This window comes from Typopeltis vanoorti, chromosome 11, assembly GCF_054136105.1.
Source record: "Typopeltis vanoorti isolate ZY-2024b chromosome 11, IOZ_Tvanoo_1.0, whole genome shotgun sequence".
NCBI lineage: Eukaryota > Metazoa > Arthropoda > Arachnida > Uropygi > Thelyphonidae > Typopeltis > Typopeltis vanoorti.
Genome location: NC_143559.1, coordinates 97908512 through 98196869, shown reverse-complemented (window position 1 = coordinate 98196869; position 288358 = coordinate 97908512). Strand labels below are relative to the sequence as shown.

The 288358-nt window shown below is 35.8% G+C and overlaps 4 protein-coding genes across 4 annotated transcripts; 2 read left to right on the top strand and 2 right to left on the bottom strand.

Annotated features, from left to right (window-relative positions):
- The first annotated feature begins 61377 nt into the window (after window positions 1-61377).
- Window positions 61378-62070, top strand: LOC150101870 (uncharacterized). The gene has a single exon (XM_090399920.1). It carries the CDS (start codon window positions 61378-61380, stop codon window positions 62068-62070), a length of 693 nt encoding a protein of 230 aa, XP_090256046.1.
- A 37618-nt stretch (window positions 62071-99688) lies between these two features.
- LOC150101867 (uncharacterized) lies at window positions 99689-217355 on the top strand. Its single transcript, XM_090399918.1, has 9 exons — window positions 99689-99762; window positions 114651-114775; window positions 144823-144916; window positions 145317-145392; window positions 174529-174670; window positions 196391-196506; window positions 203215-203428; window positions 207139-207692; window positions 217341-217355. Exons 1-9 carry the CDS (start codon window positions 99689-99691, stop codon window positions 217353-217355), a joined length of 1410 nt encoding a protein of 469 aa, XP_090256044.1.
- Window positions 186562-187257, bottom strand: LOC150101869 (polyubiquitin-B-like). Its single transcript, XM_090400738.1, has one exon. It carries the CDS (start codon window positions 187255-187257, stop codon window positions 186562-186564), a length of 696 nt encoding a protein of 231 aa, XP_090256864.1.
- Window positions 187356-187940, bottom strand: LOC150101868 (polyubiquitin-B). Its single transcript, XM_090400787.1, has one exon. The coding sequence runs from the start codon at window positions 187938-187940 to the stop codon at window positions 187356-187358; it is 585 nt and encodes a 194-aa protein (XP_090256913.1).
- Window positions 217356-288358: the final 71003 nt, after the last annotated feature.

The following is a 288358-nucleotide window of genomic DNA, read 5'->3' as shown; positions in this document are numbered from 1 at the left end:
GTGAAATCTTCTCCACTAAAATTCTGGCTATTAATTTAATACCCGATTATTCCTTTTGCTTCCAAGAGTTGAGAGTTTCTCGAAATATTTCAGGGCTTGTATGAACAAATAAGACTTTTAATTCACTGAGTCAAAAAAAAGTCTCTGGTTAGTTTGGCAAACTGGTGCGTTCAATCTAAATCCCCCCCTACGAAAATGCTTAATATCTTTGTAACATGACAATTTTTAAAGCGTTTTAATAGTAGACCTGTACTCGATCATTGCACTGTAAATAAACCATTTCACTGTGTCCTCTGGATTTCTTTTTCTTTTTTTTCTTAAATGTTTAAATTGCCAATGAGCGCGTTATGTCGATTCCCCCCCCCCCCAGGTTAATGAGAGGACGTCCTGTCTTTTGGTTTAAAAGATTTGGGTTCAAATTCTTTCTAGGACCTTCATTTTAAATCCCTTATAAAGGGCTTTTCAAATGAAGATTAGTCAGCCCATCTCATATGGTGGTAACAGCATTTTTTTTTCATTCTGAAAACTCGAGTTTTTCATCCCGAAAAACGAGTATATCGGCCACATACAAAGAGAGAGCCTAATCCATTAGTATCTTATTCCAAATTTGCTCTTACAATCATTATAGATTGGCAAATTTTTATTCATCGAATTGTACTAAATCTAAATCTGATACTTACTTTAAAAAAAAAAAAAACAGCAACTCAGATACAGCATTGCTTAGCTTGGTCTAAATTACACAGAAACATTCATAAGCTTTGGTTCTGCCATAATTCAAAACAACGAACTAGGCAATTTTGAATTCACGACAGAAGCAGCTAAGGCTGTAAGGCCAATGTATTGTCTGTAAATCGCGTGTGTTGTTCTTCTGGCCAGTCTTCTTTTCTATGGAATGAAAACTCCTCCCCCGTATGAGACTGGTTCACTCACCTTCAGTTGAAAGACGGAATTCGAATCCTGGTCTTTCCAGACATCGTCGATACTGATAAAGTTATAATGTTATGAGGCCAGTATACCATGATGTGTTAAATGCGCAAGTCGTTGTTGTTGTTTGGAAGTATGTCCAAAGCAATTGAGACTATAATGACATTCCATGCTGTGAATTCTGGCCAGGTTGCGGTATTTTATTTTAGTTTTTTATTTATTTATTTGCATGATGACAAACCCCAGCCACTGCTGAATGAGATAAACTAATTTACTTTCAATTATAAAAAAATCTCGACCTATTCGAACGCAGATTCTTCTAGTGACAATTTATCTGTCTGTGGGATGAATAATAGTAATTAACTTGCCATCTTACACTCTTCTTGCGCGAGCTGCTTCAATGGTAAATAATAAATAATTCACTAACGCCTTTTATTCTCTTATAGTAGTGTTTCTCAAAGTGTGGTACGCGTACCCCCGGGGGTACGGGAAAGGTCTTCAGGGGTCTGTGGCAATTTTCGGCTATGCGTCATTAACGCATGGAATCATTATTAAGGAAAAAAAAGAATTATTTTAAACGTATATATTTCTCAATAAATTATAGAATATGTATGAATTCTCCTATTCAAATTGCGAGTTACTATTGCCACGACGTTCACGTCCTGGCGATAGTAACTCGCTCCCTACGGTAAACAACACGACCTTCCCAACAGCGTCGCTATAATGAAGACGCAAGAAAAACAGGTAGTTTTATTGCATCACTGAATAAGGTACAGAGACATTTGCCGTCTGTGTAATATATTTCTCAACAAATAGTGCAATTAGAGACAACTGGAATAACAACGGCACTAACTAATGAATCACATCACCCCTCCAATCGAAACTGCTGTATAGACTCAAGCAAAACCATACGTTGTCTTATTAAAACTAAGAAATATACATGGTGGTTCAAAATTCCACGTTCAAACTTTGAAGGGAAGTAGAGAACATCAAAATCAACCATATTCACATAGGAAAGCATGATCGGAAACGCTACCGGAGGGTACTAACAGGGACACATTACCAGAACAGATTGCTGTCTGTTTTGCGCTCTGCTTTCACTTCTCAATAGTCATTCCTGATGGATTGTAAATCCATCAGGATTGACTTGTAAATTCTGTCTTGTAAAGTCTCAAGTCTTGTAAATTACTGGTAATTTTTGCTTGCAATAATGGGAAAGAAGATGAAGCTATTTGGGTAGATGACTTTGACGATGCACACAAGGAAACTGTTCTCGATGCTAAAAGTAGTGATAGCGAATAGGAGCTTCTTAGTAAGTCACACCATTTTCAGTTGTTTTTTTTTCTGAAAACTTTAGTTTCTGAAAAATCCCTCATATATCGCGCACTGCGATTTTTTAGCTTTAATTTTGGGAAAAAAAGTGCGAGTTGTATTCGAGTAAATACGGTAATTTTTTTAACTTTCAAATTCTTAAGTATGGATCATTTGTTAAAGACTGGATTTATAAAACGCAGAAAGGAGAGCAATATTGCAAATACAAGCAGCTGTAAGCAACAAGAAAACGTTGATATTGCATCTGGATCAAATGAAATTGATAAGGGTGTGTCGTCTGACATCTCTAGAGAACCAACTAGGAAGACGATGAAAAATCTTCGTAAGTATTTTTATTAATATTATTATTATTATTACGGGCGACTCAAGGGAGTTCTTAGACTCATCGAGGGAGGCCCTAAACATCATGTCCACACAACTATTCGACATTCTCACAGTATCTATCATACCTTGCCTTGAACTCACTCACTGTCGCAGCACCCACAACAGACTCTGGTAGCTTATTCCACTCATTTACCACTCTAAAAGTAAGGAACCCAGCTCTAACGCCCTTTCTAACCACACTCTTGCCCAGCTTCCATATATGTCCCCTAGTCCTCTCACCATCAGTCCTGATCTCAAAAATATCCTCTGAATTAATCCTATAGAAACCCTTCAGCAATTTGAATGTCTCAATCATATCTCCCCTTTTCCGCCGATCAACCAATTTCTGCAACCCACAAATCTTCAACCTGTTCTCATAAGGTTCATTCCATAGACCTGCTATCATCTTGGTCACTCGCCTCTGGATCCTCTCCACCTCCTTCCCATCAAGAAGAAACCTCGGTGACCAAATCTGGGCACAGTAGTCGAGATGAGGTCTTATCAAGGGTAGGTACAGAGGTACAATAACTTGCTTGTCTCTGCTCGTCAAAGTATTTTTCAACAACCAAGTGAGTTGATGAGAAGTATGATATGAGTACTTGAAATGTGGATTATCATGGACTGGAAATGAAGAGGACCTATTCCAGATTTTGTTCTATTAAAAATAAATCATATTTTTTGTTTACATGAACATATAAATTCAAATAAAATAGCCATTTATAATGAAATATACTTTATTTATTTATTATTATTTTGATAAGGGGGTATTTGGTAATAATGAAAATTTAAGAAGGGGTACACAGATTTCTCGAATCTGAAGTTTAAGAAACACTGTCTTACAGAGAGTAAGCAAGGCTGTTTTAGCCCAATCTAAGTTTTAGAGACTGAGTGGACAGTTCAATCTCTATCGGTAGCCAAAGTCAGAGATAGTTGGCCCAAGACTATCCCTAATTTTAAATGGCATCCAGTGAAGAGACTGGCAAACAAGTGCCGCCATTGCGTGTTCCCTAAACCTAACACAATATTTTTATATGTCTGAAATAGTGTGGATTCTACGGTCGATTTTCTTGAGTTTGCGGGACAAAAAGTCGACTTTGCGGGGAAAAAACCCGCTTGCCCTTGCCAGAGATAGATTAACTCGGGAACCGTTCGAAAAAAAGGCTTAGAACAAATTCCTCTAGTGGTGATTAGAATTAAACCTAAGTCTTTCTTCGGGCGACCAAGAGCTGAGAAAGCAAACGCCGCTTCCAATGAGCAGCGCATGCCTTTGCTTCAATGGTACTAATCGAAAACATGAGTCCGATGAGGACCGTATTACTGTTTTAGGCATTAGCGTTTGATTTTGCTAATAAAGCATAAATATTATATCAACTGCAAGGAAGCAAAACTTACATAGCATTGATGTTGCTCTGTAACATAATAACTTCCCAAGAGCAAAATACTCTTCAAAAGGTCATTCATTCTTCTATTATGCCAAAGTAAATAAAAACAACTCAGTAAAATGTAGTAGCAGATTGATAATGGTAAAACTAGAAGCAAAACCAACAAATATAATAATACAAACTTACATGTCTACTAGCGACCACAGTGATGATGAAGTTGAAAGAGTATATGTAGATATTGAGAATCTAATCAAACTAACTAAGAAGGAAGATAACCTTATTGTCATGGGGGATTGGAATGCAGTCATTGGTGAAAGCAAAGATGGTAGAGAGGTGGGAAAGTATGGACTTGGATGCCGAAATGAAAGAGGAGATAGATCTTTGGAGTTCTGCCACCAATTCAATCTGATCATTACCAATACCTGGTATGAGGTACCAAAAAGAAGAAAGTACACTTGGAAAATGCCAGGAGATATAGGAAAGTACCAAATAGATTATATTATGACAAGAAATAGATTTAAAAATCAAATAAAATCATGGAAAAGTTACCCGGGAGCTGATGTTGATAGTGACCACAATTTGGTTTTATTGAAATGTAATCTGAAATTTAAAAAGCTGTCACAACCAAGGAAAAGGCCCAAATGGAACATAAGTAACCTGAAAACAGAGAAAAACCATAGAAACTATAAACAGCAAAGCGATGAAAGCATTAAAACTGGAGAGAGGGAAAAGAAAAACATAGAGGAAAAATGGATTCATTTGATCATCAACGTTGCCAATGACTGCATAGGATTAAGGAAGAAGCAAATAAAAAAAACCATGAATCACCCAGGACATTCTAGATCTAATAGATGAAAGAAGAAAATACAAAACCTCCCTAAAGGAAGAAAGCAAAAACAAATATAAACATATAAAAAATATGATAAATAGAAAGTGTAAAGAAGCAAAAGAACAATAGTACACAGAGAAATGTAAAGAAATAGAAGATCTAACAAAGACTGGAAGAATCGATAAAGCTTATAACATCATAAGAGGAATAAGCCAGCAAAACAAGACACGAAGTACAATTATCAAAAATAAACAGGAGAACATACTTGTAGATTAAAAAAAAAAAAAAAATCAGCTAACGCCTTTTTATTCCCGTATATACGGGAGTAGGCGAGGCCATTTAGCCCTATCTAACTTTTGGAGACTGAGTGGGCAGTTCAATCTCCACTGGTACCCAATCAGAGACAGATGGCCCAAGGCTATCACTAATTAAGCGGTACGCAGTGAAGAGAGACGGCTCAAATGTGCCGCCATCTCGTGGTCCCTAACGCTAACACAATATATTTAATGTCTGAAATAATGTGGGTTCTACGGTCGATTTTCTTGAGTTTACAGGACGAAAAACCCGAGTTTCCGGGAGGAAAAACCTGCTTGCCCGTGCCAGAGATCGACTAACTCGGGAACCGGTCGAAAAAAGGCTTAGAAAAATTTCCTCTAGTCGCCGACTATACTCGAAACCAAGACTTCCTTCGTGCGGCCAAGCGCGGTGGTATGCAAACGCCACATCCACTGAGCTACACATAGATAAGGAAGAAATTTCGGAAAGATGGAAGGAGTACTTAGAAGATCTATATAGTGGAAAAGATCTAGATGCCAAGCCTATAGATGATGAAACAAGACTTGATATGGAAGAAATTGGTGCAACTATATTAAAAGATGAATTTGAATGGGCACTGAATGAATTGTCAGACAACAAGGCACCAGGCACTGATAACATCCCCTCAGAATTAATAAATACTCAGGAAACATAACTAAGTCATATCTTTTCAAGATCATAAAGGATATTTATGAAACGGGGATCATCCCCAAAGATTTTACACAATGCTCTATCATACCCATTCCTAAAGTAAATAATGCAAACAAGTGTGAAAATCATCGAACAATAAGCTTAATATCACATGCTTCGAAAATACTACTCAAAATTATACAAAAAAGACTAACAAAGAAGGTTGAAGAATATGTTGTTGGCAATGACCAGTTTGGATTCAGGAAACAGCAGGGGAAAAGAGAAGCAATCCTAGCTCTAAGAACAGTTATGGAAAGAAGATTAGAGAAGAATCAAAATACTCTGGTAGTCTTTCTTGACTTGGAGAAAGCCCTCGATAGTATTGACTGGAATCAAATGTTTCACCTCCTAAAAACAATAAAGGTAGATTGGAGAGATAGAAGGCTCATATTTAATCTTTACAAGCATCAAGAAGCCCTAATAGAAGCAGCCAGCAATACAACAAAAACCGCAATAGCAAAAATACGTAAAGGTGTAAGACAGGGGTGCTCTCTTTCACCCATATTGTTTAATCTGTACATTGAAGATGGAATAAATAAACTGAAAGAACTAATAGAAACCGGAACTAAGATAAATGGAATTGATATTAACTGGCTCCGGTTTGCGGATGATATAGCAGTTTTAGCTGATAACGAAAATAAACTGAAAGCCACCCTAACAAAGATGGAAGAAATCTTCACACAGTACAGCCTAAAAATTAATTATAAGAAAACAAAATTATTAATTACAAGTAAAGCAAATCCAATGAAAATAAACCTGGAAATAAATAATAACCTAGTACAACAGGTATCCTCTTTTAAATATCTTGGAAGTCTTATCACAGAAGATGGAAGAAACCAATCAGATATTAAAGCACGAATAATCCTAGCCATAAAAGCATTCTACAACAGAAGAAACATTTTTACCAGTAAAGGACTTAGCATCCAGCTCAAAAACAGGCTAGTGAAAACATACATATGGAGCATTGAATTATATGGTTGTAAGGCCTGGAATCTAACAAAACAAGACATGAAAAAGTTGGAGGCATTTGAAATTTGGTGCTGGAGAAAGATGAAAATTAGTTGGACAGGAAAGAAAAGTAATGAAGAAGTTCTTAATATAGTTCATGAAGAGCGGTCATTAATGAAACACATCAATAAGAGAAGAAAAAGCCTAATCGGACACCATTTGAGGCATGGGGGATTGATTACAGAAATAATGGAGGGGACTGTAGAAGGAAAGAGGCCACGAGGCTGACCAAGAATTTCATATATAAATAACATAATGATGCTAACTGGCGGTATTAGTTATGAAGAGATAAAAAGGAAGTCACAAGACAGGATGTTGTGATGTGCTGCTATATTTACCAATTTTCGGATTGATGCACCAAAGAAGAAGATTGGCGATAAACGTATTGTACTTAGATATAACCAGAAATGTTCTCCAGATACTTCAGGGCCTCCTTAAATTTGCATAAAACATCTGCTCTACTTTCACTTTATTCTGATGGAAGTTTATTTCACTCAGTGACTATTCCTTCACCGAAGATCGTATTGTTAGTTATCCAGAACGGCTCTTCGTTAGATTAAAACTGTTTCCCAGTATACGGTTCCTTAGTAAAGTATGAAACTGTCCATATACATTGATTCCTTTAACAGCTTTATATATTTTTATATGCTTCAATCAAATTTACAATATCTACAGTCTCTTCTTCTTGTTGTCGCTTTAAGATTTATAACTTACAACATCAAAGCCTTTCTTAGTATAAAAGTAGCCATCCACTTATGTCTATCTGGTAATTCTTCGTTGTACCTTTTCTGGAATATTTAGATTCTTTCTTACACGAAGGACCCCAAATGTGAACTCTAAATGAGTTCTAACCATTATTGTATATGTGTTTACCAAACGGTTTTGCAGATGAATGAAAACTCTCGTTTGCTATTCGGTTTGCTTTGTTCTATTGTTCCTACGTCCTTCTTTATCTTCCAATGTCTGTTGCAGACTTCATGAGTTACCCCTGCTAGAAGAAATGGCCTGAAATTTCATTGTTAACCTGTTCCACTTTTGTATCTGCAAAATTACGTATTAAACATTCAACTTAGACTTTTAATTTCAATCAGTATCGAATAAAAATTAAAAATAACCGACCCAGTCATTATGGAACTCTACTGATTACAGAAGCTGAGTTGGAAGACATTGCTATTCAACAGCATCTCTTTACTTTCTCTCCTCTAACCATTCTTCTAGCATCTTTAGTGTCATCCTTAATCCTTTAATTTGTAATTAAGACAATTTTACCGTAATGTATCTAATATTCCGGTAAATTCCAATATCGAAATGATCTCTAGGTTTCCTTTATCATAAAGTAAGTAATTAAATTTAATAAACCATTATCAAACATTAGCAAGCCACTCGTATCCCATCTCTCTCTCTCTCTCTCTCTCTCTCTCTCTTTTCTCACATATGGACTGAAGTAACATTTGCTCTTTTCTACTCAACTGAACTTCTAAATCTAATGAAAATTCTCTAATTATGAAACTAATGATAGTATCAATGTAATATAAGTTTATCAGAGAAGCTAAACCTCATCATCATCATCAAATTCCTGATATATACCCTCACGGGGTGTACAGGATATTATGATAGTACTACATGAAGAATTTACATCATTACTAACTTCCTATCTGAAATTTTCCTCCAAATCAGTCTGTTACTTGTCAAGACTCCAACATTATCAGATCTTATATTTCTATCGTCTAAAGCACTTTGTACCGTATCAATCCACCTATATCTTGGTCTTCCTCTGGGTCGTTTTCCTGCCAACCTGGCAGAGAACACTTGTTTTGCTAATCTTTCCTCGCCCATTCTGTTTAAGTGACCATACCACCTGAGATTAGCTCTGCTAACGCATTCCTGGATGTTGACAATGTCAACTTCTTTCCTAATATACTCGTTTTTAATATGATATTGCCATTGATTGCCAGTTCACGCCTCTAATCTTTCTCAGGACTCTCATATCTGCGGTCTCTAGTCTTTGGTCAAGTGTTTTACTTCTCACCCAGCTCTCAGATCCATAAGTTAAAACTGGTTTGAACACTGTCTTTTATACAGCTAATTTAGTGTTTTGCTTAATTTCTCTCTTATTCCATATAAATTTATTCAGTTGACTTCCTACCATACCAGCTTTGTTGATTCTTTTGTTATTTTCCATATTTAACTTACCATCTTCAGTAAAAAATCGTGCCTAAATAGCTGAAAGGTTTTACCTGTTCTATACGTTCTCCATTCACAATGCAGTTGACATTTTCAATGCTTCTGTCTATTTTCGTTGTCTTTGTCTTGTTACTGGTGACTATCATTTAAACCTTTAAATTAAAGTTAAACCTTTATTGATTAAAACAGTAACAAAGTTCCCATTAGACTCTTGTTTTTCTATTAGTACCATTGAAATGCAAGTTGCTTCAATGGCTCTAATAGTTCTACAATGGATTCTTCTGTAACACTTGATAAATTCTTTACTATTGCATAAAGAAATAAAACATAAATGCAAATATATATATATATATATATATATATATATATCCGAAATTGTTAGATTTTTTTACATTTACTTATTTATAAACGCCTTTATAAGTAATTGTCCCAAAACACTTTCTTTATCCTTATCCACTTCTATTTATCTTTAATATTTAACCTACTCTTATCTACACAGCACTAATGTGCGGTGTGTAGATAAGAGCACTAATGCGTTTTAGATTTTTCAAGTTGATATACGTATTAACTCAATATTTTTATCCGGTTACTTTACCGCAATTATTTACTTCGGTATTCTCTCCTTTTGCAGCCTGTCTGCTGATGAAAAAAAAAAAAAAAAAAATCTATCAGATCCAGAAACAATCCAATCCAAAAACAGTTCCATTTCTTATTAGAGAAATATAAGTTTCCTATCGTTAGACATTTATAACGATAGGAAACGATATTTATATTTATAGACATTTATACTTACAGTCGTTAGACATTTATATTTTCAGGTCCATTTAATTTGTTTGTGAAGTTCGTAATCATATTTGGAATTAAAAGGTTGAATTATTAAGTTTAACCTCAAAGCAAACGAATTTAATAAAATGAGGTCGACATTTTCACATGGAATCGAATTTTCCACTACTCAGCCAAACAACCTCAACCTCCTCGCTCTTATTCTCAATCTTACTTATAAATTACACAAATACTGTATTCAAATTCAGAGTCCTGAAGATTAAGAGGACACCATTCTCTCTCTCTCTCTCTCTCTCTCTTTCTGGATTCTTACTACTGAACATTTATCACTTTTCCAATTGTTATCACTTGGAAAAGTGATAAATGTTCATGCGTTAGCTTAGGTTATTTGGTATCGTGTAAACTAAACACTAAGTCAGTTCAGCGCATGCTCTGAAGCGTTGTATTGTGTCTCTCAGTTAGATACAGTAACGTTAGCTTCGTGTATTTCGTCGGTTGTAAAAACCCAAGAGTTAGTAGAAAGCACTCTTCCATCACCTCCGAGATAAGCAGTAGTTGGAATTACGAACGAAACAACCAAGGCCATAAGGCCGCTGTATTATGTCCCAAGGGGGGGGGGACTGCACAGAGAACTCTCCTATCCCCGGCTAACCCACCTTTAGCTGAAAAGGTTATAAAGGTTCAGTAATTCGAAACTATTGATTTTTTTCCCTAATTATTAGCTAAATACTTTGCAATTGAAAATATTTCTTTATTATCGTTAATTTAGACAAGTCTATCCATGTGTAAAACTTGCACGTTTAGCACCAAGGGTCAGCTAATGGTTACGCTAATAGCCAGCAACCGTGATAGGATGAGCCTGCTTACAAGAAGCAGCACATCTTATCACTTTATAAGAAATCAAGTTAACTAACACACTACTGCCAATGTGCTAGACATTTTCAGATCACTAAGTCTAATAAGAGGTGGGAACATAAACAACTTTAACTGCATTCTGAATGGAGAACCTACAGAAGAAGTAAAACATTTCAGCTGTTTAAGCACAATATGCAGTGAAGATGGCAAATTACATTTGGAAGTAGACAACACCAAACTAGCAATATATGTGACATTCTTCACGCGCCAGTTTTAAATGATGTACCTGAGAGTCAGGTTAGAATTAAAACAGTTGATTAAATAGTAGAGATTACAGATATGAGAGTTCTGAGAAAGAACAGATGGCATCAATGACAGAATCATCTTTAAAATGTCGATATTATGAAGGAACTTGACATTGTTAGCATGTAGGAATGTGTGTGGAAAGCTAATTTCCCACAACGTATGGTCATTTAAACAAAATGGAAGAGGAAAGATTAACGAAGCAGGTGCTTGATGCTAAGATGATAGGAAAAAGAACCGGTGGATGCTGAAATAAGAGACTAATTTTGAAGAAAATTGTTGATAGGAAGTTAGTATTAATGAACTTTACATATAGTACCATCATAGTATAATACGATTTTCAATTAAAAATATTGTGGAAAAACAGTGCAGTTCTGCGCTACGAAAAATATTAAATCGTGATTTGCCTATTGTCCAGTGACTTCCAAAATAACTAAATAACGAAGATGTGCTTAGGAATCTGCTATCTTTATTGTTACTTCAGTGTGTTCAACGTTTGGTAGAGACAAACACGTTGCGTTCCAAATATATATATTTTTTTCGTGGCTTCAATTTGTATGGGCGTGTGCTGCCATCTAGTGGAAATAAAATAAATCATTACCACTCGGCATTATAACTTTGGTATTCATCACGGAAGTTTGCAATTACCTGCATTATATAACAACAAGGAAATAAGCGTTTATTTATTTTTTTTCACCTCTATGAACTTAAAATATTTCTGGAAGCTGCTTAATCATCTTCTTGCACAAGTGAGCAGCTTCTAGAGAAGAGTCAAGTTAAAAATTTAAGTCAAGATGAGACGAGATAAGAATTTAAATTATGATAAAATTCCATTCACATTAAGTAAAAACAAAGGAATGAAAAACAAGTTTTTCGTAACAGCTTTTATTTTTATTTTTTGTATGTTTATTTTTATTTTTATTTTTATTTTTTTTTTTTTTTTAATCGCAATAATTCTATTTTAATAGTAATGTGAAAACAACATTTCTGGTTCCATATTGCTAGAGGGTCCAAGGAAAGACTGCTAAAGATTATAAGCCCATTTAAGTTGCCAACTGTAGTAACTTTTTCTAGACTTTTTGGCGACTTACGAAAGTCGGATTTTTAATGCCAAAAAGATTTAATCTCTCAACACTAATATGACTATAAAACTGACATTACTCCAGACAACAATACGAGTTAGGATTTAGGATCACGAAAGCAGCAGTTGTCTGCCATACTTTCCTCCTGATACCTTCAAAAATAATCTGCATCAAGATATCCGTTATTGATCAGCTAAGTGAAGATATTAGCTGTCTGTTGATCTCCAGGAGTGTGAGGTCTAAAAGGAGTTCTATCTAATCAAACTCCACCACACAAAACGGCGTTAAATGGTTTATTTATTCTGCATCGCTTATTAAATGCGGTTTAAAATGCCTAACAATGCTAAATCGGTGATGGCTAAAGATGGAGACCACTTACCACCAATTTTCCAAAAGTTGGCAACCAAAACGAAAAGAACACCTTGTATTCTGTTGGAAATGAAATGTGTTGGACGATTATTTTTATTTATTATTTTTTATAATAAAAATATATGCTAAAATGACAATAAATAATCTACGGTATACAATCCAAAAGCAGCTAACGGGTGTAATTGTATTCAATAGATATCAGTTGCGTGCTATAGATATCAATATACTAAAATGTTATCACAAAATGCAGTTTTTCGATGGTTCATTTTTACACTTGTAATATGTATTTTGGTCAGACTCCAATGGACTCTGAGGAGAGGATGCAATGATCAAAGCTATTACTTTGCAAATTTGGGTAGAACAAAATAGGTCCTACAGTCCTAGGCATAAGGCAGGCACTCAATAACTATGAGAAGAGATTCGGGTGGATCTCTGAGAGAGAGAGAGAGGGATCGTCATTTAACTGTACTGCCCTCTTCTCGATAGCGTCAAGTAATCTTAGAGAGGATTTTGGTGCCCCACCCCAAATGTTTGAACAGTGTTCCACAGTTGGATGAATTTGAGATTTGTACAGTGTTAACAGAGCCTCCGTAGCTCAGTCAGTACAGACGAAGCCCTTTGATCGGCATGACCTGGGTTTGATTCCCGTCCGTGACGTGAGAAAACTTTATCTGGTCTCTTTCGACGAAAGGTGAGTCAGCCAGTCTCATATGGTGGTAGCGGAGGGGGGTATTCACCCGGAAAGTCTAGTTTTTTTGTCCCCCCAGAAATGGTGAAGTACCCTGTAAAAATCTCACTGGGAACACTTTGTGGGCAATGCTTACAAAGTCACCTAGGGTCGGAAACGACTGAAGGGGAAAACCCACCACCACAGAGTTAACCACTGTACAGGTGAGAAGTGGTGCTTTGAGCAGAAAAATGCACTAAAGTTTTTAGTGGCTGCAGAAGCTATGAGTGAGACGTGTTTGTGCAGGAAACTCTGGAGGTGTCGGTCTGCCCAAGAATGACATCTGACTGTGTTTGAATATCTGTGTATTACTGAAAGTGGGAAGGGACATGAGATCTTTCTTGTAAGATATTAGACAGGTTAAGTGAGTTTAGGTGACACTGAAATATAACAAGGATCAGAGTTTAGGACATTGGTTACAGCAGATCTTGAGGTTTTGGGCACTACAAAGTTTTTGTCAAATTAAAAGGAAGAATGATGTGTACTATCATCAGCAAAGCCATGGATAGGACTTGAAATGAGTAAGAGCAGGTTGTTTATGAAGAGAGTGGGAGAAAGCACAGGGTCTAGGAGTATCCCCTGCATTTTGGAAATCCAAGGAGAGGAAACCATCCACTGTGACTCGTAATGAGAGACTAGTGACAAAGCTGGCGATCCATAGGATGGTAGTTTGCTAAGTACGCCTCTGTACCAAACCGGATAAAACGCTTTAGAAATGTCGAGAACAACCACGCGAGTAACTTCAACTTTTTCCATGAGATGGGTGGTGGAAACTAGAAGATCAACTGTGGATTGAGAATGGCGGAATATCTGTTAATTCTATAAAGTGAGTTATTAACACAGCAGGTAAAATTCAATCAGGACCAGATGCCTTGTTTGGATCCAAGTTATTAAGGATTCTTCTGATTTCTTTCGTGCTGTAGAACTGGGTTGGTATGGGGTGAGAAGTTTTTGGTAAAGTAGGTGGAACTTTGCGTTGGTCATCGATACAGAAATTGATGATGCCACTAATTCAGGTTTGTCGTTGGGTGATATCACAATAGTACCATTTCAATGTAAGATCAGTTAAATTTTAATAAGCTAACACCTTTTATTCCCTTATAGGGAGTAGGCAAGGTCGTTTTAGTCCTATCTAACTTTTTTGCAGACTGAATGGCCAGTTCAATCTCCACCGGTAGCCAATCAGAGATAGCTGGCTAATGATTATCACTAATTATAGGCGCACTGACGAAGAGATGAGCAAACAAGTGCTGCCATCTCTTGGTACCTAACCCTAACAGGATGTGTTACTAAAGTCTGAAATAATGTGGGTTCCACGATCGATTTTCTTGAGTTTACGGGATGAAAAACCCGAGTTTCCGGGAGAAAAAAAACTCGCTTGCCCGTACCAGAGATCGACTCACTCGGGAAGTGGAAGAAAGGCTTAGATAAAGTTCCTCCAGTCAGCGACTAAACTCGAACTATAAGTCTATCTTCGTACAACCAAGTGCAGAGGATGCAAGCATCACTTCCACTGAGCTACAAGAGCATTAGAAACAAGGACGGACAAAATTATATCTAATGTCTTTAGCAAGGGAACAAAAGACTGCTGCCTTTGGATAGGAGGTGAGTTTATAGCATTTGGCTCTTTTGAAATCTGAATTAGATTTTGTCGTTTATTTCATAATAGGTAAAATGTGCAGGATTCAATGATAGTACTACATAATCAAGTTTACATTATGACTAGCTTCCCATCAACAATCTTCTTCCAAAATAATCAGTTATTTGATAAATGCAGGATACTATCATTTCGATCTTGTTAGGCATTACTAACTGGCAACCAATGTAGCAAGTGGAGAGAGTATCTGTTCTAAAACCAACAAGCTGTAGGTTTAAATCCTTCCATGTGACGGGATGTTCGTAAAGATACATCCTTAGACGAATGTCATTGTCTTGTGTGAGACCACTGTCCTGCACATAGGAGGTCTAAAATGGCTTGAAGCAGTTTCACATAGGATCTACAAAGCAGTATTTCTGGATTATACAACCCACTAATCACTGTGCTAATGTCATACTATACTTTACTATACATTTGCAGGTAAAATGGTTATAAAATTACATTTTTATAAAATTTTTAAAATTACATTTTAAAAACTGCATCAATCCACCTGGATTTTGGTTCTCCACTAGGTCTAAGAAGTTGACAAAATGGGTATTTCATGCCAGAATGGAAGATTTTTCTGTCTTCTTGGCAGCGCTGTTGCCAGATTAGATCGCTCCCTGAGGCAAATTTAAGACAAAAATATAAGAAAATCTCCAATTGCTGTTTTGTTACATTAATGCAAAACGATTACATAATAATATTAATTAAATGTTTGTAGTATACCGGTTACTTCTGACAAGATCAAGATCAAGATAAGATAAGGAATCGTGACGTGATTGGTTGTTGAGATGATGACGTCATTGTTTGTGTGACGTCATTGAGTTTGGAATGTTAGGAATTTTTCTAGGGAGCATCTGTGTGTGTGACATCACGTTGTTTGTTTTGTTCGCGTATGGAATTATGGGTGATAATTAGAGATAAGGATTCGTGTCGTGATTGGTAGTGCACTTCTGACAAGATCAAGATCAAGATAAGATAAGGAATCGTGACGTGGGTGAGTGTTGTTATGAGATGTAGATAAGTGACGTAATTTGTTAGTTGTAAATAAATGATGTCATTTGTTAGTTGTAAATAAGTGACGTAATTGTTATTTGTAAATAAGTGATGTTATTGTTTTGAATGGAAAAGGAAGGTATCATTTTCGTGTAGTGATTGCTGGGATACTATGAACAAAATAGGGGTAGGGCGAATGGGGGGAAAGCTACGCCAGTGTCTTGGATGTGTATTGTTATGAGTTGTAGATAAGTGAATGGTTTGCGTATGGTATTATGGGTGATAAGATAAAGTTTGAAAATGTTTGGAATTTCACTTCCCCCTCCCCTCTGTCAGGGACATCACATGGTGTGTATGGTTCGCTTATTGAATTGTATGTGATGTTAGAGATAAGAATCGTGACGTTATGTGTTTGGAAATTTCTGGGGAACATATGTCTCTCTGTGATATCACATGGTGTTTTGGTTTGCCTATGGAATTGTGGGCAATGTTTTTGAGATAAGATATCTTGGAATTTTCCCAGGATGACAAACATCCATCATTGTCGTCATGTTTTGTCTTTGGTTGTCTGTACTAATTTTCCAATACATTTTGAGGTATTTCTTTCCTGTTAAAGGGTGGGAATTCTTAGAGTATGGTAGAGTCTAGTGGCAGTTGCATTTAGGCCTTTTCTGAATAATTTAATTATATTGTGTTGTCCCTCAAACCGACACTTTTTTTCCATAGCTCATCCGTATTTTCTTCTATATTTATATTCTAATTCAAATTCATATTTTTTTCATAATTCATCCGAATATTTTGATTTGTCTAAAATTAAGATCTTAAAGTTCAATAAATAAATAAATAAACAAATCGTGTGTGAATTCACTGTGATTTCAAACTGCGATTTCAAAAGTGATCGACTTAAACACACATAACACATCGACGACACTGTTTGTTCTTTTAAGTTTACATATTTATTTCACAGATATTATTTACAGTAGTACAATATGCAGAAATAGGAATTTACAGATATCACCAATGCATGTGGTGTTTTTCTTATCGAAACTTTTCTTTGATGAGAGATGTGTGATTGCCTGATTTTGATACTGCTTCCCAGATGAGTATAGTTAATAGAGTTCGCAGTGGGGACGGAGAGATAGCGGAGGAAACTTTCTATGAACCTCAACTGCAAAAGGCTGATATACCCAATGAACTTCCGGAAGACGTGTATCTAATCGAACAAGTACTTAAACACCGCAAACAGAAAGGAAAGCTTCAGTATTTTGTTAAGTGGCTCGATTATCCCTCATCGTATAATTCTTGGGTTCGTAGTGAAGATGTTTTACTTAACCCTTCCCACGCCAGTATGAAAATGTTTCCTACAAACACGCAAACGAAATTTCAAGAAGAATTACCACACGAGATCAGACTTAAAGGTAAACGAGAAGTTGCTCTTGCCGAAATTCATCTTCCGGGAGAATTTAATAACATCGATTCCGGTTACGATGAGTTTCATATGATACGTGCAGTTGGAGGAGGAGGAGAAGGAGTCAAAACTATCGACAACAACAACAACATCACAGGAAATAAAGTTTTCGAAAAGTCTAAAGAAGGATTTTACAAAGTATACAAGATTCCCCATGGCAGTTACAATTCACCCTTTGAAATTCTTCAAGCAGTGTTTGATGTGAGTTCTGTGATTACTGGAGCAAAGAACCCAAACAACACAATTTCTCTGACATTCCCAAAAGATTACAACCTGTGGTTTCCCAAGGAGACCTCGGGTTTGGGATTTCTACTGGGTTTTAATCAGATTGGTGTTAAACTGAAAGGTACAATCACAGGGAAATATCCAGTTGATATAAAGAGGGGTGTAGCCGCATATTTTGTTTATTCTGATTTAATTAAGAATAGATAGTTGTTGATACATGTGCACCATTGTTACGAGTTGTTCAGTGCAGCACTAAATGTTCCTTCGTTTTTGCTCAACCTGATTATTATCCGTTACGAAAACAAACATTTCAGTCAATTAGCATTGAAATTCGTTCTGACAGCGGCGAGTCGTTCCACTTTCGTGGCGGCAAGACAATAGTTAAATTACAGTTCCGACAAGTGAAGGATGACTGATTATCTCAGATATTACACAATGCAGGCAGGTGGGGCTCAAATGTTTACAGGGCCCCCAATACAGCGTGAGTACGGATTAGGTAGCATTTTCAGAAGTATCTTCTCCTTTCTAAGTCCGCTTTTAAAACCTGCAGCTCAATTTGTCGGTCGTCAAGCCTTAAAAGCCGGTCAGCATATGATAGGAGATGTATTGGAAGGGGGGTACCTGTACGTCGAGCCTTTATAAACAGAGCATCAGTAGCTGGGAAAACCATTGCTGAAAAGGCTCAGAGCCTATTACTTCAGAGAGGTCAAGGAAGCAAGAAGAAAAAACGAATACTAAAAGCGCAAGCGAGATGACATCTTATGCTGAGGATATGATGTCAGAGTTAGATCTTTTTTCCCACCCTCGTGTCAACATGTGTGTGGAAAGAAGTTCTTATGTCACCTACCAACCAATATCCAGTACTGACAGTGGAGGTCCTGTGGAATTTTGCATACCAGGTACATTTGAAGATTACTTGGATTTGGGAAAATCATACTAACGCGTTCATGTGCACATCACTGACAATGATGGTAAACTCCTATCGAAGATTCTTCAGTTGGTGTTGTGAATAATTTTTTCCCATTCCTTGTTCAGTCAAATTGACTTTTTTTCCAAGATAAACTAGTGAATGGAATCAGACACGTATCCTTATTGGGCTTATATTGAAAACCTACTAAATTATGACAGAGATGCTAAAAACAGTCAACTGACAAATGAACTATTTGTTAAAGATGATGTGACTAATGTTAGTGATATGTTTACCAAAAGTTAATGTGGGATGCGTAGACGACAAGATCAAATTAACCAATCGAAAAGTGTTGAGATGCTAGTGCGAATACACGCTGACATCATGCATCAAGACCGGTACTTGATCAACAACGTTTCTGTTCGTATTCGTATGGTTCGCAGCCTCCCGAATTTTGTTTACTGACTGCAAATGCTGATTCTAAGGCTAAAGTGCAAATTGAAGAGGCTATACTTTTTGTCCGCAAAGTCGAAATAAACCCAGAGATTCAACTGGCTCACCTGTCTATGTTAGACAAGTCAAACATGGTATATCCCATCAATCGTGTGCAAGTGTCTTATTTTTCGAATCCCAAAGGTATGTCAGATGCCACACGAGACAATCTGTATCTAGGTGAAATACCATCTAGATTAATTCTTGGACTGGTCGCTAGTGATGGATTTAATGGCACTTTCAACAGAAATCCATTTAATTTTCATCATTTCAATCTGAATTTTCTTGTGGTGACAGCTGACGGTATTCAGTATTCCTCACAACCTTTGACCCCGAACTTCAAAGAAAGGCATTACAGCAGATGTTATATGTCACTGTTCACATCACTAGGTAAATGGAACAGAGACTGTGGTAATGACATTTCTTATGAGGAATACGTAAAGGGAAACGTTCTCTATGGATTTGACTTATCGCCAGATCAAAATGCCGTTGTCCCCCATGTCAGCCTGTTAAGAAGAGGAAGTGTGCGACTCGAAGTTAAATTTGCTCAACCTCTTCCTGAAAACATCACAGTGGTTCTTTATGCAGAATTTGAGTGTACGTTATCCGTAACAAAGGATCGTTCTGTGTTACTGGACTATGAACACTGAACAATTAGTAAGCATACTAGAGTTAGAACCCACCACGAGAAAAGTGGGTTTAAGAGTTTGTGCTCGTGATGAATTGCCACAACATCCGATCAGACAACAACAGTCGATGTTCGTCGTGAACACAGATCCGACCTGGTTGCCAGGACGACATTGACAAGCTATTTATATTATTAAAGACAAACACGGCGACTTTTTCAATAGCTTCGGTCGTCTACCCGAAAGCGATATTGTTAACTTTCTGAATATCAACACTAATAAATGGCATTATAATACTGCAGCTGTACAAGCTAATGAATCTGTCGCGTGTGGTTTGCACTGTGTATATTTTTTAATATTGAGATGTCGTTGTTTTTCTATGCAAAATATTATTAGCAAATGTTATTCTAAGGATTCGTGGTTAAATGATATTGTAGTAACTTATGCTGTTACAGATCATTTATTGAAAAATAAAAAATAATTAAAAGAACATTTTTTTTTTCACTTACCATTTTTTCCACACCAGTTTCTTATTCCCACGCAGCTTTCGGGAAGATAAAAAGACGAACTTGGTATTGGTTCTTCGAGCTCTCCTGCAGGCAGGGAGTGGACTGGAAGCATTTTCCTAACTGGGACTGGCTGACGTCGATGGTTGACGGGAATAGTTCTGGGTATTTGGTTTGTTCAGTGTAGGTTCTGGATGTGGCAGTCTATGTTCCTGTTGCTCTCCTTCTGTGTGAGCCAATTGGTTTTTCAAACCTAAATACTTTTGCAGAACATTTAAATATGCTTTTACTTTTTCATCTGCATGTTTATTTCTTATTTTTAAAATGGCACTCATTTCATCGTCCAGTGAATTTACGTTCCTCTGGTGATTGGAGGAGTGTAAATCTTTTAAACATATGATTAATTTTCTAATAAGTGAACTCAATAATAAAGGAACAATGATACTGCCTAATAATGGGAACAGTGCTTCTCCGTGCTGTAAAACCGTTTTTTTATAGTAATGAAGGGAAGCGATTTGTTACTTAGTGCCCTTATAATTTTTTTTCCTTCGTAGACGTGACTTCTGGTTGTGTTTTAGTGGAATATTTCCAGATAAAACATTTTTGCAGTTTTCACAGAGTGTGGTGATTTGGCTGGAGGTGCAGTTTTAAAGCATCATTTGCTTGTTTGGGAGAGGAATGAGATAAGTACTTGATGAGATATTCATAGCGTTTGAGTCTATCAGCCATTCAGGGATAAACACTGTGTTGGGTTCTTCTACTGGCAAAATCCGTGACCTTAAGTGTAATATATAAGGTGTTTCCTGTCTAAAGTCTAAAACTAAATATGAGTGGGTTTCCCGTGTTGCATCTTTATAAATCTGAACTAATACGTTCGTTTGTCCTGGAAATACTTGGTAAGCTAAATGAGAAAACTGTAAAGAGTCTCGGGGATTTTTAAAAGCAATAACATAATGGCTATTGAGAGAAATTGTCCGAAAATGTGTACCTTTACAGAATAAATTTTGTGTCAGTAGAATGACACTGAGGTTACGGTGATGTTGAACCTTTTATGAAAACATCAGCTAGTTCCGTGCTGTCCTTAGCCTGGTGAACCAAATCATCGATTATGGGTAAATTTTTCACATTAGAATCAAACTCACGTAACTTCAAACCATTCACGAATTCTATGTTGGTCATTTTTTTTTAAATTTATCCTGTTTTTCACTGTTAACAGTAAACTATTTGCTCCAGTGGTGGTTTGATTAGTTGATTACAATGTTCTATGAGAGACAACACAAATGTTGTTTTTCCTGACTGAGTAGTTCCCGAAATAATGCATGTAAATAGATGTATGAACATGACGAAAATGATAACATAATTAGACTGTGATTACTTTTATATAATCAGAGATCATGTAAAAACAAATAGATACTTGTTTTAATATTAAAGAAATCTCCCCATCAAAATTTTTTTTATCACAGTCACCATGTAATCATGCCAAGACGAATTTTTTCTTTTTAAATTCTAAGGGAAAAAAAAGCTATTGTGGAAAAATAGTAACAATAACAGTGATGTGAAAACTGCACAAGAGAAGGGTGCCACTGCAAATTATCATGTTTGGAAACAACCATGGATTTTTACCTACCAGGTAGAATGTTGCTTAGTTTTCTGTCCCATAGATGGCATCTTTTGCTTATGGGGTATATGTGAGTGTAAGGAATTATTCTTTAAAATACCCATAGGGAAAAGTGCATGTGTCTGTTGTCACTATAAGCTTCGCAAAAGTGTATCCAGATCATTTTGTTATGGAGGTCGTTTTGAGTTGACAGCTCCAATTGTCTCTATGGACAGAAAATGGTACAGGAATTTCGATGTTTTGTGGCTCATTCCTTACTGCTGCTAGCATAGATTCCAGATTAATATCAGTGGTCGCACGAGAATTTATAGTAATGTCTTTGCATTTGGTCACAATCTTACCCCCCCCCCCTGTGTTCTGTAGGAATAAGATTTGGGACCTGTGGTAACAAACTCAACTATAAAGTCACCGTCGAGTTCGTCATCACCTAGCTCCCCAAGGTAGTGGAGACGGTGAGTATTCACCTGGTTTTTCACTGAAAATGACAGAATCGGTGGCTGTGTATAAAAGCCGCCTTTGCAAAGGTTCCATGACCTCATATAGCTTTATGCTACCGTAGGCATCTACAAATGAAGAGATGACAGCATTCCCGTTCCTATTTTCAGGCTCGCTCCCTTCAATAGGAGAGTAGGCAACCATCATCTGCTCTTCTGAAACTAACCTGGCATCTTGGATAACTTTACTGTTATCTAAAAAAAGTTCTACGAGGTCTTCATAACAGGAAATCATCTGCGTCTCAGTTCTTAACATTCTCATGCCAAGCCTTCCCCATAGAGAATTCAAACAAAGCTTAGCAAGTGAACGTTTACCAGGATTTTTACTAATCTGTTCACTATTTAGTATAATACCTTCCCTTAGCAAAAACTCATCCAGATAAGACTGTCGGTTTTTACCTTCAGGCCATCCAGATGCTTCCTGTTTCAGCTTCAGAAAGATATCAATGTAGTGAGCAAAGAAGGTTTCTTCACCTTTTTTCTTCACTGCGGTTATAAAATTCTATAACTTTATAACTGTGAGCATGTGCTAAATCTAATTCTGGACTGCACCAAAAACCTGTAAAAGATCGGTCCGTATGAGAGTATAATGGGGCCATTTTGGAAGCACACTTTCCATACATGGGAAGGATTAATTTTTCGTTAACTATGATGGGCAAAACCGGTAAAAATAGATCGGTAGGTGCTTCCACTTTTGCATGGCAAATACCCAAAGTATACCCCAGAAGAATAGTCGAAATTATCGAGAGTAACTTCGGGATGCCCCATAGGAAATACTGGTATTTCATTACCCATTGATAAAAGCTATTGAAGTCCAAATAGCGAATAACTTCCCCTTCTGACTGAATTTTGTGATACATTTTGTAGCAGTCGGTTCTGCCACCATGCAGAGCACTACAAGGTAAAATGGGATCTGGAATATTAAGAGCAGCAATAAAGGTTTTCAAGGCTGTGTTTTCAGAAATTTCTTTATTAAATTGACATTCCCAAATTGAGATCACATCGAATCCTTTGCTACGAAAATAGTTTTCGCGATCCTTTGTTTGCTCAAAAAGGGAGATCATGTTTGTATTTCTATATGGATGGTAAGTATTTGCTTTATAGCATTTCTGACATCCATGGTAGAAGAAACCGTAGTATTCATATAAAACACTTCCACATTTCCCATCAACAAAATAAGGGCCGATGCGGATCCCCCTACAGAACGTGTTGTGTGGGGGGAAGTCATAAAACAACATATTGTATGGTTATGTTGTTCTGTTGTTCTTGCCATTTGAGCCAAGCCAAAGCCTTTCAACTTTGCACATTTCCCCCCCCCCCTTGTAAACCCAAGCAGGAAGTATTATGGCCAAAGTATTAGGTTTTAAAAGGTTCTGGAGAAATACTCTCAAACATACTCCTGCAATTGTAATGTCATGGAGAAAGGGATCAATCTGGGTGAGCTGTGTGAAGAGAGCACGTAAAATGTTGCAGCTGTCATGCAAAACACGCACGTCATCTTTCATATAAGCTAATAGTTCCACTTTCGGACAATATTCACTGTCTAGCCGATTTTCGTACCAATTTTTGAACTCTGTACGAGTTTCTTTGTTCATAAATTCTGGCTGGAAATATGATTTTTTTGGGGATGACTCCATGATAATCCAGAGAATCGGATGTGTGAAACATATGAGGAAAGAAGCCCTTACAAACTTCTGGGAGATCAAACATGGCTGGTAGTTTCTTCAGACCCACACTAATGTATGAAAAACTGTTCAAGAAATATGATGTTTAAAGGGTCATAATAGATAGTAAGTATCTTCGACCCATCAAACACTACACGGGGTTGGATATTTTTTGAAAAAAGGTATTCCAAAATAAAATACCCATCAAAACCACAAAAATTGTGTGTAATCACACGAATATTTTCGTATTTTGGTTTGACAATCTGAAGGATCTTACCATCTCGATTCCTTTTCATGATATTCTTGACAGAAAACAACTCATCTAGGAACTGACCCACACAGTTTTCACCCCAGAACTCGCATTGGTGACTACCAAAATCAGCTATACATAAAACAGGAACATGACGATGATTTTTACCAATAGTTTCTGTGTCAAAAAAATCATAGACACCTGCTTATTTGAGACCTCTGATTTTTGCACAAAACAAATCTGCTTTGAGTGTTCTAATTTGCAGCGGCGGCAGTAATTTCCAGGTGGGCAGATGCTTTTATCTGTAGAGAAAGTAGTCAAACACTGTCTGCAACGATGGAATTTTGAACAAATATTATTTTGTATGTGCAAATTCAGACATTCGTTGCTGTAGAAAAATCTATTGCATGACTCACACAAAAGAAGGTTCTGGACACTATGAATGGCGTTTGTGTGACAGTGGATGCATGCATTTCGGCATCTATGCAATTGTAATTTGATTGCGTTTTTGTATGTTTTTAAGCAATTGGGGCAATAACAGACACCCCCAAATAGAGCTGGCACACTATGCACAAAATCATAATGAGATTGGCGAAATAAAAGACAGATCTGTTTACTTGCATTTGGACCATGAAACACCACAGAAAAATTAGCATCTGCCAAAAAAATTACGATTTGGTATTCTGGAGTCAAATGCTTTTGAAAGAGACCTGCTTCTGGAATACCACAAGAAATGAGCACAACCCCTGCAATTATTTTGTGGAGAGTTAAAGCCCTTTTTGTTTGTAAATTTTTACAATCTAATCACAATTGTCTATATGTTTTGGCATCATCAACGTGTGATGAAACACCCAGAACAAGTGCTCAAGCCATGCGAAGATTGTCTTTGTTGGTAATTTCTGCAACAGCTTTTTTTATTTTCACAAATTCATCCAGGCTAAGCAGCATTCTTCTTTTTACATTGGATCTGTCTCCACCATTGTTACTGATGTTAATAAGTACAATATCAATAGTAAGATCATTTGCCAAAAGAAACTCATGTTTCGATTGGGCGACAGCATAAAATGCATCATTGGATAGTTAATTCAGAAAGTAACATGAATGGTAAGTTAATATTGCTTTCTAAACTGGGTGCACTAACGGAAGTGCAACTGAACGTGAGAAAAAGTTCCTAAACTCGATAAAACGCTGAATGATCTCATTAAGCATATCTCAAAACATTTCATAAAAACACTATGGTGGTAGGAGTTCAAGATCACGAAATCGAATTTGACACTTCATTTGACGAGTTTGATATTTGATAGAATTACTTGATCGGCCCACTAAAACAGTATAAAAATCCCTGTAGAGTGAGGGGTCAGTAGTGATAGAAGAGCTTTTAGTTTCACATTCAGAATGCAAAAATTGTGGGGGGTCACGAGAGCTTCCAGCCACACCAGCAAGAGAAACACATAGATTAATGCCATGACCTGTGTGTTGTTGTTCATATTCACTTACAGATGAATCTGTTAAACCAACTTCGACAATAACTGGTGCATGATTATGCATAATGTCACCACTAACAAACCGAATGACTGATGATTGCTATAAAAAAATTACTTTCTAGATTCAGAAATCTCTTTTATAAATAAATGTTACTCATCATAAAGCGTTTTTTGCAATTTCGACACTATGTGATGGTTTCACTAACACAATTTACTACACATCAGCCCTCAAAATCAGATATTTAAAAAAATACTTCCTAGATTTCAGATAAATGTTACTCATCATAATATGATTTTGCCATTGCGACATTACGCGATCCTTTCACTAATACAATTTTACTAAACATCACCCCTCAAAATTTTTCACAAAAACCCTAACAAGCAAAAAAATAAATAAATAAATAAATGACTTATGGACATTTCACTAAACATGAAACAGTTTGAAGTATTTTCATGAACATGTTTTTAATTCCATTGCAAAACCACCTTATAAACTTATATTAAAAACTTAGACATTAAAAAAAAATTACTTTCTAGATTTCAGATAAATGTTACTCATTATAAAGTGTTTTCGCAATTTCGACACTATGCGATGGTTTCACTAACACAATGTACTAAACATCAGCCCTCAAAATCAGGCATTAAAAAAATACTTTCTAGATTATTCAAATTAAGGGGATATTAAATCCTACATTGTTTTAAAACCAAATAAGAAACTCAAAGATTGGAATCAGAGAGTTTCATGCCGAATATAGTAAACTATAAAAGTATCGGCAGCCACTAAAAACACATATCCTAGGAAATGTGTTTTTACATTATGGAAAATATCAAGATTAGCGATCAGAACTTTCCCCACCTTTGCAACGAGTTGCCTGAGATTGTACTACGTACTAGGACTACTTGCATTAGCTCACGCTAGTGGCCACTGATACTTTTATAGTTTACTATATTCGGCATGAAACTCTCTGATTCCAATCTTTGAGTTTCTTATTTGGTTTTAAAACAATGTGGGATTTAATATCCCCTTAATTTGAATAATGTTTATATCGCCGAAATGAAGCCTATTGGCTCTTTATATTTAAGTATATATACTTTCTAGATTTCAGATAAATGTTACTCATCATAATGTGTTTTGCAATTTCGACACTACACGATGATTTCACTAACACAATTTTACTAAATAACCACACTCAATATCTTTTCCCAATCAATAACAACAATAACAACAACAACAACAAAATATATATATATATATATATATATCTATGATGACTTATGGGAATTCTCTTAACACAAAACAGATTGAAAATCATCAACATGATTTTTAATTTTCATTGCAAAAACCACCTTATAACTTTATAGACAAAATTCGCTAATGTAGTCATAAAAAATTCAACTAATGTTAAAAATTTCAAATGACATTGCTATAAAAAACGACATAAAATTAACTTACGTTTTCTCCAGAAAAACTCATTTTGGAACTACAAACTTCTGAATGCATACAGATATTCCAAATACTAGAAAGACAAAGGGAAGCATCGAGCCCAGTAGTCTATTTATAAAAAATTCAGAACCAATGGGAAACCAATAACGACAACATGTGACACCGAATAACATAGTTCTCATCGATCACACGAGGTCAAATTGCAAACCTTTGCTACCCAACAGTATTATAATCAATTCCTGTATCAACTCGAAAACAATTAGTCACAACAGAAATCATGAGTAATCCTGGGAAAAAAATTTACCTTTGAAGAAACCGTGATATGTCTATGAAAGGAAGTGATTCGAATAACTTAATTCTCATCATCACATGAGGTCAAATTGCACACCTTTGCTGCCCAACTCTAGTGTAAACATCTGGACACATCAGAAATCATGAGTAATGCACAAACACTGGGAAATTTTACCTTTAAAGAAACCGCAATACGTCTATGAAATAATCACTATGAAAGTGATTATTTATTACAAATGTCTAACTAATGTTTCCAAGCTCTGAAAGAGATCTGACCGGATATGAGTCACTCAGTTATCTACAAACAAGTCTAATGAAAATTAAAATAAAAAATGAATTTTAAAAATAAAATAGAAATAACAAATAATTTGAAAAAAAGAACCATATCAAAAAAAAATCCGCATTGAGAGATATTACCGATCGCTGGCGGATATATTAGTCAGGAAAGGACATTTTGAGGTTACACTCACCACCTTGGGAATAAAAACATAGTATGACCCAATGCTAATAATTAATGGTGTACCAAATGGACAGAAAAGAACAAAAGTCAAATAGTTTTTCAGGTTATTACAGAAATTTCGTTCTCTCAAGATTGTATTTTTGTGTATTGTAGTGTGGATAAAAATTCAACTATTTTGGAATATCTATTTGCATTAAGAAGAATCATTCTGAAAAGAGTGTAAGTAAATTTAAATTATCATTAGAATTTCTAGACTACATACAAAAAAGTTATTGTAAGCTTTTAAGTCTCTGTTTATTTTTAATTTATTTTTTTAAAATGCCGTTTGGTTTTTTTCTTCATGTAAACTAAAAAAAACACCATTACCCAAACATTAGTAAACAAGATAACGTTAATTCGAAAGGAGGTTGTCATTTGCCAATAATCTTTTAGTGATGTCACCTCCAACTGACAGTGATAACATCGGAGCAAAAAAAAAGTGCATGTTTGAGGGACACCAGCATATAATTAAATTATTCAGAAAAGCCTAATCACTGCCACCACCACGAATCTACTCTAAGAATTCCCACCCTTTAACAGGAAAGAAATACCAAAATGTATTGGAAAATTAGTACAGCCATCTATAGACAACCAAAGACAAAACATGACGACAATGGAAAAATTCCAAGATATCTTATCTCAAAAACATTACCCACAATTCACTCAGGCAAACCGAAACACCATGTGATATCACAGATTTCCAAACACATAACGTCAAGATTCTTATCACTAAACAACACACACAATCCTTTAAGTGAACCAAACACACCACGTGATGTCCCTGACAGAAGGGGGACCCCAGCGAAATTCCAAACATTATCTTATCACCCATAATACCATACGCAAACCATTTACTTATCTACAACTCATAACAATACACATGCAAGACACTGGCGTCGCTTTCCTCCATTCGCCCTACCCCTATTTTGTTCATAGTATCCCACCAATCAAAACATGAAAATAATATCTTCCTTTTCCATTCAAAATAATAACGTCACTTATTTACAATGTTTTCATCTGAAAACAACGCACATTGACAATTGACAATTGACATTTATGTCTTTAGGGGTGAAGCAAGATGCTTTTCATATTCCCCGCTATCTGTTGTGGTTTCAGTGAAGGTAAAATTTATGAGCAGAATGCTCGCCCTGATTGGGCATGGAGATTATGCATCACTAAAGGAGGCCAATATAGCTTTTGGTCTTCTATATTTGAATATGTCCGTTGGATCGTATGCTGTAGCTTGTTGAACCAAATCGTTGGGATGTGTGGACGTCTTTAGGAAAAACTTGGTGGCTAAGGATCGTAGAAAAGAGAAGATATAGGGAATATTTGTGTCTCTGTGGAGTTGAGTGTTTCTAACATACCACGGGGCATTCAAAATCATTCTCAGGCACTTGTTCTGCACTCGCTGTATTTTGATGATGTTAGCATTAGAGGTGTGGCTCCAGGCCGGAGAGGCATAGGTGATTATAGGACGAATCGTCAACTGGTATAGCTGCAATTTGATTCTGTTGCTGAGCTTGCTATTTCTATTAATTAGCGGATAGATCTGTGCTATTGCTTTAGATGCCTTTGTGCATGCAGACTTGGTGTGTTGATTGAAAGATAGCTTTTTGTCGAGAAATAAATTCCCTGGCAGTCAGAAACAAATTACCCAGGTAATTTGTGTCTGACTGCCAGGGAATTTTAATATTGAATAGTAACAAATCTCCTACAGGAGACATTGGCCTTTTTGAGAAAAGAACGGCTGAGCTTTTCTGGGGGTTGACTTCCAATCTCCATTTAGAGAACCAACCCTCCAGCTTTAGAATGTTTTCTTGAAGCTTTCTGGTAATGAAAAGGGGTCTGAGAGATCTGGTTAGTATTGCCGTATCGTCTGCATATAGGGCCAAAATGGAAGTCATCGGATTGTGTGGGATGTCTGACATGTATACAGAGAACAGCAATGGAGCCAGTAGAGATCCCTGCGGCACTCCAGCAAAGATGTGGCGCTGGGAGGATGTAGAACCGTTGATTTTTACTTGCATTGATCTATTTTGAAGATATGAGTGGATTAAATGAACCATTTTAGGTGAGATGCCGGCTGAGATAAGCTTGTGCAGGAGTCCAAAATGCCAGATTTTGTCAAATGCTTTGGATAAGTCTAGGAAAACAGCGCCTGTGCACTGGCGCCAGTTGTAGCTGGTTGTGATGTATTCAACAATTCTGTGGATTTGCTGGGTAGTACTATGGTGTTGCCTAAAACCAAACTGTTCTTTTGGAAGGATGTTTAGGTCATTTATTGAGGTTTGAAGTCGTGAGAGGATGACCTTCTCTGCAACCTTACCCAGATTTGAGATGAGACTGATTGGACGATAATTTTGGGGTAGGTGTGAGTCTTTGCCTGGCTTATGTATGGGAATTACGTCAGCCAGTTTCCAGGTGGAAGGAAAATAGTGAAATCTTAAAATTGCATTTATTATACTGCTCAGGTACACTACTGCCCTCCGGGGCAGAAGTTTAATCACACGATTAGTAATGCCGTCTGGTCCAGGAGCTTTTTTGTTCTTTAAATTTTTAATAATGTCATATATCTCAGCAGGTGATGTTGATGCAATATGGTCAGTGCTGGTGATAGGAAGTTTGAGTGAGTGTCTGACCTTGCTGTGAATCTTATGTATGTGGTCAAAGTCAAGGTTTCCATACGAAGGCCTGCATTGCTCTTCCAAGCTGTGCGCTATAACCTCTGCTTTGTCCACATCTGTGTGAGCAAGGCCCTGATCAGTTAATATTGGGGAAAGGGATCTGCCTTTGTTTTTGGTATTTTTCAGTAGTCCCCAGATGGAGTGATCACTAGGTGAAATGCAGGATAACTTTTCATCCCATACATAGTCTCTGTGAGCTTTCAGTGCATCTCTTACTGCCCCATTTAGTCTGTTTAGATTTCTTTTGTCTTGTGGTGCACACGTGTTAAGGAATCTCTTTCGAGCTCTGTTTTTATCTCTGATTAAGTTCATGATGTCTTCAGGCAAACGATCTGGCTTGCGGGCAGATTTGTAGGAGGAAGCTGCCTTTATAGCAGAATTAATTTGTTGTGTGAGATTTGTAACTGCAGTTTCTACTTCTTCTTTTGTGCGTATGTGAGGAACAGGTCCAATATAATCCTTGAGTGCTGCTGACAGTCTTTCCCATACAATGTAGGAGTGAGAAGGAGGACACAGGAATTCCTGATTTCCCAGCTGCAGCAGTATTGGATTGTGATCGGATGATAGTTCATCCATACATACTGTACTGAAGTTTAATATCCTGCAGGATAGCTATATCCAGGATATCAGCAGTGCCGAACGTACTGAGATGAGTTGGTTCGGTGGGGCCTGCCACAACAGCGTTGCTTGATCCTAAGTAATTGAAAAGGATGCAACCATTCTTGTTTGTGGTTGAACAATTCCAGGCAGGGTGCTTGGAATTCAGATCCCCGGCAATAATGGTGGGCCCTCTGATGCCTAAGATGGCATTTAGATCAGAGTGAAGTAGAGATTTTTGGGGAGGGTTGTACGCTGAGTAGATTTTCAGTTTGCCAGTGGAGCTGGTGACTACTTCCACTCCTGTGATCTCAAGGTTAGTGGTTGAAGGAATGCTCACAGAGTGGTGCTTAATGTAGTTTTTAATGAAGATGGCAGTGCCACCACCTCTGTAGAGTAGTCTGTCATTTCTGTATAGGTGATAGCCCCTTATTGTAGGGTTGTCTGAGGGTCTTAGATGAGTTTCGCTGATTAGAATTACATCTGGCTGATACCTAGATGTGAAGGCACGGAGTTCCAGGATTTTGTTTTTGAGGCCATTTGCGTTCCAAGCAACTATTTGAAGAGATGCTGGAATGAGTTTGTTACTATTCATTTATGAGAGCTGTGAGGATGACCTGTGTTTCACGAAGAAATCTTTTAGTGGAGGTTTCAGTAGGGTTTGATAGGCTAAAATTTTGTAGCATGTTTGCTAGTGAGGCCGTGATAATAGCTGTTAGGTTTTTAGGTGCTCTTCGTTGATTTTGTTCTGGAATTGGCCTAGTTGTACGGGTCACATCGGCATAACTTCTTGTTTGCTTTTGGTTGGAGGTCTCCGACTGTGGTCGCTGAGTCTCCGGTTTTGATGTCTGGGCCGCTGGTGTTCTTGTACTGTAGGAGGAGGGCTGATTGATTGCCTCCATCCGTCTGTTCTTTGGGTGTTGAGTACATCCTTTGTAGTTCGCCGGATGAGGGCCACTGCAGTTGGCACATTTGGCCGAGGTGGTCCTTGGCTTAGTGCAGGTATTGGTTGGGTGGCTGTCTCCACATTTTAAACATCTATATTCTGCTCGGCATAGATTCTGGGCATGGCCAAACTTTTGGCACCTGTGGCACTGCCCAGAAGATGATCTTTTACGGAGTGGTTCCGGTGTGACGATGAGACCACAGACTGTTTTTAAGTTGTAGATATCCTTATATATTTTGTGAATCTCAACAAGGACTGTTTTGTCTGCTTTGTACATTCTGCTCACTTTGACTGGTGGCAGATCCTGAGAATTTAGGTCAGCAGCGATTTCTGCTGTGTCAATGTCTTCACAGACACCACGAAGGACTACTTTTAAATTTTTTTCTGAACTGAGCGCAAAGGTATGATACTGGATGCCTCTGTTGTCCAGTTCCTTGGTCAACCTTCTGTAGTCTGTCACTGTTGCTGGCTGAATCTTTATGCCTTCATCCATGTTTTTGGCCTTAATGAAGCCAATATGCAGATTGGACATTGTGGATCGTAAAGCTGCCCACTTTTGTTTTTCTCTAAGGATGACCGGAGGCACCTTTTCTTTGGGAGAAGTAGCGGCGTCCGAACCCTGAGAATCCTGTTCCATTACAGTATTGTCATTGTGCGGTTCTTCTGTTGTTCTTTGCTTTTTGCGAGCACGCACTTCTGCAAAGTCTGAAGGAGTAGAAGGCATCGACTCTAAATGATCTTCAGCGACAGCGTCTGAGACACATTCGGGGGGAAACGTGTCATACAGTTTAACCTTTCCCGGCCAATTATCACTCAGTAGCTTTCCCAGTCTGAGGAATTCCCTGTAGACTTCTTCGAATTGGGTCTCATTTAGAAGTTTTGTCATTTCAAGAAATAAAAATGTGTTGAGACACAGATGGAGAAAGAGTAGAGGTCCCTCAGGTGCCCCGAGCAGGCAAAGACAATCCTGTGGACTTTTGAGGGTCCACTAGCAGATCCCGTAGACACTCTTAGGTGTCTACCAGCAATAAAATGTTACTCTATTATATATATATCCCGTAGATCAAATCGATCTACCAGCAACGGTAGCAAATATTTCACCTTAAAAAACCTCAGAAAATGAAGAACACTTACCTCTGTATATATCATTTATCATTCAAAACTATCGCCACTAATTAACAACACAATGACTCAGCTGACTCTTTAATTTCATCATCAATAATACACTACACAAAACACTAACACACAGGCCGCCATTTTTTCATCATCTCCACTACCCTATATTATTGCAGCCATAACATAACCTTTTATCACAACGCACATACACGTCACAATTCCTTATCTTATCTTGATCTTGATCTTGTCAGAAGTACACCACCAATCATGACACGAATCCTTATCTCTACTCATCACCCATAATTCCATACGCGAACAAAACAAACACTGTGATGTCACACACACAGATGCTCCCCAGAAAAATTCCTAACATTCCAAACTCATAACGTCACACACACAATGACGTCATCATCTCAACAACCAATCACGTCATGATTCCTTATCTTATCTTGATCTTGGTCTTGTCAGACGTGACCAGTATACTACTAATGTTTGCTCTATGTGGATATCGCACAATAAAACTGTTTTTAAGCTCTTCTAAATTTAAATTATAAGCTATGTCCGCCTCTATCGATATTGTTGCTAGATCAACCAATCTTTCTTGGGTTATTGCTGTTCGCAAATAATTTTTAATCCGTTTAAGCTTGGAAAAACTTATTTCCGCACTTGTTAGCGTAGCTACGGTGCCTACCGCAATATGACTGAATGAGCGCCCTTATTAAGCTGTGCTGTGAGGCAGGCTGCCTCTATGCTACACCCTGTCGACAGTACTGCATCTTGGTACACATGTTTTGCGAACTTATCTTACCTTACTCTATTAAATAATCAAGCTTGTAAACACAGAACAACAGTCGTTTGCTGCACTCAATTCTCCAGATGCTGTTAAAAATAAATGATAATTTGGACAAGATATCTCTGATTGGCTAAGAGTGGAGATTGGCTATCTGCAGTCTCCAAAAATTAGGGTTAAATGGCCTCGCCTATTCTCTATAGCAGGGATTCTCAACCTATGATATGCATATCACTGGTGGTACGTGAGCCACTGCCTTACTGGTACATCTAATATCCTGAATTAAATATAGTGGTATGCCACTGGAAAAGGTTGAGAACCCTGCTCTATAGGATTAAAAGCGTATTTATTTAATTTATTTTTAATAACAGTTAGCAAACACATGATCATAGTAAGCATAACAGAAGAAGGAAAATGAAAAAATTAAAAGACATTGAAGAAGAGATAATACATTTTAATTTGTCACACACGAAACCTAAACCGTTTTCATAAATTCTTCTTATTGCAAAATTTTATATAAATTATTTGATTACATTTACTGAGACAATCTTTGACGAAAAAAAGATTCATAAACTTTTAAAATGCCAATTGATGAATAAAAGTTTATGACGCAGTCTCAAGAATTATTTCCTTAAAATAAGGAAATAATTCTTGTAAAGTGGAACGCTTTCTCTGTGGCGAATTCACTTTGATTTTTTAAATAACTGTCTTTATTTATTTATTTATTTATTTTGAAATGCGAACTTGAAGTTTGAACTTAATCCCATTAAACTATGCTGGTAGGACAAGTCAATTATTCAATGAATTGGTTGAATTATCTCCAAAAATTCAATGAATTATCCTCAGGGTAACTATGGTTATGCGATCAATGCAATGAAGCATGATTTTTTAAAATACAGCTATCAATAAATGCTATCAAAAAAAGTAGAAAGCATGATGATTGAACATAGGATTTTGACAGGTCTAAATGTAAATACTGAAGTCAGTTGCGCCATCTCGTGGAGAATATTTTCGTTAAAATAAAGGTCTTTATCTTAATAAAATATTATGTAACTTTCACAAGAATTGTGACTTTGTGTTTTATGCGATTTCGAAACAGGAAAGAGAGCTTGTCCTTTCATTTTCACTACCACTTCATATTTTGTCACACTTCATTATCTTTCTTAAGAGCCGAAACTAATATAAGCATAATTCAATGTCAACATGCTTCACTTGTCGCAAACAGTTTCGTTGCCAGTAGTGCAAACAGGAATGTGACGAGAAGCGGAACGATGTCAACGAAGCATACGAATTTTCTTCCACCTCACTTTCCAAGTACAGGACTCTGCGCTAATGCAGTATTTGCGATATATTTTTCGTGTATATATGAGAGATGTACCATATTTCGGACTGAAATTATTAGTATTAAATGAAGCATCAGAAATTTTAATGGCAAATAAATAAAAATAAATAATTTCTCTAACTCCTTTAATGCTTTTAATTTTAATGCCCTTATTTTAAATCGAATTCTAACGAGCAAGTTTTACAAATAAGATAAAACACGTTTAAAAATAGGACGCAAAAGTAAACTGATTAAAAAAAGCAAGCTTATAAAAATTAAAACACGCGCGCGCGCGCAAGCATCAGATTAATTATGCTCATAATTTAATCAATATAGCCATAGGATTGAATTGTTTAATGAACCAAGTAATTCGAGAATTATTTACTTTTCTAATTAAATAATTCACTTTAGTTATCTAATTAAGAACCTAGTCTACCGTGACGAATAAAATATATCAACTATATTAAACTCCGTATTCATATTATTTTAATAGTATATTCATTTTAGTCGTATATACTTCGTATATCCGAAAAATCAGCCATGACTGATGAAGTGATTAAACAAATGTTTTTGTTAATAAATCTTCCTGTTGCAGTAATAAATACCGTATATGAAAATATATGAATGAATATAGCAGTCGACTTTGCACTAGACTCTCTGTAAATTGGCCTAATTTATTATTGTTATTGTTATTTGCCAAACACCTCCTAAAGTCAAAGACTAATAATAAATACATACTAATAAATAAAATACATTCTTATTGAAATCTTATAATATAAATATTTATAAATTTAAACCTAGATTTTAAAAAAATAAGTTTTTTCTTGTTAATTGTATTTTTTTCTTTTAAAAAAATAAGTTTTTTCTTGTTAATTCACAAACTTTTATTTTTATTTTATTTATTTATTTATTTATTTATTTTATTTATTTATTTATTATTTTATTTATTTATTTTTCTTTTTTATTTTCTTTTATTTATTTATTTTTTGAAAGAAAATTTTTCCATGCTATTCAAAAATTATTGAAATTCACGATGGTATATATGCATTTTTATATGTGGTGGTAATAACATTTAAAATAACACTGAAATACTTCCTATAAAGAAATATCCTGGTGAAAAGTTTCATGATAGGATTTTTTTGATCCTCACAACTTCAAAGAATGATGGAGAATCACCGTAGCGACTCTGCCGAGTAATATAGTGATTCACTGAATGTTCTCAATGAAAAAATTATTGGGATCAGAATTCAACCTGTTATAACTTTGTAGGTTATAACAGGCGGACTGATAATAATTTAATATTATCAGTCCGCCATTTTATTCGATAGAGGTATTTAGCAAGAAATAGCTTAGCTTAGCCAGTTTGAAAGATCTAAAACTGGGTACCTACCAAAAACTGCAGTCATCATGATAAATTCCTCATGACGATGAATCAAGAGATGAAGAAATCCACTAAACATACAGAAAACGAATGTCAACAGCCATATACACCACCCATAATGGCGATGAAATTAAGCATAATAAAATCTTCTAAATACTGAAGTCAGTTGACCCAAGAAAAACTCCTTAGTAAGGACGGACTTTAGTGACACACACACTCTTTAGAACGTTTCTTGAATTTCCGTTGCCTACAACGAATAACTCCAGACAGGATGATTTCTTTTAATATGGAAATGTTCAAATCTTATATCTATAATCAAATCTGAAAAAGAAGGTTAGCAAATAGAGACCATTTAGTCTCAAATGTCACTTGAAAGATACCAGAAAAACTTCTAAGAGACCAATCAATGTATCTTATCTTTTCATTCAATCAGTATGCATTTGAAACCCAGTCAAGCATTGTAGAGGCGATTATGGAAGTTAAAAAGTTTACACAAGACAGCCTTCAAAAGGTCCGTATAGCCATAGACATTTGATATTTACATCCATTGCTAATTAGATGAAGTTTTTCTAGGCCTTTGTCTGGCCGATTTCTGAGTTACTCGATCTTTGATACATGCGAGTAGGATTTTTCTCAAAGAAACTCGAATTTTCAACACCACTTCTCAAAACAAATCGACCGTCAAACTCACGTCATTACAGAGAATAATACGAGAGATGCATTGATAGTTTGAGCTCACTGTCAGTAAAGATTGAAGACTGGCTATCACCTGTCTTCGAAAAGTCAGTTAAAGGTGCACGAACTTCGCATACTTTTTTTGGGAATAAAAGAAGTAGAGGGTGTTTTTAGGAGAGTGTTCAGCAAAAGAATGGCATACTATTGATCTCCGGGAAGTTCAAGAAACTTTCGATGCTGCATGATAGGCAACAATGGTTAATTAATTAAGGGATTTGCATATAAATATATTCTCTTAAAAATATATTTTAAAAGAAAGAATAGCAGCTGTGACATTGAAAACAACATCTGTGACGAAGCAAGTAAATTGAGGCAACCAGTAAGCTTCTTGTGAAACTGGATTCTGGAATATCCAGTACGATCTTTATTGGGATTTTCTTGCATTATTAGAACAAAAGTTACAGCATTTATCGATAACAGAATGGTCATGGTTCGAGGATGGGATGGCGTACAATAGAAGCAATGGCCATCGAAGGTATATTTACAATTGCAGAATGAACCAGAGAGAAACGTTACATTGTTGCTCTTCAACAAAATAGTATTCTTCCTTAGCGGAGAAATTATAGAAGTAACCAATGAGATAATATACCTAGCAATGATGGAAAATTCAGTATCAACAAGTGGCTCTCGTATGTCACTGATAAATGCTTCCAAGCAAACAAACGTTTTAGCGAAATCAGCAAGGACAAATAGTGAATTAAACCATCGAGCGATGGAGACAAAATATATAGGAACAATTTTAGATGACGTCAGCAGTTTGTTTGTTTGTTTCTTGTTTTGATTTTACAGTTGTAGCAATTGAGGCTATAAGGACAATGTAGGCTGACTGTAAATGTGTTTTCATGCCAGTTTGTGTTTTTGTTGAATGAAAACCCCTAGTTTCCGGGAGTAAAACCTGTCACTTTCGTATGAGATAGGCTAACGTACCTTCATTTGAAAAGCCTTGGATTTAATTCCGTATAGGAAGCGCGCAGAATCTTTATGAAATAAAACCCATGAAATAAAAAAAAAATCTTGCGTTGTATACAATGAAGCATGTAGAAAATATAGTTACCTCCTAGTAGAGACACTATAGGGAAGACAGAACAAAATTAGTAGGCATTATTTTGCCTTGCGGTCGTAGTTACATTGAGCTATTACTAAACAAGTAGGTTCCACGTATACTCATATAATAACTCTTAGTATGAAGAGATTTGTAATTTTAATTGCAGTGTGACAAATTTAGATCTGAAGGTGAATATTTTTGTGAAGACCAGGGCTAATAGACCGAAGTCTTTAGTTCGAATAACTATAACAGCCCATTGTAATTCTCGTTAGTTTAGAATCTGGAAGTAAATTTTTCAAATGAATTATGATAACTTTCACAATTTATCCTTAATTGTAACAAAGAATCGTTTGTATTGCCTTGTTTTAAGCTAAATGATTCATTTAAAAAAAGTGTTTCTGAATTGCTGCATAACTATGTTTAGTGGTGATCACATTGTTTTGATGGAACGAAATTCAAAGAAGCTTGATTGATATAATTTAACGCACTTATTTGTGACTAACTCATTTAATTTTTTTTTCTTGCAAATTTTTGAGTATACTATCGAAGACGAGTGTTATCACTTACTAAATTAGTTGATGAAATGCAGAATGCAATGATTTTGATACAAGAGAATTTGCATATTTGATAATAGTTCTGTCAATTGTAAAATATTTTTAATTGAGCTGTATTGGGACTTCTAAATAGTCTGTACAACTTAGATTATGAAGAGGTCTCAGTTATTTTATTTCTAAAGGATCATAGATTGCACTTATATATCTCATGTTCAATATTCAATCGATAGTTTCTAATTATAATAGATATGCGTCGTTTTTGTGAAAACGTCGCTTGTTCAAAAATGCTAAATCCCCAGAAGAAAGACAGTTATAGTCAATCTTTGGTGCAAACATATAGAGTTGTGTTCACTCAGAAACCCGCAGCAAAAAAAAAAAAAAAAAAAAAAAAAAAAACCTACTGTTTCTGACAAGATAATAGTGTTGGAATTTAGGACTACGAGATGACGGTACTTGTCCACCATACTCTCATCCAGAGGTCTTAAAATGATTGATTGTTTCTAAACTCAGCTATCTTAAATGATGGGTAAAGACTGGCTGCGAATAGATTTCTCCCTCCCCTCCCCCTACCAAAAAAAAAGTTAGGCTAAAAGAGTTCCATTTAGTCTCTTTGGGAAATAAAAAAGGCGTTAATGGATTGGAGTTTGGATATTTGGAAGAAAAAGAAAAGCATACCTTGCTTTTCTTTTTCTTCTATAACAAAAAAGAGGTTTTTAAAATCCATTTGTATTTCTAGTTGGACACACAGTAAATGCTCTTTAATAACATTTTAGTTTTATTAATAACAACTGTGACAAAATCCATTTCTGTTTTACATCTAAAATTTTTCGCAAGATATAGTAGAATCGTAATCCTTTGAGGTTCCTTATCCTAAAATTTTTGATTATGTAATTTAGACATTAAGTTATATCGAAAGAACGTAGTCATCCAACCATTCTTCGTTACGCGATACATATGTATTTTCCTTCATTTAGAAATTCTAAATGCTGTTTATATCAAATAACGCTGAACCACAGTATAGTGAAAAAGCCATCATACAATAAAGGTGATATCATGAAGAATACAGTTATCATCATTTCAGCACGATATCCCTTTAATATATTTTCAACTTATAGGGCGTCAGGGTTTTACTCAGTGAAGTTTATTGATGAAGCAACAGAACCAATACGTCATGATAAGACATAAAATTAAAATAATTCATCCATAATTGAATGGCAGACAATGATAGTGGGAAGGTTTACTTAGTCATACATTTTAGTGAGTGATACTGATGTGTTCTCAAAGAGCCATATGCTTCGTTGAGATAAGTATTCAAGATACCCTTGATTTAGAACGAAACATACCAATATTTATATTTATATCTGCATCTTCACACATAGTCTATACTGCGTTAAAAGGCAAAGAGATTTGGTATTTATAGCCAACTGTCATTTGTATGCTGTTAATCATACATGAAGTAAAACTTACGGAGTTTTAAATAAGTTTTATCACTGGATATTTCTCGGTGCCTTACCATTTAGTGACATTGTTAAAAGACTATTAACCAAAATCCACTTTAGGCAATAGTATGCAAATGAAAACGCAAGGGTGCTTAGCCAAGAAAGCTAACACAATGAAACCAAAGAGTATGCGGCAAAAATGGTACAAAAATCCTGGCAGTGTCTAGTGTGAAAATATTCATTCAAGAGTTCAGAGTCTAGAAGGATTCAAATAAGTATTTCCATGAAAGGATAGTGGACATAAGCCAAATATCCATCATGACAATTAACAGCACACATCGCAATGATGTAAACAACACCGCGACTGATAGCACAGTGAAAGTTCGTGATATGTAGAAAGTTTTTTTAACTTGGGTATATTATGTATTCAAGATACCAAGTAATTTTATATAAACTTGGTTTTTAACCACCTTACCGGCCATTATGGATCAAATACGCTTCCTCATACGCTTTGTATCCATCATATATTTCAATGTAATATCAATGGTATTACAATTTTAATATGCACTTGGCATTCTATGATAACCTTGACGTCCATAGACGTCTTGGCCGGTAGCGTGGTTAATCCTATTTCCCAAGTAAGCAAACAGACAAGACAGACAAGTTACCACGAGTTGCCACGACTGGTACTACCAAGAGTTGCCTTGGACTTGCACTACGCGCAGGCGCAAACTTGACTTTCTTATCTGTTTGCTTACTTGGGAAATAGGATTAAAAACCAAGTTTATATAAAATTGCTTGGTATCTTTAACATAATATATATACCAAAGTTAAAAAACTTTCTACATCTATCTCTCATCCTGAGATTTTATTTATAACGTCAAAGCACCTTGTGGCAACTTGTTTAGGTAAAATCATAATGAGCTCTGCATTACTTCAACCTTAGCATTTTCAGGTCTGGCTCCCACTGATGAGACCTCAATAAAGTTCGAAACCGGTATGGGTAATGACCATTGCCTTTAATGTTTAGCATCATACATCTCCGCAAGGGGATGTGCTTTACATTAAGGGAAAAATACTAGGAAAAGTGATCAGAGCTTTCCCCATCTTTACCACGAGTTGCCACGTTAGTTGCCAATTAGTCCAAGAGTTGCCTTGGATTTGCACTATGTGCAGGCGCAAACTTGACTTTTTGCTTACTTGTCTTGTCTGTTTGCTTACTTGGGAAATAGGATTAAAAACCAGGTTTATATAAAATTTCGTGATATGTAGTCACAAATCATGCCTTTCATATATATGGGCAAATATGGATATGGCAAACGCATAAGGCTTTACCATATGCATAATTGTCTGGTGCTGTTTCTCCGAAAATAGATTCAGAATTTTGGTTACAGTGTTTGCAAAGGTGAACATTGATGAAATGCAATACTTTCTATATTGTTGCATAGCAACGTGCGGACATACGTCTCTTTCACCATGAGAAGCATATGGAATTTTTTTTATTTCACATGTCTTTGCTACATGATTTGAATAAAGTGATGTGCTTTATTCAAAAGGGCCACCACAGTTAACACCTACAGAGCCCGCGATCTCAACCTAAGAGAAACCTTTGCGACCAATTGGAAGAACAGTGAGTCAGATCAGTGTATTCAACAATGACAAATGACTGTAATGTGCTGAGAGAAGAATGGTCCAGAGTACCTGACTCATTTTATCAGAAACTGATAGTGAGTGTCTAGAAGGTCGAAAGCATGATCAAGGCTAATGGAGGATCCATGGAATCTAGAGGTATATTCATCATTTATCATTTTTCTTCTTCTTCTTTTTTTTTCTTTGCTAAAATAAGAAATGTAGTGCTCCTCTAATATTTAATTCAACAGAGTGTGCTTAATGACAAGACCTAGGATATCCCGAAATACTGGGTGATCTGAAAAAGGTTCTCGGCCTCAACCATAAATAGCAACACTATCGGCAAGATTTTTTTTCTAAGTTGTACATCTGTCATAAGTATCCACGTGAAATTGCAAGTCATTCTATCAAGTAGTTTGTTTTTTACAGCTGTCTGAAACAAAAGTGTTGTCTATATCCCTTGAAATGCATAAAATTGAGTATCGGTTATAAAATTCTTTCTAAAAGAAGGTTTAACGCCAAACGAAATTCATTCAAAGTACATAAACGTTTATAGGCACTCTTCTCCTTCGTTTTCGACAATTAAGGAATGGGCTGTCGAGTTTAAACGTGGCCGTACGAGCCATGAAGATGATCCACGAGAAGGACATCCAAAAAAAGTGTAACAACACCAGAAATCATTGATAAAGTGTACGCCATGGTATTGGATGACAGGCGAGTCAAAGTGCGTGAAATTGCTGACACTATAGGCATTTCAAAAGAACGTGTAGAATACATTTTGCATGAATAATTGCAAATAAAAAGGCTTTGCGCAAGATGGGTACCACGCTTGCTCACAGCAAATCAAAAACGCACTCGCATGAAAATCTCTGAACAGTGCTTGGAGCGTTTTAACAAGAATAAAACTGATTTTGTGTGTTGATTTATTACTGGATGAGACTTGGAATCACCATTACACACCAGAATCCAAACAGCAGTCAAAACTAGAGTCGCCGCTCTCCAGTCAAGAGGATGTGGGTTCGAATCCCGCCGTGGGCATGGACGTTTGTGATTGTCTGTGGAAATACTAGTAGTGGCGGTCGGCAGTAGATGGCGTTGGTGTAATTGCAGTCAATTGGTGGATTATGAGTGGTGGAAGGAGAGTTGTAGAATAGATGCCCTCCCTCGATGAGTCCTTGGACTCCCTGGAAGTGACAAATAAGTATAATAATAATAATAATAATAAAAACAGTGGACAGAAGCCAGTTGTTCAGCGCCAAAGAAGACAAAATCGGTTCCATCAGCAGGAAAAGTCATGGCATCGGTGTTTTGAGATGCTAAAGGATTTGGTCATTAATTATCTTGAAATGGGTAAAACAGTAACCGGGGAATATTATTCCGATCTTTTAACAAGACTAAACGAAATAATTCGTAAGAAAAGACTCGGTTTGTAGAAGAAAAAAATCATCTTTCATATGGATAATGCACCTGCCCACAAATGTGTTTCGGCAATGGAAAAATTAAGGGATCTGCACTATAAATTGTTGTAACATCCACACTGTTCCCCAGTTTTGGCTCCCTCTGACTTCTATCTCTTCCCAAAACTAAAACTCTTTCTTACTGGTCAGCGTTTTTCTTCGAATCAAGAGGTGATTGCAGCTGTAGAGGGGTATTTTGCAGATCTTACTGAGAACCACTACAGGAACAGAATAATCGTGCTGGAGCATCGCTGGGAGAAATGTATTAGTCTTAAAGGGAGATTATGTTGAGTGTAGCTCAGTGGATGTGGCGTTTGCACACCACGGCGCTTGCCCGCACGAAGGAAGACTTGGTTTCGAGTCTAGTCGGCGACTAGAGGAAATTTTTCTAAGCCTTTTTTCGATCGGTTCCCGAGTTAGTCGATCTCTGGCACGGGCAAGCGGGTTTTTCCTCCCGGAAACTCGGGTTTTTCGTCCCGTAAACTCAAGAAAATCGACCGTAGAACCCACATTATTTCAGACATTAAATATATTGTGTTAGGGTTAGGGACCACGAGATGGCGGCACATTTGAGCCGTCTCTCTTCACTGTGTACCGCTTAATTAGTGATAGCCTTTGGCCATCTATCTCTGATTGGTGCTAGTGGAGATTGAACTGCCCACTCAGTCTCCAAAAGTTAGATAGGGCTAAATGGCCTCACCTCCTCCCCGTATACGGGAATAAAAAGGCGTTAGCTGATTTTTATGTTGAAAAATAAAAATAATTTTGAAATTATAAATTCGTTTTTTCATTGTTAGGCCGAGAACTTTTCAGACCACCCTCGTAAACAACACTGTGACTGGTGGCACAGTAAACGTTCGTGATATGTAGTCACAAATCATGCAAATATGTAAGGCTTTGACATATGCATAATGATCTTGTGCTGTTTCTCCGAGAATAGATTCAGAATTTTGGTTACAGTGTTTGCAAAGGTGAACACTGAGGACTGCAATACTTTCTATGTCGTTGAATAGCAAAGCGTGGACATGTCTCTTTCACCATGAGAAGCATATGAAATATCGTTTCTTTCAAGTGTCTTTGCTACATGATTTGAATAAACTGATGTGCTTTATTCAAAAGTTCCACCATCAGTTATCATCTGCACATCCCCCCCCACTCAATCTAAGAGAAACCTTTGGGACCAATTGGAAGAACCGTGAGTCAGACTAGTGTATTCAACAATGACAAATAACTCTAATTATGCTGAGAGAAGAATCGTCCGATTACCTGATTCATTTTATCACATACTGATACTGAGTGTCTAGAAGATCAAAAGTATGATTAAGGCTAATGGAGCATCCATGACTTATAGAGGAATGTTCATCTTTTTTTTCTTTTTTTTTCTTGCTAAAATAAGAAATGTAGTGTTTCTCCAATATTTAATTCAACACAGTGTGCTTCACAGACCTCGGATACCCCGAAATGTTTACATTGCAACCTTTCATTAATACATTCTTGTCTTTTTTGTGTTTGCAGTATTATTAAATAAATGAAATATAAATCTGTTAACACCTTTATTCCTATAGGGAGTAGGCGAGGCCATTTTATCCCAATCTAACATTTAGAGCTTGAGGGGAAGTCAGACTGCACCACAGCTAATTAGAGGTAACTAGCTGAACAGTATGATTAATTTTAAGAGGCAGCTGTTGAATAAACGGAAAATTTCGCGGTCCATAACTTTAACATAATATATTATTGCCTGAAATAGTTTGGGTTATAAGGTCGATTCTCTTTGTCCTATGAGATGAAAAACCCAAGTATCTGGGAGTAAAAAACGCTTACTTGTGCCAGAGATTTCCTAATTCGGTCATCGGTAGGTGAAAGGCTTAGAAAGTTCCTCTAGTTGGCAACTAGAAACGAACTTAGAGCAGTCGTTCTTTGGCTAGTCCTAGAGCTATTGATGCAAATGTCATTTCCACAGGCCGTAAGTATTTATTAATATAAATCATAAAGCATTCTTACTTCTTTTGATAAATTAGAAGGAAGGGTTTATTTCTTGATGCATGCATGCATGCATTGTCTTGTTGTAATGCTTTTGTGTCTGGAATGATAAACCGCCACAACAGCAGATGTCCTAAGTTTGATTCTAGTTTGATTTTGCCTGAAGAAATTTTTATGCTTTTTTCCCAGCAGGTTATAAGTTAGTTGATCATTGGCGGGGACAATCGAATCGATTTTTTATGAGAAATTTTGCTTTTTAATTCATCCATAATTTTTAACCCCTAGAACTCACATTGTTTCAGACAATAATATTTTAATTAGAGTTTCAGAATAAGATAGAGGAAAGTGTCTGATACTCATGCCTTCAAATCTGCAAATCGTCTATAGCTAACTCAACAACCAGTGACGACCAGGAGTGGAAATGGCTGAGTAGCGATTTCAAAAAGTTAGTTTGGGCTAACTAGTTCTACTTACCCTTTAAGAAATAAAACATTAAGCGGATTAATTTATTTTATTTAGTGCATTGCTCAGACAACACCATTGTATGATACTGGCTGTTATTCAAGTTATTTCTTCTGTTGACAACAGGTTATACATGAAATTGCATAGTTAAACACATTAAAGTATCATTATTGATTTAATCGATGGCGTTACAGGGGTTTTTCAATGTATTGAGACCCTGTTGCCATGTCAGGGCTGGCTGCAGATATAACCCTCCATAACTTCATCCTGTTGGCTGTAGTGGTGCCACTAATCATACACAACTGTGATCCAACCAAAGCTACACACTAGTCGTGGTGAAGAGGGAACTGACTCAGACAATAATTTCAGAAACACCAGATATCCATAAACGCCTTTCACCATCGGTTTATGCATAAAGAGCTATTCGCCTCAGAAATTAAAACTAAGCTTGTTTGATCCACTTTCCTCCCCCTCATACACAATCTCCATACTATGAAATAGCTTGTATATTCATGCAGAAAATTCTGAATTTCTTCCCCCTCCTCCCAAAAAGCAAATATGATACAGAGAGCACATGCAATTAAAATACACTTCTTGGAAAGAAATCAAAGGACACTATAGTGTTAGGAACAAACAGCCATGGTGCCCAACTTAATAAGATGTAGGACCTTCTTTCACTGTAATGAGTGCAGCAATCCTACGGGGCATACTTTCCACAAGTCTACAATATCGATCAACGGGAATTTTGGACCATTCTTCCTGTAGGCAAGAAATGAAGTCCTAAAGTGTTGTGGGGCGAACGTCCCTTGACGTCACCTGACGCTCCAGTTCATCCCAGAGATGTTCAGTACTCTTGAGATCAGGGACGTGTGGAGGCCAGTCAAGTGTGGTGACGTTCATGTCCACAAACTACACAGCTGAAACAAGGAAACGCCACAAAGTACAAAGCATTGCATTGTCCTGAATGTTCAGATACCTCTTGGAGTTCAATGTTCATGGCACCACAAACAGAGGTCTGAGGCCAAACCAGGAAAAACATGAAATTACCATCACACTGCCACTTGCAAATTACATAGTTGGAGTTATGCACTCTGGTAAGAGAGGTTCACTAGGTATCACTCACACCTATCCATCTGCTTGGTAGAGAGTGTACCGATTCGCCACTCCATAACACAGTTTTCCAAGTTTCAACATCCCACAGCTGTACATGCTTTTTGCACCACACAAGCAAGACGACATTGCTTGTTGGTTCGGGTAATGTGGAGCTTACATATTGCGGTCCTATCATGAAAACCCATGTTTTTGTGCAGATTAGTGTTCATTCGATGCCAGAAACTCCGCATTCAACGTGTCGGCCAACGAATGGTGGTTTTACATATTATGCTTCGTAGCACTACGTCACTTCCAATGAGTGTCGTTTGTCGTCCACTGCGATTAGCACCTGTAGTTGACTCCCTGTACTTCATCTCAGTATGGAATCACTGATTGTTAACCTGGGATGGCTAAATTTGTCAACAATTTGCCGAACAAATAGGCCTGTAGCACGCATCTTTTTACATCACCTTTTATCAAACTCCATTAGATCCCATCTCATAGCGATTAGACCCAGACACAGTTTCACTGACTTGGGAGCATCATATTCCTGCAGTTTATACCAGCTAGAAACATGTGACTCGTTACATGGCACGATGCACCTTGCCCATGGGGAGGATGTCCGTTGACTCTTTTCCGAGCACTGTAAATGATATAATCGGATGTCAGTGTCAGTTGTTTTAGTGTGATGACCACCCACAGCAGTCATGGGATCAGTTCTTTTACTAATATTCTTTGGGAGGAGGAGACAGAGATTATGAAGCAGAAAAAACAGCGAACGCTTTTCATATTCCCGTATAGGGAGTAGGAGAGGCCGTTTTAGCCCTATCTAACTTGTTGAGCCGTCTCTTCACTGCGTGCCGCTTAATTATTGTTGCCGTCGGCCAGCTACCTGTGATTTGTTACTGAGTGGGCAGTTCAATCTCCACTGGTACCCAATCAGAGGTAGCTGGCCAAAGGCAATCACTAATTAAGTGGCACGCAGTGAAGAGACGGCTCGACAAGTGCCGCTATCTCGTGTCCCTAACACAGTATATTTAATGTCTGAAATAGTGTGGGTTGTATGGTCGATTTTCTTGAGTTTATGGAACGAAAAACCCGAGTTTCCGGGAGAAACCCACTTTCGCGTGGCAGAGATCGACTAACTGTGGGACTGACTTTTCGACTAACTGGTCGAAAAAAAGGCTTAGGAAAATTTCCTCTAGTCGCCGACTAGATTTGAAACCAAGTCTTCCTTTGTGCAACGCAGCACGAAGTGGCGTTTGCATACCACGGTATGCAAACGCCAGATCCACTGAGATACATTAGGTAACTTTTCGATTGCAAAATGTTTCTCCTTTTACTGTTACTTTATTAATATCATTTATTATTTTTATTGTTATTATTATTATTATTACATGACACCTCCAAGGAGTCCAAAGACTCATTGAGGGAGGACACCTACTCTACAACTCTCCATCTCCACCACTCAATCCACCAACTACAACTACTTTCATCATCTACACCAACGCCATCTACCGCCGACCACCGCCACTGGTATTTTCACAGAAAATCACAAACATCCATGCCCACGGTGGGATTCGAACCGCAGCCTTTTGGCTGGAGAGCGGATATGCTAACCACTTGGCCAATCAGGCCGGCTATTTATCACAGGTGACTGGTGCATAGGCGCTGTGGAACTGCAGCACCCCCAATTTTTCTGGATATTATTATTATTATGTAACACCTCCAAGGAGTCCAAAGACTCATCGAGGAAGCAGTGTGCCAGCAGCATCGAACGATTGACGCTCTTCCAACTACTTACCATGCTCAAACTTGCTTAACGTTTTGCGTGAGCCATTAGGTTGGTAGATTCCACCACTCTACCAACCTTTACTATATATAAATATATTTATTAATTTTTTATATTTGCTTGTAATATTTATTTTTATCATCAATAATCCTATACAATTCTCTTATTTTGTATAAAAAATAATAAAAATCCATCTTGTAGCACTTAGGAGGGCGAAGGATGCTAGCAGCACTGTGTTTACCACGGTGTCATATTGGTAGTATTTGCTACGTGCACAAGCATATGCACGTCATAATGAGATGCGAGCTATTAGCGTAATGGGGCACTGTCCGTCGCGCAGTTCCACTGTTGTTTATATGCAGTTTGCGCCAATAGTAGATTGTTCGTAGTGCTTATCGTGTTTATTCCTTGTCTTTAAATATTTGGACAATGAAAGACATAACATTTGTTATAGTTTTTATGTTAGAACATTATTGGGGTTATGATAATGAATTTTATTTTTAAGTAATTTTGAATTATACCAAACTGTATAATTTTATCGATAGTAAGCAATATTTTTTCATGTTTAATTTTTACCATAATTTTGATATTTTATCCAAGCATGTATACACTGTACAGTGTGTATGTATATTTCGAAGGTTGCAGCACCTCCACGATTTCAAGCCACGTGGCCACTGTCATTTACTCAATTTTTTACTTACTAATATTTATTTCAAATTTATATTATAATTCAAATATATACATAGGCTTCGAATTTTCTTATGTAACTGAATATATTTATTTCTGAATGAGTTTTGAAGGGATTTCCTTCCTCCAAATGGCGGATCCAGATGGGAGATATTCTTTCTGGATTCAAATAAGCCTGAAAAGCATTATAGTTAGATACACGCATGCGCACAGAAAATTATATGCTATTACAGTGCAGGTGGATTTTATTTTCATGTAATGTACAGTATCAAAATTATGAAAATTTTTTCTAGTGTATTTTGGACAAATATTAGGAATGGCATGTCTTCCAAGTAACCATAACAGTTTAATTCAATTTATGAATATATCAGCATTAGATGAATGTAGCGATTAATCTCATTGCAAAGTTTTATTCGAAAATACTAGGAAACACCTTCATCTTGTGACATATATTGCGTTGTCTCATCAGACACATGGCAACAGAGTAAGTGTAGTCATTATATGTAATCATAATATTCATCCCTTAGTTTACAATGCTACTTGGAATTATTTATGGAAAAAAAAGCTCGTTGTATTCTATAGTAAAGTTTATCTGAGTAATAATTATTGCTTGTGCGTAAAACATTTTTAACACTTTCCATCAAAGTTAATTCTTAAAATAGGAATAAACCTTGATGGAAAGTTGTCTAAAATTTATTTGTATGTAATTAATAAAACAAAAAATACTTTTTTCGATGTTTCTTTCAGTTAATGGTTAAAAATTCCGTACGCTGTCAGATATAGAATCTGACAGCGCACCTTTGCATTACAAAATTTCGTTCAGCGTTGGTTATTATTGGCGCATTGTAGTTTTGTCCTGGGTTACTTCAAAATGAGGAAGAAATTTTAAATTTAATTTTTCGCCCTCTTCATTGCTCTTTCACAGATTTCTGTTTTATAAATATTATTTCTGGAAAATTTTCCATGTTACTCTTCTAAATTATTATTAATTTTTATGGCTATTTTTCTTTAGGAGTACCCCTAGTATAATGGATTTTTTTTTTTTTTTTTCGGCGGGGGAAGCTTACGAACGGATTGGTATCAGTAAATTTATTTGTATGTAATTAGTAAAACAAAACCTACTCTTTTCGCTGTTTCTTTTAGTCAATGGTTTAATATCTTGTGCTCTGTCAGATATAGCATCTTTATTCAAGTTTTAAAAAATTGGCGGTATATGTGGGAGCCTTCTAAACTACATTCGCATTGTTTATACTCGTCCAGTGTAATTTCCCCCCCCCTGGGTTACTTCAAAATGAGGAAGATATTTTAAATAGAAGCTTACGGAAGTATCAGTAAAATTGATACTTGTATCAGAACATATTCGGGATGAGAGAAGAATACGCCCGAAAGTGTGCTATACGTTACGCAGTTGTAACTATATATCAATGTATGTAGTTAACGTATCTTTACGAAATCTTCTTTTCTTATCATTCTTCCTTATCCCCCCCCCCCCCCGGCTACAGTACATTACAGATTCATGATATTATTGTTTTTCCTTCTTCAGAAAAGAATGCGATTTCTATTGTATATGTTGCAGGTTGTTTGATAAGATACAGAAACAAATAGTTATAAAAGGCAATTCTGCACATATTATCGCATCAAGATTCTATTTAGTTACGGGGAGAAAAGAAAAAAAAAGCTGTTGAGAATTTTTTTTTTCGAAGAATACAGTTTGAAAGAAAGAGAATATAAGAAAAATTAAGTAAGAGCGGTTGTACTAACTTGAGAATTCAGAAATAGACGAAAATTTATTAATAGATGACAAGCTAAGTAATCAATATCATATATAAATGCATTAGCAATTGCTATTTTAGTAGTTTTTAAATATTTGAGAATAAGATAAGGGCAAAAAAAAAGAAGTAAAATTACAATGCCAACCTGCGTATCTAATGTGTGTGTGTTCTAACATACGAATAAATGGGAACTTGGAAAGATGTGTTTACACCAAGGTGGGCTACACCTTAACTTTCGCGTGTCCAACTGCCCATGCTCTGTGGCATCGCCGGACATGGCGCCATCAGTAAGGTGAGTGTACGTTGTTGTGCTGTGTGTGAATTTAGAGTACCACTATTTAGAATTATCTGGGATTAAAATTAATTCTTAGATATAGGAAAATCTATTTCTGATGCCCTGACATGGGTATCACTGATTCTGTAGAGATATTTAGAAGTAATATGGCTTGAAATGATGTCCTAGAATAACCTATATAGAACAATAAAGTAGCTATGAGCGAAAGGTACTTGTACTCGTTCACCTCCTGTATGAATGGACGGAAATGTGTGGGAGTGATGGGTAGTACGCAACTGCTACCGTGGAATCGATGACATCTAAGACGTGAACGAAACGTCTGTGATATTGGAACTGTCATTGTATCAAAAACTGAATAATATATGCATGCATGTTTTGCTACGTTACCTGCAGACAGCTAGTCGTATTGGTATCACAAATACACGTTAATAGGTTATAAGGTTATTTCTTGTTGGACAAGTTTATTACTAATCGTTTTTTAAATATCTCAAATGAAGATATTAATATAAAAACACATGTTGATGAATGATTAATAAGTAACATTTCTTGTAGTGCAATGTAGCGTAATAAAATTTTCGATCTTTAGCGAAATTAGTCACATCCATCTTTCAAGACATACGAGAAAAATTTGCACAGAAAATCCTCTTTTTAAGTGATATCACAGTCAATGAGCAGATATATGGTACAATTCATTGCGTTAATGTCAACTCTTAGGCTACAAAATATAATCTTTAACATAGACAGAAATATGATGTACAATGTGTTATGTGAAAATGTCACCAATTGAGATGGGTTGGTTTGACAGTGGCATATATAATTTTCATTCTTAATTAAGTTATTGATATCAGAAATTATAATGTAAAATGAATATCCATTCGATTTTCAAATTACCCATATAGATTATCCATATTGCTATTTGCTAAAAGTTATCTTTTGTTCTGGCTTATCAAATGAGATAAGATATTTGACCAAACTAAAGCATCATCTTTTAATCTGTTTATTTATTATTATTTTTGTTTGTTTGTTTGCTCCTTATATTCATAGAGTATAAAATGTTGTCATTCCCCATATAAATTAATGTACCTGGTGCATGCACTGTATAAAGATAAAAAGCTAAAACACATATTTGTATTTATCATTATCTGCTTCCTTTCTAATAACCTGCAACTATCAGGTAATTTAGTTTCTTAAAGTTCTGTTTTGAATAGGATCAGAGAGTTAACCCTGTTCCAGTGATTTGCTGTTTTACAGTTTTTGCATGTGTTCTCAGAATAGCAGTGTACATGCTTTATATATGTGGGGGGGGGGGATGACTGTCCACTATGTTTTGCTTGAAAAATGTGTAGGAAGTTTCTCTCGTTACAGAATAGAGTCGATTCTAAGTCTTTTCTCAGCTAAAGAATATATATATATATATATATATATAAATTTAATATATCTGTGTGTTTATGGTATGCCAAAACTCACATATCCAATTTTGTTTATGAAATACAACACATATTTAAAAGAAATATATAGGTAGGAAATTGGCTGTTAAAGGTTTGTTTCATGCACACCATGCCACTATTATATTGCTTTTATTTTCTGTGTGTGTGTGTGTGTGTTGGTTTAGCATACCAAAATTTTCATTCTTTCATTTTGCGATTATCCTAATATGGAACAACAGTGTAAACATAATTATATGTATCATTAAATCAGTAACTGGGTCAAGTTGAATATTAGTTAATAAATAACTGAATTAATAGAGCATGATTATCTGCAGAAAAAATTACTTTTCCAGAATTTTTGTCTGGAAAAGTAACTTTTCCACATAACCTCAATAAAGTTTCTTCCATTTAAGTTTTCTAAATTTCATTAGAAGGATATTATTTCATTCTCTTTATGATAGACCTTCAACCAATGTTGACTAAAAATAACAGCCATAGTATATCTATATACTATACATAGTATAGTATACAGGTGCTTTGTTTCCTATCAGTTAAGCTGAGTAAAGCATTAAAAATTAACTTTATTGAATTAAATCTTTGAAGAGGTGTCAACTTATTATTACATATTAATGTGAGCACCTTTAGCTGTGTGGTTTTTATTGTCTCCGGTGCAAACACCACAGGTCTACTTATTGGAGGCCTGGAGTGTCATAAACTAACATCCTTTTGCATTTTTTGGCATCCTTTAAAAAAAAAAAGGAAATGGAAATGTAATAGACATAATCATAATGAATAAAAGACAGCCAAAAATTTTGCTATGATTCACTTTCCACAATGATACCTGTGATATAAATGGTGGTACCATTTATATTACAGGTATCATTAGTACAAAAAAAGGAACAGAATAACATACAGCTTAACAGAAAACAATTCAATACAGTGCCATTGACAGCTTTAGTAAGGTAATAAATGGTCAGTAAAGTTGTAGAGTTAAAACTAAGAAAGATTAGGAGATAGTACTTCTTCAATTTTCCATAAGGAGGTAAACATAAGGCATCAGACTTCTTCCAGTTAGAATGATGTAATAATGTTTCACAACTTTTTTTTATATATAACCTTTTTTTTTATGAGGAATCTACTCTTATGTAGAATTTTTGTATTGTTCCAAAACTCTGTGTTTATATGTTCTATAAACACAGAGTTTTCTAGCTTTACATGTTCTGTAACAATCTAGCTTTACATGTTCTGTAAAGCTAGATTGTTCGGGTTCATGGAATTTGATGCACGTTTTATGTTCCTTGTGATGAACTGAGGCAAATCTTCCAGATTGCCTAAAAATAACATAAGTCACAAGTGCAAGGTAGATGCCCAGAAAGTTCAATGGAGGAAGCTTGTCTTTAGGTGAAGAAAAATTTTCAGAACTGGACAAAATGCTATATGAATGTCAAGCTTCTTGAGAATTCTAGCAGTACATTTTGATATTCCTTTGACATAGAAGTGGAATGCATGTAATTTCTTCTTGAGTCGAAGCAAGAATCCTTGTTGATAAAGGTCTCACTCATTAGTTAGAAAAATTGACTTAATGCATTGTAACTCTTGATGTAGTGGTCATCTGTAGAACATAATCAGGTACATAGTCGGGTACGAATGAATTGAAAGGAGATAAATTTTTTATGAGAGAGGACTTGAAAGTATTGTTAAAGGTAGCAAATGAAAAGAGTGACAGAGTTAGGATGGTGAGTCTGTTGCCGTGGTATGACAGAGAGGGGTATAGAAGGAGGGCCATAATCACAAATGACTTTATGTGCAGGTTATGCAGACGGTGTGGTGTGGAATGAGTTTGATGGGCGAAAGGATTTATACAAGATGGGTGGCCTGCATTTGAATGAATTTGGTGTGCAGAGACTGGAAAAAGTGTTGCTGAATGAAGTGAAAATGGATGTGCAGAACATCCATTTTCACTTCATTTTCACAGGGAAACTAGAACTACCAAGGAGGGGGGGGGTGGATATGCAGACATCAGTGAGACAGTTGAGTGTAAGAATGTATATAATGTACCCGAGCCAGTACTAAGGACAAGAAATCGAAATGGGATAGTTAGAATAACACATCAAGAGATAGGGGTGGGACAAAGGGACCTCTGCATTTCATGTATACTAATGCCAGGAGTATTAGGAACAAGAAGGAAGAATTTTTGGCCTTGATTGGCCAGGAAGAGCCAATCACTAATGCCACAGGTTATTGGCATTAGTGAAACATGGCTGACGGAAGATGATATAGTTAGTGGGATAGAATGATAGGTTATAGTGTGTTTAGGAGAGACAGAGAGAATAAAATGGGGGGAGGAGTGTTATTGATGATAGCTGATGAAATGCAGCCAAGGAGAATTAAAGTTGTATCGCAGGATAGTGAAAAGAGCTCATTTTGAGGCTATTTGGTGTGAGATTGAGACTGGCAGAACAAAATATACAGTTGGGTGCTGCTATAAATCAGTGATGGAATAGATGGTGGAGATAGTATGCATAAACAAATTGATGAAATGAGTGGAAGGAGGGTAACTATTATGGGGGATTTCAATTATGGTAACATTGATTGGAAGGAGGAGAGGACACGTGATGAAGGAAATGGATTTTATTCAATTATTAAGGGATAACTATCTGAGACAGCATGTAATTGAAAATACTAGGGGTGTGAGAGTGCTTGACCTGGTAATAGCATCTGAGAATTTGACTGTAATGAATATGACCATGTTGCCACCTATTGGTGAGAGTGATCATAAGGTCTTGAGCCTTTATTCTTGAGACTAAATTCCACACCTTTAGCCACCTGGGAGGTGGCTAAAGGTGTGGAATTTTCAATTAAGACAGTATATGTGGAATTACTGTGCTGGCAAGTATGACAAGCTTAGGAGATTGCTTGGATCAGTGCCATGGCATGTACAACTGCAAGGGGCTGGATGTCAATAGAGCATGGGAAGTGGTCAAGCAGCACATACAGGAGGTTATGGCTGATTGTATACCTAGGGTCTGAATAGTAAAACAAGTAGTGGTTAAATGGATGAATAACCATTAAGCTTGAGCTGCAAATAAAGAAACAACTGTGGAGGGAATTTAAAGAAAGAGGTGACCTGCAGGCACACGAACGGTATAAAGTGCAGGCCAGAAGGGTAACGAGTGCGGTAAAAAAAGCAAAAGCGGATTATGAAAGGAAACTAGCTATGCAAGCTAAAGAGAATCCCAAACAGTTCTTTCAATATGCTGCAAGCAAAAAAAAAAAAAACTGTACACAACAAAATGATTTTAAGGAATGATGATGGTAAGGAGGTCACCGAATCAGTCGATATAGTGAATTACTGAGCGAGCACTTTGCAAGAGTATATCATCCAGGTGGTGACATTGAAAAAATGAAGGAACCATTAGTTTATACAGGAATTGTGATGAATGAAGTGGAGGTGAATAGTCTATTACAGAACCTTAATGTGAATGCATCTGTGGGATTGGATGGTATACCAGCACGGGTCTTACGTGAAGCGGCTAAAGAATTATCAGTGCCCTTGACCATGTTGTTTAATCTAAGTCTCGGGTCTGGTTTAGTCCCAAAGGTGTGGAAAGAGGGGAAAATAGTTCCACTGCATAAAGGAGGAGAGGACACATTGCAAATTACCAACCGATCAGCATATCAGGAGTTGTTGTCAAGGTCTTGGAGAAAGTAGTCAAAGGAAAAATATAGGAATGGATTAATGAAAATAAGATACTGTATAAGGGACAGCATGGCTTTGTGAAGGGTAGATCATGCCTCAGTAACTTGCTCAAGTTTTATAACACAGTGATGGCTGAACTGGATAAGGGTAATGGGTTTACAGAGATGCTGCTGGACCTGGCTAAGGCATTTGACAGGATACCACATGGAATTCTAATCTGTAAACTACAACATATGGGAATTGATATAGGGTTGGTGAGATGGATAGGTGGGTTGTTGATGGAGAGATATCAGAGAGTAGTTTATTCAGGAGTAGAGTCCAAAAGATGGCCTGTGACTAGTGGTGTGCTGCAGGGTTCTGTTCTTGGACCACTGCTGTTTAATTTCATTAACGATATAGGGAAGGATCTAAGAGGAGCAGTTCATTTGTTCGCTGATGATGCAAAGTTGGGTAGGGCAATAGTGAATGCAGAAGATGTCAAAATCTTGCAGGACGACTTGGATAGATTGGAGTTCTGGGCTAAGGAGAATGGATGTCAATTTAATGTGACAAAATGTAAGGTTATGCATTTTGGGGTAAAAAGATTAGCAGCAGAATACCACATTGGTGGAACTGTACTCCAGGAGATTGATAAGGCCAGGGACTTGGAAGTGTTGGTGGATAGGGAGATGAAGTTTAGGGGGGCACATTGCAAAAGTAGCTAAATCAGCTCATGAACTCACTTGGTTGTTGAAAAATACTTTGACGAGCAGAGACAAGCGAGTTATTGTACCTCTATACCGAGCCTTGATAAGACCTCATCTCGACTACTGTGCCCAGATTTGGTCACCTCGGTTTCTTCTTGATGGGGAGGAGGTGGAGAGGATCCAGAGGCGAGTGACCAAGATGATAGCAGGTCTATGGAATGACCTCATGAGAACAGGTTGAAGATTTGTGGGTTGCAGAAATTAGTTGATAGGTGGAAAAGGGGAGATATGATTGAGACATTCAAATTGCTGAAGGGTTTCTATAGAATTAATTCAGAGGATATTTTTGAGATCAGGACTGGTGGTGGGAGAATTAGGGGACACCTATGGAAGCTGGGAAAGAGTGTGGTTAGCAAGGGCTTTAGAGCTGGGTTCTTTACTTTTAGAGTTGTAAATGAGTGGAATAAGCTGCCAGAGTCTGTTGTGGGTGCTATGACGGTGAGTGAGTTCAAGGCAAGGTATGATAGATACTATGAGAATGTCATATAGTTGTGTGGACATGATGTTTAGGGCATCCCTCGATGAGTCTAAGGACTCCCTGGAGTCGCCTGTAATAATAGTAATAATAATAATGTATGGGCACAATCTATCAAGATTTTAATTGTTCCTCTTTTCTGACAAGGAATGATAGTGTAATGTGCATAGATGTAATATCCTATATGTGTTTTCTTCCAGAAATTCTGTTGACAAAGAACAAACAAATATATAAAAAAAATTTACCTGTTTTTTTCCTTCTCCCTAATATGAACTGTGTTCTAGGATTAATCTTAGACACAAAATTTTCTAGGTCAGAGGGAAGAACTAATCCGAACTGCTAAGATGTCATCAGTATACGTCTACCATAATAATGTAGTTCTGGGAGAAATATTGCTTATGAGACGTTCATATTATTCCATTTTGCAAGACTGGGTGAGAGGGGACTCGCCATTATATCTTCAGTTTGTTGGTAAAATTTATTCTGAACTATAAATTATTCAGAATGAATTACATAATCAAAATGATTAATGATATCAGTAGGAAAATCTTGTTTGGTGGTACCTATTAAGGATATGTTGGTAAAAAATGAGACTATACCCAAACCGATTCATAATTCAGAGGGGGGCCCAGACTATTCGAGGTATTCCCTTATAATCTGTCGACTGCAGGGTTTGCCCAGCATATCATCTCTTCAAACATCTGTCAACTTGGCTTGCTTTTTTCACAGAGAAGTTTGTCTTTCATATTAAGAGCACTCTTCCTGCATAGAAAGATATTCTTTCAAAAGAATCTGTGTTAAGAGGAGATAGCATGTTTCACAACGCTAGACTACTGAAACATGAAACTTGATGTAATTTTTATGGTCTGTATGATGAATAGAGGTAGGGCTTCCAGATTGACTAAAACACCACTTGAATATTAAGTAGTCTGAGAATTTTGGAGATAACATTCAGGTACTCCTTTGACATAAGGGATGGAAATGTAGTTTCTTCTTGAGAGGAAGAAGTTGGAGTTTTGTAACTATTGATTGCTTTGTTGATAAAGGACTCATTAAACTGTAGTTACATAGATCTCATGTTGTAATTCTTGATGTAATGACACTTAAATAGGTGAATACTATTTAGTTGAACTACTTATAGCAAATAAACATGAAACACTCCACATAATATCTATATCTTTGATATATAGACATATAGCTTGGAGCTTCATAGTTGTAAAAATGCCTCCTAGTGCAATTGGAAGAGTGACAATTTCGATTCTCATCATTATGAGAGGAATCTTTATATGGACTTTTTCATTTGAAGGTCTCATGCTGATCTTGTGTGGAGGCAGCAGATATTTTTCTCCCAGAAACTTGGGTTTTTCATCCTGCGTATAGGCAAATCAGCCTTCAGAACACACATGGTTTACAGAAAAAATACTGTTGTTGGTGGTGAGGGACAGTGGTGATGATATTGATGGTAGTTGTGTGTATTAGGAGAATTAAGTAGTCGCAGAGATGGTTAGATGTGTGGAGTAGAGTGCCCTCTCGTGATGAGTCCTTGGAGGTGTCATGTAATAGTCAAACATTTTTCCACTTGGTTATACTGTAAATTAAAGATGCTAAGAAATTATATTCTTAGTGTAATCCTTTATCCAAGTGTAAGCAAACAAAGTTTGTACATGAAGTAACTTCACGACTGGGCAACTCATATGTAGAGGCTAATGACTTCACATCACTTGCCTTAATATCTCATAATGCAAAGCCCATATCCTTATAGACATATATAATACTATGCATTGTTGGAAGGGTCACTACCCAGACTAGTTTCACTATATAAGTGAAGGGAAGTCTCCAAAAACTGAGGTGATCCCTCTGACCAATGGGGTTCACCCCACCACCAAGCAGAACCATAAACTCAGTAGCGGCCCCACTTTGGGAAGTTCTATGCAACCATATTTATTCAAATTGGGCTGATTTTTAAGAGCAGCAGCAATTCTAAAAACAGTCTTTCTCTTCTAAATTTACTGTGATGGAGCATGATGGTATTTTTCCAATTGATTCTGTGAGCTGTATCCAAAACATAGTCTCTGCAAGGCCAGATTGACCATAGTCATGACTGCATTTGTATTTTTTATGTTCTTCCTGTCTGTCCATAGTAGGCCAACTTGCAGGAACAAGGAACTATATATACACCTGCAATTGAGAGAGGAGGGAGTTTGTCTTGGATGTCCTGGAGTGGATAAGGGTGGCTAGTTTTGAGTGCATTTTAAAAGTGGTGCAAAGATTGTTTTTCTTTTAGATTCTGGATATATTTTCTGATGTGTCTCAGACATAGGGGATGGCCTTACTAAAATCTCTCTGAAGAGAAGGTAGCCATGGATTAGGGGAAGAATTGATTATTTTTTTGATATTGTAGGAACTGTAGACATTAGAAAAGCATGGTATATATGATGGAGTTCTAGATGGGGGAGAGGGGAATGATGGGAGTTTTCAAATGTATCTGCCTGTGTGAGTGAATTTTCTATATATTGAAAAAGACAGGTTACCATTAGGTAAGTAGGTGACCAAGGTGTCTAGAAAGACCAGACTATTATTCGTTTCCTTTTCCATTGTATATCGGATTCTAGGTTGACTATTGAGGTGACAGAGAAAAGTGTCTAATGTGGCTAATGAAATTATATCATTTGTAACCTAGGTCACTGGCAACTCACAGGGTGAATCGGTGGAAGACCATTTGCATCGTCTGTTTCCATATGACGATGAAATTGCAGGATGAATGGAAACATGGTCATGTCTGACTTGAGTTGTAGAGATGCATAGTGTGATCCATGATCTTTGTGTTAAAATACTGCACCAGCAAAAATTCATTGACCAAGGAAACCACATGTCACAGAAATAAGTTTAGCATAACTCCTTTGCTAATGGAATGACTTGTTAGAGACAAGTGGTGTTTCAGGCATCCAAGAATATCCAGTAGATTGATGCATTAAACTGAGTGACATTTTCCAAGTTTAACATCCTACTGAGTATTATGATGGTTATTATTTGGTCCTTTTCACTAAAATTGATATATAATATTGGATTTATTGGACCATGGTTTTGATAAACATTTTTATATAATCGTCGACTAGTTTCGCCAGCTGTGTCTGTCTGACTTTATCAAGACGAGAAAGGTTATACTAATATTAAATGCAAAAACAACAGAATGCAGTAACGGCTTAAAAAACACAAGGTAATTGTTTAGAAAAAGATAAATGCAAAAAGGCGAAATTGCTTAACTTCACTTTCCTAAAAAAGATGTAGACAGTATTCTATCACCCCCCAAGTTCCTAATTGTCAAAGAACATATAAAATCAAAAAAAGCAAAACACATTTATTACAAAACTTCTTTAGCGTTACTCAGAGAAAGGATCCAATATGTCAGATACGCATTAAACAAAATTGACCTTAAATGCCGGAACATTTTTGATGATATTTCCAATAGCATAGACAACTCAACTTGGAATATAATTGACCACATGATACACAATAGCTACAACAAAGCCTTTCAGTCTAGTAAAGTATCTCAAATTAAAAAATTTGATCAACTCTATGGGAAAAAATACAACTCTAGACCAAGTCTCCCAGATGATAAAGTTATTTTTAACCTTTCAGACTACAGTCTTTCAAAACAAGAATCAGAAATTTTAAAAAAAGATTTTAACTTTTCTATTGCTCCTAATCATATCCCAAACATAGACTTCATATGTAATATTGAGAAAGGTCCTTCTTCACTCTCAGAGACAATAGCAAATGAAATAAGATTCAAAAGTAATCATCTTCTCTACAGCAAAACCACCGAAACAGAATATTACACCTTCAGAAAAGAAGACAATTTTGAACGTAAAAGAAACAAAGACATTATTGCAATTAAGGCAGACAAAGGTAACGCCACAGTCATTATGAATACCAAAGATTATATTACAAAGATCGGGACTTTACTATCTGATCAGTCTACATATCAAATATTAGAGAAAGATCCAACCATGAAAAACTACAACGAGACCAATCTTTTGATTTACAATATGAATAAATGGCCTCAAGATTTACAAAGAAAATTAAAATCTTTACATCCATTAACACCACGCCTATATGGTGTACATAAAAATGAGGTTCTGCTCTGCCCGATCGTAGATGACAGATACTCTCCTACATACCTACTAGCCTATTAAAAGAGAAGATAAGGAAATCAACTTTATACATAAAGAATTCTCAACACTTCGTTGAAAAACTTAAAAACATTAATATATCCAACACAGACATATTGGCTAGTCTGGATGTGGTCTCTTTGTTCACAAATGTACCAGTTGAAGAAGTCATTGAGATTATAAAAGATCTCTTTCTAAATGATATTACACAGCGCTTCCGCCACTGCCTCCAACTCCAACTACTTTAAAGTAAACAACATAGTATATCAACAACTAGAAGGCTTAGCCATGGGCAGTCCCCTGTCGCCACCATGTGCAGATCTGTTCATGGAAAAACCATCAGTCTGGTGGAGATATGTCGATGATGTGTTCGTTATCTGGAAATACAAGGAAGATACCTTACACAAGTTCCTCCAAAAAATAAACTCTTTCCATCATAAAATTAAATTCACATTAGAATTGGAAAACAACCATCAATTACCCTTTTTGGATGTATTAGTTAAAAAATAAGATAATGGACAAATCAAACTTACAATCTATCGTAAACCTACAGATACTGGATGTTATTTCCATTTTACATCTAATCATCACTATGCACAGAAACTTAGCATTATACATATGCTAAAAACAGAGTTAAAATATCATCACAGAAGAAAAAGATGTACTTGCTGAGCTTTCCCTTATATCAAAAACTCTATCACAAAATGGTTATCATCAAAATATAATTAATAAAATTCACTATAGAAACAACCTCTGGCGACATAGTACATATCATCCATAATCATACCCTATGCAGGCTCAGTCTCCACCAAAATAGCAAGAATCATGAAGCCTTTTAACATCAGAGTTGTTTTTAAACCTAACATAACTACACGACAGTTATTAAGATCCCCTAAGGATAGCGTTGCTTTCTACAAATATGCACGTGTTTACAGCATACCATGTACGTGTGGACTGACTTACATAGGCCAAACTTCACGAAGCCTAGAAATCCAAAAGAAGGAACATATCGGAGATGTCAGTAATAATAGAACAGACACCTCAGGGTTAGCACATCATTTCTCAACTTCAAACCATTCAGTAGATTGGGACAACAGCTCCATGCCATATATCAAAGAGGATTACAGATGTAGAACCTTGAAAGAAGCTGTAGTAGTCCTACGGACAGGAAATAACCTCAATAGAAACCAGGGAATATGTTGGATTGTACATCCTGGCTTTGGATCCGTCATCTTGTTGGAACATTATTCTTATGTAAATTATCTGTTTTTATTTGTTAGATGCTTAATGATATTGATCTGAATATAGAGAAATTTATATTATCCTATGCCACCCTATATTCAGACTAGTCTATATAGCGGAATCAATCATCAACTAACTTTTGTTATCTCACTTTATACAGGCCAAGGTTAATACTATCATTTAAAGCTTCCACGAGGTCCGATATTTTTTTATGAGCGGTGCAATGAAGAGAATCAGGCAAACACCAAATTGAAATCAATGAAACAAAACATTTAATGCAGGATTATATAACATGTACATTAAGTATAACTTTGAAAACAAGATAATGCAAATCAACTTAGTTCAGGTATTCATAACAAACATAAAACATTAGGCATCAGACATCCAGCTGTCAATTCTACATTCTTTCGAATAATTAAAATGGTTCACATAGTTCAATGTTACAGAATCTTACAGTAAATACTCTTCTAGTTGAACTCTCTAATTCTTTCTTAGTCAGCAAACACTTAATTCAATTATGAAGCTGTTATCACTTCAAGGGGGAAACACTTTTAAGTTCCATACTTTGGCTAATTTTAGTAGAACACCATAGTTAATGTTAAGATATATCAGGCAGAGCTAACTCTTATTTCTTCACGCTGAAATATAAAAAAGTAGACTGCTCTTACCGGGTTATATCCTTTGCACATCGGATTCATTATAGGCACACTTAAAACTGAAGTTAATTATCACTTTAAAGTATCACTATTCAAAAGGAATCTTCACTATATAACTGAAATATTAAATATAGAGCTTCACAAGTCTTGAAGCGCTCGTTTTAGGTAATCTACTTAATCCTTGTTTTCTTCTATGCATTAAATTCAGCTTTGCACTATTCTTCCTCAAAACAATTGGAATTTGTTGTAATTTTAGAATTCCATATAAATATTCCTAATTGCCTATTAATTTCCCAGTTCCTTCTTAATTTATTTACGACATTTCCAAATCCCCTCACTGCCACCCTTTACTTTACTCCTTGCTGTCCTGAATGTTTCTCCCCTGTTTACTTTCGTTTTCCAATTAAATACGTTCATTCTTCCCGCCAAAATCCGGTTCTAGCCAGTTCAGCTCATATCAACTCCTTCTCCCTTCGAATACCGTAGCTCACGCTCCATGCACGCGCTGTCTAAAATTAACTCCATTTCCTTGACAGCAGCCAATCAAATTCAATCAGAAGAATTTCTTAAAATTACTTTCTCTTTCAGAAATACTAATAAAAAAAATATATCACAGTTCACATAGGGTACATTAAACTTGCATCTATACAGTTGCTAACAATAAATTTTACAGAATAAAGTAAATTAAAAGAATGATATTTTTATACAGTCTTTTCTATAACTATTACATATTCTAGATTAAATAATTAAAAACAATAATAAACTTAAAATAATTATATGAATATTAATTTATAAGCAAGAGACTAACATCAAATAATATACACAAGTCTTGCTTATGATATGGTGGATTATGTTAAATGTGAATGAAGAATTAAAACGTACAAAATAATTTCATTCACAATTTAACAGAATAATATTAAAAGACGTGGAAAAACCTATTCAATTCATTAAGTTTAACAGAACTAAATTATATGGGAAATTATAAAACATGACTTAATAACAATGACTAAGTCTTCATGCATTTGATGTCAAGCATGCTCTCCAATTTGTTTAACTGTTTTTTAAGTTGTTACTGTATTCTGTTTTTGCATTATTAAATGCAAAAGGTTATACTAATATTAATTAGTATAACCTTTCTCGTCTTGATAAATCCAGACAGACACAGCTGGCGAAACTAGTCGACGATTATGTAAAAATGTGTATCAAAACCATGGTCCAATAAATCCAATATTATATATCAGTCTTACTGAGTAATGTATGGAGAATCATTCATGACAATTTTTATAACTACAGGAAAAACTTTTGCATGCTGGGTTACCAAAGCAACTTTGCAAAAGCTCTTCAGATAGGATGCTCTCTCTTCCCCCCCCCCCCATATTCATTCATTTGATTTACTACTTTGATGACAGAGTGCAATTTTTATTGTGCATTATTATAGTGTTACTTGGGTGCATGTTATACAGTATGGTGCAAAAAAAAGTACCAAATAACTACAATATATATATGTTATGGAGTAAATGGACTTATTAACAAATAAATATGTTTACACATGATGATATGTACATCCACAACTATTGGTGGAATCTTGGTTGAATAAAGCATTAACAACAGTAGATTATGTACTCAAAATATAATTTTGAGTACATAATAAAGGCACCTTGTCTTTCAAGATAACAGGTTTCATAGCACCTTAGTTCATCAATGTTTGAAGGTGGGTCACAATGGAATACCCATTCCTTCAACATGCCACAAATGAAGGCATGGGTATACGGAAATACTGTGAACCTCGAAATCAGCCTCCTTGGGAAGTGTTCTGATAAATAGGCTCTAGAACCATGTAATGTGTGACAGGTTGCTCCATCCTGTTGGAATATCTGTGCACAAAATGGAATGTTTTTTGCATGACACATCCTATGCAAATCCTGGGTGAATGGAACCATCACATTCTCAATGTAGCGTTCAGTATTCAAGGTCACGGTTACAGTACCCTCTTCAGTGAAGTAGGACTCAATAATGTCATCTCGATTAAGGCAATGATTACACTATTCCTTGTGGCACACTTATAGAAACAACGAACAAACTACTCACAAACATGTTGTAGGCTTGGACCATTTGCTCTACCAACTCTATGAACGAAAATAATGCTCAACAATAAATGTATTTTTTTCCAATGTCACCATTGCACAGCTAAATGTAATGCCATAGACTCTACATGTTCTCTTTTATTAATGTGCATTCAGTCGAACTGCATATCTCATAGCACGTTTACTGAAGAGGGGTGTTGAAGTTCAGTGCTGTCTTTTTGTGCCATGCTGTATCACCAGAAATGAAAAAAAAACAATTTTCAAAAACAAATGTTTAGAAATCTTAAGGATGCACTTCTAGTGGAGTTTCTTAATTGGGGGTGAGAGCACGACTGTTTACCACTGTAATGTACTGGATCAGGTCCAGCTGGCTATTTGTCACAAATATTTCTGGGTTGTTGTGTGTAGGTATCATTACACCTGCAATGTCAACCACAAGCACACTCACATGAGCTTTTATGACTACTATTGGAATGTTCTGTACCACCTATATGGTTCTGATCTTGCACTGAGTTATTTTCATTTTTCTGGATTACCAAAGGCACATCTGGGTGGAAGTGATTTGCAACTGTCAGTGATGTACAGCACACTGTCATTTGCTAGTTAAATACACATAACATTGATTTCTTCTACATTTATCTGGTTAGACACCTTTGTGCTATGTCAGGACAGATTTATTATTATTATTGTACGGGCACCTCCATGGAGTCTGAAGACTCATTGCGAGATCCAAACTATTGGGATGTTTGATTGAATAAATCTGTCATACCTCTCCTTCAACCCATTAACAGACAAAGCACTCACAACTAACTCTGGCATTCATTCCACTCATTCACAACTCTCCAAGCAAAAAATCTAATCTTCACATCCCTACTAACCACACCTTTATTCAACTTCCATAGACCTATTGTTCTGGCCATTCTAGCCAAGTGCTGAAACATTTTCCCTGCATCAATCCTATAAAATCCTTTAAGCAACATAAATGTTTCTATCATATCTCCTCTTTTCTCCTATCATCCAACTTCTGCAAACCACACACCATCAATCTATCCTCATAGGGAACATTTCACAGACCACTCATCATCTTGCTCATTCGCCTCTCAATCTTTTCCACTGCTTTCTCATCCCTAAGAAAGCCAAGAGACCAGTACAGTAATGGAGCACAGTAATAGAGATGTGAACATATCAAGGCCTTATAAAGAGGAATAATAACTTCCTTATCTCTATTGTGTGTTCTTCGATAGCCAAGTAATCTTATGAGCTACCTTAGCAACTTCTGTCTGTTTGCCACTTCAGCTATCTGTCTATCACCACCCCTAAATTCTCTAACTTCATCTTTTTCATGGAGTACAGTTCCATCAATGTGATATACAACTAGTAATCTTTTCACCCAAAAATGCATAACTTTACATTTCTCTGCATTAAACTGATGCACATTATCTTTTGTCCATACTGACAGCCTGTTTAAATCGTCCTACAAACTCTTCACATCACCTCGATTAACTATTACTCTACCTAATTTTTCATCATCAGTAAACAACTGAATATTTTCTTTCAGGATATTTCCTATACATTTATGTACAAATTTAACAGTAGTGGTCCCAGCACTGAACCTTGCGGCATACTGCTAGTCACCTATTTTTGCCTTGATTCTTGCCCCTCCATATACAACTTTTTGATATCTATCCAGCAGCGATCCTCTTATCCACATAACCAGTGTCATATCCATCCCCATTTGTTCTAATTTGTGTACAGATTTCTATGTAGTATTCTGTCAGATGACTGCCAAATCCAGCAGAATCATCATGTAGCCATTTCCTTTATCCTCAACTCAGCTGTTGCTCTCTTATAAAAAGTTAATAAATTACTGAGGCATGACCAATCCTTCACAAAGCTAGGTGTTGCCCCTCATACAGTATCATATTTTTATCCACTCATTCTTGAATTCTTTTTTTGACCAACTTTTCCAGTACTTTTACGACGATGCCTGAGATACTGATTGGTCTATAATTTGCTACTTCAGTCTTAGAACCGCCCCTCATTCAAGGGAATTATTTTCCACTCCCTTAGAACTCTGCCAGAGCTGAGACTTCAATTAAAGAGCTTAGTCAGAGGCATTGCCAGTTTCCTTGCACATTCTTGCAAGACCCAAGCTGATGACCTGTCTAATCCTACTCATTCAATCACCCATAGATGAGAAGGATGTATAAATATTTTTCTAATCTATGGCAAAAAAAGTTAATGTTCACACATACATTTATGTGAAAATAAAGTTTTTTACATGAGAGAGCACTTGTTATCTTACTTTTAAACACTCATATATAATCTAAATTTTATTTTTATTAAATAATTATTATTGATTATGACATGTAATATAATTCTATATCTTTAAATTTATAATGAACAAAAAACATTAAAATTCTTTATATCAATTCCACACATAACAAGACATAAAATCTATAGTAGCATCAGTAGTATGTGGGTGTGTGTGGGTGGTTAATAGTTTTCAAAAATACCTTTAAATGTCAATAACCTTTCCCCTTTTACTGATATGGATAACAAAACAAAAAACTTGGGAATAAGGATGTGGTGGAGAGGAGTCAGGCAAGTGTCCTGTGTAATGTTCCCTTTAAGGATATGTGTGGATTACAGAAGTTAGTTGATATCAGAAAAAGAGTAGGCATGATAGAAACATTTAAGTTGCTTAAAGGGTTTTATAGGATTGATGCAGGGGAAATGTTTCATTACTTGGCTAGAGGGATCAGAACAAGGGTCATCCCTGGAAGTTGAATAAAGATGTGGTTATTAGGGATGTGATGACTAGATTTTTTGCTTAGAGAGTTGTGAATGAGTGGAATGGGTTGCCAGTCAGTTGTGAGTACTTTGTCTGTTAATGGGTTCAAGGAGAGGTATGATAGATTGGATCTCCCACGATAAGTCTTTGGACTCCATGGAGATGCCCATATAATAATCATAATTTCCTAGAGATGTGGTATAACAGAAAGACAACAAAATTTCTCTAACTATATGATACCTATATCCTTTAAATCAGTCACCTAACTACTAGTTTCTTTATTGTCTTTCTTTTCTTCCCCACCCCTTCACTATTTTGTGTTATTCTCAGATTGCCTTCTGTTGCCTGATGATAGTCATAGTCAGACAGGGAGTGGTGTTGGAATTTGAATATAAAAAATGATATAAGAGTAAATTAGTATTAATAGTCTGGTATTTCATCACTTGGCCTTGATGTTAACCATAAAATAAAATGAAAAGAATGCATCCTCTGCTTGAGCAAATACAAAACGAAAAGATTTTTTTTAAGAATTTCAAAAAGTGACTTTAAATTCTTGATATCTGAATGTATGTGACTGAATTAACACCTAATATTTGTAGCATTGACCCACGTAGGCAGAAAAGAAGACCATGTTTTCAGTGGTTAAGGGCAAATGCTCATGCAGTCAAGGATGATTTAGCAAAAAAAAAGTGCAGGGTTAATCATTACCCATAGTTATCTTCTTTTATGTAACAATTTTATTGTTAACAGCTTTCTGAAGATGTCACTATGACAGCAGCAAAATCTTGGAATATGTTAAAATAGTTTCCAGAACAGAGCCCGTACAATCCTTTCGGTTGATTTTGTATTTCGGTTGAAAATTATAGTTGCCATAACAGTCAGTCTATAAATCTTCAATTAATAGATTTCTTCTTCTTACCTATACCTGAACCTACAGCACTAGTCCAGGAATATCATTTTAAAAACACAATTAAGCTTAAGAATCCAGAGCTTGGTATGGAAGAAAGACATTTTATTATACAATGTAAATAATTGTCATTATTATTGATTTTGTGATTTGGGAAAGAACATCTAAAGCATAATTAAGGTTTTATTGAATCAAGATATATGGCATTCATTGTATTTGATGTTGTTATGCTTCAGTGTACAGAGGACATTAATATTATTGCCCCTCCACCTTAAGGTAGATAATCTGTTTATTTTTGTTTACATTTTATTCTAGAGTGCAGATAAAATGTTCCATATATATATGTTATGGATAACGTAATAAATCCGGTTATTATTAATAATTACGGCTATTATTAATACAAACCAAATAACAAGGTTAAAGTGAATAATTTACGAGAGTTAATCACATGAACCGTTATTAATAATTCCTAGTGGAGTCTGGTAAATGTAATAAAAACATGTTTTATAAAAAATATTTTATTTAATAGCAGAAAAAATAGGAGATAAATACCTTATTATATGATTATATTGTTGTTCGGTTAAAAACAAATTACTTATTTTTGCAGGAAAGACCTCTGTGGCACTTGGAATTACAAAGGATTTCTGACTTTTTACATATGCAGCGATTTGAGTTACAATGGGCTGTACAGTTGCAATAATGGAAACCTTGACCACCTAAATTAGAATTGTTGTGGGCACATTCTCTTAGACTTATCTCAATATCAGGAATTTCATTAACTGAAATAAAAGTTTCCTTACAAACGGTAAATTCATTCCTCGAATAGAGTCGGTTTAAAATACCATATTTTGTACCTAATTTATATAGGTTTTCATTCTCAATAGAAATTATAACAGCTATAATATTCCAGTTATTGGTCTTAGCCCTATCTGCATCTGGAATTCTTATCCGAACATTTTCTCCTACATTTGCAATTGGAAATTTAGTCATTGAAAGCCGTAACATTTTTTCAGCTTGCTTCTTAAGTGACTGCTTAGCAGAGTTTCAAGATTCTTGAATTTTTTTCTTACTTTTTTCATTATTTTCTAATTCAACGTTAGTTATATTTTTTATTTTGTTATCTTCCTCGTCGATCGTTCCTGTTTCAGAAGAATGTTGTTTTCCTTCGATTTGGCTAACACTCTTATTTCTATTTTTGTTTGGATCTCCAACAGATAAGTCTTCACTTGTATCATCTATTTCCCCTTCTACATTGTCACCATTCTCTGTCCTAATACCGCTTTCTCTCTCTGAGATTATCTTCTGACATTAAACATCCTTATTAGTTTGATCTTTTAATATCATCTCAAGATTTTCTTCACTCGTGATTTCTGACAAGGTATCGACTGGTAAGTATGTTTTCAAACCTACCTTAGCTTTATAGCCAAACATAGCTTCATAGGGACTGCGATCTATTCCAGAGTGATGTGCTCTGCTTTTCATAAAATGAATAAATTTTATCTTCCAATCATTTTGTTGTTTTATTTCTTTCAAGCCATGTGGATAACATTTTTTTCAATGTCTTGGTATTATTACATTTACCATCAATAGTTGGGAAGTATTAATAATTACTGGTTCATGTGATTAATTCTCATAAATTATTTACTTTAACCTCATTATTTGGTTTATTAATAATAGTCGGTAATTATTAATAATAACTGGATTTATTACATTATCCGTAACACACACACACACACACACACACACATATATATATATTATATTATATGTGGTCCACACGTGAAAGGCCACAAAACTTATAGCACATTAGTGCCATGTGTGGGCAAGAGGAATAGAAGAAAGCAGGGATCTGTTCACATTTTGCTTGAACAGCTGAGGGTGTTGTAATCTTTTGGGAAGGCAGAGTGGGGGAAGACCATTCCAAAGGACAGAAGTAGATGGAATAAAAAAAGGAGGCAGTGAAGTTGGTTTGGTGAGTTTTAAGATGGACTGTAAGAAGGATGTTGGTTAGCAGTGGCTCTTCTTTTAATGATTTTGGAGGAGAGTGGATGAATAATAGTGGCCAATTCAGCAGAGCAACTTATGCATCTAACTCTTAGGTAATTGATTTCAAATTATATTTTATCCGATTTCAATTAATTATTATTAAGAGAAACCGTCAGGGATCCATCCATTGAGGTGAGGAGACACATATTACCCCTACCTGCTGTCTTACCTTTTCTTGAATTCATTCACATCACCTGCACTCACAACTCCAAAGACAATCCATTCCAATCCTGCACCATGTTATGAGAGAAAAATCTAGCTCTTACCCCTCTTCATTAATGTATAGATTGAATAGCAATGGCCCAAGGACTGATCACAGGGGTATAGTATACCTAAGGGTAAAAAAAACTGACAGATTCGCACCTCCAGTATATCACTTTCTGATACTTGTCCATCAGCTACTTGTCCAAGTCCAACAGTACAATAATACATTATCTTACTGTAAGACTGTATTCCAGTTACCTATCCTCTAGTTTATGCAATAGCCTTTTATGCAGTAACCTATGAAATGCCTTAGCATTTCATAGGTTACTTCTGTATAATAATGCATCAGTTATCATACAGTATGATAATATATCCATTCCCTTTATCTAACTCAACTGTAATGTTATTATAAAATATGAGCAAATTGCTCAGACCTGATCTTCCTTTAGTAAACCCATGTTGTTCCTTGCAAAGTATAGTTTGTCTGTTAATCCATTTCTGTTTGTGACTTCTTTGCAACGTCTCTAAATCTTCATCACCTCTCTAGAGGTACTGATAGATTGGTAGACGTTTAGACACATGGGGTTTTGCATCACTCTTGTATAATGGGACTATCATACATTCTTTCCATTCCTATGGACCTTTCTTTAACTGAGACACGAATTATACAAGAGTGATGTAAAAACTGGTTGGATGCTGAAGGAATGTTCAGCTGAAATGGATCTAGTCATTTCGGCTGAACATTCCTTTAGCATATGTGCTGATATCCCATCTGTTCCTTTTGCCGAATACTCATCCAGGTCGTGAAACAACTCTTGAATTTCCTTCTCATACACTTCTATCTTTTCATCCAGTGTAGTAGTAGGTATTTGTAGTGATAGCACTACATTTAGTAATTTATTAGCAATTCATTTAGTAACTGATACCATGGGACCAAACAGTATTCTCTTGAGTTTTTCATAATTTCTAGCTTTGTAGTTCAGCGTGTAACCTGTCTTAATTGGAACATCCATACTTAGCTACTTTCCAGATCAGTATAGCATGATCACTGGGACCCCTTCTGATGCTATGATTAAATCTCACTCTCTTTGACCTGAAGTTCCTTCTTTCACATGCTGCTTGAGAAATTTGTTTTTCAACAGCTCAGTAAATTCTCCTTCATTCTTATCAGTTTCCTCTGCTACCCAATTAATGTTTGGATAATTTAAATCACCACTAATGATGACTTTTTAGTACTCTTTAATTTGGTGATGCATTTCTGTGCCTCCAGTAACTTAACTGCCAGGTCTGTTGCAACACGCTACCATATATTTCATCCTATTAGCCTCCACTTCATACCATATAGCACCAAACTCATTTTTACATGGGACATTATTAACATATTGCTTTCATGAGTTTTTATGTTGGCTAAGCTCAAATCATCTGAAATCGTTAGTAGTCCTACCTCCCCCTTGTCTCCTCTATCTTCTGTCCTTCCTAAAAATATAATCTAACATAATAAACGTTTATACTCAATTCCGATTAATACATCTTGTTCTAAGAGCTAGGTTTCACCAATGCCAACAATCTTCGGCTATATCTTAATCATTAAAGCAACAGACTCGATCCTTTTGCCCCTGGTGCTCCAATATTTGCACGTAGACTTAACAGGTTACCTCCTGACTTTTGTCATCTGCAGTCTGCTTTGCCCGGTTAGGCAAACACTCTTCTCTCTCTTTCTCTCCCACTCAAAAAGTCCAGACCCACCCACCTCTTCACTAGATTTTTATAACTGTGCTCATTGGCATTCATATCATTATCATGTTTGATACCTCAGCTGAACTTACATGCACAATCTCACTGTTCCTCCTATGATGATCTAGTGTTTCATTGTACATTGTCTCGCCCCAATAAATAATTTCTCCAGGCTCCTGATGACAAATTCATTCAAATTCGGGCTCTCTCTCTCTTATGCAAGTTTCTCTGTTAACTACTGTGCACAGATTTATTCACCTGCATTTCTTAGGGATTATGAAGTAGTGGCAAGGATTCAGAGATGAGTGACCAAGCTTGTGACAGGTCTATGGAATGCTCCCTATGAGAACAGATCGAATGTGTGTGCAGATTGCAGAGTTTAGCTGACAGGCAGAGGAGAAGGGATATGATAGAAACTTATAAGTTTCTAAAGGAATATAAGATTGACACAAAAGAAAATTTTCAGTACATGAGGAGTAGGGAGGAGAACAAGGGAGTCACACTTGGAAGTTGTCTAAGAGTGTGGTTAGTAAGGGTGTGTGGACTAGGTTCTTTACTTGGAGAGTGGCAAATTAGTGGAGTGGATTGCCAGAGGTGGTTGTGAGTGCCACAACAGTAAATAAGTTTAAGGAGATGTATGATAAGTATTGTGTGAATAATGGGTAGTGTGAGTCTCCCACGATGAGTCTTTGAACTCCATTGAGATACCCATGCAGGTAATGATAATAATACAAGTTTTTTCTGCCATCAAATGACTCACTGTATCTAAGAGCGCTTCTTTTACACAGCTTGTGCACTGAACCATTTGCTATCATAGCCCTCCTTAACTCATTAATGTCATATTTTGGCAGTAGACTAACAATTTTCACTCTATCACTCTTCTTTCTCGCTTCTTCCAGCAATCCTTTCATATCCTCTCTTATTAGATAGAATGTGGAATTCAGAGTTTGAATAGGAGGAAGAAAGGAGATATGATAGAGACCTTCAGTTTAGTTAAGGGATTCTACCAGATTAATACCGAACCCACAGCCAAAAGGCTGTGGGTTCGGATCCCCCCGTGGGCATGGTTGTTTGTGATTGTCTGTAGAAATACTAGTGCTGATGGTGGTGGGCAGTAGATGGCATTTGTATAGTTGGTGGAATGAGTGGTGGAGAGAGAGAGTTGTAGAGTGGGTACTCTCCCTCGATGAGTCTTTGGACTCCCTGGAGGTGTCATTTAATAATAATAATAATACAGAAGGAATTATAAAAAGAATGGATGTTAATTAAAAATGGGAAGAATGAGAGTCCTTCCCTGAAAGTTGTATAAAGATGTGGTGAAGAAGGGTGTGAGGAGTAGATTTTTTATGTGGAGAGTTGTTGGCGAGTTGAATACATTGTTGAGTACATTGTGAATACAGGGAGTGTAAATAATTTCAAAGGTCAGTGTAATAGACATGTTGCTGGTTGAGTGGGCCTCCCACGATGAGTTTATTGATTCCATGGAGGTTACCGTAATAATACAGTATTTATTACTACTTAAATACTTTATTCCTATGAGCACTACCAGCTCTTTTCTTTTCTGTTTCTAATAATATACATGTATACATGAGAAAGAGGAAACATATTAATATTGGATTTGAAGATCTACATTTCCCTGTAAGTTATGCATAAAAGGAAAGATTTTCAGAAGACTTGATAAATGCAGCATGTGAAAAAATGTGACTCTCAAAGTGAGATGTAGTAGCTGGAATCGAGTGTAAAGGATATAGGAGAGAAATGGTACAAATGATACCAGATGATTTGAGTCTAGCGTGGGAAGAAACTCATAACAGTAGAAGGAATAACAAAGAAGAAGGGGGAAAAAATGTTTTCAGTTTGAACTGTGAAGGCATGTTGAATAGCTGCTGCATGTATTTTAGCAAAATTGTGAGAAAATGAGGGAATTACTGAACTCACTTCTTATGAATAGTAATGGAAAATGCAAATAGGAGAAACTAAATATCTGTATGGAAGAGAATGAAGTGAATTGTTGATAGATGGGTGTGATTCATCAGTCTGATCACTGTCTGTCTTTCTACCAAATTTAAGGAAGCTCTTGGAGCCAAACTCTTAACTTTGAGAGCACTGTTCTATGGTTGGACAAAATTTTGATTTGTACAGAGTTAATAGGTAAAGTAATACTGCATTAAGTGAAAGAAAAAACTTGATTTTTTAGATCTTGAGGAGACAGTTCTTTTAATATGTTGATGTCAAGAAAGTTTTGAAATTAGATTTACCCCAAAAAGCCAAATATATTGTCTTCTCCAGAGATTTTGTTTTTATAATAAAAAATAAAATAAAGTAATGGTAAAGTTTGAGGATAAAGATCCACCCACATCACACATAATGTGTGACTAGAGTAGAGAAAAAGCTCATTTGTAGAAGTCAGAAGACAGACCATATGACAGGATGATTGGAGCTTACTTAATTAGGCCTTTGTGTCGCAAACAGATTCCTCAGAGATATCAAGAGCAACTACTTGAAATCTTCTCCCTATCCCAACTATTATTATTATTATTACCTCATGGAGTCAAAGACTCATCTGGGAGGTCCTTTTATAACACACACATCTCATCATACCGTGTCTTAAACACACTCAAACTTCTTGCAGACACCACACTCTCAAGCAAGGCATTCCAATCATTCACAACTCTGCACGAAAAAACCTGCCTCTCACTCCCCTACTCACATCCTCTTTATACAGTTTCTAGGGATGACCTCTGGTTCTCCCCTGATCTCCCACTATTCTCTGTAGAACTTCTCCACCATTGATCCTATAACAACCCCTTACCAACTTGTAGGTCTCTATCATATCTCCCCTCTTCCTCCTGTCCACCAGACTGCAAATTACATCTTCTCAATCTTTCCTCATACTCGACATTCCAGAGGTCAGAAACTACCTTAGTCAGCGATCTTTGGACCCTTTCCGACATCTCTTCAGCCTTCTGAAAACCCGTGGCCAAATCTGGGCACAATAGTCCATGTGTGGCCTAATCAAAGCCTTATACAACGGAACAAGAATCTCCCTACTTCTACACGTCAGTGTCCTCCGCATCATTCCCAGAAGCCTTTGTGTTGTCTTCACAATTTTGGTGATGTGTCCCATAAATTTTAGATCCTTATCCACTATCACCCCCAGATCTCTTATTTCCTCTACCTCCAACAATATATCTGCTCTAGTCACTCCACTAGTGACTTTCCTTTTCCTGGATATCACACCCCCCATACACAACTTGTTGATACCTATCAGATAGCCAGTCTCCAATCCAATGCACTAATCTAATATCCAACCCCATCTGCTCTAGTTTGACTGTCAACTTATCCTGAGGTACTCTATCAAAAGCCTTTGCGAAATCCAAGTATATTACTGTGTATCCTTCTCCTCTGTCCAAGGAAGCAGTCACTTTATTGTAATAAGTAAGTAGATTACTAAAACATGACCTCCCTTTAGCAAATCCATGCTGTCCATCAAAGATTATACCATTGTTGTCAACCCAACTCTGGATCCTAGTTCTCACAAGCTTCTCCAACAACTTAACCACACCTGACACACAGATAGGCCTATAGTTTGATGCTTGAGTTCGATCACCTCCTTTATGAAGTGGCACAATCTTGCCCTCCTTCCACTCCTTAGGAACTTGACTAAGTGCAAGACTCGTATTAAAAAAATATGTCAAGGCAGGTGTCAACTCCCTGGCACATTCCTTCAGAATACGCGGTGATATATTATCAAGTCCCACAGCCTTATTTACATGTAGTTTACTCAACTCCCCAAACACCTCTTGCTCACTTACAGTCAGTCTCTCCTCCCCATCATCAACTGCTCTCAATCTCTTCGTGACATTTCCATGTCATTTGCCAAGATCTGAGTAATATTATGATTATCCCAAGATCCCATGGAGTCAAACACTCATTGCAGGAGCTCCCTTTTTCATATGCAGCTCATCATACCATACTTTAAATACATTCTCTGCAGACATCACTCTCTCAGGCAGTGCATTCCAGGCATTCACAACTCTCCATGCAAAAGACTTTCTTCTGCTTCCCTTGCTTCCAGCTTCCAGAGATGACCTCTTGCTCTTCCCCCCCCCCCCATCTCTCACCATTTTATGAAAAACTTCTTCAACATTAATCTTATAACAACCTCCTTACCAACTTGAATGTCTGTCAAATCATCCCCCTTCCTCCTATCCACTAGACTCTGTAAATTGCATTTACAGAGTCTAGTGTAGGACTTCATATCATGAAGTCCCACAGAGTTATTAACACCTGGTTTACTCAATTCCATATATATCTCTTACCCACTCACAGTCAGTCTCTCCTCTTCCTCCTTATCCACTGCTCTCAAATTCTCTACAATGTCACACTTATGAGGACATAAGACCTTTATGAACTGCTCATTTAATATCTCAATTATATCCTCCATAGCAGTTATCATTATACCATTTTCTTCAATAACTGTCATTTCTACCATAATCTTTTTTTTTGCTGCAACATATCAAAAGAACTCCCTAGTTTTTTTGTTTTTTTTTTCTTGCTTCATTTAACTGCTGCTACTGCACTTTTGCTACCCTTACCAACAAAGTTTGGCTGTTCTTTGTACTCCTCATGGAATTGAGATTATTACCACTTATCTTATGTTGCCTTCATAATGTCTTCTTTCTCTGTATTGCATGCTTAATCTCTTCATTCATCCATTTCATATCTACCTTATTTAACCTTCTGACCCTTAAAATATATTTAGACATTGCTTGTACTAGATAGTTATTGAATAGCACGCAAGCAGCATTGATTTCCTTTCATCCAACTCCTCATTCCATGTACTGCAAGCTGCTTCTGAGCTTTTCATAATGAAAATTTGATTTTGAAAAGTTCCTTTTAGTTTCATGTGTACCCTTTCCTTATACAGGGTATCCCAAAATTCACACAAGAAGTAATTTTGATAGAAAACACAGGTTTTTAATTAAAAATTGTAATTTCTTATTGATTCATAAAGTATACAGTATAGGGTTATGCATGGAATAGCATATCGGGTAAATGGCCTCCACGGCTTTGCTGGTACATACGCACTCTTTTGTCAAAATTTTTCATGACCATTTTGCATAAATGTGGCTGGATTTCGTTGATACAGCGCTCAGTTTCCTCCTTCAAGGCATGGGCTTGTTGGCATAAACCTTAGACTTCAAAAAAATCCCAAAGAAAAAAAGTCCAACGGCGTTAAGTCACATGATCTGGGCGACCAATTCTAATCACCAAAACGGGAAATTACATGACCAGGAAATGACTCATGCAGTAATTGAAATGTTTCTCGGACTGTATGGCATGTGGCACCATCTTGTTGAAACCACATGTTGTCCACATCCATATCTTGCAATTTAGGCACAAAAAACTGGATTATCATGTCGCGATAGTGAGCACCATTAACTGTTTTTGCCTTACCAGCTGCATTTTCGAAGAAGAATGGACCAATGATGCCTCCAGCAAATCCGCACCAAACAGTGACACGTTGTGGATGCATTTGTTTCTCAACAATCGCTCGTGGATTTTCTGAACCCCAAATGCGACAATTTTGTCGATTAATGAAGCCATCAAGATGAAAATGAGCCTTATCACTGAAGATGATTTTGTTCGAAAAATAAGCATCCACTTGTTGTTGTTCCATAATCCATTCAACGAACTCTCTTCGCTGTGTGTGGTCATTTTTAATAACCCTGAACTGTCAGCTGTCACGGTGTCTTTTTTTTCTTGTTGGCAACACTTACCGCACAAATGGTGTTAAATTTAAACCTTGCGTGAATTTTGGGACTCCCTGTAGAAGTCCTCACATGGCTGGCAGCCATCCAGGTAACCGCTTCATGGTCACTCTCACCAACTGGAGTGAGATTTAACACCTCATTTTTAATTATATCCTCTGATGAGATGATCAAATCCAAGACCTTCAATCCTCATGTGCCTCTGTTACATACTGCATGAGGTAGTAGTCCCTTAAAAACTCATCATCATCATCATTAATTTCCTGATATGTACCTCCTGAAGAGGTGTTCAGGTTACTATGACAGCACTAGATGATTAAGTTTACATTATTATTAATCTCCTCTCAACAGTTTTCCTCCAATCAATATATTACCTGTGAGTATTCCAATATTGTCACATCTAACATTTCATGCTTCTAACGTACTTATTACTGAATTAATTCACATAGACCTTGGTGTTCCTCTGGGTCTCTTTCCTGCCATCTTGACATCAAACATCTCTTTTGCTAACCTTTCCTCACCCATTCTATTTAAGTTTCCATACCTCTTAGATTAGCTCTGCTGACACATTCTTCAATGCTATTAATGTCAAATTCCTTTCAAATATCTTCATTTTTAATGTGATTCTGCCATTGGTTTGCTTCTTTAATTTTTCTCAGAACCCTCATATCTATGGTCTCTAGTCTTTGATCCAGTGCTTTTTAACCCAACTCTCAGATCCATAACTTAAAACTGGTTTGAACACTGTCTTGTATATTGAGTATGACTTTATTCAGTTGTCTACCCATAACAGTTTTGCTTATTCTGTTGTTTATTTTCAGATTTAACCTGTCGTCTTCACTAAAAACTGTGTGCCTAAATAGCTGAAATATTTTACTTGTTCTATAGGATCTCCATTCAGAATGCAGATAAAGTTTTCTATTCTCCTGCCTATTTTCATCGTTTTCGTCTTTTTATTGCTGATTTTCATGCCAAATTTGTTACAGCTGTTATCCAGTTTAGTTAGAGAATCCTGGAGCCTTTCACTAGATGTGTTTAGGAGTGCAGCATCATCTGCACTCCTAATGCAAAGAGCTAAGTTTGACATCTCCAATTCTAATGTCAGGCCTAATTCCACTTTCTTTCATAATGTGATCTGTAATAACTGATGAATAAGAATGGAGATAATGTGCATTCTCGTCTTACCCCTGATTTTACATCAAACCATCTTTCTTTATTTCCTTCAATTCGAACTGCTGACTGACAACTTAAATATAGACTATGTATTGCTCTGTATAATATTCCATTCAATCCATATAATTGTGTTTTGTAAAGCTTTTCTCTTGGCACCTTGTTGTATATTACAGATCTACAAAACAAAAGTACTTTTCTAGATCTATAAAACTTAAGTACAGATCCTTGTAATATTCCAACTATTTGTCTTAAAGTGAAAATCTGATCTCTACAACTTCTGTTTGTTTGAACCCAGCTTGTTCTTCCCCAAGTTTCTCTTCCACAATCGTTCTCAACTTCTTTTCAAGTATACATAAATCTTACTGGGAACACTTAGTAGAGAAATTCCTCTGTAATGCTCACATTCAATTTTATTCCCTTTTTAATAAAAGGGTATTACGAGAGCTCTACCCCAATCATTGGGAATTCGACCTTCTGACTAGGCGCTTGGAATTATGCAGTGTTGCCACTGCAAAATGTTTATACCTCCATTCTTGCTTAGCATTTCTGGTCAAATATCGTCTACTCCAGCTGCCTTTTCACATTTCAAGTTTTTTACAGCTTTTTCTACTTCAAGTATTGATGTATTCTTCTTGAAAATTTTCTTGATTCTGTCACTGCTTGTTTCATTTAACAGTCCTTCAAAGTAATTACTCCAGACATCTAGGATAGCCTTATCTTCAGTTTTCATGTCACTTTTATCATCTTTAATTCCTTTTACAGTACTCTTTCCTCCATTTCTAAGCTTCTTCAATAGCCTCCAGAACATTTTGCCACCTTCCTGATATTTATTTTCCATACTCTTACCAGTCTTCCCACAACTTTTGTTTAGCTACTTTTACATATAGCTTAGCTCTCTTACATTTTCTTCTGTATTCTTTTAGGGCATCTGCTGACTTATTTGCCAGGAACTTTTGGTATCTTTCTTCTTTTCCAGGACTGCTTCTTTAACTTCTTGTGACCACCATGGTGTTCTTATTTTTCTATCCTTGCGAACAACTTTGCCACATACTTCCTCAGCTGAATCAGTTAATGTCTTTTCCAGTTTGCCACTGAGAGTCCAAGGTTTGGTTCTTGTTTTCAATTTGTTTCATTTTTTTTTCTTTAATATTGTTTGTATAGCCGAGTCTACAATTTACCTGTCAAAGCTGCTTAACTTTAATTCTTTTTAAAACTTTCTTACATACTATTCAAGAAATTCATTTTCTTTATATCTGGTTGCTATCTTGTCATCCCAATCTATATTTACCATAATTAAAATCACCCATAATGATTACCCTTTTTCTGTTTGCTTGGCTAACAGAAAAAGGGTAATCATGTTTATACATTTCATGGTCACTACCCTCCGCATTACCAGGTCTGTAAAAACATCTAAGTATTTCATTCTACTCACTTCTGCCTTTACACCATAGTATCTCAAAATCACTGCCTCTATTTTCTGCTCGCATCTTTACTTTGTATGGACATAACTTCTTTTCTATCATCAGTAGCACTCTATCTCACTTTTTTCCTTTTCTGTCTTCACAAAAAAAAAATACTCTTCCATGTCAGGATACATCTTCATCCAACCATGTCTCACTTATTCCAACAATTTTTGGGTGAATGATTTCAATGAAACCATTTCATTTCCCTTGTTTCTGATACTTTTAGCAAGCCATAATATAAGCAAGACAATCCTCATGTTAATTGACAGTGGTGGAATTCATACTGACATTTTGGAATTAGTTAAAAGGTCTTCATAAAGTTGACTGTTACCGGTTTTCTTTATAAACAGCTGAAGTGAGTGTAATTGGCTGCTAATTTGGAGAATATTGTTTGCCCTTATCAGAAATATAGTTGAATATATGCCAGTTTCCTTGCTGCATTATATATATATATATATATATATATAGGAGAAAATAAAAAGGCAAGACAGTTCTGGAATTCAAACTTTCAGAATACTCACATATATATTATCAAAGGCAGGAGATATTTTGATATCCAGTTTCTGCAAGTTTTAATATTCAGTTTCTGATCTCTTTCTAAAAAAAAATCAAAAGGGGGGGAATGACTTCAATGTTTTGTATTTGGAATGATATGAAGACATTTAGTAGGAAGAATGCATATAAAGGGAGAGGTGGAGACCAAATTGCATGAGGAATATAAGGCTCAGGCTAGGAAGGTGACTAGTATAGTAAAGAGAGAAAAATTAAAATATGAGAGGAGATTGGCACTGCAATCTAAGGAGAATCCAAATGAGTTCTTTTGCTGTGTGACCAATAGGAGGAAAAATGAATGATGGACAGATTACTTTGCTGGATATCAAGTGACCAAGGTTGATAACATAGTTCAACTATTTGATCACTTCATTAGGATGTTCCATCCTGGTAAAGCAAGCTTTATTCCTAAAGGGATGAAGGATTAGAAGTGAATGAAGAGGCTGTGTTCTGAATACTGAACACTAGATGTCAGTAAAGCAGTGGAACTAGATTGGATTTCACCGTGTTTTAATAGAATGTGCTAAGGAATTGACTGTGCCATTAACATAGCAGTTTAATGAAAGTCTTGGAGAATGAGACACGTTCCTGAGGAGTGGAAGGAAAGTAAGATAGTGCCATTGCACATGAGTGGTAGTAAAAAGGAGGTATTAAGTTACAGATCAGTTTGTATTTCTTCTGTGGTTAAGATTTTGAAAAAATTGATAAGAACCTGCATATAGATAGAATTGTTTACTTGAGGGCAATATTATTTATGAAGGCCAGCATGGATTTAAGGGGCTCTCTTGTTTTAGAAATCTGTTGTCTTTTTTTATTATTATATGGTATTTCCATGGAGGCAGGAGACTCATAATAGAAGATCCATACTTACCTTTATATATATACAATACATATAGAAAGGTTTTGGTGTCGTTGATAATTCATAATAATGTTTTATGGTATAAACAACAACAAGTGAGGAAAAATATATATATTTATTAAACTCGCTCATATTTTGCTGATTTTCTTACTAGCATCATCAGAGCACAATTAGAACTGTGATGGGCACACAGCATTAAGCTATATAATTGAAAAAAAAAAAGTTTAAATTGCAACTGACACCTAATGTCCTTACATGTGTCCTGTGGGTCAGATAATAATTATTATTAAGAGAGACCTCCAGAGAGTCAGGACTCATCGAGGGAGGCCACATACTACATGCACCAGCTATCATACTTATTCTTGAATTCATTCACACTGCTTGCACTCACAACATCCATTGGCAATCCATTTCAATCACACACACACCATCCTATGAGAGAAAAATCTAGCCCTCACCTCCTTCTTAGTGGCATTCATTCTCAGCTTCCAAGAATGCCCTCTTGTCTTTTCCCCACCCTCCATAAATTGAAAAATTCCATCAACTGAAATCGTGTATGACCCTTTCAGAAATTTGTAAATCTCAATCATATCACCCCTCTTTTTCCTGTTTGCTAGTGTCTTCAGTCTACAAATTCTCAATCTTTCTTCATGATCAGTATTCCATAATCCTGATATCATTTTTAACACTCTCCTTTGCACTCTTTCCAATATATCAGAATCACAACGGAAACCAAGAGACCAGACCTGCGCACAATAGTCCAAGTGAAGTTCTTATGAAAGCTTTGTAAAGAGGCAAAATGACATCTTTATCTTTACATGCAAACGTTTGTTTCAGCATTGCAATTCTTTTTTTAGTTGTATTTGTATAACCATAAAGTTAATTTAGAGAAGTCAGGCTATCAGGTGTTAGATCCTGAATGGAGAGCTTTACAAATAAATTCTTTATTCAGGATTTAACATGATACCTACTACAAATTAAGGAGATATCTGCACATCAGCTAATAATTATGAAGTATTGTTTTATGTTTTGTAATAATGTGTAGTCCATGTGTGCCATATAGTGAGAGTTATTCCTGCATAACTGAAATGAGAAGCAGAGAATTTTGTGTCAAAATAGTAACAATTGTGTAAGGGAATTGTTGAGTTATTTGTAATTCCCATGTAAGCTGTCTAGTACATTGAGAAATTCTGAGAAAAATTATAAGTAGTAATCTGGAATTATCGCGTATAATCTGTACGAGTCGAGCGTAGCAATGGAAGCTATACCTACACGGAAAATGACGTCAGAGCGGCTACCTAGAATAATATGACCTGACAGATTAGGGAGAGTGTAGGATCACCCAAAGGGCATGAACGATGGGGTTCGTGAGTGAAACCCACATCGAATAGAGGGCGCCCGAATATGGCGAAAAAAAAGACGAAGCACGCCGTTTTAAGGGGCTTTTTGACCTTTTGATCTTCAGTTGCTGGATTCGAGTTTTAGGGGGAGTTGGTCGGAGGATTCGTGAGAGAGCGGTGAGCCGACTATGGTAATGACGGACGGCAGGTTCTTTTCTTGAGAATGCTTGAAGATTTTCAAGCAGAGCTGATCGCGATATGACGGCCTATGTGGAATCGAGCCTTAATAGAACGTCCCATTGGAGAAAGTTTCCTGCGGAGCGGTAGACAGCATGCAACAGTCGGAAACGATTAGAAGAAAAAGTGTAGTACATCGCCAGGCGCAAAGACGGCTGAAGAATATGCAGTAAGGTAATCCAGACCTACATGAGATGGCGGCATGAAATCTGAAAGAATCCGGTAATGTAAAAGTTTTCGTTCTATGTTAAAATTCGTTTAGAAGAACAAGAAATTTGTGTGCATTGTAACTAAAGGACACTAGTAGAGAACTTTTAGTGAGAATTTGACTGAATTAATTAAGCCCTTGTGGAACAAAGAAGAGTTGGTAATAGGCAGTAATTTGTGAATGGCTAGGCTTGCAAAAAAATGAAATTTTGAATTAAGATAGTTATTGATAGAATATTAATGAAAGTGTTCAATGTGTGTTCTGTGAATAACTTGTGAAAGGAATTATATAGTAGTAATATTATGCTTGAACCTAATCTTATCCTTTCATAATTGAGAGATTTAACTTACCCAGATTCATTATGATTTAGTATGAGCCTTAACTTAGAATAAATTTTGATCCATTGAGTATTTAAACTTACATAACTGTAAATGTTTTATGTTTTTCCAATAAACATGTTTTGTACCTTATACCTGAGTTTATGCCTGATATTACAAATTCAAACCACCACTTATGAAATAGAACCTTTTTGGCGGGAAGGAATTTAGATATAATTGCTTAAGTGAGATTCGGTCTACGACTGCTAACTGAATCTGCACAGCACTAGCATGAGATAAAATAACTGTGTGTATCCCTTTAGAATTTAGAAATATTTCCCTGAACAAGAGTCTCTTCTGTTATAGGATATTGGCTGGCGCAGCTAAATATAAATTTTGCCAATATCTGAAGAGGAGATAGATCTAAATTGATATCTTAAGGGCATGACAGTAGATTAGAAGGAGAGTTATTATAGACGTAGAATTACGATACAACAATAAACATTACGACATAACAATAGAGCAGCCGGTAGGATTTTGATTGTATAAGGTTATAAGTAAGCAAAAGGATAGATTCAAGAAACAGTAAATTAATGTATGATAAGATTAAACTGACTATTAAACAAAAGACATTACTATTTAACACAGGTCTTAAGAACATAGTCTCTCAAATCTTTGATAAATTAATGCAACCATACTTGTTGAGCTTAGGAGAGTATTTCATAGCTGATGCTGATTCTAAAAGTAGTCTTTCAAACCTATAATGACTTTTATGTGATACTTTCCTTCATCTACTGATCCTATGTTAAGGAGTATATTCAGAGTAGGGTGTGCTAATCCCAACTTGCCATACAGATGATTACAGAAGTAATTTTTGTGTTTTTTGAGATGGATGTTAACTGATCTACTAGTCTGTCTGAAGTAGGCAAGACTGTAGGCACAGGAAACAATATACACTCTGGGATGCTTAAGAGGATGATCTCCAGAACATATGATGGTAGCTTGCTGAATGAAAGGTTTGAAAGTTGCATGGAGATCATATTTGTAGAGAACTTTGGAAATTTTTTTTGATGTGCCCATAACATAATGGGATTAAAATGGTTTTGTAACAGGTGAATGTCCAATTGGAAAAATGTCACCCTTCTTCATTCAGAAGGGTTGGTAAGATTTCCAAAAAATGTAAAGAAACTGCGTTCAGGAGATATCCTTATTGAAGCAGCTGCAATAGCACAATCAGAAAAATTACTCCATGCAGTATTTATCGATTACAGTTATCCCCCACAAAACTTTAAACTTTTCTAAAGGCATAATATCTGAGTGGGATCTCCTTGATGTACCCAATAAAAAGATATATTCTGAACTCAACGACCAAGAAGTGACAGTCATAAGAAGAATAGTAATATGTAGATATTGCATCTCATTCTCACTAGAAACATCATCCTAACCTTTATAAACCTTAATGAAACTTTCTTTTACAGTTGTCTTCTCAGTGTAAGAGGATTTAGCAGATGATGTTGCTACTGTTGTGATATACTCTCTCTTCATCTCCTCTTACATGATGCATTGCTAGGGTTTTATATTATATTATAGATACTTTTGTATCTCCTTTTCATCCTTCTTACCTAGTGTGTGCTCAGGAGCATGCCAGGCAGTCTCCCACACAGTTAGAGCATTTTGGTAATTTCCTGTTACAGTTTTATTTTCATGTTCCTTACTGCCACATGAGGCACAGATGGCAGTTTGAGAATGACCATATTTCTGGTTATTCTCAAAAAGCACCGTAAGGGGTTTGGTATATAGAGCCGTACTGGACAGCTGCAATATGACTGTAACAGGAAATTACCAAAATGCTCTAACTGTGTGGGAGACTGCCTGGCATTCTCCTGAGCACACACTAGGTAAGAAGGATGAAAAGGAGATACAAAAGTTAAAACCCTAGCAATGCATCATGTAACAGGAGATGAAGAGACAGTATATCACAACAGTAGCAACATCATCTGCTAAATCCTCTTACACTGAGAAGACAACTGTAAAAGAAAGTTTCATTCAGAACATTGACAAGGATGTCAATCTCACCTTCTCACAACTACAACATCCATGAAAGGATGTTGTAGTTGTGAGAAGGTGAGATTTATGATTTGCTCACTATCTCCTTTGAGCAAATGAAAGAAATCATTTTGAAATTACTCCTGAAGATATGCCAAAAAAGTCCCACAACATGAAAATCCTCTTATTAAAAACATATTGGAGCATGCACTAGAGAAGATCAAAGATATGCCTCCAGACCCTTTAATTAGATGGCCCATCAACAGGTAGCATGGATACTTCTGCTACCCCCCCCCCTCCCTCTAGGGCAATCATTATACCGATTGCCCTAGAGGGAGTGGTATTTTATGACGTCTTGGATATTTTTCCAGAAGAAGAAGAAATGATGAATATTGGCCATCCACATTCTCATAAAAAGAAAATATCAAAAATTAATGAAAACAAAAGCACTGATCATAGGAAGCTGATAATACCACAAAATAGAAATAATGAAAACATTTCTACAGTGGGACTGTTGTGTATTTCAACAAAACATAGATGACATCAAGGCTCTCTCTCTCTCTTGTAGAAGTATAAACCAATATGCTTCTGCTTGCAGGAAACATACCTAAAACTGAGTAATCTTGCTCTCCATAATGTTACACTATTCTTAAGGACAGGACTGGGAATGGACCTACCCATGGAAGATTCACCATCCTTGTTGACAACCATATTCTCTCTTCCAACAGAGCCAAATTAACACCAGCATAGAAGTAGTTGCTATATGACTATTGGTTGGAAATATAATAACAGTATGCTGCATCTACTTCCCTCCTGTTGCAGATTTTTCTCAAGATGATCCTAATGATGTCATATCACAGTTACCATCTCCTCCCCCCTTACTTTTAATGGGAGGGGATTTAAATAGACATAACATTCTGTGGGGTAGTACTCAAACAAGCACCAGAGGAAGAGTTGTTGAGCATATGTTGAACAATAACAATCTTTCCCTCTTAAACACAGGAAGCAACACTTCTTCCGTATGCCTATCTGATCAACCACTGCCATTGACTTAACTATCTGCTTACCTTCCTTTTCCAACTGTTTAATTGGAAAACTGATGACATCCTATTATTATTATTATTTGACACCTCCAGGGAGTCCAAAGACTCATCGAGGGAGAGTGTGCCAACAGCATCGAACGATTGGTCCCCTTCCAACTTACTTAACTGAGCCATTAGTAGCAGAGGCTCTACCAATCGGCCAACCTATTTGTGAGTAATCACTTTCTCTTGATATCTACTTTTCTACATGGGCAATTATATACTACATCATGAATATCATGGTGGAAAATTGAACATGCTGACTGGTCTACCTTTTCCTCATTAATAGCTTATGATTCTGCAACAGCTAGTTCATCTCTTATTAGAAAGCATTTAACAGAGTGTATTATATCAGCATCCTCAGTTGCAGTTCTTAACACATTTAGTTGGTTCCTATGCTTTCCTAAGCCATAGTGGAATAATGATTGCATGCAACCAAAGAAGCCCAGAAGAAAACTTGGGGTATTTTCTGCAGATGCCTTACAGTGACAAACCTCATTGCTTCCAAAAGAGCTCAAACAAGACACATCAGAGCTAAAAGGAATCCTGAATCTAATTTACTTCTATATCAAGATCCACCAACAGCAAAGAAGTATAGGAAAAAATCTGAAAAATGAAAGGCAGATATGCCACTGGTCTCTATCCTTGAGCAGTTGCTAATCCAGTAGCTATTGCTGACACACTTGGGTAGATTTTTGCAAAAACATTGGAAACACATTTTAATCTATTCAAGCGAGTTCCTTGCCCAGAAAAGCAAAGTAGAAAAACAGCAAATTCCATTTTTCTTCTAACAGCACAGAAGAATACAACAGACCATTTACCAAAGAAGAAATGAAAGCTGCTTTGTTTAAATGTCATCCAACTGCTGTTGGACCAGATAATATCCATTCAAGATGATAAAACAAATGTCAGTATTGGCTATTGATCAACTATTGCACCTTTACAGCAGAATTTTCTGTGAGGGCATATTTCCAAATACCTGCTAAAAGGCAATTATCATTGCCTTTCCTAAGCCAGGGAAGGATCCAAAATTCTCAAATAACTACTGTCTAATCTTTGACCAGCTGCTTAAAAAAAATAGTTAACTCTCATCTTTTATGGTTTCTGGAGAGAAACAACCTTTTTTCCAGAACACAATCTGGCTTTAGAAAATATCATTTACCACTGATCATCTTGTCTGGATGGAGGAATCCATTAGAGATACCTTTCTAAAATTCCTAAAATATGAGCAATGTGAAAGATGTATGTAATTTTGGTCTTAGAGGAAATCTCTCTCTTTTTATCAAAAAACTTCTTATCTAACTGAATCTTGTAAGTCCAAGTGAGAACTGCTCTCTTCTGCCCCTATAACCAAGAGAAGGGATTCCCGTAAGGTTCTGTTTTAAGTGTCACACATTTTGCAATCAAGATCAATAACAGAACAATTTCCTCCACCAGAAATTAATGCTCTATATGTGGATGACTTTACCATCTTCTGTCACTCATGTAATATGAGGGTGTCATAGAAAGAAAGCTGCAGCAAGCCACTGACCATTTCTCAAAATCAGCGTTTGCAAATGGTTTCAGGTTTTCATAGCAGAAGACAGTGTACACTTTTGCCACAGACATGTCGCCAGGACAATTACTAATTCCATTTCCATCAAAAGCTAAGGTAACAATTTCTGGATAAGTAAGGAACTAGATAAGAACAGAGATCTAAAAATTGCCAGACTATGTCATGCAGACCACAGACAAGTGTATACAAAAGAGCATGTAGGTAATTTATTATTTCTGTACATAATAAATCTTCTGATTTATTATGTACAGAAAAGAAACTAGATAAACAACGTATTTAATGGCAGGTGTCCAAGGTATGGTCAGCAAGTCCTGAGTGGCTATAATGGTGGAAACGGATATAATTCTTATGTTCAGATATCCTGATATTAGCAGTCCTGCCTGTTTGGCCTTAGTAAGACAGTTTACAACTACAAGGGGCCTGGTAAACTCCAGGTAGGTCTAGAGGAAGTGGCTGGTCCTTGGGAGAGATGGTATGTGGGTGATGATGCGAAAGTGATTGTTGAACTAATGAGGAGCCGTTTTGCTAAAAGCTGTGAACCTGATATATGCAATATTGAACTCACCGCTACCTCTTCACCATATGAGGAAGCTCATGTGAATGAGGAGGAAGTGCTAGAGCTCTTGCACAAACTGAATAAGAATTCTGCAATAGGAATTAATGGGATATCAGCGAGGATGCTAAAGGGGGGGGGGGTGTTCAGCTGAATCGGTTATTCCCTTGACCAGGCTATATAATTTGAGTCTCAGAACAGGGAAGATTCCACAAGAATGGAAAGAATGTATGGTAATCCCATTGCACAAGGGTGGTGCAAAGACCGATTAGTCAATAGTTGTATCCAACTGCTGACCAACAGTATCTCTGGAGTGGTGGTAAAGATTGTAGAAAAGTTGGTTAGGGCTTGCATTTAGAATTGTGCTGACAGAGAATCTCTACTTTGCAACAAACAGCATGGGTTTACTAAGGGAAGGTCATGTTTTAGCAACTTGCTCACATTCTGTAATAATGTTACCACTGAATTAGACAAGGGGAACGGATACACTATGATACTTTTGGATTTTGCTAAGGCTTTTGACAGAGTACAGCATGGAAGAGTGTTGCATAAATTGGAGAATATGGGATTGGATTATGGATAAGATGATGGTTGACTGACATATATCAAAAAAGTTGTATTTGGGGGGGGGGGGGGTGAATCTGCAAGATTCGAGGTTACCAGTGGTGTGCCTCAAGGATCATTGCTTCGTCCATTGTTATTCAATCTGTACATTAATGGCATTGGGAAGGATTTGACATGCAACATACAGCTGTTGCTGATGATGCAAAGATAGGTAAGGGAGTGCTACTGATATGCAGTACTTGCAGAATGATTTGAATAGGCTGGAATTGTGGGCACGTGAAAATGGTTGTCATTTCAATGTTAATAAATGTAAGGTCATGCACTTTGGTGTGAATAGATATCCAATGTCATATTATATTGGTGGGATTATGCTTGAAAAAACTGATGAGACCAGGAATTTTGGAGTTTTAGTAGACAGGAAGTTCAAGGATCATATTGCAAAAATTGTAAATACAACTCAGAGAATAATGACAATGCTGAAGCAAACCATGACATGTAAAGATAAGGAAGTCATTATCAGACGTGTGTGCAATAGTCCAAGTGAAACCTTGATAAGACCTCACTTGGACTATTGCACACAAGTCTGGTTTCCATGGTGATTCTGATACAGTGGAGAGAGTGTCAAAATATATATATCAGGATTGTGGAATACTGATTATGGAGACAGATTGAGAATTTGTAATCTGCAGACACTATCCCCCCCCCACACACACACACTCTTCCAACATGCAGTAAGAGTAATTCCCTCTAAGATATACCAATCTCACTTTAGTAATTCCCTCTAAGATATACCAATCTCACTTTAGTAATTCCCTCTAAGATATACCAATCTCACATTCAAGGGTACAGCAGTAAAACAGTTCCAAGCTAGCCATTGGTTGATACATGGGACCGAAAACTGAGTAGTAATGAATCTGGAGGCTTTCCGATCAGCTAGCGAAAAATCCTGCAGTCATGTATTTTGGCAGTTCATGACTGGAGGGAGACCAAATACTGCTGCTGCAGGGGGAACTGTTGAGGCCACGTATGGACAGGAGACCGACTTCCCTTTGTGTGGGTGCTGTGTTTGCAAGTCTGTCACCTCTCATATGCCCTACTTCCTTTTATCTCTTCTTCATCAAACACAATGAACCACAATTGAAAGAAAAGTGTTTTAATGGATCTCAAAAATTCTCACACACAAAATAGTTCAAAAAAATCATAAAAGACAACAGAAATCCAACCAAATAATCAACCAGCATCCACTCCACTCCAGCATTCATATCTTAAACACAATATAAACGATGTGGCACCACCAGCTGCAGTCATCTAAACTTGAATTACTAATCCTTTCAGAACCCCAACTGGCATCATCAACAGCCACTGTACACCTCAACTGCCCAAATTACACATTACATAGCTTTTTTTCTGCCACAAGGGTGGCACTTGTGCATTCATGAGAACCAACATACCATACCATGCCAGAGACTGCAAATCCTTGAATCCCTGCTGTTTGATCTTCTTTGGCTCAAAATTTCTCAACCAAATCAACCACTATCAACCACTCTGACTTCTTCAACTTTCTCTATCTAAAGCTTGACTTTTTACAGTCAAAGTGCCCCAATAGTGACCTCATCCCTCCTGGAGACTTCAGTGTCCACAACTCGTATTGGCTCCCTTTCTCCAGTTTCACTGACCATGCAAGATGCTGAAGTGTTTGCCATCAGCAATGACCTGTCTCAGATCATCAATCTTCCCACCAGAATACCAGACAACTCCCTCCAATTTGCTAACACACTTGACCTCTTCTTAAGCAGCTCCTCTTGGAGCTTATTTGGTCCAAGTTTCCAAGAGGAGGAGGAACCCGCCTCTTCGTTCTCCTCTTAGGAACTCGGACCACAACCTCATACAAGTGTTTTTTGCAACAGAACAATCTTCATCCACCAGGTCTCAGTCTCGTGTCCTTTTTACACTACAAAGGTCCCAATTGAAAGAACCTCCATGACTTCTATTCCTCCTTCCCATGGTTCGACTACTGCTTCAGTTCTCCTACTCCAAACACCTACTCAGACCAAATAACAAAAATCATCCTCACAGTAATGAAGGCTTTCATCCCCTATTCCACTCCGAATTCTCAGCCACCATCCATGCCTTCTCAAAAAAGTGTGCCAATGCTGTAAAAGGAAAAAACCTCTGCTTACTACAATTGCCTCAAGACCAGAACTCCAGCTGCCCTCTCTGCCTATACTGCAGCCCACAACAGTTGCAAAAGAATCATCACCAAGTCCAAGTCAGACTTTGAAAGGGTAATTAAGCGCAACTTCTGCCCACCCAGTTTTCCACGACTCTCACACCCAGATGCTACTGTAGTCACCTCACCAACTCTTCTCTTCCAATTCCTGCATTGATGACCTGAGCAAAGTTCCCTCCATGTCTCATAGTCTTCGGACAAAAAGAAATCCGAAGAATCCTGAATAACCTGAACCCAAACAAGGCATCTGGTCCTGATGGTAACTCACTTATTTTGTTAAAAATTGTGCCCCAAAGCTAACACCTATCCTATATCGTTTCTTCAATCTGTCCTATTCAATTGACTTCTACCCGACAACATGGAAACAGATCGATTCCGTGGAAACCAATTGCTCTTACTTCTGTTCTCTCAAAAATTATGGAGAAGGTCATCAACAACCAACTCTTGAACCACCTAGAGACATACCAACTAATCAGTTACCAGCAGTATGGATTCCACCACTCACAATCTACAGCTGATCTTGATTTCACCACCCACCTATGGACACAGGCCATGGAGAAAATTGGAGCATCTCACGTGGTTATGCTTGACATCTCAAAGGCATTTGATCGGGTTTGGCACAGGGGCCTCCCACCAAACTGCCATCCTGTGGTCTGCCTTCCTTACTCTGCAAATGGATTGCCAACTTTCTCACTGGCCACTCACTACATATCATGGTAAACGGCTTACTATTCTCAGATTTCCCCACCAATGCAGGACCCCAGGGTTATGTTCTTTCACCTACTCTCTTTCCCTTGTATATAAATGAATTGCTCTCACAGACTTCCAATCCTATCCATTGCCGATGACAGTACACTCCATTCCCCCTTTTCATTCGGCAAACCTGTAAGTGCTCAAGTATTAGAATCCTCAAGATCTACCATGACCAGGGACCTGAACTCAGATCTAGCTATATCTCAGTGGGGCAAGGACAACCTTGTAAACTCCGATGCCACCAAAACTCAGTTCTGCCTGATTTCTTGCAAGAAAGAGCTTGCATCACTCCCCCTTACTTTCAGTAATACTGAGGTATCCAAACACGATCAGATTTCCCTTCTTGGACTGACTTTCACCTCCAACCTTTCCTGGCACAAACATATTTCAACTATGGCTTCTGCAGCTGCCATAAAAACTTGGTGTACCTTTTCGCACAAGGCACTACTTCACAGCTGCTAACTATGGGAACAATATTCCCAGCCATGGAATATTGCTCCCATATTTGGGTGATGCACCAAAAGCCAATCTAAAATTGCTCGATTCTATCCAAAAGAGGGCAGTTGTCTAATTAATGATCCCTTTCTGAAGGTTCTAAAAAATGAACTACAACATCTACAAAGAACCTTCACAAGTAATGGCAACTCGTCGAAAACTATTAATAAGCATCTATACCACCACCATCAAAACAACTCAGAAACAAAGACAATCCAAAAGGTTATATCTCCTTACCATATATCAGCTCGCTCTCCACGAAACTAAGAAGAATTTTAAGAAAGTTCAACATAAAAACCTGTTTCTCTACTCTTCCTAAACTAAGATCGATTTTAAGCAAATACAAACAAGCTCACGACCATCTACAATTCCCAGGAGTGTACAAAATCACGTGTGACTGCGGGAAGCAATACTATGGCCAAACTGAAAAATCCATCCTCCTACGTCTAGAAGAACACAAGAGAGACATTTCCTACAAAAGAACTAGAGAAAGTCCCCTGTCAAGCCATGTACTGTTTTCAGTAAACACAAATGATGAAGGCCGTCAACATGAGATAAACTGGACAACAACCTCAAACCTTCATATATGCCGTGACGAGGTGGAGCGACACATAGTCGAGTCTAAGGAAATTGTTATGGACCCTCATCACATAAATAATAACCTCAGCTATAATCTACTGGACTCTTTCAGCTCTGCTATCCGATATTGGCACATGTGTGAAATCAGATGCACGCAGCTACTTAACAATAGAACTTCAACACGGACTGTAGCTACAGTTCAAAGCTAACTGATTTTATAATAGTCGTTTTATAGTGATATGATGTTTCTTATAGTGTTTACTTGCTTTCTATGTTCCCACACTGAAGAAGTCGGACAATCCGATGAAACATGTTGCATTTTGAATAAATTTAATTGTTATTCTAGTCTCGGTTATAGTCAGTATATATAAATATGAACATATCCCAGTACCAAGTTAATACTACAAAATGTATATATATATATATATATAACCTAGCGAACATGAGAAGGAGGGGTTATACAGAATTTCAGTAGATGGAATTTTTCATTTTATGGAGGGTAGGGAAAGGATGAAAGGACATCCATGGAAGTTGAGAATGAATGCTAAATTTTTCTCTTATAGAGTAGTGTGTGATTGGAATGGATTGCTTTTGGATGTTGTGTGTGCACGTGGTTTGAAAAAAATATCCATGTTTGGTCTCTAGAGTATGGTTTCTGGATCAGCTAAAAATGAATTTAAAAAATGCAAAAAACTTACAAAAAATAATTTAAAAAAAAAGAAAAAACATTACCCCATCCACATTATTACTGTACTGTAGGTTTGTAACCTTTCCTGTCTGAGATTCACATAAAAATGTGGATTAAAAAAATTAAAATTATATAATAAATACTTTTAATTCCTTTGTCTCCCTTTACTAATTTGAAATTTTGTAGTTCTGGACACTTAAAGAAAAATTCTCCTTAAGTATGCATAAGTCGGCAATCATTGGTTGCTGTTATCATTAAATGAATGGCTGGCTTACTACTAACATAAAATATTATCATCATCAGCTAATGCCTTTTATTCCCTTATAGCGAGTAGGCCAGGTGTTTTAGCCTTATCTAACTTTTTTGTAGACTGAGTGGGCAGTTCAGCTTCACTGGTAGCCAATCAGAGATAGCTGTCCCAAGACTATCACTAATTTTAAGTGGCATCTCATGGTCCCTAACTCTAACACAATATTTTTAATGTCTGAAATAGCGAAAGTTCTGTGGTTGATTTTCTTGAGTTTACGAGACAAAAAAACCCTGAGTTTCCAGGAGAAAAAACCTGCTTGCCAGTGCCAGAGATCGACTAACTCAGGAACCAGTTGAAAAAAAGGCTTAGTTAAAGTTCCTCTAGTCAGTGACTAGAATCAAATTTAGAACACAGTTTCTTTGTACAGCCTAGCACCAAGCAGTGCATACACGACTTCCACTGAGCTACACAGGCTAACATAAAATATAAAAGAATAAAATCACAGAACAAGAAATTCAGCACTAACCTAATCCTTTTTTTTATTATTTATGTAGCAGCTAAATTTAATTTTAATTTTCTGCAGTAAAGCATGGTCTGAATTCTTGATTTGACAAATTGAAGGAAGTTATTTAATTAAAAATTTATTTTAAATGCTTAATTGCAACTCTCATTTAGACCTGTTTGCTGATTTCATTTAACTAAAAATCATATTGCATGCTGCATTAGAGTTTCATACGTAAAGAATAAATTTCAAAAAGATTTCTTCATTTGGTGATATGTTATTTAAAAAAAAAATAAAATCTATTGTCCTTCACATTTCTAATAAAAATTAAATACATGTATTTGTAGATTTACTCCAAACTGCAAAAAATTTGGGACCTAGAGGTAAAAAGAAAACTTTTAGATTTCTCAGACTGAGTATTGCTGTTTTAGTCAGATAGTAGTTGATTACTCATTATGCATACTGCATCAGTATATAGTAATCCCTCAATTATCCAACCACAGAAGCAGAGCGGTTTGCTTGTTGGATAACTGAAGGTACAATTACATGGTGCTCTACTAGCAGAAAATCATTTGACACACCAACCCATTCAAGGATCCAATAAGCAATGGTTTGTTCATTTGAAGATTGGATAAATGAGAGATCACTGTAATATAAAAGTTAACAGACAGTAGTAAAATTAAAAACAGTTAAAAGTCTGGAAGATTTTGTAGAACTGCCCCTCTCTTCCATGAGACATATCTATAAGATCAGGAAGGCCAGCAGTTCTGTGGTTGCTACTAATAATTTTTTTTAAGAATGGAATTCCTGATATTTGTGTGTATTTGATTGAAAATTTAATTATTCCCCTCTCTCTCTCTCTAAACTTTATACTTTGCAGTCATTTCATTTAATTGTTTAAATTAGTAATGGCCATGGAGATGTGTATTTTCTAAACAAACATAACTTATTATCCTGTAAAGATGAAGTTTTGTAATGATTTAAAAAAAAAAGGTTAGAAAATATATGAAGAAGAAAAAAAATTCAAAACTATAAACAGTTGATCTCTAAGTAAAAAAATACTGCAAATCCCCCCCCCCTCCCGTTGGTTGGAAACGTGTATACTAATACTGGTCTGAGATAAAATCTTGGGCATTAGTTGTTAAACAGGAAAATGGTTTCTTTTTGTTTAATAATATCTGAATTAAAAGCTTGAATCCTGATTTTTTTTTTCCTCTTTTTATTTTCTTAAATTTTAGCTGAATAATATTTTCTATAAGTTCATAAGCAGCATTGATGATGTTTTGGACTACAATTGATAATGTAATAATAACATTCTTTTAGCTGATATGAATGGATATTAGCAACAGGTGGCTGCTGTAAGTAGGCCAGTCTGGTAATGCATGCAGAATTTACTAATATGGCACTGTGACCTTTTAGGTCTAGTAATTTTTATTTAGATACATTTCTCTTGAACTACAGCTATATTGTACTTTTTTTTTTTCTATCATCAATCGTTATTAATAATACTGAGATATTAATGAAATTTTAAATTATTGATAGGGATCTGCTGTTAAGGAAAAAGCATTTTTGAAAATATGAATTTTATTTAAAAAAAAAAAAGAATAAAAAATGTTGAAAATAATGATAGAAATTTTAGATCAAAGTGGTCATGAGTTTGGTGCAAGCATCAGTTGTATTTGATCTTTGTATTTATATGGTAATTTTATATGTAATTAATATGACACTTTTATTTATTTATTTATTTTTTAATAGCATCAGGAACTTCTTTCTCTTCTCTTCTCTTGACCTACTAGTTTTTCCAGTTTACAAGAATTGAAAAACTTGGTAAATTTTTAAAACAACTTGCAAATGAAATTTGATTTTAAAACAAAACCATTTGATGGTAATCCTGGTGACAGAACTGAATTAGGTCATTCTTAAGAGTATTCATTTTGTTAACGTTAGTGGTTTCAGCTATTTTGTGGCTGATAGGGAGGAAGAAATTTATAGTGGGAAGGAAGTCACTATTGTAAATTTGTAGTGCAAGTTGTAGAAATTCATAGTGCCTTTTGGGAATTTTTTTGTGACATGTTCATGGAATTGTTTTTTCAAAAGCAATTTGTACATAAGATGTAAGTCATTCTTTCTTGTGCACTTTAAATTTGATATAATTGCCAGGACAACTTATGAAGAAATAGTTATAAGAATGAATTATCTTTTAATATTATGCATTTTAAAAGTAAAGCAGTTTCTATGAATAAGTGATATACTGTACATTTGAATTCCAGTAGTTGAACACACAGCCTTCACAGCTCAGTCAGCAACATTGCTGCCCTTTTGAAAAGATCTGAGTTTGAATCCTGTCCACGATGTGAAGAACTTTTTTTAATTAGATTTGTATGCACTAAGTTATTTGGTTATGACAAGCCATTGAGTCTAACATATAATGGAAAGTCTAACATAAAATTTATTATAAAAGTTGTATTTTTAGAATTGATACCTGTGTTAATAAAGAGTTCAGAAAATATATGTGCTAGACAGTTGTTATTCTGTTTGAGAAATGAAAATTTTAAAATAATAATAATAAATCATGTTTCCTTCATTTTAATATATTTAAGACTTGATTTTGTATACTTGTTTTCTTTTCTTTCCCAAATTGTGTTTAATTTATTCTATAAAGATACTGTTGCTTAATCATTAATTCTTTTTCAAATATTTAAGTATCTTATTCTTTTTATTTTTTTTGTCTGCCCAAAAAAGTAAAGAGGAATTGATGAGAAATTCAGATCCATTATCATGGGGACTGAGTGGAGAGAGTCTTATGACTGAAGCTGAGAAATATCATAGGTAATAATTCTGTAGTAAAAGTGTCTTATTTTATTGTTGCATGAATACATTTTTCCTAATTGTTTTATGTGCTGTACTACTTCAAAACATCTTCTTATAGTATATATAAAAATCAAAATTAAAACAAGTTGTTCTTGGAGCTTAAGAATTCAGGAATTTCTATTTTTATTTCAACTTATTTTATGAACCCCCCCCTGCAATTCTTCTGCATTGCATGGGGGGGGGGAGAGTTCTGTTTTCATGAACACCTCCATTTTTTTAAATTTTTTTTCCCCTAATTTACAAGCAAACGTACCACTACTGGTATTGTTTATCTTCTCATTACAGCAAATCATAACTCATCCAAAAACCATATATCCCAGAAAGGCTAGTTATCGGAACTGCAGATATTGTTTGGTCCAAAAAAAAAAAAGTAATTCTATAGTAAGTCATCACCAGAAGTGCAGTGAACACAACTTCTTTCTCAGACACAAAGAGTTTTTAAAATCAATTTTCAGTTGATCGTGAGTCAGTCAGGCAATCATATAAGAAGGCAGGAGGTTTTACCTGCCAGAAACTGAAGTTCTTCTAATGAACTAAGATTTATGCATTGTTAGCCATTGTACTGGTGAGAAGGAAGTGCTTTTATAAGAAAAGCATAACTAGTTTTTGGAGGCTGCAGAAATTATAGCTGAAATGTGTTTGTGCAAGGAAAGGCATAAGTTAGCACAAGAAAAAAAATTCTAATCATGCTTAGATATTTGGGTATTATCAAGAGTAATGAGAAGTGAAGTGAAATCTCTCTTGTAGAAATAAGACAGGACTGTGCTTTGGTAGCATTCAAAAGATTATCCTTGTCTCATTGCATAAGACTATGGAAATCCTTATGAAAGGTGATTGTGCACTATGTGGAATGTCAAGAAGAGCACTAGAGTGGTGTATTATCATCAACAGAGTTCTGGATAGGATTTTGAAGTCAGTAAGAGTTCATTTATGTACAGGAGGATGAGAGTGGGTGAAAGCCTGAGACATTCCAGCATTGGTGGGGGATATATGTGAAAACCATTCATCATAACATATTTTCTGAGTGACAAGAAAGGAAGCTACCAACTTTGCAAAGGATAGAAGGTAGACCATGGTAGTTTACTGAGTAGGCTTCCATGCCAGACCTGATCATGCCCTAGAAATATCAGTTGGCCATCTGAGTTTTTCTGCAGACTGTTCTGGCTTATGTTCATAGGTGGGTGAAGATGACCAAGGAGATTGGCTATACGTTGAGAGTGCTGAAATTCATATTGCTGATTATTAATTTGTTTATGATTCTATTAGTTTATTAATTTTAGTGTTGATGACCTTCTCCATGATTTTCGAGGGAACTTAAATAAGATAGTAGTTTGTTGGTTGACTTTTATCACTTTTTTTTTTCTGTTTTTTGGGAATGGACTTGTTTCTATGTTGTAGGGTGGATGCCAGTTGTGAGTAGGAAAGATTGAAAAGATAGTGTAAGATAAGCGTTAATTCCAGAACACAGATTTTTAGCATAGTAGGAGGGATGCGATCAGGACCAGATGACTTATTGGTATTTCAGCTATTCGGGATTCGTCTTGTTTTTTTTCTAATGAAAGACTAGTGGCAGCATCCAGTGCTATGCATGCGTCTTGGTAGTGTGTGTGTGTGGGGGGGGGGGTTGTCTTGGTCATGAATGCAGGAATTGGAGGAGAAGACTGATCATGCTAGCCTTATCTTTAGGTAAGACTCTCCAACCTGTGCATCCTGAATGTTACAACAGTACCATTTAAGAGAGAGAGAAATATGGATAGTCAGAAGTTGAAACCAATTACAGACTAGAAAACTTGACTTCTATTCCCTAATTGGGTTCAACATTGCAGCTAACAACAGTTGTAAAAAAACATTTTAAAAAATCCATATCTGATTATGACAGGGCCAGATGTAGAAAACTTGCCTCCTGTTCAAATGTTTGTCCAAATGACTGCAGCTCATAATATCTACCAAAAAACATTTAAAAAAAAAATCCAAATCAGATTTAGATAGGGCCAAATGCAGAATAAAGAATAAGTGTGACCAATGAAATCAATGGGTATTCTACCCATTCTGTGGAAAGAGCATCGGCAACCCTATCACTTTTTCTTGTAGTGACTTCGCTCCAGAATCCTAATATGGGTAGGCTTTATAATGAATCTTATGCTTCATCTGCTCATGCAGATGAAGATGTCAGATCTGCATCAGGACTTAGGCAGAGGGTCTTGTTTGAGAAGTATATTACACAATTCAATATTACTGTCAATGAGAAATACTGAAAACATGGGATTAGCCTTAGAGCTGAACACAGGTACATGAATGTATGGGTGGATACAGATGGGTATTCTGGATATTGTCTGAAGAGAGATGGAGAAGCACAGAATTGACATCCTGAGAATTACAGAGGCCAGATGGAATGACAAAGTTCATTTCAGAAGGCCGAATGGTGAACTAGTTTTTTATTATTCAGGCAGTGATTCAAAGCATTACAGGGTAACTGAGGAAAGATATGGCAAGAGCTCTTCTCAGTTATAAGCCTATTAATGAGGATACCTTTTATTAGATTTACGGTTCATCCTACCAATGTGTCAGTCTCAGTTATTTCAGCATCTACAGATAGGTCTGATAAAGAGAGTGAGGAGTTCCATGAAATTTACAGACTGTTTTGGACTGCCTACCAAGGAGATATGTTCTTTGTCATCTTGGGGAGGACCTAAGTGGGAAAGAGCATGATGGTTTGGTCTGGGAGAATGTAATGCCTGTGCTGAAAGGCTATCGGAATTTGCCCATGCTGACAGATTAGTTATTACAAATAACTGCTTCTAGAAACAAAACACCTGCGACATACCTATACTTGGACCTCAAACATTGATTGGTCAAGGCACAGATTGATTAATTACATCCTGGTACTCCAACAGTGGAAGACAAGCATCTTTGATGTGCAGACTGTTGCACAGACCATCAGCTAATAAGAGCCAAAGGAAGACTGAGACTCCGAAACCTTCCAGGTGAGGCCCATCCTAGAATGGATCTTAGGGTAATCTAGTGAGTTCACAGAAGAAACATCAAACTGATTCACTGCTCTTTTTGTAGATAGTGATGAGAATACAGCTGGAATTCTCTAGGAAGGAGTCACGGTTATAATACTTCTAATTGAGCCAAGAAGCATCTAGGCTCAATTAGAAGATCAAGAGACCAACAGATCTCTGATTCAGCATGGGATCTGCTCAGATGGAGAAGGTTGGAGAAACAAAGAGCAAGGACTACAGAATAGAGGGGAGATATGATAGCGACCTACAAGTTGGTAAGGGATTGTTATAGGATCAATGTTAGAGAAGTTTTACAGAGAATAGTGGGAGATCAGGGGAGAAGCAGAGGTCATCCCTGGAAACTGTATAAAGAGGGTGTGAGTAGGGGAGTGAGAGGCAGGTTTTTTTCGTGCAGAGTTGTGAATGATTGGAATGCCTTGCCTGAGAATGTGGTGTCTGCAAAGAGTTTGAATGTGTTTAAAACATGGTATGATGAGCTGTGTGTGTGTGTGATAAAAGGACCTCCCAGATGAGTCTTTGACTCCATGAGGTCTTGGGGTGGTAATAATAATAATAATAATAATATGGAAAGTTGCATAGAGAAGTCAGAAAACACATCATGCAGGACAAGGAAAAATATGATGCTAAGAAATGTGAAGAGCTAGAATTCCAGATGAGGGAACACACTGTTATAAAAGGATGTTTGGGTGAGTTCATGACCTTAAGCACAAGTTTTATCCCAGATTGAATGTTATCAAGGACAGGAATGGAACAGTACCAAAAGAAGAATAAAAATTAAAAACAGATGGAAACAGTGCTATGAAGAACTGTATCATAGAAAGGATAAAGAAAATTGGGAAGGGAGAATTTTTTATTGGAACTACCTCTGCTTAAGCATGAGGTTGTAAGAATAGTTAAGGAATTTAACAACAATAAAGCCTCAGGTGCATATGGAATCCCAGAAGAGTTTAATTAACACCACAGGGGATGGAGAGATAATAGTATTTCATAGCTTCATTACAAGAACATGATGGCGTAGAAACTGGAAGAAGTTAGTATTCATATCACTGTACAAGAAGGGAAATATGGAGGACTGCAAATTCTATTAAAAATCATTCTAAATGAGATTGAGGGCAAAGATGCTTGAGGAATTAGTAGGTTGCAGGAAAGCCAAAGGTTCTAGAGATCAGATCCTTTGCATTAGACAGATCACTGAGAAGTGTAGAGAATTTAGACTCCATTTGGTATTGTTCTTCACAGACTATTACAAAACTTTTGAGCATATTTAACATGTGAGACAGCAGGCGATAATGAAAATAACGGTTTTTCCTTAACAGGAAAATGTACAGTGAGCAAGAAACTGCGGTTAAAAACGGGTGTTGGATTAATTGATTGGCTCAAGATAGGTAGGAGAGTTAGCTAAGGGTGCTTACTTTCTCTTCACCTGTTTAGTATCTATGCTAAAGACATCATGAAGGTAGCATTAGATGAGCTTAACATAGGAATTAGGATATGTGGCAGATGGGTCAGCAATCTCAGCTACTCTGATGATGCAGTTCTCCTTTGTAATTTTTTTTTATTCGTATGGGGTCACCCCCCGTTCCTCCACCATCCTTTAGGACTGGTGGAGCTCTCCTAGTGAGAGATTATGTATATATTTTATGACTGTAGTTTGTGTGTGTTCACAGACCAGTTTGCCTGTTCTGAAGTACAAAAAACCTGAGTTTCCGGGTGGGAAAACCCTCTACCTCTGTATGAGACCAGCTGTCGAACGAGGCCAAATAAAGGTTCCTTTCATCATGGACAGGAATCGAACCCAGGTCTTTCCAACCAAAGGGCGTCATCTATACTGACTGACTGAGCTATGGAGTCTCTACTCCTTTGTAATGATGAGGAGGAACTAGGACAAATTCTTGACAGAGTTAATGAGATCATCAAGAACAGAGGACTTACACTCAACCCTAGTATGACCAATATTATGATTTTAAAAGGAAATACAAACAAGAAAGCTCCTGAGAAACTCCTGAAAGTTTCTCTAAAGTCATTTGTGATATGAGAGATTTTTTTTGCAGGGGGTAGGGGAAGGAACTGCCTTGCCAAGACATTTTGGTTGGATGTGTGGGGGAGGGGGGGGTGAAAACTTCATTCCAGTAAGAATTATTCCTGTTATTTAGTCAGAGCAGGCATATGGGTCAGGAAAGTAGGAGAATTAAGTAATAGTGGAGAGATGTATGATATTTAGCAAAGTAGAGTAGAGTGAGTGCCTTCCCAAGATGAGCTCTTGGAGGTTACTTAATAATAATAATAATAAAATGACAATGGAAATGGTAATCTGGTCATGAAAAGGAGAAGTAAAAGTCATGATTGCTGTCCTATTTGGCAAGGATATGAGACTGAGAATGGTTGGGTGAAGGGTAGGTATTACATAATAAAGGAAATATGATTAAGGTTATAGTCACATTGACACCTAACAGTGTATTTGGAAGGAAGATTTGTTAAGAGATGTACTCTCTCTCTCTCATTTTATCATTTTCAAAAGTTGCAAATGTCCATGCTTAATGAAAATACAGCAGTAGGTCCTAAAGAAATGAAGAATTCCAGGCAAATCTCTAAATATTCTGAGCATTTCAAAAAAAAAGTTTAACTCTATTTTTATACCTTTTGTCAGCAAGTGCCCACACAACATGTTGGGATCCAACCATCCATAAAATAGGAAGCAAAGATGCAGTAACAAGTGATCATTGATTGTCTGGAACAGTGCCTTATCATTCTTGATGAGATTTTCTCCTCCAAAATCAAATCAATGGAAATTAGTTTAAAGTGATTCATGATCATTGTCTCAATGATAATGTATCTATTTTTATAGAAACTTTTACAGTTTACATATATAAAAAAAATATAGAAGTTGATCCACAAACTCTGTGAAAATTTCTAAAATTAATTGGTACACGTGTTCCATTAAAACTACGTATTGATAATGCCTCTACCAATGAAGACACCAATGGGCTTCATAACCTGACTGTGTTGTCATGTCATGATTCGGTTGAGCAGAAATAAAAAAAATGTAATGTGGTCATTCCCAACTTCCACTCAGAAACTTGTATATAGAGGCTACCAGAAGCCCAGCGTGAAGTTACTTCACGTGCAAACTTTGATAAAGAATGATAATTCTTTATTTAGAATGAAAATTTGATAATAAATATACTTGGATAAAGAATGAAAGCAAGAATATAATTTCTTGACATCTTTAATTTACAGTATAACCAAGTGAAAAACATTTCAGCATCTATCCCTAATCCAGAGTATTTTAGTAATAAGGTGTGACACCTTTTGACTACTTGTATATGGAAGGATGACGTCTGCATTACTCCAACTTTAGTATCACTTCTGGGTCTGCTTCCACTGATGAGACTTTAATAAAAGTTGAAACTGGTCTGGGTGGTGACCCTTCTCATAATGCATGCCATGATACATATCCATAAGAGTGTGTGTGTGTGTGTGTGTTGCATTATGGGATACTAAGGCAATTGATGTGAAGTCATTAGCTTCTGTATACAAGTAGCCCAGTTGTGAAGTGACTTTATGCACAAACTTTGCTTACATTTGGATAAAGGATGAAAGTAAGAATATAATTTCTTGGCATCTTTAATTTATTGTATGTTGTGATTATAGCCTTTCGGCTGTTTAGGGACAGCTATACAGGGTGTTCGGGATAAATTTGACAGTTTCGTAAGGAAAAAGAAAATCTTCTTTGTATCTATTAAATTTAATGAATTGACAAAAAAACATTACAGGCAGAGTTAATTACAATACTATCAACAAGATTTACTCAAAATAACCACCATTAGCATCGATCACAGCTTCAATTCTGCTTCGGAACCTCGAACAAGCTGATGCTACAGTCTCCCTGGGAAGGGCCTCAAAAACTGTTTTAATTTTATCCATTAACTGGGCTTTTGTATTACTGGAAGTGCGATTGGTGTCTTTTTCAACTGCGCCCCATACAAATTAATCCATGGGGTTAAGGTCTGGGGAGTTTGGAGGCCAAACATTTGGACTGGTGAAGTCGTAGAAATTTTCAGACAACCATTTTTGACTTTTCCCAGAGGTGTGGCAAGGGGCCGAATCCTGCTGCCATACATACGGCCTACCATTGGCTACCCTTGTTATCCAGGGCTTGACTACAGTTAGCAACTCCACGAACAAAGCCCGAATTCCAATGCCAGGGTTCTTCAACACCTGTTCCTGCAGATTTGCGAGGAATTCTGCTGTACGAATGCAATCAGATCGTCTGCTAGGGATCTTTCTTCTTGCTACATCCTCGTAGTCACCATTGCAAGTCTCTAGTTCATGCCTGATTGTTTTTACTGTATTCAGGGAGCATTGGGCAGCAGTCGTAATATCCTTATTTTGATGGCGGGCACGAATCATCATGATACAAGTTATTCTCTTCCATGATTCAGGTGGGTTCCAGCTATCCATCCTTTCTGACATCTTGTATATGAATGAAGAAGGGTCCAAACTTTTAAATGAAGAGAAGTGTGTGTTAATACATGTAACTTATGGAAAAATATAATTAATTATAAATATGTCAAATTTATCCCGAACACCCTGTATATATACACACCACCATCCAGGGAAATGACTATGAGCAAGGTGGTTTCCCTTGCCATGGGGCTGGTTTGCCTGCTTGCGGGATCAAAAACCCCAGATAAACTGGTGGATAAAACCCTGCTGTCCACACCCAAGACCGGCTAACTTGGCTATGGCTGAGAAACATCCTTAACCACCTTACCAGCCATTATGGATCAAATATGCATCCTCAAAAGCTTCGTATCCATCATATATTTCAATGTAATATCAATGGTATTACAATTTTAATATGCACTTCGCATCCATGGCAACTTGGACGTATATATATGTCCTGGCCAGTAGCGTGGTTAAGCTCCTCATGTCGTCGACGGGAATCGAACCTAGGACACTCCTTCCCCAGGTTGTGAACCGCATAGCCACTAGGCTAATCATGTGGACTGATTTATAGTATAACCAAGTGAAGAAACTTTCAACAAAAAGTATTCAAATTGTAGGCATAAGTTGCTGTGGTTTAGCAGTTCAAAAGAAAGATTCCGGTTTTGCGACCACATATTTATTAAGATAAATAAAAATAAACAAACCCGACAAGTTTCATATGTTGTTTGACTTACATCTTCAGGGTTAATGGTAATTAAATGTTTAAACACAAGAAATGAGAAATTACTCAAAATGATCCATTCTATGATGTTATGGATGTCTAACTGTTCATTAAATTAAAAATCCGAATTCAGAATCTGTGCGTGCGAAGTTTGAACAATGCTGGATGTTGTCACATTCTGTTGTTCACATTCACACTGTCCAAGGTCTGACTTAGGTATATTTTTTATCAATGCTGACCAAACTTGGTGTAGAATTAGGCCCTGATTTTTGTTGCATTGCGTTGGAATTCTAAGCATATTAGCTTCTTTAAATTTCCTTGTGAAACAGTTTTTTTCAATATAAGACATGTTCGTTTTATGCCAGAGTACATTATGGCTGGTGGAAATTGTGTGGGATGCTAGACCCGATTTGTGTTCGCTCCTTTTTTGCACGTCTTTTGGTGTTCGTTCATACAAATTTCCCCTGATCTCCCTGTCTGGCTTACGTAGCAGATGCCACAGGAACAATGAATTTTATATACACCTGGTTTTTTTAAAGGGTGATGTGGAGGTTTTGGGGTTGTAGAAATCTTGATATTTTTTTCTAGTGGAAGAAAAGCAACTTTAATGTTATGTTTACTTAGTAATTTGGCCAATATGTCTGTAACATTCTTGATGTATGGTAGGGTGATTGCGTTCTTCTTGATTCTTAGGTTCAAAACCATATTTTCTGAGGATTGTGTTAAATAATGTAGTTCTTCGTTTCTCTTTTTTTCTGTGTTGGAAATATTGTAGGCTCTCTCCCTCAAGGTTTTTATCAAACTTATTTTTTGCCTGGGATGGTAGTGTGAGGCTGCATTAAGAAATCTTCCTGTGTTGGTGGGTTTTCTATAAATGGACAGCCCAAATTACTACTTAGCCAAAAAATTAGCAGCCACACTCAAGGAATTGGTAGGTCAGTCCCCTTCCTACATAAAAAATACACATTTCATAAACAAAATTAAAAACATTACACTCAACGACCAAGATTTATTAGTCAGCTTTGACATTGCTCCTACAGAACATATTTCCACACGACATCACAGCCCTCTTTGCCCATGTACTTCACTCTAGATATTTTGTGTGGCAAAACAACTTTTATCTTCAAAAAGAGGGTACAGCTATGGGCTCACCAATTTCCTCCCAATGGCTAACTTTTATATGGAAGACTTTAAGCAACGAGCTCTAGAGTCAGCGTGCCTAAGCCCAAAATTTGACTCAGATTCGTCGATGATATTTTCGCCATTTGGCCCCACGGTCACGAAGCACTAAATACATTCCTTAGCCACCTGAACAAATAACACAAACGTATCCAATTCACCATTGAAATAGAAAAAAACAACTCTTTCGTTCCTAGACACACTCGTCACACGTCTTCTCTCAGGCTGTCTCTCCTTCTCAGTCTTCCACAAACCTACACGCACAGGCCAGTACATACACAAAAATTCTTATCACCACCCAACACAAAAACTAGGTGTCATAAGCACCCTTAACACAGAGCTCAAACTATTTGTTCAAATGAAAAAGCTCTAAACCAGGAATACAAGATAATCAACCATACATTTATAAAAAATGGATACAGTAAAAAAAACTATTCACAAGATCCTCCACAGAGATACTAGCAAAAACAAAAAAAGATTTCAAGAATGCTATTGCCATACCTTATGTTAGAGGCATTTCCGAAAAAACAAAAACTCAAAACCACCTTTTTAAACCCCCTACAAAATTGAGACACCTACTGAGTTCTTCCGAAGATCCTCTTCCATACCTAGCCCTGGGTGGGCTAGGTATGGAAGAGGATCAAAATATAATGTTTACAAAAAACTAGGTATACAAAATACAATGCACATATAACCTACCATACATATGGGAAACAGGGCGAACCATCCCAACTAGGAAGGACGAACATAAACGACACATTAAATATCTCCAGTTTGGGAAAACCTACCTTTCTGATCATGCACTCCAAACATATCACAAAATTGATTGGAAAAATACCAAGTCCCTACACTGCACCAAAACCTGGTTTGAGAGGAAATTTAAAGAAGCATGTGAAATGCTCAAACATAACCCAAATCTGAACAAAAATGATGGCCTAACCATTCCAAGAATGCAGAGGACCCATTTGCAACCTTTATAGCAACCAGAACAAGCCGAAGAAAACTCCCACTATAAGGTGAAGTGTTTTTTTTTCCCCTTAACAATCAATAGCAACTTGAACTGTACAATTCCTGAAGAAAATCATAGTATAACGATCTGAACTGTACAAATCCAGAAGAATCTTAGTGCATGAAGACTTTAGCAGAGTTTATTGTAGCTTTTTATTTATTTTATTTATTATTTATTAATTTTTTTTAACTATTTATTTTATTTTATTTAATTATCACTAGAGGTCAGGCTAAGAAAAAGATTAATTAACAGCGTAGATTTAATTTACCAGTATAGAGTGCAAGAACGTGTAGCTTGGTTCCCTATACACATGTATCCTTCTGATGATGACCTCAATACAGGGGTTGAAACGTCAAGTGTTATTTTATAATAATTAGTAAAATAATCATTTCAACACATGTGTTTTATGTCCCTAAATTCATAAATATGAATCTATTATTTTTTTTCAATGATTTCTATTAGGATATCAAGAAAAGGAAGTTTTTTATGTTCTTCTGATCCAAAGTGAATTTTATGTTGTTGTGTAGATTATTAAGATAATCTTTAAAAGATGTAAGTCAAACGACATACGAAACTTGTCGGGTTTGTTTATTTTTATTTTTATTTATCTTAATAAACATGTGGTCACAATTCCAGAATCTTTCTTTTTAAAAAGTATTCAGTTTTACTTTTGTGTTGTGAATAACTTAAATTTCTTTATTACCATGTTTAACACTGATTGACAGACATGCAAATTCAGGCACAGAGTTTCAAGTAAAGAATTTGAGTCATTACCATGTAAATTCAAAAAAAAAATTGTTCGCATTCCTAGTGTTGATTAAAAAATATATTAGAAGCATGTTATTAGGAATTATTGGTATTATTAGAAGCTGGTCTTTGTGTAGTATCAGAGTAATTGATTGATCTTTCTGTATCATATTTCTCACAGCTGAGATAGTTTTCTTTTTTTTTTTTCTTTTTTTTTTTTTTTAAGAACATGGGCTGACATCAAGCACTCAGAGTGGAGCTGTTTTCATAATACTAATGATCATTAGGTTTTTGATGTCAAACTTCTGATTAAGAGAACATATCACATTGTTAATTTAAAAGCCAATGCATTACTCATTGCTTAGGAATGGCCTCAATAACCTTACAGTTGCTATAGAAATAAGCCAGAAGACATGAAATGGCGAAAATATTTGAATTCAATCCAAATAATTAAACTACACTGCTTTATTGTACTTTGATAAATGTAAGTGAAACAGTTTTTGGTATATGTTGCAATTTTGGGATTGTACAAGGGTGTGCTGAAAAGTTGTGAAATCACCATGAAGGAATTGAAGTAGAACCATGTTCTAGGTGTTTATCAGAACTTTTTACCCATCCCTCATATATTGGTCATCCTTAAACTAGAGACCACAGAAGTTATTGTTATTAATTATGACATAATCGTTTCATTTCTAAGTGAACATATCATTGTAGCTACTAGCTAAACATCTCAGGAAAGCATAGACACAAGGTAATGCACTAATTAATGTTCTCTTCTAAATTGTCTGTTATAGTTGATGGAAGTTTTTTCACTACCAATTATATATTTGGTTTAACCGTTTATCCAAGTGTAAGCAAACACCTGAAATATTTTCAGGCCTGGGGCAACTCGTTGCAAAGGTGGTATAAATTCTCATCACTTGCCTTAGTATTGTTGTGTCCCTATTTACGATTATTAAACTTTCCTTTTCTCCTTTCAAGTGAGTCTCTATATTTTCTTTAATCAAAACTTACTATGCACGAGATATTACAAAATTCAAATATTTAAGCTTTTTCTCCCCTTAGTGCCCCTAATATTTATATTATACTACGCCTTTCAGGACATTTAGTTTAAGATATATAATTCGAAAACAAGGAGCAAAATGCAAAAACATGTCTGAGTGTGAAACTATTAAGCAGTCGTGACCCTCTATCTCGTAACTTAACACATTAATTTCCCCCGTGGTTAGGTTCGTACTTTTTTCAAGTGGTGCATTAGGCAGCAATTTCAGATAGCTGTATTATTAGTGAACAAAAGTTTATTAAAAACCTCAAACATGGTACAATTTAATTTCTATTATATAAAACACAATTCAATACTAAGAATAAAAATTACAAAATTACACAAGTAAAATACAAGTATTAGGGTAAAATCCTATATGGGAATTTGCGATCATGCCGTCATAACAGACCTTATACCTATTAATATACACATATAATCCTGGAACAAGTTAACACTTTACTGAACCTTATACTAGTCAGAATGCTCTATATTGCCATAATACCATGGACATTAATATTTATATTCAGTCTACCTTATCTAACTTACAAACAAACAATATAGGTTAAACTATCCTTTCACTATGCCCATACATACATTTGATCTTTAAGACACTCATATGAAATACCATGCACATACATAAATCTCTAGCACATGAATGCTTATCAGATAATATAAACTAGTTTACTCTCATTCTACTCTGATTTGTACTAAAGTCCTAGTATATCTTCGACTGTCCAGTAATTAACAATGATTGTAACTATATGCAATTTCAATTGATACAAGATTTTACAGTACCTTTCTAGGACGAACCCTGGTTTTCACGATCTATACCTTTCGTGCTTGAATAAAGGACACACACAGGATCTTCTACTCTATCGTTATGGAATTCATCACGGGAGCACGGATTTCTGTTTGGATTTTCTTTCCCTCGATATGAGTACTGGATGATGAGATACATAGACTATTCCTTCCTTCTTGTAACTTAATGCATTCCTCGTCTCTTGCAATAGGAATATGGGATCGAATTCCCGCACACTTTGTTTCCTTGTTGCGTCGGACGGAGATAACTCCACACCGTCACTCAGGAAAACCCGTGTTACCTATACGAAAAATTCGTGAAGAAACTCTCAGGAAAAAAAAAAACCTTTGGGGGGGTTCTTAACCCTTTTATCTGCATGGCCCCTATCGGTACCTTCTTCAGTTTCTTTTCTCCCCCCCTACTGGAGTCGATCTCACTCACCAATTAAAGTCATGTTTTTCTGCCCAAAACATGCTACGGTTCCTTGCACGCAACTCTCACTTCAAGAGTTGACCTTGAACAATCGTCATTTGTTTTAAGCTAACCTTTATACTAAATTAATCCCCTTTTTAGAATTTACTTGAATATTTTAATCTCCTTTTTTCAAGTGTTAAACTAGCCTCTCACATACAAATTCTTATCTCTAATCTTCTTTGTCTTACTTAACCTATTTTTTCCATATCCCTTTTTTATTATTTAGTTAAACAAACAATTTCTGCTATAATTAATTTTCTTGGATGCAAGCATATTTTTTGTCTTTAAATATCTTGTATTAGCTACTTACATAAGATTTTATATTTTTATTTTCTTGTTACACCATGATAACTGAAATTTTTACATTCTTGGTTATCAGGGTGTAACAGTATCCCATAATGTAAAGCACATCTCCTTGCAGACATGTATAATACTATGCATTAACAGAAGGGTCACTACCCAGACCAGTTTCGACCTTTATTAAGGTCTCATCAGTGGGAGCCAGACCCAGAGGTGGTGATACTAAGGTGGAAGTAATGGAGAAGCCATATTTCCATATGCCAGTTGCCAAAAGATGTCACACCTTATTATCAAAATTCTCTGGATTAGAGATAAGTTGATGGAAGTTTTTTTTCACTTGGCTATGCTACCAATTATATATTTGGTTTAATCCTTTATCCAAATGTAAGCAAACAAAGTTTGCACCTGCAATATTTTCAGGACTGGGGCAACTCGTGGCAAATGACATGGAAATATGACTTCTCCATTACTTCCACCTTAGTATCACTACTTCTGGGTCTGACTTCCACTGATGAGACCTCAATAAAGGTAGAAACTGGTCTGGGTAGTAATGCATAACATTATACATGTCTGCAAGGATATGTGCTTTGCATTATGGGATACTAAGACAAGTGATGAGAACTTATACCACCTTTGCCACGAGTTTCCCCAGTCTTGAAAATATTTCAGGTGCAAACTTTGTTTGCTTATACTTGGATAAATGATTAAACCAAATATATAATTGTCTGTTATAGTTGTACACCAATGGTACCACATAATGTTGGATGTTTGTGATTGTCTGTGGAAATACTAGTGATAGTCGACAGTAGATGGTGTTGGTGTAGTAGTGGTCATTTGTAGGATTGAGTGGCGGAGATAGAGCAGGTGTCCTCCCTCGATGAGTCTTTCGACTCCCTGGAGGAGTCAAATAATAATAATAATAATGATAGGTCCTTAAGCTTTTGCAGGTGGAGTTGTTATTTAAAAAAACAAAACACTTGAGATTGAAAATTTTTCACTTTTAATAATTAATAACTCTCAATGATTTTTAAAATGTTTAACTTTTTTTTCACTACTTTGTAAATATTTTGATTAATGATTCACAATGTTTCTTTCTCTAGGACATGTGAAAGGATATGGACAGGATTAAATAGCAGAGCATGCAATATTATAATAGTGATTCTTGTGATCACTGAAGGCCTAGTCATTTTATCTGAAGTGCTCATTGATTTAAGAGTTGTTCAAGGTAAAAATCATTTTTGCATAAAATTAATAAAGAGTGACATAAAGTATTTTCTAAGAATAAGAATCAATCTCTTCAATTTGATATAAGATTATGCCATTCTTTTATTTATTCATACACATACCTGCCACTGAATTAGAAACCTTTATGCAGATGTACATAAATGTCATTTATGCAGCATATATGCAAAATACTTGGTCTCGTGCTTCCCCACATGTTCTGGGCAACTATTTAACAATGCTGCTGTTCAGTAATCATGAATAGTGTTGATCACAATGGGAAAAACAAAGGATCTTTCGAAGTTCGATAAAGGGCTTATGGTGGGTGCACGTCTGGCTGGAGCCACAATTTTGAAACCAGTATAGCTGACTGTATTGCTTATCTAAGAGACATAACTGTAATCCTAAGACAGTGTCAGGAATTACGAGGTTGCCATCATCTGAGAAAGCTTGTATGGATAAACAGAACTACCTGCATGCAGCAGTTGACTGAAGCATTTAATAAAAGCTGTTTCCAACTCATATCTCACTGAACTATGCACAGGGAATTGAAGAGGATCAGTATTGGTAGTCACTAAAGGAAGTCCAACACAGTATTAAATAAAAGTTTCTAATTCAGTAACCAATATGTGTGCATCTCCTATAGATGAGCTGTATTCAATGTTTTGACTTTTTACTCCACCAAATCATGGATTGGGAAATAAATTTAGTAAGAAAAAGCACTTCTCTTTGTTTGATGAACATAATGGAAATTTTTACACACTTTGATGTTAGAAATATTTTCACTATCTCATATTACCATTTCGACATTTACTGCAAAGCATTCTCCACTATAACTGTAATCCCTGTCACTGCTTTGATAGTTGAGTAAGACAAAAGTGATGCAACTGTTAATCATTCATTGAGAAGTAGCAAAGAGGCACATCATCATAAGCTATATTTATTTACACTCTACTCACCAAAGACTGAGTACAATGATTATAATCATTGTACTCAACTTAGTTGTGATTAAGTTGAAACGGTATAAAATGAATGTAACTTATTTATCAGGCAGATTTTTTTTCTTTTAATGGGAAACTAAAATACAAGTTGTGAGTCAGCAGTTAGAATTGAAAGAGGTACCACAAGATGGTTTGTTATGAAATCAGGTGTGAGACAAGAGTGCACATTATTTCTGCTGTTATTTGTCTGTATGGTTTGTATTATGAAGGAAAGTGGCATTAGACCTGTTATCAGAAATGAAGCAGTTATTGAGCTCTTTATTTTATGTAGATCATGTGTTTTTACTCTTAACAAGCAGTGACAGTAGTAGAAAAATTTCAAGAGGAATGCAAACAAAAGTATATATATATCAATACTTGAAGTAGAAAAACTCATCAAAAACTTGAAATGTGGAAAGGCAGCTGGAGTAGAAATGCTCAAATATGTAGGTATAAATCTTGCAATGACTATATTGTATAATTCAGAGGGCCTGGTCAGAAGGTCAAATTCCAGATGATTGGAGTAGAGCTCCAATTACTATGTATAAAAAAGGGAATAAAGCTGAATATGTGAATTACAGATGAATTTTTCTAAGTGTTCCCAGCAAACATACTTGAAAATAGGCTGAGAAAAATTGTAAAGAGAATCTTAGATAAGAATAATGTAAGTTCAGGTCAAATAGAGGTTATCCAGATCAGATTTTCCCTTTACAACAAACAGTTGAGAAATCATAAGAATAACAAGGATCTGTACTTAAGTTTTGTAGATCTGGAAAAGGCATATGTCAAGGCACCATGAGAAAAGCTTTTCAAAACACTAAAATTATATGGGATAAATGAACACATTACACAAAGCAGTATATGGTTTATATTTAAATTGTAAGTCAGCAGTTAAAATTGAAGGAAATATAGGAAAATGATTTGATAAAATCAGGGATAAGACAAGGTTGCATATTACCTCCACTCTTATTCATCATCATCTATATGAATCACATTATGAAAGAAAGTGGCATTAAACCTGATATTAGAATCAGAGATATCAAATTTAGCTCTTTGCTTTATGCAGATGATCTACTCCTGTAATCCTGAAGCCTAACACCTCCAGTGTAAGGCTTCAGGATTCTCTATCTAAATTGAATAACAACTGTTACAAATTTGACATAAAAGTCAGCAATAAAAAGACTAAAACTATGAAAATAGGCAGGAACATAGAAAACTTCAGCTGCATTCTCAATGGAGAATGCAGCTGAAGAAGACCCAGAGGAAGACTAACATTTGGGTGGAGGTTGTTAGAATCACTTTAGAAGAATGAAATGTTAGATACAACAATATTGGAGTGCTAACAAGTAATAGTCTAATTTGAAGGAAAATTGTTGATAGGAGATTAATAATAATGTGAACTTAATCATGTAGTGCTGTTTTAGTACCCTTAACCCCCTTTGAGGGTATCAGGGAATTGATGAAGAAATAAATCCTGTACAAATCTGATGGATTCCTTAACTCAATTGACTATTGAATAAATTTATATGAAATAAGAGAGAAATTAAACTAGCTGTGTAGAAGACAGTGTTTAAACCAACTTTAACTTATCAATATGAGAGCTTGGATTAGAAATAAAATAGACTGGAGACCCCAGATGTGAAAGTTCTAAAAAAATTAGGAGAGATGAATGAACAAATGATATCAATAGCAGAATTATATTAAAAATGAAGGTATCAGAAAGGAACTTGACATTAATATTTAGGAATGATGTGTGAGCAGAACTGATCTCAGTATGTTCGTTTAAATAGAATACGAACGGGAAGATCAGCAAAAACAGGTCTGTGGTGTCAGGGTGCAAAAAATAAACTGAGATCTATCTGAATTAATGCATTTAGAAGTGCATGAGATGATTGAAACATAAAATCTGACAATATTGGTGTCCTGAGAGATAACTGACTTATTTGGAGGAAAACTGTTGATAAGAAATTAGTAATAACATAAACTTTTTTTGTGTGTAGTATTATCATAGTATTCTGTACACCTCTTGAGGATATACATCAGGAATTTGATGATAAGGATGTTTTTTTTTTCTTTTAAATTGGATTCATATCCTCTTGATCCCTGATTTCGACAAGTCCAAAATGAGTTGGATCTAGCAAAAGTTGATTATTAAACATGATATGTATTTCTCTGCAGAAGCAGAAAGCGATTGTATAAATTTGCTATAAATAAATAATGATTGGTGTTTATGCTAACATCTATTAAACCTGTTATTAAATCCTTTGGACTTATTGGACTTATACAAGCAACTCTGCTAAAGACTGAACACAGTGATTATAATTATTGGTCCCAGTCTATGGCTGATCGCAGTGCCAATAAATATAGCTTTGTGTGCTGCTTCACACTGAAAGTTTACATTGTATCACTTTTATCAAAACAGAGTAATGACAGGATTATAATTATACGAGGGTGGCCTGAAAAGTTCTTGGCCTAACAATGAAAAAACGAATTTATAATTTCAAAATTATTTTTATTTTTCAACCTAATCCCTCTTAAGACTAATACATTTATTCCAGCGATGCTCCAGCACCATAATCCTGTCCCAGTAGTGGTTCTCAGTAAGATCTGCAAAATACCCTCTACAGCTGCAATCACCTCTTGATTCGAAGAAAAATGCTGACTAACAAGGAAGAGTTTTAGTTTTGGGAAGAGATAGAAGTCAGAGGGAGCCAAATCTGGGGAATAGGGTGGATGTTCCAACAATTCATGGTGCAGATCCCTTAATTTTCCCATTCCCAAAACACCTTTGTGGGCAGGTGCATTGTCCTGATGAAAGATGATTTTTTTTTCTTCTGCAAACCGGGTTTTTTCTCATGAATTTTTTCATCTAGTCTGCTCAATAGATCGGAATAATATTCCTCCTGTTATTGTTTTACCCTTTTCAAGATAATAAACAAAATGCCTTCAGCATCCCAAAACATTGATGCCATGACCTTTCCTTCTGATGGAACCGACTTTGTCTTCTTTGGTGCTGAACAACCGGCTTCTGTCCACTGTTTTGACTGTTGTTTGGATTCTGATGTGTAATGGTGACTCCACGTCTCATCCATAGTAAGAAATTGATGCACAAAATCAGTTTTATTTTTGTTAAAACGCTCCAAGCACTCTAGCGCATTTTTGATCTGCTGTAAGCAAGCACAGCACCCATCTTGTGCAAACTTTTTTCATATGCAATTCTTCATGCAAAATATATCCTACATGTTCTTTTGAAATGCCTATAGTCGCAGCAATTTCATGGACAAAGTCATCCAATACCATATTGTGCACTTGATCAATGATTTCTGGTGTTGTTACACTTTTTTGGATGTCCTTCTCATGGATCATCTTCATGGCTGGTACAGCCATGTTTAAACTCGGCAGCTCCTTTCTTTTGGCGTTAAACCATCTTTTACAAAGAATTTTATAACCACACGATACTCAATTTTATTCATTTCAAGGGATACAGACAACACTTTTGCTTCAGACAGCTGTATAAAACAAACTACTTGATAGAATGACTGCAATTTTGTGCGGATGCTTATGACAGATGTACCAACTTAGAAAAAAAAATCTTGCTGATAGTGTTGCCATCTATGGTCAAAGCTGAGATCTTTTCAGACCACCCTCGTAGTTAATGGTAGAGAAGTAAATTTTTGCAGTAAATTTTGAAATGATAACATTAGATATTAAAAATGTCTGACATTAGAGCATGTAAAAATTTATATTAAGTACATCATGCAAATAAAAGTGCTTTTCTTAACTTGATTGTGATTTGTGTCCTGTCCCAAGGCAGAAAAGTCACTTTTATATATATATTAATGCTAAGTGACAAGACAGTGTTCAAACCAGTTTTAACTTATGGATCTGAGAGCTGGGTCAGAAGTAAAACACTTGACCAAAGACTAGAGACCGGAGATATGAGAGTCCTGAGAAAGATTAGAGGCATGAATAGATGGCATCAATGGCAATATCATATTAAAAACGAGGATATTAGGAAAGAACTTGACATTGTCAGCATCCAGGAATGAGTTAGCAGAGCTAATCTCAGGTGGTATGGTCACTTAAACAGAATGGGCGAGGAAAGATTAGCAAAACAAGTGTTCTCTGCCAGATTGGCAGCAAAACGACCCAGAGGAAGACCAAGATATAGGTGGATTGATACGGTACAAAGTGCCTTAGACGATAGAAATATAAGATCTGATAATGTTGGAGTCTTGACAAGTAACAGACTGATTTGGAGGAAAATTGTAGATAGGAAGTTAGTAATGATGTAAATTTTTTTTCATGTAGTACTATCATATCCTGTACACCCCTTGAAGGTACATGGCAGGAATTTGATGATGATGATGATGCTAAGTGACAAATAGAACTAACATAATCTGTGTACTAATATTTTAGCATTTGTCACAGATGTAAAAAAATAAATAACCAAAAAAAAGAAGCAAATTACAGAATTGTGTAATTCTGAATTACAGAATGGACTGTACGTGTACACTAAGTGAACGTGTAAGTGTACGTGTACACAAAATGGTAATGTCACATGTTCTAACATAAGTGTTGTTACAAGTATAAGTTGAATTTGTGTGGATCACTGTTATTAATTTACGGTTTATTGAGTTTTAAATGAACTAAGTATTCCTGGGTACACATTCATTATGATATCAGAGCTGCAAATCCTTTTATTTTATGAAATTAATCATAACATTACTGAAATTGATCACATTAGTAATAGCCAGATTTAACTATTATTTTATAATAATAATTATGCTAAATGCATACAAGATGTAGAGTTTCCTTTCTTCTATATAATAATAGCCAGTGTCATCCTGCTAGTTGGTTCATGACTCCATGGTAACTGAACTGAAAAGTTCTCATATCATCTTATCTCATCTTCCCTTACATGCTTGGCTCAGTGGCCTATCACATACAATTAATTTGGCTTGACAGAAACCTAATTGAAATGATGGGCTATGATAGAGTGGTTAATTCTGTCTACATAATCTGCTCTGTGAATTCTATGTATGCTCTGACCAGTTGGTCTGTTTTGCAGAATTAAAAACCCAAGTTTCTGGGAGGAAATATATTCTGCCCAGAAACTTGGATGGAATATATTTCCCTTACAAAGGTTCTTAGGCAGAATTTGAATTCAGAATTTTCCAATCCAAGGGCATTGTAATTACTGGCTGAGCTGAGGTCTAGTGTAAAAGTTAGAAACATGAAATGTATTTCACTTCCTGAACTGTTTCTGATCATGAAATGATAATTAAAAATAAACTCTGTTTTCAGTTATCAGCATATAATCATCAGATTCCTGATATGGACCATCAGCCGACATATAGGATGTAAGAATAGATAACAGAAAATATTCTACTCTTAATTATTTTGCAAAATTTTTTATAGCTTTACTAATTTTTAAATATGTACAGCACTGATTATTGAACTATATTAAACTAGCTAATAAGAAACTTGCCTAAGTAGCCTAAATTTCAAGATTACTTCTCCATATGAAATAAAATGAAAAGGGTAAATTGAATTTTGGCCCTTAGCATACTTGCTGGAGCCTCTGTAGCTTTGTTGGTTAGATGAGCTCTTTGTTTGGAAAGACCCAGGTTTGAATCCTGTTTATGATGTGAGGAACCATTATCAGATGTCTTCAGTGAAATGGTGAGTTAGAGAAATATCTATCGGAATAAAGCCATGATGTATTTCACTATTAGAAGTAAGAAAAGCTACTAGAGATCCAGGCTGGAGTAGATTCTACCATTGCTTATATGATGGTATAAAAATTTTACAATTGCTACACAGCAACTCAAAAGGCTTGTCAGAATCTGTCAAATTCTAGGCGACAGAATTAAACTCTCAGTATTGTAATCATCTATAAAAAGGGAAATAAAATTAAATGTCAGAATTGTGGAGAAAGTTTCTTATTAATGTTCTAGGTAAGATTTATACAACTATAAGCATACATTTAGTTTCTTCTGGTGTGTGTATCTGATGTATGTATAAGCATACATCAGAAGAAACTAAAAAAATTATTTTAAGAAAAACTTGGTATTGTTACATGAAAAATCCTGGAAATATACCAGTGATGTGTATTAAGTTATATATATATATTACTTAATCCTCTTCACTCCACTTCGGAGCATAGGTCTTCCACCACCATTTTCTACCAGACTCTGTTTTTTGCTTCTGCTTTTATTTGGTTCCAGTTTTTATTAATATTTGTTATTTCTTTCAGTATTGTTTTGTTTCCATGTTTCTCATGGCCTTCCTCATCTTCTTTTACCCTGTGGGTTCTGATCTAGAGCCTGTTTTACTATTATTTTATCTCCTTTCCTCAGCACATGCCCCAACCATCTCCATTTCCTTTCACGTATCTGTTGCAACATGGGTTTCTGGTTTGTTCTCTGCCATAGTTCTTTGTTATATTTGTTTTGGCCAATATATTCCCAGTATCATTCTTAAACACTTGTTTAGGAAGACCTGGACTTAACTATATTTTTGTTTAACATCCACTTTTCTGATCCATACATTAGTATTGCCTTTACATTTGAGTTAAATATTCTCATTTTAGTTTTTATAGACAAATTCTTGTTTTTCCAAATATTTCTAAGTTAGTTGAAAGTTGAATAAGCCAGCTGTTTCCTTCAGTAGTTCCTCCTTTTATTGATACTATTGAACCAAGGTATATAAATTGTTCTACTTCTTTAAGCGGTATTTCTTCTATTGTTATTTGTTTATTTTGCTTTGCATTTATTTTCATCAACATTGTTTTATTTTTATTTATCCTAATACCAACTTTTTTGGCTGTTTCTACAAGTGTTGTTGTTTTTTGTTCTATATGTTGGTGCTTCTGTGAAAGTAAGCAGATATCATGCAAAATCTAGATCGTGGAGTTGGTTTTGAATTATTATTATTAACTGAAAAAGAACAGATAAATAGATGGGTGGAATTCTTCTCAGAGAAATTACAAGAAATTTCAAGAAATATATATATATATATAAAAAGAGAGAGAGAGAGAGAGAAAAAAAATGGTTATATACATAAAGAAAGATGATTGCTAGTGATATTTCAGGTTCGTGTAGGATATAAGAGGATACTGTAGACAAATCTGATACTGTGAATTTGAAATAGGAACTGATCACCATCTGCTATTGAACAAGATAAAATGGAGTATCTCATTTGGGGGGGGAAGGATCAAAGTCAAGCAACTCAGATGTGAATTGTAGACTCAAATATACAGTTGTTTAGAGAAAAAAAAGTTTAAAAAATAAGAACTAAACCAAACAGATGTATTGTCCTCTATTTGGCTTTCACCTGGCATGAGACCACTGCCCTGCTAAAGGAAGCCTGAAATGGTTTGGTCTCTTGCAGCAGTAACTTCTTATTTAACAGATAATCAAGAAATTGTGTGAGTTTTTGTGAATATTCCAGCTATGAAATTTATAACTTGTATTAGTACTATAGGTAGACTAAGGTTGAGATATTCCAGAAATTCTAGAGACTAAATATGAAAATTTTTTTCAAGCTAGTTCAGACCTCCAAACTCTGTTTAAGTTTTGTTGATCTTGAAGAAGAAAATTATTAGGTTCTAAAGGGGAGAAAAGACTCTTCAGAACACTAAATCTATTTGATGTAAATGAAATGGTCATCTACAGATTGATTCATAGTGTTGGATCGTCCATCCTGTCTTTTGATCTGCTCTTGTTTTAATGTTGTTCTTATTAAGGTTAATTAATTGTGTGTTGATTACTAATCCAAATATAGGGAAATTTCTATTATACTGCGCCACCCTATATTCAGATTAGTCTATGCAAAATAGTGTAATCAAATATTAATTAACTTTAGCAGTCTAATGTTTAATATATAGGCCAAATTTTACATTAACATTTTAGGTTCCCACTAGGTCCGATAATTTGATGAACGGTTCAGTGGAAAAGAATCAGGCTAACAACAAATTGAAATCAATAAAACAAAACATTTAATGCAAGGTTATATAATATATACATAAGCATACTTTGGATACAAGATAATGCAAAATTAACTCAGTTCAACTACACATAACATTCACTTAACTTTTGGTATTAAACACTGAGCTTCAAAATCTAATTTCTCCTTAATAGGCAAAGATAGTTCTAAAGTAAAGGTCTTTACCACTGAAATTCACAGCAAATATTTTTACAGTAGTATTCTTTATCTATCCCTTAGTCAGAAATCACATAGCTCAGTCAAGAGATAGCTATCACCTTAAGGGGGTGGGGGAAGACTATTAATCTTCTAGCTTCGGCTAATTTCAGCATAAGCACCACAGTTAATGTTAGGATTTAACAGAAGGAGATAATTCTTATAACTTCACTCTAAAATGCTATAAAGTACAATTGTTCTTACCAGAATAAATCTTTGTGCATATTATTCACTGAGGCACACTTAAAACTTTAGTTAATTATCACACTGGAGCTATACATTTCAAAAGTAATCTTCTTTAAATTAACTTAATCTTTAATTTCAGCACATCACATAGGCAGGCACACTTGCACTAGAAAATCTACTTATTCCTCATATACTACTTTACAATAGAATCAGCTTTCATTTATCTTCCTTGAAAGCTCTGGAATACAACATTAACGTCAGAATTCCATATCAATATTCTGAGTTGTCAATTTACATTTAGATCCTTTGTAATCTGATCACAGCACTTAATTCTTTGTACTACAGCCTCTTATTTAACTCCGTGCTGCCAATAAATTATTTCCTCATCTCTGTTGTACTGTTCTCAGTGCCATTACTGTGCTGAGTGGTCCAATTGTACTCGGTCCCTAGTTCTAGTGCTAACTCTGCCGACCAACTGCTGACCCACTGCTCTTGTTTTCTCTCACTTTCCATTTTTATATTTTCACTCCGTTTTTCCTGCCAAAACTTGTTCTCACCATGTAGCTTATATCAATTCCATCTCACATTCCATAACTCACCCATACTACACTCGCACTTTCTACTTTTAACTCCGTCTCCATGACAACAATTACAGCAGTACATAAGCATAAGCATTACATAACATTATACCTTTACATACAGAAACTAAATAACAGTATATTTTTCAATTCAAATAATATATAATTAAATATGATGAACACAAATTCTTCTACTATTAATATAGGAATAAATAAAATAATCTGAACGTTATTTTTATATACAGTCCTTTCCATTATTAATACATATCCTAGATTAATTAATTAAATAAAAAAACTTAAAGATAATTATATGAATAATAGATTATAATAAGAGATTTACATTAAATAATATCTACAGATGTAGCCTTTGATATGGTGGATTATGTTGGATTCTGAAAGGAGTATTAATAGTTTTAATTTCTCTTCATTCAGAATCCAACAATAGCTTATAGTTAAGTTGCAGATTTGCAGTTAGAATTGAAGGATGTATGAGAAGTTGGTTTTATTTTATTACCATCAACAATAGAGCTATGGGGTGAAATTTCAGTATAATTGGAGGAAGTTGTTAATATGTACAAGGAGAGAAAAATTGAAAGAATGGAGTCTAGACATATTCTCATCTAATGCAGGGATCAATAAGGATCTATTGATCTCCACATAGTGTGGAGAGGAAACTGGTAATCTGATTGTATAAGACCACTGGCAGACCATATATGATTGTAGTTTACTCAGCAGTCCTTTCTCCCAAAATTAATCTAACATCGTAAACAAGTACAGAGCTGCCACTTCAATTGCCAGAGGCTTTGGTCAGGTTTGTCAAGAGAAAATTGAGATAAGCAAGAAGATCCCTCTGAAATCACTAGTGGAATACTCACAGACAGTCAATAATTACTAGAGAGACTTCAGAATAGTACAGAAGTTTGAGTGTTGATGAATTTATTCATTCTTTTAAATGGGATCGAGTTGAGCAATAAGTTAGTAATTCAATTGCAAAGATTATGTTTTCTTTCTTGGATATATACTAAATTCTGTGTAATAGTATGAATACCAGGAAGAAATAAGAGATTGTGAAAAGGCCACACAAAATAGGAATTAACTCAAGAGCACAGTTTGAAGAACAGTTCGGAGAAATGCTATCTGAACTAAAATACTTTTTGATATCCTCTCCATATCAAGATTCTTTTGAAATCTTTCTGGACAGATATCAAAGGAGATGTCTGAATACACTATGTTTGGCATAGATTTGATTATGCTACCTATGAATAAATAATCCATGATGTTAGCTTTTGTGCAGAAGTAATATTGCAGTAGAATTATCTTGACTGTGAAATGGATTTAAGCAAAACTGGATAAAATAGTTGGTTTCAGAAATTATATGAGGTTTCAGTTTTTGTCCTTTTCAAAATCAGTTTTGGATTTGTTAACAGTCATTTTAAGTTATAGAGTGATCACATGATGCAAAATGTAGCACCCCAGATTAACTTTAGTTGGCTAAGTAACCCAAGGTGTAAGGGAGATAGTGGGATCATGGGGATATTTCAGTTTATGTATACTAATGTCAGTATTGAATACTTCCAACAAGTTGTGCTAACCAATGCACTAAGTTATGCATTGATTAGTACAACTTGGCCAAAAGTTATAGTCATTAGTGAGACATCATTGACTGAGGATGATATGGTCATAGGAATAGAATGCAAAGGATATAGCGTCTTCAGAGAGGACAGAAGGAACAGGATGGGGGGAGGGTAAGGTTTTGCTAATGATAGCAGAGGAATTAAATCCAAAACGAGCAGAAATACATCAAGGGAAGGGGGATTCAGAGGGCAGTTCATTTGAGGCTATCTAGTGTGAGAAAGAGGCCAACAGGACTAAATATGTAATTGGCCGCTGCTATAATCCAGGGGATATATGGGAAAATGTAGATGACATGCACTTGCTAATTAGCATGATGAGTACAAGTCAAGTAGCTATTATTGAGGATTTAAACTATGGGGACATAGATTGGGAAGAGGAATGGTCACAAGAAGGGAAGGAAATGGAATTTATACAGCTGCTGAGAGATAATTACCTGGAAGCAACATGTAATGGAGGGGGACACAAGGTTCAAGAGTGCTGGATCTGATCATTATATCAGAGAACTTAACATTAACCAATCTAGCTATGCTGCCTCTGCTTGGAGAAAGTGATCATGTAGTCTTGACCTGGGAGATTGTCAAACATGCAGACTTTTCTATTAAGAAGGGATATATGTGGAACTACAAAGCAGGTGATTATGACAAGCTGAAGAGACAGCTTTCAGCAGAGCAATGGCATAAGAATTTGGAGAGGAAATATGTTGTTGGTATATAGGAGGTGGTCAATGGATATTTGAAGAAAGCAATATCTGAATGAATACCTAGAGTCAGAAGGATAAATCAGGTGGAAGTTAGATGAATGAATAGCTTCATTAAGCAGGAGTTACACAGAGAAGGTTGTAGAAGGATTATAAAGAATCAGGTGATCAGCATGCCGATGAGGTGCTTAAGGGTCAAAGCTGTATAACTGAGAGGAGACCTCCACATAGCCTTTAAAGGAATGCGGAGAACCGACCAGGGCTTCTGACCTAATGTCCAATCCTCACCTTCTCGTGGTGCACCCTGTTGGGTATCTACTTGGATACTGAACGGACGAGGATGGGCTGGCAGTTTGGGATTTAGCCGACCAAATTGTATTCTTATTGGTTAAACCAAAATATAGAATGATGGTACAACATGACAAAATTTCATGCCAGCTGGGGCGTCGCCCGGTTAAATGAGGCCCCCGTTGTTTTCGCCAGGGAACCAGGGCGAACAGTGAAAAGTCAGCTACTGGAACAAATCTGAAAATAAACCCCAACTCAACATCACCAGAGTTAAAGATCAGTACTATCAACGTAAGAAGCCTGAATGGCAAAGAAATGGAGCTAGCTGAGGAATTAGATAAGTACCAGATCGACATAATAGGGGTGACTGAAACAAAAAATGACCAAAACTGGTGAGCTCTTTCTGAGTAATAAATGCAAAATGTTATATTATATTCAGGCAATGACAATCAAGGAAAAGAAGGGGTAGCCATAGTATTCAACACAAAATACTAGGCTAATCTTCTTGAATGGCAGTCAGTCTCAAGTAGGGTAATGTGGGCAAATATGAGAATGGGGAACTGGACAATGAGACTTATTTGTGCCTATGGTCCCACAGAAGGTTCTACTAAGGTAGAAGTGGAGGAATTTTTTGATGCTCTAGAAAAAGCAACTGACACAATGAAAAAGGAAAAGTTGGTCCTTGTTGGGGATCTAAATAGCAGAGTAGGAAATGATTGTGAGACATACAAAAATATTTTGGGAAAATTTGGAGAAAAGAGCAAAGCTAATAATAATGGCAAATATCTGTTGGATTTCTGCTCAGGACATGGACTGGTTATTACTAACACCATGTTCCAACATAAAAATGTGCACAAATTCACATGGAGAGAAGAGGCTAGGAATAAGAAAAGTCTCATTGACTATGTTTGTTGATAGTGATGTTTTCTCCCTGGTGCAGGACATCAGAGTGTACAGAGGATTTGAAATTGGAAGTGATCACTATTTAGTCTTGAGCAGGATAAAATTGAATTTCATATTGAAAAGAAGAACATGTAAGAAAGTTTTAAAGTGAATAAAAGTTGAGCAGCTCTCAGATGTGAACTGTAGGCTAAAATACACAAAGATTATTGAAGAAAAAATGAAAGAGTTTGAGAACAGGAATCAAACCTTGGAGATTCAGTGGCAAACTCTGAAAAAAACATTGATTGATTCTGCCAGAGAGGCATGTGGTGAGGTTATCTGTAAGGATAAAAAAATCAGAACTCCCTGGTGGACACAGGAAGTTAAAGAGGCAGTGAAGGAAAAGAAGAAAGCATACCAAAAGTTCCTGTCAAATAAGTTAGCTTGTGCTCTTAGAGAATATAGAGACAAATGCAAGAATGCTAAACACTGTGTAAAACTAGCTAAACAAAAGTCATGGGAGGACTTTGGCAAGAATATAGAAAATAAATATCAAGAAGGTGGCAAAATATTCTGGAGATTGTTGAAGAAGCTTAAGAATGGAGGAAAGAGTGCTGTAAAAGGAGTTAGAGATGATAAAGGTGACATGAAAACGGTAGAAAAAGATATCCTTGTAGTATGGAGTAATTACTTTGAAAAACTGCTAAATGAAACAAGCAGTGATGACAGCACAGTGGTAAAAAACACTGACCAGGCATGCAGTCAGGAATACATATCCATACTAGAAGTAGAAAAAGCCATCAAAGGCTTGAAATGTGGAAAGGCAGCAGGAGTAGATGATATTTGACCAGAAATGCTGAAGTATGGTGGTATAAGAGTCTTACAGTGGCTACACTGCATAGTTCAGAAAGCCTGGACAGAGGGACGAATTCCCGATGATTGGAGTAGAGCTCTCATAGTACCCATATATAAAAAGGGAAATAAAACTGCATGTGAGAATTACAGAGGTATTTCCCTACTGAGTGTTCCTGGCAAGATCTATGCAAGTATACTTGAGAAACGGTTGAGAAGAATTGTGGAAGAAAAGCTTGGTGAAGAACAAGCTGGATTCAGGCCAAATAGAGGCTGTCAGGATCAGATCTTCACTTTACGACAAATAGTCGAGAAAGCATGGGAATATAACAAAGATCTGTATTTAAGTTTTGTCGATCTGGAAAAGGCATATGACAAGGTGCCAAGAGAGAAGCTATTCAATACGCTGCAGTTATATGGTGTCAATGGGGCATTATTTCAAGCAATACTTAGTCTTTATTTGAGTTGTAAGTCAGCAGTTAGAATTGAAGGAAGTACAGGAAGATGGTTTAATGTTAAATATGGTGTGAGACAAGGATCTACATTATCCCCTCTGTTATTCATTATCTATATGGATCACATTATGAAGGAAAGTGGTATTAAACATGATATCAAAATTGGAGATGTTAATGTCAGCTCTTTGCTTTATGCAGATGATGTTATACTTCTAAATAAATCTGTTACAAGTCTGCAAGATTCTCTGACTAAATTGAATAGCTGTTGTAATAGATATGGTATGAAGGTCAGCAATAAAAAGACAAAGACAATGAAAATAGGCAGAATCATTGAAAATGTCAACTGTGTTGTGAATGGAGAACCTGTGGAACAAGTAAAACATTTCAGCTATTTAGTCACGATTTTTACTGAAGATGGTAAATTAAATATAGAAATAGGCAACAGAATAAGCAAAGCTGGTATGGTGGGAAGTCAATTGAATAAATTCATATGGAATAAGAGAGAAATTAGTCGGAACACTAAATTAGCTGTGTACAAGACAGTGTTCAAACCAGTTTTAACTTATGGATCTGAGAGCTGGGTCAGAAGTAAAACACTTGACCAAAGACTAGAGACCACAGATATGAGAGTCCTGAGAAAGATTATAGGCGTGAACAGATGGCATCAATGGCAATATCATATTAAAAACGAGGATATTAGGAAAGAACTTGACATTGTCAGCATCCAGGAATGTGTTAGCAGAGTTAATCTCAGGTAGTATAGTCACTTAAACAGAATGGGCGAGGAAAGATTAAGAAAAGAAGTGTTCTCTGCCAGGTTGGCAGCAAAACAACCTAGAGGAAGACCAAGATATAGGTGGATTGATACTGTACAAAGTGCTTTAGACGATAGAAATATAAGATCTGATAATGTTGGAGTCTTGACAAGTAACAGACTGATTTGGAGGAAAATTGTAGATAGGAAATTAATAATGATGTAATTTTTTCATGTAGTACTATCATATCCTGTACACCCCTTGAGGGTACATGGCAGGAATTTGATGATGATGATGATGATGTGATCAGCATGCCGATGAGCAGTATAAGGTGCAGGCAAGAAGGGTTACCAGTATTGTAAGGAAAGTCAAAGCTAATTATGAGAGAAAGCTATCTGATGAGGCCAAGAGAAATCCTAAGGAGTTCTTTCATTATGTGGCAAGTGAAAGGAAGAATGACTTTAAAAAGTGCTGATGGTGGGGAGGTAACAGAACTAAACCAAATAGTTGAATTACTGAGTAAGCATTTTGCAGGAGTTTACCATTTTGGTGGTGACATTGACTGATAGAAGATGATTGTAATAAAGATGCTATCGGCCTGTGTATTACGATGTTCAAGGGAATTATCAGCTCCTCTGACCAATCTGTTTAAGTCTCAGTAGTGGAAAGAGGGCAAAATAGTCCCATTGCATAAAGGAGGCTTCTAGACAGAAGTAGCAAATTATAGGCCAGTCAGGATCTCAGGAGTAGTGGTTTAAGGTATTTGGGAAATGTGAAAGATAGAATTCAGGACTGGTTGGATAGGTATATGATACTCTATAAGGGGCAACATGTTTTTATGAAGGATAGGTCTTGCCTTTGTAATTTGCTTACTTGTTATAATCAAGTGACAGTAGAATTGGATAAGGGAAATGGCTACTCAGTGATATTGCATAAATTGGAGCAAATAGAGACGAGTATGAATCTGGTGATTTGGATTGGAGAGTGGCTGATGGACAGATATCAAAGAGTGGTCTATGTTGAGTCCACACAAGAAAGCCAGTGAGCAGTGGTGTACCACAGGACTCAGTACTTTGTCCTCTGTTATTTAATATGTATATCAATGATATAGGAAATGATTTGACCGGAAATATTCAGTTTAGTGACTGAGTTTAGCAAACATTTGTTAAAATCAGAAGAGCAATGGTAAATGAAGGTGATGCTCAGATCCTGCAGGAAGATTTAAACAGACTCGCAAAATGGGCAAAGGTAAATGGTTGTTAGTTAAATGTGGCCAAGTGTAAGGTCAAGTGCACTTTGGGTAGAGATCAGCTGTGTAGTATATTGATGGAACTGAACTGCAGGAAACTGATGAGGCCAGGGACTTTGGTGTGATTGTGGAAAGGGAGTTGAAGTTTAGAGGCATATTGCAAACAAAACAGCACATCAGATTATGTGGTTGTTTAAGAACATACTAACAAGCAGGGATAGAGAGGTTATTGTTCTCCTATATAAGACTTTAATAAGGCCACATCTGGACTACTGAATATAGATCTGGACTTCCTGATTCCATTGTGATGAAGAAGTTGTGGAGAGGATCTAGATGCGAGTGACAAAGATTGTGGCAGGACCATGGAATGCTCCTTATGCGATTAGATTGACAGTCTGTAGGCTACAAAAATTAACTGATAGATGAAAAAGCGGAGACACGATGGAAGCATTTAAGTTATTAAAGGAGTTTATAGGATTGACACTGAAGAATTTTTTCAGTACATGGTAATAAGGGAGAAAACAAGAGGTCACCAGTGGAAATTGTATTAGAGTGTGATTAGCAAGGGTGTTAGGACTAGGTTTTTTGCTTGGAGGGTGGTGAATGGGTTGCTAGAGGTAGTTGTGGATGCTTCATCATTGAATGAGTTTAAGAAGTATGATGGGTATTGTAAATGATGGCTAGTGTGTGAATAAATGAATCTCCCATGATGAGTCTTCTGACTCCATGGAGATACCTATATAATGATAATAATAATAAATAATATTTTGAGTTATAGGTTGTAGTAGAAACTGATAATGAAACAAGATTTCAACAAAAAACCTATTATACTATGCCTGAATGTTGTCTTAGCCTTTGCATTTGTTGGAACCCAAGTCTTAGATAAGGGGTGAGAGTTTAAAATTGACTTGAAGGAATAAAGGTTTGCATAACTACTATATGTCATTTGTTGGATGCCGTTGTTTTCTATCAAGGTGGAATGAGTAGTTTTTAATAATACTTTCTCCATCAATTTATTTATTTTTTTCCCCTAATAGCTGGATTATACATAGTAACTTAGCTTCACTACAGCAAAGGTTATTTCACTGTTCTAGTGAAGAATATTTTTCCTTTGTTATAAGAATATTGTCTGTCAGAGCAAAAATATCCAAACATAATGAATGTTTTATGAACATTTACTAAGAATGGATTCATATGCTCCAAGAACATGTGGTAAGAAATAGTTTCATTCTGCAAAGGAAAGTAGCAGCAGTTTGGGCATGAAATACTCATTTGCTGTTTCTACAATAAAAGAATTACATCAGATATGTAAATATTTTATTTTGCATTGTTATCTACAGCAAAGATGAGAGCACACAGTATTCAGGTAGTGAGAGTGCGTGCGTGCGCACACAGAGAGAGAGGGGGGGGGGAAGAAAGAAAGTAAAATCTTACAATGTTTGCCATTTATGTCATGTACACGATATAAACTTCAGTAGAGTACTAAAATGCAGTGACAAGAGAAAATTCCTTTTGTATTTGTCCTCTTTTTTTTTTTTTTTTTTTTTTTTTTTAAGCAAAAAAACTGTTAATTTATGAAAACTGCATGCAAACATTTAATATGTTTTTCATGTGTGGGTATATCATTAGTGACTTAGAATGCTTGATTTATTTTCATATTTAAAATTTCCATTGTAGCATTTTGAAATTATTTTTACCCCTTCTTTTGTTATTTAAAAAAGTGTTTTTTCTTGCAGATCCAACCTGGAAACCAAGGAATACAAACTGTACACAGACGTTATTTTTATCTGGTGACTTAGTTAGTCCTAAACTTAAAACAGCCAAAACTATCTTTTCTTATTTAAGCATTGTATTGTTAACAATATTTACTTTAGAGGTAACTAACCTTTTTTTATGTTTATTATCTTTGTTCTTGTAAATAATATCAGTATAATATAATCTTTTGCAAAACTCTCTCTCTCCACACACACACACACCATTTCTATTTAGCATGTCACTTAAGGTGTCAAAACTATGCAAGTGTGAGAAGTGTAGAAGCTATGTAAAAGATCTCTAACTTAGAACTCTAACTTACTTTCCTCACCTTCCTATGCTGTGTCCAGCTGGATGCTGATAAGCGGACATAGGCTTAAAATTTGGGACTTTGTCATCCAAAATGTACTTACTCTACATTGGCCGAATTTGCATGTATGTACATCTATGTACATGCCATTTGCGGTACAGGATGATTATAATTAAAGTTCACATTTCAAAAGGCTGTAACTGAGTAACTACTCAGCAGAACGATTTAATATTTAACGTGATGCAGCAATGGAATTTTATATTGCACAAAAGCCAACGTTAGTTCTAAAAGTTGCCACTAGGGCAATACATGTAAATTACATCTATTGTTATTTAAAAAAGTTAATGACAATTATGCTAATGACAAATGTCCCCAATGATATATGCTTCAAAAGAAGCTTCTATAAAAGCAGGTAGCTACAGAATGCATCAGTTCATTGTTCTATGAACAGACAACATGTTAAAGCACATTGCGCACTTCTCATGAAGTTGTTTTACCAAAATAATAGCTGTGCCTTGACAGTACAAAAGTTCAGAGCATTAAAGGGATTAAAAACAAGTCCTATGACTGCAAATAGTTTACGCAAAATGATCCGGAAATTTGATGAGACAGGTTCCTTAGATGTCAAACCAGGCAGAGGACAGAAGCCCATTGAACACCAAACAATGGAGGAAGTATCCACAGCTTTAGAGGAAGAAAGGATGGCAAATGTCATAGGAAGCAGCAGCTCATGGCATATTGCATGATTCACAAAGTCATAAGACAAATTCTGCACTTTTATCCTTACAAGATTTCCCACATTCAGCAATTGCTTAATCCTGACAGAGGTGCATGAGAAACATTTGCCCTGCAGTTCTTAAACAACAGCAGCAACAATAATAACATCAACAAATTACACCTTTAAATCTTACAAAAAAATATTAACATAAATATATATATTTTTTTTAGAGACAAAGACAAGTGATTTTGTTGTGACTAAATTTAAAATTCATAATGGACTACAGTCGATCCTCACTATAGCAAACCTATAAAGATCACTGGAATGGTTTGATATAGTGAATTTCTTTTATCATAGCATTGTACATGTAGAGCAGCTTCAATCAGGACTTTACATTAGTTTGTTGTGGTGGTGTTTGCTATAGTGAGAGTCAATTGTATTGGTATAAAATATCCTGACAGTATTCCATTACTGTAAAAGGGGAAAAAAAACTTTTACAGTAATTAAGTAAAAGACCGATTACTTTAAAATCAAAAAAGGATTAATGCATTTAATTATATCTTAGTCTATTTTCCTGTTCATCTAATTTAACCCAGTTTAATCTTTGAAAGTATATATTACTGAAACATAATATGTGGCATATTCAAATGATAATCAAAATATCTTATGACAAATGATATACAGTTTTTTGAACTGGCCAGTTGGGTGAGTGAGTAGCGTATCCACCAACAAACAAATCTCACCATTCACAGATATTTGTAAATATCTTTAGGTGGTAAATAAATTTCATATTATTTTTTATTATATTTTTATATTATTATTTCAGAAATTTCATACAAAATTGCGTAAAATAATTATTATTAGTTTTTAAACTACTGTACTAATGATGTCCTAAGATACTTAGGACATCATCAGTACATTATTTACAAGTAAATAATTTTCACTGTGGTTAATACGTGCGTTTCTTTTAATTAAATTCCATATTGTTTGGTGTGACCATCACCCTGCTTACTACCTCCTGTCCTGTTCTGTCAGGTGTCTTCTCCCTCCAGAAGATCAACTACCATGTGTCTCCACCATGTCCTATTCTGCGCCTCTCTGCTATATTCCTCATATGAGAGATAGGTCCAGGCTTTTATATTTTTCATCCACTCCAGTCTTTGTCTTCCTCTCCTTCTTTTTCCCTCAACAGTTCCTTCGAGAAGTGTCATTCTTGTAGATGTTGGTAACACGACTGTTAAATTATTTAAAGAATTTACAATGTAAACTGGAATATTAATTAAAAGAAACTAATAAATACCTCCTATAATTTGGTAATATCACGTTGCCATCTTCATGGGAACATACAACTATGACATGTGCATGCAGGCACTACAAATGAGGCAGAAGAGAGAAAATTACTGTTGTTCCTAGAGTCCTAAAGGTGCCCCCTAGCAGGCTATATTGGGTTGTCTTGGCTGTTGGGCTGAAGTTCTCAAGATGCAAGCTTCCTAAATTTGGGGCAGTCTCATGCACCCAAATTTGTTAAGGTTTGGAAAGTTTTTAGAACTGAGGCTGATTCCATGAACAATCTTTCATATTTAAATTTGCTGCGATGTATTAACATGGCTTTCTTCCAATGTATTCTGTGACGGGTATCCAAAGCATGGTCTGCAAGTCTAGAGTGGCTCTATTGGTGAAACCAGATGTAGTCTTTGTGTTCCGAAATCCTGACATTTGCTGTTCTGCCTGTTTGGCCAAAGTAGGACAGTTTACAGCTGCAAAGGACTTGGTATACCCCTGGTAGGTCTAGGGGAAGTGACTGGTCTTTGGTGGAGCGGATAAGGGATGCCAGTTTCTTATATAGTTTGTAACAGGAAGTCAGGTCATATTTTTTTAAGATTTTAGTTAACTTTTCAGAGGTGCCCCAGATATAGGGAATGGTGATGGATTTAGTGTAATCTTTGTTATGAAGAGGGGGAGGGGGTTGTGGTTAACTGGTTTTAATATTTTTTGGGGATTATAACCATTGGCTAAGAAAGTGTTAAGGATGTGGTTTAGTTCAATGGTTAGGGCATTGTCACCTGAACAGATTAATTTTGCCCTGTTATGTAGTGTTTTTATAACCCCATATTGTTGTGGAGGAGGATTGCTGGTGAATGTATCTGCCTGTATTGGTAGTTTTTTTGTAAACAGAGAAAGCCGAGGATCCATCAGGCTAACGAGTGATTAAGAGTGTCTAGGAAAGGGAGACTATTGTTTTCCTCTTTTTCCAAGATGAACTGGATTCTGGGGTGTTGGTTGTTTAAGTGTGTTAAGAAGGAGTGGAGTGTATCTGAGCCATGTGGTCAAATAGCAAACACATCATCAATGTAGCGAAGCCAAACAGTGGGTTTTTTGTGGGGCTGAGTTTAAGGCTTTCTCTTCAAAAGTCTCCATAAAGAAGTTGGCCAGGGGTGGGGAGAGTGGTGAACCCATGGCTGTCCCCTCTATCTGTTTGTAGAATTTTTCTTGCCAAACAAAATAGCCTGAGCTCATTGTGAACTGAAATAAGGCTGAGATATCAGGAGGAAATTTGGCTTGGATGAGCTCTAAGATTTCCTTGAGTGGGACATTTGTGAATAGGGAGGAGACATCAAAACTGACCATTATGTCAGTATGTTGGAGTGAGAGGTTTTCTATACCGGCTTTGAAGTGGGCTGAGTTTTTTATGTGTGATGGTGTATTGCCAGTATAGTGTGTGAGCGCTTTAGTAAATGTTTGGCTAATTTTTATGTGGGGGAATCAGTTCCATCCACTATGGGACGTAATGGCACACATTTTGTTTATGTATTTTTGGAAATCCATATATTCGGGGGGGGGGGGGTCTAGAGTTAAAAGGTTTTAATTTGTTGTTAACTTCCACAGTCCAAGAAGTGACCTTCTTAAGGAGCCTTTGGAGTGTTCTAATTTGGGAGCTGGTGGGATTATACTCAATAGGGAGGTAGGTAGTCTGATCTAACTATAAAGCATTAAGCTTACCTGTGTAGTCGGTTTGGTTGAGAACCACTGGCAGTTCCCTTATCCGCTTTGGTGATTACTATTTCTTTGTTTTTCTTCATTTCTTGTAGAAATATTCTCCTTTGGATAGGTTGGTTTTTGGTGGTCTTGCTTTGGTGAGAACACCGGCTACATCCAGTCTGATATTATTGGCGATATGGTTTGGAAGGTTGCAGATACCACGTTCTATCTGAATCATTATTTCGAGAAATGTCCTTTGTAGGCAGTTATGTCTGAAAATATGTCCAAGATAGCTTACTTTTCTCTTTTTAATTTCTTTTATCAGGCTCCTGTTTATGCCTACCATCCCTATTTGTCTTTTTGTCTTTCCATGTATCCTCATATTTCTTCGCAGCATCCACATTTCAAAGCCTCCAGTTTTTTCACACTCAGATTGGCGAGTGTCTATATCTCTGTTCCATATTATAATGTGGACCATATGTAACATTTAGAGATTCTTAGTCTTATTTTTAGATTTAATTCTCTAGATGTCAGTATATTTTTTATATATTGTTGAAAGCTTACCTGAAGTGGTTTTAAAAAGTTACATTTGGTCTCTAATGTAGGGTTTCTGGATTATTTAATTCTTAGTTCATCCATGTTCATGCACTATAGGTTTACAACGTTTCATGGATGAGAGGTACATTAAAAAAAATAATAATAAATTTGATTTGATTGCTTCAACATAGCAAGCACGTCACCTTATTAAATATGTATTCCAAATAGTGTTGTTCAATATAAGAGTGAATATAAATCAGACTCTGCTGAAGTGATGAATTTTATCTCAGTTAGCTTAAAAATTGTTGAATAGTGAATTTGTAGTAGTGTTTTATTACCTGCAATTTTTTGTTTTATGAATTGCAGATCATTTGGTGGTTTTAATTGTGTGATGAAGATTAAACACTCAGCAAAATATCAGTCTAAGTGTAGCAACTGGTGCTGTTAAAGAAGCTAGATAATAACATCGGAGGTAATGAAAACCTGCAACATTTAGTGCTTCAATGTTAGCAAGACAGTGAAATAGAATTTTGAAAAATATAGCATCCTTTTTCTTTAGGTTATTAAGATGTCAATATGATGATTTTCAGTTATCTAAAGGCTCAAGTTATCATCATCATCATGCTTTCAAGGTATGCTAGGCCATCATGCTAGGCCTAAATCCTTATCAAGGATTTAGGCCTAGCATGGCCTCTTCCGGCCTTAGAAATCATCGTTGAATCATTTAAGAGGACGTCCTGGTTTTCATTGAACGTGTTCCATCCATTTATGTTTATATTTTTTAATTTTTTCTATTACTGGTTCTTGGTTTAATTCTGGAGTGCTTAAGGGTCAAAGCTGTATAACTGAGAGGAGACCTCCACATGGCCTTTAAAGGAATGCGGAGAACCGACCAGGGCTTCTGACCTTATGTCCAATCCTCACCTTCTCGTGGTGCACCCTGTTGGGTATCTACTTGGATACTGAGCGGACGAGGATGGGCTGGCAATTTGGGATTTAGCCGACCAAATTGTATTCTTATTGGTTAAACCAAAATATAGAATGATGGTACAACATGACAAAATTTCATGCCGGCTGGGGCGTCGCCCGGTTAAACAAGGCCCCCGTTGTTTTCGCCAGGGAACCAGGGCGAACAGCGAAAAGTCAGCTATTGGAACAAATATGAAAACACACCCCCAGCTCAACATCACCAGATTAAAGATCAGTACTATCAACGTAAGAAGCCTGAATGGCAAAGAAATGGAGCTAGCTGAGAAATTAGATAAGTACCAGATCGACATAATAGGGGTGACTGAAACAAAAAAGACCAAAACTGGTGAGATCTTTCTGAGCAATAAATACAAAATGTTATATTCAGGCAATGACAATCAAGGAAAAGAAGGTGTAGCCATAGTATTCAACACAAAATACGAGGCTAATCTTCTTGAATGGCAGTCAGTCTCAAGTAGAGTAATGTGGGCAAATATGAGAATGGGGAACTGGACAATGAGACTTATTTGTGCCTATGGTCCCACAGAAGGTTCTACTAAGGTAGAAGTGGAGGAATTTTTTGAGGCTTTAGAAAAAGCAACTGACACAAAAAAAAATGAAAAGTTGGTCCTTGTTGGGGATCTAAATAGCAGAGTAGGAAATGATTGTGAGACATACAAAAATATTTTGGGAAAATTTGGAGAAAAGAGCAAAGCTAATAATAATGGCAAATATCTGTTGGATTTCTGCTCAGGACATGGACTGGTTATTACTAACACCATGTTCCAACATAAAAATGTGCACAAATTCACATGGAGAGAAGAGGCTAGGAATAAGAAAAGTCTCATTGACTATGTTATTGTTGATAGTGATGTTTTCTCCCTGGTGCAGGAAACCAGAACGTACAGAGGATTTGAAATTGGAAGTGATCACTATTTAGTCTTGAGCAGGATAAAATTGAATTTCACATTGAAAAGAATAACATGTAAGAAAGTTTTAAAGCGAATAAAAGTTGAGCAGCTGTCAGATGCGAACTGTAGACTAAAATACACAAAGATTATTGAATAAAAAATGAGAGTTTGAGAACAGGAATCAAACCTTGGAGATTCAGTGGCAAACTCTGAAGAAAACATTGATTGATTCTGCCAGAGAGGCATGTGGTGAGGTTGTTTGTAAGGATAAAAAAATCAGAACTCCCTGGTGGACACAGGAAGTTAAAGAGGCAGTGAAGGAAAAGAAGAAAGCATACCAAAAGTTCCTGGCAAATAAGTCAGCTTTTGCTCTTAGAGAATATAGAGACAAATGCAAGAATGCTAAACACTGTGTAAAACTAGCTAAACAAAAGTCATGGGAGGACTTTGGCAAGAATATAGAAAATAAATATCAAGAAGGTGGCAAAATATTCTGGAGATTGTTGAAGAAGCTTAAGAATGGAGGAAAGAGTGCTGTAAAAGGAGTTAGAGATGATAAAGGTGACATGAAAACGGTTAAAAAAGATATCCTTGAAGTATGGAGTAATTACTTTGAAAAACTGCTAAATGAAACAAGCAGTGATGACAGCACAGTGGTAAAAAACACTGATCAGGCATGCAGTCAGGAATACATATTCATACTTGAAGTAGAAAAAGCCATCCAAGGCTTGAAATGTGGAAAGGCAGCAGGAGTAGATGATATTCGACTAGAAATGCTATACCCATATATAAAAAGGGAAATAAAACTGCATGTGAGAATTACAGAGGTATTTCCCTACTGGGTGTTCCTGGCAAGATCTATGCAAGTATACTTGAGAAATGGTTGAGAAGAATTGTGGAAGAAAAGCTTGGTGAAGAACAAGCTGGATTCAGGCCAAATAGAGGCTGTCAGGATCAGATCTTCACTTTACGACAAATAGTCAAGAAAGCATGGGAATATAACAAAGATCTGTATTTAAGTTTTGTCGATCTGGAAAAGGCATATGACAAGGTTCCAAGGGAGAAGCTATTCAATACGCTGCAGTTATATTGTGTCAATGGGGCATTATATCAAGCAATACTTAGTCTTTATTTGAGTTGTAAGTCAGCAGTTAGAATTGAAGGAAGTACAGGAAGATGGTTTAATGTTAAATCTGGTGTGAGACAAGGATGTACATTATCCCCTCTGTTATTCATTATCTATATGGATCACATTATGAAGGAAACTGGTATTAAACATGATATCAAAATTGGAGATGTTAATGTCAGCTCTTTGCTTTATGCGGATGATACTTGTAAATAAATCTGCTATAAGTCTACAAGATTCTCTGACTAAATTGAATAACTGTTGTAATAGATATGGTATGAAGGTCAGCAATAAAAAGACAAAGACAATGAAAATAGGCAGAATCATTGAAAATGTCAACTGTGTTGTGAATGGAGAACCTGTGGAACAAGTAAAACATTTCAGCTATTTAGGCACAATTTTTACTGAAGATGGTAAATTAAATATAGAAATAGAATCAGCAAAGCTGGCATGGTGGGAAGTCAATTGAATAAATTCATATGGAATAAGAGAGAAATTAGTCGGAACACTAAATTAGCTGTATACAAGACAGTGTTCAAACCAGTTTTAACTTATGGATCTGAGAGCTTGGTCAGAAGTAAAACACTTTACCAAAGACTAGAGACCACAGATATGAGAGTCCTGAGAAAGATCAGGGGCATGAACAGGTGGCATCAATGGCAATATCATATTAAAAATGAGGATATTAGGAAAGAACTTGACATTGTCAGCTTCCAGGAATGCGTTAGCAGCGCTAATCTCAGGTGGTATGGTCACTTAATCAGAATGGGTGAGGAAAGATTAGCAAAACAAGTGTTCTCTGCCAGGTTTGCTGCAAAATGACCCAGAGGAAGACCAAGATATAGGTGGATTGATACGGTACAAAGTGCCTTTGACGATAGAAATATAAGATCTGATAATGTTGGAGTCTTGACAAGTAACAGACTGATTTGGAGGAAAATTGTAGATAGGATATTAATAATGATGTAATTTTTTTCATGTAGTACTATCATATCCTGTACACCCCTTCAGGGTACATGGGAGGAATTTGATGATGATGGTTTAATTCTTTCATAATATCTTCGTTTCGTTTGTGATCAAATAGGGTATACTTTGCAGTTTTTCTCATAAACTTCATTTCTGCTGTTGTTAATCTTTGTCTTTTTGTTTTATTGTCCAGATTTCGCTTCCATACATTAAGACTGGTAGGGCTAATGTATTGTATACTTTTAGCTTGGTTTGTTTTTGAACTAGGTTTGGTTTAAATATAGAGTTAATCAACCTGTTATTTTTAAATATTTTGCAATTTTTACATTTATATCTTTTTCATTTTCATATGTGATCATACATCCTACGTAGTTAAATGAATTCACATGTTCTAAGATCTTGTTATCTATTACTATTTTAGTTCTTGCTGGATCTTTAAAGGCCATAAGTTTTCGATTTTTCCATTGATATTATCACTGGAAATCTGAATTATCAATGGATATCTCATTTAGATCTAAAATAGCTTTCTGTAAGTTATCTTCAGAATTTGTAATTATTATTTGGTCGTCGGCAAAGAGGGGAGTGTTTAAGTTAACTGTAGGAGAAAGTTTAATTCCTTGATGTAAATTTTTGTTCCATTTTATTATTATTTCATTTAAGTAGATATTAAAAAGAGTTGCTGAGAGGGGACATCCCTGTCGGACCCCTTGGTTTATCTCTCTCGTATGTGATAGCTCGTGATTTAATCTAATTTCTATTTGATTAAAAGGCTAAAGGCTAAAGTTATGCATTAAAAAAAAAGTGCTTATATTTATTATTGCTTAAGAATGGTTGCAGGAAAGCTGTACTTAAATAGCCTGAAATGTTAGAGGAATGTGATTGATATGTATCCAAAAAGGTAAGATTAATGTATACTAGAAGAGAATGTTTAACAAACTTTTCTTGCAAATGAAATAAAATTAATAAATCACAGTTCTGTTACTGAAGTATTATATTTTTGATTAGAAATGAAGGGTATTCAGTATTATTTCATGAGTTTTTTGTTTGTTTGTTTGTTTGTTTTTTGTTTTGTTTTGGACATGTACATTTTGTTGCAAAATTAATGGATACTTGAGAATGTTTCCTCAGCATTTATTTTCACTGACCTCACTATGTTAGCCCACTTTGGACTGTGATTTTAGATGCCATTCTCGTGAATACGCTTTCTGCCAAATGTCAAGAAATTGACTTTAGTATTTGCTTAAGACAAAATAACATGAAAACACAGAGAAAACAGTTAGTAAAGTATTAAACTTTAATGGCCAGATCCTTCTGTTTTTCCTTTATGGCACAAGTATCCTTAAAAAATCATTATTTTGCCTATTTCTATATAATAGTTTCTAACTTTTGTTCTATTATTTCTCTGTAAAGGCAGTCAGTTTGACTTGTAAGGGAAGAGTTTATCATGTTAGTCTCATCCTTAACTGACATTTTATCTCTTCCCAGAAGTGCTTTATAGAGTTGATCAGGACTGTGTGTCATTTTACCTTTCCACTTCTATTTCCTCAAGCCAAGTTGTATTTTCAGTATATCGTGCATTATCTTGTTGATACTCGACTAGATTATTTCCAAAGAACTCTTTCAGCATAGATATGTACATTTTGTCAGCATAATTTTTGATGTTCATTGTTTTGGGCACCATGCAAAGGATCAATGAAAAGCATTCCTACACCATAGCATTACTAATACAGTTAATAGAATTGGGATGATATAGTTTGGTAAATAACATTCTTGGGAGTTGCCAGAACAAAACATTTTCATTTAATTTGAAGAACGTGTATTATGATTTGTCACTCCATAAAGGCTTTCCAGTGGTCGGCTATCTCGCCTATTAATATCTCACCACATAAGTTAAATCTGACTTGTTTGCTTGGTATGATGTTTGAGTTATATTCAACAAAAAATAAAAAAATCCACAGCTGTAAAGATGTGCGCCATGACTCTACATCTATATTATATAAGATTCTGGCACACATCTTTACAGCTGTGGATTATTTTTATATGAACTCCCACTCACAAAAGGTTGTAAACCTTTTGTGAGTGGGAGTTCATATAAAAATAATCTTATAACCTTATAATTAGTATATAAAAATAACCTTATAATTATATATTATAAGGTATTATGGTACTAATTATAAGGTTATTTTTATATATCATAAAAATAATCTTGTAACCTTATAATTAGTATATAAAAATAACCTTATAATTATATATTATAAGGTTTTATGGTACTAATTATAAGGTTATTTTTATATATTCATATAAAAATAATCTTATAATTAGTACCATAAGTGGGCTGAGGACTTTTTTAAATTAATTTTATATATTTTTTGTATTTTTATTTATTTATTATTTTTTTTTTATAGTCTGGAAACCTTGATCTAGAGATCAAACATGGAACCTTTCAACCACTTCGGGACTCCATAAGCAGAGCCGTGGTCTCACAACAGGTGATGAAATTCATGTCACCTAAAGACAGTAACAAACATCCATGCCGAAATCAGGATTCAAACTTGCAGCATTGATTGGAGAATGGATGTGATTAACCAGGCTGACAATGCTCTGAACTTCTAGTAAAGAATTTACTGATTCATAATAAGAGAACTTAAGCCCATTTTCATAAACATTTTCCTGCCTTATTTTTCCTTAGTTTTCTTTTTCGATCATATGTCCATCTTTCAATTTTGCCATCCACAGCTAATCTTGAGTCTAATTTGTGCTGCAGTTGGCTGAACCAACCGATGAATAATATGCTAGCTATGGTCATGTTAATTAATCTCAATGGGAGTTTGTTAATGCTGTTTCATTTTCAGTATTGTACACAACTATAGTCCTTAACTATTTGTTTCTCTTTATACATCTTGCTATACTATTTGTATGATAAAAGATAATAAAGAATTTTGCATCAAGGAGATATCTTTTCTGTTTTTTAATTTTTCATAAAACTTTTTTTTTTATATTTTACTTGTCACTTTATTTCAGTTACTGCATATTCTGGTGTAAATGTAAAATTGAAGATCCGCATTATTTTAGAATTACACATAAATCAGTATGCTTTGTATGATACAAGAACATTGTAATGTCGAGCACTGAATCTTTGTTTGTTAATCACCATTCTCATGACATTCATAAATGAAATTTAATCTATTTATAAGGTAACTATAACATAATCTTATTTTTGTTTTCTTTATCATTATGATCTTTAATCTTAAAATCCGTACTGAGGCACCTTTCCACCTTTCAGTGTATAATATAGATAATTTCCAAAGACAGTAACAAAAATACGACTTCTTATTTCAGATAAATAACATGTTCTCAGTACCACTGAAAATTAATTTATATATAAAACTCTTAAATTATTCATAAATAGTGTTTTTTTTTATATTCATAAAACTGTAAGAAATAAATGCAGCATGGATTTTGCAAATAATTATTTTAATTTTCATGAAATTATAAATGTTGTTCAAATATTTAAGAACTAAAACTTTTGTTTTTCAGATCATTTTTAGGATATTAAGTGGCAAAACAAAATTTATTGTACAGGGTGTTGAGGTAAGAATTGAGAAATTTTTACAGTATGAATAATTTTTCATAAAAGTTAAAATTAGCAGATACAAGGTGTAATAAAATTGTAGAAAATTTATTATGTGTGTATTTATTATATACATAATTCTGAAATTGTCACATGTTAATTTTTCTTTGAATGCACATCTACCATACTCACTGAATTTAAAAAATAGCAGAGATGCAACTAATACTCTTGAAATATTCAAAAACTGCATATGAAGATAATGCTTGTTTAAAAAAAAAAAAACTTTTTGAGCGTATGCATTTTTTATAAAATGACAGACATCCATTGATCTAAAAACAAAAGCTCAGTTATCTCAAAGGAAAATATATTTGCCATTGCCAGGGAAGAGGAGAAAGGCAGATTACTCAGGGTGTATGCTGATTTTTTTTTTTTTTTTTTTTTTTTAATTGATAGTTTTGTTCTTACTGGTGAGAGTATAAGTTTACAGGAGGATCTGGAAGATTATAAATGTTGGCAGAAGGAAACTGTAGTTGTGGCATTTGTCGAATTTGGTTTTGCATAAACCTTCACATTTTACATTTGGTGTTTGCTATTTGAGAAATTTGGACAAAATACATATTCTGATGTGTTTCCAACCATCCTGTTCTAGACTTGGACCCTGACTTTCCTATTTGTAAAATTGAAATCATTATTAAAAGAGAGACAATTTGATAACATGGATGCCATAAAATTAGCAGCATAGCCGAAGAGTTTTTCCAAAGAAGATTTTTAGGTTTTAAAAAGTGGAGGCAGTGGTGCATTATTTTGAACGAGATAAGTTCAAGTAATAAAAAATTTTTACCAGTAAAGATTGCATTGGTAAAAAAGGTTAATGCTTTATGATCACTAGTATATCACATTCATGTAATTTGACTATTTTATTAATCTAATAAACAAGTTATATGACATGTTATATTGATCAATACATGGCCTTTATTTTTTAAGTCATAAGTCAGTTATTTATTTTATTTATTCATATGGCATGAATAACAAAACATGCAGTACAATACACTGTCACTTTAAAAACATATAAAAGTAAAAGTCATTTTAAAAACCAATAAAATTGAAAGGTTACATCCATATTGGTCAAATAGTTCATAGCTTCGGGTGTAGCACTTAAAAAGTCCAATTTGTCTCCTGAATATGCTCTGAGTTTGAGTTTGTCTTTGAGCTCCACAATCACAATGTGGGGATGGTCGTTTGCCCCATTTAAAAAGCATGTCCGCACATACACCATGACCAGTTCATATTCTATTAAGCTGAGTCCAGCATTTTCGTGGGAGGTGTGAGCCAGCATCAAAACTTTCTTGTAATTCTTTGAGAGAAAATTTTGTGATGTCATCTGTCTGGCTCTCCCACTGTTCTTGCCACTTTTGCTTCAGGTCAAAGTTAGATTGTAGTAGTAGTTGGGCTAATTGTAGTGGTGGATGCCTTGATCTCAATCATCGTATACTTAAGTCTGGAAGATCTAAATGTATTGGTAGGCCTGTGTTCTCCAAGATTTTCTTATACTCCTGTAAGATAGCCTTAGTCCTGCACAGATTTGGTGGAACAATGTTGCTAAGAGCTGGAAGCCAGTGTGTGTGGGCATTGATTTAATTGTGCCAGAAATCAGTCTCATTGTATTATTTAGTTGGCTATCAACAAGTTTAACATGTGTGCTATTTAGCCACACTGGTGAGCAATATTCGGCAAGAGAAAACTAGACCAAGAGCTGTAATCCGCAGATTTTCAGCTGTTGCTCCCCATGTCATGCCTATTGGTTTTTGTATTATGTGGTTATGGGTTCTTATCTTAGCAGAAACGTTTGTTAGGTGTTGCTTGTAAGAGAGTGTGCAGTCCAGTCTCATGCCCAAGTACTTAGGAAACTTATTATGTCGTAGTAAACATCCTTCAAAGAAGATATGTAAAGTGACATCTGCCATGTGATTATTAAGGTGAGAGCTTGATACTTCTGTTTTGTCTGGATTGAGCTGGAGTCTCCATTTTTTGTAGTATTCACCTATTGTTTTCAGATCTTTTGTAAGGACGTCTTCAGCCTGACTCATGTTTGTGTCGAATGGCAATTATAGTGTCATCAGCATAACAGAACTTGCGTGAGATGGTAGCAGGCAAGTCATATGTGTATAGGTTATAAAGTAAGGGTGCCAATACTGACTCTTGTGGAAGACCATTATTAAGTTTTTGTTGTTGTGACATTTTATTTCCTAATATCACTTGAAAGAAACGTTCAGTGAGCATTGAGGAAATTAAGTGTGCAGTCCATTTACATGGGACAATACTAAGAAATTTGTATATAAGACCTTCACGCCATACTGTATCATAGGCTACTGTTAGGTCCAAGAAGACAGCTGATGTTTTTTCTTGCTTCTGAAATCCAGCATCTATGTATGATGTTAAAGTTAGCATTTGATCACAGCAAGCACGTTTTTCTCTAAAACCAGCTTTCAATCGGGACATGCTGCATAATTGGTATGGACAATCTGTTGTACAGAAGGCATTCTAACATTTTATAGTTGCAACTCAATAAAGCAATAGGTCTGTAACTTTTTGCCTCCTGGGGTGATTTTCCAGGTTTAAGAATAGCAACTATTTTTGACTTCTTAAACCGGCAAGGTAGTCGGCCAGTCAATAATATATCAGAAAAGAATTCACAGAGCCATTTTATAGTATTGACCCGCTATTAATCAGATATTCAGGATGGACACTGTCGAAGCCTGGGGCCTTGCCTCCTTTGATATCTTTTATGACGGCTTTTACTTCATCTATAGTGAAGATTGAGGCATATTGTGAGAAAGCAGGGGCATTTGTTTTTAAGCTCTAAGTTCTTTCTTGGTATGTTCACGGTTCCTAGGTGCCCTTGACATATTAACAATTTGATTAGCTATTTTCTCAGGGGAGAGATAATTGTGCTTTTTCTTTTAGGTAGATTAGTTGTGGATAGTTGTTGAAGATTTCAAGCTTTTCTACTTGATCGTTTGAAGTCAAGGTTTTCAACCGTATCAATCCATTTTGTTTTTCGAGATGAGTTCAGGCTATGTAGTAATTCAGCTGCTCTTTCAGGATCTTCACTTTTCAGGAACTCTCTGTAGAGATGTTCACTCTCTTCATTCCATCCAGGGACATAATCTTTTCTGTAACCTCTAGGGATATATTTTTTCGCAGTTGATATGATTGCTCCTACAAATCTCTTGTACTCCGCAACTCTAGCAGGTATCCAACGAACACATTTATCCAATTCATTCACAAAATTTCTCCACTTTGTTTTTTAAAATTCCAATGTGGTTGTGGAAAGGATCTTGCTATAGGTAGTGCCATACCAACTTCCAGTAACACCAGTCGATGTTGACTGTGTGGGAAGTTAGAAAGTACATATCGTCTTGCTGGTAATGGTTGCCCTTCTGTGTTTATTGAAACAAAACATGTCCGGATTACACTCTGTTTGCCATACTGATGATCTAATGGTGTTTCTATCCTTGGCATCAAATACAAGGTGTATATTATTTATTTCTGCCCATTGAATGAGGGTAGTACTGCAGTCATTGTTATTACGGTACTTCCATTCTTCATGATGGCTATTAAAATCACCAATCCATACTGTTGGATGTTGATAAGTAGGTATGACATCTATAGACCATGATGTTAAAGTAGGCTTATAGACATTGACTATTGTTATGTTGTGAATTTTCACACTCACAAGATGAGTATCGTTATCACATCTTGTCAGAACAGAAGCATTTTCTATATCATCCTTGATATATGTTGCAATGCCATAATTCCGGTGGTATGTAGCACCAATCAGAGTGTAACCAGTTATTTTTCCTCTTCTATTAAGGTCATCTTCATTTTCAGCATGCGTTTCTTAAAGAAGCACAATGTCAATGTTATTTTCTTGTAGTATTTTGCAGAGATAGTCACATTTTGCTCTGTTAATTCCCTCGATATTCAGTTGACACTTCTTAAGGCTAAATCCCAGTTTTTTTGTCAGCATCATCAATAAAATTAGAAAAATCAATATTGTTTGCCTGCATGCCTTAGCCAGGAGAACTAAGTGTTAGACTGGCTGCCAAATTGCTCTAGCTTAATTAGCGTTACCCAGAGTGCACCACAGGTAACATGGTGCACCCTAGGTCATAAGTCAGTATTTAGAATTGATGGAAGCACAAGAAGATAGTGTGTACTTTGCCTTACATCAAACTATGTCCAACGTTATTCATCATCTGTATGGATCACATTATGAAGAGAAATGGCATTAAACTTGATATGAAAATTGGAGATATTGATCTCAGATCTTTACTTTATGTAGATGATGTTATATTCTTAAATAATCTAGTACAAGACTTCACAATTCCTTGACTAAATTTAATAGCTACTGTAACAGATTTTCTTGAAAATCAACAAAGCTATGCAAACATTCAAAACATCAGTTGTACCCTGAATTATGAGCTAAAGAACGAGTAAAACATTTCAGAATTTAGGCACAATTTTTAGTGATGTTTTACTTTATGCAGATGATGTTATATTCTGCAATAAATCCGGTACAAGATTGCACTATTCCTTAACTAAATTGAATAACGCTGTAACAAATTTGGCATAAAAATGGCAATAAAAAGACAAAGACTGAAAATAGCAGGAACATTGAAAACATCAGCTGTAATCTAAATGGAGAACCTATAGAACAAGTAAAATAGTTCAGTTATTTAGGCACAATTCTTAGTGAACATAGCAAATTAAATGTGGAAATAGACAACAGAATAAGTAAAACTGGTATCATGAGGAGTTCAACTGAATCACTTTATATGTAATAAGAGAGAAATTAGTCAAAACACTAACTGTATACAAGATAGTGTTCACACCAGTTTTGACTTATTGATTTGAGATCTGAGTTAGAAGTAAAACAGTTGATCAATGACTGGATACCAGAGTATGAAAGTTCTGAGGAAAAAATTGGGGGGGGGGGGGGGTTAAACAAAAGGCAGAATCTTATTAAAAAGTGAGACTCCATAGCTCAGGTTTTATAGATGAAGCCCTTTAGTCACAAAGACTTGGGTTCTATTCCCATCCATGACATGAGGACCTTTATCTGGTCTCTTTCGACAAAAGGTGAGTTAGCCAATCTCATACAGAGGTAGGAGATTTTTTTCACCCAGAAACTCTGGTTTTTCATCCCCCAGAACAGGCAAAACTGGCCCTGTGAACACACATGGATTACAGTCAAGAATACTTAAGATAGTCCCTCTAGCCATAGGCCTGCTATGCCAGTCCCAAGCCCGAATAAAAAAATATGGAGGGGATTGAGATGGTGTCATACCTCCCCTTAAAAGCGGCTCACAGCTGTTGTATCATCATACAAAATAAAAAAATAAAAATAAAGTAAAAAGTAAAGATATTAGGAAGGAACTTGACATTGTTATCATTCATTTGTGAGCAGGGTTGATCTCAGGCAGTATGGTCATTTAAACAGAATGGGAGAGGTAAGGTTAGAAAAAACAGGTTTTTGATGTATGTCATCATCAAATTCCTGCCATGTACCCTCAAGGGGTGTACAGAATACGATAGTGCTACATGAAAAATTTACATCATTACTAACTTCCTATCTACAATTTTCCTCCAAATCAGTCTGTTACTTATCAAGACTCCAACATTATCAGATCTTATATTTCTATCGTCTAAGGCACTTTGTACCGTATCAATCCACCTATATTTTGTCTTCCTCTGGATCGTTTTCCTGACAACCTGGCAGATCTTTTGCTAATCTTTCCTCTCCCATTCTGTTTAAGTGACCATACCACCTGAGATTAGCTCTGCTAACGCATTCCTGGATGCTGGCAATGTCCAAGTTCTTTCCTAATATCCTCGTTTTTAATATGATATTGCCATTGATGCCATCTGTTCATGCCCCTGATCTTTCTCAGGACTCTCATATCTGCAGTCTCTAGTCTTCGGTCAAGTGTTTTATTTCTGACCCAGCTCTTAGCTCCATAAGTTAAAACTGGTTTGAACACCGTGTTGTATACAGCTAATTTAGTGTTCCAACTAGTTTCTCTTTAATTCCATATGAAGTTATTCAATTGACTTCCTACCATACCAGCTTTGTTGATTCTGTTGTCTATTTCCATATTTAATTTACCATCTACACTAAAAATCATGCCTAAGTAGCTGAAATGTTCCACAGGTTTTCCATTCACAACACAGTTGACATTTTCAATGCTTCTGCCTATTTTCATTGTTTTTATCTTGTTATTGCTGACCTTCATACCATGTCAAGATCTCAAAATAAAGACAAGAGGAAGACCTGTGTGGATTGATGCATTTTGAATTACCCTAGATGACGCTAATATAATATCTTTCACTATTGTAGTCCTGATAGATATCAGACTAATTTGGAGAAAAATTGTTGATACAAAGTTATGACAATGTATACTCTCATGTAATGATATCATAGCAATCTGTACATTCCTTGAGGGTACATATCAGGAATTTGATGGTGATAAATGATATAATAAAGTAATTAATATCATCTGCATAACCTTGTTGCTTCTGTACGAAAGTGTTAATTAAAAGTGTTGCCTTCAGTTGAAAATCACTTATAAAAATGTTTCTTGCATTTTAGATGAAAATTGCTACCATCAAAACTGGAAAGGGGACAGTAGTAGTAGTAAGTACAGATGCACAAAGCAGGCAGCATTCATTAAATCAAAAGCTGTATAACTGAGAGGAGACCTCCGCACAGCCTTTAAAGGAATGCAGAGAACCGACCAGGGCTTCTGACTTAATGTTCAATCCTCACCTTCTCGTGGTGCACCCTGTTGGGTATCTACCTGGATACTGAACAAACGAGGATGAGCTGGCCATTTGGGATTTAGCCGACCAAATTGTATTCTTATTGGCTTAAACCAATATACCAAATGATGGTACAACATGACAAAATTTCATGCCGGCTGGGGCGTCGCCCGGTTAAATAAGGCCCCCGTTGTTTTCGCCAGGGAACCAGGGTGAACAGCGAAAAGTCAGCTAGTGGAACAAATCTGAAAGCACACCCCAACTCAACATCACCAGAGTTAAAGATCAGTACTATCAACATAAGAAGCCTGAATGGCAAAGAAATGGAGCTAGCTGAGGAATTAGATAAGTACCAGATCGACATAATAGGGGTGACGGAAACAAAAAAGACAAAAACTGGTGAAATCTTTCTGAGCAATAAATACGAAATGTTATATTCAGGCAATGACAATCGAGGAAAAGGAGTAGCCATAGTATTCAACACAAAATATGAGGCTCATCTTCTTGAATGGCAGGCAGTGTCAAGTAGAGTGATTTGAGCAAATATCAGAATGGGGAACTGGATAATGAGACTTATTTGTGCCTATGGTCCCACAGAAGGTTCTACTAAGGTAGAAGTGGAGGAATGTTTTGAGGCTCTAGAGAAAGCTACTGACACAATGAAAAAGGAAAAGTTGGTCCTTGTTGGGGATCTAAATAGCAGAGTAGGAAGTGATTGTCAGACATACAAAAATGTTTTGGGAAAATTTGGAGAAAAGAGCAAAGCTAATAATAATGGCAAATACCTGTTGGATTTTTGCTCAGGACATGGACTGGTTATTACTAACACCATGTTCCAACATAAAAATGTGCACAAATTCATGTGGAGAGAAGAGGCAAGGAATAAGAAAAGTCTCATTGACTATGTTATTGTTGATAGTGATATTTTCTCCCTGGTGCAGGACACTAGACTGTACAGAGGATTTGAAATTGGAAGTGATCACTATTTAGTCTTGAGTAGGATAAAATTGAATTTCATATTGAAAAGAATATCATGTAAGAAAGTTTTAAAGCGAATAAAAGTTGAGCAGCTCTCAGATGTGAACTGTAGGCTAAAATACATAAAGATTATTGAAGAAAAAATGAAAAAGTTTGAGAACAAGAACCAAACCTTGGAGATTCAGTGGCAAACCTTGAAGAAAATACTGATTGATTCAGCCAGAGAGGCATGTGGTGAGGTTGTCTCCAAGGATAGAAAAATCAGAACTCGCTGGTGGACACAGGAAGTTAAAGAGGCAGTGAAGGAAAAGAAGAAAGCATATCAAAAGTTCCTGGCAAATAAGTCAGCTTGTGCTATTAGAGAATACAGAGACAAATGTAAGAAAAAAGATAAATACTGTGTAAAACTAGCTAAACAAAAGTCATGGGAGAACTTTAGCAAGAACATAGAAAATAAATATCAAGGTGGTAAGATATTCTGGAGGTTGTTGAAGAAGCTTAGAAATTGAGGAAAGAGTGCTGTAAAAGGAGTTAGAGATCATAAAGGTGACATGAAAATGGGAGAAAAAGATATATTTTTAAGTAAGGAGTAATTACTTCAAAAAATTGCTAAATGAAACAAGCAGTGATAGCACAGTGGTAAAAAACACTCAACAGAAACGGTTGAGAAGAATTGTGGAAGAAAAGCTTGGTGAAGAACAAGCTGGATTCAGGCCAAATAGAGGCTGTCAGGATCAGATCTTCACTTTACGACAATTAGTTGAGAAAGCATGGGAATATAACAAAGATCTGTATTTAAGTTTTGTCGATCTGGAAAAGGCATACGACAAAGTGCCAAGAGAGAAGCTATTCAATACACTACAGTTATATGGTGTCAGTAGGGCATTATATCAAGCAATACTTAGTCTTTATTTGAGTTGCAGGTCAGCAGTTAGAATTGAAGGAAGTACAGGAAGATGGTTTAATGTTAAATCTGGTGTGAGATAAGAATGTACATTAACCCCCTTTGTTCATTAATCTATATGGATCACATTATGAAGGAAAGTGGTATTAAACATGATATCGAAATTGGAGATGTTAATGTGAGCTCTTTGCTTTATGTGGACAATGTTATGCTTCTAAATAAATCCTCTACAAGTTTGCAAGATTCCCTGACTAAATTGAATAACTGTTGTACTAGATATGGTATGAAGGTCAGCGATAAAAAGACAATGAAAATAGGTAGAATCGTTGAAAATGTCAACTGTGTTTTGAATGGGGAACCTGTGGAACAAGTAAAACATTTCAGCTACTTAGGCACGATTTTTAGTGAAGATGGTAAATTAAATATGAAAATAGACAACAGAATCAACAAAGCTGGTATTGTAGGAATGATTGATTAAATTCATATGGAATAAGAGAGAAATTAGTCGGAACACTAAATTAGCTGTATGCAAACAAGACAGTGTTCAAACCGGTTTTAACTTATGTATCTGAGAGCTGGGTCAGAAGTAAAACACTTAACCAAAGACTAGAGAGTGCAGATATGAGAGTCCTGAGAAAGATTATAGGTGTGAACAGATGGTATCAATGGCAATATCATATTAAAAATGAGGATATTAGGAAAGAACTTGACATTGTCAGCATTCAGGAATGCATTAGCAGAGCTAATCTCCGGTGGTATGGTCACTTGAACCGAATGGGCGAGGAAAGATTAGCAAAACAAGTGTTCTCTGCCAGGTTGGCAGGAAAACAACCCAGAGGAAGACCAAGATATAGGTGGATTGATACGGCACAAAGTGCCTTAGACGATCAAAATATAAGATCTGGTAATGATGTTGGAGTCTTGACAATTAACAGTCTGATTTGGAGGAAAATTGTAGATAAGAAGTTAGTAATGAGGTAAATTTTTCATGAAGTACTATCATATCCTGTACACCCCCTTGAGGGTACATGTCAGGAATTTGATGATGATGATGATGATGATGATATATTTGAAAGCTTGAAAGAAACTACAGTATGTATTATTATTATTATTACTGTATGGGCATTCCCCCCTGTGGAGTCCAAAGACTCATCGCAGGAGACCCAAACTATCCACACAATAATCTATCATACATATCTTTGTATGTATTAGGAAGGAACTTGACATTGTTATCATTCATTTGTGAGCAGAGCTGATCTCAGGCAGTATGGTCATTTAAACTGAACGGGAGAAGTATGGTTAACAAAATAGGTGTTTGATGTATGTCAGGATGCATATATATATATATATAATCATCCAGATGTGATTTGCTTCCTTAGTCTTAAGTAAAAGGCTGGTTATATTCCACTAATTCGAGCCCTACCCAAAGGCCTATGAATTGTGGAAATACTTTCTGAATATGAATGCTGTGCCAAAAAAAAATGGCCTTTTGTAGCCGCCCGATTTTTAATCCATCCAACTCGAGTGCTTCTAGATGTTTTTTCAGTGTTTTAGGGAATGCTGCCTAAAGCACCTATTATTATGGGAACAACTTTCGTTTTCTTTTGCCAGATTCATTCAACTTCAACTTGCAACTCGTGATACTTTGTAATTTTTTCAGTTTCTTTATCGTCAATCCGACTATCTCCTGGTACTGATATTTCGATAAACTGAACACCTTGTTTTCACTTTTTTCAACCACTTATATATCGGGTGTATTACTTTCCAAGCTTTTGTCAGTCTGGATTTTGAAATTACAGAGTATTTTAGCTTTTTCTTTTCAATCGCTTTCTGGTGAACTTTATGCATCCAGTAGTCTTTAGATACTTTAAACCCATACTTTTTACCTAAGTGCCAGTGAATTATCTTAACTTGACATTGTTATGTTATCATGCCTTTTATGGTACTCAATTTGTGCGATTTTGCTGCACCCACTTATAATGTGGTCTACCATTTTTTCCTTTTCTTTGCACAATCTACATTTACTGTCTTCTTGAATTTTTTGTATTTTTGCCTTCATAACATTGGTTTTAATGGCCTGTTCTTGTGCTGCAAAAATTACCAATTCTGTTTCTTTCTTTCATGCTCCATTTCTCAACCATTGCCAGGTCAAGTTGCTGTCAACACTGTCCTCTATGCTGTGAAGGTATTTTCCATGCAATGCCTTATTTTTCCATCTTTCGATTCTCACTTTTACTTGGTTGTCTCCATGGGTTTAAATATACCCTTTTCCTTACTTCAGTTAGAAATTTTTCCGTTGTTTGCTACAGATAATCATTCATATTGCGTTTTTCTTCTTCAATAACTTGCATTACTTGTAATAATCCTCTGCCTCCTTTTTTGTGTGATAGATAGAGCCTATCGATGTCACTGTGAGGATTGAGGGCATGATGGATTGTTAATTTTTGAGTGTTTCTGTCTATATTCTCCACCTCTAGCTGGGTCCATTCAACAATGCCTGCTGAATATCTCAGAACAGGTATGGCCCAGGTGTTAATTGCTTTTATCAAATTTCCAGCATTAAGCATTGACTTAAGGAGTTTCCTTAGTCGCGTATATATTCTGCTCTAGTTTTTTCTTTGATCTTATTGTGCAGAATTTCTGATGCTTCTAAAATTCTCAAATATTTGTAGCTATCTTCGAATTTTATTGCCTTGATTTTTCAGTATTGAGCAGCTCGATTTCGTTCAGATCTTTAAACTTTCCTCTTGTTATTCAGCAATTGCGCATTTGTTTAAGCCAAAATCCATTGATATATCTTGACTGAATATGTGCACAGTTTTAAGCAATGATCTGAGTTCATTCTCTGATTTTGGGCACAATTTCAGATTGTCCATGTATAAAAGGTGAGATATCTTTGCACTTTTTTGTGCAGTTTGATAACTGTGAGCAGTTTTATTTAAAATTCTAGTTAAGGGGATCAGTGACAAGATAAACAATAGAGGAGATAATGAGTCTCCTTGAAAGATACCCCTTTTTTATGTCTACCTCTCCAATTTCTTCTCTATATTTTCAGAATTCAGAACTATTCAGAACCAATGTTGTTTTCCAATTTTTCATGCTGGATTGCAAAAATTTTTGTACGTTTTCTCTAATACTGAATATTCATTTTAAAATCCAAGTATGAGGCACCAAATCAAACCTTTCTTATAATGTCTCCAAGCCATATGAAGGTTGGTTTTTCTATGTTTGCAATTTTTCAGAATCATTTTATCAATCAGCAATTGGCCTTCTGTGCCTCTTGAATTTTTGCTGCTACGTTTTTGTTCAATTGGAAAAGAGAATTTGCTTTAAGATAGCTGTATATTTTGTCAGCTAGTATGCCTGTGAGTAGCTTAAAAGTTGTTGGTAGGCAGGCAGGTTATTGGTCGGAGACGTTTTCTGGCTTTGAGCCTTTTTCTTTATGATTAAAAACGCTTTCCCCACAGTGAGCCACTCTTCTTTGCTTTGTCCTTCTAAAACATCGTTAAATTAGTTAGCAAGTCTTTCATGTAAGCCTGTCAGATATTTCAACCAGTAACCATGTAATTCATCCTTCCCGGGTGTTGACCAATTTTTTATCCTTTTAGCTTGCTTTTGAACCTTTTCAGTTGGTCCATTTTTCGTTCTTGAGATTCGTTCAATCCACTTTGCCTTGTTATTGTGCCTCTTTAGGTTGTCCCATAGGTTTTGCCAAAATTTAAGTGTATTTTCTTTGTCTGTGGTATTTATATAAATATAAATACAGGAATTAATAAATATAAATACATGTAGGAATGATAATCTTAAAGAAAATATAAATATTTTCTTTAAGATTATCATTCCTGCAGCAATCAATTTTCTTGTAAAATTGATGCTGATTCACTCGAAACATTGAATTTTGCTTATACTGTTCAATGCTTGCACTGTGTCTTCTTATTTTAGCTGCAACTGCAACTATTTTTTGCTTCAGTTCCTCTAATACTTCATCAATAGGTCATGTTCCAATATTATATCTCTTTATGAGGTTATTTCAATTTTCGTATTTTTCAGCTTCTTTTCCTTAAGGTTTTTCAAATTGCTCACATTTGCTCGGAGTTTAAGAATTTTATTCTCCAGTCGATGCTTTCATTTTGGTTCCTGAGCCTTACTGCTTTTGGGTTTTCCAATCTTATATCCTAATTCAGATGTTACGACATAGGCTGTTGAGTACATAACTTGATTTGTTTGTCCGGTAGGGATAGCCCTTGCAGCTTTATTGGTTTCTTGTAGGAGTTCCTTCAGTTTTTGTTGAGGTACTTGTCTCAATACTGAAAGCCTAACTTGTTCCAGGTTGCTGTTCATTTGCTCGATAATTTTTGTTGTGAGTTCTTGTTCCTTCTCTGATTAGCTTCCTTTCAACTATTTGTATATTTTCAGCATTCTGCACGTTGGAATCTGGTTTTGCACCATTCATATTCTCGGTCAGTTCAGGGTCAGTACAGTCTTCTTACAGTATTTTTGGGAGTCCATAAATCCGGGGGGGTGGGGTATGGAGTTAAATGGTTTTAATTTGTTAGTGATTTCCACAGGCCAAGAAGTGACTTTCTTAAGGAGCCTGTGGAGTTTTCTAATTTGTGAGTTGGTGGGATTGTACTCGATAGAAAGGTAAGTAGCCCGATCTAACAATAGACCTTTCAGCTTACCTGTGTAATCCTTTTGGTTTACCAAAAGGATTACACAGGTAAGCTGAATTGAAACCAAAAGGTTTCAATTTTCAAAGATTTACCAAAAGGATTATATATGTAAGCTGAAATTACCAAAAGGATACACAGGTTTCAATTCAGGTAAGCTGAAAGCTCTATTGTTAGATCGGGCTACTTACCTCCCTATCGAGTACAATCCCACCAACTCACAAATTAGAAAACTCCACAGGCTCCTTAAGAAGGTCACTTTCTTGGCCTGTGGAAATCACTATTTAACTATTCAAATTAAAACCATTTAACTCCATAACCCCCCCCCCCCCCCATATTTATGGACTCCCAAAAATACATAAGGAAAATGTGCCATTACGTCATAGTGGATGGTATTGATTCCCCCACATACAAACTAGCTAAACATTTGGCCAAGGCTCTCTCACACTATACTGGCAACACACCTTCACACATAAAAAACTCAGCCCACTTCAAAGCCAGCATAGAAAACCTTACACTCAAACACACTGACATAATGGTCAGTTTTGATGTCTCCTCCTTATTTACAAATGTCCCACTCAAAGAATCCTTAGAGCTAATGCAAGCTAAATTTCCTCCCGATATTACAGCCCTATTTCAGTTCACAATGAACTCAGGCTATTTTGTTTGGCAAGGAAAATTCTACAAACAAATAGAGGGGACAGCCATGGGTTCTCCACTCTCCCCACCCTTGGCCAATTTTTATATGGAAACTTTTGAAGAGAAAGCCTTAAACTCTGCCCCACAAAAACCAACCATTTGGCTTCGCTATGTCGATGATGTGTTTGCTATTTGGCCACATGGCTCCAATGCACTCCTCTCCTTCCTAACACACTTAATCAAATTCACTTTGGAAAAAGAAAAAAAACAACTGCCTTCCTTTCTTAGACACACTAGTCACTCGCTAGCCTGATGGAACCTTGGTTTTCTCAGTCTATAGAAAACTCACCCATACAGGCAGATACATTCACCAGCAATCCCACCACCGCTCCTCGCAACAATATGGAGTCATTAAGACACTACACAACAGGGCTAAACTTATCTGTTCAAATGACAATGCCCTAACCACAGAACTAAACCACATTCTCAACACTTTCTCAGCCAATGGCTACCCCACCCCACCCCCCAAAAAAAATCCAAAATATATTGAAACCAGTAAACCACAACCCCACACCCCCCACCCTCACAACAAGGATTACTCTAAATCCATCACCATACCCTATATCCGAGGAACCTCTGAAAAAATTACAAAAATCCTAAAAAAACATGACTTAACTTCATGTTACAGACCATATAAAAAATTGGCATCCCTTATCTGCTCTACTAAAGACCATCCTCCTCCCCTAGACCTACCTGGTGTATACCAGGTCCCTTGCAGCTGTAAGCTGTCTTACTTTGGCCAAACAGGCAGGACAGCCAATATCAGAATCTCAGAACACAAGGACTACATCCAGTTTCACCAATACAGCCACTCTGGTCTTGCTGACCACGTACTGGATACCTGCCAGAGAATACGGTGGAAGAAAGCCATGATAATACACCATAGTAAATACAAATATGAAAGGCTTTTCATGGAATCAGCTTCAGCCCTAAGAAACAATCCAAACCTCAACAAATTTGGATGCATGAGACTGCCTCAAATTTGGGAAACCTACATCAGAAGACCTTCAGCCCAATCGCCCAAGAATACCAACATTGCCTTCTAGGGGGCACCATTAGGACTTTAGGAGAAAGAATAACTTCCTGCTTCTTCCTCAGTTACTGTTTGTTGTGCCTGCGTGCATGTGTCTTGTTCTTAAGTTTCTTGAAAATGGCAACGTGACGTTGCCAAAATATTGAAGTATATTAAAATTTATTTTAATGTATATCCTAGTTGACATTGTAATTTCCTTAAATCATTCAGTAAAAAATATAAAAAATATATATATATATATTCTTGTATATATATTCTGTACATCCCTTGAGGATACATATCAGGAATTTGATGGCAATAAATGATATAATAGAGTGATTAATATCATCATTAATTCATGTAAATTAGCATGCATATATATGTGTGTGTGTGCACGTGTACTAATTTACTATATTGCATGTATATTTTTTAATAACAACATGCACAGGAAAAGTTACAAAATCTGTAACTGTCAACAGCAATGTGTAGACAGGTGATCTGGAGGTTGTATCTTTAGTAGATTATATTGGCTGTTTCTTAAGAGTATCCCAAATATAGGTTGGTATAGTAAGGAGAAAAAGAAGCTTAGTGTTTTAGTAATCATGTCTAGGGAATTAGCCAATGGTCAAAAAAGGTATTACAAATGTGAATTCAGCAGTATTAAGGGAAGTTGCGATTGATGCAGATATTTTTAGTTCTCTTTTCATAAATGTTTCATTTATGCTGTATTTTAATGAGTGTTTTTAAATGAGTGTACCTGAATGTGTGCCGAGTGGTTATGTGCTCCGCAACCATATGCCTGGGAAAGGAGTGCCCTGCGTTCAATTCCTGTCGCTGACGTGAGGAACTTAGGATCTTTCACAGACATAGCCAAGTTAGCCGGTCTTGGGTGTGGACTGCAGAGTTTTCCCTCCCACAAGCAAGCAAACTGGCCCCTTCAACACACACTTCTACAGACATAGAATCCCTCCAGGAATAAGGAGTAATCAACCTATTCCGTAGGACTTCCGAATGCCTAGACCATAAAAGGTGTAGGTCTACATGCAGTGGTGAGTTATGGGAATTTTAACAAAAGGCTCGCATCGTCGAGCAAAAAAAAAAAAGCAGTATTTCACACAAAAACTTTTATTAATACAGCTTGTGTACAAATGCCAATGAAAAAGTATGAGGGAACAATCAACCTGTAAAGATTATCATTTTTAAACAAATATTTCATGATCTAAACATGAAATATTTGCACACAATCATCTGTGTTAATTTATCTTACATAAGAAAAACATTTTTTAACTATCAAAATACAGGGTGTTCGGGATAAATTTGACATATTTATAATTAATTATATTTTTCCGTAAGTTACATGTATTAACACACACTTCTCTTCATTTAAAAGTTTGGACCCTTCTTCATTCATATACAAGATGTCAGAAAGGATGGATAGCTGGAACCCACCTGAATCATGGAAGAGAATAACTTGTATCATGATGATTCGTGCCCGCCATCAAAATAAGGATATTACGACTGCTGCCCAATGCTCCCTGAATACAGTAAAAACAATCAGGCATGAACTAGAGACTTGCAATGGTGACTACGAGGATGTAGCAAGAAGAAAGATCCCTAGCAGACGATCTGATTGCATTCGTACAGCAGAATTCCTCGCAAATCTGCAGGAACAGGTGTTGAAGAACCCTGGCATTGGAATTCGGGCTTTGTTCGTGGAGTTGCTAACTGTAGTCAAGCCCTGGATAACAAGGGTAGCCAATGGTAGGCCGTATGTATGGCAGCAGGATTCGGCCCCTTGCCACACCTCTGGGAAAAGTCAAAAATGGTTGTCTGAAAATTTCTACGACTTCACCAGTCCAAATGTTTGGCCTCCAAACTCCCCAGACCTTAACCCCATGGATTATTTTGTATGGGGCGCAGTTGAAAAAGACACCAATCGCACTTCCAGTAATACAAAAGCCCAGTTAATGGATAAAATTAAAACAGTTTTTGCGGCCCTTCCCAGGGAGACTGTAGCATCAGCTTGTTCGAGGTTCCGAAGCAGAATTGAAGCTGTGATCGATGCTAATGGTGGTTATTTTGAGTAAATCTTGTTGATAGTATTGTAATTAACTCTGCCTGTAATGTTTTTTTGTCAATTCATTAAATTTAATAGATACAAAGAAGATTTTCTTTTTCCTTACGAAACTGTCAAATTTATCCCGAACACCCTGTATAATAAGAATAACATCTTTTATAATCGCACGTATGCAATAGTTCGCATTTTTTATAAAGAAAATAAATTTGTTTTGTTTGCGATAGAAGTTTTTATGACAATCAATCTAAAACTAATAAATAAATATTATCTAAACACAGTCATATTGAAATACGTTATATTTCTCTTTTGTTTTTATACTTCAAGTGATAATCAACGGTTTTACCATACAATTGGCTACCAGCTGGGAGAAGGATAAAGATAGCGCATGTGCTTATTTTATTTTCAAACTTGGACGCATTCGTTGTAGAAGAGTTGAAACAATAATTCCAAATAATCTATACACTGCCGAATAGACTAATTTTTGTTAGGTTACCGTATGAGTTTGTCGCTTAATATATTTCAAAAAATTATGTTTTTTTTTTTTTTTTTTTTTTTTTTTTTTTTTTTTTTTTTTGAAAAAATAAACCCTTATAGCTCACCACTGTCTACTTATGAATGTAAATCAGAATCAGAACCTGAATATATGGAATATATTTCCTCAACCAGAAAAAGATTATTATCATCATCATCATCATCAAATTCCTGACATATACTCTTAGTGGGTGGTACAGGATCTTATGATAGTACTATATGAAAAGTTACATCATTACTAACTTTGTATCAACAATTTTATTCCAGATTAACATGCTATCTGTCAACAGTCCAATATTATTAGATTTTATATTTCTATCTTCTAAGGCACTTTTTACTGTATCAATCCACCTATATCTTGGTTTTCCGCTGGGTCTTTATCCTGCCATCCTAGCAAAAGAAAAAGATTAAAGATCTGTTTAACAGGCTTGTGTTATTAAGCCAGCCTGGTTGGCTGAGTGGATAGCATACCTGCCCTCCAACCAGCAGATCGTAGGTTTAAATCCCACTGCGGGCATAGGTGTTTGTAAAAGCCTGCTTCTGAACGAGCTTGTATAGCTCCTTGAGTTTATAAAGGCTTGTCTTTAAAAATAAAAAATAAAATGTAACAGTTATGCCAGAATTATCTATTTTTTCAATCATAAATTACATACTCAATATAGGATGTACTAAAAAAATTGTAATAATGTGGGCTGTGTGTCCAAATTGGGAACATATTATCCATATAGCATAGCTCCAACTGTAGGCAAATGTGTCTAATGCTTTTTTTTTTCCTCCCTTCAAAGTACTCATTGTAGTTTTGTCACATGAAGCAGCTAAAATATAGGACAGTAATGTGAATGAAATTCTTGGTATCCTTCAGGATTTATATTTATAAAAAGTTGAAGTTATAAATAACTACTTAAAGTTTAAAAGTTATCAGTAATCTGCTACATACTGTTGTGTCCCAATTTACGATTATTAGACTTTCAACTATCCTTACATGTGAAACTCTACTTGTCTTTGTCCAAATCTTATTTATATACAAGATATCACCCAAATACAAATATTCAAGCTTCTTCTCCCCTTAGTGTCCCTAAATATTTATTTTATACTGCACCTTTCAGGACATTTAGTTTAAGATATAAGATTCAAAAACAAGGAGCAATTACCAAAATATGTCTGAGTGTGAAACTAATATGCAGTCGTGACCTGTATCTCGTAACTTAACAAAATCCCCCCCCCCCCCGCATAATTAGGTCCGTACGTTGTTACAAGTGGTGCATTGAGTGGCAATCTCAGACAACTGTATTTTCAATGAACAAAAGTTTATTGAACTCTTAAACATGGTACAATTCATTCTTTATCAAATAAAACTCAATTCAGTACTAAGAATATATAATACAAATTTTCACTAGCTAAACACAAGTATTAGGTTAAGACCCTACATGACAATTGTGATCATATCACCATAACAGATTCTATACACACAAACATGTATAATCCTAGAACTAGTTGATCCTTTGTCTAATCTGGTTTGATCATGCTATAATTCTGTATTTTCTAGGACATATATAATCAGTTATGCTAATTTTCTCACTAAGACATATGGATTAAATTATCCTTTCGCTGAGCTAATACACACTTTTGACCTTTAAAACTCTCTTAATTAAAATACAATGTACATGCATAAATCTCTAGGCACATGAATACATATTAATTAATAGTAACAAGTTCATTTTTATTCTAGTTTGACATGTACTAAAGTCCTAGTATAATTCTCATTAATCCTTTCAACTGTTCAGTAATTGAACAATGACTACAGTTACATATGATTTGAATTGACACAAGATTTTACAGTACCTGTTTGACTTGGGTCTTCTACGCTGGTCTCTACCTTTTTCCGATATTTTACCTTCCTAGGATGAACTCTTCTATAACTTATCACTCCTAAGTTCTTTTGGTACTAAGGTGGGCTTTCACAATCTTTACCTTACATCTGCAATCAAGGATATACATAGGATCATCTATTCTATGGCTGTGAAATTCACCACGTGGGCACTGACTTTTTTATAGAAATTTCTTTCTCTTGCTATGATCACTGGACGATGAAACACACTGATATTATCTTCTCTCTTTTTAACTAAACGGTGTCCCTCATTTCTTACAATAGGAACACAAAATCGAAATCCCGCACACTTTGTTTCCTTATTGTGTCGGACAGAGAAAACTCTTAACCCGTCACTCAGGAAAACTGCGTGAGACCTATACAAAGACTCATGAAGAAAACTCTGAGGAAAAAAGCCTAGTGGGGCGGGTCCTAACCCTTTTATACGATAACCCCTACTGGCACCTTCTTCAATTTCTTTTCTTCTCCCCCTTACTGGAGTCGATTTCACTGACCAATTAGAGTGGCGTTTTTCTGCCAAAACATCATGTGGTCCATGTGCACGCGACTGACATGTGACGAAGTCTCAATTTGGGAATTATGACCTTGAGCTTTGGTTTTTGTTTAAGCTAACCTCTATGTCATCTATACTAAATTAATCCCCTTTCCAAGATTTTCTAAGAATTAACTCGGATCTTTAATCTCTTATTTCAAGTGTAAAAACTAGCCTCTCATATACAAAATCCTATGACTAATCTTTACTTTACTTAACCTTATTTTATCATATCACAACTGTAAATTCCCTTCTTTTTTTTTTTTTTTAATTTAGTTCAACAAACAATTTCAGCTATATTTTTCACTTGGATGCAAGCATGTTTTTCTTTCCTTTTATTTTTTGTATTCATCACTTTCAGAGGCTCTTAATGATATCTGCTTAGGAACAAGCTTGCTTACTTAGTTATCCATACAGGGTTTTTATTTCTTTTGTTACATCATGATAACTGAAATTTTCACATTCTTAAGTTATCAGGGTGTAACAATAGCTTTATGTAAACTGTACCCCCTACATGCCTTTGTGCTAAAGATAATATTTAAGCATTTTCCAAACCATATTTTCCAATATGGTTTGGAAAATGCTTAAATTAGATTAATTATTTATAGGCATCTGTTTTATTTCCATTAAAACACAAGATAAATGAAGAGTAATCCAAGCTTTCTGAATACACATTGGTGATAATGCATGGAATTCAATCTTCATATAAAGCCCTCAGTATAGTATTATGCAAACTGTGACAATCTAAACTTTCTGACAGGCTAACATTCCTTAAATAATGCCATCACTGTTGTTATTTCTACATACGTAAATTCAAAGATTCTCCTTAAATAGATTAGTGTTACATGTGCATGCTAATATTAACAACACTATATGGCTTACATGGTAAAATTTCTCATATCTAAAATGCAGAACCATGATCTGTCCTTTCTGATATATGCTATTACATCATCTCATAAAAAAATTTGAAAAAGTGAACTGATATATGAAAAAATTCACTGACTTCACTAAAAAAATCCAGGTAAGCTACAAGGGTGGTCTGAAAAGTTCTTGGCCTAACAATGAAAAAACAAATTTATAATTTCAAAATTATTTTTATTTTTCAACATAATCTCCCTTAAGACATACATTTATTCCAGCACCATTATCCTGTACCTGTAATGGTTCTCAGTAAGATCTGCAAAATACCTCTTTACAGCTGCAATCACCTCTTGATTCGAAGAAAAATGCTGACCAGCAAGGATGAGGATTTAGTTTTGGGAAGAGATAGAAGTCAGAGGGAGCCAAATCTGGGGAATAGGGTGAATGTTCCAACAATTCATAGTGCAGGTCCCTTAATTTTCCCATTGCCAAAACACCTTTGTGGACAGGTGCATTGTCCTGATGAAAGATGATTTTTTTTTCTTTCTGCAAATCGGGTCTTTCTCATGAATATTTTCATCTAGTCCGGTTAAAAGATCGGAATAATATTCTTCAGTTATCGTTTTTCCCTTTTCAAGATAATTAATAAACAAAATACCTTTAGCATCCCAAAACACCAATGCCATGACCTTTCCTGCTGATGGAACTGAGGAACCGATTTTGTGTTCTTTGGCGCTGAACAACCAGCTTCTGTCCACTGTTTTGACTGCTGTTTGGATTCTGGTGTGTAATGGTGATTCCAAGTCTCATCCAGTAATAAATCAACACACAAAATCAGTTTTATTCTTATTAAAACGCTCCAAGCCCTTTTCAGTTTTCATGCAAGTTCGTTTTTGATCTGCTGTGAGCAAGCGTGGCACCCATCTTGTGTAAAGCTTTTTCATTTGCAATTCTTCATGCATAATATATCCTACACGTTCTTATAGAATGCCTATAGTCTCAGTAATTTCTTGCATTTTGAGTCGCCGGTTATCCAATACCATATCGTGCACTTGATCAATGATTTCTGGTGGTGTTACACTTTTTGAATTCATGTGGATCATCTTCAAGGCTGGTACGGCCATGTTTAAACTCGGCAGCCCATTTCTTAATTGTCTAAAATGAAGGAGAAGAGTGCCCATAAACTTTTATGAACTTCGAATAAATTTCTTTTGGTATTAAACCTTCTTTTACAAAGAATTTTATGACTGCACAATACTCAATTTTATCCATTTCAAGGGATACAGACAACACTTTTGCTTCAGAAAGCTGTATAAAACAAACTTACTTGATAGAATGACTTGTAATTTCATATGGATGCTTATGACAATGTACCCACTTAAAAAAAAAAAAAAAAAAAATCTTGCTGATAGTGTTCCCATCTATGGTTGTGGCTGAGAACTTTTTAGCTCGCCCTCATATTATCACTAAGTAATAATAGTTTACCTGGGTTCTCAGCATTGGTGATAACTTTGTAAACCCACTTCCCCCAGTCCAAAGGTTAAGTTCAACATTGACTCTTTGGCAAGGAATCAATTTATATTCTCCCTTCCTTTCAGCATACTGTTAACTTCGCTTAAATATAGCCGACATCTTAAACCAGATCAGATTATCAAAAAGTAATAAAAAGAAAAGTAAAACTTTATTATAGGTGTTATTTCTGGGAAAATTCCCATATTACTCGTATAAGTAATTATTAATTTCATGGCTATTTAGCCTATTTTTGTTTAGGAATGCTCCGTTTTTATAATGTCATTAGCCTTTTACTCAATTTTAGGGTATTACTGAAGTTTTGCATAGGTAGATATATGAAGAATATAAGAGGGAAAATTCAGACATGCCTTGGTACGATGTTGCTGGCTGTCTTCTTATTCAGCAGCATCCCGACTTGTGGCAATATATATTCATCGCTGTTAAAGGAAGAAAGGTGGTTGGAAAAGTAGGGGTAGAGCAATGTGGGAGAATTATTGGTGAGACAAGGGGTATGTTGAATTTTTTGAAAAACCTGGGTATTTTATATATACATTATATTATTATGGGTGCTTAAGGGTCAAAGCTGTATAACTGAGAGGAGACCTCCACATAGCCTTTAAAGGAATGCGGGGAACCGACCATGGGTTCTGATCTAATGTACAATCCTCACCTTCTCGTGGTGCATCCTGTTAGGTATCTTCCTGGATACTGAACGAACGAGGATGATCTGGCAATTTGGGATTTAGCTGACCAAATCGTATTCCTATTGGCTTAAACCAAAATACAAAATGATGGTACAACATGACAAAATTTCATGCCTGGTGGGGCGTCGGCCGGTTAAACAAGGCCCTCCATTGTTTTCGCCAGGTTCCATGGCGAACAGCGAAAAGTCAGGTATTGGAACAAATCTGAAAACACACCCCCAGCTCAACATCACCAGATTAAAGATCGGTACTATCAACGTAAGAAGCCTGAATGGCGAAGAAATGGAGCTAGCTGAGGAATTAGATAAGTACCAGATCGACATAATAGGGATGACTGAAACAAAAAAGACCAAAACTGGTGAGATCTTCCTGAGCAATAAATACAAAATGTTATATTCAGGCAATGACAATCAAGGAAAAGAAGGAGTAGCCATAGTATTCAACACAAAATACGAGGCTAATCTTCTTGAATGACAGTCAGTCTCAAGTAGAGTAATGTGGGCAAATATGAGAATGGGGAACTGGACAATGAGACTTATTTGTGCCTATGGTCCCAGAGAAAGAAGGTTCTACTAAGGTAGAAGTGGAGGAATTTTTTGAGGCTTTAGAAAAAGCAACTGACACAAAAAATAATGAAAAGTTGGTCCTTGTTGGGGATCTAAATAGCAGAGTAGGAAATGATTGTGAGACATACAAAAATATTTTGGGAAAATTTGGAGAAAAGAGCAAAACTAATAATAATGGCAAATACTGGATTTCTGCTCAGGAATGGACTAGTTATTACTAACACCATGTTCCAACATAAAAATGTGCACAAATTCACATGGAGAGAAGAGGCATGGAATAAGAAAAGTCTCATTGACCATGTTATTGTTGATAGTGATGTCTTACTGGTGCAGGACACCAGAGTGTACAGAGGATTTGAAATTGGAAGTGATCACTATTTAGTTTTGAGCAGGATAAAATTGAATTTCATATTGAAAAGAATTACATGTAAGAAAGTTTTAAAGTGAATAAAAGTTGAGCAGCTCTCAGATGTGAACTGTAGACTAAAATACATAAAGATTATTGAAGAAAAAATGAAAGAGTTTGAGAACAGCAATCAAACCTTGGAGATTCAGTGGCAAATCTTGAAGCAAACATTGCTTGATTCCGCCACAGAGGCATGTGGTAAGGTTGCCTGCCATAGAAAAATCAGAACTCCATGGTGGACACAGGAAGTTAAAGAGGCAGTGAAGGAAAAGAAGAAGAAAGCATATCAAAAGTTCCTGGCAAATAAGTCAGCTTGTGCTCTTAGAGAATTCAGAGACAAATGTAAGAAAGCTAAACACTAAAAACTTTCTAACTAAACAAAGGCATGGAAAGACTTTGGTAAGAACATGGAAAATAAATATCAAGAGGGTGGCAAGATATTCTGGAGGTTGTTGAAGAAGCTTAGAAATGGAGGAAAAAGTGTTGTAAAAGAAATTAGAGATGAAATAGGTGGCTTGAAAACTGGAGAAAAAGATATCCTTGGTGTAATTACTTTAAAAAATTGCTAAATGAAACGAGCAGTGATACCACTCAGGTAAAAAACACTCAACAGGCATACATTCAGGAATACATATCCATACTTGAAGTAGAAAAAGCCTTGAAATGTGGAAAGGCAGTAGGAATGGATGATATTAGACCATAAATGCTGAAGTATGGAGTTATAAAAGTCTTACAGTGCATAGTTCAAAAGGCCTGGACAGAGGGACGAATTCCCGATGATTGGAGTAGAGCTCTCATAGTACTCATATATAAAAATGAAAATAAAACTGAATGTGAGAATTACAGAAGTATTTCCCTACTGAGTATTCCTGGTAAGATTTATGCAAGTCTACTTCAGAAACTATTGAGAAGGATTGTGGAAGAAAAGCTTGGTGAAGAACAAGCTGGATTCAATCCAAATAGAGGCTGTTAAGATCAGATCTTCACTTTACGACAAATAGTTCAGAAATCATGGTAATATAACAAAGATCTGTATTTAAGTTTTGTAGATCTGGAAAAGGCATGACAAGATGAGAAGAGAAAAGCTATTCAATACGCTACAGTTATATGGTGTCAATGGGGTAATACTTTGTCTTTATTTGAGTTGTAAGTCAGCAGTTAGAATTGAAGGAAGTACAGAAAGATGGTTTAATGTTAAATCTGGAGTCAGACAAGGATGTACATTATCTCCTCTGTTATTCATTGTCTATATGGATCACATAATGAAGGAAAGTGGTATTAACCTGATATCAGAATTGGAGATGTTAATGTCAGCTCTTTGCTTTATGCAGAAGATGTTATACGTGTAAATAAATCCACTACATCTGCAAGATTCCTTGACTAAATGGAATAACTGTTGTAATAGATATGGTATGAAGGTTAGCAATAACAAGACAAAGATAATGAAAATATGCAGAAGCATTGAAAATGTCAACTCCATTGTGAATGGAGAACCTGTGGAACAAGTAAAACATTTCAGCTACTTAGGCATGATTTTTAGTGATGATGATGATAAATTAAATATGGAAATGGACAACAGAATCAATAAAGTTGGTATGGTAGGAAGTCAATTGAATAAATTCATATGGAATAAGAGAGAAATTAGTCAGAACAATAAATTAGCTTTATACAAGACAGTGTTCGAACCAGTTTTAACTTATGGAACTTAGAGCTGTGTCAGAAGTAAAACACTTGACCAAAGACTAGAGAGCAGATATGAGAGTCTTGAGAAACATTAGAGGCATGAACAGATGGCATCAATGGAAATATCATATTAAAAACAAGGATATTAGGAAAGAACTTGACATTGTCAGCATCCAGGAATGCATTAGCAGAGCTAATCTCAGGTGGTATGGTTACTTAAACAGAATGGGCGAGGAAAGATTAGCAAAACAAGTGTTCTCTGCCAGGTTGGCAGCAAAACGACCCAGAGGAAGACCAAGACATAGGTGGATTGATATGGTACAAAGTGCCTTAGACAATAGAAATATAAGATCTGATAATGTTGGAGTCTTGACAAGTAACAGACTGATATGGAGGAAAATTGTAGATAGGAAGTTAGTAATGATGTAAATTGATCATGTAGCACTATCATATCCTGGAATTTGATGATGATGATGGTTATATTATTAAGGGTGAGAAAAGAATATATTGGGATGGGGAGTGAAAAATATAAACTATTTTTTTGAGAAGGGAAAGGATATGATGGGATAAGGTCAGGAATGGGAGTAACGGGTTGTGAGCCATTTCGACAGTGTGTCGTCTTCTGAGCTTGTAGGGGAAGTGAAGGCTATGTCACGTTGGCTTTGTGTTTCTGTCTTTGGTGTAAAAATTAGGTCACGACTCCGACCAATAGGAAATAACACAGTTATTTCCTATTGGTCAGAGTCGTGACCTAATTTTTATGTTATGGAGCTTCCAACGCTCGGAGATTATTCATGGCCAGTGGATGTTTATTGAGTTTTTGTCACATTTTATGGCTATCATTTCTGATATTCTAAGCATTGTTTCATTATTTTGCATATCTATTATTATGGCCTTTCAATTTGTGGGATATGTTTCTGTTCAAGGGCATGGACTGCTATTTATGTTTTCCCTGTACTTTGTATTCTGTTTTTCTTTTGGTTGTTGCGTTTTTTTATTGTTTAAATGTTCTGGAATAGGGATGTTACAGTCACTGAAAACATTCCATTTCACTAACATTTGTGTTCTCAACATAAATTTAAATGATATTTATCACCATTTGCAGACAACTTAACCTGATCTACTATTCTTAACAGAAGGACCTCAGCTAACAGCATCAGCCACTACCATCCACCTCAGCTTTCTTAACTACACTCTGCATGATTACTATCATCACAAGGGTAGAACCCTGTGGCTTATAATTTGCCTTGCTCCATTCATTTGCTGTCTATATCACTCTACAGATTATGTAACAAACATTCTAACCTTTTCCACTTTGTCTGTGAAGCTTGATCGTCTACAGTAATACCCAAAATAGTGAAGTAATATTTCTTGGGGATTTCATTGTTCACAACTCGCAGTGTCTTTCCTTCTTGAATTTCACCAGTCAAGGCTAGTAGAGATACTGAGACTTTTGCTCTCTGCAACAATCTTGCACAAATTGTCCACTTGTCCATTATAAATATCCAATAATCCTTCTCTCCCCAACACACATGATTTCTTCTTAACCAGTTCTCTTAATGAGACCATAATCAGACACCGTGTGTTTTATCACACTTGTAATTTGTGTTCCAAAGATACACTATAGATGTCAGCTCTCGTGTTGGTAATTCACATCATAACATTGTATAAGTTTCCTGCCCAACTGACACCACTTTCGGTCTCTTGTTTTTTTGGTCAAATAATATCACCTACATGATTTCTACCCCTCTTCTTAGGCTGATTATTGTTTTCACTCTTTAGATCCAGACACCTCCATCTGAATAACAAATAATTCTTACTGGAATGGAGGCCTTCATTCCCTCCTCCATTCCACCATAGACCATTATCCTAGCAAGTGTGTCAAAGCAGTTCGAGAGAATTCTGCATATTACAAGTGACTCAAAACCAGAACTCTAGCATCACATTTCTTATAAGGCAACACCCAGCAGCTGCAAAAAGACCATGAGCCAGTTCAAATCTAACTATGAAAAAAGCCAAGTGCAATAAACTTGCCTCCTGCTTAAATGGTAGTCAACCTTTCTGACCCCTCACAAAAGTCATTGGCCGCAACTTCTACTGATCAAGCCTCTGTAGCCTAGTTAGTATCAATGATACCCTTTGATTGCAAAAACCTAGGTTTGTATCCCACCTAGAATGTGAAGATCCTTTATCAGAGTTTGGCAAGTTAGCCGGTCTCGTATGGCTAACTTGCCAAACTCAGGTTTTTCATTCTGAAAAGCAGACAAACCAGCAATAAGAACACAATCAATTAACAGACATAATATGCTGACTTCATTAGCCTTGGTTGCTTCAGCTGTAAATCCAAAACTGCTTCTGTTTATCCATGTTTTCATCTCTCTCTTTCTCACACACACACACACACACACATCTACATTGTCTATTGTACCATCATTTCTTCATGTAACATATAATGTAACAATGAAACATATTCGTCTCTTCCAACTTGTACATCATTGATAATCAAGACGAAATACCCCCAGCCTCACCAGTCTTTCATCAGAAAGATATCAAAAGAATCCTGAATATCTTGAATAAGTCTTTTAGTTGTGATGGTATTTCTACCCCCTCCCACCACCACCACCCAGTTGTGCTTAAAACTTGTGCTCCTGAACTAATGTGCTCATCCTGTATCATCTTTACAATTTCTCATACTCACTTGACATCTAGCCCTCAGCATGGAAACCAGCCCATTTCCAATCAATCCCAAAGAAGCCAGTCATCCAATTATCATCCTATTGCACTTCCATTAGTTCTATTGAAAATAATGAAGAAAGTAATTAACAGTCAACTCCATTACCTACACAATAAGACACTGCTTCTTATGACAATTATAATTTGTCATCCAAAGTTGTTTATTTGAAATCAAGCAAAATTATTAGTAACTCAATAAATGATATATTTATTTTGTTCTTTTGATGTTTATACCATAGAGTGCTATTATGAATTCATAGACATCTACACCATGATGCAACTTTAGCTAGTCAGATTAGTATTCTGCTTACACATACATTTAGGCACAATCTATATGTAGAAGGTGAAGTAGAACAAATTCTGAATATTCAAAAGATAAATTTCTTCAAGACAGTATTCATATTTCAAATTAAATGCCTTCTTTATTAATAAGCTCTATGTGCTATTCACAAATTCTAATATACTGATTTAATAATCATTGATTTAGTTATATATTTTTTTTCTAGCCACTAAAATTGCTTTGAATGCAGAAAATAATGATAAAAGATGAATGTTGTTGTTTTCTTGGGCTTTTCTAGGTTATCGATGCAGTTGTAGTCTTAATTGCTTTTGGATTGGATGTTACTTTTTTAATTTCATCTTCTAGCGATGGAACAGGTAAACAGGCAGCTGTTTTCATAATTCTCCTTCGCCTCTGGAGAATAAAAAGAATAATTCAAAGTAAGTTAAAATTTTTTGCTTCTGCAAAAAGAGTAAATTTAGATTTTGGTTATCAGTTTGCTTATAGTTCAACTCTCACTATAGCAAGCATACAAGGACCACAGGAATAATTTGTTATAATGGATAGTTTGCTACAGTGAATTTTTTTAGAGCAAGAATTGACTATAAATTATTTTAGTTTTTGGTGGAAGCATAACAACAATAACCCACATGATATCTGGAAATTTCAGGACCCCTAGTATACACAACATAATTGAAATTCCGAATATTATGCATTTACTGGAAATGCACTTCCAAGCCTGATCAGATGCGTTTGAAATGTTGAGGGCCACCACATGAGTTTCTTCAGATTTTTCCATTGCTTGATATCAGAGGTGGGTAGTGAAAGCAATCAGTTGTAGATTGCAAGTGGCAGAATTTGTACTGCTGGTCACTGATTTGTTGGTAGTTCACTGGTTGACTGTTATCACCTCTTTTTGGGATGGATTGGATGTAGTTTTCTCATATTGTTTATAGTGTTTATAGATGCCAGTTGAATAGGACAGATTGAAGATGTTACTTTTGGGGGCACAATTTTTTTAACACAGTAAGTAGAATACTGTCAGGACCAGATGCAGTGTTTATGTTCAGGCTATTAAGAATTCTTCAGATTTCTTTCTAACAGAAGACTATGGGTGACATGGAGAGAGCTGTTTTTGGTAGAGTGGAGGAAACTTTATCCAAGGCATCAGTGCAGGAATTGGAAGAGAAGAGTGATGCCTGTAACTTGGCCTTGTCATTAGGTAAGGTTCTGTGCCGATTAACATAATCTCGGTGGGGTGCAAGTCCACAAGTACTGCACACCAATGCACTAGCACATTTCTTTTTCGAAAACCGAGTATGCTAGCCCTGTTTGGGAAAGGTCATCACATGTCAAAATTATTGACAAGGTTCTTAATGAAACATGTTGGCACATTACCAGCTGCCTTAAGCCCACAAAAATTGACCATCTATACTCACTGTCTGGTATTGCACTTCCTCACATCAGGACTACACAGAGTAAATATGAGCAGAGACAACAACAACTAAATGATCCTTTGTATGGACATGTTGCAGTACATAGGAGACTAAGATTAAGGAAAAGTTTTATTACTCAATGGAATCATTTGTTGATTCCATAAAAGCTACAAGGCCAACAATGTGTGCAAGAATAATATCCAGAGCCTCTGAACTTAAACGAATCTCTTCCTTCCGGCTTACATCTAGACTGGCAAAGATGGAAGACATTGAATAGACTTTGTTCTGGAATGGGCAGATCAAAGCAGAATATGGCCAGGTGGGGCTACACAGACAATGGCAGCTGCTCGTGGTGCAACACAAAACATGGGTCATCTTCTTAAATGCTGCTTAATAGACATTACTAATATATGTACCCGAGAATTTAATGCAGTGTAATGAAACAGCTTTAAAGTATATTAGTCACTGGATGGGTGAAATTTGACATTTTTATCATTTAATTAGTTACAAGCACAGGTGGGTCATCATCCTCATCATTGCATTCTTCGTCAAATTTTTGACATTTGGATTTAATGACTTCAACAATTGCATCTTCGAAGTTTTCATTTTCATCGTAACATGGTAAATTGTCATCTATTGTTGAAAATTCTTCATTATTCATGATAGGAGCTTGCAGTATGTCATTTTCATCACTACTCAAAATTTCAAGAACCTCCAAAGGTTTTAAACCACAAACAGCAAAGCAGTTTTGTATTCTGCTGCTTTTTATAGCTCACCAACAGTCAGAGACAAACTGTATTGCTTGCAAAATGGAAATTTTTGCACTGGTGTCTATCTGGCTGGCTGTTGATGAACTTGTTAATAGGTTTTCATCAATGGATTCCAGTATGTAATTAACCAATTTTCCTCGATACAACGTCTTTAAATTTTTTATTATCCCCATGTCCATTGGTTGCACTAAGGATGTTGTATTAGGAGGAAGAAATTCCAGCCTTATATTTTTTAGATTATCTAAATGAGGGTGTACAGCACAATTATCAAGAAGCAACAAAATTTTCCTCTGCTTAAGTTGTAATTCTACGTCCCAACTCGTAATCCAATTCCAAAAAATTTCAGAAGTCATCCATGCATTACTATTGGCATGGTACTCTATTGGTAAACTCTCTATTCTTAATCCCTTAAAGCATCGAGGCTTAGCATTTTTTTCTACGATTAGTAGTTTTCGTTTGTCTGTACCCGACATGTTTGCACAGCATAACTAAGTAATGCGGTCCATTGCTCTTTTATACCCTGAGAGTGCAGTGTGCTTATAACACAGGGAGCCGTCTGGCATAGCACGATAATAGAGGCCGGTTAGCGTTGTAAATATCATCTGAACAGAAATTCTCTAAAAAAGTAAGGATTTTAGTATTTTGCCATTGTTCATCGCTTACGTTGCCGGCACTGCCCTTTTCACCGTGCACTTTTTTAAATTTGATATTGTGTCTCACTTTCCATCGAGACAACCGACCAGCAGTTGCTTTAAAATCGTTGTGGTCCAGCTTTTTAGCGATCTCCTCTGACTTCGCCTTCAACACTGGGCTGCTGATATTCACGCCTCGCCTGCTAACTATAGAAAACCATTGATCTAATGCTTCTTCGACTTCTGGATCCTTTCCATCACACTTTCTTTTGGATGTTCCTGAAATTTCTTTCTGTAATGTCCACTCCTCACGCAGTTGATTTTCTTGTTGTAGGAGACGCGCTATGGTAGATTTTGGTACACCAGTTATATCAGCAAGTCTACGATGGCTTGTATTTAATGGCTGGCTTTTAATTTTATCCAGCAAAGCAATTTTACTTGAAAGTGTAAAATCATTTCTTGGCATCTTGGCAAAGATTTAAAAATTTTAAATAAAATTGACACAATAAATCGATATCGCTAGATACAGTATATAGTAAGGATAGATTCTTAAGCAGACACATACTTGCCAGACGCACGACGAAAGATAACTGATTTGCATCACGCTAGTGTTGCCAAATATTAGTGTACATAGTGTTGCCATATTTTCGAAAAATCCATAAAATATATCAAAAATTGCTAAATTCCTTTTCAGCTACTATCCCAATTAAGCGTTTAAATTATGGATTAATATGTTGGTTTGGTTTCCATTCTTTGAGAATTGGCCCAAAAAAGCGGCTGCCCCAATTAACCAGTGGCCCAATTAAACGGAATCGACTGTACTTGCTTTGTTGATTTTCAGAAAGCATTTGATAGTATTGACCAGAAAGTGACATTAGCAGTTCTGGAATCCTATGGAATTGATAAAAAAACTAATAGCTATATTAAAAGATGTTTATCAGAATGCAGTTGCAGCAGTTAGAATAGGTGATGATTTGGTGAAATGGTTTTTAAAACAAGCAGAGGTACTAGACAGGGAGACCCAATATCACCAAGCATTTTCATCGCACATTTAGAAAGAGCAATGGACAAACTGAAGGAAGATGCCAAAGGAATATCTGTACACAGAATGAGAATTAACAATCTGAGATTTACAGATGACATTGTTTTTATGAAAGAGAACTACAAAAAACACTGAAACTGTTAAATAAGGAAGGGAAGAAATTTGGACTTGTTATGAACTTGGAAAAAACAAAGACAATGGTATTTGGTGAGAAGAACATGAAACAGAAGATACAAGTGGATGGAACTGATATAGAAAATGTAGAACAATTCACATATTTGGGAAGTAAACTGATGTATGACTTGGACTGTGAAAAAGAAATAAAGATCAGGATTGCAAAGGGAAGAATGAATCTGAAGACCATGGATAACATCTGGAAAAGTAACGTGATCAGCCTGCAAACAAAACTAAGAGTACTGGAAACATGCATCTTCAGCGGTGTACTGTATGAATCTGAAATGTGGGTAATAAATAAGGAATCAAGAGAAAGAATTTTGGCATTTGAAAGAACTTGCTACAGGAAGATTCTAAGAATAGGATAGGTACAGAAAATCACCAGTGAAGAGCTCTATCAGAAGATACAACCAAAACAAAATCTAATGCAGAAGATTATAAAATGCAAGCTGCAATTATTTGGACACATCTGTAGAATGAGTGAGGACTGGAAGATAAAGACATTTATGTTTGGTATTTTGGATGGTTTAAACAGAAGAGGTAGACCATACAGAGAATGGATAGACGATATAAAAGACTGGTGTGGAATGGGTGTACAAAAACTGCGACACTGTGCACTGGACAAAGAAAGGTGGAAGAAGATAGTGAAGTAAACATCAGACATCAACGGGCAGTGAGCCCATGGTTCGTGATGATGATGAATCTCTCAGGCAATAAAATTGTATTGTATTGTAAAAGGTATTGTGTAATGTAATTTTGTAAAAATAAATAAAAAAATGTAATTTTACTAAGGCAAGTGATGTGAAGGCATTAGCTTCAATATACGAGTTGCTCCAGTCCTGAAAACAGTTCAGGCACAAACTTTGTTTGTTTATACTTGGATAAAGGATTAAACCAAGTATATAATTTCTTGGTATCTTTAATTTATAGTATAACCAAGTGGGAAAACTTTCAACAACTCACTAATATTCCCTTAAACGACACCTTAGCATGTATAAAGAAAGTTTCTCCTCCCAATATTACTGATCTGTTTTCCTTTGCTATATGTTCTGGATATTTCTCTTGGAAGCACAAAATTTATAAACAGATAAGAGGATACCTGTATGGGGTTTCATCTCACTTCAATAAAGACCTCAATAAAGGTTGAAACCGGTCTTGGGTAGTGATTGTTCCCATAATGCATTATACATACCCATAAGGCAGAGCTTTCCAAACTGTGTGTGTCGCGACACGTTAATGTGTCGGCTGCAGTGTGAAGGTGTGTTGCGCATACATAAAGTGTTAAACAGAATAATCGCTGAAAATTTCCGCAGTGGAATCTGTTTCGCAGAGTACCGGTATGACTTTTAGTTAGCGCCCTTAAAGAAGATATTTGGTCAACTGCTTGGAATCCCTTCCCTGAGTCTATATCGACCTGCATGCAACCATCACCATCAGTTTCGTTGGGGTTTTCTATAGTTCATTCAAGTATAAGTGACAGTAAATGTAAACAGAAGCTAAATTGTGCAGAGCCGCACTAAGGAGTCTCAAAAATACTTTACTTGATAGAATGTAATTGCAAGGTGTTTTACATTCTAGAATTTAAATTTCACTTTCAAAATTATATATACAAACTATCTTTTAATTATTTTTAACATTTAAGAATATTTCATATCAATATATTTCGATAAATAATGGAGAATAAATGCAGTCAAATTCATCCCTGTGGTTTTATCATGTCACTCAGTTTTATTATCGTTCGACCAATAAAAATGAAGCACCCCACTTATTCATACAAATGTTATTATTGATGTTTATTCTAACTGCAGCGTGAATAAACGAAGAGCTGGTGCTTTTATTTTATGTTTACTTACTGTTAAAGCTTTATAATAAATTTGCACAGTTTTATTTATCAAATTGGTGTTGAATTACCCGTAAAATGGATAAGTTTCTAATTAATAAAAGAAAAGCTGAAGGTGACGTTTGTGATGAACAAAATATATTGACTATAGAGGAAACTACACAAGAATCAACTGTTGAAAGGTCTGCATTAATATGGAAGAAGTGTAAAGGAAAATTTTCCACGCCTCGTTTATACAATAAAGATTATATGAAATTGGAGTTCACATTTTCTGGTAATGAAAACTATCCTTGTCCCCAGTGTTTAGTTTGTGGGGTGATACTTGCAAATGAAAGTATGTTACCAAACAAATGAATGCGCCATTTTACCTCAAAACACAGTCATTTGTCAGAAAAGCCAGTAGAATACTTTACTGAACTTTCAATATCTATAAAGAAAGTCTACATTACTCACCAAGAGAATGAAGACATCAGAGAAAGCTCAAAAGGCAAGTTACTTGGTTGCTCAAATAATTGCCAAAAACAAGGAGCCACACGCTATTGCCAAAACCACTATAAAGGAATCTTGCTGTGCTATTGTTCGAACAATGTTTGGGCCCGAATTTGAGATAGAAGTTAATAAAATCCCTTTGGCAGATTACACGATTGGAAGACGTATTCAAGACATGTCTTCTGGCATTAAGCTGCAAATAAAAGATATTTTTCAAGACGTCAATATGATTTTTACATTGCAGTTATATGAATCAAGAGATGTCAGTGGGTTAACGCAATTACTCGTTTTTATGCGTTTCATTCATACCAACAGAATTATTGAGCAATTCTTGTGTTGTCTAGAACTTCCAATGAAAACTAGAGGCGAAGGTATATTTAAAACAGTAGATTGCTTCATGAAGGAAAATAATTGGCTATGGTTAAATTGTGTACAAATATGCACAGATGGCGCTCCTTCAATGGTTGGGGTCAACAAAAGGTTTCACAGCTTTAGCAAAGAAAGAGAATGAAAATATTATTATTACTCATTGCTTTTTACATCACGAAGCACTAGTCGTGCAAACCACTGGTATTGAATTAAAAAAGGTTATGGACAAAGTTGTTCAAATGGTCAATCACATTAAAAGTAGACCTCTTAAATCAAGATTATTTGCTAAAATTTGTGAAGATATGGGGGCAAAATTTAAAAAACTTATACTACACTCAGAAGTTAGTTGGATGTCAAGAGGTCGAGTGCTTTGTCATGTATATGAATTGAGGGAAACGATGCTTAAATGTTTTGAGGAAAAATCAACAAAATGAATTCTGCAATCTAATTCAAAACAAATTATGGTGCACAAAATTGGCATATCTTGCTGACATATTTGAACACGTGAATAAAATAAACACCAGTATGCAAGGAAAAGGAGAAAATATCTTAACAGCAGTGGATAAAATTTGTGCTATGAGAGACAAGATAGAAATTTGGAAAAGGAAAGTGAAAGAAGGAAATTTTGAAATGTTTTCCAAAACTGCAGATTGTGAACTAAAATGTGATATCAGCTTGTTAATTGTTGACCATTTAACAATGCTCGGAGAGAAAATTCATCACTACTTCCCAAATATTGAAATACATGACTATGATTGGATCAGAAATAAATTTTTTCAACTGCAACGATTAACTTGTCACTTATTAAAGAAGAATTAGCTGAAATAAAAAAGGATCGAAATCTGTTAATGATGTATGAAGAGGGTGATTTAGACAACCTTTGGATTCATGTTTCAAAAATGCATTCAAACATAGATAAAAAAGCGTTAAAACTTCTTTTGCAGTTTTCCACTACATACATGTGTGAAGTATCCTTTTCAACGATGGCAAACTTGAAGACATTGAAACGTGGAAGAATTCCACCAAATATTGAAAAAGCTGTGTTCATCCCATGAAGCTCATATATCTCATTAAAATTCTATTATTATATATTTCTTTCTATTTCTTATAACAATGACATTAATCTTGGAAATAAATATAAATATATTATATATTTTTATTTTGTATATTTTATTATATATAAAAATACAGTATTATCGAAAAAACTCAACAAGTGAGCTATGAAATCTGTTTTCCCTATATTAAATACATTGAAAAATTAAGAAGAGAGAATCATTTCAGCTCACTTGATGTGTTTTTTATTCGATCATACTGTATTATATATTTTTAATAAAAATGAAAGGTTTTCATGAGATAGGTTGTGTCATGAAACAAATTTAACCTCTGGTTTGTTAATAGACTGTGTCGTGCCCTCAAGACAAGAGTATAGTCTAACTATATCATGCAACCTTTAAAGGCGTTATATGATATTTGATCTTATCAAATATCAAAAGGAGTTGCTTGTTATAGTAAGGATGGGATCAGTTTTAAAAGATTAATCACTTACTATAAATAGTGAATTTTTATTAACCCGGTATCAGATGAACAGGAAGAGATTTTTAAATAAACCTTCTAAAACTTATACAAAATATAATTGTAAAAGCATATACTTAAACTACATCTGATCTGGCCACATGACCCATGAGAGGCACATCAGACTGAATTACTGCGCTACAAAATTATGTTTGTCTAAAAAGTGTGTCACCAGCATGAAAAGTTTGGAAAGCACTGCCATAAGAATATGTGCTTGCATTATGGGATACTAAGGCAAGTGATGTGAAGTCATTAGCTTCAATATACGAGTTGCCCCAGTCCTGAAAATAGTTCAGGTGCAAACTCTGTTTGCTTACACTTGGATAAAGGATTAAACCAAGTATTTTCTTGGTATCTTTAATTTATAGTGTAACCAAGTGGAAAAACTTTCAACAACTCACCAATATTCCCTTAAATGACACCTTAGCATGTATAATTATTATTTTATTATTATTATTATTGTTCCCGGGCAACTCCAAGGAGTCGACAGACTCATCGAGGGAGGCCCTAACATCATGTCAAGAATAACTATTCGACATTGACACAGTATCTATCATACCTTACCTTGAACTCATTCACGATCGTAGCACCCACAACAGACTATGGAAGCTTATTCCACTCATTTACCACTCTCCAAGTAAAAAACCTAGCTCTAACTCCCTTGTCAACCACGCTCTTGCCCAGTTTCGATGCATGGCCCCTAGTCCTCCCACCACCAGTCATATTTTCAAAAATATCGTCTGGATCAATCTTATAGAAACCCTTCAGTAATTTGAATGTCTCAATCATATCACCCCTCCTTCGCCTATCGTCCAATCTCTGCAACCCACAAATCTTCAACCTATTCTCATAAGGTTCATTCCACAGACCGTCTATCATCTTGGTCACTCGTCTCTAGATCCTCTTCACTTCCTCCCCATCACGAAGAAACCCTGGTGCCCATAACTGGGCACAGTAGTCCAGATGGGGTCTTATCAAGGCTCGATACAGAGGAACAACAACTTGTTTGTCTCTGCATGTTAAAGTATTTTTCAGAAGCCAAGTGATTTGATGAGCTGATTTAGTCACTTTTGCAATGTGCCCCCTAAACTTCAATTCCCTATCCACCAACACTCTCAAATCCCTGGCCTCATCAATCTCCTGGAGTACGGTTCCACCAGTGTGATATACTGCTGCTATTCTTTTCACCCCAAAGTGCATAACCTTACACTTTGCCACATTAAATTGACATCCATTTTTCCTAGTGCACTCACAATTGCTCTACCCAACTTTGCATCATCAGCAAACAAGTGAACACTTCCTCTCAGATCCTTTCCTATATCATTGATGAACAAATTGAAAAGCAGTGGTCCAAGAACAGAGCCCTGCGGCACACCACTAGTCACAAGCCGTCTTTTAGACTCCACTCCTGCATAAACCACTCTCTGGTATCTCTCCTTCAACCACCCTCCTATCCATCTCACCAACCCTATATCTATCCCCATCTGCTCCAGTTTACTGATTAGGGTTCCATGTGGTATCCTGTCAAAAGCCTTGGCAAGGTCTTGTAGTATCACTGTAAACCCATTACCCCTATCCAGTTCAGCCGTCACTGTGTTATAAAACGTGAGCAAGTTACTGAGGCATGATCTACCCTTCACAAAACCATGTTGTCCCCCATACAATATCCCATTTTCATCTATCCAATCCTGTATTCTTTTCTTGACTAATTTCTCTAAGACCTTGACAATGATTCCTGATATGCTAATCGGTCAGTAATTTACAACAGTAGCCTTGGAACCACCTTTATGCAGTGGAACTATTTTCCCCTCTTTCCACCCCCTCGGGACTAACCCAGACCCGAGACTCAAATTAAGCAAAATGGTCAAGGGTACTGACAATTCTATAGCTGCTTCTCATACGACATGAGCTGGTATACCATCCAATCCCACGGATGTATTGACATTGAGGTTATGCAATAGACTACTCACCACTTCATTCACCACAATTCCCGTATAATCTACTGGTTTATTCATTTCTGCAATGTCACCACCTGGATGATATATACTTGCAAAGTGCTCACTCAGTAACTCAACTATATCAACTGATTCATTAACCTCCCTACTATCGGCATTCTTTAAAATCATTCTGCCATGTACATTTTTCCTTTTACTTGCTACATATCTAAAAAACTGGTTAGGATTCTCTTTAGCCTGCATGGCCAGTGTTCTTTCGTAATCCTTTTTTGCTTTTCTTACCACACTCGTAACCCTTCTGGCCTGCACTTTATACCGTTCATGTGCCTGCTGGTCACCTTTCTCCTTAAATTCCCTCCATAGTTGTTTTTTCTTTTTTTGCAGCTCAAGCTTAATGGTGTTATTCATCCATTTAACCCCTACTTGATTTATTATTTGGACTCTAGGTATACAGTCAGCCATTGCTTCATGCAAACACTTCTTAACTACCTCCCATGCACTATCAACTTCTAGTCCTTGCAGTTGTACATGCCATGGCACTGAACCAATCAAACTCCTAAGCTAGTCATACTTTCCAGCCTGATAATTCCACATGTACTCTGTCTTAATTGAAAATTCCACACCTTTACCACCTCCCAAGTCAAGACCCTATGATCACCCTCACCAATTGGTGGCAATGTGGTCATATTTGTTACAGCCAAATCCTCAGATGTAATTACTAGGTCAAGCACTCTCTGACCCCTAGTATTTTCCATTACATGCTATCGCAGATAGTTATCCCTTAATAACTATCTGCGATATCTTGTTGTTCCTCTGTATCAAGCCTTGATAAGACCCCATCTGGACTTCTGTGCCCAGCTATGGGCACTAGGGTTTCTTCGTAATGGGGAGGAAGTGGAGAGGGTCCAGAGACGAGTGACCAAGATGATAGCAGGTCTGTGGAATGAACCTTATGAGAATAGGTTGAAGATTTGTGGGTTGCAGAAATTGGACGATAGGCGAAGGAGGGGTGATATGATTGAGACATTCAAATTACTGAAGGGTTTTTATAAGATTGATCCAGAAGATATTTTTGAAAATATGACTGGTGTTGGGAGGACTAGGGGCCATGCATGGAAGCTGGGTAAGAGCGTGGTTGACAAGGGTGTTAGAGCTAGGTTCTTTACTTGGAGAGTGGTAAATGAGTGGAATAAGCTTCCAGAGTCTGTTGTGGGTGCTACGACCGTGAATGAGTTCAAGGCAAGATATGATAGATACTGTGTGAATGTTGAATAGTTGTTCTTGACATGATGTTAGGGCCTCCCTCGATGAGTCTGTTGACTCCTTGGAGTTTCCCGGAACAATAACAATAATAATAATAACCGCATAAAATCCAATTCCTTCCTCCCGTGTGTCCTCTCCTCACTCCAATCAATGCGACCATAGTTGAAATCTCCCATAATAATTACCCTCCTTCCACTCATTTCTTCTATTTGCTTGTGCATACTGTCACCACCATCTTTTCCATCACCTGGTCTATAGCAGCACCCAATTGTATATTTAGTTCTGCTAGCCACAATCTCACACCAAATGGCCTCAAATGTGCTCTTTTCTCTATCCTGCAATTGAACTTCTATTCTCCTTGGCTGTAGCTCATCAGCTATCATCAACAATACTCCTCCCCCCATTTTATTCTCCCTGTCATTCCTGAACACACTATACCCATCACATTCAATCCCGCTAGCTATATCATCTACAGTCAGCCATGACTCACTAATACCAATAACCTGTGGTCTGGAAGTGCCAACCATGGCCAAAAACTCTTCCTTCTTGTTCCTAATACGCCTAGCATTAGTGTACATGAATTTAAGATCCCCATTAGCCCCAACCCTACCTTGATGCCTTATATTAACTATCCCACTCTGATTTGTTGTCCTTATTCGCTCAGGCATATTATATTCATTCATACATTCAACTGCCTCCCTAAGAACTGTATATCTACCCCCCTTTAATAAATCTAGTTTCCCTGAATTTGCACATCCATTACATTCAGCAACACTTTCTCAAGTCTCCTTACACCTTACTCCTTACACCATATCCATTCAAATGCAAGCCATCCATCTTATATATTGTAATCTGATAAGGTAAGGTACGGCCATCTTCTAGTTGTTTACCAGCAAAGATAAGACGCTGTTGATCAGGAGGAATTCCTTCCTTATCCTGTATTTTGGCCTTTACATTTTCAATTGTATCACTTGGTTCCACTTCCAAAGTTATAGTTTTTCCTGTTAGTGTCTTGACAAAAATCTGCATACCACCTCTCAACCTCAGAACAAGGTGCAATGTGGATTCTTTCTGGATATTATAATCTGAGAGTGTACGACCATCTTCTAGTTGCTTGCCAGCAAAAATCAAGCGCTGCTGATCTGGAGGGATACATTCTTTATCTTGAATTTTTGCTTTAACGTTTTCAATGGTATCACTAGGTTCAACTTCAAGGGTAATTGTTTTTCCAGTAAGGGTTTTCACAAAGATTTGTATGCCACCTCTCAGTCTCAAAACTAAGTGCAGTGTAGATTCTTTTTGAATGTTGTAATCTGAAAGAGTACGGCCGTCTTCTAACTGCTTGCCAGCAAAAATTAGACGCTGCTGATCAGGGGGGATCCCTTCTTTATCATGAATTTTGGCTTTCGCATTTTCAATAGTATCGCTGGGTTCAACTTCCAATGTAATGGTCTTGCCAGTAAGAGTTTTTACAAAAATTTGCATACCACCTCTCAACCTCAGAACAAGATGAAGTGTTGATTCCTTCTGAATGTTGTAATCAGAAAGAGTACGACCATCTTCCAGTTGTTTGCCTGCAAAGATCAAACTTGCTGATCTGGTGGAATGCCTTCTTTGTCCTGAATTTTTGCTTTAACATTTTCAATGGTATCACTAGGTTCCACTTCCAAGGTAATGGTTTTTCCAGTAAGAGTCTTCACAAAGATTTGCATACCTCCTCTAAGTCTCAAAACAAGATGCAGTGTTGATTCTTTCTGGATATTGTAATCTGAAAGAGTACGGCCATCTTCTAACTGCTTGCCAGCAAAGATCAAACGTTGCTGATCTGGTGGAATGCCTTCTTTGTCTTGAATCTTAGCTTTAACATTTTCAATAGTATCACTAGGCTCAACTTCCAAGGTGATTGTTTTTCCTGTAAGAGTTTTCACGAAGATTTGCATACCTCCTCTCAGCCTCAGAACAAGATGCAGTGTTGATTCCTTCTGAATGTTATAATCCGAAAGAGTACGGCCATCTTCTAACTGCTTGCCAGCAAAAATTAGACGCTGTTGATCAGGTGGGATCCCTTCCTTATCTTGAATTTTTGCTTTTACATTTTCAATGGTATCACTGGGTTCTACCTCCAGTGTTATGGTTTTCCCTGTCAGTGTTTTCACGAATATCTGCATGGTTTCACTTTACAACTGCACAAGCTCAAACCTAGTAACTATCTTCTGGAACTCAGCTAACCTATAGATATTTTCGCCCATCGAACTCACTCCACACATCCACAAATTCCACACCACTCTTCATACATAACCCCACGCATAAAGTCATTCGTAATTATGGCTCTCCTTTTAAACATTTCACTGTCATACCGTGGCAAAAGACTAATCATTCTAACTCTCTCACTCTTTTCTTTTGCTACCTCAAACAATTCATTCAGGTCTTCTATCATTTCCATTTTATCTCCTTTCAAATCATTCGTACCTGCCACAACAATCATTTCTTTCACCCTTTCCTTTTGCTCTCTAATGGACTCAGTTACATCCTTTATGGTCGCACCAGGTTGGTACGATTTTGTCAAATCCTCTACTAACACACCTCTTACTAACGAGTCTCCATACAGCACTCTATCCTTCATTTTGTTCATGTTCACACTCATACGCCTATTTTTCCTGTCATACTTTCTATTATTTGTTGGTTCATTCAGTTGACTTTTGCTCATACGCTCTAGCTGCTGTTTTGCCCTTTGTATCGCACCATTCAACAACGCGATCTCACTCATTGCATCTATCTCATCTTTTTTATTCTCTGCAAAACCATTAATACTATCATTCACACTTTCTACATTCACACTCTCACAATTCTCTGGTACAACCTTGCCGTTTCTTGTCATATCCCTATTTTCTTCATTCTGAAGTTTGACAAAAATATCACACTCACGATCCGAAATACACTTCAATTCCTCATTCTCCTTACATTTTCTACACACATTCACTCCTTTATTATCATCTAACCGCACTCCGCAAAGCGTACATTTCGCAGATTGTATACTGAATCATCTCCTTTACATTACCGTTCTTGAAAGAAGATGGCGAACCATCATTACTGGCCGCCATTTTCCTTCATACTGGAGCCATACTTACTAGTAATGTATTTTATCAAATTATAAATTATAAACACCAAAAACACACAAACAGATGCACTAAGATACACAAGGCAAACAAAACTACGCAATATTAAAGTAAATTTATCAATGATAACTGAAAATAACGCTTATCTTATATGGAGCTTTCATGAACACACTACGAATCCCTCTAGTGGCGACTTCCCGACATAGATTATGTTATAAAACACTTTAGTACACTAACTACACTAATAAAACTACAATAATATACTAAAATTACACAATTAAATCTAACAAAATATTAATAAATCAACAAAAATCACAAATCTTTCAGGAGCTCTCCGACAGTACGTCCTTTCACCAGCTAGCCTTGACACCAGTCCATAAAGAAAGTTTTTCCTCCCGATATTACTGATCTGTTTTCCTTTGCTATCCATTCTGGATATTTCTCTTGGAAGCACAAAATTTATAAACAGATATGGGTTTTCCCCCCTCTCAACCCACTTGTCACCTCTGGGTCTGGCTCCCACATACAAGACCTCAATAAAGGTTGAAACCAGTCTGGGTGGCGATCCTTCCCATAATGCATAGCATTATACATACCCATAAGGATATGTGCTTGAATTATACATACCCATAAGGATAGTGAGGCAAGTGATGTGAAGTCATTAGCTTCAATATACGAGTTGCCCCAGTCCTGAAAATAGTTCAGGTGCCAACTTTATTTGCTTACACTTGGATAAAGGATTAAACCAAGAACATAATTTCTTAGTATCTTTAATTTAAAGATGTAAAGGTAGTTTTGAGCCTAATGAAATACATTGGGAACAAGAGAGAGAGAGGGGAGTTTTTGGCACTGGTAGGTGCAACCTCCTCAAGGTTACAGAAATTCTTGAGACTTGGTTGACAACAGATGATGGTACAGAGATAAAATGTGGAGAGTATAGTATTTTCACAGAGTGTGAAGAGGATAAGATGGGAAAGGTACTGCTGATGATGTCAGATGAATTGCACCCATGTGGAAAACAGTGCACTGATGTGAGATGGAGACCAACAGGACAAAACACGCAGTTGGTTGCTGCTATAGGCTAGGAAAGTGCAAGGGAAGATTGTGACATGCATTAGCAAATTAGCATGATGACTGCAGACTGAGTAATTATTATGGGAGACTTCAACAGTGAGGACTCAGATTAGGAGGAGGAAAGATCATATGGTAGAAGGAAATGGAATTATTTGCATACTAACAGATAATTATTCAACATGTGATAGTGGGACTCAGGATTTGAGAATGCTGGATCTGGTGATAGCATCAGAGGAGCTGTTCATAACCACATTGCCTCTGATTGGGGAGAGTGATCGTGTATTTAACTTGAGAAATTACCAAATGTGGAATTTTAACTAAGAAGTAATACAGATTATGACAGGCTTAGGAGACAGCTTGAAGCAGTGCCATGACATATAACTGCAAGTGAAGGATGTTAGCAATGCATGGGAGGTAATCAAGGGGTGTCTGAAGGAAGCAGTATCAGATTATATACTCAAGGATCAGAGGGTAAATGACGTAGTGGTTAGATCAGTGGTCGCCAAAGTGGTTGATATCGGCCCCCCAGGGGTCGATATAACATTGTTAGGGGTCGATAGAAAAATATAAGACATCAATCTACGGGTAATATTTAATTCGGTTAACTTGGATTACCTCCATCCTGAATGACAATGCAATTAAGAGTGAATCGTGGAACAGTGACATGAATAGGACCTGTAAGATGGAGAAAGGTTATGAAAATAGTTACGGAAGCCAATCAAGTAGGCCAAAATGAACGGATGTCGGTGGTTCCCGCCTGGCAATGAAGCACACCCTTCACATTGACAACGTTAGTAAATTGTATACTAAGTTAATAAAAGTCTTATTTTCATATATTAAGGAAGATTGTATTATTGTTATTTTGTTATCAAAATTAAATTTTATATTTTATATATTATTTATCCCTCCTATCAAATATGTAATGTTAAGAAAGACGTCAAAAAAAAAAAAAAAAAAAGTATCCCTTTGACGTTAAGCCAATATAATAATATATATTATGTTATACATACAATAAATACTGCTATAAAATAAACAATCAAAAACTCACATAAGCGTCTTTTTTACTTGTCCTATTATAATTGCATAATAGTAAAATAGAGGGGGTCGATAAAAAGTCAAGAAACTCTTGAAGGGGTCGATGGTCAAAGAAGTTTGGCGACCCTTGGGTTAGATGGATGAGTAGTATCATTAAGCCGGGGCTCAAAAAAAAAAAAAAAAAAATGCTGTGGAAGGTATGTAGGGGGAAAAAAGTGATCAATAAGCTCATGAGCATTGTAAGGCACAGACAGAAAAGGAAACCAGCATTGTAAGGAAAACAAAATCAAGAAAATTAAAGGAAGAATTACTGTGAAAGGATAACTTATAACTTTAATGAGTAGTACTGATTGTGCAGTTTGCAATCAGCTGTCATCCAGGTGTAGATACTGCTACAGTGGCATGTGACAGAAACTGATGTGGGAATAGAGATTGATGAATTGGAAGTACTTAGGGTTTTGCAGAATCCCAATGCAAATAGGGCCATGCAATAAGATGAGATATCAGCTCATGTATTGTGCAAATGAATTGGTGTTGTTTCTGACTTGGCTATTTAACTTCAACCTTAGCTCTGGTAAACTCCCAAGAGAGAGAGTTAAAGGAAGGCAAAATAGTTCTGTTGCAAAAGAAGGCTCCAAGACAGAGGTAGCAAATTATAGACAGATCGCTATCTCAGGAGTAGTGGTAAAAGTATTGGAAAAGCCGATCTGAGACAAAATTTAGGAACAGGTGGATAAGATTGAGGATTGCATTACTTTTTAAAGGGATAACTTATGTCTATGTAATTCACTCATTTTTTTTATCAGAGTGACAGTTATGTTGGATAAAGGAAATAGCTACACACTGATTCTGCAAAGGTGTTTGAGAGAACTACTTGAAACTTTGTTACACAAATTGGAATAAATGGAGATGAATATGAGCTGGTGATACATGTATATGAGAGGTTACTGATGGACAGTTAACAGAGAGTAGTACAGCATAATATGGAGGAACAGAGTCCAGATGTTAGATGACTAGTGATGGACCACCGCTACTTAATTTGTACATCAATGATATGGGAAATATTCAGTTGTTTGCCGATGATGCAAAATTGGTAATAGTTTTTATTTCTTATTTTTTTGTTGTTGTTCTCACCCACGAAAGGTTATTTGCACTGTGACTGGGCAAAGGATATTTTTTCTATTTTTTTATCAATTTTATATATATATATATATATATATATATTTTTTTTTTTTTTTTTTTTAATTTCATTTCTGCATAATCCTGAAACCCTGCTTTAGAAACCAAATATGTATCTTTTTTTCAAATCACTTCAGGTCTTAAATATATATATAACCAACTTATGCCCAAGTTGGTTATATATTGTGGTTAGTGTATCAAGTGGTACTTTTAGCTGGCCAACCAAGCCAACTAAAAATAGCTGATAGTACATGCAAAAGATAATTGCTGTCAGTTTAATGTGGAAAAGTGGAAAGTTATGTATTCTGTGATGAAAATATTTATCACAGAATATATAACAAATCCCTAGCTTTACCAATATGCAGAGTTGGTAAAGCTAGGGATTTGGAAGTGTTGGTTGATAGGAAATTGAAGTTCATGGGACATTTCATTACAATGAAATGCTGAGACGAACGTTCGCATGTAAAAATAAGGATGTTATTTTGCCTCTTTACAAGGTCTTGATAAGACCTCACTTGGACTATTGTGTGCAGGTCTGTCTCCTGGTTTCCATTGTGCTTCTGATATATTGGAGAGAATACAAAAGAGAGTGTTAAAAATGATATCAGGATTGCGGAATACTGATTATGAAGACATCGAGAATTTGTAGACTGCAGTCACTAGCAAACAGGAGAAAGAGAGGTGATATGGTTGAGACTTAAAAACTTCTGAAAGAGTCATACAGGATTTCGGTTTATGGAGGGTGGACGAGAGGAGCATCCTTGGAAGCTGAGAATGAAGGCTGCCAAGAAGGGAGTGAGGGCTAGATTTTTCTCTCAGAGGGTGGTGCATGATTGGAATGGATTGCCTTTGGATGTTGTGAGTGCAAATAGTGTGAATGAATTCAAGAATAAGTATGATAGCTGGTGTGTGTGTGTGTGTGTGTGTGTGTGTGTGTGTGTGTGTGTGTGTGTGTCCGTCCGTCCGTCCGTCCGTCCGTCCGTCCTCCCTGGAGGCGTCTCTCTTAGTAATAAAAATTTTGCCAAAGTAGCTCATAGGATTACTTGGTTATTGAAAAACATACTAAATACAGAGATAAAGAAATTATCATTCCCCTTTATAAGGCTTTGATACAGCCATGGATTACTGTGCGCAGGTCTGGTCACCTAGGTGTCTTGGAGATCAAAGTATAGAGTGACAGAATGCAGAAGTGAGTGATGTAGCATTCCAAACACCACTCACCAAGGTGGTGGGTGGTCTGTAGAATGCTGTATACAAGGACAGCTTGAGAGTTTGGGTTACAGAAGTTGATTGGTAGAAGGAAAAGAGGGGTTCCTAGAATTGATGCAGAGCAAAGTTTTTCAGCACTTGGCTTGAGGAGCAGAACAAGGACTTGTCCCTAGGAGTTAAGTAAGAGTATGATTAGTATGGTTTCAAGACTGGATTTTTTGCTGGGAGAGTCAATAAGGGGAATGAATTTCCATAGTCTGTTGTGGGTGCTTTGTTGGTGAATGTGTTTAAGAAGAGGTGCAATAGGTATTGTATAGATAGTATAAGTTTCCTGCAATGTCTTCACAGACACATGCAGTAATAATAATGTAGGTGGGGCCTATCAACAGCCACCTTCTACATTACCTGGAAGTTCACTTTTAAGCAGTATCCAAGTCCCTTGATATGTCCACATCTGGATTACTGTGCTCAGGTCTGGTCTCCTGGGTTTCTTGGAGATGAGGAAGTGGTGGAGAGGATTCAGAGGAGAGTGACCAAGATAGTCTGTGGAATGTGCCCTAAGAGGATAGCGTGAGTGCGTATTGCAAAAGTTAATAGGAAAAAAAGAAAGGATATAATTGAAACATTTAAGTTACTTAAAGGATTTTATAGGATTGCAGGGAAAATGTTTCAGCACTTGGCTATAGGGACCAGAAGAAAAGGTCATCCCTGGAAGTTGAATAAAGGTGCAGTTAGTAGAGGTATGAAGACTAGATTTTTTGCTTGGAGAGTTGTGAATGAATGGAATGGGTTGCTAGAGTCATTTGCAAGTGCTTTGTATGGGTTCTAGGAGAGGTATGATAGATTGTGTGGATAATTTGGGTCTCCTGTGATGAGTCTTTGGACTCCATAGAAGTGCCCATACAATAATAATAATAATATATTCATTGCTTTTTTTATCCATCAAGGACTGAGAGTAATTGATTATTTACTGGATCATCTATACCATATAACCTGCTTTTGGACATCTTTCTAGACAGGGAGAAAAGGATAAATAAAGGGGGATCTATTTCTGACTGGAAATCTCATTCATATTTTTGCTGATGGCATCACATCATTTTATTTCTCCTCACCTTTGAAGGCACTGATTAAACAATCAATCAGTGCCTAAAAGAACATCTATTGCTGCTACTACTTTCAATGTTATTTCTGTGGCATCCTTTATTTGTAGGGGAAGACAAATCTGGTCACCTTCAATCTAGCTAAAATGCAGCCTGTTTTGTTTCTTGAAGGGGTGGGGGGGAGGCATGTTTTCTCTCCTTATCTAAGATAATACCCAAACATGATCAGTTATATCTCCAGCCTTCCTGTTAAAAACACATTGCATTTGTAGTTGTTGAGTCTAATCTACTTAACCTAAGAGGTTAAGAAAAGGAAGTTTGACTTTCTTTCCTGCTCTAAGTATTACTTGTGATCTAAGCAAGTTTTATCTTTTGGTTATATATTGTGGTATTACTATCCAGATGGTCCGCACGGTTAGCCTAGTGGCTATGTGCTTCGCAACCAACCATATGCCTGGGGAAGGAGTGTCCTAGGTTCAATTCCTGTCGACGATGCGAGGAGCTTAAGGATCTTCCTCAGTCATAGCCAAGTTAGCCGGTCTTGGGCGTGGACAGCAGGGTTTTTTCCACCAGTTTATCTGGGGTTTTTCATCCCGCAAGCAGGCAAACCGGTCCAGTGAACACACACAGATCACAGTCAGGAATACTAACCCAGCCATCGGTCTGATTTGTCAGCTATGCTGGTTCCGGAAACCAGATAAAATTTGGGGAGACTGAGATGGTGCCGTACCTCCCCCATAAAGGAGACTCATGGCCGTGTATCATCATACAATTATTATGATTATTACTATCTGATATCAGTGCGGTAGACAAGACTGTGCAGAATTTCCTGTAACTATTCATTTGGGTTTGAGCCTGTTTTTGTCCTTTTCAAAATCACATCTGGACATTATTTTATTTTATTTATTTTATTATAATTTTTTCCTCAAACTATTGCAATCTTCTGTATCAGAAGAGAAGAAATATGAATTTCAGTTTCAAGCCATATATGATATGCACATTTTTAGCATAAATTGGAAATTCGTTTTTTTCAAATGAGCAGTGATAAAAACAATGATATTCTTGAGAACTCTATAAATAAAAGATCCTAAAAAATGGAATACATGAGAAGCTTATCAATTAATTTGCTGTGCTGCTTAAACATCTTAAACATAAATTGTTTAAGATGTTATAGAGTTTAGCATGAAATTAGCAATGAACACATGATGTATATCAGTAATCAGATCACAGCAAGTATTCAAAAGAAATTCGATAAGAAAAATGGCAAAATTGCAACATTTTGCAATTTTGCCATTAGGTTTCTTCAAGTGTACTTTATAAACTTCTCTGTAGGATTTCATGATTACTTTATTAGATCTCTTAAACTTCATACTCCTCTTGCTTAAGTAGTCTCTTTACCACTTAAAAATGATGGAAAAGCACAAAAATAATTAAAAACATGCAAATATAAAGTAGACTTTGGTAGTCTTTGTTATAACTGAGACTACTCTGTGTATTGCAGACTGATGAAATTTTATGAGAGAGCAATTCTTACAGATCACTCAGCTTTATTACAGATTATAATCTGTAAGAGAGGATAATTATCCTCTCTCTCTTTTTGTGAGTACTCAAACATTCTGCTGTGATCCTCAAAAAACAGGATCCAAAAAACTTTGACTGCAAACAATAAAATAGCAGCACAGCAAAATAATTGATAAGCTTCTCGTGTATTCCATTTTTTAGGATCTTTTATTTATAGAGTACTCAAGAATATCATTGTTTTTACTATTGCTCATTTAAAACAGTGAATATGGCAAGCTTTGGTGTTTCATATTTTTAATTATGCATGGCTATACAGTCTTGTTAGTTTGCTAGTGATAATGCATTACAGCCATCTTATGTATTTATTCATTCTTATTTTATCAGGTGCTATTAATTCAGCCAAAGCAAAGCTGGGACATATCATCGTTACATACCAAAGAGAAAAGTCACAAGCTGAGCATAAAGTTGACTTACTTATTTTAAAAGTGGAAGATTTAGAGGTAAATATGTTAGGAATTTCTTTAATTTCCCTTTTTAATTATTTTGGTAAGATATTGTTTTGATTTGGCTGAAAGTCCCATTACCTCTAAATGGGACTTTTTCTCTTAGAAATAAAGCATCTTATAAACAATTTTTATATAAATCTACTTTTAAAATTTGAAAACAACTGCCATTTGATATTATTCTAGTAATGCTCATAAGCCAATCCCACTTTTCTGCAATGTGACCTGCAGGAATAGGGTTATGACAAATACAAGTACTGCTGCTGCACAAGCATGCCCTACTTAGTCGGAGAATATGTTGGCATCTTCATTGCCTTGCTTCCACCACCACCATCTCACTTATGAAGTCTGAAATAAGTGTTGCCATTGCCATGTTTGTTCTTCAGAGCAGAGCTTCTAGTTTTTCCTCCAGCCTTCTTACATGTAGTGCAGGTGATGATACTCTTCAAGGATATGCCAAACACACTATAGATAAAAACTTCTCCCATTTGAGAATACATCCATTCTGCAAGATCAAGATATTATATTGGAATGAAACGATGGGAGTAAATCAGGTGAATTTCTGACCAGCTAAAAGTTATTTTGGTGGCACTTGTCTGGAGAGGGAGTCTGAGTGCAATAGTTTACTAGGCAGCACTATCAAGGCCATGCATGGGAAAGAGATCACTCTCGCTCTCTCTGTGGACACATTTACTAGCCTTTCACTCCCTGCTACTTCATGTGCCCCTGTTCTGTTCAACTCTTCTTCCCATTAACCATGAAAATGTCATGAAGAAATACAGTTATTCTGCAAATCAGAAAAATATTTTCCACAACAAAAACAATAACAAAAAAAATCAATCCAAGCATAAAAATCACCAAAAAATGCACTAAACCTGGTTTTTTTCCCCCCACATTCACTTTACCAACATTTATTCATCATCATCAAATTCTTGATATGTACCTTAAGAGGTATATACAGGATACTCTGATAATACTACATGAAAAATTTACATTATTACTAACTCCCTATCAACAAATTAGTCTTTTAAATTAAAAATGCCAAGAAATTATATTCCTGGTTTAATCCTTTATTCAAGTGTAAGCAAGCAAAGTTGCGCATGAAGTATCTTCATGACTGGGCTACTTGTATATAGAGGCCAATGACTTTACATCAATTGCCTTAATATCCCATAATGTAAAGCACACATCCTGTCAAGTGTATAATACTATGCATTATGGGAAGGTCTGCTACCCAGATCGGTTTCGACCTTTATTGAAATCTCATTACTGGGAGCCAGACCCAGAAGGGATACCAAGATTGAAGTAATGCATTAGTCACATATTTCCCATATACAAATAGTGAAAAGGTGTATCACTGTATTATTAAGTTATACTAGATTAGAGATAGATGTTGAAAGTTATTCACTTGGTTTTACTATAAATTAAAGGTCAAAACCGATCTGGGTACTGGCCCTTCCCATAATGCATAGCATTATATACACCCAAAAGGATGTGTGCTTTACATAATGGGATGCTAAGGCAATTTATGTGAAATGAAGTATCCAGTCGTGAAGATACTTCACGCACAAACTTTGTTTGCTATACTTTGATAAAGGAATATAATTCCATCAAGAATATAATTTCTTGTCATCTTTAATTTATAGTATAACCAAATGGAAAAACTTTCTACATCTATCTCTAAATTATTCTTTTATCTATCAAGTCTCTCCAGTATTATCAGATATTATATTGGGATTTTCTAAGGCACTTTTTTTTCCTTAATGGTGTCATAAAGGACTTTACTTTTAGAGAACAAGTGGTCTTCAAGCACTTGATCAGTAAGCTGTCATGAAATGAAACAGCAAAGAGGTATGGAATATCACGAGTTGCAAGCATCATAAGGGGATTTACTTATCTGTAGTTGCTGTAAAGTATTTGTGGTTTTTGTCTGTTTTTTTCTTCCAAAAAAATGAAAATCTATGAAAAATATCTTTACTTATGCCATAAATTTATTCATATAACATTACATAAACAAATTACTGTGGCCATCATATAAATGATATTCACATGCATGTGCCAATACAGACCGTTTAGTGTTGTAACGCTCTACCCTTGATCCTGTAAAGTCTTTCCTGATAATCACATATTTTACTTTGAAAAATCACTATACAATTAAGCATTATAGTCTGTTTGAAATCTTTCAAAAGTTTGTCATGCCATCCAAGTTTTGGTTTCATTCAGACTATTTGCAGCACAAAGAGACTGTATGGAGAAGTGATTCAAACCTAATATTAATAATTCTACACTGTTTGTAATATAATGATGTTCGATATTTATGATCCTAGTTAAATTTGTCAAATCATTATACTTGGGTTGCGTTTGAACTAATTTTAATGGAAAATTAGACAACAAAAATTGCATCTAAAGTACCTAAGCTAAATACAAGATTTCATAAATACATTATGGCTTTTGACATTCCCATATTATTTTTTTATTACCATACCGTTTGATAGATTCATCTTGCGTTGTATCTTAAAATTTTGTTAAGAGATTGCTGGTCCAGTGTGTGTGTGTGTTTAGTGATATGCATACACTAGAGCCTAATACAGCTGTTTTCATTTTTAAACATTCCCTGTTTTCTCCCTCTTGTTTTGTTATAATTGGACTATTTGTAGTGACAAAACAGTTCAAAAAGAATAACTAATTCTTTTCTGGCTTGATGAAAAAATTAATGAAATTTGGTATTCATGATCATTTGTTGGGTTATTTCATTTGAGCCATTAATATTAGGTAAAACGAAATTTTCTTTGCTATGTATTCAATTGAAATAATAAGTGGTATTGCTGTAAAAATACTATTACAAATGCACATCTTTATTTAAATATAAAGAGCCAACAGGCTTCAGATTATTCTTATTCGGTTTTAAAACAATTGCCATTGCACCATGAAGCACTGTAGTGTTTTGCTAACCATTAGGGCTATCACTGCATTCATCCATGCTGTCTATGATAATGATGATGATATTTAGCTGGTTTTTTATCTGCTACAGGGTGAAGGCCTCTCCCATTGTGGGAGTTGGGTCTACTACCCCCATGGTGACCAAGCCCATCTTGGAAGAGTTTTTATTCACTTGTATGAATGAGTGTATGAAGGTGAAAGACAATCACAAACATTCGTGCCTAGTTGGGATTCAAACCTGCAGCCTCTTGGTTGGAGAGCAGATATGCTAACCACTCAGCCAACCATGCTGTCCATAGCATGGATAAATGCAGTGATGGTGTTCTTAAAAGTAATTGCAGAAAATAAATTTTTATATATATGTGTATATACATATACACAAAAAAGTTTTTATAATTTTTTTTTCAAAAAGCTTAATTGCATTAAAATTATTTAAGATGTTATAGCAGATCTAATTGTTTGCTTTTTTTCTTCCAATGATGCAAACAAACAAAAGCCCTTGTCTTGTTTGCATCATACAAGAATACTGTGTAAGTCTGCTCCTTACCCAGTACCAAACTTTTGTTTAATAATACAATATTAACCATGCACAAATCATATTTGTGCATGTTAATACTCTATTATAATAATATGAAGTAAGTACTAGAATTTTAGAACTAATCTGGGCATCTTCTTATTTAAGCATTTTTCTGCGGAGCAGAAGAAAAATGCTTAAATAAGAAGATGCTTAGGGAACTGATTGGGGAAGGAGAGAAACCAGTCCCCATACAATTAGCTATTTAAAAGTGTGTCCAGAAAAACTTGTATTCCCAACTTGTGTGCTCAGAATTCAACGCTGTATATTCTCATGAAAAAATAAATAAATAAAATTATGATCAAATTAGGAGAATATAATCTTTGGTTCCATGGTATCAGTTACTGAATGGAAATCTTTGAAAAATTGTTTAAATGAGGTGATATCTGAATATGTTCGAAGAATAAATAGGTTGGGAGTGAAATGGATGTGCAACCTTATTAAGCAAGAGATTCACAAAAAGATGATGTGGAAAGAATATCATAAGAATGAGAGGAGTTATGAAATATATAAAGTGCAGGCAATAAAAAGTAATAATTATTTTGCGGAAAGCTAAATTGGAGCATGAAAAAAAATTGGCTATGCAAGCTAACCTGCACCTCTAACTATTGATGAATAGTTAGAGGTGCAGGAAAACGAGGTTGAAAAGCTGTTGCATAACCTGAATAAGAATTTGTGAATAAGGACAGATGGAGTATCAGTACGTTTGCTAAAGGAATGTTCAACCGAATTGGCTAGACCTTTCACATGTTTGTATAACTTGAGTCTCAGCTCACAAATAATACCACAGGAATGGAAGAAATGTATGATAGTTCCATTGTACAAGGATGGTGCAAAAACTGATGTGTCTAACTACCAACCCATCAGTATATCTGGTGTGGTAGTGAAGATTTTAGAGAAGTTGGTAAAAACTTGCATACAGAAATGGGTAGACAAACAAACTATACCCTGTAAGGAGTAGAATGGGTTTACAAAGGAAGGTTCATGTTTTAGCAATTTGTTCATATTTTATAACAATGTTAAGCGTATCCATTCCCTTTATCCAAGTTGGATAAAGGGAATGGATACGCTATGATAATGTTGGATTTTGCTAAGGCATTTGATAGACAAAAGCCCATACAGACAAATCGGCCCTTCAGAACACACGCAATTTACAGACAAAAAATACTAGCTGTGGTGGGCAGTAGATGGCGCTGATGTAGATGATTGGTAGTAGAGGTTCGGTGTGAGAATTGTACAATAGGTGTCCTCCCGCGATAAGTCTTCGAACTCCTTGGAGGTGTCACAAATAATAATAATAGGATACCACACAAACAGCTGTTTCATAAACTGGAGAATATGGGATTGAAATACAAACTCTTGACTTGGATCATTGGATGGTGGACAGACAAATATCAAATGCCATTGTTGTTCAGTCTATACATTAATGACATTAGGAAAGGTCTAATAGGAGATGTACAATTGTTTGCAATGATAGGCAGAGTAATCAGGGATGTTACTGATATCCAGCAGTTACAAAATGATTTGGACAAACGAAAATGACTGTTGGTTTAATGTTAGTAAGTGTAAAGTTATGCACTTTGGTGTGATGAGATTTCCAGCTGTATATTATATTAGTGGGGTTATGCTACAAGAAACTGATGTGGCTAGGGATCTTGCCATAATGGTGGATAGGAATTAATAAGTTCAAAGGTCACATAATAAAAGTTGCAAATACAACTCAGAGGATAATTGTGATGTTGAAGCGAACCTTGACATGCAAGGAAGTCATTTTGCCTCTTTATAAGGCCTTGATAAGACCACACCTGGATTATTGTGTGCACATTTGGTCTCCCAGGTTCCAAGGGAATAAAGAGTCTGTGGAGAGGGTGCAAAGAAGTGTTTACAAAGATTATAACCAGATAATGGGATTTAGATTATGAGAACAGATTGCAAGTATGTGGAGTACAGAATCTGGTTAACAGGAGAAAGAGGGAGTGATATGATAGAGGTTTATAAACTTCTGAATGGGTGTGTTATAGGATGTCTGATGAAATTTTTCATTATATGGAAGGTGGGGGGGAGAACACGGGGGCATCCATGGATAAAATTCATCGGATGATATCCTATAACACCCACTCAGAAGTTGATAGACCTCTCTCATATCATCCCCCCCCCCTCTTATTCCTACTAGTATGTACGTAAGTATGTTGTCCGCATACTTACAATCTGTCATCATAATCTATATTCCATAATCCCAGTATAATTTTTGTAACTGTTCTTTGAACCGTTTCCACAGCTTCTTTATCCCCTTGCAACCCAGGAGGCCCTCCCCCTGGGTTCCAAGGGGATAAAGCTGCACACAGTAGTCTAGTTGCAGTCTTATCATTAATGTCATTAATATATAGATTGAACAACAATGGCTCAAGGACTAAACCCTGAAGTACACCACTGCACCTTAAATCTGACAGATTCACATCCATGTATACCATTTGATATCTGTCTGTCAACCATCCACTGATCCAAGTCAAAAGTTTATATTTCAATCCCATATTCTCCAGTTTATGAAACAACTGTTCATGTTAATATTATTGAGAACAGTTGATAGGCAAAAATCTTTGTCATTTTATTTATGTCATTACAGTAAATATTAATTCTGGCATCATAAAGTCTGTTTCTCTGTGAAAGTCACTAGTCACATTAGGTCTCACAGAAATGGGAACACTTCCATAATACAGTATATAGTGACAGTGGCCTTTATTTAAAAAAGTTAACTTGACTCCTGTCATACGTGAAAGAACCGTTATATGGATTTTCAGCTGAAAGTGAGTTAGCCAAACATGTATGGAGGCAGATTTTTCATCTGGCATAAGCAAATCAATCAGATAATGTAGGCAGTTATAGCACACTTTACAGTAGATAAATAAACCAAGGAAGCTTAGTTGCTTCATGTAAAGATAATTATCTTTTGATAAAGATTTTTATAAAAAAAAATAGAAAGATAAAATAAAGAAAAATAATAGAAAGATAAAAAAGATAAATAAAATGGGAATAATATTAGTTGAGAAATATAACCATATTTGTGATTTTAAAGCAGTGATGTTTAAAAATGCAATTTAATTTAAGAAAAAATGGCATTAGTAAAAAAAAAAATTACGGATTATATATCAGTAAAATTTTTGTGATGTAGAACTACATTTTCTTTGTTCCAGCATGAAGTAGCCTATTTAAAAGAAAAGCTCAAGAAGACAGAGAAAGAACCCCTTTTTGCCAAAAGACGTAGAGCTAAAGATACTTTATATATCCAACCAAAGCATCCTACTATCACGATTGCTATTGAAACTAGTCCAGCAAATCACCCCTCTGCTGGCACACAGACATATATCCAAGGGGATTATGACAGTTATAGTCCTCTGTTCTCAGAAAGTAAGATTTATTGGATTTCACTTTATTTTCAATATAATTAACAGTAAATATCCAGAGTAACTATCAAAATTAGTTACATATATTTTTGTGTGTCATTAGTATTGAATTAATTATGCACAGAAAACTCATCAGTCAAGTGACAAAATATTCTAAATCATGGAGCATAGTGAATTATTTTAGCAGCAAAAAAGTTTCTCGTCTGAATTAAGCTGTTAACTCAGAAAATTGTGACGTCTCTGAGATAAGCCTTTCTTTTTTTTTTTTTTTTTTTTTTTCATTATGAAAAACTGATTCTTGTTTTCATTGTGTCATTAGCTTTCTCTAGAGCCTCAAAAAATTCCTCCACTTCTGTGGGACCATAGGCACAAATAAGTCTCATTGTCCAGTTCCCCATTTTGATATTTGCCCACTTCACTCTACTTGAGACTGCCTGCAATTCAAGAAGATTAGCCTCGTATTTAGTGTTGAATACTATGGCTACCCCTTCTTTTCCTTGATTGTCATTGCCTGAATATAACATTTTGTATTTATTGCTCAGAAAGATCTCACCAGTTTTGGTCTTTTTTGTTTCAGTCACCCCTATTATGTCGATCTGGTACTTATCTAATTCCTCAGCTAGCTCCATTTCTTTGCCATTCAGGCTTCTTATGTTGATAGTACCGATCTTTAATCTTTAACTCTGGTGATGTTCAGTTGGGGTGTGCTTTCAGATTTGTTCCAGTAGCTGACTTTTCGCTGTTCGCTCTGGTTCCCTGGCGAAAACAACACGGGCCTTGTTTAACCCGCCGATGCCCCAGCCGGCATGAAATTTTGTCATGTACTCCAATTATCTGGAATTCGTCCCTCTGTCCAGGCCTTCTGAACTATGCAGTGCAGCTACTGTACAACTTTTATATCTCCATATTTGAGCATTTCTGGTCGAATATCATCTACTCCTACAGCCTTTTCACATTTCAGGCTTTTGATGGCTGTCAGGAATACATATCCAAGTATAGATATGTATTCCTGACTGCATGCCTCGTCAGTGTTTTTTATCACTGTGCTGTTATCACTGCTTGTTTCATTTAGCAGTTTTTCAAAGTAATTACTCCATACTTCAAGGATATCTTTTTCTCCTGTTTTCATGTCACCTTTATCATCTCTAATTCCTTTTACAGCACTCTTTCCTCCATTTATGAGCTTCTTTCAACAACCTACAGAATATTTTGCCACCTTCTTGATATTTATTTTTATGTTCTTGCTGAAGTCCTCCCATGACTTTTGTTTAGCCAGTTTTACACAGTGTTTAGCTTTCTTACATTTGTCTCTGTATTCTCTAAGAGCACAAGCTGACTTATTTGCCAGGAACTTTTGATATGCTTTCTTCTTCTTTTCCTTCACTGCCTCTTTAACTTCCTATGTCCACCATGGAGTTCTGATTTTTCTATCCTTCTAGACAACCTCACCACATTCCTGTCTGATTAAATCAATCAATGTTTTCTTCAGAATTTGCCACTGAACCTTCAAGGTTTGGTTCCTGCTCTCAAACTCTTTCATTTTTTCTTGAATAATGTTTGTGTATTTTAGTCTCTATTTCACATCTGAGAGCTGCTCAACTTTTATTTGCTTTAGAGCTTTCTTACGTGTTCTTCTTTTCAATATGAAATTCAATTTTATCCTGCTCAAGACTAAATGGTGATCACTTCCAATTTCAAATCCTCTGTGCACTCTGGTGTCCTGCACCAGGGAGAAAACATCACTATTGACAATATCATAGTCAATGAGACTTTTCTTATTCCTTGCCTCTTCTCTCCATATGAATTTGTGCACATTTTTATGTTGAAACATGGTGTTAGTAATAACCAGTCCATGTCCTGAGCAGAAATCCAACAGGTATTTGCCATTATTATTAGCTCTGCTCTTTTCTCCAAATTTTCTCAAAACATTTTTGTATGTCTGTCAATCATTTCCTACTCTGCTATTTAGATCCCCAATAAGGACCAACTTTTCATATTTCTTTGTATCAGTTTCTTTCTCTAAAACGTTAAAAAATTCTTCCACTTCTACCTTAGTGGAATCTTCTGTGGGATCATAGGCACAAATAAGTCTCATTGTCCAGTTCCTCATTCTGATATTTGGTGTTGAATACTATAGCTATATATGAAGCTATAACTATAGCCTTATATATACACAAACATTATATTGCTCAGAAACATTTCACGAGTTTTTGTCTTTTTAGTTTAGTCACCCTGTTATGTTGATCTGGTACTTATTCAATTCCTCAGCTAACTCCATTTCTTTGCCATTCAGGCTGCTTATGTTGATTATACCATTCTTGAACTCTTGTGATGTTGAGTTGGGGTGAGTTTCAGGATTTGTTTTGAGAAGTACTGAACTTTATAAGGCATTGTGTATCAAGAGTTAATTAAGAACTTAAATTATTTTTCAAAAGTGCATGCACGTGTTTGTCAGCTAGAAAGAACTGCTTCATCTAGACCAGAAATTCCCAAAGTGGTCATAGCAATCCCCAGGGCAAGTTTGAAGGGGAGTCTTTAGTCCCTAATAAAGCCAGTGAGGGTCGGTAAGATTATTTTAATGGTCTTTAAAGACCATTAAAAATATTTCCTTACAAAGATAATTCTTGAAATCTAGAATTGGTATATGAAACAAGTCGTTAACTCAGGCAGTCAACAAAGTGGCTTATCCTTGTGCACTTGAAAGTACATCAAATGTGTGCCCTGGGAACTAAATTTTTTTATTTAGTATCCAAGGATATTTTCATTTGAGTGGTCATTCTCAGTTTGCTTTTACAGCCATTGTTGTCATCAAACTTCAGTGCTATTTCCGGTGTCACTAGATTTTTCATTCTGCTGTGTTTGGGAGTGGATTATTCATTTTGTTGAAATAATTTCTTCCTGAAAACCCCTCATGATCATGTCTGACTCAAAAAAAGAAGTGTCGTGAATATTTGGTAGAATATTTAAATTTTGGATTTGCGCAATGTTTCATTACTTCTCCTCTTTGTTTGTTTATTACTTTTTTGTTTATTTAATGAAAGAAAACCCACATCTTTTATGTGAAAAAACGTTTAATAATGATGCTATGAAACCTTCAAAAATGAAAGAACATTAAAAAAAAAAACAGCATTTTAACTAAGTAGAGAAATTGAATGGATCTTAAAAATAATGGAGATCTAAGATTAGAACTAACAAATCATGGATTGACTATTTCCTCTCTTCTAAAAACACATGAACCTCACACTAACACTTACATGTGGTAAGTGTAGTGTTCGTTAAATTTTTTAATATGCATTACGAATCACAATTGGATGCATTTTCTAAAAAAAAAAATTGTTTATAAAATATATCAACTTGAAGCTGATTGTTCTTGGAGATCTTTGTTATTACTGAATTTTTAATGGGGGGGGGGGGGTCTCTGCCTTAAAAAGTTTGGTAACCCTTGTTCTAGACTATCAAATTATATTTGTGCAATTTAACTCATTTGAAGCCTTTTTAAGGTTCCATTAAACACAATGTAAAAAAACTGCATGTTTGCCCTTATGTGTAAACATTAATACTAACAATGAGAATAAGGAGTTAATACAACTTGTTATATTAACTGGTGCATTCATTAAATTTACTTTTATATTTGATAATTTTAGTGTTATATATTTGTAATATATACCAGTTTATTTAATGCATTAATAATTTTGTTTTATTTTTGTTATGTAGAAAATCAGTTGAATATATGTAGCTTTGCAGAAAATGAAGCATCAGCAATCATCAGTAGTGCTTTATGTCTGATAAGTCAGTTACACTTATCTTCAGAAGTATTTGTTGATGGTGTTGCCAATGGCCAAAAAAACAAACTAAGAGGACGACTCAAGAGAAGACCTGATGGAAGTATGGAAAGTGGATATGGATCTGGAGCTAGTGCTATTAATTGGAATAGAGTAAAATCTCAGCCAAGGATAGAGGATAAGCCCTCACCTGGACCTCCAGTAGCTGTTGTTCGTAATAACTTGAAGTGTCCTGAGAGTAGTCCAGAAAGTGGATATGGTTCTGCTAATCATCCTAGAACAAGTAGCACCAGTCCTTTAGATACAGAAGGAGATGGTACTAATCCATCCAGTGGTTCTAAACAGACTGATACAGTTTTCTTGTTTCCCGAACCTTCTCAGCAGTCAGATATAGATGATCATGGAGTGGAATTAGAAGTTTTAGATGAGGTATCAGAAATTGAAAGGGTAAAACGCATCGAATTTGATCCTAACAGGCAAGAAAAGGTAAATTTCATCTTTAATATCTTAAAAGAAATATTAGCATATGCATCTTTCATTTTGAAACTATACTTTATCATCAGTGAGTCAACATTTTTTTAAATTTTTTTATTATTATTTTTTTAAGCACATAATCATTTCACTTCATGTCGTCACTCAACTCTTATCAGACACTGTAAACTTGCACTATTGTGATCACTGCTCCAATTAATACCCTTTGTCATAAATTTCCATGGTGATTTAACTTCTAAACCTTTTAAAAACATTAGGGTTTTTTTTTTTTACTTAAGTATAAAGAGCTAATAAGCTTCATTTCGGCAATGAAAACATTACTTAAATTAAGGGGATATTAAATCCCACATAGTTTTAAAACCGAATAAGAAACTCAGAGATTGGAATCAGAGAGTTTCTTGCCGAATATAGTAAGCTATAAAGTATCGGCGACCCTAGCGTTAGCCAATGCAAGTGATCCTAGTACAATGCTGGGCAACTCGTTGCAGAAGTGGAGGGAGTTCAGATCGCTATTCTTAGGTATTTTCCATAATGTAAAAACACATTTCCTAGGAAATGTTGTATGCTGTTATTACATTATGGAGGGAGGTCATTACCCAGACCAGTTTCAGCCTTTTTTGAGGCTGAACTACGTACTAGGATCACTTGCATTGAGTCGCCGATACTTTATAGCTTACTATATTCGGCAAGAAACTCTCTGATTCCAATCTCTGAGTTTCTTATTCGGTTGTAAAACTATGTGGGATTTAATATCCCCTTAATTTAAGTAAAATTAGGGATTTTATTATCCTTAATAACTTTCATCACTATTTAGATTGATACCACTACTAATAGATCATTTTGAATTATTAACAAACTAGTCCCCTAAGTTAATAAATGCAAGTGTCAAAGATCTACATATTCAAAAAGAGGAAATTATAGCTAGGTTTTATGTCATTTCCTTCTTCACAAATACAGCTACAGAAAAAGTTCTAGCTCTCGTAAACGATAAATTATTGAAAAAAATCATGTCCTTATTAGCCTGGAGATTTTTTTTAGTAGTTTATAAAAAGTCACATCGCGTAAATGCCTTCCATTTTCAGCTTTACAAAGGCGAGCCCTTTCTGTGGCATTTCCATGACAGCTGTTAATGTTTCTGACTGTAGCTCCCTAATTTCTTCACAAATGTTCTCTTTCAGTTGTTGGATTGCCTGGAACTTATTCACATACACCCTTGCCTTCAGGTATCCCAATGGAGAACACAGTGCCCACAATCTTTTGCAGTCCAGTTTTGTCATTGTAGTGCATAGCTTGTTATTTTTTCAACCCAAAGTGTCATACTGAATTATCCTGCAAGATCTTCCCATCACCTTTATTAACTCTATCTCTTCTCAGTTTTGTGTCATTAGCATATAAATTAAACTTCAGCTGCTCCAGTATAGAGCTCTGCAGTGCACCACTTCTCTGGTCACCTATTCTCCTGGATTCTACTCCACCACATAATAGAGTAGAATTAAGGATTCACCTTCTTATCCATTTCAGTTTGCTCTAATTTACTTAATACATTTCTTTATAGTATCCTATCAAATATTTTTGCAAACTCTAACAATATCATAGCGAAACCATTTTTTTTTTATCCAACTCAACCATCACTTTATTATAAAAAGTGTGTAAATTACTAAGTCAGAACTCTACCCTTGGGGTGCTTAAGGGTCAAAGCTGTATAACTGAGAGGAGACCTCCACATAGCCTTTAAAGGAATGCGGAGAACCGACCAGGGCTTCTGACCTAATGTCCAATCCTCACCTTCTCGTGGTGCATCTTGTTGGGTATCTACTTGGATACTGAACGAACGAGGATGGGCTGGCAATTTGGGATTTAGCCTACCAAATTGTATTCTTATTGATTAAACCAAAATAAAAAAAAATGATGGTACAACATGACAAAATTTCATGCCGGCGGGGGCGTCGCCCGGTTAAACAAGGCCCCCGTTGTTTTCGCCAGGGAACCAGGGCGAACAGCGAAAAGTCAGCTACTGGAACAAATCTGAAAACAAACCTCAACTCAACATCACCGGAGTTAAAGATCGGTACTATCAACGTAAGAAGCCTGAATGGCAAAGAAATGGAGCTAGCTGAGGAATTAGATAAGTACCAGATCGACATAATAGGGGTGACTGAAACAAAAAAGACCAAAACTGGTGAGATCTTTCGGAGCAATAAATACAAAATGTTATATTCAGGCAATGACGATCAAGGAAAAGAAGGAGAAGCCATGGTATTCAACACAAAATACGAGGCTAATCGTCTTGAATGGCAGTCAGTCTCAAGTAGAGTAATGTGGGCAAATAAGAGAATGGGGAACTGGACAATGAGACTTATTTGTGCCTATGGTCCCACAGAAGGTTCTACTAAAGTAGAAGTGGAAGAATATTTTGAGGCTTTAGAAAAAGCAACTGACACAATGAAAAATGAAAAGTTGATTCTTGTTGGGGATCTAAAGCAGAGTAGGAAATGATTGTGAGACATACAAAAATATTTTGGGAAAATTTGGAGAAAAGAGCAAAGCTAATCATAATGGCAAATATCTGTTGGATTTCTGCTCAGGACATGGACTGGTTATTACTAACACCATGTTCCAACATAAAAAATGTGCACAAATTCACATGGAGAGAAGAGGCTAGGAATAAGAAAAGTCTCATTGACTATGTTATTGTTGATAGTGATATTTTCTCCCTGGTGCAGGACACCAGAGTGTACAGAGGATTTGAAATTGGAAGTGATCACTATTTAGTCTTGAGCAGGATAAAATTGAATTTCATATTGAAAAGAATAACATGTAAGAAAATTTTAAAGCGAATAAAAGTTGAGCAGCTGTCAGATGTGAACTGTAGACTAAAATACGCAAAGATTATTGAAGAAAAAATGAAAGAGTTTGAGAACAGGAATCAAACCTTGAAGATTCATTGACAAACTCTGAAGAAAACATTGATTGATTCTGCCAGAGAGGCATGTGGTGAGGTTGTCTGTAAATATAAAAAAATCAGAACTCCCTGGTGGACACAGGAAGTTAAAGAGGCACTGAAGGAAAAGAAGAAAGCATATCAAAAGTTCCTGGCAAATAAGTCAGCTTGTGCTCTTAGAGAATATAGAGACAAATGCAAGAATGCTAAACACTGTGTAAAACTAGCTAAACAAAAGTCATGGGAGGACTTTGGCAAGAATATAGAAAATAAATATCAAGAAGGTGGCAAAATATTCTGGAGGTTGTTGAAGAAGCTTAGGAATGGAGGAAAGAGTGCTGTAAAAGGAGTTAGAGATGATAAAGGTGACATGAAAACGGTAGAAAAAGATATCCTTGAAATATGGAGTAATTACTTTGAAAAACTGCTAAATGAAGCAAGCAGTGATGACAGCACAGTGGTAAAAAACACTGACAAAGGCATGCAGTCAGGAATGCATATCCATACTTGAAGTAGAAAAAGCAATCAAAGGCTTGAAATGTGGAAAGGCAGCAGGAGCAGATGATATTCGACCAGAAATGCTGAAGTACGGTGGTATAAAAGTCTTACAGTGGCTGCACTGCATAGTTCAAAAAGCCTGGACAGAGGGACGAATTCCCGATAATTGGAGTAGAGCTCTAATAGTACCTATATATAAAAAAGGGAAATAAAACTGAATGTGAGAATTATAGAGGTATTTCCCTACTGGGTGTTCTTGGCAAGATCTATGCAAGTATACTTGAGAAACGGTTCAGAAGAATTGTGGAAAAAAAGCTTTTTGAAGAACAAGCTGGATTCAAGCCAAATAGAGGCTGTCAGGAACAGATCTTCACTTTACGACAAATAGTCGAGAAAGCATGGGAATATAACAAAGATCTGTATTTAAGTTTTGTCGATTTGGAAAAGGCATATGACAAGGTTCCAAGAGAGAAGCTATTCAATACACTACAGTTATATGGTGTCAATGGGGCATTATATCAAGCAATACTTAGTCTTTATTTGAATTGTAAGTCAGCAGTTAGAATGGAAGGAAGTACAGGAAGATGGTTTAATGTTAAATCTGGTGTGAGACAAGGATGTACATTATCCCCTCTGTTATTCATTATCTATATGGATCACATTATGAAGGAAAGTGGTATTAAATATGATATCAAAATTGGAGATGTTAATGTCAGTTCTTTGCTTTATGCGGATGATGTTATACTTCTAAATAAATCCGCTACAAGTCTACAAGATTCTCTGACTAAATTGAATAACTGTTGTAATAGATATGGTATGAAGATCAGCAATAAAAAGACAAAGACAATGAAAATAGGCAGAATCATTGAAAATGTCAACTGTGTTGTGAATGGAGAACCTGTGGAACAAGTAAAACATTTCAGCTACTTAGGCACGATTTTTACTGAAGATGGTAAATTAAATATAGAAATAGACAACAGAATCAGCAAAGCTGGTATGGTGGGAAGTCAAATGAATAAATTCATATGGAATAAGAGAGAAATTAGTCGGAACACTAAATTAGCTGAATACAAGACAGTGTTCAAACCAGTTTTAACTTATGGATCTGAGAGCTGGGTCAGAAGTAAAATACTTGACCAAAGACTAGAGACCCCAGATATGAGAGTCCTGAGAAAGATCAGGGGCATGAACAGGTGGCATCAATGGCAATATCATATTAAAAAGGATATTAGGAAAGAACTTGACATTGTCTGCGTCCAGGAATGCGTCAGCAGAGCTAATCTCAGGTGGTTTGGTCACTTAAATAGAATGGGAGGCAGGAAAACGACCCAGAGGAAGACCAAGATATAGGTGGATTGATACGGTACAAAGTGCCTTAGACGATAGAAATATAAGATCTGATAATGTTGGAGTCTTGACAAGTAACAGACTGATTTGGAGAAAAATTGTAGATAGGAAGTTAGTAATGATATAATTTTTTCATGTAGTACTATCATATCCTGTACACCCCTTGAGGGTACATGGCAGGAATTTGATGATGATGATGATGAATATACATAGTTCAATGAAGTTAAAATTTCATGATCATGTCAATAGATTTCTTCTAAACTGATCTATTATTTACCAAATTCATGATTTGATCAGTTGTTACATTTCAATATTCTAAAATATATTAAGTTTAAATGCTAGAAGAAATTCATATTAGAGGCTTAATGGAATGAAACAGCACTGAGAAAGGATTAAAAATATTATTTAATTCTTCCAGTCATGGAAGAATTAAATGCTTTTGCTTCAAATGCTTTCAACACCTCTTTAATGTGTTAGGCTCAATTGCCAAGCAACTTTATATAAACCTAATTAATGTCATCATAGGGCATTTAATTCTATCTACATGATTTTGCTGTATTGTCTAAGTGTGTGTATTCTCCAGCATGTTTGGTTTTTGGAATGAAAAATCTTGAGTTTCCTTATAAAGGTTCTTTACATCCTAGATCAGATGCATACCAAGATCTTTCCAACCACAGGTCATCGTTAATACTGACTGAGTCATTGAGGCATTTCTTCAAATGCTTATTTTGATAGTCTGTTCATCTCTCATTCTATTTACATTGCCATACAGTTAAAATTAGCTCTACTATTATATATTATTAAATATTAGTAATACTAAGTTCTTTTAATACAAGAATTCTGAGGAAAACTTTCAGTGAAGTTTTCCTCAGAATTCTTTGTTATCTGTGTTTTGAATCCTTAGATCATTTACTTTATTTCTAAACCAACATTCAGGCCTGTATTAAAATTGGTTTGAACAATGCCTTGCATGCTGCTAATTGGTGCTTGATGATTCTTCTCCCTCATATGAATTCATTCAACTAGCTTCTCACCTGCAAGTGTTAGTTAGCTAATAATCTATTTTTATATTTAGTCTGCCATCTTCACTAAAAATTGTTCTTAAATAATCAAAATGTAACCAGTTCTACAGGTTCATCACTGAAAATGCAGTTCATATTATTTTCTGTTTCACTACCTTTTTCACAGTTTACTTTTCTTACTGCTGATTTTCTTATCACATTTTTGTCACACCACTTATTTAATTTGACTGAAGTCCTTACAAACTTTACCAGCTGATTTATTTAAGAGGATTATGTTATTTACATACAGTAAAGAGCTATGTTTAATATTATTATTATTATTATTATTATTATTATTATTATTATTACTACGGGCTACTCCAGGAGTCCTTAGACTCATCGAGGGAGGCCCTAAACATCATGTTCACACAGCTGTTCAACATTCTCACAGTATCTATCATACCTTGCCTTGAACTCTCTCACTGTCATAGCACCCACAACAGACTCTGGCAGCTTATTCCACTCATTTACCACTCTAAAAGTAAAGAACCCAGCTCTAACACTCCTGCTAACCACGCTCTTGCCCAGCTTCCATGGGTGTCCCCTAGTTCTCCCATAACCAGTCCTGATCTCAAAAATATCATCTGAATTAATCCTATAGAATCCTTTTAGCAATTTGAATGTCTCAATCATATCTCCCCTTTTCTGCCTATCAACTAGTTTCTGCAACCCACAAATCTTCAACCTGTTCTCATATGGTTCATTCCATAGACCTGCTATCATCTTAGTCACTCGCCTCTGGATCCTCTCAACCTCCTCCCCATCAAGAAGGAACCGAGGTGACCAAATCTGGGCACAGTAGTCGAGATGAGGTCTTATCAGGGCTCGGTACAGAGGTACAATAACTTGTTTTTCTCTGCTCGTCAAGGTATTTTTCAACAACCAAGTGAGTTGATGAGCTGATTTAGCTACTTTCGCAATGTGCCCCCTAAACTTCATCTCCCTATCCACCAACACTCCCAAGTCCCTGGCCTCATCAATCTCTTGGAGTACAGTTCCACCAATGTGGTATACTGCTGCTAATCTTTTCACTCCGAAATGCATAACCTTACATTTTGTCACATTAAATTGACATCCATTCTCCTTAGTCCAGAACTCCAATCTATCTAAGTCATCTTGAGGGACTTTGGCATCTTCTGCATTCACTATTGCCCTACCCAACTTTGCATCATTAGTGAACAAATGAACTGTCCCACTTAGACCCTTCCCTATATCGTTAATGAACAGATTAAACAGCAGTGGTCCAAGAACAGAACCCTGTGGCACACCACTAGTCAAAAGCCTTTTTTTTGGACTCTACTCCTGAATAAACTACTCTTTGATATCTCTCCATCAACCACCCAGCTATCCATCTCACCAACCCTATATCCATTCCCATATGTTGTATTTTACGGATTAGAATTCCATGCGGTATCCTGTCAAATGCCTTTGCCAGGTCCAGCAGTATCACTGTAAACCCATTTCCCTTATCCAGTTCAGCCGTCACCTTGTTATAAAACTTGAGCAAGTTACTGAGGCATGATCTACCCTTCACAAAGCCATGCTGTCCTCTGTACAGTATCTCATTTTCATCAATCCATTCCTGTATTTTTCCCTTGACTACTTTCTCCAAGACCTTGACAACGACTCCTGATATGCTGATCGGTCGGTAATTTGCAACCATAGTCTTGGATCCTCCTTTATGCAGTGAAACTATTTTCCCCTCTTTCCACGCCTTCGGGACTAAGCCAGACCCGAGACTCAGATTAAACAACATGGTCAAGGGCACTGATAAATCATTAGCCGCTTCATGCAAGACCCGTGCTGGTATACCATCCAATCCCACAGATGTATTCACATTAAGGTTCTGTAATAGACTATTCACCTCCACTTCATTCATCACAATTCTCATATAAACTAATGGTTCCTTCATTTTTTCAACGTCACCACCTGGATGATATACTTTTGCAAAGTGCGCGCTCAGTAACTCCACTATATCGACTGGTTCAGTGAACTCTTTACCATCGTCATCCCTTAAAATCATTTTGCCATGTACAGTTTTTTTCTTGCTTGCAGCATATTGAAAGAACTGTTTGGGATTCTCTTTTGCTTGCATAGCTAGTTTCCTTTCATAATCGGCTTTTGCTGTTTTTACCATACTCGTTACCCTTCTGGCCTGTACTTTATACCGTTCGTGTGCCTGCAGGTCACCCCTTTCTTTAAATTCCCTCCATAGTTGTTTCTTTTTTTGCAGCTCAAGCTTAATGGTGTTATTCATCCATTTAACCCCTCCTTGTTTCACTATTCGGACCTTAGGTATACAATCAGCCATAACCTCCTGTAAATGCTCTTTGATAACTTCCCATGCTCTATCGACGTCCAGCCCTTTGCAGTTGTACATGTCATGGCACTGATCCAAGCAATCTCCTAAGCTTGTCATACTTGCCAGCACGGTAATTCCACATATACCCTGTCTTAATCACAAATTTCACACCATTAGCCACCTCCCAGGTCAAGACCTTATGATCACTCTCACCAATAGGCGGCAACATGGTCATATTCATTACAGTCAAATTCTCAGATACTATTACCAGGTCAAGCACTCTCACACCCCTAGTATTTTCAATTACATGCTGTTTCAGATAGTTATCCCTTAATAATTGAATAAAATCCATTTCCTTCCTCACATGTGTCCTCTCCTCCTTCCAATCAATGTTACCATAGTTGAAATCCCCCATAATAATTACCCTCCTTCCACTCATATCATCAATTTGTTTATGCATACCATCTCCACCATCTATTCCATCACCTGGTCTATAGCAGCACCCAACTGTATATTTTATTCTGCCAGTGTCAATCTCACACCAAATAGCCTCAAATGAGCTCCTTTCACTATCCTGCAATACTTCAATTCTCCTTGGCTGCAGTTCATCAGCTATCATCAATAACACCCCTCCCCCAATTTTATTCTCTCTGTCCCTCCTAAACATACTATAACCTAAACATTCTATCCCACTAACTATATCATCTTCCGTCAGCCATGTTTCACTAATGCCAATAACCTGTGGCCAGGAAGAGCCAATCAAGGCCAAAAATTCTTCCTTCTTGTTCCTAATACTTCTGGCATTAGTATACATGAATTGCAGTGTTCCCTTTGTCCCACCCCTATCTTGATACGTTATTCTAAATATCCCATTCCCATTTTTTGTCCTTATTGCTGGCTCAGGTACATTATATACATTTTTACACTCAACTGTCTCACTGATGTCTGGATATCCACTTCCCCCCCCTTGGTAGTTCTAGTTTCCCTGGTTCTGCACATCCATTTTCACTTCATTCAGCAACACTTTTTCCAGTCTCCGCACACCAAGTCCATTCAAATGCAGGCCATCCATCTTGTATAAGTCCTTTCGCCCATCAAACTCATTCCACACATCCACGAATTCCACACCACACTGTCCGCATAACCTGCGCATAATGTCATTTGCGATTATGGCCCTCCTTCTAAACTCCTCTCTGTCATACCGCGGTAACAGACTCACCATTCTAACTCTGTCACTCTTTTCTTTCGCTACCTCATATTCTTTAATGAACATAATGTTAAACCATAATTTATGCAGACCACCATTTACTGAGATCGATGTTATAATAACAGTGGAAACAGTATACAACGTTACCTTACACCTGATTCAACATCTACCTTTTTCCTGTGCCTCCTTCAATTCAAATGCCTGTTTGCAACTTAGTAAGCTACATGTCGTTCTCTATAAGCTTCCAATGTAGCTCATCATATGCTTTATTTTTTTATTTTTTCAGATGAATGAAACTTAAAAAGGTTCTTATTATGTTCCCATGAATTCTCGACTATTTGTTGTCAAAAAGTCATGGTCACAAAGTCAACAACTTTGCAACATTAGCAATCCATGTTTGTCCTCAACTCAGTTTTTAATCTAGTTTTTCTTAGTCTTTTTTAAGTATGCCTAAATAAATCTTTCTGGAACACTCAGAAGAGAAAGTCTTCTATAATTCTCACTTTCAGTTTTATTTCCCTTTCTGATATACCTAGTCTAGCCATAAATACTGTTACAACTTGAACAGTGCATAAACCTTTAATCTATCAGTAAATCATTTACAGTTTTCAGCACATACAAATGACATGTATAACATGCATATAGCAGCACTCAATGTTTGAAAGGCTCTTTTTTGCCTTCACATACAGCTAAAGTCTGTGAGGCCACATATTGATGGCAGCATGCACAACATCTAATGGAAATGCTGCCACTGCTCACTCCAAATCCACCTTCAGGTTGGCAATGCTTGGGTGTCGTTACTTGCAGACTACTCTCTCAAGCTCCAACCACAATTTGAAGTCCAGCGGATTCAGATCAGCACTTCCAGATAGCCAATCAGATGGTGATGTGTGGTCGGACACAATTGCCTCCAACCAGTGTTGTGTGGTCCTCGCCTTGCGTGCAGGGGCTGAGTCCTGTTTGTTGGAAAGTCCACTGCCTACTGTGAGACAAGGTGTTGTTCAGGTGTCATACCATAGGTTCCAACACAGTGTCTTGATACACTTTGACAAAGGTTTTGATCCCTTTCTCGCAGAAATACAACTTGGATACCCCTGATATATCATCCCCCTACCAAACCAACACTGATGCAGGGTGATGATCTCTCTGAATCATGGGTGCTACAGCACATGTTGTGTGACCATCCAGGGCATATACCCAATCGTTTTGGCAGTTAAATGACTCTTCAACAGAGATATTTTTTTCACAACAAAGAAGATTTTCTTAACTGTGAAGAGGATATCTCTGTGTCTGTTGTTCACTTGCTTCCAGAGAAGTGCTTTTGATTTTATCACCCTTTGCCACATAAGTTGTGATGTTAGGAAGTGTCCAGTAGAACGGCAATAGGCTCTCCCACCCCAAGTCATAAGTTAGTGCACATGACATCGTTCTCTGTGAAACGTTCATCTCTCACAGCATCACTTTCTGTGTTCTTACAGGATTAAGGCAAAAGCATGCCTTCACAGCTCTCACAAGGTGTTGCATCCTTATGTAGTGTGGGTCAACCTGTCGTTATAACAGTTAATAGTCTGATACACAAACATTCTACTGATCCAAGAAATGTTTTTAGCATGTTGAAATAACAGGTGGCTACATTCTGACTTTGTGAAGTGCTATTACAGCTACATGGTTCTCATAATCTCCCTGCTGCAAGTTAACCCATACAGCTAAACAACCTTCTTTCTACTGATAAACATGGCTGTGCAACAGAACCAGGCTCGCACAATTCTTTGGGCAGCACTGGGGTGTGCAGAAGTTGTAATAGTATTTATGTGGGGGGGGTACTTAAGGGTGAAAGCCATATAACTATAATTGGAGTGAGACCTCATCACCACCTTTAAAGAATGCAGAGAACCAACTGAAACTTCTTACCTAATGTCCAATCCTCACCTTCATGTGGTGCAACCTGTTAGTAGGTATCCACTGGGTACTGAACAAACAAAGATGGGCTGGCAATTTGGGACTTAGCCAATTAAATTGCACTTTCTATTGGCTTAAACCAAATATATATGATAGTACAACATTGTGAGATTTCATGCTGGCTGTTGTTCCCTGGTTAAACAAAGCCCCTGCTGTTTTCATCAGTGAACACTGAAAAGTCGGCTACTGGAAAACAGACTCCAACTCAACATCTAGAAGAAGAACAAACCCAATGAATGAATCATCAATAAATATAAGAAGTGTTAATGGAAAGGAAATCAGGCTTGCAGAACTGGAAACATGCTATGTGGACATACTTGACATTCTGAGACAAAGAAGATAAAAACTGGTGAGATCTTACTAAATAATAATTATAGGATGTTACGTTCAGGCAGTAACAATCAAGGAAAGGAAGTAATAGTGATAGCATTCAGCAACAAATTGTTGCTGAATGCTATCACTACTACTATGATATGTAGAAGTTCACGTGGAAAGAAAACACAAGAAATAAGATAAGCCTCATCAATTATGTCATTGTTGATAGTGATATCTTCATGCTGGTTCAAGATATAAGAGTGTACAGGGGATGTGAAATTGGAAGTGATCATCACTTAGTTCTGAGTAAGATAAAAAATATATCACAATGAAAAGAACAGTATGTAAGAAAGTTTTAAAAAGAATTAACTTGTGAGCAGCTTTTACAGTTAAACTGAGGCTCAGCTATACAAATGTTATTGAAATAAAAATGAAACAGTTTGAAAACAATGACCAAACCTTGGATCTCAGTGGCAGACTCTGAGGAAACATTGATTGATTCAGCTAGGAAGGCATGTAGTGAAGTTGTCTGCAAGGATAAAAAAATAAGAACACTATGGTGAACATCAGATATTAAAGAATCAGTCCTGGAAAAGAAGAAATCATACCAAAAGTTCCTAGCAAATAAGTTAGCAGATATCCTAAAAGAATACACAGAAAAATGTAAGCGAGCTAAGCTGTATGTAAAGCTCAACAAATGTCACGGGAAGACTTTGGTAAGAATATAGAAGATAAATATCAGGAAGGTGTAGAATGTTCTGGAAGCTATTGAAAAAATTTAGAAATGGAACAGTAAAAGAAATCAAAGACGATAAAGGTAATATGAAAACTGAAGATAAAGATATCTTAGATGACTGGAGTAATTACTTTTAATGACTGTTATACAAAACAGGCAGTGACAGAACCATACTAGAACATTTTCAAGATTCTAATTGAAAGGCTTATACGTTGACTTCTTCACAACTATTATTTTTAGGAAATAATGTATACTAATTATTGATTATAACAACTTTAATTATTACTTCCTATATTTCGGCAACATCACATTTGCTATCATCAGGGATCACAAAGCAATGATATGTGCACACAGGCACTAACACTGGAAAAATGAGGCTGAAGAATAATTAGAACATTTTCAAGAGGAATTCAAAGTACATATCACTATTTAAGGTAGAAAAAGCCATCAAAAACTTGAAATCTGGAAAGGCAGCTGGAGTAGATTATATTTGACCAGAAATGCTTTAAGTATGGAGATATAAAAGTTTTGCATTGGCTATACTGCATAATTCAGAGAACATAGTTAGGAGGTCAAATTCCAGATGATTGGAATAGAACACTCATAGTATCCATCCATAAAAAAGGTAATAAAGCTGAATGTGTGAATACAGAGGAATTTCTCTACTAAGTGTTCCAGGTAAGATTTACAAGCATACTTGAAAAGAGGCTGAGAAATCTGGAGAACAAGCTGGGTTCAGGCCAGATAGAGGTTGTCAAGATCAGCCTTTCACTTTACAACACATAGTTAGATGTTATAGGAATATGACAAGGATGTGTACTTAAGTTTTGTAGATCTGGAAAAGTCATAAGACAAGATGCCAAAAGAAAAGAAAATCAAAACATTACATTATATGGGGTAAATGGAACATTATACAAAGCAATACATAGTCCACATTTAAGTTATAAGTCAATAGTTAGAATTGAAGAAAATATAGGAAGCTGGGTTGATAAAATCATGGGTAAGACAAGGATGTACATTTTCTCCACTGTTATTCGTCATCTATATGAATATCATTATGAAAGAAAGTAACATTAAACCTGAGATATCAAGCTTAGTTCTTTTCTTTATGCAGATGATCTATTCCTAAATACCTCGGATGTAAGAAGCCTCCAGAATTCTCTAATTAAATTGCATAACATCTATAACAAATTTGGCATCAAAATCAACAATAAAATGACCAAAACTATGAAAATAGGGATGAATATAGAAAACTTGAAGTACATTTTCAATGGAGAACCTATAGAACAAGTAAAATATTTCATCTGTTTAGACACAAATTGATAGCCAACTAAATAATACAATGAGACTGATTTCTGGCACAATTAAATCAACGCCCACACACTGGCTTCCAGCTCTTAGCAACATTGTTCCACTGAATCTGTGCAGCACTAAGGCTCTCTTACAGAAGTATAAGAAAATCTTGGAGAACATAGGCCTACCAATACATTTAGATCTTCCAGACTTAAGTATATGATGACTGAGATCAAGACATCCACCACTACAATTAGCCCAACTACTACAATCTAACTTTGACCTGAAGCAAAAGTGGCAAGAACAGTGGGGGAGCCAGAGAGATGACATCACAAAATTTTCTCTCAAAGAATTACAAGAAAGTTTTGATGCTTGCTCACACCTCCCACGAAAATGCTGGACTCAGCTTAATAGAATACGAACTGGTCATGGTGTATGTGCGGACATGCTTTTTAAATGGAGTAAACAACTATCCCCGCATTGTGATTGTGGACCTCAAAGACAAACTGTGAACCATATTGTGACTCAGTGTTATCTCAGAGCATATTCAGGAGACAAATTGGACTTTTTAAGTGCTACACCCGAAGCTATGAACTATTTGACCAATATGGATGTAACCTTTTAATTTTATTGGTTTTTAAAATGCTTTTACTTTTATATGTTTTTAAAGTGACAGTGTATTGTACTGCATGTTTTGTTATTCATATACAAATAAATAAATAAATTAGTGATGATAAGAAATTGAATTTTGAAATAGACAACAGAATAAGTAAAGCTGGTATGGTGAGGAGCCGGTTGAATAAATTTATATGGAGTAAAAGAGAAATTAGCCAAAACACAAAACTAGCAGTATAAAAGGGTGTTCAAACCAGTTTTAAGTTATGGATCTGAGAGTTGGGTTAGAAATAAAACACTTGATCAAAGACTAGAGACCACAGTTATGAGAGTTCTAAAAACATTAGGGTAGTGAAGAATCAGATTAAAAAATGAATATGTGAGTAGAACTAATATATAATGGTATGGCCACTTAAACAGAATGGGAGAAGAAAGGTTAGCAAAACAGGTGCTTGATGCAAGATGGCAGGAAAGAGACCTAGAGAAAGACAATATATAGGTCAATTGATTCAGTCACTCGAAGTGCCTTATGAGAACAAACCATTAAATTTGATAATACTGGATTGCTAACAAGTAATAGACTAAATGGGAGGAAAATTCTTGATAAGAGATCAATAATAATATAAACTTAATCATGTAGTGCTGTCATAGTAGTGGTCATGCTGAGTGACCATGTCTGATCTACCATGCACACGATGGTCCTTGCTAAACATAAATGGATTTCCATTTATGAAGCATATATCTTCTTCATAAATGGATTTCCGTTTATGAAGAAGATATAAATATCTACTTCATAAATGGAAAATCACCAATCAGCCAAATTATGAATGCTCTGCTCCACAAACTATGTATCATATAGTGGAGTTCTGTCCAATTTCCCATTTTCCAGGCAGAATAGCTGAACTATATCAGGCACCTGTTTTGCTAACCTTTCTTCTCCCATTCTGTTTAAGTATGGAAGAAGAATATATGTATTTGACCATTACACGCACGCGCGCGCACACACACACACATACATATATATATATCAAGTGATATGATTAGAACTCCTTCAGTCACCTGGGATTTGACTTTCTGACTAAGCCTTCAGCATCATGCAGTGTAGCTTGTAAAAACAGTTGACTCTCTCACTAGAAGAACCACAGTAATAATTTATTATAGTAGATAGCTTGCTATATAGTGCTAGAGTTAATTTTGTTCAGAATAGCATCATGCTTAATGGGACTTCAGTTAGCACTTTTTCAGTAGTTGTTATATTGGTATTTGTAGTTTGAGTTGACAGTGCTGTCTTTTGCCAACAATTCAGATCAAATATCATCTTCTCCAACTGCCTTTTCACAATTCTGATTTCTGGTGGATTTTTTTCTACATCAAGTATTGAAATATAGTCATGATTTCATTTCCTGTGGATGTTATCTGTTGCTTATTACCTCATTTAATAATTGTTCCAAGTAATTACTCTTTGAAAAAATATTTACTCTAAAGAATATATTGATCTTCAGTTTTTACATCATCTTTATGATCTTTGATTCCTTTTGTTATATACAAATTTTTCCATTTCTAAGCTGTTTGAGTATTTTTTTAATATATACAGGGTGTTCGGGATAAATTTGACAGTTTCGTAAGGAAAAAGAAAATCTTCTTTGTATCTATTAAATTTAATGAATTGACAAAAAAACATTACAGGCAGAGTTAATTACAATACTATCAACAAGATTTACTCAAAATAACCACCATTAGCATCGATCACAGCTTCAATTCTGCTTCGGAACCTCGAACAAGCTGATGCTACAGTCTCCCTGGGAAGGGCCGCAAAAACTGTTTTAATTTTATCCATTAACTGGGCTTTTGTATTACTGGAAGTGCGATTGGTGTCTTTTTCAACTGCGCCCCATACAAAATAATCCATGGGGTTAAGGTCTGGGGAGTTTGGAAGCCAAACATTTGGACTGGTGAAGTCGTAGAAATTTTCAGACAACCATTTTTGACTTTTCCCAGAGGTGTGGCAAGGGGCCGAATCCTGCTGCCATACATACGGCCTACCATTGGCTACCCTTGTTATCCAGGGCTTGACTACTGTTAGCAACTCCACGAACAAAGCCCGAATTCCAATGCCAGGGTTCTTCAACACCTGTTCCTGCAGATTTGCGAGGAATTCTGCTGTACGAACGCAATCAGATCGTCTGCTAGGGATTTTTCTTCTTGCTACATCCTCGTAGTCACCATTGCAAGTCTCTAGTTCATGCCTGATTGTTTTTACTGTATTCAGGGAGCATTGGGCAGCAGTCGTAATATCCTTATTTTGATGGCGGGCACGAATCATCATGATACAAGTTATTCTCTTCCATGATTCAGGTGGGTTCCAGCTATCCATCCTTTCTGACATCTTGTATATGAATGAAGAAGGGTCCAAACTTTAAATGAAGAGAAGTGTGTGTTAATACATGTAACTTACGGAAAAATATAATTAATTATAAATATGTCAAATTTATCCCGAACACCCTGTATATATATGACACAATATTGAAAATACTGTATCTCATTTGTGATATTTTTTTTCTGTATTGTTTCAGAATCTTCCCATGAATTTTGTTTAGTACTTTTACACATCCTATATTTTTATTTATATTCTCAGAGTATTGTGCATATTAATCAACATTTATATGATTTCTTCTGTTCACGAACACTGCTTCTTTAACCTTTCTGGATCCACCATGGAATTTTTATTTTCTATCTTTATAAAATACATATCAACAAGATTCCTTCTTTTTCTTACCCTCTTGCCCATGGTACTGATGTGTTATAGGTTCTGCAACCTTTCATATGCAAGTTTGAGATTTAAAAAAAATAAATAACTTCTCCATGCGTTTTCTTTTTTTCCTGAGTCAATCAGCATTTTATTCTGATTTTGTTATTCACTCTAAGATTTAATCACACTTTTTTCACTTTTCCAAATAGGACATGCAATCTTGCAGTTTACTTAAACTGACTGCAGAAACTCTACTTTACCTTTATATATGACTGCCTTCTTCATCTTAGCATCACAAGGGGAAAAATCTGGGTATTCCTCTTCACATAAAGAAAATAGAAAAACCTCTTTCTTGATGAGAGAATACAGAAAAAAATAAGAGAAGTCATACTGATGATGTTATTGCTGATTGTGATATTTTCAGAATGGTTCAGAATACAAAAGTGTGCAGAGAGTTTGAAACAGGAAGTAACCACAGAAGTAGGATACTACTATTATCCTACTTTTCTATTTTCTTTATGTGAAGAGGAATATCCAGTTTTTCTCCCCTTGTGATGCTAAGATGAAGAAGGCAGTCATATATAAAGGTGAAGTAGAGCTTCTGCAGTCGGCTTAAGTAAACTGCAAGATTGCATGTCCTAGTTTGCTCAGATAAACTGACATTTTAAGGGAGGGGAAATTCTACATGTTTGGGAATTCTACAGATCTGGGATTAATTTCCTCCTTGCTCTTTAGGACCTCACCAAGAGCCAGTTTTTGTTTTTCTCTTTATTTGAATGGAATGCACAGTTCACTATTTTGTATTTGTTCACTGCTGTTACTGAACTGGAAAAGGCAGTGATAAATAAAGGTGATATAGAGATCTTGCAGGAGATTTTAAATAGACTGATATTGTCAGCAAAGGATAATGGTTGCCACTTCAGTTTGAAAAAGTGGAAGTTATGCACTTTGTGACTTTACATGATGGGACTTGACTACAGGAAATTGATGGGGCTAGGATTTGGGGGGGGGGGTTGAGTTCAGAAAGCATTATTTTTAAAAATGGGGAGATCAACCCAAATGGATGTTGAAAAACACACATGTAGCATTAAGAAAGTTATTAATCCCTGTTTATAAGACTTTTATCCTACTATACCCAGATTTGGTCCTCTGGGTTTTTGATCAATGACAAAGTGGCAGAGAGAATTCACAAGCAGGTAACCAGTGACAGGCCTGTGGAATGCTTAATATAAGGATAGACCGAAGGTTTGTGAGTTACCAAATTTGATAAGTGGAAAGAAGGGATGTAATAGAAACATAAGTTACTCAGAGGATTTTCATAAGATAGATACAGAAAAAAATTTTCAATATTTTTTTAGTTTAGCAAGGATTTAAGTACTTAAATCCTTGCTAAACTCTCCAATAAAATAAAGTACTTTATTTTATTGGAGATCCTAGCAATTCTAGAATTGCTGTTTCAGAAGACATCAAAATAAGATTAGGAATGACTAAAACAACATTCAGTGACTTGTCTAAAATTTGTCAGGATGGATCTATCTTTAAGGAACAAAGTTGAGGATTCTAGCTGCAGCTGTTTTTTTTTCAGTAGCAACTTATGGATGTGAAACTTGGAAATTATAATGATAGCTACTTTTTGAGGTGTGGTGTTAAAAGAAACTGTTGAGGATCTCATATACTGAAGGGCAGACAATTAGATAAGTGCTAGAAAGGATCGGTAGAACTTTAAGACTCCTTAAGGATATAGATAGAAGAAAGTCAAAATACTTTGGACACATTGAATGGATGAAAAGAAGACTTCTGAAAACAGTAATAGAAAGTAAAGTTCTTGGAAAAGGAGGAAGTGGTAGACTCTCATTGAGATGGATGGTGGATCTGGAGCAATTAGTCTTCAGAGACTTGAAGCCTCCAGAAATGCATACAACAGGACTACCTGGTGAGGACTTGTGTGGCACATCACTAAGGAATAGAGTGACCATGCAGCATCTGATTATGCAGTGAATCTATGGATGAATGATTGGAATAGGCTACTACATGTAGTTGTGAGTGAATTGTCAGTGAATGAGTTTAAGGATAGGTGTGATTACTATTATGTGAATAATGGTAGGTGCAGGCCTCTCCACAGTAAATCATCGGACTGAGGTGACTGAATAATAGTGATGATTTTTTTTGTCATCTCATTGTCCAATTTCCTATTTTAAAATTTACCGACATCATTCTACTTGAAATCAACCTCTGTTCAAGAAGTTTATCTTCATGTTTAGTTTTAAATTCTTCCTTTCCCTAATCTCTATTAATTTAATAACTAATCTTATACTTATTATTTAGAAGAAATGTAACTGTTTAAGTCTTCTTTGTTGTTCAGTAACACCAGTTATGTCAACATGGTATTTCTGTAATTCCTTTGCTAGCTCTATCATTTTTTTAGATATTGATGCTTCATATGTTAATGGCACCTATCTCAAAGTTGGTGATAAAGAAAGATAGGTAGCAAGTTAATTTGATGTCAACATATGGTTATGTATTTATATATTAGAATTTTAAAGTGAACTTCTCATATCCCTACACGCTCCAAGTTGCTTTATGTTAATTTAAATAATTAACAGAGAATGAGGTGAATGAAATAATTAATCTCATTGATTTGACAAGTGAAAGTGAATCAGACAAATGCAGAGAGAGAGAAAATTCTTAGCATATAATCCATTCTCAAACTTTAAGTAATTAAGAAATTTTTAGTTGCTTTTAAATTCAAAAAAAAAAAAATGACCTGAAGGAATTGCAAATTTAAATGTGGTAATTTATGTTTCTGTAATTTTTATAATAGTGTGTGTATGTATATTGCATGTTTTGTGTTTTTCAGAATATTCTTGTCTTACAGAGAGAATATATATTATTTGTTTGTTTTGTTTTTCAGAATATTCCTATTACTACGTTATAGAGAAATTCTGTAAATCTAACATCTTGCCTGTACTTTGTGATCTTTACAGTAGCCAAATAGGAAAACCAGGGAGGGCATATGATGTCCTCACATTCAACTTGATATGAGTGATATAAAAATAAATAAATAAATAACCAACTGTGAAATAAAAGAATAGTTTTGAATTTTACTTCCATTTATAGAGAATATGAGAAGAGACTACTTAAATCAGCACATACTGTTGTTATGTTTAATGGAGTAAAATAATGCCATGAGGTTTTTAAATGATACAAAAGCTGAACTTCACTTTTACATAAATGTTGAAGAGATGTTTTTTTGTGCAAAATGAAAATGGCGGATTTGTTAAGGCAGCTATTTGATCTCTCTAGGGTTATAAATGTTGGACTTTATAATGTGTAAATTAATGTTATTTGCTCAAATGTTTACCTGGTAGAAGTTTAAATCAGCAATCATCTAAATGTATTACCCAATACTGTTACCAATAGTTGTTTCTTATAACTGAACAAAGCTTGTTATTTGGAAATAGATTTTTATTATTATAATAATAGATTATTATTCATCTTTCCCCTAATGTCTATCTTAAAAATTTTAATACATGATCATGATTAACTTAAACCAGTTTATTTTTCGTTTAGTTTTTAGCACTTCTGGATGCCAGTAATTGATACTTGAAATAGGCATGTATGTTCAGAAATATGGGGATGTTAAGATAGAGAGAAAGGGAGAGGGAAAAGGGAGCAAATAATTCATTCCCCATCTTCAAGCCATTAGAAATTACTTCCATAACTGCTTTATAAAATATTGAATCTTTGGTGAATACTGGTCTCATTCAAACAAGTGGACCAGTCATGAAGATTCTTCACACACAGCCTTTGCTCATGTCTGAGTAAAATGCTTATAAAACAAGGATATAATTTCTTGTCTATTATAATTTACTTTAGAATCAAGTGGAAAAACTTCCTACAACAATCAGTACAGTTCCAATAAGTAGCTGAAAAAGAATTTAACAAAAACTAGAAGTAATCCTATTCTGTCAGATATGAATTATTATTGTTATTATTATGGCTATTATAGCCTGTTTTTGTTTAGGAGTGTCCCTTATTTTAAATACATTGGCTATTTTTACTCAATACATTATGGGTGAGTATTGAAGGCAATTATAGCAGAATAAAAGAGGAGGAAAAATTTTGTACATAGGGGGAAGGGGTTTACTTATGGAAAAACTGGGGCAGGGTAGAACGTTAACGAGGTGCGAACCATTTCGGTTGACTGACCATCATCAGAACATTTTTGGAGTGAGTGTAGGGCTATATCATGACTGCAAGTTGATTGAATCTGCCAAATATGGGCATAAGGGCACTAAATGGGACGCAACAAATGCCCTTATTTGGCAGATTCAATTTGCAGTCATGACATAGCCCTACACTCGTTCCGAAAATGTCTGATGATGGTCAGTCGACCGAAACGGTTCACACCCCATTAACGTTCCCTGCCCCAGTTTCCCCATAAGTAAACCCCTCCCCTTTCCCCCCAAAAAAGCGCCCTTAAACACAATAATATATATATATATATATATATATATATATTATTAAAATAAACCCGGGTTTCCAATTTATTCTTCCTGCATCAAAACACCTCCACCCCCACGCTCCCTTCCCTCTTGTTATAAACAACCTTCAGCAGGAACATGGAATTTGAAGACATCCTAGTATCAAAACAAGGTATGTACAAAATTTTTCCTTCTCTTTTATTCTGCTATAATTGCCTTCAATACTCACCTGTAATGCCCTAAAATATATATTTAAAAAAAAATTTTCAGTAAAAATAGCCAATGTATTTAAAATAAGTGACACTCCTAAACAAAAACAGGCTATAATAGCCGTAATAATAATAATAGTGTTTAAGAGGAGTAGCATGGGAATTTTCCCAGAAACAATACCTAATGAATTATTATAATACTGATTGAGATTGTGCACAAATCACATTCTTTAACAAAACCTTATTTATTTGTATAATGAATTATAATCAACAGCAATAATTAGTTAATATGCTGTATTAATAAGCTGCAGTTTAAATTGAACGTAAGAAAGAAAGAAAGATGTTCAGCTGAAATATAACAGTTTATTAAAAGAATGATTTATCCTTTCCAGTAAAGCTTTTCAATTGAAGGATTGTTCTCATAATAGAGGTTGCACAGTTTTCCCTTCCAGAAATGTAGCATTTTTTATCCTGACAAAACAGATATACTGGCTAGGAAAATACATGCAGAGAACAAGTATAATATATTGGTCCCATTGTTAACTCTTCTGTAATTCTAGCTAATTTTGATAAGCATATTTTATGAACAGTTACACACAGCACTGATTAACAGATCTATTTCATTCCTTATATCTAGAATGCCTCAAAAATAATATCAAAACCATATTGAAAACTTACATGAAATGAATCTCCTCCCCACTCATTAGCATATCCTGGAGTTTAATAAAGTGCCATGTACATATAAGCATTTAATCATACAGCATTTAATAGCACCTCTGTAGTGCAGTTATGAGCAGATCATACTATTTGTCCTTACATTTGACATTTTTTAAAAGATGTGTTCAAATCTCAGAAACCTCCAGGTCTTTTCAACTAAAGGTGAGTTAACCATTCTCATGTAGAAGTGATAGGGTTTTCTCTTCTAGAAACTCAAATTTTCCATCCCACAAAACAGGCATACTGGCCAAAGAACACATGCTGGCATCATAAATCATCCATTATCAATCAACCAACCAAACTGGAAAAACTGGAAAATCTTAATTATCTTAAAATTCCTCCCCCCCCCCACACACACCTTTCTCAGTGTAATACTGTGCATTCATAAATTAATGAAATGATGTCTATTACAGGATTAATAGTTAAATCATTGTTTAATATTTTTGCTTTATTGTTTAGAGCATGTTTTTATTAGATTTTTTTTTACGCTGGTGCCTGGGTGGGGGCTGTTCTCTCCCCCCTCCCCCAGTACGCTGCTGTGGGTGCCACAAGACTACTTGTCCATTGGTTTCTTGCCTAGTTTTACGGCCCCTCAACAGGGGGCCAACTGCCATTGATAGTAGAAGTGGTAGGGTCGCAGATGCCCTTTCCACAGAGAGTTAGAAGGACAATCACAATCCATGCCCTTTTTGGATTCAAACCCGAAGCCTTGAGAGCTGATACACTAACCATTCAGCCAACCAGACCAGCCTTTACTTAGAATAGTGTTGTTCTGTTATGTGCATTCAGATATCATTTAAACAAGTTCTTTCAAATATATGTTTTTTGAAAAAGGGGGGGGTATTATTTTCTAACTTAGTATTTCTCAAATTATCATAGGAAAGCATTTCTGAGATGCATTTATTATCTATATGCATGCTACTAAGCAAATCTAAATGATTACCAGAGACATTTACAAAGCCATTACAACATTTATCCTAAATTAAAAAAGTCATGGATTTTAAATCTATTCCATTTTAATATTATGATGTAAAGAAGCTTGATAAAGAGTTTTCATTTGGAGGTAATTCAACAGGTCTTGATGGAAGGTTTCCTTTCAGAAACTTAAGGTTTCATCCCTTAAGATATTCATGCCAGCTTGAGAATGAACACTTAACAGACATACTGAATTCATAGCCTTAATTACTTTGGCCATAATCCCAGCTGACTCAACTCAACCCAAGTCAGAAAGCTGAAAGTTAACATGTGGGAAGGGGGGGGGGGTCTAGAAGCACAAAATTTAATCCCCCCTTCACACACACACACACAAAAAAAAGTTTGAATATTCTAAACACAAGAGAAAAGCTTTCTTCCATTATTGTAGCATCTAAAAAATGTCTCCCTGCCTGCCTGAGATCACATGAATCTTCTACGAAACATTTCGGTTTTGAAACTGCAAGGTTTTTTTTTTTTTTTTTTTCAATGAACAGAACTGTATGTTGCAGTTTTTGGTGATGACATTTTTTGTTTAAAATCATTCAAAAAAATAGTTTTAAAAAAAATTACATTCAGAGTCATGGATTCTGTATTTCTCTATGTAACCCTAAGTCATAATTTTTTAGCCCTAAATGGCATTGGCTGATGGCACGAAAATATACTAAAGAGAGGAAACCCCAGAAGAGAGTTGATAAATGAAAGAACAAAGCCTCTAGTTTGTAAATGCATACATAAGTTTATTTTGAGATTTTTAAAAGAATAACTACAGGCTAGACTGTTTAATGTGACAAGGTCTCTTACTCTTTCATTGCAACAAAAAAGGAGCTTACAGAAAGGCAAGGCGAAATATAATGTTATGTTGTTTTACATATCCATGCCTATCATGGAAACTTCCATTCAGGTGAGAAGTTGCTCTTTATTTCAAAAAAAAAGGGGAATGCTTACTTCTTTTTTTTTTTTTTTTCTAAATTATTTATACTTGACCCTGTAGTGATACTGAGCCTCATTTACCAGGGTGTGTGTTGAGGCATGGCATATAGTAATATGTAACTGTACATATGAATGCATAATTTATATAAAATAGTTGTCATCAGGTTTCTAATAACAAAGTTTAAATTTTCTGTAGCTCTTTGAAGATAATATGATCTCTCACTCTCTCTCTCTCCCTCTCTCTCTCAATTTTTAGCCAGATTAGTTTACTTCAAAGTGTAGTTAACATAGTTTATTTTTTTAAAAGGTAACATTTCCTGAAACAATCAAATGCCTTTAAAATTTATTAATCTAATTCTTTATATTGTATTTGAACCAGTGTTAAACAATTTTTATATGAATGAAGTCATGGATGGTATTTTCCAATTTGTGTGATATTAGCTAGTCATTTTTATTATATAATGTAAATAGTTAAAAGGAATGGTGTACTTTCTTTTTATTAACATTAAGTGTAATTATCAAAATATTATTGTTACTTTCAAAAGAATATTTCTTTTTTTCTGTATGTATATGTATATAAATATGACACACAATGCACAAATCATAATTCTTTATGCTTAGTAATTGTGAAAAATGTGATACTGAATGAGCATATACCGGTAAACTTTAACCCAATTATGATCAGGTTAATGAATAAGATAAATTTTTGATTCATAAAAAAATTTGAGTCTTGGCAATATTTATTTATATTGATGTGTTATCTCAGTATTAATGGTGATATGTTTACAGATTGATTTTTAAAATCTGATAGCATAGCTCTTTGATAGCATTAACAAGCAATGAGAAGTTAAACGTTCAGTACACATTCTCTCTCTCTCTTTTGATATTGCTATTAGATGTATAAATGTGGACCAATTATGGAACATTCAAGCTGTGAATGCTTTTACTCTTATTTTGTAATCCTTTTATTGTACAGCAATTTTGCACATTTTTCGTTATTTATTGAAAAGAAGGTAACATCCTCGGAAATAATAGAAATTCCCTGTAAAAATGAACTAGAAGGATTATTTAAGAATTATTGTATATTTAAAATGATTTATGCTGACCCTTCTATGTATTTCCATTTTAACTTATAATCTCATTGTTTTTTTACAGTTTATTTTTGTTGTACATAGTACATTATTTAAATACAGTGATTTACATGCACTACAGTTTGTTTGTTTTAATGTTTGTTTCACCAAATAGGTTTGGAAACTATTTCTTCTTTACATTTTGTTAATATTTGGATTATGTGGATTTTTAACACTTTAAAACAGATTAATATGTGACAATTTAAAATCAAAATAGTTGGTTGAATTTTCAAAGAAGCACTCCTGAAGAAAATCATTTAAAAAGTTAAAATATTCAGTTAGAGTTTTTTTTAAAAAAATGCTTTCTATAAAGTAACATTTATGTATATTGCTTTGTGCACAGTTTTTTGTAGATGTTTTTTTACCAAGAAAATCTTTTAACGAAAGTGAAAACAACATTGCAATTTTGCATTTGTATTCATTTTTTTCGTGTAATGTTTTTGCAGCGTACTTTAAATTCCATTCATGAAAATATAAAGTGGTCAACAAAAAAGGCAACAAATTTAGCAGGTGTATGAAAAACAATCCTTGTAATTTAGCCTTGCTTTGATTTGTACTACCAGTTGCTGGTATGGATTTCTTAGCCATTCTTATCTCAGGCTATACATATTGATTCAGATTATTAGTGCTACATGTTCCAAAGCCATATAACCACTGCAAAAATTAGAGTGGTAGAAAAGAAAAAAAAAAGAAATCGTATTTTGGAACTTGATTTAGATATAGGTGACTTTGTTTTCTTTTCAAGAAGTGATGAATTTAAACCCAGAACTGATTTCCAAAATAACTTTAAATTCTTTCTAGTAGCAAGGCTTATACGTTGGTCATACATAACTGGTAATTAGTTTAGGAATTAACAACGCATATAAAGGATATTAATTAAAGGCAACTTTAATGAATAACTTCAATATTTCAGCAACGTCATGTTGCTATCTTCAGGAACATAAAAATATGTTATGTGCATGCAGGCACTAACAAAAGCAAATTAGGAAGAAGGCAAGAAACTAATATTGTTCCTAAAGTCTTAATGGTGCCCTCTGGCAGGCTAATTTGGTTGTCTTGGCCGTTGGGCTGAAGTTCTCATAATGTAAGTCTCCCAAATTTGGGGTAGTTTCATGCACCCAAATTTGTTGAGGTTTGGGTGCATGAAACTTTTAGAGTTGAAGTTTTTTAGAGCTGCTGATGAGCACCGTTTTACTTCACAGAAAGCTCTCCGTATTTATAATTGCACTAGCTTCGCCCTATTAAGAGAACAAATTACCGCGACGCGCGTTCTCCTTGCCGACGAAAACAAAACCTTACAGGCGCTAGAGGAAGAACTTTCAGATATGCTTGGCCATGATCTTTGGACGATTCTTTATGACGTCTCATGTGCTTCAGCAAGAAAAGAATTCGAAAAAATACATAGTCGGCACCTGAAAAAATACGAGAACCTGATAAAGAATTCTACTTCCTCGCCACTGAACACTAGTCAACCTCTCGTCCGTAGTTTTCAAGCCTGAAGCACTGACTGCACTTTCACGTGGCCACAATTTTGCCTTAGCTCCTAAAAGAATACCTGCCGAGGAAATCATGATCCAAATAGAACGTGGGATTTGCAACCTTCCTAACCATATCGCCAACAATGTCAGACTGGATGTAGCCGGTGTTCTCACCAAAGCAAAACCTCCAAAAACCAACTTATCCAAAGACGAGTATGCAGCTCTACTAGAAATGAAGAAAAACAAAAAAATAGTAATCACCAAAGTGGATAAGGGAAACACCACTGTGGTGCTCAATCAAAAGGACTACAAAGGTAAGCTTAATGCTTTATTACTAGACCATACTACCTACCTCCCTATTGAATATAATCCTACTGGCTCTCAGATTAGAACTCTCCACAGACTCCTTAAGAAAGTCACTTCTTGGCCTGTGAAAGTCACACAAACTAAACCCTTATAGCTCTAGACCCCCCCCCCCGATTATATGGAATGTGCCATTACGTCCCATAGTGGATGGCATTGATTCTCCCACATATAAATTAGCCAAACATTTACTAAAGCGCTCACACACTATACTGGCAATACACCATCACACATAAAAAACTCAGCCCACTTCAAAGCCGGTATAGAAAACCTCTCACTCCAACATACTGACATAATGGTCAGTTTTGATGTCTCCTCCCTATTCACAAAAGTCCCACTCATGGAAATCTTAAAGCTCATCCAAGCCAAATTTCCTCCTGATATCTCAGCCTTATTTCAGTTCACAATGAACTCAGGCTATTTTGTTTGGCAAGGAAAATTCTACAAACAGATAGAGGGGACATCCATGGGTTCACCACTTTCCCCACCCTTGGCCAATTTCTTTATGGAGACCTTTGAAGAGAAAGCCTTAAACTCCGCCCCACAAAAACCCACTATTTGGCTTCGATACGTGGATGATGCGTTCGCTATTTAGCCACATTGCTCAGATACACTCCATTCCTTCCTAACACACTTAAACAACTAACACCCCAGAGTCCAGTTCACCTTAGAAAAAGAGGAAAACAACACCCTCCCCTTCCTAGACACTTTAATCACCTGCCAGCTTGATGGATCTTTGGTTTTCTCTGTTTACAGAAAACCCACCCATACTGGCAGATACATTCACCAGCAATCCTCCCCCCACCTCACAACAATACGGGGTTATAAAAACACTATATAACAGGGCAAAATTAATCTGCTCAGATGACGATGCCCTAACCACTGAACTAAACCACATCCTCAACACTTTCTTAACCAATGTCTATAACCCCCAAAAAATACTAAAACCAGTACCCCCCCCCCCACAATAAAGATTACACCAAATCTATCACCATCCCCTACATCCAGAGCACCTCTGAGAAAATAACCAATATCCACAAAAAATATGACCTGACTTCTTGTTATAGACCATATAAAAAGTTGGCATCCCTTATCCGCTCTACCAAAGACCTACCTGGTGTATACCAGGTCCCTTGCAGCTGCAAATTGTCCTACTTCAGCCAAACAGGCAGGACAACAAATATCAGGATTTCAGAACACAAAGACTACATCCAGTTTCACCAGTACAGCCACTCTGGGCTGGAAGACCATGCCTTAGATACCCACCATAGAATTCGTTGGAAGAAAACTAAAATAATACACCGCAGCAAGTTTAAGTATGAAAGATTATTCAAGGAATCATCAGCAGCTCTAAAAAACGTTCCAATTCATCCCACAGGTGTTCAATGGGGTTGAGATTTTTTATTTTACCATTAATGTTTGTCTATGACAATTACAAAACTTTATGCTTCCTTATATACCTGTATGAGCCATGGTTGGGATGTATATAGTCATATTCACTGTTACAAAGGATGTCCAGATATTTTTAATCAGATAGTATATATACAGGGTGTTCGGGATAAATTTGACAGTTTCGTAAGGAAAAAGAAAATCTTCTTTGTATCTATTAAATTTAATGAATTGACAAAAAAACATTACAGGCAGAGTTAATTACAATACTATCAACAAGATTTACTCAAAATAACCACCATTAGCATCGATCACAGCTTCAATTCTGCTTCGGAACCTCGAACAAGCTGATGCTACAGTCTCCCTGGGAAGGGCCGCAAAAACTGTTTTAATTTTATCCATTAACTGGGCTTTTGTATTACTGGAAGTGCGATTGGTGTCTTTTTCAACTGCGCCCCATACAAAATAATCCATGGGGTTAAGGTCTGGGGAGTTTGGAGGCCAAACATTTGGACTGGTGAAGTCGTAGAAATTTTCAGACAACCATTTTTGACTTTTCCCAGAGGTGTGGCAAGGGGCCGAATCCTGCTGCCATACATACGGCCTACCATTGGCTACCCTTGTTATCCAGGGCTTGACTACAGTTAGCAACTCCACGAACAAAGCCCGAATTCCAACACACTGTTCCTGCAGATTTGCGAGGAATTCTGCTGTACGAACGCAATCAGATCGTCTGCTAGGGATCTTTCTTCTTGCTACATCCTCGTAGTCACCATTGCAAGTCTCTAGTTCATGCCTGATTGTTTTTACTGTATTCAGGGAGCATTGGGCAGCAGTCGTAATATCCTTATTTTGATGGCGGGCACGAATCATCATGATACAAGTTATTCTCTTCCATGATTCAGGTGGGTTCCAGCTATCCATCCTTTCTGACATCTTGTATATGAATGAAGAAGGGTCCAAACTTTTAAATGAAGAGAAGTGTGTGTTAATACATGTAACTTACGGAAAAATATAATTAATTATAAATATGTCAAATTTATCCCGAACACCCTGTATATATTCTAAATGTGGATCCTAAAATGGTTTTAATCTAGCAACATAAGTGTATTTAATTTGTTATCCAAACGAAAATTCATTCTAACAGATTATAAGCAAATAGAAGTTTACATAAGTGAATATAAGTTTCTATTCTTATATCACACACATATCTAATTTCATCATTCACTTGCTGCAGTGGAGGAATATCTCCCATAATTAAAGCAGTAATTCACTTTTCTTCAGTGTAAGGAGAGTTGAGTCTTCAAATGTAACATGGTCATTCATACATAAATTATAGTTGGCATTATTAGAAAGTTGTAATAAACTATGAAGTGGTAATTGAGTAGAATCTGTTTTTAGAGGGATAATGAGTACAGTCATGTTGAATGAATTTAAGGAAAAGTATGGTAGATATTTTTGATATCATGAATAAACTTTGACAAGTTCATAAAAGTGAAGGCAACTAATGATTTTGGGTGGTATTCTGAATGGTGATCTGGTTTTATCATCTCACTTTGTTTTTGAGATTTTCAATTAATATAAAGAAATAAATCTATATTGACCTGTTGTTTATAGTAAATTGGTTTATCTGCTCATAGCCTTTATATTACTTTTCAGTTTCATTATTGAAGCCAGAATATCATTGATTCTGTTAATTTCAGGAATTATTCGATATTTGTGATATCTTGGATATGGACTATGATTAAGTTTTTGAGATTAGATTTACTTTCTTTCATTGAATAATACAACACCTTCATTTCATCCATTGTAGTTTACTATCATCTGCAGTGGAAGTGATTTGATAATTGTCTAATTATATTAAATTTTAAATTTTCAAATCTGTGGGACATTTTTCTCTGCTCGTTCCTCTTGCAGGAAACACATTATTTCCATTCTAGCTTCTAGTTTTTAAGCAGGTTTTCTTTTGAGCTTTTAGAAATATCTCAGCATTCATAGCACAGGTTGTTCCTATGGATATGACAAAAGTTATGCCAATGGTTTAAAATAGTTTGTTTCTGTTAAGACAGTTTTTATTTTATTTCTTTTTCCTGAATGAATATTTTTCAGGTAATTTAGAATGTCAGAATAAATTGAAAGAATGTTATTTTTTAGTAAATAGAAATTACCTTTAGACTGGAAAACACAAATGGAAAGAGAAATTAGTCACATGTACTTCAAGCCCATGGGCAAAGATGCATAGAACTCTTGAGAATTCAGGTTAGTGGTTTTTCATTATCATGTTGATTCTATGTGCAGTATGCAAGATTTGATCTTGCTAATACTGTGAATAGGATAGAAATGGGTAAATGGAGTGGTGAAATTGGACAGTGCTTATTAGTATTCATTGAAGCTTGCTCCACAATTTACTGCTGTCAGTTTTAAATTTTAAAGTACTATTTCAGAAATTATAATAAAAGATGGAATCCCAACATTAGTAGCTTATTTTGATGATTGTTATTAGAGTGATTAACCTTTAGAATGCCTTCATGAATATCTTTTTCGTTTAAAAAATAAATAAATAAAATAAAAACAGAAAATTTTTAACATACATGTCTCATTTTATACACATTGTATGTCAACAATTACAGATGATGAAAAACACATTGTTTTGAAAAGTTAAAGATATTTATCTACCTTTAGGGTCTAAGAACTATGCACTGTCACTGTCGTTACGTGCTGTGTGGTTGAAGTTGTCTACTGGGTGTTTGGGGGGGGGGGGGGGTCTATAACTTATTTGGTATTAATGATGCCCTTTGGCTTGGAAATGGGTTTGAATCCTTTCTGGGACTCAAAGAACCTTTATAAGATGTTTCAGCTGAAGGTCAATTAGATGGTTTTATACAGAATTGGAAAGCCCCCTCCTTCTGGAAACTCAGGTTTTTATCCTGCAAAATAGGCAAACTAGCCACAAGAACACATGCAGTTTACAGACATGGTACATCAGCCTCATAACCTTAATTGCTTCAGCTGTTCTAACAGGGAGGAAATAAGACATTTTTTTGCTAATAATATTCATCAGTTCCTTGGAAAGGATTCATCTTTCATTCCATCCGTCTACTCCAGTTCTGTGAAACAGAACTGAAGTAGATGGAATGGAAAATCAGTGGGAATAGCAGTTTCAGTGAGTCAGCAATTCAACTATAAAAGCATGTTGAGCAGCTGTTGCTTTTGTTATTGTAGGTTTAACAGAAATGGGAAAGGGGCATGGTAGATGTCAGTTCTGCTGAACAGTGCCATGGAAATATCTGTAGAAGAGAAACAGTACAGAAACTGATTATCTGTGAGACAGTGACTTGGAAGAGCCTTGCCACTGTCAATTAGCTAAATCCTCCTCTTCTAGATAGCATCAAGAACTTTTAGAGAAGCGTTTGGGTTCATCACAATGAACATGAGAGCTGAACAGGTGAAGAATAATGTCTTGAACAATAAAAGATGCCAAGTTTTTTAAATGCAGAGGATGTTATAGAAGTAATGTATTTGTGTCAGGAAAAGCCAGGGTAAGTGTAAGTCCAAGAAGAAAAATCTGCTAACTGTCAACATGAGCATTATCAAAGATAAGGGAGGGAAAAAAATGAAGATCATTTTTATTTGGAAAAAAAGACATAACTGTGTTTTGGAAGCATTAAAGGTTGTTATTGTCCCATTGAAGGATGGTGTAGTGATCAGTCTTTAGGACACATTGTAGATAATCTTGAAGCTTGACATGCTTGAGCACTGTAGAGTAGGATGAGTGGAGAGTATTATCATCAGCAGGACTGTGCATGGGAATTTAAGTCAGCAAGAGAAATTGTTTATGCATATGGAAAGAAGATGGGTGAAATAACACTCCTGTGGAACCTGCATTAATAGAAAAATCTAAAGAAAGAACACCTTCCACCATATACACACAATGAATGGCCCAAGAGAAAACTGGAAATGCAGTATTACAAAGGATGTTAGGCAGACAATTTGATGAGAAGCCCTCAAAGCCAAACTATCAAATGGCTAGGAAATATTGTGCATCAGCACAGGTTTCTCCAAACCTTTCCATGACTCATGTGTCCAGAGGTGGGTGATGCAGATCCATATCGATTGGTCACTGATTAGTTGATAGTTTTCCAGTTGTTGAAGAAATTGACTGTCAGTGACCTACATGACATATGACTGCCTTAGACAGCACTGAGATGAGGGATAGATCAGTGGTTCGATTATAGAAACACCTTATTTTGGAATTGGTTGTATATGAGCTTGCTTACATGCTGTATGGTGGATGTAAGCTGAGTATAATATAGCATAGAGATGATAAAGGACCTGCTCAGGAGCATATCTCTTGAGCACAATTGGAAGGATACCATTGAAACTTTTTTTGGTATCGAGGTTGAGCGATATTTTTCTGATGTTTCTCTTTTGCAAAAGGCTACAAGGATGCATGCGATGCATTGTTTCAAGTAAAGTTGGAGGTAATTTGCTTTGTCATCCATGCAAGAGCTGAAAGAGAAGAGTGATACTTAGGAAGTCGGCTTTGTCTTAAGTAATGTTGCAATATTCTCTCTCTCTCTCTCTCTCATCCCATCCCATCTGGATTAGAGAGAGAGAAGTGGGAGCATAGATAGGCAGAAATTGCATCCATCAGCTTTTGGAAGTTACCAGAAGACGTGACTGCCATTGGCACAGGTAACAAGCTTTTTACATTTAGACCTTTCAAAGTCACACTGAGCCCTGTTAATGGTTATTTTTGCAGATGTTGTAACCATTGGTGGAGGCAGTGAATGAAGCTGAAAGTTTTTGTTTCGAGCCACTTACAATATTTTTTTTTAAATTTTTTATTTTCCTTGAAGCACCTCCAGCATGTACCATGACTTATTGAATGAGAATTTTTAACAGATTGAGGAATGAAGACCCTCATTATAGTACGAATAATTTCATTAACATGATCGCATGTATCCAGATCTGGAGAATGGAAACAGTAGTCTGATCATAGAGATATTTCTATTTGGCATTGTTGTAGTGCTAAAGGATATGAAGTTGACTTGTTGAGGGGAAAGTATTCCACTGGAGATGAAATGATCTAAATGATCAAGAGGAGAGGTTATGCTAACAATTTATTTAAAAGAGAAACTTGTTAAGAAAAAATCGAGAGGATTGTCAGGTATTCTAGTTGGTAGAGGAAAAGTTAGCTTCAGTTCATTACTTACAGCAAATAGCTCAGCTTCTCTTCCAGCTTAGTCAGTGGAATGGAAGCTGTTTGGAGTTGTAAACAGATGAATGATATATAATGAGGCAATGAAATCTTAAGTCACAGAAGTTAAAAAAAGGGAAGATTCAAGATTAGGCATTTTCTGCTAATAAGATCAAATCACACAAAGCACATGTACCATCTTTGTGCTAGAAAGAATTCAAACAATTTGGACAGGATGGACTGAGGTTCTTGGGACACTAATTTGGGGTTTCATCAGAGGGGGTGGGGGATCAGGTTGATTTATTATTATGTGACACCTCCAGGGAGTTAAGACTCATCGAGGGAGGGCACCTACTCTACAACTCTCAGCCTCCACCATTCAGTCCACCGACTACAACGAACTACAACTACCATCATCTACACCAATGCCATCTACTGCCCACCACCGTCGGAATTTTCAGAGACAATCACAAACATACATGCCCAACCTTTTGGCTGGAGAGCAGATGTGTTAACCACTTGGCCAACCAGGCCAGCAATGATTATTTAAATGTCTATAAGTGATCATACACATCATTTAAAGTTGACATTTGTGTCAAAAATGTTGGTAAAGTGGATGTAGACAAGATTTTTTTTCCCAAAGTTTTTTTGAGTTTTGGTGGAGAGGGGTTGTTTGTCATTTTAACTGCAGTAACACTATATCTGTTTGAATTTACTGTCAGGTTGGTGTTTAAAATGTGAGGAGAAAAATTTAAGATGTGGCATGTCTGAGAGGACTTAGACATGTCACATTAGAAGATTTGAGGAGGGGGGGTCAGAAACCTGAACCACGCTTTGGGGACCAAACAGCATTAGCCACTTCAGGCACTTAATAAGCAAGGTGATGATATTTCATCAGGTTTCAACGAAGAGTGTCTACCACTTAGTAGGTCTGGTTGCCATTCCCTCATACTAAGAATAAGGAATGTATTCTTTGACAAGAGGAATGCTAGAGCCCATTTGGTAGAAACAGGCCACATCTAGAGAGTGTGGGATTGACTTTGACCAGGAGAGGCTGTATATTGCGCATAACCCCCATTAATGGTCATAGTTGCAGTGAGAAGGACATTAGAACCTAAAGATTGATATTCTTATTATTTAATGCAAAAAAAAAAAAACTTTTTTTAGAGGTTCTTAATAATTGACACAAAATGTGCGATTTTTACATTGAAATGTTTCTGTTTTCTTTTATAAAAATAAGCAAAAAAAAAGATCTCTGAAGGTTTGCTATTGTGATTGCATTGTTGGAAATGGGTTTGGATCCTTTCCAGAATAATATCTCAATTGTTTTGAAGTGGAAGTGTACTTTTATTCAGGCACTGTGAATGTTTCTTCTTCTTGGTGAATAACAAGTATATGATTTATCATAATATAGATTTAATTTAAAAAAAATATATGATGTGATATAACAATCAAACTGATAAATATTTACTTTTCAAATGTTTATTCTCACTATGCCATAAATGTACTTTACATGCAATTACAACTTGCTATTTTTCAACTTCATAAATGAAGAAAAGAGATTGCATATTATTTTAAAAAATAACTTTCTTATATATTGTAGAATTCATTATCACTTAATATATAAGAAATTCTGAAGATTAAATTATAATTTAACTCAGTTTCAGGCTAAGAAAATGATACCACTTATATTTAGATGATTTGCTTTCTTTTGTGAGAATTAATATTAAAAGGTAAGGTAAGTTATACCTGCTAACATAGCACCCCTTATTGTGTCAGAAATGTATTATTCAAGTACATATTAACATAACGTACTTAACTAATTAAGTACTCTTAATATTTCCCTACTTAAGTGTAGTGTTTGAAATTAGAACCTAAAGATTGATATTCTTAATATCTAATGAAAAAAATTGACACAAAATGCAAGAAATTTGCATTGAAATGTTTCTGTTTTCATTTATAAAAATAAGCAAAAAAAAAAAAGATAAATTCTGAAGGTTTGCTATTGTGATTACATTATTGGGGAGTATTGTAGAATTCTAGAACAATCAAATAAATAAAACTATTTAAAGTTTAAAAAAAAAAAAAAAAAGAATAAAATAATTTGTAACAATTTTCTGTCTTAATACATTTTAATATTTTTATTGTTTAATTTTAAAGAAAACTACTAATATAATGGAATATTCTGGTTTATGCAAGGAAATTTGTTCAAATAGATGCATTTTGTGTTCTTCCTGTCTGCATTTTCTGCTATTATCTTTTCAAGTTTTTGCAGACATTTCTATCAGTATTTTTATTATATTTTGAGAGAATAATTTTGTCCTCATCATAAATATTGGAATCACTCAGATTATTGGATAATATCACATTTTGTAATCTGAGTTATTTGAAATGGGAAATAGGCTGAAAATTTTGTCATTTCACAGCAGATTTGTTTTTTTCTGGGCAGAAGCTTCTTATTTATTATAATTATATATTTGTAATAAATATATTATTTTTTTACCTTTTTTGAATATTATTATAAGATATCAATATTAGATATCTTATACTTTTACAATTTTTTATAAAAAGAAATATTCTTTCTTTGAAATAAATTAATTAGTAGAATATTTAAAGAAATTATATTTGGCTTTGACTAAATTTATAATGATCTTAAATGGATTGATTTAAAGAAAGAGGACAAGAAATAATTGGATAAACAGCAATGTGATTTTGTATTAAATAGTCTGAACATTAAAATGATTATTTTAGAGCACCAATTTCCATATCAGAATATTCCATTAGATTGTTTTGTTTAAATATACTGCTACTATCACTTCGTTATCTAAATTTACCATCATAAATTTTTAATTCATGAAAGGTAATTCAAAATTTATACATGATCATTACATAATGATATAATCTTATTGTACACAACTATAAATGTCTTCAAGACATATATGCATTTTTTTTAAAATTATTTTATTAACCATACCAAACTTTGTATTTAAATATTTCTTGAATTAGAATATTAACAAATTGGAAATTTTTCACTTCGACTTTCCCTCCCTTTATGCTTAAGTAGTTAGAAATCTATTTCAAATTACTTGCTGTGGGAGAAGGCTAATTATGTAACATATTAATAATTTACTGTAATTGAAAAAAATTCTGCCATGATTTCTGAAGTTCATTATTTTTTAAATGGATACTAAAATGAGATGCAAAATCTGCAGATAAATCTAGAATCAATAGCTACCTCCATTTACGCATGCATCTCAAATCGAAAAATTGGTTTTGAACTGCCATTCTTCATTGTTTATATGAGAATTTAATTAATAAAGACGAAAACGTCGCAAAGAGGTTTAACCACTAAGAATTTTCCATTGTACACAAGTATCCTGAATAAAATGAGTTCTGCAGCAAAAGTAAATGATTTTTAGATATGTAATTCCCTCTCAACTTGGTTACAAATGACTAGATGATATGAAATCTCATGTATAATATGCACTGACTTTGAGTACATTACACATGACTTTCAAACAAAAGACTAACTAGTCATCTAAAATTTGATCCAGGAAGAAAGAGATGGCTAAAGTTTTAAACAGATTCACACTATTACGAAACAAGCTTTGCTAATTTATCTAGTTTTTAGTTAACTTAGTGACAGCCGAGGGTCTACAAAGGAGGAAATCTGGCTTGAGAATATACAAATAATCAACATTATTCTCTGCTTTGGTGATAAATCTGAACAGCTCAGTTTGCCTTGTAACCACATGTACATTGTATAATAATAAAAGCATACTTCCAAACATTTTAGTAGCACATCTTACACCTCTCACCTTTGTCCTTACATTATAGTTTAACAGAAGCTAGAAGACAATGTTAAATCTACTTTTTTTGTTTAAATATGTTACTATTTCTTTTTTTTCAGTTATACTTTATCTTTAGTTGCTCTGGTGCATATTTTACTGTTGGCATCTAGAAAGGGTGATGGTATACTTAATGAGTTGAATTTTTTTTTTTTTTTAATATATACATTTAATAATTTGGTTGTGTTGTGGGTAATAATATTGTAATGCTTTTATGGTTTAAAAATTACTATATAGTAATATTATTTTATTGTTAAATCTCGGAAAATATCTTTAAAACATGTACTGTTTCAAGGTATATTGAGGTGTCTTTGGAGAAATTCAAAGAAATTACTACCAGTGTATGTTATTAATATGGCATGGGTACAACCACTTTGACATGTCACATAAACATTGTGATGTATTTCCCACCAACTTTTGACATGTTTCCTTGTGCATAATATTTTTTTACTTGCAGTGATAAAGAATCTTCGAGAGAGACAATGAGATGTCTAAAAATTTGAAGTGCCAACTTTTCAAATATATGAAATTAAAAAATAAAATAAATAGTATGTTTCCTTTGCAATGGATTATTGCAACTCAGTTTAGTAATAGTTGTATTCATGAAAATATTTGGTACTGTATATGGCTGCATTTTAAAACTGTTAGTGTCTATAGCTTTTCCTATATAGAATTAGACAAAAAAATAAAACTATAATGTCTATCATAAGATTGCAATATGGAATTATAATTGGAGATATGCAGTCATATATTTATTTTTTTATCTGTTTCTCCATAGGTATAAAAGCTTAGGTCTACTTAATTTTTATACATCGACAATTCAGGAAAAGAGCAAATAGCAGAAATATTCAATGTAAGAAAGAACCCTTCTTATGTGCTTTGCCATTTGTCTCTTTTATTCCTGCAGAAATCTAGGAATTATTGATACCAATTTTTTGAATGAAGATGTATACTATTATTACCTCACATCATAATGGTACCAGAAAACTTTTGTTATTGAGAGTGATACTAACTAGGAAGATAACAGTCAGGATCCTTGCACTTTTACTACTAGGTCTGCAGCATGTATAGCTTCTGAGTTTGTATAGGATAGTTGACACATTGATAATACTGCATTATGATTCTTGTAACATTTACTTGACACAGTGAATAATGTCTGTAATCCATTTTCATATCTTTGTGGTAATGATGATCATTTTCCAGCTATGTCTTATATGAATTCCTTTCACTGTATTTGGCAATATGTTATTGGTTGTGATTTTCTAAAGTAAACAAGACCAAAAAAGTATTTTGGTCCTGTTCACTTTAGATAACAGAATACTTATCTATGACTTTTCTATATTTAACTTAATTCTTGCTGAAATTATATTCTAAATTTTTTTTGGAATATAATTCTGAAGAAAAAAAAATTCAATGCTTTATTGTAGTTTATGTCACTACAGGTTATATATAATCTCTAGTTACATTAACTTACATATGTCTTCTAAGAAAAAAAAAAAAGGTTATTCGTTTCATATTCAGAATTTTGTTTCTATGAATAACTGAGATATGGATAATTGCAATAATTATTACGAAAAAAAACATCTTCCATTACCTTAAATAATGGAACCTGTGTAATAAAAAGCAGATGATTTAAAAAATTCTGTACTAATGCTCTCTGTAGTAATTTTTTGTGAGTGAGGGATAATTCTCTCTCCTCAAGAAAAGGGTTGCTACTCTTTCTTGAAAAGAAATATCGGAGCTTTTGCTCAAATAGTTAATTAAATATTTTTGATTTATGTGATTTTAATTTTATTTCTATATTATATTTTTACTCAAATTAAGCTTTGCTCACTCACAGATTTCTTTGTTTTGAGGAAGAATGGTAAACTATCCTGTAGATTTTGCCTTATGTCAATTTACAAAAGAAGAAGAAGAAGAAATAACTGTGATGTCTACGGTGATAAAAGAATTGGTAATAATATAGGCTAATATAACAATTTCAGGTCTTACGCACAATTGCAGAATGCACATTGGATGAATTCATGTTGTGCAAGTGCCAACAACAAACACTGAATTTTATTAAATTTTCATGTTTTTAGAAATCGTGTATACATTTCTTGATTACATTTCCTTTGTTGCAAAAGTTTGATTTTTTTTTAAGTACATTTCAGTAGCTTTAACTTGAACAAAATTCATTTTAACTGTCTAAGATTAATGCTGAATATTTTTGTCTTTTTTTTTTTTTTTTTAATTTTTTCTCTCTATATATAACACATCGTTTGGAACTAATACTATATTTAATTATTAATTGACTTAAGGAATTCACAGCATACAATAGAATATAAATTAAATTAAACTTTAATATATATTTCGGCAACGTCACATTTCCATTTTCAAAGGAACTTACAATAAAGACACATGCACACAGGCACTACATACAGTAAATGAAGACAAAGCAGGAAGCTATCGTTTCTCCTAAAAGTCCTGATGGTGCCCCCTGGGTATTCTTGGCCATTGGGTTGAAGGTCTCATGATGTATGTCTCCCAAATTTGAGGCAGTCTCATGCAACCAAATTTGTTGAGGTTTGGCATGTTTCTTAGGGCTGAGGCTGATTCCATGAAAAGTCTTTCAAACTTGAACTTGCTACAGTGTATTATTGTGGCTTTCTTCCACGATATTCTGTGGCGTGTATCCAGAGCATGGTCTGCAAGTCCAGAGTGGCTATACTGGTGAAAACGGATGTAGTCCTTGTGTTCTGAAATTCTGATATTCGCTGTCCTACCTATTTGGCCAAAGTAGGACAGCTTACAGTTGCAAGGGTATACACCAGGTAGGTCTAGGGGAAGTGGTTGGTCTTTAGTGGAGCGGATAAGAGATGCCAATTTCCTATATAGTCTGTAACAAGAGTGTCAAGTCATGTTTTCTTAAGATTTTAGTAATTTTTTCTGAGGTGCCTTGGATGTAGGGAATGGTGATGGATTTAGAGTAATCCTTGTTGTGAAGGGGGAGGATTGTGGTTTACTGGTTTCAATATTTTTTTTTGGGGGGGGGGGACATTGACTGAGAAAGTGTTGAGGATGTGATTTAGTTCAGTGGTTAGGGCATTGTCATTTGGACAGATTAGTTTAGCTCTGTTGTATAGCGTATTAATACCTCCAATCCAATGATTCACCAACAAATTCCCCCCCCCCCTCACAACAGTATGGAGTTATTAAGACACTATACAACAGGGCTAAACTAATCTGTTCAAATGACAATGCCCTGATCACTGAACTAAATCACATTCTCAACACTTTCTCAGCCAATGGCTACCCCCCCCCCCAGAAAAAAATCCAAAAAATATTGAAACCAGTAAACCCCCCCCCCCCACAACAAGGATTACTCTAAATCCATCACCATTCCTTACATCTGAGGCACCTCAGAAAAAATTACCAAAATCTTAAGAAAACATGACTTGACCTGTTGTTACAGACCATATAGAAAATTGGCATCCCTTATCCACTCCACTAAAGACCAACCACTTCCCCTAGACCTACCTGGTGTATACCCTTGTGTGCTCCCAGAACACAAGGACTACATCCGTTTTCACCAGTATAGCCACTCTGGTCTTGCAGACCATGCTCTGGCTAGACGCCACAGAATACGGTGGAAGAAAGCCACATTAATACACCGTAGCAAGTTCAAGTTTGAAAGACTTTTCATGGAATCAGCCTCAGCCCTAAGAAACATGCCAAACCTCAACAAATTTGGTTGCATGAGACTGCCTCAAATTTGGGAGACATACATCATGAGACCTTCAGCCAAGAATACCTAGGGGCACCATCAGGACTTTTAGGAGAAACAATAGCTTCCTGCTTTGTCCTCATTTACAGTATGTAGTGCCTGCATGCACGTGTCTTTATTGTAAGTTCCTTTGAAAATGGCAACGTGATGTTGCCGAAATATTGGAAATATATATTAAAGTTTAATTTAATTTTTATTCTATTGTACGTTGTGAATTCCTTAAGTCAATTAATAATTATGTACAAGCCTTTCTACAAGACAATACTGTATATTTCAAGCAAGTAAATCACTCTTCACTTATCGCAACACTTTTATTTTTGAACTATTGTTTGCGATGTTGCCAACATGCACAAATATCAGTTTGTCCATTTAAGCAACTTTTACCCAAGCATTTTAATTTTCACTTTGACATCTGGACTCTCAAATATTAGAGTATGCTTTTTTTTTTTGTTTCTTTTCTTTTTCTTCTTCATGCATTGTTTTATAACATTTTAAAAACTGTATTTTTTGTTTACATTTTTATTCCATTGTGTTTGCTTTTTCAGACATTTTTAGGACTGACCATATCCTTTAAAACATGAAATCAGATTTGAATATTTCAGTTCCTAGAGTTAAATATTCTGTGATCCATTACTGACCTCTGCATTTTTCTATATAAAATTATTAACTACATCACATACAATTATGATTTGTTATTTTAACATTCCAGGTTACCAACTGTTAAATTTATTATTAATGTTATTCTGGTACATAGTGGTGTAAGAATGGCTTATGTTTTCAGTTTGGCATTTATGTTTATTTACTTATAGAGAATTGGTAGTTAATTTTCATTAAAGTTGCGTAATGATGAAATAAAGCAAACATTCCAAAAAAAAAGAAAAAGAAAATATATTTTTTTAATAAAAGCCTAATTATATTCTAACAAATGCATTGTCATATAACTGTGTGAAGACCAAGAATTAATTTATTCTACACCACCGGCAATTAATATGAAATGATTGTATTAATGTTATCTGTGATTTTTATCAATGCAAAAATCCAAGTTGAACCATTTTCATGGCTCTATTTACACGCACATGCAAATTCCTTCTTACTGTTTAGTAATGTATTCAGGATTTTTGCACTTTGAGTAAATTACTGTTATCTTTTGTGTGGTAAAAATCAGTATTGAAATATTGTGTGTTTAACTGTTGGGTGACTGGTTAAATTGTGCATGGTAAATCTTTCTCAGTGTAAGCAGATTAATTACATCACTGCCAGTATCCTGTGACAATTTTGAAATAACTTATGTGAACTACATTAAAAAAAAGAAAAGAAAAAAAAAGCTGTACAACTGTGTTGTGACTCTTGTGTTTAATCATGATTTTTTTTTCTATTGTACTTATAAATATCAAATACTTATATATTCATGATGATTATTTGAATATAAATTTTGTTAATTCCAAAAATAAATGATAATGCCCATTTTCATATAAATACTTGTAAATAAATACAACTCTTCGTTTTATTATGAGTGTTCTGATACATTTCAATAGCTGAAAAAATGAATAGTAGTATAACTAAATTCATAACACAGTTCTGTAAATTGTAGTGAAATACAAATACCCTGACAAATATTTATTTTTGTTTTGAGGAATTGGATTCATTCGAGTTTTGAAATCCTGCATATATTTTAAAAGACAAGTAAGAAGATAAAAGGGAAAAAATTAAATAAAAGCCTAATTATATTTTAACTAATGTAGTTACTTAATTGTGAAGATGAATTCATTTATGCTGTACACACTTTGCATTTATTCTGTTAATAGCACTCTAATATCATAGATGGGTTTAAGGTTGGGAAGAAAGAATAAGTTTATTAATACTGATACTGAAGATCTATAGGTTGAAATCTTCACGAAATACAATTAAAGGAAGGCTTTGTAGGAAAGAAAGATTTCTTACAATTGGTTAGTGGCTGATTGCTATGGCCTCTGTTTATAAGTGTAGCAAGTTGCGAGAAATTGTCAGAATCAAAGTCATTTCAAGTAAAAATATCCTGGAAAGATCTGTAGAAAAGACCCACATTGGACTTATTACATCTGTGATACAATAAGTTTATACCAAAGATAGAAGCTCAAGTTATTCCAGGTGTAGAAATGTGATCTTTGTGCACAGAAATAGAATGCTAGCAACACATGCATGCACACACAGAGATTCTTTATTTATGCATACTCCATTTAAAAATGTCATAATAATGTAACTGAAATTTTAGGGGATTCATTATATATATATATATATATATATATATATATATATTTTTTTTTTTTTTTTTTTTAATCCAAATTGCAGTGTTACCAAGTAAAACCTGATTTCATTATCATAACTGATGTGGAAAAAAAAACTGTTGTGGAATTGTAGTATACAGTTCAGTTTAGTATGAAGTACAGATGATATATGCTAGAATCAGACATCGCTTTTGATTTCATTAAGTCAGCATGCTTTTTAAACTTACCAGATAATTACTGAATAATCATCTGTTGATTTTTTAGTAGCTACCGCTGGTTCTCATGCTACAAATCTTCATTTTTTCTTTATATCAAATTATAGTGTCCAACCATGCTGATTAGAATATGGATATTTTTATGTTGATTTACTCTATCCTAAGATGTATTGTTATATGCAGTAACTCAAATTATCAAAACTTATTTCCTTTGATGAAAAGATCATTTTGTTTTTCAAATTATTGCTTAATAAACATATCCTCTTTACTAAAGGAGGAAGCCGTATCCTTAAAACAAGAAAATAGCAAACTCTTATAAACATAATCTGTAGGCGTGCCCAAAGAAGATTAATTGTGTATCTTACAGCATAATTAGAATAATGAGTTATTATCCATAAGCCTTTCAAAAATAGAGAACTGTGTTATCTGTTAAGTTATCCCACTTATGTGGAAAATGCTGTTCAAGAAATTAACAGTTTATTTTTTTGTTCTTTATATCTTATTCACATGTTGCCATTATTCTGTAGTACTCTACTACTACCACCATCACCATTACTAAGAATAAGCATGTTTGTATATAAAAATTTCTCTCATAATTGTACTCAGATAAGTAATCACTTCAGGTTTCTGTTATAAGTAATCCACTACTCTTCCATAATTGTGCAGAAGTTGTAATTTTTTCTTTTTCATATTTTTTTTAATGTATATCCACCCCTTGAAAGGTTTTAAAACTACTATGATATATCCCAGTCATGTTAAAACACTACTCTGGGAAAAAAACTAACTTCTTATTCTTAAGTTACGTAGACTACAGTATCTAAGCTAGAGTCTATGGACTTTTATGTGAAGTTATTCATTGAATTCAATTCAGTACTGTTTCATTAAAAAAAAAAAAAAAGACACTTAATGCCTTATATTCTCATTTTATAGCTGTTCTGTATTACTGAAAAACACCACATTTGTTAAAATTTTAACCTTGTGAGTGTATATATTCTTCATTATTGTCAGATTTAAGTTTCTCTTAAGAATGTAAAAGATAAAATTATGTCTTTTTAAATATCAGAATTGTGTATTTGTTTAATTCCAGGTGTGTAATATGACACTGCTTGCTTTTCAACAACCCACTAAATCATTTCAGAACTGTATGAATTATGTATGGTTTATGTGTGTGTTCAAAGTAACATTTTTGACATTCTTTAAGAAATACTATTTATTTAGGGAGTGGTACTTGAAATATCTCTTATTCTGTTTTAACAAAGTTTCTGTAAATTATATGTGAATGACATTTTCTTGGAAAACATTTTAATCAAAGGTTTTCAGATACTTAACCGAAATTCTGGTAAATTTCTAAAATGTAAGTACATGAGCAACTAAAATAAATATTTATTGTCCAGAACTTGCAGTTGTCATTTTTAGTACTTGTTCAGTCTATCAGTTTAAAATATCCCTTCTTAGAAAATTGTTTGTGAAATTAGCGGTTCTAAATAATTTGAAACTACTGCTTTAAATTCAGTTCAGATATTTTTATTACATTTTTTGAAAAAATAAATCAAGTAAATTAGTGTAAATATATGTGCATGCATGCACACACAGGCTCTACTGACGGTGCAACATGTGCATTTGCACAGGGTGGCTGTATTTGGGGGGAGGGGGGGAATTGCATTTACTCTGCATTTGACGAGTATACTTGTCTTCTCTTGATTTTAATTATCTATGCTGATGCACATCATTTTCAGTACAAAATTCCCTTTAAAGGGTTAATTGTCTCTCTCTGTAAAAAAATATAGTTTATGATCATTTTTCATTAACTTATGAATTTTCATTAGCTAATGCTACTATTTATTTACAATTTATGATCAGACATGCTGAAGCCTAGCTTAACATCATGGCTTTTAAGACGTTATTAAAAGTTTTTTAGGGGAGAAGGGGTGACAAAATTCCTAGGGTTGGCTCTGATCCCACACACAAGTGGTTGCATAACCTATACACATCGGTGTCATGTGATATCAGCATATGTTAAAAGAATGTAAAAGAATTAACCATGTGCCTAACCTGGTTGTCTGAGTCCCGACATGAGCATGATTCCTAATGAGTGGAAGGAGGGCAAGATAATTACATTATATAAGGGCAGAACTGGAATTGATGCAGCCAATTATAGACTAATCTATATCTCTGGAGAAATTAATAAAGCATTAGAGCAGTGGTCGATATAACATTGTTAGGGGTCGATAGAAAAATATAAGACATCATCGTACGGGTAATATTTAATTCGGTTAACTTGGATTACCTCCATTCTGAATGACAACACGATTAAGATTGAATTGTAGGAACAGTGACATGAATAAGACCTGTAAGATGGAACAAGGTCAGGAAAATAGTTATGGAGGCCAATGAAGTAGGCCAAAATGACGTATTTACCCAATAAACGGATGTGGTTCCCGGCCGGCGCAGCAGGAGTGAGATGCCAACACGTGCACGGTTGCTTATTTACTTATACTTACACGTGTTCGATCCCACTCTCATTTTTGCCATCGACATAAAAGTGAGCGTTAATGTTCTAAAATTCATCAACATATATATTATAATTCAATCGTTATTCATTCACGAACTAAACTTCTCTATGTTGAAGAGTTGAGAAGGGCTGGTAGTAATACCAGTATATTAATATCACTAGTAATATCAGTGATATTACTAGTGATAGTAGTAGTAATAGTAATATAATAAGTAATGCCTGTGTAGCTCAGTGGAAGTGACGCTTGTGTCCTCTGCGCTTGGCCGCTTGAAGTTAGACCTAGGTTCTAGTCTAGTCTAGTCGCTGACTGGAGGAACTTTTTCTAAGCCTATCTTCGACCGGTTCCCAAGTTAGTCGATCTCTGGCATGGGCAAGCGGGTTTTTCGTCCCATAAAACTCAAGAAAATTGACCGTAGTACCCACATTATTTCAGACAGTGACATATCTTGTTAGGGTTAGGTACCAAGAGATGGCAGCACTTGTTTGCCAGCCTCTTCATCGGTGGCTGCTATAATTAGTGATAAACATGGGCCAGCTATCTCTAATTGGCTACTGGTGGAGATTGAACTGCCCACTTAGTCTCCAAAAGCTAGATAGGGTATAAAGGCCTCGCCTACTCCCTATTAGGGAATAAAAAGGCGTTAGTCGATTTTTTTTTTCGATTATAATATATAATATAGTATATATTATATATTATACTTACAATAAACACTGTGAGATAAAATAAACAATCTAAAAACTCGCATAAGCGTCTTTTTCGCTTGTCCTATTATAATTACGTAATAGCAAAATAGAGGGGGGGTCGATAAAACATCAAGAAACACTTGAAGGGGTTGACGGTCAAAGAAGTTTGACGACCCCTGCATTAGAGAGATTGGTGGGAAATCACATACATAGGTAGATAACATTTGATCTTTTATAGAGGATATCATTGTTTTGTTAAAGGTAAGTCTTGTTTTACCAGCCTGCTCATGTTTTATGATAGAATGACAACAAAATTGGATAAAGGGAATAGATCCAGTGATTCTTTTAGATTTTGCCAAGGCATTTGTCAGAATTCCACTGAACAGGTTTATTATATAGACTCAAAGGGGTGACTGCGAAACAGGCTTGTGGCATAGATTATAGTGATGTATAGAGAAACAGAGTATGAGTCTGACACTGGGTTCTGTCTTTGGACCACTCCTGTTTAACTTTTATGTTAATGACATTCTTACCATTCTCTATTCTCCTTAGAGCACATTCTGACTTACTTGCCAGGAACTTTTGATGCACTTTAATTTTGATACCACATGCCTCTGGCTGAATTAATCACTGTTTTATTCAGGTCTGCCATTGAATCTTCAGAGTTTGGTTCTTGTTTTCAAACTGATTTTTTCTCGAAAAATATTTGCGTTTGAGCCTATAGTTCACCTCTTATAGCTACTCAGTTTTGATTTTTTTTTTTAAAGCTTTCTTGTGCACTTTTTTTTTTTTTTTTTCAAAATGATATTCAATTTTATACTGCTTAAAACTAAGCAGGATCATTTTATGTGATCACTTCCTATTGCAAATTCCCTGTATACCCTTTGTCTTGAACCAGCATGAACGTATCGTTATTAACAATAACATAGTCAATGAGAGAGAGAGAGATTTCTTCTTTCCATTTGGACTTGTGCACATCTTTATGTTGGAATGTGGTGTTAGCAGTGACTAGTCCATCCTGAACAGAAATCCAGCAGGTACTTACCATAATTATTAGCTTTGGTCTTTTCTCCAAATTTTCCTAAATCATTTCTGTATGTTTTTACTATGCTGTTTAGATCTCCAACCAGGGCCCATGTTTTTTTTTTTTGTGTGTGTTTTGTGTCAGTTGCCTTCTCTAATACCTTGAAAAATTCCTCCAGATCTTTCTTAGAAGTAGAAATATGCAGGACCATTTGCACAAATAAGTCTCATTGTCCACTTCCCATTGTGATGGAGCTTCCACATCGCTCTACTTGATATTGCTTTCCATTCAAGATTACCCCATATTTAGTTGTTGAATACTATATCTACTTCCTTTCCTTGATCATTATTGCTTGAATGTAATGTCTTGTATTTGTTATTTAGAACAATCTCAATTTTTTTTTCCTTTCTTCCTTTTCATAACACCTGGGATTTCTAAAGTGTCTTTGATATGGATCTCAGAAGGAAAACAGAAAAGGAGAAGGCCTAAATTAATTTTGCAAAGAATGACAGAAAAGGAAAGAAGACTGGCTTGCTGGAAGAACTGGAGAGAAGCCGAACTGGTGGCTCAGGACACAGGTATCTGGAAGAAATGGAACAAAAAAATTATGTTGGCTTGGTACTTCTTAACATTCTTCTGCCAGTTGCACTTATTTTCTGTGGTTACCTCTTATGGTGGTAATGTCGATCATGAATTCTGCCTCGGAATTCAAGATCTTTGAATTCTGAAGCCCACATATTGGAACATCGAGTGTTCCAGTATCTGGCTTTTCACCATTCTCCCTGGTTATCTGATGAAAACAGTGGGGTGTGCCTTGTTTAATCTGGTGATGCTCTAGCCCAGAGATCGGCAACGCAGTGCCCGCAGTGAATTTTTAGTGCGTCCTCAGAGAAATTATTGTAAACTGCTTTGGAGCTCGCAGCGTAGATCGCAGTATATTTGAGAGATACATTCATTACTAGTATGTGCTAAAATGCAAGTACAAAAAATTGCAAATATAATATACGATTGTGCAAATTAAGTGAATATTGAATCCAACATTATTTCATAGCCGAATATAGAAACTACACGAGTTTCGTGCCGAACATATAGAAACTAAAAGTTTCGGCGGATGCAAGCATAAGTAGTGCATTATGGGCAACTCGTAGTAAAGGTGGAGCAAGCTCCAGACCTTTTTCCATAAATGTAAAGCACATCTTGCAGAGGTCAGCAACCTTTTTAATATGAAGAGCGTAATATAAAATTTGAAAATTACGGAGGGCTCATGACACAGGCATTTTTCTTTCATTTCAGGCTTAGAAATTCTATGATTAGTTGTTTTTAAGAAAAATGAGATTTCAAATTTTAACATTCTTTTATTTACCTCGCTTTTACAACATATTTTTGTCACATATGAATGAATAAAAAATACCATAAAAAATGAATACAAAAAGAATATTCATGTTAAGTATCTGTCAGATCAGATGCTAGCGCCCTGCTTTATCAATCATAATTGTAAATGTATTTATTATGCAATATTAGTGTGGCTATTTCTAAAAAAAAGTAATATAGAAAGACATTTTAAAACCATTCATGCCAATTGTAATTTTAAGTTTAATTATTTAAATCAGGAGGAGTCGGCAACGCAGCGCCCGCAGTAATTAAAAAGGTTGCCGACCACCGCTCTAGCCAGTATGAAACTTCATATTTCAACAAGCGTAATGTTGCATCATCATTTATTTTGGTTTAAGTCAATTAAAATACAATTTGATCAGCCAAATCCCAAACTTCTAGCCCATTCTTGATCATTGAGTATCCCAGTAGATACCAACTAATGGGGTACCTAATGAGAAGGTGAGGATAAGGCGTTACTTCAGAAGCCCTGATCTTCATATTCCTTAAAAGGTTATGTGGAGGTCTTCTCTCAGATATGTAACTTTGAATCTTAAGCAGTTCCACAAGAAATTATATTGTTTTAATCCTAGACCCAAAGAAAGTTTGCATGTGAAGTATCTTCACAACTACACTACTTGTACATATAATTTACTATCAGCAAAACACAATACTGACTTATCTCCCAAAATATAATCATTTTATTTTAGCCTTACTCTCCACAACACCCAAATCTCTAGACAAGACCTCTTGGGATCATTCTATCATCAGACCTCTCTCTTTACATGGGCATCTTGCTTCCAAAAAATTAAGATTTTTGAACAGCTGATTGTTGTAATCTTTGAGGAAGACACAGTGGGGGGGGGGGGAATGTTCCAAAGAACAGAAATAGATGGGATGAAAGAGGAGGCAGTAAAGGTGAGTTTCAAGATGGATTGTAAAGGAGTGTTGGTAAGCATTGGCTCTTGTTTTAATGTTTTGAAGGAGAGTAGAGGAATAATAGTGGCCAATTCAGCAGAGCACTTTCCATGAAAGTATCTGCAGAAGAGGCAGAAACTGATCAGCCAGATCTTAGCTGGACTGCCCTCTTCTGGATAGAATCGAGCAATCTTAGAAAGGATTTTGGTGCACCACCCCCTAATATGGGAGCAATATTCCATGGCAACAAATTTGAGCATTTGAATAGAGTTAGCAACTGTGAAGTAGTGTGTGGCGTGAAAGACTAAACCAAGATTTTCGGCAGTTATAGAAATTGCATAGTTGAAATGAGGTTGAACCAAGAAAGATCGGAGGCACGGGTCAGTCCAAGAAGAGAAATGTGATTGTGTTTGGATATCAGTAAAATAACGGGGAAGGATACAAGCTCCTTCTTGTGAGAGATCAGACAGACAGGACTGAGTTTTAGTGGCACTGAAGTTTGCAAGATTGTCCTTGTCCCACTGGGATATAGCTAGATCTGAGTTAGGGTCCAATAGTCGATCTTGAGGATTCTAATACTTGAGTACTACAAGGTTTGTTGACTAAAGCGGGAATAGAGTGTACTGTCATCAGCAAAGCTATGGATAGGACTGGAAGTCTGTGAGACCAAGTCATTTATATACAGGGTGTTCGGGATAAATTTGACATATTTATAATTAATTATATTTTTCCGTAAGTTACATGTATTAACACACACTTCTCTTCATTTAAAAGTTTGGACCCTTCTTCATTCATATACAAGATGTCAGAAAGGATGGATAGCTGGAACCCACCTGAATCATGGAAGAGAATAACTTGTATCATGATGATTCGTGCCCGCCATCAAAATAAGGATATTACGACTGCTGCCCAATGCTCCCTGAATACAGTAAAAACAATCAGGCATGAACTAGAGACTTGCAATGGTGACTACGAGGATGTAGCAAGAAGAAAGATCCCTAGCAGACGATCTGATTGCGTTCGTACAGCAGAATTCCTCGCAAATCTGCAGGAACAGGTGTTGAAGAACCCTGGCATTGGAATTCGGGCTTTGTTCGTGGAGTTGCGAACTGTAGTCAAGCCCTGGATAACAAGGGTAGCCAATGGTAGGCCGTATGTATGGCAGCAGGATTCGGCCCCTTGCCACACCTCTGGGAAAAGTCAAAAATGGTTGTCTGAAAATTTCTACGACTTCACCAGTCCAAATGTTTGGCCTCCAAACTCCCCAGACCTTAACCCCATGGATTATTTTGTATGGGGCGCAGTTGAAAAAGACACCAATCGCACTTCCAGTAATACAAAAGCCCAGTTAATGGATAAAATTAAAACAGTTTTTGCGGCCCTTCCCAGGGAGACTGTAGCATCAGCTTGTTCGAGGTTCCGAAGCAGAATTGAAGCTGTGATCGATGCTAATGGTGGTTATTTTGAGTAAATCTTGTTGATAGTATTGTAATTAACTCTGCCTGTAATGTTTTTTTCTCAATTCATTAAATTTAATAGATACAAAGAAGATTTTCTTTTTCCTTACGAAACTGTCAAATTTATCCCGAACACCCTGTACATGAGGAAAAGAGTGGGTGAAAGAACAGAACCATGTAGGTACTCGTGCATTGGTGGGGAAATCTGAGGAGAGTAAACCGTCCATGATAACAGTAGTGAACAACCAGGGAAAACGTTGGCAATCCAGTTGCAGAGTGAGGAAGGCAGACCACATGATGGCAGTTTGTTAAGTAGGCGCCTATGCCAAACCCAATCAGATGCCTTTGAAATGTCAAGAGCAAAAACATGAGTTTCTCCATGATCTGAGTCCAGAGATGGCGGTAAAAGCAAGATCAGCTGTAGATGGCAAGTGGCAGAATTCATCCTGCTGTCACTGATTAGTTGTCTCTAGGTGGTTCAAGAGTTGGTTGTTGATAACCTCCATAATTTTAGAGAGAACAAAAGTGAGCAGTTGGACTGTAATTCATTGGTTGAATATTATGTTTTCTTTCGCATGAGTTAGATGTGGACCTGTTTCCATGTTGTCTGGTAAATGCCAGTTGAATAGAATAGATTGAAGAAACGATACAGGATAGGTATTAGCTCTAGGGAATAATTTTTAATACAATTGGATACGATCAGACCAGATGCCTTGTTCGAGTTCAGGTTATTCAGGAATCTTTTTGTCATAAGACTGGAAGAAATGGAGAGAACCGTTCTTTGTGGAGTGGAGAAAATTTGCCAAAGTCATCACTGCGGGAATTGGAAGAAGAGTGATGCAAGTAAGTTGGTCTTGTCTTTTGGTGAGGTGAGTACAGTAGCATCTGGATGTGAAAGTGGTGGAAAATTAGGTGACCAGAAGTTACGCCTAATGGCCTTGGCAAGAGACCAAAAGGAGTGACTGCTATTTGGGCAGGAAGAGAGTTTTCAGAATTTGTCCCCTTTCAAAGTGTGACTTGGACTTGGTGATGATGTTTTGCAACTGTTGCAGGCAGAGAGGACAGCTGGAGTTTTGGTCTTGAGGCAACTGTGATAAGCAGAAATTTTTTCTTTTACAGCATTAGCACACTTTTGAGAACCAAGACTTGGATGGCTGCTGAGAATTTGGAATGGAATAGATGATGAAAGCCTTCTTTCCTGTGAGGATGATTTCTGTTGTTCGGTCTGAGCAGTTGGCTGGATCGGAAGAACTGAAGAAGTAATCAGTCCATAGGAAGGAAGAATAGAAATCACGGAGGTCCTCTCAGTTGGCATGCTTGTAGTGCCAAAGGTGCGAGACCTAGAACTAGTGGATGAATATTGTTCTGTGGCAAAAGAGACTTGTATGAAGTTGTGATCTGAGTTACCAAGAGAACTGACATCCACAGTATACATGAACCTTGTTAAGAAGAGATCAAGTGTGTTGGCAAATTGAAGGAAATTGTCAGATATTCTGGTAGAAAGATTGATAATCTGAGATAAGTTATTGCTGATGGCAAACATTTCAGCATCCCTGCCTAATGGTCGGTGAAACTGGAGAAGGGGAGCTAATGAGAGTTGTGGACATTGAAATCCCCAAGAAGAATGAACTCACAGTTGGGGTATTTTGATTGCAGAAATTCGAGCTTTAGAGAGAGAGAGAGAGAGAGAGAGAGAGAGAGATAGTTTAAGAGGTCAGACTGGTTGATGGAGTTTGGAGAGTGAGAGAGAACCTATGAAAAGGGAAGGTTGGTTTGGTAGAGAAATTTTGAACCAAAGCAGATCAAATGGAGGGATTCAAGGATACACAGTCTCTGGTGTGGTATGTCGGTTATAGTGAATGCACAAATTTTCGCAGTTGAGGTTCATAGGAATATTCCTGGTTTAAATGACTGTAGGTGGTGGTGGTGGTGGTGGTGGTGGTGGTGCACATCGTTTATATTGCTGTTTAGACCATAGGTGTCGGAAGTGGATAGAAATTTTTTTGGTAAGAATTAATGTTAGTAGGTCGTTTGGTTGCATTTTAATTTTTTGGGGGGAGGTGGAGTTTTTTTGCTTTTTATGAGTTTTATAAAATTTTGGGGGAGAAAATTTTTAAGATGTGCAGTACAGTCACATTTCTTTAGGTTGTGGTTCGTTATGGTTTGTTTTGTGAGGAAGGGATAAAGAGAAATACCACCCACACAGCGGGGACCCGGTCTCCTTTCCATAAATGGCCGCAACAGTTCCCCATCCCCCTGCAGCCACAGTATTTGGTATTCTTCTAGTCACGAACTGGCAAAATACATAGTTGCAGAATTTGACACTGATTGATTGAGAAGCTTGCAGATTCGTTGCTAACTGGTTCGGTCCCGTGTACTATCAGGCAGCCGATATGCGCAACCGTTTTACTACTGTAACCTCGAACGAGGGAGGGTCCTGACTCTCTAAAATGAGACTGGTATGCTGATATGTCATTGAAGGTGTCATTCACTGCATGTGGGAAAAGTGGGAGACAGAAACTGGAACCCTTACTCTAGCGAAGAAACATGGCTGCAGCCACTTCAAGTAGCTAATAAGCAAGGTGGTGGCATTTCACCTGATGATTAAAAACATCTACCAAATGGCATCAGTAATTCTTCCACTCTTTGTTAAATCACTGAAGCACGCACATTAACTATTCAACACTCCACATTCCACTCTAAACACACATGATAAACTTCTTTCCTCTTACTTTTCATTTCAGACAAATTATGGAGACTACAACCGTGTTATAAATAACTACTTCAATTACCCGGTGTTTCGACGTTCATATGAAGGTCATCACGAGTGCGCGCTCGCGCACACACACACACATGTCTCTCTCTCTCTATACACACACACACACACACACACACACACACACACACACACATATATATATATATATATATATATGTGTGTGTGTGTGTAGAGAGAGAGAGAGATAAAGCTATATTACATTTCACAGTATGCCAAAGACAGAATGATTTGACCAAAGGTTATTCTACTGGCCTGACCTCTAGTGAAAAAAATTAAATAAAATAAATAAAAACAAAATAATTACAAAAAAAATCAACTAACGCCTTTTATTCCCTAATAGGGAGTAGGCGAGGCCTTTATACCCTATCTAGCTTTTTGGAGACTGAGTGGGCAGTTCAATCTCCACCGGTAGCCAATCAGAGATAGCTGGCCCATGTCTATCACTAATTATAGTAGCTGCCTATGAAGAGGCTGGCAAACAAGTGCTGCCATCTCTTGGCACCTAACCCTAACAAGATATGTCACTGTCTGAAATAATGCGAGTACTACGGTCGATTTTCTTGAGTTTACGGGACGAAAAACCCGAGTTTCCGGGAGAAAAAACCCGCTTGCCTGTGCCAGAGATCGACTTACTCGGGAACCGGTCGAAGATAGGCTTAGAAAAAGTTCCTCCAGTCAGCGACTAGACTAGAACCTAGGTCTAACTTCAAGCAGCCAAGCGCAGAGGACGCAAGCGCCACTTCCACTGAGCTACACAGGCCTTTCAAAATAATTGCATCAAAGCCATATTCTATTTATAACATCATCAGAGAACAATTTCATATAGATAATTTTACTGCAGCAAAAGGGATGTCCTAATTTAACATGAGAGTTGTTATATTAGAGTTGAGATCCTGGATTACCTACAGTCCTATTAATAATTAGCTCTTAGGCAGAAAGTTTATGTGGGTAGAATATGTGTCTTCCATATTCTTGGGATTTTTAGACCATCAATATTGTCAAGATTAGGGTGATTGATAAGAATTTCACAGGCTTCCTTAAATTCGCATTTATACCACGTTTTGGTGTGATGTCAAGCAACAGATGCTTTTCCAGTCAATTCTATGTGGAGTATCAGGAAGGCCAGATTCCATAGTCATTAAATTTAATATGCCATTTATGTTATTTTTTCTGATTAGAATTGTGTGTCCTGTTTCAACTATATAGGGTGAATTACAGGTGGAAGTGGTTCCTTGGATGAGTTGAATAAGTTTTTTAATTTTTCCAGGAGTTTAAAGGTAGTATTAATGTTGTATTTCTGTAGTATTCTGTTTATTTTACCTTATATCCCTTTAATGTATGGAATGGTTACAGTTTTATTGGGATCTAGTTTAATTTTGTTTTTAAGTAAGGTCTCGTGAAGAATTTTGTTGATAGTATTTTGGCTGTATCCATTTTTCAGGAAGGCATGACTCCCTGATGACTCTTAATTCATGTTTAAGTGCTTGTTCACAAATTTTCAAAGCCCTGTTTTTTAGTGCGTTAATGACACTTAGTTTTTGTGTTGAATGGTGGTAGGAGTTTATGTGTATATATTAGCCAGTGTGTGTAGGCTTATGGTAAACAGTAAAGAAAGACTTCCAGAAGGAAGACGTGTTACAAGTGTATCTAGAATGGGAAGTGAGTTCTGACTTTCAATTTCAGTTGTGACTTGTATGCGTTTGTGTTGTTTCTTTAGGTGGCTGAGGAAAGTGTCTAATGTCTGTTGGCAATGGGGCCAGATAAGGAATACATCGCCAACGCATCTAAGCCAGACTTTGGGTTTTTAAAGGAGAGGAATCTAGAGCACGTTGGAGATGTATTCTTCCTTATAAAAGTTAGCAATTGGGGAGGGATAACGGTTAGCCCATGACTGTGCCTTCTTTTTGTAGGTAGAAAGTGTTTTGTCACACAAAATAGCCAGAACTTGGTATGTGACAAGAGCGCTGCGATATCGGGAGGGAATTTGTTTTGTAAAAGAAGAATTGTGTCATTGATTGGGACATTTGAGAGAGACGTCAAACCGACTAATAAATCACTTTTTTTTTCTAGAGTGATGTCTTTAATTTTGTTTACCGAGTGTTGTGTGTTTCTAATATAGAGGGGGGGAATGACCTTCCAACTCCTTGAGTGCTGACACTAGTTTCTTGGCTAGATGATAATTGGGGCTGTCTATGCCTTCAACTCAGCCGCAGCGGTACGTTGTTTGTGAATCTTGGGTAGACCGTATATTCTCTGGGAACGAGCGTAGCGAGGTAGTTTTTTAACTGCTGTGTCTACAGGCCAAGAAGTAACTGAACTAATACTAGGAGTATTAGGAACAAGAAGGAAGAGTTTTTGGCCATGGTTGGCACTTCCAGACCACATGTTATAGGTATTAGTGAAACATGGCTGACTGTAGATGATATAACTAGTGGGATTGAATGTGATGGGTATAGTGTGTTCAGGAATGACAGAGAGAATAAAATGGGGGGAGGAGTATTGTTGATGATAGCTGATGAGCTCCAGCCAAGGAGAATAGAAGTTGAATTGCAGGATAGAGAAAAGAGCACATTTGAGGCCATTTGGTGTGAGATTGTGGCTAGCAGAACTAAATATACAATTGGGTGCTGCTATAGACCAGGTGAAGGAAAAGATGGTGGTGACAGTATGCACAAGCAAATAGAAGAAATGGGTGGAAGGAGGGTGATTATTATGGGAGATTTCAACTATGGTCGCATTGATTGGAGTGAGGAGAGGACACACGGGAGGAAGGAACTGGATTTTATGCGGTTATTAAGGGATAACTATCTGCGACAGCATGTAATGGAAAATACTAGGGGTCAGAGAGTGCTTGACCTAGTAATTACATCTGAGGATTTGGCTGTAACAAATATGACCACATTGCCACCAATCGGTGAGAGTGATCATAGGGTCTTAACTTGGGAGGTGGCTAAAGGTGTAGAATTTTCAATTAAGACAGGGTACATGTGGAATTATCGGGCTGGAAAGTATGACAAGCTTAGGAGTTTGATTGGTTCAGTGCCATGGCATGTACAACTGCAAGGACTAGAAGTTGATAGTGCATGGGAGGTAGTTAAGAAGTGCTTGCATGAAGCAATGGCTGAGTGTATACCTAGAGTCCGAATAATAAATCAAGTAGGGGTTAAATGGATGAATAACACCATTAAGCTTGAGTTGCAAAAAAAGAAACAACTATGGAGGGAATTTAAGGAGAAGGGTGACCGGCAGGCACATGAACGGTATAAAGCGCAGGCCAGAAGGGTGACGAGTGTGGTAAGAAAAGCAAAAAAGGATTATGAAAGAACATTGGCCATGCAGGCTAAAGAGAATCCTAAACAGTTTTTTAGATATGTAGCAAGTAAAAGGAAAAATGTACATGGCAGATTGATTTTAAAGAATGCCGATGGTAGGGAGGTAACTGAATCAGTTGAGATAGTTGAGTTACTGAGTGAGCACTTTGCAAAAGTATATCATCCAGGTGGTGACATTGCATAAACGAATAAACCAGTAGATTATACGGGAATTGTGGTTAATGAAGTGGAGGTGAGTAGTCTATTGCATAACCTCAATGTCAATACATCTGTGGGATTGGATGGTATACCAGCTCGTGTTGTACGAGAAGCAGCTAAAGAATTGTCAGTACCCTTGACCATTTTGTTTAATTTGAGTCTCGGGTCTGGGTTAGTCCCCAGCGGGTGGAAAGAGGGGAAAATAGTTCCACTGCATAAAGGTGGTTCCAAGACTGCTGTTGTAAATTACCGACCGATTAGCATATCAGGAATCATTGTCAAGGTCTTAGAGAAAATAGTCAAGAGGAAAATACAAGATTGGATAGAAGAAAATGGGATACTGTATCAGGGACAGCATGGTTTTGTGAAGGGTAGGTCATGCCTCAGTAACTTGCTCACGTATTATAACACAGTGACGGCTGAACTGGATAAGGGTAATGGGTTTACGGTGATTCTACTGGACCTTGCCAAGGCCTTTGACAGGATTCCACATGGAATTCTAATCAGTAAATTGCAGCATATGGGAATGGACATAGGGTTGGTGAGATGGATAGGAGGGTGGTTGACGGAGAGATATCAGAGAGTGGTTTACTCGGGAGTAAAGTCCACAAGACGGCCTGTGACTAGTGGTGTGCCACAAGGATCTGTTCTTGGACCACTGCTGTTTAATTTGTTCATAAATGATATAGGAAATGATCTGAGAGGAACAGTTCATTTGTTTGCGGATGATGCGAAGTTGGGTAGGGCAATAGTGAATGCAGATGACGTCAAAATTTTGCAGGATGATTTGGATAGATTGGAGGTCTGGGCTAAGAAGAATGGATGTCAGTTTAATGTGGCAAAATGTAAGGTTATGCATTTTGGGGTGAAAAGATTGGCGGCAGTTTACTGCATTGGTGGAACCGTGCTCCAGGAAATTGATGAGGCACGAGATTTAGGAGTGTTGGTAGATAAGGAATTGAAATTTAGGGGACACATTGCAAAAGTGACCAAAACAGCTCATCAAATCACTTGGTTGCTGAAGAATACGTTGACAAGCAGAGACAAGCAGGTTATTGTTCCTCTCTATCGAGCCTTGATAAGACCCCATCTAGACTACTGTGCTCAGATTTGGTCACCTAGGTTTCTTCTTGATGGGGAGGAGGTGGAGAGGATCCAGAGGCGAGTGACCAAGATGATAGCAGGTCTGTGGAATGAACCGTATGAGAACAGGTTGAGGATTTGTGGGTTGCAAAAATTGGTTGATAGGCGGAGGAGGGGAGATATGATTGAGACATTCAAATTACTGAAGGGTTTCTATAAAATTAATTCAGAAGATATTTTTGAGAACAGGGCTGGTCGTGGGAGGACTAGGGGACATCCATGGAAACTGGGAAAAAGTGTGGTTAGTAAAGGTGTTAGAGCTGGGTTCTTTACTTTTAGAGTAGTGAATGAGTGGAATGCGCTCCCTGAGTCTGTAGTGGATGCTGTGACAGTGAATGAGTTTAAGGCGAGGTATGATAGATACTGTATGAATGTCAAATAGTTGTGATGAATATGATTTGGGGCCTCCCTCGATGAGTCTAATGACTCCCTGGAGTTGCCCGTAATAATAGTAATAGTAATAGTAATAGTAATAGTAATAATGTGAGAGGGTGGACAGTCCTCCACTTTAAGTTTCCTGGGTAATACAATCCGTAACTCCTCACACTAAATTTGACAAGTTCCTTCTCGCCCATCCATTGTTCTAGGTTGTCAAATGTCTAGGATTATCACATCAATATCATTATGATAACATGATGGCATATTTCCACAGGCCTTGCAGTACTATGTTGTACTGCAAGGCCTGTGGAAATATGCCATGACGGAAATGAAAGCAAGGAATCCAATCTTAAGATTCTCATTTTTTTTTCTCATTTGGAATAACGCCCTAAACATTCTTAAAGTCATTTTGATGCTATCCACGTGGCAATTTAATTACAGATTACTTGAGTCTTTCAGATTAATCACGTGATGTTTTTTTTTTTTTTTTTTTTTTTTTTTTTACCTTCACAACACAGCTTCCAAACAATATTTTTTTACCAATATAGTGAAAACAGAGCTTCGGTGTTGACGACCCTTTAGTTGGAAAAACCTGACATAGAATCCCATTTAATACTAATAAATTGACAGACATGGAAATTCTGCTGATAAGATTAATCGTCCTATCAGAGCATTCATCAGTTTTTAAACAATCCAAGTTACCTGGCCGTGATGTTAGTTTATTTGAGCCTAACACACAAGGGAAAATGGGAATGTAGTAAAAATACACAGTATGTCATGTGCAATATACAGCTCAGCAATGATGTGATGTTCTGCCTTCCTTGAAAATCGAGATCGATTTACAATATTAAATAGCTGGATTCCTATTTTTCTGGAGTGAGAACTAATCAAACCTCCGATAACAATGTTTTTGGTTTCATATGAGGACAGTTTAAGCAAGTTTGAAGCAAACAAGTAAGTTTAACCAGTGAATTGAACATAAAAGGAGTGGGGAGATTTTGTAGGATAGATATAGAAGGAGATTGAATCCAATAATTGAAAATTATGTTTTTTGTTGTTGAAAATGAATTACATTAGGGGCAGAAGCAATGGAAGAGTCATATTTACCTATACAAGTTGCCAAAGGGTGTCTCACCTTATTATTATATTACTCTGGATTTAGAGAGAGATGTTGGAAATTTATTATAGTCTAACCAAGTGGAAAAAACTTCCAACAGTACAAAGCACAGGCCAGAAGGATAACCAGTGTGGTAAGAAAAGCAAAAGCAGATTATAAAAGGAAATTAGCAATGCAAGCTAATGTGAATCCCAAACAGTTCTTTCGATATGCTGCAAGTAAAAGAAAAAATGTATACAGTAAAATGATTCTATCCTATCTTTCAGACTTTTTTTTTTAATTAAATGAATTAATTCCCTCCCTTCAGGAAAATTCTTTAACTGTTCTTGATGCGTACGACAAAATAATGGCATTCGAGGGAAAAAAAATGGTTTTATGGATTAATTGCGTAAAAGACAGACAATTTGCACCTTTTCCAACATTGGAATCCTTTTTTAGTGGAAAATTGTAATTTTGTTGATTCTGACTTTCTGGAAAGGATTTTTGACCACTCAAAAATCTGAAACGGAATTTTGAAACATATTTTCCGAATAATAAATTTCTGTGGGTTCGCGATCCATTTGAAGGCTTGCAATCACGAGAATGACCTTCCGTTATCGAAAAAAGAATAGTTAATTGAGCTTTCAATTGACAGTGGACTTAAAATGCAATTCCGTGAGAAGTGAATTTCCCGAATTATCTGAAGAAGCATTGAAAATCGTCACGAAGTTTTCTACAACCTATCTTTGTGAGAAAGGATTTTCATCGCTCCTTCAAATAAAAACAAAATACAGACTTCGTCTTAGTGCATGTGTGTGTGTGTGCCTATCTTCGACTGAAGTTGACCAACATCGAGCCAGATATCCAGCAACTCTGCAAGGACCGAGAAGCTCAACCAGTTCACCTTGGAGACCTGCTGCTGATATGGGTACGGTCCGGCACGAAAATCACACTCTCTCCCTCGGATTTTCAAGGGCCGACAGGAGCGCTCCGGACACCACAGTGTTTTACGGGGATAGCATCCCTATCTCCGGACGAATTGGAAGGGGGCTAATCGTTCGATGCTGTTGGCACACTCTCCCTCGATGAGTCTTTGGACTCCCTGGAGGTGTCAAATAATAATAATAATATATTATATTATTTATTTGATACACTTTTAATCGTTTACTTCCAATTTAATTAATTATGTTTCCATATTTCCGTCCTTTTGCAGAACCATTTCTTTGCGCTGCCCCTAAACACCTCCCCAAACAGGTAGAGGGCCCATTGATGGGGTTTCTTCTAACAGAGTGCTGAGGAGGGGTGTCTAAGGGAGACTGTAACATATTTTTCGAATGGGTCCCTCTGCCTAAAACCTGAATGCATCCCTTGGTAACCTGCACGATGGACGATGTGGTATGACCATTGTTTGATGACCTGACCATGTTACAGTGTTTGGTAATGATGCCCTGTTAGCATAAGACGAAATAACACAGCAAAGTAGGAAAGATTCACCCTTAGCCCTCAAATACTCTAATAGCACTTGGGGTAAGGAACAAGAAGGGAAGAAAGAAGCAAAGAAAGAAGGGGAGAGGACCAGCCTACAGATAATATAACAGATGTATATTACATGAAGTAAGGCATGGTCCAGCATCAGGTACCTCGGGTTTGCCATGCCCGTACTACTCACTAAAATGAATCCCTGAACTCCTGAGGCGTTCTTTGCGTGACACACTCAGTCAGCCAAAGTCTCAAGGAGGGAGACCAGAGAGATTGCAGCAACTATCGTGACATCTCTCTGCTCAGCTTGCCTGGGAAAGTATATGCTAGGTGCTTGGAAAGAAGGTGCAGGAGCATAGTTGAGTCTAAGTTACAGGAAGAACAATGTGGCTTTCATCCTGGTAGAAGCACAACTGACCAAATCTTCACTTTGAGACAAGTCCTCCAGAAATCTTGGGAATATGCTAAGAATGTCTACACGTTTTGTGGACTTGGAGAAGGCATATGACCAGGGTCTTATGCCTTAAGATGTTCCTTAAGACTTTGTTATTTCATAAACTCCCTTCCTTTTATAAATAAACAAACTTATGTTGCTAATCTCAATCTGTATCCACAGTTTTACTGATGACTAATCTCTACATCATCCTTCAATGGTGAAATAACAATCTAGTCACCTTCAAGATTCTAAAATGCAGGTTTGTTTGTTTTTTTATTGCAAAAAAGACTTTAGTTCTTCTTCCTTTACCTTTGATAAAGGGAGAAAAACCATGCCTATTCAACTTAATAGTCAAGATCAGAGATCTCTTCTCAGACCTAGCCTTTTCCAGCACAAACACTTCACTTCATCTTCAGGCTGTCAAAAAACTTGGCATCCTTTTTCACTCAAGATGTTACTTTTCTTCTATCCAGTTTTATAAATCACAAATCCACTCAACCTTCAAATTGTGCTCTCTCATGCTGATAGTGCACCTAAACCTCTCTATGATGCTATTCAGAAGAGGACAGTTTAGCTGACCGACAACCCTTCTCTCACAGATTCTCTTCAGCCACTCTCACAGATAGTTTCTGCATTATGTTCTATAGATATTTCTATAGGCACCATTCAGCAGAACTGTCATCCATTAGTCCCCTCTTCATTTCTGCTAAACTTACAGTAATATGAGCAACACCTGCCTAACATCCTTTTATAGTTCACTGACACTGCTACTTATACTCATCTTTCTATCCATCTGCTTTGGTTCTCTGGAAGAGCCTTTTCCATTTCCCAAAGACTACAACCTCCAGCTCTTCAAAAAGAATATCAACAGATCTATTTGCTATTTATTCCTCCTACACAAATTTATTTGCTATAGGGCTTGCAACCTCTCTTGTGTAGGAGTCATATAAAACAATATTTTCCACAGAATGGAGGGAAACAGGAATAGAAAGAGAAGGTCATCCCTGGAAACTGTACAAGCAACGAGTAGGTTTTTTACATGCAGAGTAGGTTTTTTACATGCATTGCTGGAGAGCATGATGAGTGTGGAAACAGTGAAAGAGTTTGATGCAGTGTGTCTGTGACAGTGGAATTTCCTATGATGAATCCATTGAGGTCTAATAATAGTATTAAAGTTCCTATACCTGTAAGTTGCTTATTATGGATAGAGAAGATCTATCAGCATCTCTATGGAAAAGCATAAGAAATACATCTATTGCCACAATTATGGGCAGCTGAGTCTAGCAGACCACCATGGACACCACCCATGGCATCAACATGACATCAAAATGGAAGGAAAAATAATGCTATGTTTCATCACAATGAGTACAAATATGAGACTTTTTTTTTTGAGATAAAATATTAAAATCCAACCTCACCTAAATATACATGGTTACATGAAACTCTCCAAAACACAAGAATCCATAATTCTTAGACCACCTGCTTAGCAACCAAAGCTTCCTATTAGCATTCCTAGATGGTACCCTTCCCAACACTAAGCTTTTAGTCTAATCATTTCCAATTTTTTGTGTTGCCTGTGTGCACATTACTTTATGTTGGATTCCCTGATATACTGGAATTATTAAGCTATCATTTCATTTATCCTTCTGTATTATCTTTATTCTATTAAACTGTTAACATGAGCTTTAACCAACACTTGATATATACATTCCTGATTATCCTTTCTACTGTTAACTCTCCTTACAATAAACACTAATACGGAAAATTAAATTGCTATAACAAACTATGAAAAATGTCTAAGCCAAAGTTTTATAGTACTAATTCTATTTTGAAGGAAATTCATAATAGTAACAAACTATTCTTCTGGTTTCTATGAATTTACTACAGTGAGTTGAGTATACTGATTTCAATAAAATGGCTTAAAAGATGTACGGCACAATGCAACATGACCACATGAATGGCTGACATAATTACCCATAAGTTATAATTCAACTATCAACCATGTTGTGAAGTGCATCCAAAAAATAATAATTTACCATGAAACATACGAGTCCAGTACTACACCATTTAATTAATCTCAAAAGTTAAAACATATAAGTGAATTTCAGCAATAACTTAGTACATAAAACTATTATTTAAAAGATCAATCACAGACAAAAATCAATTATAACAGCCAATTTATTTTCATATATCACATATTTTACAGTTAAATAATTAGAAACAAAATCCATTACAAAATACAGCGATTCACATTGTGAATATCAATATCCAATACCATTTAATAATGCTAAGTCCTGATACCATGATTGTTTCATGGAGAAAAATTTGAAACTTTGTGTAGCCACTTCAAACCTAAAACTAACCCGGTACCAAGAGACAATTCTGGAAAAGGTGTTTTCCAATCATTTACACAATTTTAAACGAATTATGTGACACAGTAAGCACCCAAGTTATTATCAATTGAGTCAAAGAAGCAATAAATATTAGAAACGAAAAATAACAAGCTGAAAGACACCAGTATCAAACAAACTTTGAAATTTAATAATTCTTCAATTCATCCCCCCACCCACCTTATACATCATTATTGCAAAAGGTCAAACTTTATTTATTTCTATTAGTGCAAAAATAAAAAAAATTAAGAGATCTGCACAGCGATCTAAAACATTTCAGAGTCCAGACCTGAATTATTAATTTGTGGTTGTATATCTGCATCTGTAAAATAGCAAGTGAGTCACAAAATTTATTATATAAACATCTCCCGCAGTCAAGACTCATTTCCATTTATTATCATTTATGCAAACTTCCAGCATAATTAAGGCTACTAAAATATTTCAGTACATAATCTGTTTTTTTTTTTACTTTATATATTTATTTTTATTACTAAAAATATTAATAACAAACTAACAGAATTCTTAAAATCTTTTAAGAGTACTTACAACATTACAAGAGAAAATAAATACAATAGCTTTATTAAGCTGCTGATATTTTGCTGAATTTCAAACATGCTTCTTCAGAGAAGAAGAAACTTGTCACAGCAGCACAGGGCACTAATAATCAAGTTTTAAGTGGGAGATGAATTTCATCGCCTGTGAAACCACGACTATTGGAGATCTGAAGTGGCTTGACAAAGTTCCATGCTTGGTCTCTAGAGCAGAGTTTCCAGACTATGTAAAAAGTACATTAAAAATAGAAAAAAATATATAAAATTAATAACAAAATAGAAAAAAAATCCTTAAGCTATCTAGAGTATAAACATACTCTAGATAGGTTAAGGATTTTTTGTGAGTGGATCCACATAAAAAAAAAAATAAATAAATAAAATAAAGTAATTGTGGAAAAATTCAAAATTGTGATGGCAAAATAAAACAATTCTCAAAAGAGTTAATATCCTATGATGATACCTTGTAGGGATGGATTTAATGAAGTCCAGACCCTGAACTTCATTAAATGTTGTAAAAAGTCTTCATGGGCATAAGACTTTTTAAACCCTTGAAAACATTATAGGCTTCTCATATTAGGCAATTGTTTGCCTAATATGGGAAACCAAGAAGAAGAAGAAGAAGAAATATATACAGTATGTCATTCTCACCCACAAAATAAAACTGTAAAATTATTAACACATTTAGTGCTATGGGTTAGATAATCTAGAATATCTAACCCATAGCACTAAATATAAGATAAGATTATCTAGAAAGACTGCATCTAGAGCCTAAATACTGATTTTTTTTTTTCAAGTCATTTCATGCTTCCATTTAGTTGGATGATAGTCTCACACCAGGTTATGAAAATAATCTTCCACCTAAAAATTTTCAAAAACAGCTATGCCACTTGATTCAAACACATAGCCTATCAGCTGGAACAACAGAAATGCTATCCACTCATCCAATGATGAAGCATCTAGACATATACACATCTATACATACATCAACCCTATCTAATATCTAATTAAATAACTTACATTACTTATTAATGTAATTTGATTTATTTTGATTTGATTAATGTGATATAATTTGATTAATGTGATTTGATTTGATACTTATTAGGTTTTATAAACAAAATTCAGTGTCTGTTTGTTTTTCCGCTATGCCATCTAGGCCAAATTTTACATGAACATCATGTTTGACCAGGAAAAGACTGGAGGCAAGGTCTGGTCCAAGAATTCTGACCTTTTTCTTAGATTACTAACCCTTCATGTTATGCAGTTTTTGGCTTTCACACAAGAAGTACTGCATATACTACCATTAAATTTTCTGTGATGCAATATTTTACTGAAGTCCACTGCTTATGTTTGAATCCAAAGTTTGAACCTTGGATTAGTTTATCACCCTCCTTTCCTTCCTGGTTTTATGCAGTTTTTAGCTTATATCTCAAGAACAGTCAGTCCCTCATTGTTACTACCAAATCTTGCAATATTTGACCATAGACTACATTTGAATCCAAAATTTTAATTGTGCAAGGACAGCTGTTCCCTTTTATATAATTTTTGGCTTATAATCATGAGAACTGTTCAACATGCCACTACCAAAATTTTCAGACTTCGCTTCACTTTCAGAAAAACTGCAGTCTCTGGACCTAAAATTTTGACTTCCCTAAATAGTTTACCTAATAGCTCCTCTGATTTATGTGGTTTTCTATCCCAAGTAGTATAGGTATATGGGTTTTTCCTTCTTTTTTTTGTTAATTTTTCAATCAATAAAAGATTAAAAAACATTGTTTATGGCCCCTTTTGTTGTTTTCAAAGTATTGTTTAAAAAAAAACTTAACGTATTTTGTATAATTTAAAAATTCATGCTGATGTGAATTGCAGCAGCAAACTTTTTAAAAAATGTTTATATAAGATATCTGGAATTCGAAAAAAAGTAAATGAGAAAAAGAATTCTTCAAGAGCTGTCAAAACTTGAAAACTGATTTCTTAAAAAATCTATATCAATCATGATAATCCACCTAATGATAAATGCTTAACTATTTAAAAATCATTAAGAGTGGCTATATGACAAGTGAGATAAGACATATGCTGAACAGCATGTGAAAATCACACTGAACCTGTTTGCTCCCAAATTAAAAAGAAAGAAAAAAAATTATACACCAAACTGTTATTCACAATATTTGTTACTGGTGTAGCTTTATTTTTATCAGTAAATATTTACATTTAAAATATTAGCATTCTTATACAGAATTATGGGTATTAGTTTGTTGATAAAATATAAGAGACAACTGGATGAATTTCTATGTTACATTTTTTTTAAAATTCAAGATTTTGCGTATGCTATATAACATTGTTATTTTACACTTTTTCCTATAGTCCCACATACCTTCTTTACAGGAATTTTATAAAAGAAGAATAAGGCATGCTACACAATTGTTCATTTAATGAATAGATGAAAGTGTAAAAGCCCATAACACATTTATGCATTGTAACTAACTCAAAAAATATTTTCTTTAATATGGATAATGGTGTTATATTAGACAAGTGTGTAGAAAATGCATAACAACTCATGCAACAATGCATAACTCATTAATTAACCTCAATGTTTTGTGATTGCTGATGTTCAGAACTGATTGATTAGTGATATAAACAATGTTTATATCACATGAACACTGCTCAAAGAATACAATTTGATCCTGGGGAAATTTTCCATTGACATCCTGAGTGTTAATGCTTTAAGTTAACTAAATGCAACATGTAACTATATAACAATCAATTTATAACTTGTTTCTGTTTAAAAAAAAATAGTGAAGTAATTATGATAGTCGTTATTCTATTGTAAATCAATTAATGAATTCGGCATCAGCCCTTGCCTTTCAAGTGATGAAGATTAGCAACCAAATGAAGATGAAGATGGTGTTTCTTTGGTTTCAAATAAAAATTAAACAGAACTACTAGAACTGGAGTACAGACAAAATGAAAGGGGGATAAGTGGATATGTGGATAAGAAAAAGAAAAAAAAAAGAAACACAGAAGAAAGAAACATAAATAGTGATAGCATCAAGGAAACAACTGAAATTAAGAAGAGAAAGAAATTAAAAGTATTTCCTGAGCATGATAAAATTTCCAAGAAGAGAGTGAGAGATGAAAGCAAATAGAAAAAATCAAAGCAGCAATAGTCTGGAGCCTGAGGTGAAAGTTACTTACTTTACAAGAAAGTTGTAATGCCAGCTAAACTGCTGTTAGTGGTAACCTTTGTGGTGAGAAACATAGATTGAAATGACCTAGCAAAACACTAATTATTGGAGTTCTATTAATTAAGTTTAGATGCAAAAAATGCACTTTTAAGAGCATTATATTTCCCAGTGACACAGGAGAATTACAATACTAAATACATGGAAATGCTAAAAAGGACAAAATGTATTATTATTATTACTGCACCCTCCATGGAGTCAGCAGACTCATGAGAGGTTCATAATGTATTTATGAAATACAAAATGTACTTGTATAAGTAAACAATCACACGATAAGAAAAATAGTTGTTTGCAAAACAGCATTTTGCATGTTGTATCAGACTGGAAGAAGTAAATGTTAGATGCCATTCAAAACAAACTTAAAACTGTGACAGTACAGCCCCCAGTTTACATATGCAAAAATGACATATATGGCAACAGACTATGTAAGTTAAATGAACAAGTAGACAAGCTATGATTGTGAACATAAAAAATGAAGAAAAGTGAGCTGACATTTTCTTTGTGAAAAAAGCATCATTATTAACATCTGACCTCTATGGAGTCAAAGACTTATCATGGGAGGTACCCACAGAAAGCTCATCCAACCATGCCTTAAACTAATTCAATGTATCTACATTCACAACACAGGCAATGCATTCCACTCACCAATCACTCTCCATGTAAAAGAACCCTCTCCTCTACTCACACCCTCCTTATGCAGTTTCCAGGAATGGCGTCTTGTTCAATCCCCCATATTCTATGAAAAATCTCTTCCATATCAACCTGATAACAACCCCTGACTAGCTTATGTCTCAATCATATCCACCCCCCTCCTCCTGTTCACAAGGTTTTGCAATTTACATTCTCTCAGTCATCTGTCTTCGTACTCCATATTCCAAAGACCACTGACCACCTTTGTAAATCTTTGGACCCTTTCTAACATACCATATCACCATGAAAACCTGGTGACCAAATCTTTGCACAAATGATCCATATGAGCCTGATCAAGGCCATAACAAATGTTTGACTCTGCATTGCTCTCCCCAATTTTGAATCATCTGCAAACAGTTGCATATCACCAATTAAACCCATCCCAATACAAATTGAACAACAGTGGTCCCAAAACTGACCCTCATACACAAATCATACATGCAAATATTTTCAACAAATTCAATTTATCATTTAATCAATCCAAAAGTAATACATATAGCATTTGCAACCAAAGTACAGGTATAAAAAAAATCAGTAGCATAAAGAAAATGCCTACAGGCTGCTCATGTTTTGCAATGCACTGGCTGATGCAAATGATGCAATAATCTGCTACATAGCTACTGACTTGCAGCAGACCATGATACTGCCAAAGCTTACAATAACAAAAGCTTTTAATTTGAGACAGCTCAGGTTTTACAATTTTCGCATATACCTCTGGTGAGAATAGATGAAAACAAATCATTATGCAAATATGAACTGAAGATGTTTCCAGAAGAGGTAGTTCTGAAATTGCCAGCTGTTTATGGAATTTTGTACAAACATTCAATGAAATTAAAATTAAATACCATTTAATTGTTTGGTTAGATTCTTGTGCAGGATAAAATAAGAAATTTAACATTATTGCTCTGTGTCAGTTAACAGTGTTGAAAACCACAGTAGTTTACAGAAAATCACTTGTAAGTTTCTGAAGTTAGGCATAGCTATTTAGACTCTGATAGAAACCTTTGGAGAATCGAAAAGGTATTGAGGAAGCATGAATGAATATACATACCTCAGCAAAATTGAGATTTAAAAAAAGTGCGTTCACTTGTGCATTTTTTGTGCAAACACTTTATCTGTTCTCAAGTATCTCAATGCTGAGAAAGTACTTCTCCATAGCATTCACTTGTGCATTTTTTTGTGCATGATATAGAGAACTACTTTCTCAACATTGAGACACTTGAGAACAGATTATGACTTATTTACAGAAAGAAAAATGTGCAGATTAATTATTATTATTATTATTAATACTACGGGCTACTCCAGGAGTCCTTAGACTCATCGAGGGAGGCCCTAAACATCATGTTCACACAACTGTTCAACATTCTCACAGTATCTATCATACCTTGCCTTGAACTCGCTCACTGTCATAGCACCCACAACAGACTGGCAGCTTATTCCACTCATTTACCACTCTAAAAGTAAAGAACCCAGCTCTAACACCCCTGCTAACCACGCTCTTGCCCAGCTTCCATGGGTGTCCCCTAGTTCTCCCACCACCAGTCCTGATCTCAAAAATATCATCTGAATTAATCCTATAGAATCCTTTTAGCAATTTGAATGTCTCAATCATATCTCCCCTTTTCCGCCTATCAACTAGTTTCTGCAACCCACAAATCTTCAACCTGTTCTCATATGGTTCATTCCATAGACCTGCTATCATCTTAGTCACTCGCCTCTGGATCCTCTCCACCTCCTCCCCATCAAGAAGGAACCGAGGTGACCAAATCTGGGCACAGTAGTCGAGATGAGGTCTTATCAGGGCTCGGTACAGAGGTACAATAACTTGCTTGTCTCTGCTCGTTAAGGTATTTTTCAACAACCAAGTGAGATGATGAGCTGATTTAGCTACTTTCGCATTGTGCCCCCTAAACTTCATCTCCCTATCCACCAACACTCCCAAGTCCCTGGCCTCATAAATCTCTTGGAGTACAGTTCCACCAATGTGGTATACTGCTGCTAATCTTTTCACTCCGAAATGCATAACCTTACATTTTGTCACATTAAATTGACATCCATTCTCCTTAGTCCAGAACTCCAATCTATCTAAGTCATCTTGCAAGACTTTGACATCTTCTGCGTTCACTATGGCCCTACCCAACTTTGCATCATCAGCGAACAAATGAACTGTCCCACTTAGACCCTTCCCTATATCGTTAATGAACAGATTAAACAGCAGTGCTCCAAGAACAGAACCATGTGGCACACCACTAGTCACAGGCCGTCTTTTGGACTCTACTCCTGAATAAACTACTCTTTGATATCTCTCCATCAACCACCCAGCTATCCATCTTACCAACCCTATATCCATTCCCATATGTTGTAGTTTACGGATTAGAATTCCATGTGGTATCCTGTCAAATGCCTTTGCCAGGTCCAGCAGTGTCACTGTAAACCCATTTCCCTTATCCAGTTCAGCCGTCACCTTGTTATAAAACTTGAGCAAGTTACTGAGGCATGATCTACCCTTCGCAAAGGCATGCTGTCCTCTGTACAGTATCTCATTTTCATCAATCCATTCCTGTATTTTTCCCTTGACTACTTTCTCCCAGACCTTGACAACGACTCCTGATATGCTGATCGGTCGGTAATTTGCAACCATAGTCTTGGATCCTCCTTTATGCAGTGAAACTATTTTCCCCTCTTTCCACGCCTTCGGGACTAAGCCAGACCCGAGACTCAGATTAAACAACATGGTCAAGGGCACTGATAATTCATTAGCCGCTTCATGCAAGACCCGTGCCGGTATACCATCCAATCCCACAGATGTATTCACATTAATGTTCTGTAATAGACTATTCACCTCCACTTCATTCATCACAATTCCCGTATAAACTAATGGTTCCTTCATTTTTTCAATGTCACCACCTGGATGATATACTTTTGCAAAGTGCGCGCTCAGTAACTCCACTATATCGACTGGTTCAGTGAACTCTTTACCATCGTCATTCCTTAAAATCATTTTGCCATGTACAGTTTTTTTCTTGCTTGCAGCATATTGAAAGAACTGTTTGGGATTCTCTTTTGCTTGCATAGCTAGTTTCCTTTCATAATCGGCTTTTGCTGTTTTTACCACACTCGTTACCCTTCTGGCCTGTACTTTATACCGTTCGTGTGCCTGCAGGTCACCCCTTTCTTTAAATTCCCTCCATAGTTGTTTCTTTTTTTGCAGCTCAAGCTTAATGGTGTTATTCATCCATTTAATCCCTCCTTGTTTCACTATTCGGACCTTAGGTATACAATCAGCCATAACCTCCTGTAAATGCTCTTTGACCACTTCCCATGCTCTATCGACATCCAGCCCTTGCAGTTGTACATGCCATGGCACTGATCCAAGCAATCTCCTAAGCTTGTCATACTTGCCAGCACGGTAATTCCACATATACCCTGTCTTAATCACAAATTGCACACCTTTAGCCACCTCCCAGGTCAAGAACTTATGATCACTCTCACTAATAGGTGGCAACATGGTCATATTCATTACAGTCAAATTCTCAGATACTATTACCAGGTCAAGCACTCTCACACCCCTAGTATTTTCAATTACGTGCTGTTTCAGATAGTTATCCCTTAATAATTGAATAAAATACATTTCCTTCCTCACATGTGTCCTCTCCTCCTTCCAATCAATGTTACCATAGTTGAAATCCCCCCATAATAATTACCCTCCTTCCACTCATGTCATCAATTTGTTTATGCATACCATCTCCACCATCTATTCCATCACCTGGTCTATAGCAGCACCTAACTGTATATTTTATTCTGCCAGTGTCAATCTCACACCAAATAGCCTCAAATGAGCTCCTTTCACTATCCTGCAATACTTCAATTCTCCTTGGCTGCAGTTCATCAGCTATCATCAATAACACCCCTCCCCCAATTTTATTCTCTCTGTCCCTCCCAAACATACTATAACCTACACATTCTATCCCACTAACTATATCATCTTCCGTCAGCCATGTTTCACTAATGCCAATAACCTGTGGCCAGGAAGAGCCAATCAAGGCCAAAAATTCTTCCTTCTTGTTCCTAATACTCCTGGCATTAGTATACATGAATTGCAGTGATCCCTTTGTCCCACCCCTATCTTGATGCGTTATTCTAAATATCCCATTCCCATTTTTTGTCCTTATTGCTGGCTCAGGTACATTATATACATTTTTACACTCAACTGTCTCATTGATGTCTGGATATCCACTTCACCCCCTCCTTGGTAGTTCTAGTTTCCCTGGTTCTGCACATCCATTTTCACTTCATTCAGCAACACTTTTTCCAGTCTTCGCACACCAAGTCCATTCAAATGCAGGCTATCCATCTTGTATAAGTCCTTTCGCCCATCAAACTCATTCCACACGTCCACGAATTCCACACACCGTCCGCATAACCTGCGCATAATGTCATTTGCGATTATGGCCCTCCTTCTAAACTCCTCTCTGTCATACCGTGGTAACAGACTCACCATTCTAACTCTGTCACTCTTTTCTTTCGCTACCTTTAACAATACTTTCAAGTCCTCTCTCATAAAAAATTTATCACCTTTCAATTCATTCGTACCCGCCACAATTGTTAATTCTTTCACCCTCTGTTTTTGCACTCTAATACTCTCACTTACATCCTTAAATTTCGCACCCAGTAAGTACGATTTAGTTACACTCCCATCTATTACTCCTCTTAATAACGAGTCACCATACAACACTCTTTCCTTCATTACGGAAACTCTCCCACGCTGTTTATGGTTCTGTTTTATAATATTAAGTGGATCAGTGTTGAAGAATTTGGTTCTTACCTATATATATAAAAAAACATATAACAAGTGCATACCTTTTAAAGAAAAAAGTCGTATGTGTAAAAAAAAAAAAAGTGGGTACTGCTCCAAAACATCAAACAAAACAAAAAAAATCCTAAGACAATATAATCTGTGCTTTTGCCTGTACCATTTTATGTATAACCATTTTTCAGTTAATATTAAATAAAACTTTTTAATTTTGCTTTTTCATGACTTTTCTATTTTATTCAGCATTAAGTAGATAGTGAGTAAAGGTATTATGCACATCTTTTTTTTTTTTAAATGAAATATATGAAAAAATGTGTCAGTGGCTTTACATTTGCTAAAAAAAAAAAATGGGATAAAAGAAGTTGGTGATAGCAAAAAATGTACACTAACTGCACCCCCTAGAGAAAGAACAAATAATTATAGCTTCCACAACTAAACAAATTCTCATTATACAGAATTTCATGAAAAATTTAAATTTGATTTATTAAATTTCTTCATATTCTGCATTATATCAAAAGCTGGGCACTAAAGTCAAATTATTTAATATATAACCATTAAATAATTTGACATGAACTATAAAAATAATTGAGATGCTTCGTGTGAATGACTAGAATGTCTATTTAACATGTCATTTTGCCTCACAACCTTTGCTAATATTCAGCATATCATCACTTTAGAAACAGATATTCAGGAATCACTTTTAAACACTGGATATAGCTAAATACATAAAGACATTTTCTAATACAAATTGAGCATATTTTTAAAAAAAAGTTTAAACTAGAAATGGAATAGTTTTCAAAATGGATATAACAATTATGTAATTATACAAACTTATGTTCAAAATAAGAAGAATTAAATAACAATAATTATAAAATTGACTTAACAGACATATCTGTAACAATCAGCTACTGTACGATAAATAAAAATAAACAAACAAACACTCAAAGTAATTAAAACCAAATTTTAGAAACTTTGAAATATTAATTTTAGAATTTGAATTTAACCAATCTTGAGTTGTGAAGAATGGTTTATTTGAGATTCTTTGCAATTGCAAAGCTAGCTGTCCTACTTAGAACATCACCTCAAGGATGCCTTTTATTTATCTTAGTGTTTATTATATAATTACAGACCATCTCCCCCCCCCCCACCCACACACACAAAATTAAAAAAATGCAACCGTTCAACTAAGATAGTTCCATTCTCTAATTTTTTTATGGATCTGCATTTAAGATAGCAATTTTAATTTACATGATTATTAAGACATTCTGCTGTATATCTCCCACATCATGCACCAGGAAAGAGCTTGCTTGACTGCATATCTCATCCTTTCAGCATCATGCAAGCTCATTTTTACAAATCAGTCAATATTTATGGAATGCCAATTTCAATTTTTTTTGGAAGAATTTTCATATACTGTATAAGCAAGTGTTTAGCAACAAATGCACACACAAACTACAAGTTAAAATTACATATATTTAGCAACTTCCATTTAACTCCAACATGGTTTATATTTCTGATTTCTGATCCTGGGAATGCACTGCAAGTTACATATGCCATGGCACTGCCCCAAGCTGTTTAAGTTTGTCTCTCTCTCTCCCTCCCTCTCTCTGTCTCTCTCACACACACACACACACACACAAACACACATATACGCACAACCTATTTATAACTGGTTCCTTTTTTTGTGTGCAAAACTCTTTCTCCCTATAATGTTTCTTTTCTAACATAAGCTCAACATAAGTGTGCATGTGATTCATGAATATAGATTACAGACTACCAAGCAGAATTCATTCCTTCCCAGAGTAAGTAAATTCACTCCATCCTTTAATTTAACATCAGCCAAATATAGAAATTCTGTTAATAGTTATGTATTCTGAACATGATAGATTCTTTCCCCTTTGGTTTCAATGGAAAATATATATGTCCAGTCAGCACCTGATATGCAAACAGAAAGTACAAGATAACAGATAACTTCTTGTATCTCATCTATCAGTAAATACAACATGAGATGATTTGATCCTGCCCAGCAATGTATAAAAGGAATAATTGCATTAAACAAAATTCATACAAGTCAATGCTTATCTTATTATAGAATATCACATGCACTTTATATTAAATTATATCTGTTTTTAGCTGTCTTATGTTAATTCCCAGAAGAATCAGTACTATTGCAAAATGTGTAGATATGCAAATCAGCAGTTATTACAGATCTTCAATTACAGATCTTGACTTCTTTTCAGTTTCAGTCAGAGACTAATCTGCTCAATTTTTCTTTGAACCACGGTGTTACAATTTCCATGCTACTTCATGCATAAACTAATCTACAGACAGAATGAATATGCATTCCTTTCATATGTACAATAATATAATATATATAATACAATATTTTACACAGAACAGTACATTTTACACAGAATATGAATACATTTTATGTGTGTATAAGAAAAATAAAAAAACATGAGAAATGAATTTTTGCATAATACATTTTAAAAAATTCTATACAATATACCATACAATATGTTTTACAAAAAATCATTTTTTGTATTTTTTGTTTGATATGTTTTTCTCTGACTTTATGATTCCAGTGGTATTCTGCAATTGCATAAAATACTATATAAAGAGTGTCAGAAATTATAGATAACATACAAAAATCAAAGAAAGAATAGAAAGAAATGATAAACTCCCTTGTGTGACAATGATGAAATTGTATGCAACAAGAATTTCAAAATAATACAGCATAAGAGAGCAGCTGTAGTTTTTTTTATCAATGCACAATTAATCTATAGAACCCGAAATTAGTTATTTCACCTATAGATAGGCAAAGTGTGTGTGTGTGTGTGTGTGTGTGTGTGTGTGTGTGTGTGTGTGTGTGTGTGTGTGTGTGTGTGTGTGTGTGTGTGTGTGTGTGTGTGTGTGTGTGTGTGTTTGTAAGATGGCACAAAATAGTTTATCAAAGCATCTTAAAATTAATATCCATATGTGAAGTTTGAGTCATGATTGAAATTTCTAAATCCTTCACCTATAAAATATATTTTCTATATTTTCATCAAATATTTTGTAACAAAATAGATAATTTTAAATATAATTTGATTATAATATATATGATTTGGTATTTAAAAAACTACTAGGATATATAAAATCTGTCTTGTCAAAGTTAAACATTTTATAAATTATACTTCTGAAAAATTATAACGATTTAGATTTTTTCTTGTACTGCAGTAGAAGAATCTCTGCTGTCTCCAGAATTTTCTGAGGTTTCACTTTCTACAATATAAAAAACTCACATTAGCAACTTTTATATCTAATATTTCTTGTTTGTATGAAATATAAGGGGGGGGGGGTTCTGATAAACACCTAGAACAAAAATGGCATTAAAGCAACAGATATAACCACAAGAAAGAAAGAACATATAAATTATGTTCTTATATAAGAATATAAGAACATAATTTACCCTCATAACTCTGCTATCAGTATGTTATTTCTTTTTATTGGTTATATCAGTTGTTATTTTGTTCTAGGTGTTTATCAGAACATTCCAGACCCTTTCTCATACAGAATCAATTATGCAATAATTTAAAACTGTTTATATGATTATGTGCTAAAAACTATTGAATTATGCAACTCGTGTATGTTCATGACTATTATTATTATTATTATTCAGGCCTCTATGGTCAAAAGACTCATTGTGCAAAAAAAGTACCACACACTCCTGGGTGGACCTGAACCACCAATCTTTTGGTTAACAGCTGATCATGCTAACCAGTTGCCCCCCACAGATCATGAACCAAGGTGAAACAGTAATTTTTTTTATTTAAGGAAGAATAAAATTATCCTAGAATTATCCCTTCTATGAAACTCTACCAGATGTTTTGAAATGTAATTGATAATATTATTATTAAAATTAATTTTAATAATAATTTAATTTAATTATTAAAATTAGATCCCCCTCCATGGAGTCAAAATACTCATGGGAGGTCCTCAGTGTCTTATTCACACTTTTTATTCCACTCACTAGCTACTCTCTCTCTCTCTCTCTCTATGCAGAGAACCTGCTCCTTGTCCCCCTTACACCCTCCTTATCTAGCTTCCAGGTTTGACTTTTATTCTACCCCTACCTCACACAATTCTATGAAATTCTTCCATGTTAATCGGGTAATAACCTCTTACCAATTTGTCTCGGTCTATCTTCCCTACTCCTCTAACACTTTCTTGTCATATGTTGAAAAATGTATGTTTTCTGCATCAATTCTATAAAACACTTTTAGTAACTCATATGTTTCCATCATATCATTTAATCTCCTCTTTTCTGCTTATCAACTAAAATTTGTAACCTACAAATATCCAATCAATCTTCATAGAAAGCAACCTGTAGACCTGTCATCATTCTGCTTATTCACCTCTGGATTCTCTGTACTTTCTCATCATCAGATATTTTCAATCTGATCCACACACAAAAGGCTACAAGACCTATAGCTCATTAGTGCCATGGGTCAAGAGTAATAGAAAAAAGAAGGAATCTGTTCACATTTTGCTTAAACAGTTTAGGGTTGTAATCTTTGGGGAAGGCAGAGTGGCAGAGACTGTTCCAAAAGACAGAAGTAGATGGAATGAAAGAGGAAGCAGTGAATTTGGTTCAGCAAGTTTCAAGATGGACTGTAAAAGGTTGTTGGTTAGCAGTAGCTCTTGTTTTAGTGATTTCAGAGGAAAGTGGAGGAAGATAGAGCCTTTGTAGCTCAGTCGTTATATATCGTCCCTCAGAACAGGCGAACTGGCCCCATGAACACGCACTGTGATAGTCAAAAAATACACCCCCCCCCACCCCAGTGGCAGGCCCGGCAACAAGCTGGTTGGGGTTGTACTAACAGAAAAAAGTCATATCAATTGTAACATGCAGACCCTGCATTAGAAACAGGATAAATGTGCACAGAAAAAAGGAAGAGAGTGGAGGAATAAAGGAATAATAGTGGCCAATTCAGCAGAGCACTATCCATGAAAATATCTGTAGAAGAGGCAAGGCAAAAATTGATCAGCCAGATCACAAGAGGGATTGAAGCGGGCATGTGAGAGAGAGGGATCATTAATTAGTTGGACTGCCCTCTTCTGGACAGAATCGAGCAATCCTAGAGAGGATTCTGGTGAACAACTCCTCCAAATATGGGAGCAATATTCCATGACTTGGCAGATTTGGGCTTTGTATAGAGTTAGCAGCTGTGAAGGCATGAAGTAGTATCTAGTGCGAAAAAGTACACCAAGTTTTTTGGTGGCTGCAGAAGCTATAGTTGAAATATGGTTGTGCCAGGAAGGATCAGAGGCAGATCAGTCCAAGAAGAGAAATCTGATTGTGTTTGAATATCTCAGTATTATTAAAGGTAAGGGAAGGGATGCAGAACTGAACTGAGTTTTGTTGGCATCAAAGTTTACAAAGTTGTCCTTGACCCCCACCCCCCACCCCTCTGAATATAGCTAGGAGATCTGAGTTCAGGTCCCTGGTTGTGGTTGATCTTAAGAATTCTAATACTTGAGTGCCACAAGGTTTGTTGAATGAAAAAAAGGAATGGAGTGTACTGTCATCGGCAAAGCTATGGATAGGATTGGAAATCTTGCGAGTCATTTATATACAAGAAGAAGAGAGTGGGTGAAAGAACAAAACCCTGTTAGAGTACTCCTGCATTGGTGAGGAATCTGAGAAGAGTAAACCATCCACCATGACATGCAATTACTGACCAGTGAGAAAGTTGGTGATTCCCTGTGCTAAACCTGATCAAATGCCTTTGAAATGTCAAGGGAAACCATGCGAGTTTCTCCAAATTTCTCCATGGCCTGAGTCTAGAGGTGGGTGGTGCAAGGAAGATCAGTTGTAGATGGCAAGTGGCAGAATTCATACTGCTGGTCAATGATTAGTTGATGTGTCTCTAGGTGGTTCAAAAGTTGGTTGTCGATGACCTCCATAATTTTAGAGAGAACAGAAATGAAAGCAGTTGGATGGTAGTTCATTTGGTTGAATTTTATTACTTTTCTTTGGCATGAGCTGGATGTGCACCTGTTTCCATGTTGTAGGGCTGCTAGTTGCATAGGATAGATTGAAGAGGCAATACAGGAGAGGTCTTAGTTCTGGAGCACAATTTTTTTAACACGATAGATAGGGTACCATCAAGACCAGATAACTTGTTTGTGTTCAG

Bases quoted from the DNA above. Each gene is read 5' to 3' on its own strand.
- LOC150101870 (XM_090399920.1), top strand. From the start codon at position 61,378: ATGATACACAATAGCTACAACAAAGCCTTTCAGTCTAGTAAAGTATCT.
- LOC150101867 (XM_090399918.1), top strand. From the start codon at position 99,689: ATGAGAAATTCAGATCCATTATCATGGGGACTGAGTGGAGAGAGTCTT. The intron at 99,763-114,650 runs GTAATAATTCTG...TTCTTTCTCTAG, and splicing joins GAAGCTGAGAAATATCATAG to GACATGTGAAAGGATATGGA. The intron at 114,776-144,822 runs GTAAAAATCATT...ACTTTATTTCAG, and splicing joins TGATTTAAGAGTTGTTCAAG to TTACTGCATATTCTGGTGTA.
- LOC150101869 (XM_090400738.1), bottom strand. From the start codon at position 187,257: ATGCAAATTTTTGTAAAAACTCTTACTGGCAAGACCATTACATTGGAA.
- LOC150101868 (XM_090400787.1), bottom strand. From the start codon at position 187,940: ATGCAGATATTCGTGAAAACACTGACAGGGAAAACCATAACACTGGAG.